General features: G+C 43.3%; 1 protein-coding gene across 1 annotated transcript; it reads left to right on the forward strand.

Annotated features, from left to right (window-relative positions):
- Window positions 1–26408: 26408 nt before the first annotated feature.
- TBX15 (T-box transcription factor 15) lies at window positions 26409–160108 on the forward strand. Its single transcript, XM_054042513.1, has 8 exons — window positions 26409–26866; window positions 106905–107118; window positions 115664–115765; window positions 117066–117237; window positions 117678–117845; window positions 123446–123510; window positions 136587–136684; window positions 157864–160108. The coding sequence occupies exons 1-8, from the start codon at window positions 26665–26667 to the stop codon at window positions 158646–158648; spliced, it is 1806 nt and encodes a 601-aa protein (XP_053898488.1). The 5' UTR covers window positions 26409–26664; the 3' UTR covers window positions 158649–160108.
- Window positions 160109–282073: the final 121965 nt, after the last annotated feature.

The raw sequence follows: 282073 nt of genomic DNA on the forward strand, positions 1-282073 counted from the left end.
TTTATCAGAAAAATAATCAGGAAAACAATGGGAGTGTCTTGGACCTGCCACTAAATGAACCAGTTTAGATTAACCAAGTTGCCCATCACTATACACTGTGACAGTTCTTCAGTTATCACAGATATAGCCATGCAGTCACATATGGAGATGTTTCTCACTGGTACAAAATAACTTATGGGCTCTGAATTGTTCAAAATGAGCTGGCCAGTATTAAAAATGACCTATAAAAGAAAACAAAAATGTTGTATCCTTTTTGTTTCTTAACGATGTATGCAGAACGCCCACAGGTATTTTTTTAATGTTTTTCCCTGCTTGTTTTTTGCATTAGAAATTCAGCTCTCATCTGCTGTGTTTTTCCTAGGGGACAACATAGATGGCTGGAGAACTCATATGGTTACAAATGACATCAGAGATACCAGGAAGATAAACCTGATTAATTGGTAGGGGAAGGAATTTTTATTCAGCCTGTTTAAAACACTCTCTTGATTTCTGTTGACACCTGTTTAATTCAAATGCCTAACAAACACTTTGGTAAAATATATTTGTTAAAAATTCTATACTGTACCACATCAGATAAGATTAGAGGCTCCTAATCCATTTCTTCCTCTTTTAAAAGGGGACGTCCAGCAAAAGACAAATCTTGATATTCCTAGGGTTTGGTTTTGTGTTTTAATCTTTAGGTTGTTTGTTTTTTAAGAGAGATTTCAGAACTCTGAGATACCAGAGCACACAAATTCTGCACTAGTGTTGCAGCACTTCATGTACAGACTGTAGCCACACTGCATTGTGTTATGAATGTTCTTGAATTATTTTGTTTTAGCTCCATATGGGCTTGGGGTTCAAAATTTCTCCCTTTTAAGCAAAGAAACAGGAGCAAGTATGCTCTTAAAGTAGAAATATTTCATACCAGTAAAATAAGAAGGATGGGGACAAAAGAGAGAAACTCCTGGCATGTTGGAAGAATGGATTGTGAACAGAATGTTTCTAACATTCTCCAAGAGGTGTCATTGAGATTTTTCTGAGAAGCCAAAAAATGTGCTTGGGGCAGGGAGAGTGGTTCTTATGAAGATCTCTCTCTAATGTAATTTGGCTTTATTAAGTTTAAGGGTTTACCACTGTTTCCAGAAAATTTGCTGCTTTCTTTCCTTTTGTTTGCATTTAAGAGTACTGATTTTTCCTTTTTATTTCTTTATTTAATTTTCTTCCCTTAAACATACTTTACACTTTTACCACATTTTTATAGAACATGTTGATCATTTTATTTTCTTTGGGAAAGATTTACTTCTACTGAACATACAACCTAAAAGTATGATAAAAATCGGGAAGGGGGGGTTTTTTAGTGGGCTGGAGGGAGGTATTTTATATTTCACACGAGCCAAGTTCAAAAGAGAAATCATTAAGTATGATTTTCACCCTAGCATAGGCCAGATGTGCAGCAGATATAATCAAAGTAGTTTTTTATTGTCTGAGTCCACCCATAGATTAAAAAAATAACCAGGAAAGAAGTGTGAACTGTCCCAGTCATCTCAATAGGTTGTTTACTCTGAAACCTAATGGTTAACTGTCAACATTATTTACTATTTCACTGCTGATCAAAGTACACACACACCAGGTTGTACCAGATTTAATTGGGGATTAGGTCCTGCTTTGAGAAGGGGGTTGGACTAGATGACCTGAGGTCCCTTCCAACCCTGATATTCTATGATTCTGTGATTATGCAGAATGTTCCACAGTGGAGCTATCAGGCTGCTTGTTGTAAGAGAGACTTTTCATCTAACAACTGTAATGTATAAAGGAAGATTTACTGAGCTGGGAGCCATGAGTTGTGGTTTCAGTTCTAGTGACTGCTATTTATACTTCAGCATGCTTCCTAGCCCCTATCACTGAGCAAAGCTTTATACCCCAACCCTAGAAGGCAGTCAAATATTAGTCCATTTTCTATTTTACATATAGGTTTGCAACAAAATTGTATGATCTCATTTCAAGCTGACTGAAAATTGAACCCCTGCTGTCTAATACAGCAGAGCTAAATTTCATCAGGTTAGCCATGCTTCCTTTCATACTGCATGAACCAAATCTACATGCTGTGGTTATCCTATCTGTAACCACTCCTTCACACTCCCTGCCCACAACTAAGGATAGAACCTGGAATTCTTGATCTCCAGTATGCTTCTGCTGTCATCAAACAGTTGTGTAACCCACTGGAAAGTGTGTGTCAAATCTCCCTGTAATATTTGGTCTACATAAGGCTAGCAATTTCCCCAATAGCTCAACTAGCTCACCAATCTGTAATGGGGATTTAGAGGTCCAGGATTCGGATTCTGTTCTTGGGCGAGGGGTGTGGTTTCACAAAAGATGGGCTTGTTTTTCTGGGGTGGGTTGGTTTGTTTGCTTGTATGTTTGTTAATGATTTAATTCACACATTGAAATAATATCCTTTAAATAGGCTTTATAGTTAAAAAAATCATAATCTGTCAATTATGGTGTAACACACAAGATACAATAGCAGTCAACATTGTGCTCATTTGTCACACATCTTGCTGGTATCACACACTGAGAAGTTTGATGGTTAAAGAACCACCTTTTTATTTTATTTTTTTAACCTAGCTGAGCTTTGGCTCCTAAACCTAACTGTTCTCAAGCTGCTTTTGAGGGAAGGGGTTAGCTGAAGTGGCAATGTCTTTGTGATTTAGGGGAAAGTTTTAGTGGCTGATGAGTGGGCTACCACAAGCAGGACCGCCCAGAGGATTCAGGGGGCCTGGGGCAAAGCGGGGGAGCTGCGGTGCTTGTACTCACGCGGTGGTGGTCCGGGTCTTTGGCGGTGGGGGGCCCTTCAGTCGCTCCGGGCCTTCGGCAATGCTGAAGGACCTGCCGCCGAAATGCCGCCGAAGACCCGGAGCGACTGAAGGGGCCCCCGTCACCGAAATGCCGCCGAAGACCCAGACTGCCGCCGAGCCAGGGCTCGCGGAGCCCCTGCGGGGCCTGGGGCAAATTGCCCCACCTTCCCCCTTCCCACCCTCTGGGCGGCCCTGGCCACAATAGGACTCTGGGCTGGGGAGATTGTATGGATACTGGGACATTCGATGTGTTTTTTAATAAAATCTCCATAGGGCCTGGAACAAAAGATAAGTCTGATAAATTGTAGTAAATAAAGAGCAAATTCTTCCTTCAGGATACACTCCTGCAACTATACAGAAAACAACTGCATTAGTGTAAGGGCAGAGTTTTGTCCCTTGTGTATAATGGCTCTTTATTACCTGCCATGGTTCCCTGCTCCTTGAATAGGATTGTATTCTGGAGGGAGGAAGCTTGATCTTGTTAAAGCACAGGAATAGGAGTCTGGAGACATGGCTTTGCATATGTTTCCTGTGTGACCTTGGGCAAGTTACTTTAGCCCTCTGTGCCTCAGTTTCCTCAGTTGTAAAATGAGGCTAAGAAGCCTTCCTTGCCTCACAGAGGTAAACTACTGTTTGTCAACCTAGAGTTATAGCATTTCAACCTGAGACACTGCCAGTGGAGTGCATGGCATAGACAAACAATGAAACATGCTAGGGGGCCGACATTTCAATCCTGCATAATAAATAAGGAAGCCAATGAAAGCATTAAGTCTTTGTGTCTTACAGAAATCTACAGGTGAGGCCTTCCTATCTTGGTTTTCTTGCTCTGCTCCAAGGGCTCAGCTGGCTTGAAAGAAACTCGCATGGCCCTGCACTATTGTAGCCCCTTCATCTTTCCTTTCTCCTGGCAGCTTGAAAGGGAGGGCCTCCACTGAGGATCTAATATCAAAAGGGAAAGGGTAATGCCATTATATGGAGGGGGGAAATAATTACCAAATTTCCTGAATAGTAAACAGCTTTAAAACCCCTGAACGCTTTGCTAGCTGGGCCCTAGTGGATGCCTGCACAGTTTTATCATTCATCGGTGCCTGCTGCAGTTTGGGCTATTGTTGCAGCTTTCACACACACGACCGCACACAAAAAAAATTGGATTTAAAAAGTATAAACGTTAATAGCGGTGGACCCGACAGGAGAAATTGAATGAATTCTTCAAAGTCCGTGGGCTGGAGGGAGTTTCTCCAGTGCGGCTTCCCCTTCTCTGCAGGGAATTACACCGCTCCAGTGGAGCACTCCGCAGCCGCACACGGCAGGAGTTCAAAGGGAGAGAAAGGGCCGGGGGACAAGTAGTAGCTCGGGACGGTCAGCAGGGGGCAGCGTGGTGACTTGTCTCGGGGCTCCGGCGGAAAGCAGCCGCCGCGCGGTGAGTCTGGTCCGCAGCTCCGGGGGGCGGGATTGGGCGGGGAAAGCGCTGCCAGGGCTCTGCAGGGCCCGGGCTCCCCTGAGTCCGCTGTCTCGGGACACAGATCGCTCCCACCCCCCAGCCCGGCGCTGCTCCCTGCCCGATGCCGCTGCTCTGCCCGAGGCGAAAAGCCAACCGGGCTAGAGACCGCAGTTCCGGCTCCCCAGAGGAGCCCCGCCTGGCTTTGCCGGTGGTGGGTGATTTTCCCTGGGGGCCCGCGGCGCTGGGGGGAAACTTTCCAAAGCGGGTTGGAGCCAAATCACGAAGTGGCCCTAGCGGAAGGGGGGAGCAGTGGCAGAAGCGGGAATGGGGGGGTCTCAGCAGCACCACCCCTGGTCTGTGCTGGGGCGAAGCCCGCGCTAAAGCTGTCTGACCCTGGCCAGCCAGAGAACGGGTCCCCAGTCCCACCCGGCTCCTCCGCCGCTTTCTATGAGGTCCCCGGGCGGGCGGGGGGGGGGGATCCCACGGATCAATAAAGGCAGGTGTCGCTTGAGATCAAGTTGCATGAAACTCCCCATGGCCGCGGAGGGACCAGCGCCGGAACGAGGAGTGCAGAATCGGGCCCAGTTTCAGCTCCTTGGAGCCCGAGGGACACGTTAGGATCCGGGTGTTGAGGGTGGGGGGTCCCTTCCTTCAGCACTGAAATATTACACGCTTTAGTCTGCCCTCTTACCTTGTAGATTTCACAGCAGAGATGTATAGGGGACAATCCCGCTCCCTTGGGGGGAGGAGGTTTGACACTTGGATCAGGCAACCTAAGGCGGTCAAGCGATCCTGTGCCCTAAAGCAAAAGTGAGTTTAATATAGGGTGAGACTCGTGTTGCTCTTTAGCGCACGAGACGCTAAGGCACAGATGAGATTAAATCTGTGCACCAAACCCCTCTGCTTTTCCTAAACACACACAAAACGCGAGAGGGGCCAAGGATCAGGTTGGGCCGTAGGGCCTCTCTGAATGTCTATCGCACGTAGGGGGAGACGCACGGTCTATTTCACTGGAAACTTTTAATATTCCGCTAAGGAATTTCCCCCAGGCATCTTGCTAACCACTGTTGGAAACCCAGTCAATACATCCATATCTAAAGGACCGTTACTTGGATGTGTCACTTAAGTACGTTACCCGGCTCTTGGTTTGTCTTGGATTCAGTTCTTCGCCGTGATGTATACCAGTGGTTATGAGAGGATGGCTAAAAATATTCCACCACCTAAAGAGACCGCTGATCCTCAGTGAATAGCAAAGGCAGTCGCCTAACCTGCGGGCTCTTCCGCTCTGCACTTGCTTGTTCCATGCTGCTAAGGGCTCTGCATCCCGCAGGGTGAGACGCGTTTAGTCACTGCCACTACGGTAGTAGTAATCACATCTCCAAACAATTGCAATTGAGCGAATGAGGGTGGCGGAGGCTGGGAGCAACCTCAGGGGGGAGCATTTTCTGTAACCCTTCATCTATAAAGTCCTGCTGGGGCTGCAGATCTAGATCAGGACTGTGTAGGTGGGAAATGCAGAATTGTTGCACCCATCCTAATTGCATCCCTATTCCAGTGGCTTTTAGGGGAGAATTCGCTTAAGTGAGCCTGCGTCAGGCTGATCCTAGTTCGACCGAAGTGTATATGTTTTCGGAAGACAAAGAATAGCCTGTAAGCTGCGAAATACCCCAAAAATGTAACATTTCCAGCCCTGGCACATTCGAACCATTTTGGCAGAGCACGATGTCAACTTTAACTTTACATGAAAATGCATTGGGGAAACACACACCAAGCTTTGGAGCTGGCAGGCAGAAACACTTTTGCCTGAAATGCAAGAGTCCTTGTTTTTCATGCATCTCAGAGTGGGGAATGAAAGTGATTTCACAAGGAAGGGAAAAAAGGTTTAAAAGAAACATAAAAGCACAAAACAATTACAGACCTGATTCCCTTAAAGAAATTAAATCCCAAGCTCCGGACAAAATTCCGTGCACGGAGTCCCTTAGTTCTCTGTTAATGCCTCCTCCCTCCCCCCGTAAAGATTTACAGAGCCATGCATGCTAAAGAGGACTTCACCAAAGACTCTCACTTGAACACTAGAATTCAGCGTTTAGAACATTGTACAAGAGCGAACATTCAATGCGGATACAGTTCTAGTTAGCTCCCTCGCCTGTCTTCCCGTTGTTATGAAGTCTGGGCAAGGAGCTCTCTGACCCCACACATTTCTGGGATTTCAGCATTCAATTTCATAAGATATCCTTTTTATATTGGAGGGAGGAGGAGGTCCGGAGGGAATAAATCAGTGATTCAATAAAAAAAAATCCTGGGTCCCAAATACTTTCAAAGAATATTGCAAGTTCCCTTAATTATCGTTTTTTTTCTGAACAAACATTTATCTTCAAAATATGGACAGATTCTTTTTTATTTACTCGCTGTGTATTTCTGTATCTTATAGTGCAATACAGTGTTTGGTCTTGTACACGTGTGCGTTAGGTTCCCCCCCCCCCTTTAATTCTTGAGAGCTGGTCAGCTTTGAATTATGAAATGAGTATTTATACGCGTCTGACTGTTTCCACATTCTAGCACAAAACAATGATCGCCTTTGGAGATCCATTTGGATACAGTCCTATTCAAACACACATGAAAGAGGATTTCAGGGAGGAGATTCTGTATTTAAGGCATAGAAATCTGCATAGCATGTGGGTGCATAGTCCGTGGGAATACGCATTTTGTATGGGTGTACACAGAGACAAATTGCATAGGCGAGATTTGGTGTGTAAAGCATAAACGAATAATATAGTGGGTAACAGCTATACATGCAATCTGATTGTCAGAAAGTGACACACACACACTCTCTCTCTCTCTCTCTCGCTGTAAATACTGCCTGCCCTTAGGTACCTCTACCTCACCAAAGCAGTAATTTCTCGACACGGTAACTCTATGGATTCATTGAGATTACTCTCTGAAATAAATACTATTTCAGGCTCTGGAGCCAAGGTTCTGTAGGTCTCGTGCAGGTCTTCTGCTCCCATGGTGCTTCCTCTTATCTTGCTGTGGAACAGGGTGCACACGATGAAGTAAGAACTTTAATGTTTTGAAATGCAATGTTGAAAGCCCCGCGAAATTGATGTTTTCACTAGCTGCAAAATATTTTGGAGACTTCCTCCAAACCCCTCTCGGAAAGGAAGGTGCTTTTCAAAGACCCCCTTAGCCACCGCAGATATGGAGGCGCTGCAGATTTGAGTGCAGCCGCTGCAGATATTCTGAAACCCTGGACGGTCGCACGTTTCTTGATGTCTAATATCTTGGGACATGCTATCCAGTGGCAATCAGTCACCCTGTCTTCATGCTCTCTCTGGGGAGCAACTTGCTCTGTGCGTGGTTTGGTGCATGCGTGTGTGTTAGCCTGCGTGTTACCAGTGTTTCAGTGAACTTTATGCTCTGTAAATTTGAAGGGTATCCCTGATTTCTCTCTGGCTTTCCCACCCGCCTGTGGGCAGGCTGGAGTCCCTGAGTATTAATGGCACAGCCCCATGGCTCTGACCTTCTCTTCTCAATATAAGGGAGCTCCGCTTCAATTCCCCATCCAATGGCTGGATGTTGAAGCTAGACAAATTCAGACTGGGAATAAGGGGTACATTTTTAAGGGTGAATGTAATTAACCTCTGGAACAATTTGCCAAGGGTCCCAGTGGATTCTGCATCACTAACCATTGTTACATCAAGTTCAGGTGTTTTTCTAACAGATCTGCTTTAGGAATTATTTTGGGGAAGTTTTATGGCCTGTGTTATATAGGGGGTCAGACTAGATGATCACAGTGGTCCTGCTAGCCTTGGAATCTAGGAATATCTGCGCTCCTAACCCATCCACTCTCTGGGTATTTTTTTTATCTTCAACTTTTCAGCAACACTTTATTCTCAGCTCTCCTCCCTGTCCTGAACTTGTAGTGAGGCAACAGAACGATGTTGGTGAAACGTTGTGTTTGTGGGAGGTGATGATTTCAAGAGATCCATACACTTGAGCCTCCCGCCCAAATAAATACATAAAAATCACACCTATTCTCTTAAAGTCGCCTTTCCTTTCGGAGGTGAGCTCTTGCCCCTTTTCTAACTTGCAGATCGACCTAGCTAGCTATGACTTGCTAATCGTGCTACGTGGTGGGCACATTATAAATTAGACAAATCGATACAATCGGTTAGGTTCGATATAAATGATAATGTGCCCCTCACTTTAGTATCTAGTTTTTCTTGGCTGGTCTGGTTCTTATCCAATGAATTTAAAAAACAAAAACAAAATCAAACAAAACAATTCAAGACGTTTAAAAGAAAACCCCACCATCACCAGCCAGAAAAGCAAGGGACTTTGATTGAGAGTTCTGTGAAGGAAATGTATTTATCTGACTTGACTATAGCAAAATCGTACAAATTCGCAGGCCATCAAAACTATGCCAATGCATAAAACAAGAAAAAAAGATACAATTCAGCTCTCATCAAAGGCCTCTCACAGTCTATTGCTACTTTTCAAGAATAAACATTATTTTTAAAATGTAAAAACCCAACGAGTTCTGATTTTCTTAATAATTTTCCTTTCAGATTTTCAACCCTTCTATTTTTTTAACTGCTCTTCTTTAGAAAACAAGGGAATCAGCAACGGTGGAGTCTTGCCTTCTGATGAAAAAGTGAAGAAATAATGCCTATAACCCAATTTTGTTACTAGAGGGGGACATTTGTTGGAAAATGGCAATAAAATTATACAAATAATTAAAAGTGAGCCCCAACGTGAACACATGAGCAGAACACCGTTGTGAATCACAGGGAACGTTGGCTCTAGAAACTAAACAGGGCCCGATTCTGCAACTTTTGCTATCTAAAAAGTCAAAATTATTCCCTACTCGAGCCAATAGATACGCCGAGTGGTGAGGATGCAGGATCTAGAGCTCACCGAGGAACTGCGGAACCGGCGGTTAGTGCAAGATTTATGGTTAGGGACCTTGGAAGGCTTTAAACAAAAACACCCAGCGGATTTAATGTCTTGGATTCGAAATGGCTGCATTTGGGGAGTATTTTGCATCTTGCAGCAACTACCTATGATCCATATTGTATCGCTCAGGTGTCCTCCCTCAGGTACTTCTACCACCTGTGGCCGATTTCTCTCTTAATCTCTTGTGGGGAGTAATTTGCCAAATGGTCTCCCAAAAAATGTAAAGAAACTTTTTAACCAAGGTTTTTTTGTTTTGTTTTGTTTCGTTTTGTTTTTTTAAGTGCTGTGCAGTCCTGAAAATTAACAGTCCTCAGGGGACCAATTATGAAATCTGAAGCTGGTACAGGTAACCCTGAAAATCTTGAAGTAGAAGAGAAGGAGGACTCGTGTAGCATAAATTGGTCAGTACTGTGCTAAGCCTTGTGTTTAAAGAATAATAAGAGCGATAAATATGGTAGCTACAGTAAGGAAGCTGCTAAGAGAAACGCAAACTCTGGCATAGGGAGGGATATGCAAAATCTGGTTTGCGCGTGCCAGCCTGCATGTCTAGTCGTATGTTTATGCAGAAGAATATGAGCTTGAAAGGGAAAGAAAAGGACGGGTGCCAGGTTTGACAGACATTGTTTTCTGCACTGCTGTGTGGAAGAACAGTTGAGTCCCTTCTGCTCTTCTCTTTAGTGTAAACGAAGCGGGTCAGTAGAGCATCCCAGCTAGGGCGGAAGTAAAGGCGAGGTGATGGGCAGGACAATGGGTTTGATCGCCATCTGTTCTAGCGCTCTGTACCTGGGAATGTCTGCGGGAGCATCACCATGAGAACCCACACCGGCCACCCGGGATACATACAAGGCAGCAAAGAAGGGCGACCAGGGCATACAACTGTGCCAAGGGTGTCTGTTTGTTTCTTTGGGGCGAGGGGGGAATCCTTGCTACTGCAAAGTGTAGTCGCAACACTATCTTTAGAGGGATTGAATCCGTATTATTCGTGGCAGGTTTGTCGTCTCTGTTTCGCAGCCAGATATTTGTTGCGGAGGCCCGCAAGGTACCGGTCACAGCATTAATCCTGCAAAATCTGCTCAATCAAGTAGGCTCGTGCTCACACGAGTGAGGGGCTACAGGCCTGGGTGGGGCCTTTATTTTGCAGCGAAAACCCTTTTTAGATCCATGCCTGGGCCAAGAGCTCAGAATGAAACTAGTAGTCCAACCAGCGGGCTCTAGTGACCCTTCTCCCTCTGCTCCCATCTCCTCTTCCTGCCTGGGGGCTACCCCCAAAGGGGAAGAACAAAGACCCAGATCGCAGCCAGAGTCTGATATTTGTGGCGTTCAGATATTAACGAGGAATAATCTGTAGAGACAATTATTTAGATAAGGAACGTTCACAACAGGGACCTGCGGAAGGGAGCCCAGACCTCTCCCCCGAAATCTCACCGCCTTCTCTGCTGTCCCCTCTCAGCCTTTTGATGGTTTGGAGGAAGGGCTGTAAGCGGCTCGTTATTCCACAGTCAGTTGGGCGCTGTCATTTCTCCTCTGCAGCCCAGCCAGGCGATTCCTTCTCCCTTTCTAGTGTGTGTGCTGCTCTATAAACTTCACAATCATTCTTTGCAAAGGGCCGGTCTCGGCTACCAACTAGAGGTACAGACCCCCCAGCCGGCCCTTTCCCTTTTGCAGGAAGCCCTCTGACAGACTAGCACTGCGAGAGGGGGCGAGACGGGGCGATAATGACGTTGATTATATAACTGTATATTTTCGACACAGAGATCAGGACATAGGTGCTGGGGGCGCTACCGCACCCCCAGCTTGAAGTGGTTCCCATCCTATACAGGATTTACAATTTGGTTCAATGGCTTTCAGGTCCCCCATTGTACAAATTGTTCCTGGGCACGATCCTGCGAGAATTGCTAGAACAAAATCCATGACATCCGTGGGAGTGGAAGCCAAGCAAGGAGAGTGGCTAAACGCAGGTACACCTGCCTCCCTACTGACTAACTCTAAATGCCTGTCTGTTATGGATAGTTTTATACGATGGGTATGTTTAATTTCTTGGTATACAACGAAATAAACATTTATCTGGAGCCCCTAAGGACCTGACTGCGTTGGTCCTCCACACCTGAGAATACCCTGCTGGGAGCTGGCTTATTAAAACAAACTAATCCTGTCGTCCCCCCCGTATCACTGCACCGTGTGCTATTGGGTTACGTTAGGCTATTGTACCATGCAGGGATGTGATTGCTTTTTAGAACCTCCTATAAAAGAATAAAGCATAAGGCGCAGTCTGGGTCTGAAACTCGTTTTCCTGCGTATTATTAAACTGCAGCCTTCATATTCCGCCAAACAGCTGTAGAAATGGCGCAAGGCAGAGAGAAAGACCAGTCTTGTGTCTCTCCCGTTTTATGGACAGAAGAAAGCTGCGTAAGGCGTTTACTGTCTTGAGGTTTTGTGCAGCTCTTAGGCAGGTTAAGTCTTTGGAGCCCAGCCACCGAATCCATTGTCTTTATCTGATGCTTGAAAGATTGGGATGGGGAGGGGGGGAAGAGGGAGAAAAATCATGGTTGAAAACACTTTGAAGTCGTCCAACTGTTGCAGCTCCAGTTCCCCCCCCCCCCTCCGCCAGTCTCCAGATGCACCACAACTCCTGACTTTGATCTCACAAAGCCGCGTTTTATATTTTTTAATTTTTCAAAAAATGGCTGGGTGACTGAGAGCATGATGGCAACCATGCCGGGAGTGAGGTCATGGGGCTGGGCGGAGGCAGATAGTTCATGGAGCTGAGGAAGGAAGATGCAGGGAAGGGTTTTCTATCCACGGGCTCTACAGGAACATCTGCACCGGGCTTGTTTTACAGCCATTCTTGTACGCAGGGGGAAACTTTCCGCCAGTGCATATGGGAGTAGCTGCCGTATGCGATGCGCTTCCCTTTATGTGTACACGGGTCTATTCGCGGGCTGCGAGAACTAGGGCAGGGTGCGTGGGAGGTGGTTCACACCTGGGGATTATAAACAGCTGGGATCTTTTAAAACCGGGGAAGTTCGTACAAAAATAACGCGGGAATTTGAGTGGGCTGGAGGGCCAAGAGCCACACATACGGGAAAGCCACTTGCAAGGGGCCCACGTCCTTCCAGAGAGGACAGGAGAAGGGATTTCGGGTTTGCTTTGGGAAAGGGCACCGCCGTCCTGAATCGCTCCCCTAGCAAGGGGATGAGTGAAACGAGACGGCTCCTGCGGTTTGTTTTGTGTCTAGAGGTTTAGTGTCATAATCCCAGATCGGCTGGGGATTAGGGAAAGAGCAGGATCATGTCAGCCAGAGCCGGGGCCGCCTGCATTCCTCCTACCCCTCACCAGGAGGGCAAGGGCTCTGGTTGCCCTGCATTTCTGAGGCTCCGGATCTGGCTCCAACAAAGTCACACGCTCTTTCCACAGCCCCGGCCCCAGGCTACAGTGAATGAATGTCTCTGGGCCGTATAGGGGGCGTGCTGCAAGGCAGAGACCCTGGGCACCTTCAGAGGCCTGTAGCTGAGTAATCAGGGGATCTGGCCCTACTTCCCCTGAAGCGCGGTGTTCAGAGTCCCCATTAACACTCCCCTAAAGCCCTGAGCCGGTGGATGGCCCCTCCCACCTGTCCAGAGCCCCTGATCATTTCAGGGGCTTCATCAGCCAACCCGCTCCGGACTTGTGTCTGGCCCTGGCATACTGGAGCAGGAAACAAGACGTGATGAAAATCCGCTCGCTGCTCTTTGGGAGAGGAAAGCGAATCCAGAAGTAAAACACAAGAGAACCCGAGAGGCAGTATCCGGTGCCCAGAGTTCTTTTAATATAAAAGAAAAAACATGCGGTGAATTCCACGTCACCACTAACAATGTTCAGATTCCTGGTGCTAGCGGGGACATAATTGCTGTGTTATTTATTATGATCGTTATTTATTAGAATTACTGTTTTATTTCTTTTACGTTATTAATCTATTCGTATTGTACTTATTTCATTATTAAAACCCTTTGCCTTTCAAAGATGTAATTCAATAATTATTTTAAAAATCTATCTGAATTATTAAATACACTTTCTTCATATTCTCTTTTTTTCGCTATACCCTAGCCCGCCCTTTTTGCCATTGGCTTTATTGGAAGCAGGATGCTACACAAGAGCCATCTAGTCCTCTGAACTAGACATCACAGGAGCAACAGATTCTGTTTTCCTGCGAATTGAAGATTATCCCTGTGGAAGTGGATTAAACGTAAATGGAACGTGGCACTCTTATTCCGTAATAGGAGTGTCCACACACGAAGTTAATCCGGAGTAGCCTTTTTAAAAGCCTTTTCAGTAATGGAGTGTTTTGGGGTGTATTCGAAAGGCTCCAGCGCCTACGCAATGCATGGAACATATTCTATTCGCGTTTATATTTCTACTGTCCCTAATAAATAAAAGAAACGAAATCAGTACACTTGCTTACAGTCCGCAAAGCAAAGCAAAGCATACACATTAATTAATGAGATTAAATAAAAATTACAGGGCAAAAACATCCACAAAAAGGATATATTAATTGAACAACAAAAAGTGAAGGTTGCTGCTTGGCGCAGGATGTCTTGGTTTTATATATCATATTGCCAGGTTAATACAAATTGCAGACCCAATCCTGCAAGCCCCCTGTTCATATGAGTAGACCTTACTCCTTATTAGGAGTGAGGATTTCAAAGGGACTTCTTATCTCACCTTCCTAAAGCTTTGCAGAATAGGGCCCACGTATAATACATTAACCAAATGTAAACCCCATAAAATCAGATTCAGGGCAGGAATAGACACTGTAATAAGATTGTGTGTGCACGTACAGAGCAGACGTATATGGAACCAAAATGTGAATGTCTCCCACACCAGAGACCCAATTCACATGCACACTGGCATGCAGACTAGAGCACTCATCATTCACAAAATCCTCATGGACGAGCCCGCGTGACATTTCCGTTCACTAACAAATAAAATAGCATCAGAATTCAACTAGAGACGTGTGAGTCTGCCTGCGTGTTAATATGAGGAAGAGACAAATAGACTAATGGCAAAATTAAGTTGTAGAGAAGAAAAATTTTACCAGGCTCCTCAAAAGACGAAAGGAAAAATGAAGGGGAAAAAAAAAGCGACAGAAATTGTTAGACGCGGACACGGAAGAGTTATGGGGAGACATCAACATTTGGTGCCTATAAACCACATCAAAGAATTGCAAAGCAACAACAAAATGTCTCGGGATACATTTTAATGTACTGTTTGCGTTGGGCAAGTGCACACGTGACGCTGAATTTGCCATCAGAGGGGAATGAAAGCAGCAGAGGAGGAGTTTTTGCCAACATTCCCCTGAACCTCATAGTCAGGGAGGAAAAGAGAGATTTTATCCTGAAGAGCAAGAGGAGCAACAACACCAGCCGATAAGGACTAGATGCAGCAGAGCAGAGTTGCTCTGGCACATCAGGCTGGTAAGAAATGGACTGATCTGTTGCAACACCTCTGTCCAGAAGAAAGCTTCGATTTTTACTGTAAGAAATTATTCATTCCCTGCCACTAAACTAAAGACCCCCGCCCCTCGCGCTCCCGCCCCCAGGCTGGTGCACCGCAGGCTGAGGTTTAGGTCTCAGTCGACGGCGAGGTTTTCTGCGCAGAGTTGCCAGTGTGGAATCGGTTTTCATAGGGGGCCATTTGCAAGCACAGCCCCAGGGTGCCCGGCACACTGATTAGACGAGAGGCAAGGGCAAGTCTATGCGCTGATGGGGAGCCCAGCTAAACGCCGTTTGATTGCCATTGTGTCCGGCTTTGTCTTTTCCAAAGGCAGTAATTCTGCAATCAGCCAGTGCCGCCCGGCACACAGCTTGTGTCTAGTTATCGGAAAGGGACGAATAGCCTGAAACAAACTCCTCTTTAGCTGGGCGCCGCCCACCACACAAAAGAGCAGCTAGTTCTACATGGAGAAACATCGACCCTCTGTCCCGAGCACAGACCCGAGCTCCCTATCTAAGGGCTGCTTAGCTTGCTGCCTGTAGGGGATGCCCCCCGGTCTCTGGCTGGGTTATCAGGCACTTTACTAAACCCGAGCTACAGTGGTGCAGACTCTGCTGTGTCTTTTTGCCGCTAGCAATTTTCTTTCTCTCCCCAGTGCTGCCTGCACGAGCTCCCCTCATGGTCTGATCTCCCTGCCTATGGCAACTGACCCCTTTGGCCTGCCGGGCCAATCCAGAGCCGAGTCCTTGCCAGCCTTCCCCTTGCCAAGGCTGGTCCCTGGCAACTGAGCTGCACACAGGCGCCTGGGTGGAGAACAGAACTCTGCTGCCCTTCCCATCGCATGTGGAAACATGTCCAGGCGGGGGCAGAGCTGTCAGCCACGCAGCGCGTTGATGGACCCAGTCCCCGGGACCCAGCAGGCCGGGAGCTTGCTCGCTCCTCTTCAGGGATGTCATCTGTCAATAGCTGGCCAGGTGGCCGCGGACTCGCAGGCTGGGCCTGTGGCATCTCCCAATTCTGGTCAAGTCCCTGCCTCTGTAGCTGTGTGAGCTCTAGGCGCTCAGACACTGGACCAATTTACAAGCCTGGGGATTGCTAGCCCTTCACAATGATGGGCAATTAATCACTGTCTCCCTGCCCAGCGGCCAAGCCATGCCACTTGTTTCCGGGCCAGTGCCAGGCTTTCTGCGCTGCAGTCTTCCCCTGTCGGGTCTGCGGTTCGGGTACTAGACTGCCACTGCCGAGATCGCCTCAGCTCTGAGCTCTAACACGAGCTTTCTGCCTGACCCTGGGCTAAGCTCTGATCTCCCACACGTCCCTGTCTCACAGCGTGGGGGCAAGGCTAAATCCATACAGAGCAGGGCGGCCCTCAGATACCAAACTGCTGGGCGCCATATCAATTCCCTTCTACATGGTCCGCATAGCTTCAGGGGTCTTGGGTCTGCTTCTTCACTACTAAGGCTGAGGACCCGATGGGGAAGTTGTCTTCCTTCAGTCTTAAGGATAAATCTTTGAGATCAAAGTCTCCTTCTGGAGCAGAACAGGTGAAATAACACAAGAAGCGAGTCAGGAAGAAAAGTAACCAGAACCGGTTACTCTGCTGAGTGGGGCTGTGAATTTTCACATTCCTGAAAATGTTCGGAAATGCAGAAAGTTTTAGAAATTTTAGTATAGGTGACTGGCCTGAAATTCTGTATCAGAAGGTTTCTGAATGGCATCAGTATTAGTCTGTATTGGCAAAAAGAAGGAGTACTTGTGGCACCTTAGAGACAAACAAATTTATTTGGGCATAAACTTTCCTGGGCTAAAACCCACTTCATCAGATGTGTGCAGTGGAAAATACAGTAGGAACACACACATATATATACAGAGAACATGAAAAAATGGGGGTTGCCATACCACCTCTAATGAGACTAATCAATTAAGGTGCGCTATTAGCAGGAGAAAAAAACTTTTATAGTGATAATCAGGATGGCCCATTTCAAAGTTGATAGGAAGATGTGATAACAGTAGGGGGAAATTAACATGGGGAAATAGTTTTTAGTTTGTGTAATGACCCATCCACTCCCAGTGTTTATTCAGGCCTAATTTAATGGTGTCCAGTTTGCAAATTAATTCCAGTTCTGCAGTTTCTCATTGGAGTCTGTTTTTGAAGTTTTTTTGTTGAAGAATTGAGACTTTTAGGTCTGTAATTGAGTGTCCAGGGAGGCTGAAGTGTTCTCCCACTGGTTTTTGAATGTTATAATTCTTGAAGTCTGATTTGTATTCATTTATTCTTTTGCGTAGAGACTGTCTGGTTTGGCCAATGTACATGGCAGAGGGGCATTGCTGGCACATGATGACATATATCACATTGCTAGATGTGCAGGTGAACGAACCCCTGATGGTGTGGCTGATGTGATTAGGTCCTATGATGGTGTCCCTTGAATAGATAGATATGTGGACAGAGTTGGCAATGGGCTTTGTTGCAAAGATAGGTGCCTGCATTAGTGTTTTTGTTGTGTGGTGTGTGGTTGCTGGTGAGTATTTGCTTCAGGTTGAGGGGCAGTCTGTAAGTGAGGACTGCCTGTCTCCCAAGATCTGTGAGAGTGAGGGATCCTCCTTCAGGATAGGTTGTAGATCCTTGATGATGCGCTGGAGAGGTTTTAGTTGGGGGGTGAAGGTGAGGCTAGTGGTTTTCTGTTACTTTCTTTGGTGGGCCTGTCCTGTAGACTGTGGGTATTCTTCTGGCTCTGTCAATCTGTTTCTTCACTTCAGCAGGTGGGTATTGTAGTTTTAAGAATGCTTAACCCTACGTCCCCGCTAGCACCAGGAATCTGATGAAGTGAGTTTTAGCCCACGAAAGCGTATGCCCAGATAAATTTGTTAGTTTCTAAGGTGCCACAAGTACTCCTTCTTCTTTTTGTATCAGAAGGTGTGACCCATCAATCAGTGTTTTCTTCTTTAAAAGGTTTGAGTCGTCCAAATAGGGAGAAAAATCAATAGCCGATTTTTATAAATAAACAAATCTATTCCTAGAAGTTGGGAGAGGTGCCTTAGAAAAAGGAAATAGGATTAAATGTGCAGTGAATATTCCTGACAACTAATAAATCCACCAACTCTGTACAAAGAGGACAACAGTTATATATTAATAAAATGTAGTAATGCGTTAATTATTTATTATTATTAATTTTTATTTATTTATTTATTTATTTATTTATTTGCATGGGTGGTCGATCGAAATTAATCGTGGCAATTTTGTAAATGCTGGAGTCTGATTTCTCTCACAAACTTCAATTAATTTGTTCAATAACTTAACTTGGTTAAATGGAAGAGTTTTACATAACTAGGAATACATAAAAGCATAATACCCATTCGACGACTTTTGCAAGCATGCCTTGCATTTATAGTAGCTATACAAAAATTATTGTAATGGCTATATCCTGCAACCCTTCCCTATTTGAATAGTCGCAGTGAAGTCTGCTATGCTTTAGGGTCAGACCTAAAGTGTGATGTTTACAACATAATATACATCCAGTGTGGGGCTGGGTAATGCACAGGCCTTTCCAGACTCAATGTTTGGTTCACAAGAGCTGTGCCCACCCCTCGATCCCCCATACAAAACGCCCTTGTATTTATTATTTTGGCTGAACGCACATTGAAATGCCCTGCAAAGTTAGACTTTAGACCCTGGAAAAGCGGGGCAATAGTTCTCTAGTCCAATGTGGATCCTATTTCGGTAACAAGGAATGGCTGTCCGGGTGCAGCAGGTCATGTGAGAGCCAGTGTGCGTGAGAGCCCAAGCCCAGCACTTTATGGGAAACGATTCACATTTAAAGCGTGCAGCTGCCGGCTTTGAGTGCGCTGACGTGGGAGAGTTGACTTTGCAAGGCGGGCCATGCACAGAGGGGGCAAATGAGGGATGCAAGCGGGTCAGCTCCCTTTGGAGACTTACAGTTTGCATTGTTTTCCACTTTGCCTTAATAGCTCTCCTCTTCCTAAAGCTAGTTACCCGCCGTCTGGGCCGGGGAGTTTTCCTCTCGTGCTTCTGAAATTCCGCTCAAAGGAGATTGTTGCTTTCTCTGCTTAGTTCTAGTCCGGGTAATGATGGCAGGAGGCTGCGAGGCGCCCAGAGAGGTCCCTTCCCCTCTCTGATCCGGGGTGGGAAGGGATCCCTCATCAGCCAGATGGCCCTGATTCCCTTGAACAGGAAACAACCGGCCGAGCGCTGGTTCGCACTTCTAGCCAATAGAAGGGGAGCCTTCAGGGCCCTGCTCCGTTCCCAACTAGGGGAGGAATAAACCCAAGAAAGGCTCCCGGGCTTGCAGAGCCCCGTTTGACTGCCCCCGGCTTTGCGCACTCCGCACGCTCTCCCTGCCCTGCCCTGGGGATTCTCACGCAGGTTTGAGACAGACCCTGTCAAACCCGGCCTTCCTCCTTCAAAGCCTCCCCAGACCCCGAATCTTGAGTCATGGGGGACAATGGCAGTGCACTTGTGTCCCTAAGGCGAGCAAGGAGCGTTGGCAGGAATAGGGGTAGGCAGGAGAAGGCCTCTAGGTCTCCAGGCTGGGCTCTGTGTCCTTGTGTATCCTGACTGGCAGAAGCCAGCATCAGGAAAAGAAGCAGATTTGCTGAGACACTTTCTGGCGGTCTCCCGGGCCAGCTTACCTTTCCCTCGGAGAGACTCGCCTCTCAAAAGCAAACCCACCGTTGCTTCCCTGTGGCGCGCTTGTCTCAGGGATGGGCCCCATGGACTCACAGCCCTCCACAGCCTGCAAATCTCTCTGAGTTACAGGGCGCAGAGAGGTTTTTAGGAAAGAATCACACACCCTTTTATGCAAAAAACGAACCCTGTTTGTTCCAAATCAAGTTATTATTGCCCAGACTTTCTCACGCCGGCACATTCACCCCGCAAGTAATTAAAAAGCAGCGGGTGGGAAGCTAACAAACGTATGACTTTGCCAACAACTTTGTGAAGAGTTGCCTTTTTATGAATTACAAGTCAAACCCTAAAGACCTGATTTCCAGTGAGGTCAGCGGGAGTTTGCCTAGGGACTGAGCAAAGGATCTCAGAATTTGGCAGAACACTTTAAAATAGGATCACACAAGCAAACTATATGTTTAGGCGTTTAAATCTAGTTTGCCAGCCAGAAAGCAACAGACTTTTTTTTTTTTTTTTTTAACTCTCCATGAGTCTGACACGGAGTAAAATGATAGCAAAGAAAGTTCATCTGTTATCAGTTTGCAAAGAAACCATCCATTTTCCTTGGCTTCTCTGATTCTCCTAGGTCTGATTCCCTGGACTACAGTTTTTACCCACTGGCTCAAACAATGTATAACACTCTTACACTATTGTTGTATTTCATAGTACATAGAGGCTGCTTCTATTCAAAACTGTTTAACTTCTTGCTTCCAGCAATGCGATATTGTTCCATGGTTGTTATATTTTATCAAATAATCTTGGAATGATTTAGTGAAAATCTTTTTATTCCCAATTACCATTTAACCATGTTAACATCATCAGCATTTAAGAGTGACACGGTCACTTCAATAATGATACTATTTTATTTTGTCTGCTACATAATGAGAATATTCTGTGTATACACTTATACACAGGAGAGATAAAACTGTCCTCCAACCTTCCAATCTCTGGGAGGCGGTTGTCGTTTTGTGGCTTGATTATTACAGGTATAAAGTCCTGTACAAAAAGCGATCGCAGAAATAAATATTCACACGCACACCCATGCACACACATACCCGTTCATGTACTCCTCTGCGATTGCTGTTACAATAGACCTGACTTAAGCTATAGCTCTGATTTAAGCGTCTGCCAGAGGTAAACCTACTTGCCATCTCGCCTCTGCTCTCAATTTATCCCAAACATTTCAGGATTCCACCTTCCCCATTTTCTTCATTCGCTTTCTCGAGCTTGCCTCTTTTCCTCTGAAGTATATGTAGAAAACGACAGTTGAGGCTTTTAAAATATACGATCCCATTCTCTAATCCTTCCTCTCCGTGGAAAAACAAATACACCTGCAAGCCAGGAGCAAAGCGGCTGAGTTAGGAGCCCACATGAAAACATAAAAACAACTATAGGAACAAAGCATACGCCTAGTATTCTTTTCCTTTCCAGCCTGGGCTCCGGTGTGACAGCAACTTCCCCTCTGTGCCAGCTCTATTCTGCAGGACAAATGCGATGGCCAGAAAGGTAATAAAGTGAGCTGTGGACAAGGCACTTTGGCACAGCTGACTAGACCCCTGTCTTTCTCCTTGGCCTTCCCGCGGGTTCAGAGGAGCCGAGAACACTGGCCAGTCTTAAGTAACCATATTTCTTTTGCAATCGCTGCTTTCGAACCAGCGAGCGCTGCAGCATTCCCGAGCGTTTTGTGCCTCTCTCTTTCAGGTGCCCTTCGGTTAGCTCGCTTTTGTCCCGAATGATCTGGGACCAGTGACCACACGAGCTCACCTGTCAACAGAGACCTCAGCAAGAGCAGGTAGCGAACTTCAAAAGAAAGTTACTCCGCCAGAAAGCCGTGTCGTTATACATCCCTATAGCGCGCGCGTGTGTGAGGGGGGATTTTGTGTAGCGATGTGTGTTTGTGTGGAAGCTGTGTGTTTACGACTGGGGTGCTAATACCAGGTGCTAAAATGTGTAAATCTGTGTGTGGACGCGGATGTGCGACTCTGTGGGGGTCGCAATGTCAAAAGGCTTAAAACTCTGCAGACACTCTCTGTGCAGGAGAGCCGAGTATAGTGAGTTTTAGATTTAAAATAAAAATAGACCCGCCTGTTGCTCGGGGTTACTTGGCGATTTAGCGTCGAAAACGCAACATAAATGTCTGTCAGCCCTTTATTTGTTGAGCTGGGAGATAGTGTGCAAAGAGGCTTCCTTGCCAGCCTAGTTCGGACTGTGGGCTTGACCAGTAAGGGAAATTTATTGGGTATGAATTATCCATCGTAACTATTTCCAAAACGCTCCCCGGGAATGCTTCACAACAGTCAGAGAGACACGGTGGGTGAGGAGAGATCTTTCACTGGACCAGCTTCTGTTGGGGAGAGAGGAGCCTTGCAGCTTCCGAAGAGTTCTGAGTAATCTCCAAAGCTCGTCTCTCTCCCCAACAGAAGTGGGTCCAATAAAAGCTATTACCTCACCCACCTTGCCTCTCTCATATCCTGGGACGGACAGGGCTACACTGCCGCTGCATTTCACAACAGTCAGGTCTGGTTAGTGCCTGGGAAGAAGCGACGCCTGGAGCTGGTGGAAGGTCAGGGGCAGTTTTAATTCCAGAGGGGTATCGCCTTCTGGGGGCGGGGGCACGCGGGCACTTGACTGGCTTTAGAGAAGGAAATTTCCTACCAAATCCTTGCTTTGGTGATTTTTAACTTTCGCCCTGAAAACAAAAGGAAGGCAGACCAAGCCCGGAACAACGGGCGGGCTTTGGGGCTGTACACCCCAAAGCCAACCAGGCTGAAGTCCTGGTAAAATGGAGGGGAGCTGGTGGCTTGTTTTATAGTCCAAGTGTATAATCAGATTTTTTTCTCTCTCCTGATAGAAAGCAGATTAATTTATGGAGGGAGAGCTAAGAGAATAATTACAGGGTGAAAGTAGTTAAATTTTATTTCGAGTCCCCAAAGGCAAAACCTGACATTTTATTGCAAACATCTGGAAGGTTTAAGAGGCTGGCATGGTGTTTGTTTAAAATACTAATAGAGATTTTTATTCTATAAAAAACGAACAAAACCCCACTTAAAAACGCTTGGAACTGCAAACATTTCGCGGTGCTTCACTACTCAAAGCCTGAGCTGGACCCAGGAGAAGCGGTTGAAGGAGTCCGGTGTCAAATGGGTGTATAGTTATTAATTAGCTAATAATAAATAACAATACCGTTTGTGCAGGCTATAAAAAGAGAGTGTAGGCATATTTTTTACAGTCACAATAAATGACCTTGTACAGCACAGGAAATTCACCTCTCTTGAAATTCCACTGGCAAACTGCAATTCTGCCTAATTTAATCTCGCCTCTTAAACAAGCGCTGGTTTAAACATACTCCAATCCGCTTTAAAGACAATCTAAATTGTATTAAAGACACGTAAATCATTCGCTCACATTATAAGGCAGCCTTCAGCCCACACCCGCTGACTAGCTTTAACATTGTTTTCAATTACTAGCTCGAAAAATCCCCAGGCTAGCTCTGGCTGCTACAGGATTCTAGTTAACGTTTCTCGTTTTGTGTCTGAAACCAGCTCCTTTCCGCCTCGGAGAGCAGAACATCTGCATGGCTCTCCCACCCCGCAGCAGGCACCCCCATTTCTTTCTTGCATTAATATTGCCAGAGAGAAAGGAATATCTCCAGCTTGCACTGCGACGACTGGAAAGCTGGAGTCTGATTTGTTTATACACCCTCGGACCCGACCCTGCAACCCTGGGTCTTTATTCAGCGGAGCAGCTTCCTTGACAATACTCCGGCAAATCAGGACTATTCGCCCCTTGAATAAGGATCAGGAATTTCCTATGAGTTAGATACATTATTTTTTAATGAGGAAAGGTCAAATTCTGACACCAGTTCCTGCGGTAAATCCGGAGTAACTCCAAACTGACTTCAGTGGAGTGACTCCAGATTTACACAGCTGTAACCAAGATGCTGGTCCCAAATACTGCTCTTTTAGTTCACCCGAGCAGAACTTCAATGGGCCAAATGAATCCCTGAGGCAACTCCATTGAGTTTGACTTATTGACTTCGTCGTGATGTGAATAAGGCACCAGGATTTGGCCCTAGACTTTTAAGAATGAATGGAGATCTCATTTTATGTTTGCTTCTGATTAGCGAGGACTCCCACAGACAACACTCCTTAACACACAAGAAGAAATCTTTGCAAGAGGGCAGTCTTTGTTTTCCCCATAACAACAACAAACAAACAAACAACAACGACAACAACAACAAGACTATTAAACTACTTTCTGTCGTGTGCAGTAACGGTGGCCACATTTCAGAGAAACAGAGGCATTTCTTTGCTTTGCGTTTCTGCTCTTGGTTCAAAATCAGTGATAAGCCGCTAACAGGTTGGGTGTTGTTGGTCACAACTTTGGTCAAATTTTCGACATTCATTAGAACTACGAATTTGCATTATGCGCGTAAATTCTACAGGTCACAATGATACCAGGGAATTTTGACCTCTTTCTGTGCCTGCAAGATAATAAATGTAAAACACAGCCCTATATTAATATATACTGACTGCATCCAAACTCTCCAGGAACTTTACCAAATGGAAATTAGTATCTGAAAATCTTGCTCCTTCTCAATTATTGGCAAACTTTGTGACTCTTTGAGTCTATAATTATCGGTTGTATGATTATGGGATATAATCTATATATGCTAGCGGGTTTTGTAAATTGTATTTAAAAACTTGTTCCTGTATCAGAACCTGTGAAACTAAAGGTTGTATAGCACATACAGATAGATAAATTAGGGAGGGAGAGAGAGAGAGAGAGAGAGAGAGAGTCTATATATCTTAACAATTATAATGAAAATTGGTAGATAATTTAAAAAACTATTGTCTACTAAACCAACACTTTTTTTAAAGCCTGGGAAACGTATCTGACGGAAATATAAGCTCAACATGTGATTTAAATATACTGCTTTTCAAATACAATTCCGTTTTGCTAAACTTCATAAGTGATTCTGTGTGTTCTTGATCTTTTTTCTTCTTCTTCTTCTTCTTCTTCTTCAAATCTACCTCCTAACTTGCGACTCTCCTGTAAAATCGTCCTGTCTGTCTCTGTCTCGCAGAAGAATGCTACCAGGCGTGCAGAAAAGAGGGAATAATTTTTCAGGAAATTTCTTCTCCCTTAGCTTTAGAGCGAAAACCCCTGGAAAACAATCGTATTTAAATAAATCTGACCTCTCCAGTTGCCTAAGAATGTAGAAGAAGTAGTAGTAGTAATAAATAATAATAATAATAATAGCTTCCTCAAAACCTCCCTTCCGAATGGCCTCTTTGCAACCAGGGTTAGCTGAGAACGCCCTAAGCCCCAAATGGCATGCCATGCAGGGAAAGGCGAGAACACCGCAGTGCACCTCAGTTTGTCGCTGTGTATGTGCCTGGTGCTCAGCCCCTGTGGATGTGAGCTGTCGAAAGCGATATATTTTGAAACAAACAATTCCCAGTTCCCGCCCAGGAAAACTGCATCGAGTTTCCCCATGTTACTCAGCTGTTGAAATCACACCTTTCAGGTCTTTTATCTTTAAAACCTCTTCCTCGCAAAGGTTATTGTTTTAACTTTACCAGAGGGCTACAGAGTATTGGGACAGAAAGAGAGATGTGAAAGATACCACACACGGACACGGAGGTGTGTGTGTTCAGCCCCAGAAACTGATCCATGGCTGCCTCAAAGTCAGGGGCCCTGGAACAATTTGTACAATGGGGAAGCTGAAAGCCGTTGAACCGAACTGTAAAGCCTGTATAGGATGGGAACCACTCCCAGCCAGGAGGTGCTACAGCACCCCTAGTTCCAGCACTTATGCCCAAAGTTTTCATTTCTGCCCACAAGTCTCTGGGATGGCGCATCCATCGCAAAAGTTAATTTAAAATTAGCCTAGCCATGTCCAGCCGTTCTACCTAGTTTGAAAACAGCTCCAGGTCAGCCATTTCTCTCTTTTGTCCTCCGTGACCATCAACATAAATAAATAAATAAATAAATAAATAAATAAATAAAAACAATCCGTTACTGAATTTGAAGTGTCTATTACATTTTCCTTCTAATTTATTCGATGACGAAGATCCAATTATTATGTTGTTCGGCCTTCTATTTTTCTAATTTCTATTTTGGTGATATATTTTCCATGTTTCATTTATTATTTACTTCATAAAATGCTTAGCGTTATGTTTATCTGTCTATCTAATCATTCAAAATATGTTTCTTGCTGAGATACATTAGCGGAAACATACGAGTTTTTTCTTGGTAAATCGAGTTATTTTTATTTTTACTGCGAACTCACTACCCAGATGGTTATACAGATGTATACTATTATTTATTTATGTGGCCTTTACCTGATTTTCTCTGGCGGGATAAAATTATACACTAGCAAAAGAACATGGAAAATCCAAATGTCAAAATACAAGGTAGTCCCAACGGCAGCAAATATTTACAACTAGGGCAAAATGGCGCAGTCAGTTTAACACCGCTTTCACAGCCCGATTGTTATCAAAATCACTTAAAAAGAGACACCATTCTCAGGGAAAACGGGTCTAATAAACAACGCCGTTACTTTTGAAAGGGAAACCACCACCACAACCACCAGCAACAGCAACAAAGACAACAGCACGGCGTTTGAGGGCGTCCTGCAAATAGTCCCAGGTTTTAAGGCCCATTCAAATACTATGATGTTTGGTGCTTTAGTGGCCAGAAGTCACTAAAAACTCTGGGTGCGCAGGGGATTAGATTAGCGTTGGAGTTGTTACCTCGCTGCATTTATAGCTAGATTTTTTCCTGCACGGCTCCATTCTTTATAGAGTTAATTCTCCTCCAGGACCCACCAGGCCAAATTCCTAGCGCTCAAGCCTGAGTCCCCCTCCCCACCTCATTGGGTTGCAGCTTTTGGGTTTCTCTCCTTCCCTTCCTCCTATTGGCCAGGGACTTTTTTTTTTTTTTTGACAGGCGCAAGCAGCCTGCCTAACTCTTTGGAAAAAAAATTCCCAGAAGTTTGTATCAATCAGAGGGAGGCAGAAGGGAAAGGAGAGGGGGAAAAAAAAAAGATGAAATCCAGCCTGCAATCCCTCTGAGCAAGTGCTGAGGACCTGGGCTGCCCACTCTCGCCCGGCCCTGCCTCATGTAGAGCCTACAGAGGACTCAGGGCTCTTCTGGAGGCGCAGCTGGGGAGGGGCTGGTGGGGGGAGAGGCGACGGGCTTTGCCTCTGCTCCCCAAGCTCTGCCTTCCGAGCCCCTGGTTGCTCCTCTGGCGCGGCTCCGGGCTGGGGGCTAAGATGAGTGAGCGGAGAAGATCTGCAGTAGCCCTCAGCTCCCGGGCTCACGCTTTCTCGGTAGAAGCCTTGATTGGGACAAATAAAAAGCGGAAACTGCGAGACTGGGAGGACAAGGGGTTGGATTTGTCCATGGAGAGCCTCAGTCCCAATGGCCAGCTAGGGGAGAACGAAGACCCGACCCAGTGCCTGGACCTCAACCCCGGTTAGTGACCCGCCTTTTCTATCCCCACCCCGCTTCCCTCCCGTTAGCTAAAGAGCCACTCGCAGCCGGTACGCCGCCCGGAGCAGCCGCGGGCCTCTTCGCCGGGCGGCAGAGCCTTGCACAGCCCTGTCTCCTGCAGGCTGGTTTGCGTAGAGGGGAGCCAGGGGAAATGTCTCCCACCCAGCCGAGACTCACTTTCTCTGGCTCTGACAGCCCCCAGGCGGGGCCCGGCTCCGCTGCTTCTCCCCCTGCTCTCTCTAGCGCGCTGGGCACTGCTCGGACACACGCCTTTCCTTGCTCCGCCGCTTTGCAGGGCGCTGAGCGATTTCCTGCGCCGCTAAGCAACTAGTGCCATTTCTGAGCGGGTCACGGTGTACTGGAGTGTGGGGGGTTAATCCTGTGGGGCGAGTAGGTTCCCCCCGGTTCCGCACTCCCAAGCACGCTCCGTGATCGGCCTTGTCTGTAAACCCTCCTCCCCCGGCTTTTGCAGACACTTTGCTCCTGCGAGCGCGCTATGAAAACAAAAGTGCCCAGTCCGAGACGAACAGCTGTTGGCAGGAGGCGAAAGCTCCAGCCGGGCTGACTGAGCAGGGATTGTGAGAAACGCCCGTGCTGGGGCTGGCCAGTGAAAGCAGCACAGCAACGCAGGGAGCAGCAGGCGTGGGTAAAATGCCCTGTGCAGCAAAGCAGCGAGCGCCGCGCGCTCGCCCTGAGCTTTACCAGAGGGCTGGGGCCTGATCCTGACCCCGGGGAGGCCAACGGGCAAAGTGCCATTGAGTGTGGAGGCGGCAGGATCGGGCCCCGGAGGGATCTGGCGCTCGTGCCCCGCTAGCGCTCTGTGCTGCAGAGAGGCTCCAGCGCTGTAGGGAGAGGCGCGCAGCAGCCAGCCCATGGCTCAGACCGACAGCCCCGGGCCATACGGGCCCGTCGCCCTTTGCGCGGGGCTCGCCGTTACTTTCAGTGGGGAGCTCTGCTCCCGGCCAGGCGGCCCGTTGTAATGATCTCCCCGCTTGCGCCCTGGGCCTGGCCCTCCTCGAGTCCAACCTTTCTGGTAGAAAGGGAAAGGGAACGAAATGAAATACACTAAAATACGGCGTAATTTAAAGAAAATATTAATTACACTAATAGATTCAATACTGTCTACGTGCATTCAATGGCAGATACTGCGTAATATATGGAAAACAACCCCCGGGGTTAACAACACAAAAGGTACAAGACAGGCCGGTTGGCCCCAGCTCGGATTCCTGCTGTGGATTGTCTGAAAGAACAGGCTGGATTCTCTTAGTTTTCACTAGATGAAAAAATTAAAATCTTGACTTAATTAAGAGATTTGCCTGAGTAAAAAAATTAAACTGTTGTCCCTTGCTGATTTTACTCATGCCTAATCTCCATTTTAAAAAGCAAATGTATTCCATAGAAGTCCCTGTCTGTAAATGTACTCAGGGAATACAGAAGTACAAATCAATGCCACGGCTAGAGCTACGGGAGGAAAGAAAATAGACATTGGGTGAAAATTATTCCTTTTCACCAGATGAACAACCGTCTTGCTAGGTTAGTTGCCTTCGGCTTTTTGCAGCTACACAATCTCTTAAAATGCGAATGACAGCAATTATTATTATGATTATGATGATTAGGGGCGAAAGGGAATTCTATATAATTTCCAAATCAATTTTTGTGTCTGGGGGCAAAAGGTAGAGTTTTCTGTTAATCGCTGAAAAAATCACTGCCTCCCGTACTCACTTGAACCCACGATACTTTGGGACGCAAATACTTATTTTTTTGTACAATTTTAAACGATTACATAAAGATCGCTTTTCTCAAATCCAGCATAAAAATCGGACAGAAAGTTACTGGTCAAAATTTTACAATTGTAAAAAAGGATTTTAAAAAAAGGAAGGTGGGAAAATACTGAAAATTCTAGAGACCCTTTCTCCTTCCCTCCAGCTCTCAAGGAATTGTTATTTTTATTATTAATAATAGTAATCTGAATTGCAACAACATCAATTTCTTCTTCCTCTGAAACTCAAAGAGACCTGCCTAAAATTTTATGATTAGGGAATTCCCTGAAGAAAATGCTCCCTAGCAATGAGAAAAAGTGGAGACAAGAAAAAAGAAAAAAAAAAAAGTAAATCAAGTTTACAAATGATTCCTCAGGAAAATCAATCAATCAATCAATCAATCAAATCCCGTCTCCAGTAATCTGGCACATCTGCGTGCTATCCCGTTTTTCGTTATTTTAATTTCCAATTAATACCCTTTATTGGAGGCTACACACAAAACATAAGACTGTTTAACTTGCTCATTTCTGCATGAATTTGGAATAAAGTGAGACCCCCAAAGAGCCAGACTGGAAAGCGGGTAAACACGGCAGCTAACGTCTGAAATACTGGAAAGCAAAGTGTTTTCATAAAGCACAGCAAATCAAGACCAGATTTTAAAATATTTTTTAGGGTGCTAGTATAAATTTTAAAAAATCTGAGAGTGCAATTTGCACAGTCACTTCATTAAATCCATTCAGTCCAAATCTACTGTAGTTTTCCTTTGCTGCTGGTGAAAATAGATTAGCTGTTATAGATAGAAATATCTCTATCTATCTACATATACATGTATAGCATATACCATGCTTATTTACAAAAAAAAAAAAAAAATACCAATTAAATGCAAACTTTGAAGCTAAAGTATTTAAATCTTAATAAATCTCAAAAGGTGCATTAGAAGTTAAAAAAAAAAAAAACAATACCCCAAACTCAAAGTCCTTGCATCAAATATTACAGCAAATAATCAACAATGTTGTACGTTGACAATGGATTTATTATTATTACTTCCCATAAATTCCATATTTTCAAGTCTATTTTTGTTAAAAGTTTTCCGTTATCTACCAGGGTTTATTTTTATTTTTATTAAATTGAAATTAAAGAAACAAAATTGGATCTCGAGAAGTTTTAAAATCACGATAATTGGGTCGAGCATGAAATATTATAAATAATAAATAAGTAATCAATACTTAATAACCAATAATTAATAGTACTTCATGCTAACATATTGCGGTGTCTGTCTGTATAGACTAATATTTAATGGAACCCGGGCGTAGCTGGGACTCGTTTGATACTTCAATTCCATATTTTTCTCTTTATTATCAAGGCGACCGGGGTTTGGGTTTAATATGGAATAGCTGAGGTGTTAACACCTCTCCCCGGGGATCTGCCCGAGCGAGGTGGATGACTGTATGTTGTCAGGATTGCTTGTGAATTTCGTGTTCTGGGACCCCTATCTCCTTCCCTAAAGAAACGAAGCTAATGCTGGTGTTGCTGCCTCACGCTGCGTCTCATTTTCATTCTTGTTTGGAAGCTCCTTTTTTGCGACTCTCTCGGTGGATCTTACAAAAGCCATTCCGCACAAAACCACGTGCACCGGGGAGCCAACTCTTTTCACATTCACACATCTCCCTTTCGGTTAAACAAACCACCGAGTATTGGGACTTCCCGGCCATGCCCAAGGCCTCGCATTAGAGTGTATTCAACAGTAATGAGACCTGAGATCCCAAGCTGGACAGAGCCCCACCTTGTCCTGAAGTGAAGGGCAATATCTGCTGCCCGGATGTGCCCTGTGGAGGGGGAGAATGACTTGGATAAATCTTCTAGGTTTATAAAGATCTCTCCAGTAGATGCAAGTTATTAATGCCTTAGCAATGAATCTTGTCGTCAGAATGAATCTTGTGCTGTTTTATGAGACTCAGTTTACACAAGTCTGAAGCTGGATTCGAATCACAAAGTTATGGAAAGGCATTCTGGATTAAACCCCCCTCGCGGGTGAACTGGGTTGTTCTGAAATATGCACACGGCATGGCAGGGGCTGTGTGGAGACTTTCTAAGTGAGTGTGTGTGACACACAGAGAGAGATCCGGCGGCCAATGCCGGTTTTCCTGAGTGAGGAGTAGAGGATGGAGCCCTACATGAACGTGCGCGCATTGGGTGAGGAGCCAGGGGCTGGTTTATTCTGTAATTACGTGATCAGCGCAGAGTCGTAGAAAGGAAAAACGCCCCACAACTGTCAATAAATCCTTAAAAATGCGCCCTTGCTCCAGTAAGTGGCCATATCAGTTACACACGGCACGGGGCGAACCCCAATTCCGCTCTTCAACGCAGGGCCCGGAGCCCAGGCCTTAGAGACATAACGGGGGGATGGCTCAGGATCTCCACTGCGGTTTATTCCCACCACCCCGCATAGCTCCGGTGGATGGCTGGGCCGAGCAGGCCGGCTGGGGGCGAGCCCGGAGCAGAAGGACGCCCGCTGGGTCTCAGAACTGGCCTTGTCCCGCAGCCACGCGGCCGAAGCGCCAGGGGCGCGGGCGCAGGGAGCAGGCCTGGGCGCCGGGGCAGCAGGCAGGCTGTGTGCGCGGTACTGCTATGGGTTTGCCTTGCATTGCCTGAGCCGCTGGGTGCGTGTGCAGGGCCGGCTGCGTGCGGCTGGGCGAGGGGCGGATGAAGGACAGATCAAGGTAGCCCGAGGCTACCCTAGAGCGCAGAGGAATGGCACAGGGAGCTGCCCGGGGCTGGGAGCTAATGGAGGACGTAGCCTGCCCACGCTTGGCAGGAGGCAGGCGCTGAAATCAGCTCTGAGCAGGGCTCCGGCACATGCACAGCCTTGACTGAAAGGACTCTTCTGTCTGCGCCGCTCACGACTCGGGCGGGGGCTTCCCTCGGGGCCTGGGGGGCGGCGGAGCGGGCTGTAGTGGGCTGGACGGGTTAACACGTAGGTGCCGGCTGCGCTCCCGGGGCCAGGCGTTGGGCTGGGTGGAGAGTGAGACCCTGCCGTGAGCAGAGCAGCTGCAGGCGGCCAGAGGGAAGCTCAACACCCGGATCCGCGAGCCTCCCAAGCCCTGCAAGCCTCCTCCTTTCTTGCTGCCCGGCCCCCCGCCCTGCTCACACTGCGGCCCCAGCAGCCGGACCCCCCTAGCCAAGGGTTTGTAGTGGTTCCAGAGCAGAGCTCGCGGCCGAGGGGAGCAATATCGCCCCATGACTCTGGGCCCTAGTGCTGCAGATTAACTGCTGTAGGGGGCCTGGCCTTGACCTGCCCCGAATGACCTCGTCTAGAGCACTCCCATGTGCACTTGGCACAGCGCTACTGCCTTTCACCTGCGCATCTCAACGCGCGCTGCAAACATTCATGAGTCGGAGCGTTCTGTGCCTCTGGGAAGTGGGTAAATATTATCCGCATGTCAGAGATGGGGAAAACTAGCTGTTAGGTTAAATCAGACACTGAAATGCCCAGTCCAGTAACGTTTTTAGACAACGAATTAACACACGTCCCTGGTATCTCTGGGTTTCCAGGTATTTGTAGGCTAAACATGATCAGCGCTAACGTCCTGAGTGTGTCAATCACTGTATCTTTCCATCCTTTATGTATAATTTATTCATCATCATTTACAATTGTATCTTTCATTAGTGATGGAGTGAAATTAGCAGGCTGGGGGGAGAGTTTAGTGAGCTCATCTGCTCATCAGAAATTTGTGATTGAAATTTTTGTGGGTACATTCGAAATCTGGATTTTCCTTTGAAGCACAGTTTTTCTCTCAGGGTACATCTACACTACAGGGGGGAGTCGATTTAAGATACGCAAATTCATCTACGTGAATAGCGTAGCTGAATTCGACGTATCGCAGCTGACTTACCCTGCTGTGAGGACCGCGGCAAAATCGACTTCTGCGGCTTTCTGTCGATGGCACTTACTCCCACCTCCGCTGGTGGAGTAAGAGCGTCGATTCGGGGATCGATTGTCGCGTCCCAACGGGACGCGATCAATCGATCCCCGAGAGGTCGATTTCTACCCGCCGATTCAGGCGGGTAGTGTAGACCTAGCCTCAGTTGCCTACGTTGTACTTTTAGAGATCTACACAGGCCCATTATTTGTATTAGAGAGAGCGAGCGAGAACACAGGGGCATGGTAAGCGTTTTTACTCTTTGAGTTTAAGATAGCCATACTACAAGCAGAGAAGCCACCAGTGAAATATGCACATTTCCCTAAACAAATGCCTGTAACATCTTGATACTACACAGTCCTCCAGGATATTGTTTATGCCACATATTTTACAGAAGAAAACATTTGAGAAATGTTTGAGAGTTTTACATTTTGTCAAATTCGGTCAGCATTTCATATCCTTCTTCCTGTCAAGGCATGCAGCCTAGTTACTGTGGGGCTTTAGAGGGAGAGAAAATAATGCATTTTAGAAAGATCTATAAAAAAGCTCCACTACACTGTCCTAATTTTATGGGGTGATGACTTGTGTCCTACCAAGATTAGGGACAAAAGCGTTACACCCTTGGCAAGGGGGGAATTCCCAGGTCCTTTCCAATGGTATAAAGCTCTTCTGCCTAGACCTAAGTGTTCATGAGCTATTTATCTTAAACGTGCTCCTGGACTGAATACTGATCATCTTGCACTTTAGCATCATGTAATTTTGTGGGGGAAATTCCAGACTTTGAGGAAAGGAGAAAGCAAGGATGTCTAAAATAACTACAACAAACAGCGGCTGTCTAAATCTGCTCAGAGGTTTAAAATTGGGAAGTAATCCTGGCCAAGAGGGATTAGTGGGCAGAAAGCAGGTAAGAAAGTCAAAGGGCTGGTAATTCCTGCAACAATAAATACAGTTTACCACATGCTTCCACAATTGATCATAGAGATATAATCACCATTTATTTGTTATTGTAATGTATATATGTTATTACATACATTCCTATTCATGTATATACATCTATGTATAATGTAATATACACAAGACATGTATATTTGTACATAGGTTAGAAATAATAACATAAGAACAGCCATACTGGGTCAGACCAATGGTCCATCTAGCCCACTATCCTGTCTTCCGACAGTGGCCAATGCCAGATACATCAGAGGGAATGAACAGACCAGGGCAATTATCATGTGATCCATTCTTTGTCGTCCAGTCCCACCATCCGGCAGTCAGATGCTTAGGGACACTCAAAGCATGGGGTTGCATCCCTGACCATCTTGGCTAATAGCCATTGATGGACGTAGCCTCCATGGGCCTAAGCTGCAAAATATGGTTCCAGCTTTGATTGTTTAGAGTTGAGTTTTGCTTAAGACCTATCTGATAGAGTGTGGTGAGGCAACCCAGGCAGAGGAAAAGGAGTTGGGAAACTTCAGTTCCATTCTTAATTCTGCCACTCACTTGGTGTGGAACATTAACTTCAGCTTGCCCATCTGTAAAATGGGGTGTATGAAATCTACCCCCCTTTGTGATCTGCAGATCTCAAATGCTGTCTTAGAATTAAGTGTTAGACAGAAAGCTCTAAATGTGTAGTTGAGCAGAAGTGGCTGAGACTATGATAGTCTGTACTGTATTTGATAATTTGAGGAAATAATGAAAATGTAACCTCTAGGACATGTATGCTCCCCCTGTGCTTTGCCCACAGAGTGGATGCTATTGCTGTCAGAAGGTGACATTGTAGAGAAAAGGAGATGGAGCTGTCTAGATGGGAACCAGGAGTTCAGTGTGGGAGCTCAGACTAGGTTTGTGTTGCTCAAGTTCATCCAACTTTGACCTTTCATTCTTGAGAAAAGAGCGAGTGAGTGAGAAGGGTTTATCTCTACAGTAATCTCTATCTTATTGAATTGGTGATTTCCGCTGTCATGCCTGTTAAACTCTTCCTGCAAGGAGGTGAATTGTTCACACTGAACTAAGACTGCAGGTAATGGAATAATATGAAAATATCTAGGAATTGTTTCCAAGACAACGGAGTCTTAGAAAGGAGACAGCATGTCAAACAATGTCTTGATTTCTTTGTTACTTATTTTGAATATCCAAAACTATCCAAAATTATTCCATCTGCAGGAAATGGGAAAAGGTGGGAATTCAAAGGACATTCTCGTCTGTGACGAGATCTCAGGGAAAATCTAAAGAGCTTCTATTACAGGCACAAGTCAAGTAACTTCCTACTAACCATCCATCATGTCTCCCTCCTCCCACTTCAGGCTGAGCTCTTATATCAAATATCAGATTAGCTAGTCTCCCTAAGGCTGAGGTGTCCTGGTCTATCTATATCTGTCTTTACAGAAAACTGATGCTTTTTTCAGATGGAAAAGCAAGAGAGAGATCGAGAGACCCTGGCTCAGTGCAGGGGATGGATTAGATGACCTCTTGAGGTTCCTTCGAGCTCTACGTTTCTATGATTCTACAATTCTAAGTCTGGTACCTCCAGAAAATAACATTTCTATTGCAGTAGGGCCTGATCCTGCAAACCCCTCTTCACATGAGTAAGAATTACTCACACAAGTGAAGTATTCCTATTGAAGTCAATGGATTTCTTGCATGAAACAAGGTTTGCAGTCCTAGGCCCTCAAGGACCAACATGCTTTTTAAATCTCTCTCTCTCTCTCTGAGTCCTGGTCTATATTATAAAATGTGCTGGTGTAACTAAACCCATTAAAATCAATGTAATTACACCAGGGCAAACCACTAATGTACATGTACTGAAACTGGTTCAAAAAGCACTTCAACCAATTTATGCTTTAAGCTAAATCAGTTTAAGTGCAATGTAAACCAGTTTAAGTGCATCTATAGCAGGGGTTTATGCTGGTGTAACTAAATCAATTTTTTAGTTACATTGGTGGGAGTTTTCTACTATAAGAACATAAGAATGGCCACACTGGGTCAGACCAAAGGTCCATCTAGCCTAGTATCCTGCCTTCTGACAGTGGCCAATGCCAGGTGCCCAGAGGGAATGAACAGAACAGGTAATTGTCAAGTGATGCATCTTCTGTCGCTCATTCCCAGCTTCTGGCAAACAGAGGCTAGAGACACCATCCCTGCCCATCCTGTCTAATAGCCATTGATGGACTTATCCTCCATGAACTTATCTAGTTCTTTTTTGAACAAGTTATAGTCTTGGCCTTCACAACATCCTCTGGCAAGGACTTCCACAGGTTGACTGTGAGTTGTGTGAAAAAATACTTCCTTTAAGTATTAGTATACTATAAAAAAGGCTTCCTAGATTATCATAGTTTCCCAGAAGGGTTGGGTTTCTCAGTACCTAGTGATGGAATTTTATTAGTTTGTGACCAAATATTACTGCTCAAACATGTTGTGCAAACACTTTTAATGATATTGTACAGTTTGTAGCAGGGGAGAGGGAAGCATTTAATATTAAATAGTAGAAGCAGAGATGAAATGATGAGAATTTGCTAGTCAGGGTCCATGGTGTTCCCAGCTTTCATTTAATCTTTTCGGTTGAACCACATTAGCCTTTTAAATGAACGAATGAATGAACAAATACTTCCACCTTTGCTAAAAATGGTACATCTCCACTGGCAGCAACAACAACGGGAATCATAGTGTAAACAGGACTCCAGGCAGTCCTTCTCTTTTAAAGCGCCTCGTCATCTAACCCTGCTTAGAGCTGGTCTACACAACACAATATTAAAAATATTGGCATTCTCCCGTACCACATCTACACGAGGACTTCCACAACTACTATCACTAATAGTGATGCACTGAACATTGTTAGCAACACTGGGATATTTTTCAGAAAAATGCTAAGTGTTATTATTGTAAAATTAAACTGAAATGTTACTAGAAGCCAGTAAAAATATTTTAAAACTGTAACATGATCAGAAAACCTACGTCCAGTTAAAGCTCTATCAGCAGCATTCATACCAAATACAATATTTTAACTGAGTAAATTTGCAGACTAGAAAATGATGAGTTACAAAATCATTCGGAGAAGTGACAAAAGGATTAGAAAAATTAATATCTCCATGTGCCATTTGCTAAGTAACCCTCTTGATCTAACAATATTGTGAAGATGGTGTGAAGAAGACCCAGTGACAGATGCAAAGTAGTTGTCCAAAGATTGCTTCAGAGACAATGTAAGATCTAAAATGTTTATATTTGTAAATGTAAATTATGATTGTAATGTAGGCCAGAGTGAGGCCAGCAAATACTTCAGGCCAGCCACTAACAGTTTGTCTTCTTAAGATTTACTTTCATGTTGACATCTAATCTACCTCTGTTTCCCCACCACACTGACAAGGGCCCTGCCTTCCATGATGGGCACATAAGAAACACCTAGAACGTTGTCAAATGGAGATCCCCAGTGACATCCCCAGCAGGCAGGAAGCTGTTGGGCATAGCTTGAAAAGAAGTTACTGCCAACCAGCCTTAAAATAACGGATTTACGGTTTCTGAAGAATAGCTTACAAACTGGTTAGGTATTGACACAAGTTATATTAATAATCAGCACATTTCTGTGGACGTGGTCCCAATATTGAGGCCTTGGTGCTCAGTGAATTAGTGCACCAGCACCTCACCTTACCTTTGGAGAGCTGCATTCAACACTAGATTAGGTCACAAGGGAACATAAATTTGGTGGTCTCTCATCAAAAATTCTAATAAACATCTGCACACATTGCAAAACCTCCACATAATTTATACAACTGAGCTGCTGAAGATGTCCCAGGATTGTAATAGGGATGCAGATCAGGACTGAGGGAGTTTCGGCAGAGCGATTTGTAGAAGTTTGCATAGCAAATTGCATGCACTATACCTGCATCAAGGCTATACTGTTAGACCCTAGCATTGTTATGATTTTCAATTAATCAATACATTATTTTAAGAAAATAAAACTAATGTTAGAGAGTGGCTGGATAATTATCTCACAAGTGCAGAGTCACAAGTTCCATCAGCAGGGAAGAATCACAATTCCAAACTCAGGGTTATAGCTTATAAACCCCTTTGTGGTCTCACAAGCCTAAACCTCATACTTAATAATCTTTATAATACAATATTATCAGACTGTCTATTGAACTGATCTGGACTGCCACACACTAACCCAAAGCTCATGATCGGGAGATGTCAGAATGTCTCTGGTTTCTCCAATCAGCCTCGCACCACCAACAATTCCTGTGGACTTCACATTGGGAAGTGTATTTACCTTGTGCAACTCTCCCGGGCTGTAGATAGCCATGTCCAACATGGGGCTCAGGAAGGAGAGTTCTGTCCATTCCCTCATCCCATTTGCTTCTTTCAGGAGAATTAGACTGAAGGTGATTTTCTCACAGTTACTAGGAGCCAGCTTGGTGCTTTGATGAGCTTCAATCCCATTCAGAAATCCTTTCATAAGATCGAAGATGTTATTTGTTTAAATATCAAGGTGTTCTGGCTTGTTTATTACTTTTACAAATCACATTTTGGGTAACTTGGCTCCCAGATCTTCCCAGTGCTGTTCTGCTATCCCTACATCTTAGTCTGTGCTTCTGAAATCATTTGGATGTGCATTACATTTCACCTGGTTTTATTCTGCCATTAGCATTCCTGTGTATCTGGGTGAGAAAAGTACAGGAAATAAAATGAATAGGATCTGCTCATGTTCTCACAGTAGCTAACAGCAACACTCCCACTGGTTTCCGTGGGAGCAAGGTCTAGCCCATACATTATACCAAATGCTGCCTAAGCTTAAATAAACCTCCATGAAATAATTGAGATGGGTGATCATAAATCTTTAGACAACATTTCCTCTTGCAAATGTAGCACTTGCTTCTGAAATTACTCTTTTTATGTATTTACCAGACACACACAGGGCTGTGATACTAATTCTGACTGTTAGTTTTAATGTGCGGGTGGCTGAGTGGTACAGGTGACCTGTGATATACAGGCAGTCAGGCTGGATGATCTGGTGGTCCCTTTTGGTCTTAAACTCTGACTGTGATATACATCATTTAAAAATGAAATGAAGTAACAAAGTGCCTATTTTTTATCATGTTGTGCCGTATGATAAACCTAAAGTTATGCTGAAGTCTTGTTTACCTGCTAGCTACTGTATTAGGGACAGGTCCTGTAAGGTGCTGAGCACCTACCACTCACGGTAGCTTTATGGTGCTGACCTTTTAGATCTGAGCCTTTTTGGCCTAATTTTCAGAAGTGCTGATCATCCAAAATTCCCACTGAAATCATCATGACCTCTTCCTTGGGCAGTTACCGGGGGTCTCAACTACTCCAGTCAGGCATTCACCACCAGCCACTGCCCTCCCCATCTGTAAAGTCACCACGTGTTCCTGATTTGTGTACTGGCATCTCTCTCTGATGTTCTGAGATGCTGGATCAATCATAGAGAAAGCTAGAGGAAAGCTAGAGGGTTAGATCCACAAAGGGACTTAGGTGCCTCATTGCCACTTAATGCAGCCGAGATGCACTTTTGCCACTCAGATCCTCAAAGCCACCTCTCAGCTACTGCCTAACTCTGCCTAATGCTGTAGGCCTCGAAATTCCAATGGAGCCTAAGGCTACCTCTACACTACACACCACTTTGTGTGGTATGGAAGGGCTGCGTAGTTACACGCTACGCTGGAAAACACACTGTGTCCCCAGTGCTGTGTGTAGCTACATGTGTCAGTGAAAAGCTCTGGCAGGACAGGAGGGAGCATTTCCCCACTGTATCCCCACTGCCGGAGCCTTTCCCTGATGCCCAACTCTTTCCCTGCAGCGGGGAAAGGCTCTAGCAGCAGGGAAGCAGCAGGGTAATCTCTAAAAATATTAAAAATTGTATTAAAATATGTACTAAAAATAGCAATGTAGATGGGAAAGCCTGGCTTGGGCTAGTAGAGAGCCATGTAAGATATGTACTCGGGTTCATACCCACAGCCTTCAGGTGTGTCTGTACTCTACTCACCTCACCATCTACACTGCTACTTAAACCAGCGTTGGGGGGCTGCCCGAATACATATTCTACATGTCGCCAAAGGAAGTTTCCATTGGTGGGCATGTGTACAGCTGACTTGAATCCTGATGCTGCTGAGTTGCGTGGTGCCCTGGCTCACACCTAAGCCCTGGTGGGATTCTCAAACTAGGTATTCCCTCACCTGCACGGTCCAACCTGGCAGGCGTGTTCAAAGCGTGCTTAGCCCCCACAAAAGATGGTTGGGGGTGATTAGCTTACAAGGTTTTGGGGCTTATGCATGTATGTATGCATAAATATCCACCGAATACTCAATAGGCTAGAGCTAGAGCACTCCCCTTGGATATGGGAGAACTGGGTTCAAGACCCTACACCAAAAATTATTTCTTCATACTGGAACAGGTTCAATGAGTAATTGAGAGGGGCCAGAAAGACACCTTCCCCCCTGCTAAGAACACCCAATAGCCTGGTAGTCAGGTACTCTGCTGGGATATGAGAAATCCCAGTTCAAGGCTCTCCGGCCCAGAGTTTGGTGCCTACTTCCCTTTGACGAATGAGGCTTTGGCCCCACCCCTCTCCTTGTCATTTCCTACTGGTTATCTTAGACAGCTTCCTGCTCAATCTGCAATCTTCTGAGGATCCCTTTCTTAAGCACGTAACTCTCCTTATGTATGGTATTTGGGGTGCCTAGGAATCCTAGGCTGAGGCTTCCCCTGGGTGGCAGGGTGCCTAAAATTAGGTATTGCAATGCTTACACCTCTTTGTGGCTCTAGGTCTGTGTGACTGCTTTTAGCAAATGAAAGGAATCAAGTCCACCTCTAGTGTGAAGTTACCAGGTGGTAATGCTCCTTATGCTTTCTATCTTGTTGTCAGTTTAGGCTTTTTATAACGTGCCCATCATTCTGGCATTCTAGCATGTGACCTCTTTATTGTGTAACTTCTTCACAGCCCTTAACACAAGGCCACTGGGAGATTGTGCTTTTAAAGTAAGAAGTTGGATCTACCCTTCAAAGCAGTGTGCTTGAGGTGTGTGGGAAGGCCTGGAAACATATAGTCCAGCGCATAGCCCTGGCTGCCTACATATTTTTATTTCACGCTCAAATTTTAAAAAATAATCAAAAGATTTATTGTTCTAGGATTTTTGGGTAATAAAAAAACTGTCCATCAAACAACTCAGGTAAAGGCTCTGTCTGTTCAGCCCAGGCACATTATCCGCTTTAATGCTGCTAAGTGATACGCACACAAGACTGTAGCATGGCAGGTCTGCTGTGCAAATCTTGTAACTTTCTGGCCGGGTGGCAGGAAGGTTGTGTTGCCCTCTTAGAGACTGTTCAGGTTGATCCTGAAACAGTAGCTCTATTTGCTCCTGGATTCAAGAAAACCTTCACAAGGAGCTGGGATGGTTGTGGAGATTTGTAGTGATTTGTTTCGATATTGAAGAAAATGGTGTTGGTGAATAGACTTTGTGAGACTATACTTACACGATAGGGATTTACTTATTTCCTTTATTAAGGAATCTGTGCTGAAGTGCTGGCTCATCAGAGGGGTTCCAGATTTGTTGTCTGATTACCGGTAAGAAGCTCGGGGGGGGGGGGGGGGGGGATTCCAGGAAAATTTGGGGAATTATTCACTTTTTTATAAAAATGAAAACAGGATTAATCAAACAGGACACAATAGCAACTTATCCAATACTATCAAAACCTATAGCAGGGGTCGGCAACCTTTCAGAAGTGGTGTGCCGAGTCTTCATTTATTCACTCTAATTTAAGGTTTTGCGTGCCAGTAATACATTTTAATGTTTTTAGAAGGTCTCTTTCTATAAGTCTATAATATATAACTAAACTATTGTTGTATGTAAAGTAAATAAGGTTTTTAAAATGTTTAAGAAGCTTCATTTAAAATGAAATTAAAATGCAGAGCCCCCCGGACCGGTGGCCAGGACCTGGGCAGTGTGAGTGCCAGTGAAAATCAGCTCACGTGCTGCCTTCAGCACGTGTGCCATAGGTTGCCTACTCCTGACCTATAGCAAATCAAATCTACCCAAAAGAAGGCTTTGGGCACTGGTGGTTCCCTTTCTGCTTCCACCATATCAACCCGTCCCTTGAAGAAGAGTTTGGAGATAGCAGCTAGACTGGGGGTCTATTGGGCTCCTGTAGGAGCTGAGCTACCCCCAGGCTGAGAAGCTGCGCTAGGGAAATGGATCTATTATTATTATTGTTGTTGTTGCTGTAGTGCCTAACAGCCTCAGTTATGGTCACTGAGGCATAAAGTCTCTGCTTTAAAGAGGTTGCAATCTAAATAGATAAGGGGGGGAGGCAAAGGGTGCAACATACAAGTAAAGTGATCAGGTATATTTTTTAATTTTTGTTTTGATTATATATATCTATAAAATCATGACCTGGGTGGAGTGATGGGGAAATCAGGAACAGAGGAGTTAATAGGAGCACAAAAGTAAAAAACACGACAGAGATGGGGGGTTGATGGGGGAGGGAGAGAAGAGGGACTATAGGGAGAAAGAAAGAGAAGGGGAGGGTTAGGGGCCTGAGCACACCACATCCCCAGACTGTGTGATGCGTTAATGGGAATTTGATGTTTTTTCGTCCCCTTGGTGAGTTTTTGTACATAGGGACTATCCTGGCTCTTGAAGGGGATAGACAGAACCTATTAACTACAGTCCAATGTCATTTATGCAGGTACTGGAAATCAGTTCAATATATTGTACAAGGCAGATGGGTAAAGTATTGACTAAGAATGCTGGCTAGGGCCAGTTAAATTCATCTGAAATGTTATGAACAAGGCTGATTCCTTATCACACTGTCACAGACCACCACGGGGTAGTGGAAAAACCTGGTTCATGAATTCACCCAGATGGGGCCTTTTTATTGGTTATTTATGAGTATTTGGACAACTGCTGGGTATTCCTGAAAATGTTTGTGAATTCCCAGATTGTCACAAATTGTAGCATGAGTGATTACACAGCCTAAAATTGTCCTGGAAAGGGAATTATTCCGTATTAATTATGCACTAAAGTGTGGCTTGGCCTGCATGGAGTGCAGGGACAGGAGGAGGCACAACCTGTACTGATTATCTACCTTGCAGTAGCAGTGTGAGAGGGAAGCAGGCTGCACAGAGCTGCCATGTTTCCACTTCATGCAGTTGATTGTGAGGGGGAGGAATAGACCAGGGACTGACTCCACTCCCTCCCCTTATTGCTCTGACCAGCATAGCTGCTTGGTACATGGCAAAGGCACCACTGAACCCTCTTCTCTTGTTTAAAACGTTTCAGTCATCCAGGAAATGGAAACAACAGTGTGTGACCATGGTGACCAATCACACAACAATGGGAATCGCGAGTGGAACTGCAGTCTGAAAATCATTCATCCAACCTCTATGCTCAAAACTTACAAATAAAGAATTCATTCAAAGGAAACCAGCATCAGTTCATGAACAGAAAAACAACTAAGCACATAACAGATTGGGCAGCAGCTGTTCCCTGAGCAGAGTTATTATATTATTATTAATAATCATATTAATACAGTGCCAATAATGTAGTAGGCAATATACAGACAAATAGGGAAATACTGTCCCCAGAGACTTTATGATTAACAGATTATTTGGTTAGATGAACACCAGCTATTTAACACATTTCTGCTGGAAAATAAAAGTGTTTCTTGATTATTTTTTCCCCATGTTACTGTTTGCCTTAAAAAAACAAACAAACAGAATTGTGACTTTTTGACTTTTTTGATACAACAGGGTCAGGCTTTTCTCATTTTTTTTTACCATGACAAATAACCAATCTTACTGATGAGACATTAATATTTGGGATATTACATATACTTAGACTGTAAGCTCTTCAAGGCAGCATCTGTCTTTTTGTTTTGTTTGTACAATTCCCAGCACAATGGGGTCCTAGCCTATGGCAAGGGTTCCCAGAAGCTACGGTAATACAAATAAGAAATAATAATATGAAGGTGGAGTTGATCAGATGCCTTCCAAAAAGTAGGTTGTATAGCCCACCACCCGTTTACATATTGGTGGGTTGAAACAGATGTTTTTAAATGCATATTAAATCGTGACTCTCTATTAATAACATTTACACAAGTTTTTTTCAGCTGGACAATCTTAGAATTATTACCCCTTCCTTGGCATTTGCTGTGAGCAGGAGAACAGGGTCTTAAAGAAGAAAGTTGTCAAGTTTGTGTGAATGGGGTCTTAGAGTGGCATCATTTCATAATCAGTAATAAAGGATTGTTGTAGATATTGATCTAACAGAGGACACAGGGACCCAAACACCTTAAATCAGTGGAACCTGCTTAGAGAGGAAGGGAAAGAGTGGAAATTACAGTTGCAGTGAAATAGAATGCAAGTCCCACATTGTTTCAGGTCAGGATTCATCATAGATTAAACCATCATAGATTTTATAGTGAAATTAGTTTATGAAAAAGAAAAGATTCCTGACATAATAGTTCTGCTTATTCTACCTGGCATACTAGAGGAAATTTTAAAAATAAAGTTTTCCCCACATTAAAATGATAGAAAGAAAGCGCTTTTTGTCTTTCTGCATGCCAAGCACTGCTGAGGTAAGAAGGCTTGGTTAACAGAGACATGTCAAACCTTTCTGTTTCAGGCCCACTTTGCAATGACCAGGATAAAGTTTTAAATCAGATTAAAACACAGCAGAGAGTCACCTTTCAGAATCATCAGATCCAAAATGTCTTTTTTAAAAAGGTGCTATTTAGAAATCTTGAAACAGAAGGAAATTTTTCTCTGTCTTGAATCAGAGCCACTTTGCATCTTCACCTCTCCCATTTATACTATAGATTTGTTTCTGTGACAGCCAGGGCTTCCCAGAAGACAAGCGTCAAAGTGAAATTTTCTGTCAAAAAGAGTAATTCTAAAACTGCTCAGTGTTAAATAGAAGGTTTAAAAAAAAAACACACCAAAAAACCAACAACACATTGAAAGACACATTGAAAACATTTGCCTAAGATTGTCACTCTGCTAAACTAAAGCAGAGCTGGAGAAATTCCTGAAGCATTTACATCTAATGATCAAGGCGCGGGCCAAGCAGAATGGAAAGAAGTTTTAATGTTGAATAACTCAGGAGCAACTGCAAAACAGCTATGAGAAGAAGAAAACTGGACTTTGAACTGCTGGTGCTTTTAGCAAAAGACAATAATAGTCTAGTAAAAGCCAAACCAAGCAATCGGGGGCAAATCTGATGTTGTATCCTGCTATCAGTCCAAAATGGACACTGTCAATATGATTTTTTAAATACTGCCTCTTTGAAAATCATCCAGTTTCTTATTTTATGGGCTAATTTTTTAAAAAAACTGCCTTAAATATTTTGGATTAGAGCTTTACTGCTCCTCTGTACATACTTATCAAGGTCATTTCAGTTAGTCAGTTTCCCCATTTTGATAGCTAAGGCCTCAAACCTGCAAACGCTTATGCATGTGCTTAACTTTGTAACCCTGGGCAGTCTCACTGACATCACTCATGGTAGTAAAGGTAACCATACTCAGAACGGTTGGAGGATCAGGGCCAGCTGTATAAGGGAAATTGAAACTGCCAGTGCACAAAATGCTGTCAGTGGCACAAATTAACCATATGGAGGACACAGAGTAAAATATTGTCCTCTCATTTCCCAATCACAGGAATCTTGGATGTTATTAGTAACTACAGCAGATACACAAATTTCAGTGAGACATATGATTTTTCATGTCAAGTATGTCCTTTTAAACAGAACTGCTCATTGTAATTAAGGGATGATTTGGCTTGATACGTATTAGAACTGGGAGGGTGGGGGACAAAATCTAATTCTTTTAAAAAAATTATTTTCTTTTTAATATAAAACTGTTGATCTGTTTGGTTGTTCTCCATTGGAATCTAGTGAGGAAGAAGCCTTGTTTTTATTTCACCTGCCTTATGATGTCTCTTGATACGTTTAGCATTTCTGATTACGGAGCTCAGGATGGTTTCATTCAGAAGTATTGATGTTATTATTGTATCTCCATTATGGTGACACCAGATGCCACAATAGACAATAAAATCAAGCCACAACTCCTCTGAGTTCTTATTCGTATGACTAGTCCCACTAACGTCACTGGGTAATTGCTTGGCTAAAATATATATAAGTAGAGACTTATGCTCCTAAGTGCCTATGTCACTTTTGAAAATGAGACTTTGGTTTCTAAGTTACTTTAGTTGTTTTTGAAAATTTGATCTGCTGCCTAGGCCAAATTTTAAAGGGTTATGTTGGCGTGTGCTAACTAACATGTTTTAAAAGTCTAGTCTAGATAAGGCATACTGCTTTTGGCACGTGCTAAACTGGTTGAGTTAAAGCTTAGGGAGCCCCGGCCCTGACATCACACCTTAAATCCTATTGACAAGGCAAGTGAAGTTAACGTGCTCAGGCCCAAAATAATGAAGTCAGAATAATTTTGGGATTGAAAAGGATTTGGTGAAAAGTTTGTTTCCTCTCCAAATATCTATCTGAGATACAGGCTAAAAAGAAGAGAAGGGGTCTGCTGTCCCCCTGCTTTTTGGATTTTGATTGCAGAGAATGTGCAACGGAGACAAGCAATTATTGTTTCCAGCTCCCAGCCCTCGTTTCCCGCACAATCGGGCTGCTCTTTTATTCTGAGCGCCATTTGCACAGCACAGGGGGAGATGTCAGCAGTTTGATCTTTAACACATGTGGGGAAAACAACTCGAGAGTAGTGCGTTTGGAAGGTTGTAGCAACATTTTACACTCCGAGGTCTCCATATTGCATTCCTACCACTCCTCGAACTCTGATTGACTTAAGTGCATTTTGGTAATTGGAAAAATTGTGGTGCAGGAGAGGCAAACTTCCCTAGTTTTACAGACTACAAACTTCCCAAGTTTTCAAAGGGGCCTCAACCCCTTTTTATGATAGAGGTTCAGTATGAGCTCACTGCAGTGCCTTGGGAAAGTTTCTGCTCCATGCTCGTGAAGGTTATTTTAACCCGGCTTTTATATTTTATATAATTTGCTTTATAATTTAAGGTGGTATTTCCCAAACTTTTGGAAGCGGAGCCCCAGTCCAGGAAAATGAAACCAATTGTACCTACCCCTGTTGCCCTGGAATGTGTTGTTAAAGGCTTACTCATGTTAATGTATATACCTTCTGTGCCCCCTCACTCCCAGCTAGTCCTTCCTCTCCCTCCTCCCCCAGGAGGATGCCCTCCATATCTTGGGGAACACTGGTGTAGATCTTTATAATATCTCACTTCCTCTCCTTTCTTACAATATGTGATGAGCAGTGAAATAGTTAATGTGGACATATAACATATCATCATCAGCATCTGAGTTAGCACCCACTGAAATGATCAGTGCCATTCACAACTCAGAGCTACTGTTTCAGGCTCTCTACAAACTCAGACAGATGCCTCTGCATTGGTTACCCTTGTGTAAGACTTTGAAGGTTCTCTTTGCAACCATAACTGCTAGAGATTGACTTTTTCTTTAAATGAGAAGTGAGATGTTGAAGAACAATTGAGAAGTGTATCTATGCTTCCAAGCTAGCCCTTTATAATCCCCATCCAGGAGTTTATGCTGTACACTTCGGGAAACATTATTTTAAGAGATACAGCACTTCCTAATGGTTAGAGCAGGGGACTTGGATTCAGGAAACCTGAATTCTGTTCCAGGTTTTGCTACTTACTTGCTGTGTGACATTAATCAAGTCACTTAGCCCCAGATTTTCAAGGGTTTACTAGTTTTGTGTGACTCAGTGTTTGGGTGCCCAAACTTTACACAAAAGTCTTTGTGCCTCAGTTTTCCCACCTGTAAAATGGGAGATAATACAAAATTCACCCTCCTGTAGACAATGTTTTGAGATCCTCAAATAAAAGACACTATATAAATACAAAGTATTATTATTAATCATAGTTTTTAAAAGTAAAAATATTTTAAGATAAAAAAATCCATTCAATTAGTGTTAAAATATCTGTGTGGTTTTATTTATTTCACTATGATTATTTTGAATGAGATATGCCTCATTGTACATGTAAGTGAGATATTTAACTGTAACAATATCTTCTCTTCACTGAATGTTTTTAGAGCATTGAGTACCATGCTTCCCCCCCACCCCCTGGGTGGGTATTTTCTAACCTCTTGTAACACTGCAGGAAATGTCTCTGCTTGCGTGGCACATGTTAATAGTTTTCTTATAAAATTAATACAGAATTAGCTTTTTGTAAAACTTTCCACTGGCTTGATGCAAATAGCTACAGCCTCCAGGTGAAATCCTCCCTGGTGTGGAAGCCCTACGTAAGATCCTGCTTACCACATAAGACCAATTTAAATCCTGTATGAAGGGTTCAATTTCATCCATTGGCACTTGTGTGGAGCTTCAGGGATGAATTTTACCCAGAGTACAGATAGCTACTTCAGGCTTCCAGCATTGCCTAAACTCCTTCGGCTCACCATATGCTCACCACCTCTGTGTCCCTGACCTAGCTTTGGGGCTTGTACCTACGTCAGTGGAAGTAATAAAATCTGACGCTAAAATAACAGCAGCAGAAAAGATGTGCCACTAAAATAACAGCACCACCACCACTTATTAGTGGACAAAGAAGTATGAGGTAATATGTATAGGCCTGACCCTGCGTTCCTTGCATGCCCTGGGAGTCTTGGGGGTACAAAGAATGCAGGATCTGGATCTAGTTTGTGTATTAATAGATTTCTCCCATTCTCCCTCTTGCAAAGCCCAGGGAACAACAGAAATAAATACAAGAGAACAAAAATGAAGACATATACAGGCGATGAATTAAAATGTAAATGGAACCCAAACAACGAATAATATAAATTTTTATTTTTAGCAACTTATTATTAATACAGTTGTGCTGACTTTGAGCCCAGTTCTGCTCTCACTGTAAGCAATGGCCCATTGATGTCAATGGAAGCAGGATTGGGTCCTTGTACTGTATAGTGTTTCAACTCATCTGTGGTGTGATAAACTCATATGATTGCATCCACCAGCACTGCCTCCTGGCACATTTTAGTGCATTTAATTAATACATCTTCAGAGCCAGCATGATGTTGACGTGACAATGAGACTGAGGTGATTAATGCAGCATAAATGCCCTAGATAGGGAAGCAATGATATTTTCCACACATTTTCAGAGCTGGGTTGGGTTTGTTTTTTTTTGGAGTATTTGACGGGATTTTTGTAAAATCATCAGTTTATGCTCTGAATCCCCCAACCGCCCAACATTTTCTGTACTACAGAAAAAGGTACCTTTGCAAACAGAAAGAAAATAAAGGCTTTTAAAATTACATATAGATGTGGGGAATTGATTTAAACACAGTAAAAATAAATAAATAAACAGGCTGAAAGTACAAGACTGAAGGTGACTTTGGACATGGCTTCAAATCCTTAGTGCTAAGGGTAGCTTTCACTGCTGTGAGTGTTTGTGTTTAGTCATGTGGATCTGGTCACAATTTTAAACACTACAGCTTAAGTGTTTGCAGGATGAGACCATTGTCTGTCCAGTAAAAGAAAAAATCTCCTAATAATTTGGAGCTTCTGCTTTTGGGGAGTTGGTTACTGTGAATCAAAGAGCGGCTGGTGCCATCTAAAATTCTTTCCCCCTCCCTGTTGCTCTACTTACAACAATAAAATCAATGGCACTTTCACCAACTTTCATCAGAAAATCCAGTGAGTTTTGTGCTGCTATAGTAGGGGTGGTCTGAGCTCAAATAGACTTTATACAAACCACCGCTAACTGCAGCTTTGCTGCCCAGTACAGGAAACTCCTCTCTATTTTGTGTAACTGCCTCTGGAGTTTCGGGTGCATGCCAAGGTTCTGGGCTTTACTGCTCTACCTCCCGATATCTACGGGCCGGATCCAGAAAATCCTTACTCACATGAATGGTGCCAGTGGGGCTACTTGTTAGTAAGCATTAAAGTAGCAGGAGCTAGAGGATCACCAGCTACACTCTTTAAAATGCTTCCAGATTTCTTCAGCGTCATCTCAAGCAATAAGGACACAGAAAAATGATTGGTTCAGCCCTGCAAGCACTACCAGGTGTAGCATTTGCTACAATGAGTATCTAAATGAAGTAAGTTTGCAGGACTAGGATTCTTCACACATGGGCCTTTCTGTACTAAAATTACTAACAGCAATTCATATCTGTCATTTCCTAACTACAATAATGCCAATATTGTTATTTATAAAGTGGCCACCAGCTGAATTGTTATGAGTACTGCACAGCCAAGATACAATAAAAAAAAACAATTAAAATATCATTAAATAATTCATATAAAAACAAAATCAAATAACAAAGAGCAACAAAACGTGGCAGTATGAAAAAGGAAATTGAGTAAATATTTTCATAATGAATGGTAATTGAAATAGCAGCTACATATGAAGACTTATTTGCTGTTACTTTGTGTTTGTTTTCTGCATTACCGCAGATACCTAGGCCAGGGACAGTTAGCAATAACATCATTTTTATCAATAAAATATCATTAATAAAATACAGTATCAGATGAAGGTGTAAACGAATTATAGAGGCAAGCTCTTTGTTGTGAGAGAATATAAAGGGTTTTCCTTTCAAAATGACTGCATGCTGTATTGGCTTCAATTATATTCAGATGTGCAAGATACTTTACAAGAATGTCTGGCAATGAGAGAAAAAAAGAGAGAGAGAGAGAAAGATGGGGATTATAAAGAGCTTTGAAAGATAAGAGCCCAATTAATTATTAATTATTATTAATAGGCACACAGAATATATACATATCCAAAAGTAATGATAACAAAACCCAATCTGTTTTACAACAGTCATAAGAATAAAGAGAGACATAGCAGTATAGCATTTATATTTATGCCAAGGGTGATTTATACCAGCTGAGGATCTGACTGATTTAAAAAAAAGTTACCAAAAAAAAAAAAGGCACGTGTCATATGTTCACCCATCTGAGCTTGTCTGTGTCTTATGTATTATTCTATTTGTGTTTCCAGGGAATATTTGAATGGACAAGAACTTTATTTTACAATAAAAAAAAATCTCTAAGAATCTAACAAAAAAGTGGATCATGCATGCTGTCCCTCAAAACCCTCTCAGCATGGAAACAGCCTTCCATTTTTGAGCATGCAGAATAACATGACAGTCAGACCTCTTTCCTAGGCCCCTTCTCTTGTGCAACAGCTTGTCTCATTTTAAATTTGAATCCCTCTAATAGCAGGCGCTGTCCATGCACTTTACAAAGGAGGGTAATTACCTTTATCTGTATTTTACAGAGTGGGAACCTGTGGCACAGAAAGGAGAAATGACGTGGCCAAGGTCACACATGGATGCCCCACTTCTGCAATTTGTTTCACACAGGCAGACCCAAGCCTTATGAAAATTCTGCTGACTTCAGTGAGGCCAGGTCTACACTATAAACTTACATCGGGATAACTACTTTACACAGACGTGTGAAAAATCCATCCCCCTGAGCAATGTTGTTATTCCGACCTAATCCCCAGCATAGATAGCGCTATGCTGACAGGAGGGCTTCTCCCATTGACATAACTACTGCATCTTGTGGAGGTGGATTAACTATCCTGATGGGACAGGCTCCTCCATCGACACAGTAGAATCTTCACTGAAGTGCTACACCAGCACAACTGCGCTGCTGCAGAGTTTTAAGTGTAGACCTGCCCTGAGTCTCTGAACAGCTTCAGGGGTCCATCCATGGTCATCAGAGTGCTGGATCAGAGCTAAAATTAGGGGCAGAAAGAGGTTTAAAATCCCAGTTTCCCAACTGCCAGGCCAGTGAGCATGCAGTCTCTCTGGAGACTGAGCTCTGAGAGATGACAGAACTAAATGGGACCAGTTTCTGTAACCATCACTCCCTGCAAACAGCTCATTTCAGCTACAGATGCAAGTTCCATCCCAAACCAGACATGTTTACATGAACAGCAAAAGGAAGCAGCAGGGAACAATTCCATTCCCATTACACAAGCCAAAGGAGAGTCTGTTCCCTAATTCACTCAGGCAGTGTCACAATCCATTCTCCTGAAACCACTGCCACCTGGGGGGAAAGGAGGATAAACAAGGGGTCCTTAGTGCTCCTCTCCTGCTTTTATCCTCAGCCATTTTCAGTCTGAGTCTATAAATCACATGCATATTTTCATCTTTCCTTTGGAAGTAATTTGGGGTGTAATCCACTTATTGTTGCTTCTTCTGTTTATCCTCTGTGGGTGCTATTTTTTTAGCCAGAGCAAATATCGCCTTTGCTCTGGCTAAAAAAGGCCTGCTGCATTTGGAAATGTTATTAGAATATTGTCCTTTCCACTTTGGACACACCCCATGGATATGTCCTTGCAAGCAGACAGGGTGGGGACAACTGAAACAAGCGCTACATTGACGGGGAAGTGGAAGGAAACGTGCAGAGGAAAAACAATATTTTACTTGTATTTGGTTTCGGAGGAAAATAAGTGCCAGGTGGTGTTGCCTTTGCCAGTTTGTTTGGTAGTTATTCTATAGGTGTGACTACATTGCAAAAAACTCCACTCCTGCAGCAGCAAGTCTCAGAGCTTGGGTCTACACTCTCGGGCCCATGCTATGGGGCTAAAAGTAGCAGTGTAGCCGTTTCTGCTCAGGCTGGATCTCAGACTCTGAAACCCAGCGAGGGGAGTGGGTCTGAGAGCCTGAGCTCCACCTCAAGCAGGTATGTCTACACTGCTATTGTTAGTACCCTAGCATGAGCCTACGTCTGTAGACCCGGGCTCTGACCTTTGCTGCTGCAGTTTTTTTTTTTTGCAGTGTAGCCGTACCCTATGTGATCGCAAATTTTAATAATGTCCAGCACCAAGTGTCAGCTCTATGGGTGAGTCTGCAATACTGGCTCTACACCAAAATACAGGAGGAAAGATCCAGCAAAGTAGGACAAAATGGCAGGTGATGAACTAGAGAGGGGGAGGAGAATGAGACTTGCCTTTTCCCTCCTGATAGTTTTATGAGTTTGTAGCCTTCTTTCTGCACATGGAGAAACAGCTCATTCTGACGAATCTTGCAGAGGAGGAGACTGCAGGATTCTCAAGAGTTCACAGACGGGCAAATATTTTTGCTATGGATAAAAATGATATGGGGGGTTAAGGGGTTAAGAAATACAAGGAAAAGGGGACATGGAGAGGCAAGAGCGGGAAGGGGGAGAATAGACTGTTTTGCTGATGAGATCAAATAAATGAAGTAAATCAGAAGCCAAAGAGAGATGATAATTCTGCAGCCTGTATGGGCTTTGTTCTTTACTGGAGCCGTGTCTGGGTTCTGGTCCTGATTTACAAAGGATAGGCCCATAGCTAGACTATGAAGGGACCAAGCTGTTCTTTGATGACAGAAATCCCAGAGCAGTGCTTTCCATCCACTGGCCTACACACCAACACTTCAGGCTTTTTGAAGAGTATTTTGGGCTTCCCTTTTTAGTTTAATGGTGACTTTCCACGCTAGGCCCCAGTGCATTGCTGCAGCCCCATCCCATTCCATTGTGCATGCTCTAAGCCATGTTAAAATCCTTGGAAACCAATCAGTTTGCAGTTCAAACACTATTGCCAGTTAGAATGGGCACAGTTGATTTGGAGGCAGTGGCCACTGATTGGTATAGGGTGAAGTTGAGGCGGTTGGGAGCCATTCTTCTAAAAGTCCTGCAGGACCAGGCAACCCGTCACTCGTTACTCTATAGGATAGTCCACACAATGAACAAGATGTAGCTCATATAGGCAGGATTTGTTCAGATAATTCAAAGGTCCCAACCTAAAATGCTCCCTCTGCATCTGAATGGCGCTATGCTCAGATCAAATGGAAACTCAGCATGTAGCATGCCCATCTTAAAGATGAGAATGTCTGTGATCGGTTCAACGCCATACCAGAGAGTGGTGGCCCTCATGGTCCTGGTAGTTTGACAATGCAAAAAGACTAGGGGTGTCCCCAAAGTATCAGCTCCCTTTGCAAGTCAAGGCAAGGAAGGCACCCTGCCTCGCTAGAGAAAGATTGATTTCTGGTGCACAGACGGGGGAAATGCTGCTTACTATTAAGACTCTTGAAGCTGTGAGCAGTTGCAAAAGCATGTTTGAAAGCAGGATACACTTGACAAGGACATCCAGGGCTTAGAAGAGATTTAAAAGGTTTTAAAGAGGAAATCAGATATGATCAAGAGAGTTTGAAGATGGTAATTTAACAGGGAAACGACATATTTCTAGAGGGGGGGATGCTTCTTTGTATATTGATTTTTCTGTGATTCAACTGAAAATATGCAGGAGGATATTAAAACCAGAACTTCTGGGGTATGGTTTGGATGAAATCAGAAAGAGGGAGAATGTGGCAAATTTGCCCACACTTGAAAAGTCACGTCAGGGCCATAAACATTGCAAGATGCAAGGCTGCCAAATGCAAAGGCGGAGAAATATCCTTCTTCCTTCAATTGGCTCATGCCATATGAGCCTGCAGAGCCTGCAGTGCAAGCTAGAGCAGCAGGGACTCTGGAAGTCAAAGAGAAATCACAAAGCAGCCAAACACAGGGCCTAATGCAGGAGCAAAAATCTCCCGTACCTCTTTGCATGTAATCTACCAAAGCTTTACAGCAAGTGTATTGAGTTAGTAGCCATCTTCAAGACTGAAGGGACCAGATTATCATCTTAGTTACACTGGTGTAAATCAATTGAGTTACTCCAGATATACATCACTGCAAAAAGATCAGAATCTGGGCCTACGTCTTCAGAAGGAAAAGGGAGCTTGCTCTACATCTGACATTTTCTTCAGCTGTATTTCTGATCGGGTTGATTTGTCTTTACCATTCAAATGGTCTCTGGTTTTGAGCTACTTGGGGGCAGATAACTGACTGAGCTGATCATTGAGAAACCTCCTTTCCTGTGAGCTCCCATCCCCCTTTTAGTTAAATTCAATTAAATAAAAAAATTGTGCATTCAAAGGGAATTTCAGGCTGGCAAAAGGTGCTGGCTTGAAAGTCCTCGGACAGACTGTGAGCTCTTTGGGGACGAGCCTGTCTCTTTGATATATATTTTTACAGGTCTAGTGCAGTGGGACCCAGGCCCTCTAGGCACTACCGCAATACCAATAATAATACCAGAAATCCCCTGTTTCCCATCAGAACAGGTACCAAGCTTCAATATGATCTGTCCCACCAGTGGCCTTAGCACCTCCCCAGCTGGACCAGTTCTAGGAGTAGGAGAGTTCAGTCATGATGACCCATTCAGTCCTTAGCCTCTTTGATGAGATTGACAACAAGACAGCCACTTAGTGATAGTTCTGTGATGGGGCAACCTGCGCAATAGGAACTGGACTGAGACTCACCAACTAATTTCACACAGGCCCCTGAAGAGCTGCACATCCGCTTGAGAAGTACAGACCCTCTTTGCAAAGGCAGGGTCTGTGTTAGATTTAGATATGTTATATGCACACACACACACACACACACACACACACACACACACACACTATGTTAAAATAATGCTCTTAAGGTTGCAAAATCAAGCACTCAGCAGTTAGGAAATGCCAGAATTAAAGTTGCCCACACAATCTTACTTTAGTCACCTTGTGCATATGTATTATGATAGTCTTTAATTGCGGGATCATATAATATTTTTCCCACAGGACCCTTGCCTTATTCAGTGCCCTGAAAGAACTCTGCTCTGGAGTGAATCAGGGATGTGTAGTGAATGAGCCTATCTCTGGGACCCTGGCCTCATTTGCTGCCGAAGCTAGAGGATGTATAGGGGAGGAGGCAGGTCAGAGAGAGAAGGGCTGGCTTTTGTAGTTATGGCAGTTGCATGCCACCCTGGAGAAGTCGGCCCAGTCCCTTGCTCTGCTACAGACTTTCTGTGATATACTGGGCAAGTCCTGTAAACCAATTCATTTGCAGGTAGCCACTAATTGTGAGTTTCTCAGTTTCTGGGTGCACAGCTTCAGACACGTGATTTGGAGAAGGACTGAGCACTCATAAATGCAACCAAAGTTAATGGGAGCTGTACATCCTCTGGCAGTGAGGACACGTGGTCTGATGAAATGAGCACAGGTTTGGGAGCCAGGCAATCATAAATTCTGACTAGAGATGATGGGTGGCAAACTGAAATCTCAAAAATGTTCATGGGACAGGAAAACAAAGATTTTCCCATTTCATATCAGGACAAACCCAGGAAAGGAAAAATGAGCAACAAAGTGAGTCCAGAATACCGACTAGCCCAGTGGGCAGGGCACTTACCTAGGATGTCAGAATTCCAGCTTTAAATCCCCAATTTACCTGAGTCTGAAAAACCATTTCTTCAAAAATATCTGGATGCCGTCTCTGCTGCTGATTTCACTGCTTGACCTCAGGCAAGTCACTTTATCTGGATTCCAGACCTGTAAAATGGAGACTCCAATGCCCATCTGACACAAGACTAGAGTGTTGTGAGGGCTAATTGGTTACTGTCTATGCAGTTCTGGGAACATGTAAAGTGCTATAAAAATGCTAAATACTCTGAAAAATTAGGTCCTAGGCATCTCATATTAGGCAGTTCTCCACCTGTAAGATAGGGATAACATTAAAAAAGCCCCTGAGGATGTTAATAATTCCAAATTCAGTGCAGGGTTTTAATGCTGTGCAGTGAAAAGGATATGGATAAAAGGAAATGTTGCACACCTGGCCTCTGAACATGGACACCATCCATCCTCCATCCTGTGCACTTAATGAGGCAGGGATCCTGGGGGAAAAACAGGATGTGATCATGTCATTAAAGGCTATCATGATGCATATGCACAATGGGGCTGAATTATAGTTGTATGAGTAACCTTAATTGTGGCATTTCCTGACTTTTGGGTGCTTGACTTTGCAACCTGAAGAACATTCGTTAATCTAGGTTTTTTTAAAGAAGAAAATAAAAAACCATATGTGTAATAGTAGTAAGGTTTGGACCTGGGACCTTTCGCACTGCAGCACACACCTTTCCACGTGAGCTGAAGTCAGCTGGTAGCAGGAGTATGTTATTATTCCCTGTTGACAAGCAACTACAGGAGGATGCACAACACACTGAATAGTGGATTACAAATGCAGGTGTTTCTCCATTTTTCAGACATTTGAGAGTCACAAAAGGATGTCGGCATCTAACTGACACTTTTGGTGCCTAAATCCTAGAGTCAGGCCCCATTGCAGAGGGAGGTGCCTCCCTTCAGCCCAGATTTAGGAGCCTATCTCTGAGAGAAGAGTGGGGCTTAGTGCACACCCCTCTCCCTGGCATCGCCCATTGGCTAGTTAGGGCAGGAGCTGCCTATCAAGCTGGCTTTTTGTGAATTCCATCTAAGGTGCCTCTCTCTCATTCACTAGATAGGAGCTTGGGCTCCTAACTCAGGCTCTGTGAATTCCAGTAATTTTCTAGGCACCTAAAAGATAGGCATGGTGCTGCTGAATGTCACCACTCCTAAGTTTCTTTGTGAATCTAGCCCTTGGATTCTGGGTCCCGTTCCCAGCGTGTTTAATCTCTCAGTGGGGCATGTGGCCTTCCTCAGGATTAAGGTTTATGAATGGCACAGGACTATTAGCACCAATCAGTAGAAAAGGTCTTGACTTCATGGTTTCCTACCTCCCACACCTGTGCATTTTGTCTGTTCATTGGTGGGACCATAGAAAACATCATTCAACTGAAAAAAGACAAAATTGGGAGAAAGGGTGGCTAGCGAGGCAGGGATGGCCCTCTGCAGATTTCTAGCCCAAGTCCCACAGCGCATCTGATCAAAATCCCCTTTTAAAAGCTTTGTAAAAGTCATTGATTGTAACGTTTTGCAGGTACACTTTCTAGGAAGTAAAACCAAAAATTTGGCTTGGTTTCTTTGTATTTGTTATTTTCTCTTTCCATTTCCTGTACTCTTCCTTTTTCCTGCCTTCTGCTATGAGTCTCACCCTTTCCTTTGTCTTTTTCAAGCTATCTTCTCTTCAATTTCAGTTTTCTAGACAGTGTAATAACTGAGCGCTCTCCTTCCATCTCTTCCCCTTTCATCTCCTTTCTCTTTTGGGACTATGGAGTGGGGAGGGAACAAGGCCTCCCAAATCCAAGGACTTGGCGGACTCATGGGGAAGGGCACCCCTAGTTTCCTGGTGTCAGGAGCCATTTGCCTCTGTTTGGCTCCAGTGGCCCCATTTCCCCCTCAGGGATCCAGAAGAATTCATGCTGCCATTAATTGGGCTCCCTGGTGGCCAGGGCTGCTTCTAGGGGTGGGTAAGCCAGGCATTCACTCTAGGAGCCATCTTCCAAGGGCTGCCATACCGCTGTGCTGCTTGGCCACTTTATTTATTTATTTGCTCTACTGATCAGCCAGACTTTTTTGCTGTTGTTGTTGGTTTGGTTTGGTTTTTTGCTTGGCTGCTCCGGAGGATCGCCAAAACTTTTTTCTGTCCTGGCTGGCAAAATTCCTAGAGTTGTTCCTGCTTGTGGCTGCTCAGTAACAATTGTGGAAGGGGCCCAGTTGTAGTTGATAGAGCTGTGAGTTGTGTTAGCTGCCCCCTGGATTTCTATGTATATGCTGGTCTGCAGTGTGTGTGTGAAGCTGAAGCATGGTCAGTTCCTTGCTCTGTGCCTCAAATGACCTAGAGACCCTTCTTCAGAGAGTCCCATTAGAGAGAAGTGTGCAGCTACTGGGAGTGATGCGGATGTGGTATCTACCTTCTGTGCAGACTGGGAATGTGCACTTGCAGAGGAGAAGCTCCAGGGCATCGTAAACAATGTCTGATTTGCAGACATGCTGTGTTTGCCTAAATCTTGATATTATCACCAAACATCTGTACAGTCCTCCAAGGGTATTTCTCTGATTCCAAAGCAGGAGCTTCTTTGCTTCAAAGCTTATGTTTAAAGTAAGTAATGGCAACATGAACAGCTCAACCAAAGAGTCAAACGGAAAGCTCACAAGGTTCCAGACTATTTCTTCAGGCGCTCTATTGCCAACCAGCTTAACTTTCCTTGACAGTCATTTCTTCCAACCCATCTACCCACCTGCAACTGAAAGTTAATAGATTTATGTGAAACAGCCTAAATTAAAAAATTTCCAAGACAGAATTTCATATGTATCAATTTGAAATAATTCACAAAAACAACAGAGCAATAACTACTGCTTATTTCCCCCATTTTACCTTTCTTTGGCATTATGCAAATGATCAAGTATAATTGACAGTTTTCTATTCCCATCAATAGGTGGCACTAGCAATTTCTATATTTCAATTAGCATAATGGGTAGCACTAGCAATTTCTATGCTTGTTACACTCAGAACTAAGGGAATACATTATGTTTGAACTTCATAATTCTTATATTTAATTTAGAAATTATTTCCTTCTAATTTTCTATGGGCCACATTTTGTCTTGATTAACTCACCATGCAACACCACTGAAATCAATGGGAATGCCCAGAGCCAATAATTTACTGAGCTATATTCCTATTGCATTCAGGGAACGTCCGAGAAGCCCTCCTATAGGTAATGTAATTCATGTACATTCCCATGATTGCAGCTAATGCAAACGCTAACATCATAGGTCATGTTTTGCCTCCATTGCACTTGCAGAACTGTATTGAAATGACTGATTGTAACTGGAAGCCCAGTAAGTTCACATTTTTTGGAGTGGCATTTTAATCATTGTGCCAACATTTTCATTTAAATACTTTTAATCCAAAGAGATTTGTCGTTTAATAAAAATATTACTGCAAGTAGTGAAACTGCAGTATTACATTATTAAGTCATGATATTTAGTATGCATGTAGTAGACCTATGATATCAATGGATGGACTGGGAACAATCTTTTGGCCAGGTACTATTCTCAATTATAAATCTCTGGTATAAATCCATTGGGTTCTATCTCCATTCTTAACTCATGTTCATAGAGTTATAGATTCATAGAGTATAAGTCCAGAAGGTCATTAGATCATCTAGTCTGACCTCCTGGATACCACAGGACATTAAATTTCACCCAGTTACCACTGTACTGAGTCCAATAACTTGTATTTGACTAAAGCATCTATTCCAGAAAGGATCCAGTCTTGAATTAAAGACATCAAAAGATGGAGAATCTATCACTTCTCTTGGCAGTTTGTTCCGGTGGTTAATCACCTTCACTGTTATAAATTTATGCCTATTTTCTAATTTGAATTTGTCTGGTTTCAGCTTCCAGCTATTGGTTCTTGTTATGCTTTTCTCCGCGAGATTGAAGAGCCTTTTAGTTCATGGTATGTTCTCCCCCTGAAGGTGCTTATACAGCTGTATGCAAATATGAATTAGGCATTCTACGTATGGATTCATACATGAACTGGGCCAGAGAAAATGAAATGGCTTTATAGCCCACACACTCTCCTGGGAAATCCAGGTTCCAGTCCCAGCTCCATTGAATATTTCAGTACCGGTATTTCATACAAAGTGAAAATACAAATTGAAGTGCTCAAGTTAGCCTGTGGACTTTAGTTCAGGCCTCCCATCTCCCAGATAAGTGCTCAAACCACATAAGGAGTGAGTGGGGGTGGGGGCACCACCTCTTTGTTTTTTGTGAGGAAGGACTGACCTGGCTTAGGCAGCTAATTCTGGGAGAGGATTTGCAGCTGTGAATCCCAGGCGGAGTGCCTGATGCCTCCCTCCAGCCCAGAGTTAGGTGAATAAATTCCTTTGAGGGGATGGGGCTTAGGCTCCTGACCCTGGCATTTCCTACTGGCTAGCTTCAGTAGCTTCCCGTTCTGCTTGCTGGCTTCTGTGATTCCATTTAGGCCCCTGACTCTCTCCATACATTGTATAGGGACCCTACGTGCCTAACTCAGGGCTCAGGATTCCACTGGGCAGCAGGGCACTGAGGGCTAGAGACATAAAATGACTTGAGCACCTCAGTGTCCCTTTAGATGCCTAAACCCCAGATTCACCAAACCTCACTCAGCTGCCACGGAACCCTGTAGATGCCTAAACTCAATCAGCATGTAAATGTTTGCAGTAAAATTCCCTCTGCACCTATCTTTCTGCCTCTGCACACATGCAGTGAAGCTCCCACACCAGGCGCCCAAACGTCTAACTCCCTGAGGGGTGGAGCTTAGGACACATCCCTCTCCTTGCCAGCTTCTATTGGCTATTTCAGACAAGGAATCAGCTATGACGCTGGCTTTTGTGAATCTCGTTTACAGCTGCCTGTCTTTCTCCCTTCACTGCATAGGGCTGTTAGGTGCCTAACTTCAGCTTTGTAAGTCCGAGTGATTTTTCTAGGCTCCTAAAAGTTAGGCTTGGGGATGCTGAGTGTCACCATGCCTAAATTGTGAATCTAGTCCCTACCATCAGGCGGTGCAGGGCTGAGTCCCTTTTGTGGCTCTAGCTCTTAAAGGTCAAGTTTTTAACAGTAATTCTTTAAACTTGCAATGTTCAGAGTTTCTTGCACCAGCAAGGCATGTTTATTGTTGCCTTTTGGTGGAAGATCTAATGCTTGTAAATTCCCAGGTGCTATTTAATCTTGACTAATGCAACCTCATCCTGTCTGACTTTCGCTAATGTATCCTTGGTCCCCTCAAGTCCATTCAAAACACTGCAGCCAAAATCACCTTCCTAGTTCTTTGTTTCAATCATGTCATCCCTCTCTTCAGGTCCCTCCATGGGTTCCCCCTTTTTCTCTGCATCAAACTCAAACTGAACTGTGGAGGTTGACTGAATTACTTGTCACTGAATCATATTTAATGTGAATGTAATTTACCAATGTCTACCCTCAGGTACACCTGTGCAATCCCAAAGAAGTCAATTGGTGGCACTGGTAGGAGGACAGACATTGACCTTTAAATTGTCCATTGTTTTCTTGTGGTTCTTATATCACATTGGTAGATGTGCAGGTAAATGAGCCCTTGATAGTGCGGCTGATGTGGTTGGGTCCTATTGAATAGATCTGCGGACAGAGTTGGCAGCGGGGTTTGTTGCAGGGATTGGTTCCTGGGTTAATGTTTCTGTTGTGTGGTGTGTAGTTTCTGGTGAGTATTTGCTTCAGGTTGGGGGGCTGTCTGTAAGCGAGGACTGGCCTGTCTCCCAAGGTCTGTGAGAGTGAGGGTTCTTCCTTCAGGATAGTTTGTAGATCCTTGATGATGCGCTGGAGAGGTTTTAGTTGGGGGCTGTAGGTGACGGCTAGTGGTGTTCTGTTACTTTCTTTGTTGGGCCTGCCCTGTAGTAGGTGACTTCTGGGTACTCTTCTGGCTCTATCAATCTGTTTCTTCACTTCCCCACGTGGGTATTGTGGTTTTAAGAATGCCTGATAGAGATCCTGTAAGTGTTTGTCTCTGTCTGAGGGACTGGAGCAAATGCGGATGTATCTTAGGGCTTGGCTGTAGACAATGGATCGTGTGATTGTGGTCTGGATGAAAGCATGTAGGTAAGTATAGCGGTCAGTAGGTTTCCAGTAAGGGTGGTGTTTATGCGACTATCGTTTATTTGCACTGTAGTGTCCAGGAAGTGGATCTCTTGTGTGGACTGGTCCAGGCTGAGGTTGATGGTGGGATGGAAATTGTTGAAATCCTGGTGGAATTCCTCAAGGGCCTCCTTCCCATGGGTCCAGATGATGAAGAGTTATTAATGTAGTGCAAGTAGAGTAGGGGCACTAGGGGACAAGAGCTGAGGAAGTGCTGTTCTAAGTCAGCCATAAAAATGTTGTCTTACTGTTGAGCCATGCAGGTATCCATAGCAGTGCTGCTGACTTGAAGTCATTCCATTGCTACGTAGGTAGAAGAAAGGGGAGATAATTTCTCCTTGCAGACACATAAAATAAGGGGATGACAATTCAGGTCTGGTCACCCCATCTCAGAAAGTATACAGCAGAAATGGAAGCAAACAACATAAATGATTAGATATGTGCAAAAGCTTCCATAGGAGGAGAGACTGAAACTGTTAGGACTGTTCAATTTAGAGAGAAGGTGAATAAGAGGGGAATACAGAACAATGGATGGGATACAGGAGGTGAATCAGGTGCTTCTATTTACAGTTTCTCATAACACAAAAACAAAGGGGCTTCCAACGAAACTGAAAAACAGCAAATGCACAGAAGGTGTGGGAGTGCACAATCCCATGGTAGAAGCTGTAGGATCATCATCACAGAGAGCCACTGGGTAAGCGTGGGAGTCCTCTGCCATCAGCAGTGAAAAGAAAATGTCTGAAGTGTTGAATTTTGAATATTGTTTTCAAAACTTTGAAAATAGCTTCTTTCCATTTGGAGTGGTTTGAATTGCAGGCACCTTGCTGCATGTTATGTCATGCTATATGGGTGTCTGAATAGGAAGCATCGTGGTCTCTACTGGGAATTATAAGTGGAGCTGGAAACAACCCCTATATTTAAGACTGCCTAACACTTTCCATTACAAGCCCCTGTTTTCAGTTGTTTACAACTTTGACAAAATTTTACTGTTTGGTCTGAAACTTTCCATGATGACTCATTGCCTAAGGCTGATTTTCTTGTCTTTATTTTTCTATTTCTCTCTCCCCGCCTCCCCCTTCCTTTAAAAAAAGGGTTTTAGCAAAAATGGCTTAGTTGTTTCTGAGAATGAGTTTAGGGAAAAATAAGCAGCTTTGCCTATATTAATTTCCTCCCCACCTCCCAGTGGTTTCTATTCAGATCTCTAACATCTCTAAGGTTCAGAGCAGGAATCTGAAATTTGTCAGGAAGATGCTTTTGTTCCAATGAAAATCCACCCATTTTTGACTCAGTGAGAAGCCTCTGAAAGTTGCCATGCTCACTAAAGCTTATTATGGGCTTATTGCTAAAAATCTCTGAACAATCCATCAGCACTAGGCATGCTCCAGCCTTACAGAGTTCCCTGCATAACAACTTACCTGAGCATAATCCCAGGCACAGAGCTGGAGTTGCTCAAAGGCAGCAGTAGCAGGAACTACCATAGCCCCTTTGGCCTATGGAAGGCGAGAGTTAAAGTGAGGAGGAGCAAGGATGAGAGCAGCGTTTCCTGTCCGCTGCTAAACAGCAGAAGGAGCGCTCCTCCTACCGCTCCCTGGGTTAGCGATACTGGCCACCATCCTCACAGTGAAAACCAGTGGAGTGAACGTTTGCATAAATCTATATGAATTAACATTCATTTAAATAAATTTGCATATATTTGCACAGCAGCTAGAAAGAAGGAGAGAAAAGGAGATGAGAGTGAGAGGAGGGCAAAGAGACTCCAATGTTTCATTCTCTCCTGCCCTTTTCTCCTCAGCATGAGCATTTCATTCATTTCCTGAAATTTAAGCTGTTTAGGGGAGGGACTTTCTCTTTGCTATATATTTGTGCAGTGCTTAGCACAATGGGGACCAAGACTGGGGCCCCTACAGGCTACAGTAATACAAATAATAAATAATAGTTCCCTTCCCTCTTTCCCTCTCTGTCCGAGAGTTTCATTCTTCTTTACCCCAAGACCAAGTTCATTCTAACCCAGCCCCCCAACCACATTCCCTCTCCCCGCAAAGACACAATTACATTTAAAAACACATACCCCAAAAGTGCTTATTAAAAACAAACTCCCCCTAAAAATGCCATGCTTGAAACACACTCCCCTCCCACTCAGTATAAAAAACACTAACGCTCCCCCAATCGAATCATGTTTTTAAAAACCAGCCAAAAGCCCACCAATTTTCAAACAAATCTCAAACCATACACACATCCACCCAAATTCACCCATGTCATTTAAGAAATTAACACTGCCTAAAATCCACCCCTTTCACACACGCACACCCCCTCCACACACAAATACCACCTATAGACAGCTGGGGAGCAGGCAGGATCTTCCCGCTGCCTCCTTCACCACAAAAGGAGGAGGGCAGTGTAGGGAGGGTCTTCTCCCTCCCTTCTAACTCTGGGGGAGTCAGCACAGGGAGGATCTTCATTTGTCCCACTCTTTCCCAGGTTTAGTGAGTGGGCTGTGCAGGAAGCTGGAGCAACAGGAACAGCTGCTACCCAGACAGCTGCAGAACTGAGAAGTTACCAGACCATCCAATGGGAGACAAAGGGCAGGCGCTTCGCCGGGTCCTAGGTCCTGTTCTGTTCATTTCCTCTGGGGCACGTGTCATTGGCCACTGTCAGCAGACAGGATACTGGGCTAGATGGATCTTTGGTCTGATCCAGTATGGCTGTTCTTATGTTCTGGTTAGAATTTAATTGAACTGTGTTAACCCCAGAAGGGGACTGAACTGAACTAGTGACTCAGCTGGAGAGCTGGGGTCAGAAAGGCTCGCTACAGAGTGAAGAGTCACCAGGGAGGGGTCTGGGCACTGCTCCATAACAGAGCAGGTACCATTGGGAGATAGTCCAGGAGGGACTGAGGCTAATCAGGGTTCTGTGATAGGCCCTGTTAGACTGATTGAGAATTGAGCCCAGAGACAGGGCTACAGACTGAGGTTACAGAGGGCACCATGAGATGCCCTGTTGGACTTGTACCACGGAAGGAGTCTGTTTTGTTTGTATGCCTACAGACTATGTGTGACTCGGCCAGAGGCCTGAGTCACTGAAAACCTGCTCGAGACGTTTAACTATCAACAGGGGTCATGCAAGCAGAGCAAAGCTGAGAGAGTGCAGGTGCAGACGCACCTGGCTGGCAGGGGCACTCATGTGAGGTGAGTGGCCCCGTCACAAGCCCATTTAGGAACATAAATAAATTAGAATGTGATCCTATGAGGAGCTAAATTTCCTCAAATCCCATTGACTTCAGTTGGAGGAGATCTGGATTCCCAGTACCTCACAAGAATGGGTCCTTTTTTGAGCAGAGTTGAGTAGGTAGAGTTTTACAAGATAAAGAGATGAGAGATAGACGTTACATTAAGAAAGAAAATGATGAGAAATAAGAGAGCTAGTATGACTAAAAGAAGGTCTAGTTACATAGCAAACACACAGAAGAGACTGGATAAAGGAGTGAGAGAACTGCAAACCAGAGGGATAAAGAAGGCATGGGGAACTCAGAGGATAGAAGAAGAGACAGAAGAGCATGGTGAAGTGAAAAGCAGTGAAAGGAAATAGGAAAGTGAGTGAGAGATGGGGGAGATGAAAGTTGTGAAGGGAGCAGGCTGTTGCATTGAGTGAATGGCAGAAATAGCAAGTTATTGCTTATTATTTGTATAGAGCTCTCATTGTGCTAAATGATTTACAGTGTTCCAGATGGAAAGTGTTCACACTTGGAAGCCTAAAGTTGGGAACATAAATCCACATTTGGGCACCTACATAAGTGGCCTGGTTTTCAGAAGGGCTGAGCTCCCCAGAAGTCAATGGCAGTTTATTCTGGGTGTTGGCCAAAGTCAATGGCCAGTGTATGTCTCGGGTCTCAGGTGCCAACTACTATTGTCACTAAACTAAAAAAAACACAGAGAGAGGGAAGTTCCATTCTGTCTCACAACGGAAACACAGGGACTAAAATAGGGAATCCTGTGATGATATTATCTTTAAAGAAATCTGTTACTGTTATTACTTGATACTTCTCCGTAGCTCAAGGAGGTAGATTGGTTTAAGTTTAAAATAGGTTTTTGGCACCAAAGGTAGAATTTAACTAACCCAGTTTAACAAACTAACCTACTGTAACAAAACCAATGCAAATTTGTGTAGACAACCCTAAAAACACAGATTATATCTAGTCATGCTTCAGGTGGTCTATGGAGGGATGGCATAGCAAGCAGGAGAATTGCTCTGGAGGTTTGAAACAGAAACTAGTCTGAGGGAGGAAGATGAAAGCGAGACTCCAAGGGAGATTCAACAGAAAAACATCCTGTTGGAGACTCAATGAAGTGAGCGAGAGAGATGAAAATAGGAATGTTACCCCCCCCATTAGTTTTTTTGTGATGCACGCTAATAAAAAAGTACAATACCTTAAAATTAAAATCATGTGGGAAATGGCATGATGCATGAAAAACCAACACAAAGAGCAATGTGTTCTCATTAAAATAATTAAAAACACAAAATGCTGAGAAGATTGCAGAGATAATTTGCTTCCTCTCATGGAGTATATAGGGAAAGCACATTCAAAGCAAAATTCATTCCACATATAGCAAAGGCAATAATGAACTTTGAGCTGAACATGGTTTTCTGTGCTGTTCTAAGCTAGCCAGATGGAAGGATGCACTAAAAGCAGAAATAAGTTTTAGCTAATATTTTGCTAGTTCTTTTTTCCCATCTTCTGTTAAATAGCCTTGACATTTGCCTGGTACACTGAAGATACCTCAGAGTGTGAAATCATAAGGACCTGAAGTTGCACTGCAACCCACACAATCCCTGGTATTGTGATGCCACAGAACAATATTTTCTGTAATACCGCTGGCTAACCAGCAAGTAACAAGCAAAACAAGATTTTAAAAAGCTAGTTGTTTGTATTTCTGGGTGGACTCACCCATGGAGCCTGGTTAGTGGGAATAATTCAGTACAGAAATCAGGGAAACTCAATTTACATTTGTGCTTTGCAATTCACCTTTAACATTGTCTTCTAGCAAGATTTTGACCACTATAGTTGTCTGTTGTTGGGGCCTGATACACACAGATAGTGAATGATCCATCCCATATAACTTCAACATAGAAGTGGAAAGAATAACTACTTATGGGCTTATAACAATAAAGTAAAGTGTTAGAATATAAGCATTCTGCATAGGATTATATATTATACAACTCACCAAATAAAAGGAAAAAGACAAACCACAAGGGAAAGGCCACTCAGAAAGCCAAACTCAGGCAAGCCAGTTTATCCCCTGAGGAACAGGAACTCAATGACTTATAGCCCCAGTATAAAGCCTATCGCCCTTACAGAGTTTCAGGACAGAGCACTTTTGTCAGCCTCAACGGAGTGACTATTATTGACTTTCAGAAGCAGGAAGAGCAAGATGGACTAAGTGCAGTGAACAAGCAAAAGGCACACAGGTTAAAATCTAGGTAGGCCCAGCCTACGTGAGTCAGGGGGAGGGCAGGCAGGAAGAATTCTCTCTCCAGGCCACAGCTTTGAAGCCTCTCCACAGAGCCTACCTCTGCTCGTGGCCTCCACTCCATCCCTATCCCTCAGTGAGGAGGATGAGAGAGTCTTATTGATACTCTTTGCCTACCTATGCCGCATCCCCTCTGCCATTGGTGTGCTGCTGTGTAGGGGCCTGTGCTGAGTTGAGCTTTGCAGGTCCCCCATCCACTGCACATCCAGCCCCAATTGCACATAGGAATCATACCATTTCTGCTGTCTGGGGTGCCTTTGCACTTGGGGGCAGAGTGGGGTGGAGCTATTTTTTTGCCCTAAAGCCATAAAACACGTGGCATATATTACTCAGCCAAGGTTTCTATGGAATTGGATTTTTTTTCTTAAATATTAAAAGTTCTTGATCCTTCATGAGATGTTCCTCCTCTATCTTTTCCTACTCCTTTGCTTTCAGCTCTCTTTTTCACATTGGCTATGTCCCTCAGCCAGCATTTTGTCAGCCTTGAGCTTCTTTCTCTGCCTTCTGATTGGCCAAGAACTGGTCCAACATATTGGCCTTGACTCTTTTGCTGGTTTTCATGCAGAAGTTCTCCAAGTTATGTATGGTGACCTTTCACCCATAATGTATGTGCTAGCCTGCATAATAACAGTCCTGGGGCTTCTCCCTGGAAGCTGAGAGTTTGGAAAGTAGCACAACAGGTGTCCTTGGAAACAACTTGCTCAATCAGTAAAACTAGGCACACATTTTTCAGAACTACATGGTGCATGATGCCAAACCAACATAATTTCCTTCTTTGACAGGGTTGCAGGCCTAGTGGATGGGGGGGGGGGGGGGGAGCAGTAGATCTGATACATCGTGATTTTAGTAAGGCTTTTGACACAGTCCTTCATGACATTCTCACAAGCAAACTAGCAATATGTGGCCTAGATGAAATTACTATAAGGTGGGTGCACAACTGGTTGAAAGATGTTATTCAAAGAATAGTTATCAATGGTTTGCTGTCAGATTGGGAGAGTGTATGTAGTAGCATCCTGCAGGGGTCAGTCTTGGGTCCGGTACTATTCAATATTTTCATTAATGACTTGGATAATGGAGAGGAGAGTATGGTTATGAAATTTGCAGATGACACAAAGCTGGGAGGGGTTGCAAGCACTTTGGAGGACAGGATAAGAATTCAAAACAACCTTGGAAAATTGGAGAATTGGTCAAATTAAACAAGATGAAATTCAATAAAGATAAGTTCAAAGCACTTCACTTACGAAGGAAAATCAAATGCACAACTACAAAATGGGGAATAACTGGCTAGGTGGTCGTATTGCTGAAAAGGATCTGGGGGTTATAGTGGATCACAAATTGAAGACAAGTCAACAATGTGATACAATTGTGAAAAAGATTAATATTATTCTGGGTTGTACTAACAGGAGTGTTGTATGTAAGACACAGGAAGTAACTGTCCTGCTCTACTCAGCTCTGGTGAGGCCTCATCTGGAGTACTGTATCCAGGTCTGGGCACCAGTCTGTAGGAAAGATGTGGACAAATTGGAGAGAGTCCAGAGTAGAGCAACAGAAATGATAAAAAGGTTTAGAAAACCTGACTTAAGAAGAAAGGTTAAAAAATGAGCATGTTTAGTATTGATAAAAGAAGCCTGGGGGTAGGAGAATGTCGATCTTCAAATATGTTAAGGGCTGTTATAAAGAGGACTGTGATAAATTGTTCCCTCTGTCTACTGAAGGTAGGACATGAAATAATGGTCTTAATCTGCAGCAAGGAAGATTTAGATTAGATATTAAGAAAAACTTTCTAACTAGAAGGGTAGTTAAGCTCTGGAACAGGCTTCCAAGGGAGGCTGTGGAATCCCCATTATTGGGAGGTTTTTATGAACAAGTTGGACAAACATTGGTTTGAGCATTGGCCTGCTAAACCCAGGGTTGTGAGTTCAATCCTTGAGGGGGCCATTTAGGGATTTGGGGCAAAAATCTCTCTGGGGATTGGTCCTGCCTTGAGCAGGGGGTTGGACTAGACGACCTCCTGAGGTCTCTTCCATCCCTGATATTCTATGATAAACATCTGACAGGGGTGGGCTAGGTTTGTTTGGTCCTACCTCAGCACAGGGAGAAGGACTAGATGACCTCTTGAGGTCCTTTCCAGCCCTACGTTTCTTTGATCCTATAATTATGGGCAAAAAATACATGTTCATAATTTATTTGCATTAAGTGCATGATTTTTTGTATGAAAATTTTTATATAAAACCCATTAATTTTAATTGCAAGCATTCATGATAGCTGCACACACAAATGGCCAGTTAAAATATTTATTTAGTAATTTGCAGTTCTCCTTTGAATGTGCATGCAGTCATGGCAACTGTACATACAAATTACTGCAGAGAGTAAACAAACTACACAGTTCTGAGAATTTAGACCACAGAGTACCTCTTACGTTTTCTGAGTTCCCTTCCTATTTTTGGTAATAATAATAAAAAAAGTGAAGTCATTGTTGTGCTGTGTCTAGTTGCTTGTGTAGCATTTTTAAACTTTGCGTGTCTGCTGGTTTGGAATCCATAAGAGTAGCCTCTAGTGAAAATGTTCCAGCTGCAGGAATCTGCTCTGAGGAAGAAGAGGATGGCAGCTGGCCATCTTTGTTTTCTAACGTGCATGGTTCAAAGAAAGAAGAATCCCTTGTGGGAGTTGATTTAGTTAGTTTTGGCAGATTTAAATTACTCACAGCATGCTGCAAAGTCAGCGCTATGAGATATTTTCAGTTCCGTTGAAATCTCATGTTAACCCCCCCCCTCCACTAACTCAAACAGAAATAAGGCAGCAGGGCAGGCGATCACGACAAACATGGCTGACAACTGGCTCGTGCCTGCCTGCTACATAGTTGGAACATTAATTAGTCGAGTTAATTGCTTTGGGAGCTTTGTATAGAGATAGCATTGAAACACCAAATTTTGGGATGCATTTTGAGATGTACGCAATGAATTGCTTGTCTTTCAAGCTTGTGTTGTGTGAAAAGGAATCATCAGATGGCATTTTTACAGATAGTATTACACGGTTGTTTTAGGATAATGCATATTGTCAGCTGCAATACAGTTTTTTAGAAGCTGAACATTTTGCCAACAAAGTCTGTTCTTCCCTATTAGAACCAAGCTATAATGTTTTTGTACCACGTACAATTTTGTTCACTTGTGTGGTTATAGCATGTACACAAGTTAAGAAGGATTCTTAGACAGAGAATGTAGCTGCTGCTTACAGGTTATACCCATAAAACTTTAAATGGTGTCAAATTATAATTTCATTCTAATCTGAAACATGACTATGTCACATTATTACTCAAAGTCTCTTCCTTTTCTTCAGAGTAATTTCTGTCTCTTTTACTAATTACAATACATTTTTGTGGTTTTTTTCCTGTGTAGATGTACTCTAACGGGTTTCTTGTACTGTCCTCTGAAGCATCGCGTACTGGCCACTAATAGACTATATAAACCACTGGTCTGAGCCATATTGCCATTTCTAAGCATCAAATTTAAGGCAGTCTTAATTTACAATTTAAGGGACCAATCTTGTTCCCTTTAAAGTCAATGAGAGCCACAATTAAACAGAGAGTTTCCATCAACACAATTGTTACCTAAGTTACAATTGCAGAATCTTTATTGTTGAGGATGCATGTCTCAGAAAGAGCCCAGCTTGACTCTCAGATCCCAGACTAAGTTTGCAAGGCTGGCAGTTGAAAACATCTTTTTACTTGTAAATTGAGCAGATTTGATCCAGAAATGATTGAGGGACAATGAACATGGGACTCCTTGATGCCATTTTGACAATCAGTTCTTCAGAGCAAAACTACAAATATTACAATGTGTGTCTGGAAATTGGTCAAGCACACTCTCTTCCCACATCCAAATGGAGAACATAACATAACTGAGTACATACCAGCTATTATTTTCTTTTTTTCAAACATCAAACATCAAAAGATAATGTCCCTTAACAAGGGAAAGGGATGGAATGTTGTCAGCAGCATATTTCATGAATGTTGTAAATGAGAAATGAATGTTTTCCTTTGCACTGCAATGAGTCATTCCAATCTCTGACCTTGCTGCTGAGCTCAGTACCCACTTCACTGCTCTATTCCAAGTATCAGTGGAGCAGCAAAGCAAAATTGACGAGAAGTCCAATTCTCAGTTGCTCTACCACATCCAAAGGCCTCTCCAGTTGCATAAGAGAGCAGTAAACCATGTGGGAAATAAGTAAGAGGTTTTCCTGATCCGGATAAAGCTCCCAGAATAACATTATCCCAGCCACTGGCATAGGAGGCATGACGACAGTGTGTCAGGGAGCATGAGGGGCATGGACAGAGGGCACTGTGCACCTTCTTTTTCAACTGGCAGACAGCTCATATGAGGCTATTGTAGCCAGAGCATAAGAAGCACTGAGGCTGCTTTGACTTATTCTGAGGGCCCCTTCAGTATTTGGACAACCAAAGGTAAAGGAACACAAAGGTGAGTTAAGGCCATCTTTGGTTTCCCTCCATTCCTCTGCTTGGCACAGGAAGAGAGGAATGGAGAAGTGGGGCCAAGATATTTGCCCCTTCGGAGATCTTAAGTATTGCTGGTCAGAAACCGGAATTCCCACTCCATGAGAAAGTCTGACATTTTTAACATTGTTTTCATGTCAAATGGGAACAAAAAGCTGAAATTTCCCAAGGAACAAAAATTCTTAAAACGTTTGATTCAGAACCATTTAAATGTTTCATTTTGATAATGTTGGATTGTTTCATTTCAATAATATTGACACATTATTACAATATAATATAACTAGTTGAAACTACATCAATAGAAACAATAAAGTAAAAAAAGTCTTGATGCTATCAAAATAAAACAAGAAAATCCAAATGGTTCATCTTGACTTTTTCACATTGAAAATTTCATTGAAAGCAACACACTTGTGTGAAATGTTTGGATTTTGACAAAACTGCATCTTCTGACCGAAAACTGTTCTGTCTAAATTTTTTTGACCAGGTCTAATATTGACAGTTTCATTTTGTTGCTGCTTTCTTATGTGGCACAGAATAGCAAGGAAAAAAAGAGGCAAGATGAAGTGCTTGTAAATTGGACAATATATTTATTAGTACCTGGCACCCAGCCTCCCTTTTACCCACCTGTTCTCAGTACATTCTTCATTCAGGCTCCAGTTTTGTGCAGCTCGTTGTGATGTTTCTCACCAGCGATGACAAGTAGTGGAAGAAAGAGTGGGGGGAGTGGCAGGAGCTTATTCCCTGCACCCCTCAAAACTGTTGGTGAGAGGGCTTGGGCAAGGTGGAACCTGGGAGTTATTGGAGTGAACTGGGATGGGGGCAGGTCAGAGGGCGATTGTTAGGCAGTGGGGGAGGTTGTCGGGGGCGAAGGGCAGGCAGTGGAAGGTTGTTTGGAGTGAGAGGGGAAGCCTGGGGTGGGGATGTTAGGATTAGATGGGACAACTGGGAGAGTCCCCCCAATTCTGCCCCTTCTTCCCATTAGCTGCCCCCATTCTGTAGCCAGAGCATAAGAAGCACTGAGGCTGCTTTGGTACTGGAATGGGTTACCTAGGGAGGTGGTGGAATCTCCTTCCTTAGAGGTTTTTAAGGCCTGGCTTGACAAAGCCCTGGCTGGGATGATTTAGTTGGGGATTGGTCCTACTTTGAGCAGGGGGTTGGACTAGATGACCTCCTGAGGTCCCTTCCAACCCTGATATTCTATGATTCTATGATTCTGCCAGCTATAGTCTGTCCCTGTCTCTTCAGTCCCATCCCACTGACTTCAGTCTCTGACCCCACCCCGTCCTGCTTCATTGCCCCGCCCCGCTCCTGAAGGCAGGGCACTGAGGCAGCCAGCCAGTTGCTGATGCTTTCTGCTGCCAAGAGCTCTGTTCAGAGCCTGCAGAAGGACCAGAGAGTAGCCAGGCAGCTGCCTTCGGACCCATCTTCACAGCAATCCCAGGGGCCAGGAGGAGAACTGCAGGGAAAAGGCCATTCACTCCCACAGAATCCTTGAGCAGGACTTTGGAAAAGCCAAAGAAGAGACCAGCTGCCAGAATAGTCACCTCAGGTTTTACACTGACGCCAGACCAGGCCAGGACTTTTGGAGTTTATTCAGTACCCTATGGATGGCTGTGTTATGCAGGCGTAACCAATACAGTTCATAATTATGTACTTCCTGATGATGGGTCTCAGTGATTAGATCTAAGGAGCTGTTCTGGCACCTGCAATATAATAATAATGACCACCATCTTTTAAAAACTCTTCAGGTCAGATTCTCTGCTGTGCTGAGTTTCTGCTTCGTGCAATAGAGGGCTGGGGGTGGACCACCAGGCTGCCAGTTATGGCTCTCTGATTCCAGCTCCTTGACTATCTAGCTGACTTCCATTATGGTCCTCAAGAGACTGACTATCATCTAAGGATAGCTGCAGCATAGTGTGGTCTAGCCATGCCTCCTCCCTACCTCTGACATATCCTCTGCTGTGGAGGCTGAGAGCAGTTTGGTACAAGGGTCAGCTATGCAGTCTCTAAACACATTGGGGAGTGCCCACCGTCAGGGAGTCTTCAGCAGGGGACAGAAGGCCAGATTCCATCCCCTTTAAGTGTTCTTCTTTCTCATTTCCCATACTTCTTGCATTTGTGCTTAGAAGTTACAGAAATATAAGTGAAATAATACACATGATACATGTGACCAATACACATTGGGATAATTCAGTATGGAAAAATCTTTCAGACTATCTGTTAGGAGGACCCTAAGGACTAATCCTGAAAATGGAGGTGGAGGAATGAGGAAAAGAACAATGAGGATTACAATAAGATTATACTGTTATTTAGATCATTTTGTGCAAGATTCCTGGGTTCTAGTCCAAGCTCTGCCATGGAATCGCTGCATGACCTTTGACAAGTGCCTCAGTTTTTCTGTATGTAAAATGGGGATAATAAGATATAACTAATGAGTTTATTTTCATTGTCCAAGCTGATAGAAATGCAGAAAGTAACGTTAACAATTAGTAGGGTGACAAATAGATTTTTTTTCATTTTTCTTAATCTAGGGTGCTATTGGTAATATGTAAGGAACATGTATAAGGAAATGTTGTTCTCCACAGCTGCATGATTTTTATCCTATGTCTGTTTACCGGCATTAATTGTCAATGCAAAGAGATGCAAAAGGAAAACTGTTGGGCAAAGATATGTCCAGAAAGTAGCAAGTACTTCTTATTCACTTTTGTGCAGTAGAAAAGCTCTTTAAAAGGCCTATGCATATAACAAATGGGCAGATGGGATGTAATACAGCTCCTTCTCTCCCAACCATCAGGTGAGGTAAAAAGCTGTTACATGTTTTTATGCTAGAGTAATAGCTACAGAACAGCTCCATGGCCCTGGGGTGAGGAATCCTTTCCCTTTTGCCCCTGTAGCAACCAAAGTACTTCAGCAGGCAGTGGGGAGAGGATTTGAGGAACTGGAAATGCCAGAAGAATATAAGAATGGCCATACTGGGTCAGATCCATCTAGCCTAGTATCCTGTCTTCTGACAGCGGCCAATGCCAGGTGCTTCAGAGGGAATGGACAGAACAGGTAATCATCAAGTGATCCATCCCCAGTCGCCCATTCCCAGTTTCTACCAAACAGAAGGAATAATAGAGAGACAAGGTGGGTGAGGTAATATCTTTTATTGGACCAACTTTTGTTGTTGAAAAAGACAAGCTTTTGAGCTCCCAGAGCTCTTCTTCAGAATGTCACAACAAAATATAAGGTGGAACAGATTGTTTAGAATATGTGTTAACTACTTATGCTAAGAGAACATTCAAGGTAAAGTGGCCTGTTAAAACAAAAAAGGGGGGTTAGTGGATTACAGATTTTTGTAATAAGCCATAAATTCAGTGTCTTTATTAAGACCATGCTTTTTAGTGTATAGCAAAATTATGAAGTTAAGCTTCTAGGCTCATCTTTTGAAGGTGTTGTGTAGGTTTCTTTTGAGGATGACGACTGAGAGGTCAGACAGGGAGTGATCATTTTGTGAAAAGTGTTCAGCCACAGGTAATCAGGTGTTTTTGTCTTATGATTTTTTGTGTGAGTTAATATGAGAGTGTAGTGATTGTCTGGTTTCACCCACATAGTTGTTGGAGCATTTGATGCACTTGGTGAGATATGCCACATGTTATGATAGGCACTTTTCAAGACCCATGGATCTTGAAAGATGTGTCGTTGGGGGGTGTTGATATTTGAGTAGCAGAGCTATGTCTGCATGTTTTGCTTCTGTTGTTATGGCAGGGTCTGGTGCCACTTTGAGTTGTTGTGTCCTGGTCTGTGGGAAGCTTGCTTCTGATGATGAACTTGGAGAGGTTGGGGGTTTGTTTGAAGGCGAGAAGAGGGGGTTTCTGGAGAGATTTATTTCAAGAAGTTGGCCCCATCAGGTATGGGTTATAATTGTTTGATGATACCCCATATGGATTCCAGTGTGAGGTGGTAGGAGACAACTAGAGGAATGCAATTGGTGGGTTTTATTCTGTATTGAAGCACGTTCTCTCAGGGTATTTGGGGGGCCCATTCCATGATGCGGTGAAGCACTCAGATACCACAGAATATGCTCTGAGGAGAAAGCTTGGGATGCCCACCTTAACATATTTCAAATTGCCTTCATCAAAGAAGGAGACTTTACCAGAGAAGTAGATTGCATTATGGAAGAGGCCACCCAAATATTCTGAGAGAACCTGCTTCAATACAGAAACAGAAAAACCTCCTACAGCACACACCTAGTTGTCCTCTATCCCACACTGGAACCCATAGAGGGTATCATTAAACAATTATAACCTATACTAGATGGGGACCACACCCTGAAATAAATTTGTCCCAAATCCTCTTTTCTGACCTTCAAACAATCCCCTAATCTCATCATCAGAAGCAAGTAGAGCTCTGTGTAGTTGCAAGCTTGTTTCTTTCATTAGCAGAAATTGGTTCAATGAAAGATATTCCTCCCCCACCACCTTATCTCTCTAATATCCTGGGACCAACACAGAAAACAAGAAAGAATAATGAATATTCCATGCTCTCATTCATTGTCTTACTTTGTCTTCCCATATAAGAACCCAGAAACCTTTATTTCCTAACTATTATGTATGTATGTATGTATGTATTTATTTATTATCTTGATTACAGTCTCTTCTGCTTTCAAATTCCTCAAGACATGTCCTAGATTTTGCCTATCTGTCATCTGGCTAGGTTCCCTCCAAGATCCTCTAAGAGATGCTACCAGAACCCAACCTGACACGGAGAAGCAGAGCCTGATTCTCCATTCTCCTTGTAAAGTCATTTACACCCGGGCAAAGGGAGGGCGAAACACTGAATAATCAAATTTCTCCGCTGATACCAATGTGAATGAGGAGAAATTCTGCTGAAATCATAGTTATGCTGGTATAAAATTGTTGTAAATGAGAGAAGAATCAGGATCACTTTACATGGATGTACATGACTGCGTAAGGTTCACAGCGGTGGAGAATCAAGCCCTCACACACACTTACTTTCCACTTGTTGATACTTAGCTTTATGTCCTCCTGACTCTGTTCATACATTTTCAATAGTTTGGGCCTCTTACAGAACTAAGGAAATTATATTCCCTTTCCTTTCCTTACTGGATCATGGCTTCTTTTCCTTTTTCACATTAACCCTATTTTGTGTCTAGCTATCCTTCTTTCCTACCCCCTGTGCTGCCTTGCTTCCCCCTCTCTGACTACACAGGTGCAGGTCTTCTCCTGTCTTACTTCACTGCTCCAATCTATGGTTCTCCTCAGAACAGCAAACAAGCTAGCTTGCATTTCAGCAGGCTTGCTAATTGTGCAGCTACAGTTCTCTGCTTACCAAGGGTGTGGAATGGCCTGTGGGGACAGAATGGAATGGAGAAAAGTGTCAGTATGTTGTACTGACTGACTACTAGCTCAGGACTGAAGTGCATAGGTAGAACTGTGTGGGAAGTTTACAGATAGAATTGCAGGAGGAAACTGCATGCCAGGAATGATGCTAGTGGTGGTGGGGTGTTATCTGTAGACAAAAGAATGAGATCATAGTCTGATAGCAACTTTTCTCTCCTAAGTGGCAGTGATGATGTTTTTATCTGTTAGTGCTCCCTGCTATTAGGTCACCTTAAAGAAATGAATAGATTCTATTTCTCGAACGTATTTAAACACATTTAGAGTGGGTGTTTACAAAAACCCCATATTTTGCATAATCATAGATTCCAAAACCAGAAGGGACTATTTTGATAATCTTGTCTGACTTCCTGTATAACACAGGCCATAGATCTTCCCCCAAATAATAATTCCTAGAGCAGATCTTTTAGACAAACAGCCAATCTTGATCTAAAAATTGTGAGTGATGGAGATCCACCTTGACCCTTGGCAAATTGTTCCAATGGTTAATTACTCTGCTAAAAAAATTATGCCTTATTTCCAGTCTGAATTTTTCTAGTTTCAAATTCCAGCCATTGGATCATTGGATCCTTCTCTGCTAGATTAAAGAGTCAATTGTTAAATATTTGTTCCTCATGCAGGTACTTATAGACTGTGATCAAGGCACCCTCTTTAGCTTCTTTTTGTTAAGCTAAATAGATTGAGCTCCTTGAATCTATTGCTAGAAGGCAGGTTTACTAATCTTTTATCATTTTCATGGTTCTTCTCTGAACCCTCTCCAATTTAGAAATGTAGAAACTGTGACCTACAATGGGAGAGATTTACTCCAGGGCCCATGTTGTTTTCTATTAACACAGATGCTTGCAGAAAGTCCACCAGGGTAGCTTGAGGTGATAGAAAGTGAATGGAGCCTCCCCTTTGCAGGGTAAGTCAAAATGGGAAAGGCTAGCCAAGAATTGGAGGTGGTAGGGGGCCCATACCCTCTCCAGTGAATCAGACCTAATATCTCTCTGAAAACTACGAAGCTTCATCCCGTTACCTCCTCTGTAACAATGAAAACAGCTTCTCTTTTTTTTTAGATACAATATTTGTAAGTGTTTCACAGTCCTTTAGAGCTAGGCTGTCCCAGTTCAGCATCCTTGGAAATTTCTGAAGCTCACGCATCACTAACATACTTATCTGCTTAATAGGGAAAACCAGCTGCTTCTACAGTAGCTTTCCTTCTTCCTCCTGGATTACATATTTAGTACGTCTTCTCCATTTTCATTTTTATTACTCATTCTCTTTTTATCCTGGTCTCTTCCCTGTCTCTTAATTTTTCTTTCCTTTTTTCTTCATGTTCTAGTTTCCTTCCTTAATATTTTTTATTCTCTCCCTTCCCCAGTCTATCACTGAGGGCTGGCCATAAGTTTTTTTTTGGAAGTGTTACCGTAGTGATTCTTTTTGGCCCCTAAAACTGAAACATTCATTTTAAATAATAATAATAATGATAATAAATCCTTGATCTACAGATGTAGCCTTTTCTGCTGCAGAAGGAGTGGTTCCCAGCTGCTTGCATTGACAATAATGGACAGTAACCAATGTCTGAAAATGTTTTCAAGGGATAGTTCTCCAAATAAACTAGGAATTTAATTTATTGGTCAATAGGCCACCATCCATTGAAGGGTTTTGTGCACATGTTGTGGCACATGTTGCCAATTTTTTTTGTTTTTAGTATGATCTCTCCTTTCTCTATTTATTTCACTTTGCTCATCCTTGTCTATCCTTAATGCCCTCCCTTCCCCACCCATATCTTTATCTTCATACATGAGGCCAATGGCTGCCTCTCCCCAGCTTGACTCCTTGTGGGTCCTTCTCTCTCCTGTACCTAAAAAAAAATTTCCTACCTAAACAATTCACTGAAATCGACACAAATGAAACTTTTTAGTGACATTGAGTCTGCATTTTTTGCTGAAAAAGTTTCATCTGAATTTTCCCCCCTAGCTCTAAGTGTGGTGCTGGCAGCAGGGTAGAGAGACTGTCTATTCCTCAACCTGCTCATGCTCAGCTAGTCTGGAGCTTCCCGGGAGGAGGAGGAAGCAGAAGCTAGATGCTTTAGGTCCTTGCCGGCAGAGACAGAATGGGGAATAGAATGGGCAAAATGGGTGTCAACGGGGAACATTCTGGAAAGATGGAGACTTCATTTGGGATCTTGTTTCCCAGGCTGGACTCTCAGGTTACCTTTCAATTTCAATGTAGGCCAATCCTTCCACATCTGGATAAGCTCTGTGCAGAGAAAGCAGCTCATCTGCTGTGAAGGTAAACATGTGAAGGGAAAGCTATTGAACTTGTGTATGTGTTTGCGTCCAGCTGTTTTATTAAGAATACATATTATAGTCCTCAGGCTGAATTATTCTGGAAAATTTCAGCCAGAACAGTTCAGCTGTTTCTGAGAACAAACTTAGTGAAAAATACGTTGTTTTGCTCATGTTACATAATTCTTGAAATGCTTCCTTTGAAAGTTGTGTAGTGTGTGTTGAATGAGGCAGGAGATTACAGGAAGAGAAAGGACAGTCTCATGGGCAAAGGAGCTGAATTCTGCTCTGGAGAATTGGATTCTATCCCTGCCTCTGCCATAGAGTTTCTATATGATGCGGGGCAAGTCACTTAAGCCAGACTTTTCACAGGTGGTCACTAACTCGAAGTTCCTCATTTTCTGGGTGCAGATGTGCTGAGCCCTCACAGCTGTAGCTGGAGTCAGTGAGAGCTGTGCTTGGAACATAGGAAGTGCTATATAATGCTACAGAGGGTCCTGTGGCACCTTTGAGACTAACAGAAGAATTGGGAGCATAAGCTTTCGTGGGTAAGAACCTCACTTCTTCAGATGCAAGCTAAGAACTCTGAAAAATCAGGCCCTAGGCATGTCAAATTAGACATGCAAAATTAGTGGACACTTTTGATCTTAAACTCTTTGTGCCTGGGGTCCCCATTTTTAAATGGGGATAATAATACCCCCCTCATCTCAAAGGGATGTTGTGAAAATATATCAATTAATATTTGTGAAGCACTCAGCTACTATAGTGATAACATACATCGCTATTATTATAGTGGTTACATCTACCACTATTACTGACATCACACCTTTAGTTAATCCGGTGCAATTTTGTTTATAGATGAGATTTAAACCAGCCTTCTGAGCACAGGTTGGTGACATGTGTTAGTCAATTCAATCATACTTACTGGCATGACAAGCTAGAAAAGTATTGCCCAAGTGCAACAGATTTGTCATAGGTGGGTTGATACAGTCAAAGCTGGATGGGTTTTATAGTGTATCTGGAGCTCTCTCTCATGTCTATTTGTTTTTCATAAATTCCAAGACCAGATAATTATTTTCAACGTCCATTCCTATTAATTACTGATTGGGATCAGCTGGTAAATTTCATAATCATACGTCCTCTCAGGAGCTTAAACGCCAAGAAAACAGTCTACAGCAGTTGAGTAGAGCCAGTAACTTGACATTGCTTGGGCAAAGATTGTGCAGGGCCTGGAATGCCTCAATTTGCCATTCTGTGCTATAGTATTGCATGGCTAGATACTAAGGCTGGCCCTTTTGATTAATCTTACTTCACCCAGCACTATCTATGAAGTTCATTATAGCACCTGGGAGTGGGTAATTTTGATTTGAGCAATTCCCTCAAATATGGGTCTGTTAGCCAGGAGTTGCTTGGCTGTCCCATTCAGGCCAGTTTTAGCATGCTGCAATGGGACATTGGGAAGTTCTACTCACAATTGTTTGAGAGCACTGTAACTTACAGATACCATGGAAGATAATGTATATGTGTATCTTTGAATTTGTGCATACTTAGCTCCTGCCCAAATCCCCCAAAGCACTAGCTATTTCTACAATATATTAATAGGTAAGAAATAACTATAGCTGGCTGAAAAATACAATTTTATTTCAAATTTTCTATGAAAATTTTTGCACAAAGTTGTTTGGATTGAATTTTTTTGTAGAATTAAACCTGTTTTTTTTTACCAGGTCTAACTACAAGTGAGTGATGGAACAGGGATTATAACACATGATTTCTGCTTTCTCGACTCCTGTGCTACCAATTAGACTATTCAGCTTTATAAAGTACGAAAGCCTTGTTCATTCTTGGTCAATGGCAAACTTTGTTGATCTTTCGACTGATGTGTATGGTTATGGGCTGTACTGTGTTTCTTGCCTCAAATTTTTCATATTTCTGGGGTTTTATTTTGAAGCATTTCCCCACACCTTTAAACAACAGTCTGTGTAGTATGTATGAGCACACAGGTAAACATAAGGAAGACACATGCTGTAAGTCACCAGGAGTGCATGGACAATCTCAGGTTTGTGAAGGAAATAAAATATGAACTAGCAGTGACACTGCCAAAGATATGTAATAAAACCTTTAAAATAGTGGACTAGAAACTCCAGTGGCTCAAAGCAGCACTAAAGCAAGCTTCCTTTACGTATGGAGGTAAATACACACTAGTTCCTGTGTAGATGAGCACTATGCCACTGTTGCTGTGAGGTTGAAACAGTCATACAAGGTCCCTCTGGAAAGTGCCTGTTTGGTATTTACAATTCTGTGTGTGTGCATTTGTGGGTTGGTGTTGACGGATGAGACAGCACTAATGTTCTCAGCATGAATGCTTCTGTGTTTGGAGTTATTGCTAAGTTCATAATCAGGGCTCAGGCCTTTGCTGTGCTTGGTCTGCTATGTGCAGAAGTAATGGGGGACCCACCAAGGGAATCCCGGGGGCCTGTTAACTTCAATGTCAAGGATGGCAACTAGATAGTTATTAAATCTGTGTTTAAATAAATTGTCTTATTTAATGAAAAAAATCATAACTCGAGTGTTGGAAGGAAAGCAAGCGCAAAAGTCAAGAAATGCAGGGTAAAGGTTTGCAAGCCCCATCTCAGCTCTGCCCCCTTGTGTTTGTGCATCAAAGTATAATCTGTGATCATTGCACATTATTTGTCACTTAGTACAAAGTGAAATGATTTTTACAACTTTACATGAAGTACTGCTCTTTATTTGCAATTGTTATTATTTCAAAGTGGCATAAGCTAAATTGAAAAAAGGCACTCAGTGTGGAATAAGAGTGTTTACATGGGGAGTTATACAGGTATAACTATAGGGGTATAATTATGCTGGTAAATTTCCCTGTGTAGACAAGCCTTGAGATGATTCTGGTCAGCATGACAGGCTGCAGTCACAGCACACCAGCAGCCTAACAATTATCTAGTTGTTTGTAGGCCATCACAGCAAAGGAGAGTTTGAGTGTGGATAATGAGGTAGCTTTACGGAAGCTTATGGGGGAACTTCTCCTATGCATGAGGGATGGAATAAGAGTTCTAGTTAAAAAATTTAACAAGTGGATGATGAAGACTGGCATCATTAGCCAATTGGAGGTTGGAGCTGACTTCTCAGTAGCATATTGAGAGATGGTAGGTGGGAAGGGACTTGAAAGAGAAGACAAGTAGTTTTTGTTTGATGTCATGATGGGAGGCAAAAAAAAGGGTGACATGGTCAAAGTGACAAGATAGGAAGCTTATCTTTGGAGCAGTGGTTTAATGGATATGAGCAGGGCAAGAATGCATTTCTCGAGGTCAGGGAAGAGGATGTTGCTGTTGTCAAACATGAGTATTGCCAGTTCACACAAATTTGGCCCATGTGCAGCTAGTGTCATGATGATGTGGAAACCTGCAGCTCAGTGTGATGTTTGAGAGACAATGCTCTCTAGAGTAGTGGATGGTGTACTGAATTACACACACAGCACGCCTGAGATCCATTGGCTGGTATTAACATTTCTGTGCCTTTCACAAGCCCTTATTATGGGACATGGCCTCATACCCCAGGGTATCACTATGAGTCACATATTTCATAGATAAGATAATTAGTAGTTTGTAGAAAGTTACAACAAGTAGAGCTAGGAAGAGAACCCAGGGCTCTAGCATAACAGAACTGAGTCATTTACCTTGCCACACAGTCTTTCAAAACAGCCATCAGATTATGTGCTTGTGTAACCCACTAACAGGGGCTCTGTCACCCTATAGCAGGTAGTCCACATATGCAGGTTTTAAAGTCTGTTACTATGGGTATGCTACGTGAGCTTATTCTCTAGGTTAAGCAGTAGAGATTCATCCAGAGATTCCTGGTTCAGTCCTAACTGATAATCTGAATAGGGATGTTGGTACATTTGGCTATGTTGCCTGTAACTACTAGACCACAATCTGTTCCCAGACCCAGAAATAGAAACCAAAAATCTTGATGCCCAGTGTTCCATTGTTGTCTCACAGATACTTGTCTAACCCACTGCAATGTGTGTGTTGTGTTTCCCTGCATTGGCTGGTCTGCATAGAGGGTAGCAGCCTACTTTCCACCTACTGCCCCTACCCATGAGGTATTCCTCGTGCTGAGGAGGTCTAGGCTGTGTATCTAAAGATATGTATACAAATTAGTGTAGGGATCCTGCAGTAATTGTTAGAATCATTTTATATTATAAAACATTGTATTTAGAGGTAAATTTGGATGTTGTGCTAATTGTTTTACTGTTGCATTTTTATTATTTGTATTTGGTTAATGGGAGCTGTCCCTTTAAGAATAGGTGGTGGCAGATTTAGAGTGTTTGAGACTGTGAGCTCTGTATGGGAGATATTGTCTATATTACATCCAGAGCATGGACGCCCATACCTGTGAAAGCTCCAAAAAGGTCAGAACTTGATTTAATCAATTTCTTTTCAGAAAGCAAGTCTCCTTTTCTAGAGGGTCATTAGCATTTATGGGGACTAGATGCCTCAGGGCATTGCTTATCAGCTACAGAGTCTATTACAAATAGGTGACAGGTTGAATCCTGCCCAGCTCAGCAGGGATTACCAGCTGTTCACATCTAATGGATGTTTGGTGGCCCCTATTTGAGATGAGTCTCAGTTCTAGGTCCCACATCACAGACTGACCACTCTGTTCCTTGCACTACAGTGTCATCTCTTCAGGGCAGGGACTGTCTCTCACTGGGTGTTTGTTCTGAGTCTAGCCTGATGGCACTCTGATCCCAGGCAGATCCTCTAGTTAGAGCTCCTGCAGCAGGGGCCAAAATTGCCATACCCACTATAAGTGTGTGGGAGCTGGCATCACTACAATTGTTACCCACACACTGGGGATGAGCAGGAGGAATTAATAAATCAGCAGACAGACAAAAAAGCGATTACATCTTTTTTTTTAAAAATCAGGATTTTTCAGGGCAATCACATGATTTTCTAGGGTCTGATCCATGAGTTTAGAACTTTGGGTTGGTGATACTATTGCATTTAACCCAGCTATGATCTGTTGTTTTTCTACATCTGCTATTGCTGATGGTTCTTACCACTCTTTGTAACTTAGAAGTGATTTTTCTAAGGATAAGTCATCTAGCTTCAGTTCAAACTAACCTCAGAGTTATGAACTACCTTAGGAATGGAGGTTGTTCCTAGCTCTGAAATGTTCGTAACTCTGAACAAAATGTTATGGTGGTTCTTTCAAAAGTTTACAACTGAACATTGACTTAATACAGACTGAAACTTTACTATGCAGAAGAAAAATGCTGCTTTCCCTTTATTTATTTTAGTAGTTTACATTTAACACAGTATTGTCCTGTACTTGCTTTTTTTTTTTTTTTTTGTCTCTGGTGCTGCCTGATTGCATACTTCCGGTTCAATCAGCATAGCTCAATTGACTTGAGCCAATATATACCATCTAAAGATCTGGTCCAGTAAAAGTCCAGTGAGTGAAGAGTCTTGTATGAGACTGAAATATGCAAGTTATGTCAAAGCCAGGCAGGAGTATTTTAGTTCTGAAGATGAGTTTCAACATATTGACTCCCAGCCTGGCAATATTTTCTCACAATTCCTTATGGGCCAGTTTGCGACAATCTGCAACAGGCCCTCCATGGGGGCAGTGTGGAGTCACATTACCTGAGAGGAAGTCCAGGAGTGATTTATCTCAAGAGGTCCAATCTCTCCCTGAGCTTCCTGGCATACATGGGGAATGCACAAACTCCACCTTCCCTTAGAAGGGTGATGCAGCCAGCTCCCATGGGTATACCCATGCAGTTCTACTGGGTGGTGTGGATAAAAAGTGGGACCATAGCCTTGTCTCTCCCCCCTTGGGGTGATTTGTGACCCTGGGACATTAGGCACAAGCCATCCCTGTACTCCCCTCAGTACTGGCACCGCTTTTGTGCTAGGCAGTTGTGTGAGGGAGAATAAGGAAGTGGTGGCAAAAGCTCTTTTCTCCCCTACTCCCCCACGCAAGGATCAGTGGCACTTTCACCTTTGAGGGTGTGTGGAATAGCTCCTAATGCAGTTTTGGTTCATAATGGTTTCGAATTCTGATTTGTAGAAGTTTCATGGCGAGGGAGGAGGCTGAAAAAACTACAAACAAAACAATCCTGTAGCTAAATGGCAGGAGCAGCTGCCTCATGACATTGTCTGGCAAACACTTTCCTTTTTACATGTTCAGCTGACAGTATAATGTAATATAATTTGTTTATATATGCATGGCATAATGGGAGCAACATGATCCTGTGTGGAGAGGAGGCGCACAGTGCAGCATGTTATGTGGAGGAGGGAAATGCTTTGTTTTCCCAGGGATGAGAGGAATGTTGTCATATTCCTTCCTGGGGGAGGGGAGTACTTTACAGCATGTTGCCCCATGGGGGAAGTGGAGTGCTGTGCTACTTTTTGTCTGCAGGGGAGGGGAGCTCTGCATGGCACTTTGTTGTGCTGAGCAATGCAGTGGTATGGTGTGTAGTCAGGAAGATGGAGAGTGCATTGCATGTTGTCACTTGCAGTAGTGGAGCGCTGCATGGTGCATTGACTATGTAACTCTTTTGCTCACATATGTGCTCCAAGAGCTTGTCTTCACTTCAATTTCTGACCTCAGAGTAGCGAACGTTTTTGCAAAGGCAAGTCAGGAAAGTTGATACCCATTTATTGAAGGCTACAAGCGTTTGTAGGTTACTCTAGGCCAGGGGTCATCAGTTATTTTTTGGCCAAGGTATAGTCAACCTCCAGACTCCAGAGAAAATAATTTAAAAAATAACAATAATGATAATAATAAGTAAATAAAAAGATTTCACAGTCCGTTCAAAAACATTCTGGATTTGGCCTGCGGTCTGCCTATTCACTACCTTTGCTCTAGGCTGATTCCTAGTGTCTTGGCCTTTACAATGATGTTAACTACTTTGAGTAAATTGGCAATCAGTTAACTTGAGGTAAAAAATCTCTACTGAAGACAAGCCCTAACCACTGGACTCAGGGATATTTTGTGGGGCTTTCTCACTCTCCTGTTAAATCTGTTCCACTTTAAATAAATAATTAAAGATTAAGTGAGCCCGAGTGAATCTGGCTCCATAGCCCAGCGGTTGGGGCACTCATGTGAGAGGTGGGAAACTCCTGTTCAAATCCCTTCTGACAGGGGGCAGTTGAAGCAGTTTCCCACATGGTAGCATAAGCACTGGGCTAAAGGTTGGAAGGGAGACCATCTACTCCCTCAGCTGTTTTGTGGAGTTGTTGGGCATGCTCTGAGCATGCCTACTGGATTAGACTCTGCAAATGAAATAAGTGCCCGTCTTCCTCTGGTTTGTGGATTGCGCTGGTGTTAGCTAGGCATCTGGAGCCTGCCTGAGGCAGAAACGTAGGCACGTAGGGGACTTTTACAGCAAAAATTTGGGTGACACGTGAGTTTAGGCACCTACAGGGCTTGGTGGCAGCTAAGCAATGATTTTTTGTGGCTCACAATGGTGCCTAAATCTGGGTTTTAGGCTCCTAAGTCTCTTTGTAGATCTGGGCCTTAGGCTCTCACTGCCCCAAATCCCCATCTGCCAAATGGGGATACTAGCATGGTCCTGGGGTAATAGCACTGACCTACTTCAGAGGGGTGTTGTAAGGGTAATACATTACAGATTGTGAGCCCCCCATATTACTATGTAAGTACCTGAGATTAATCTTCATTTAAAAAATCTGTTTATCAACATGTTTCATATTAATGAGTATTTTCAACTAAATGCCACAGCTTTGTATGGTGGTGGTGAGATGGGAATGGAGGGTAGTGCATGGCAGTGGAATGGATTAATGTTATAGTGAAATTTATGGGGCTGTTTCAGTAGAATTTGGTTCCTTTGGGCCACAGAGTACACATAGCTCTTGCTAAAGGGACTGTCTTCTGGGTAAATATTACAGCCTTTGGGAGTAAAAGAAGCTCAAGCCTGTAAACCCTTCACACATCCCTAGCTCCTTCCTCTCCCAGCCCGTCCGCACCTTTACTTAACCTTTGTTTTCTTCTTGTTTTCCTCCCTTCTCTTCCCTTCCTTCTCTTTGTCTGCCCCCCACACTACCAGTCTTCCACAATAAGCTTCCCTGAAAAGCAATCCAGCTGCTTCTCAGACCCTGCTGAGCTCTGCAGATGGGCTGGGAGGGGGAGTAACAGATTCCCTTTGAAGCATCACTGTGGAAGTTCACAACGGGACTTTGAAGGGAAATTACTGCTTCCCCCTGCAGCCTGGCTGTGGGGCTCAGCCGCCCTACAGAAATGGCTGGGATGCTTTTCACTTCAAACTGACTGATTGTACAAGAGGAAATGGAAGGGTAGCAGGAGGGTGGTCAGAGGGAAAGTGGAAAGACAGGGAGAAAAGAGGGGAACTGACATTTTGAACCTGTTTTTTGACCACTGTGAAGTGAGGGATGGCCGCTTTTCTATCAGATCAGTACAGACCTCTGGCCACTTTACACTATTAGAAAGGAAGGACTGAAATGGCTTTTGAGCTACAATTTGTAGTTGACAGGGTAGCTGGGATAATGGAGGATGGGAAGAGGAAGCAGAGGTCCAAATATCCAGTTTCAAGAGCCAAATTAATTACTATTAGATTGAGCATGCCTCCTTAATTTAATCCAAGTCCCAGTAAGGGGTGCCTTAGTTGGCTATTGGTGCACTTGGCCTTTGGCCCCAATTCTCACAACAACCCTGGGATATGCACTAATACTTGACTATATTTTGCCTTTGTGCTGTTTTGTCAGGCATTCTGATCGTCTAGAAAGATTAATCTGCTGCAGTGTCTGGGATGGATGAGGTGGAACATCTGTGTATCCACAAATTGTATATTTCCTGTACTAAATCATCACTAGCACAGGTAGTGCCTGTTACATGACCTGATCCAAAATCCATTGATGTCAATGGGAATCTTTCTGTCTGTGGGCTCAGGATCAGACCCATAGTCAATTCATTGTACTTTGCAGCAAGCTGGATCTAAACTTTGTGACATGACTTCCTGATTTCTTTGGCAGACAGGAAATTTTTGTGGCACCTTCTCTTAAATTAAAAAGTGGAGATTTTTATTGATTTAAATATAAAAATGAATAATTCAGTGAGCGCAGTAGCCACTGCGAGAATTATTTTGATATTACATTCCATTTATTTTACACTTTCTTATATTTTCAGTTTTCTTATGCCACAGATTTTTATACTGATGACACATTACTGCATTGTTGTAGAAATAAGTTGTAAATTTTTAACAATGAGGGTAATTAACCATTGGAACAATTTACTAAGGATTGTGGTGGATTCTCCACCACTGACAATTTTTAAATCAAGATTGGATGTTTTTCTAAAAGATCTGCTCTAGGAATTATTTTGGGGAATTCTATGGCCTGTGTTGTACAGGAGGTCAGTCCAGATTATCACAGTGGTCCCTCCTGGCCTTGGAATCTATGAATCATAGAATTTGTCAGTAGGTAAGCTGTAGGTTTGGGCAGCTGAGTACAGGAGAAATGGGGGAGTTGGCACCTAGGAAAGTATGGAAGACATTTGGGGATCATGGGATAAATATATGATCTGTGCCTGCTAAAATGATCAACAGTGAAATGGTTAACTATGTTGCCACTGAAATTGTCATCTTTAGATTGTAGAGTTAACTCCCCACTGAGGTAAGTGGGGCAGTTCATATCTCTCAGAGCTAATGTTGCAGGCTGTCTGTAGTCTCAGGAAGTCAACATTACATTGGTTTTCTCAGTTCACATTCTGAAGGTTTTTTTGCAACTTAAAACCTAGATACTAAAGCAGAAACTCATGGCGAGGGAGATTCCTCAGTAGTGTCTGTGGCAAGAAATCATGGAATAATTGGGTACTTTGCAATAGTTAAGACTGAAATAGAGTTCCTGTTATAACCCTGTTTTGAGATACTCATATGATTCCTATGTGTTTACCTTTTTATCTGAAAATTGTCATGCTTGGGCTCTATCCCAAAAGGAATGTTTTTGAAATGTTTGAACGTTATTATGTCTTTGAGTTATGATAGAATGGAACAAAAGTACTTTTCCCATTGTCATAAATAAAACGACTTTTTTGGCAGGGTGAAGATGGTGCAAAAACAGTTAAACTGGAACCTTGAAGTCTGTCATGGTTCCAGTTCTCCATGTGCAGCACATGCTTTTCAAAGTTTAAAAAAATGGGTTGTGAAAGAGCCTAGTTCTGAATGTTTGAAAATGGACAGCTGTGCATGTATATAGAAAATGTATGTCCATGTGTGTGAAGTAGCTTGGATCCTAAAAGTGCCTACGCCAGCCCCCCGCTGTAAATCAATAGCATGTAATACATTGACTTCAACAGCTACGGGATTAGGTCCTTAATAATGTGCCACTTTCATAACTTTAACACTGCCAGATTGATTGGCTATGTACAAATAGGCTGGTATAAGTTATGTCGCTCAGGGGTGTGAGTAAGCCACCTCCCTGAGCAATGTAAGTTACACCGACCTAAACGGTGGTGTGGACAGCACTATGTAGGCAGGAGAGCCTCTACCACTGCTCGCAGGGGCTGGAGTGATTAAGTCGACAGAAGAGCTCTCTCTCCCTTCGGTTTAGAACGTCTGCAATAGCAGCGATACAGCTCTGCAGCAGCATTGGTGCCGCTTTCCTGTGGTAAGCTGGGTAGTGTAGTCACACCCATTATTTTCAGAGATACCTTAGAGTAATTTAAAGTTTGGTGAGATCTACAAAATGAGATGGTTTGATATTTCTGGTGTCAGTAATCTAGGAGTTATGCGAATGCAAACTTTCTGAATTAGGCACCTTTGAGAATATGCCAGATTTAAACATTCATAACTTCTAAAATTAGGACACTTCTTTTCTTAACACATACCTTGATGTTTAGCATTGGATGACAGCCATACAATAAAAACTGTTTTTTGAAGTTTCTAGCATCTATAGATGTGGAGCTATGCAAGCACAAACCTTCTGAATCAATCTCTGTGCTATAGGACTTGGACATTTAGGCCTGATTGTCCATTTAGATGCACCAGTTTTAGGCCAGCATCACTCTGCTGGCACAGAGCTGGTGTAACAGAGTGGAAAATCAGGCTATATAGCATGCTGAGGGGGTATATGTATGTACATGAGACTGCAGCTATGACTGAAGAGGCATGTACAAAGTCTAATCAACTGTGAGTAATTGTGACTAGATATAGAGGTAGTATGTGGGGGCGGGATAGAACATAGGTGTTTGAATAGATTTCTCTGTGTGTGACACTGAATGTCAGGACAAGAGCAAAGATTTCTTTCGATGAAGGGAAAGGGTTTAGGGACATCTTCAGTGCCGGTGTGATTGGAATGTGTGAGTCTGTAAATATGAATGGAGCTTGCAGGTTCATTTGGTTCAGCTTGTGATTGCCAGGATGTTTGAAAACGTGCATCTGAATGTGGGTGCTCCTCCTATTTGACTAGTAATGTATATAGAGAGAGGACAACTGTATGTGTGTTTATCTATGGGCCAAATCTTCAGCTGGTTTGAGTCAAGGTAGGTCAGTCAAAATCAACAGAATGACACCATCTGAGGATCTGGCTGATGGAATCTATGCGTGATTGCATGTGGGTGTACGGCTGTCTGGGATCGTGCCTGGCACACTGTGTAAGGATGCTGCTTTGGAAACTTGAACCGAAAATAGCTTGTAATGCAAGAGAGAGAAAGCCAAGCCACAAATAACCATCCATGCAGCAATGAGGTTTTCTATTAAAGAAAAAGAAAATGCTCACTAAGACTGGTTCACCAGCCTGTTACATCAGCTTTATGCTGGTATTACTCCATTGAAATCTATAGGGGCTCTGGGTGCTTAGGACTTGGGAAAATCAGATCACTTATTTCATTGTTTAAATATGCATTTAGGTGCCTACCTTTAAGCACACATTTTAAAAAAAGTCTTGGCCTTAGCTTCCCTCTTTAGTGCTTATACTGTTTAAATATCTATATATTATTATCTTGTGCACCTGTGCATCACTATACGTATATAGTTCTAAAATCTTTTCCCATAAATCAATCCGTCTAGCTCTTTAAGTATTTTTTCCTCTAGTCTGAACTCCTTCCAGGTTTCTCCTACATCTTTCGGCTACTGAAGTGCCTCAGCTGAACACAATATTCCAGTTCCCCTCTCTCCAGGTCTAACTAGAGAAGGACAGTTCCTACTATAGGCTAGTGTGAGTTAATAATCTGCTCTGAGCATGGGGTAATGTGTTGTTGTGCTGTCCCTGGAGTAACCCAGGAGGTAGGTTGTGACATACTGAGTCAAGCACTCCTTCCTGGCTCCCTGCTGTTCAGGGGAGGGAATAAATAGGTATAGACTCAGTGCAGCATATGTCTGTTGAGGTGCTGACTCAGCTATGCTGCCTGGCATGTAGGGAGCAGGGATGAAGCCAAGGAGCCACCTTTTCCTACCTCTCCACCCACTTAAAGGGGAACGTAGTGGCTCTACACAGCCTGTTTCCCCTTCTGTACCATAAGTGAAGGTAGTCAGCTCAAGATAGTAAGGGAGCTTGGCTTCCAACATCCTATAGGAGAACTGCCTTACCTGGTCTGGCTTCAGATTAGCCACTGGCTCAGTTTCCGCTCAGTTCCAGGGACCCGTCACTTGTCCACACACTCCTAACTTTCCCAGGAACAACTCTCTGCCACACCCAGAGTCTTTTCAGGTCCTTCTTGTAGGGAAGTGTTTGGTTAATTCAAACAAAACAAAATAAGACAAACTCACAATCAGTGTAGGCTGCCAGTATTCTCTTCTCCCTTCTCTCTCTCTCTGCTCCACCCATTTGATGATGATTCTCCATTTATAATTACACGTTGAGACCTATCAGTTAGCCAGCTTTTAATCCATGTTACGTGTGCCTTGTTAATTTGATATCTTTCTAGTTTTTTAATCAAATTGTGTGCTTTACCAAGTCAAATGCCTTATAGAAGTCTGTCTATTACATCAACACTATTATGTTTATCAGTCAAACTTGTAATTTCATAAAATAATGATATCGAGTTAGATTAACAGGATACGTTTTCCATAAACTCCTGTTGATTAACATTAATTACATTACCCTCCTTTAATTCTTTATTAAATGAATCCCGTGTGAACCGCTTCATTTTCTGCCTTGGATCAGTGTCAACCTCACATGTTTATTATTATCCAGGTCATCCTGTTCACTCTTTTTTAATATTGGTACAACACTAGCTTTCTTTCTGTCTTCTGAAACTTCTCCAGTGCTCCAAGACCTATTGAATATCAACATTAATGATCCAGCGACCTCAATCAACTCTTTTAAAACTCTTGGATGTAAGTTATCCAGACATGCTGGTATAAAACTTTCTAACTGCTGTTTCACAGCCTCATGAGTTACTATTGGAATGTAAAGAGTATCATCATTGTCATATGATATGATTACATCATCTGGCTTTTCCCCAAATATAGAACAGAAATATTTATTGAACATGTCTGCCTTTTCTGCATTATTATTGATAATTTTACCATTTCCATCTAGTAATGGACCAATACCATGTTAGGTTTCTTTTTTTTCTTAATATACTTTAAAAAAATCTCTTTTATTGTCCTTAACGATACTGGACATATGTTTTTCCTTTTATCCTTTTGCTTCCTTTATCAATTTTTTACAATTCCTAGCTCCTGATTTATATTCATTAATATCCCCTTTAGTTTGTGACACTGTTCTGTCTCAGACAGTGTAATGCAGGCTTTGTTTCAAAAAAAGTTTTGGGGGGCTAGGAGTTAAAAAGAAAATCTCTATTTCATACAGATTTTTCTGGTGAGCTGTCTCATTCAACCATAGATACCTTATTACATGGGCAGACATTAGTACTACAAATGATCCAGTTTAGATACAAGGCATTAATCTATACAAGTGGCTGAAGAAAGCAATAAATTTGCCACTCAGGAAAAAATACCTGAGTATGGTTAAGGACAGTTCAATAAAAATATCTGCTTAGTATGCAAAAAAGAGGTTAAAAAAACAAACAAAAAGTTAAATTGTATAAGGAAATGGAATAGAAAATGCTAATGAAAATATAATTCCATTATATACATCAATGATACACACTCATCTTGAATGTTGAGTACAGTTCCAGGAACCCAATTTTTTAAAAAAATGAAAGGGGTTCAGAGACAGATGATAAAAATGATTAGAGGAATGGATAGCTTCCATCTGAAGAAAGATTAAAAGGACTGGGACTAGAGATGAGAGAAATTCAGAATTTCCATACCATTGGAAATTCTGACATTTCAACATGTTTGCATCCCAAATCAGGATGAAAAGTTGAAATTTTGCAAATTTTCACAGAATGGAAATTAAAAAAATCAGTTCAGAAATGCCAAAATAAACATTGTAATTTTGAGAGAAATGAAATATTTTGACATTCTGAAATTGAAACATGTTGTTTTGGTTTGTTGAACTGACCTGAATTGTTTGTTACCAATTGTTAAACTCCATTTTCCTATTGTGGCACGTTGCCTCATAGGAGTTGTAGTTCAGGAGCCTGAGCCAGGCTCCATGGCCAGACTATATCTCCCATGTTGCACCATGCAGCTTAGCCAGAAGGTAGCACTGCATTATGGGATCCAAGTGCATAGGGACAAATGGGAGTCCAAACTACAATTCCCATAAAGCAGTGTGCTGATAGGGAAATGCAGTTTAATATTTTGCTGAACTTATTTGAAACTAAAAGTTTTGGGTCAGTTCATCAAAACAAAATATTCCAATTCAGGTCGAATCAACCCAAAACAGAATATTTCATTTCAGCTTTCCTGACAAAAAAATGAATTTTGAGGGGGGAAATTTCTCACCCAAATTTTTGATTTTTGTGGAAACTTTATTTTTTTCCCCAGAAAATAATTAAAATGGAAAATTTCAAGCCAGGTCTTATTGGGTTTAGTGAGTTTATCCCATATAAAAGGGATATGATAGAGGTATCTAAAATAATGAAGAATACTGAGAAGGGAAAAAATGCTTATATTAATGTATTCTCATAATACAAGAACAAGAGGACATTCAATTGAACTAAAAGGAACATTTAAACACATGCAAAAGTGAAAAAAAGAAATACTTTCCCCCCCATTGTGTAATTACATTAGGGAACTCACTGGTCTTTGAGGCCAAGAGCTTAGCAGGACCCAAGAAAGGATTAGACAGTCTTCATTATAGTGACTGGCTCCCTAATACTTCTGGGTCATAGCCACAGCAAAAAGTGATGGTATAGGGAAACATATGTAATGCCCCTTGTTTGGAGTTTATAAACCACTACATTTCTGTGAATTGGGATTCATAACATTTAAAATGACAATCTTTGATTTGTTTGAGTTGAAATAATTTGTTTGATGGACAGTAGCTTCAGTTTGGCTATGGCTAATCTCAAGAATTTTAATCTCAGGGCGAGCATCACACATTTCTAGCATTATTCCTATGGGCAGTTTGTGGCAGTGAGATTGTTGTTTTTTCCCTTCTTCACCAATTTTTGTTTTTGCTGATAGAGATAAGTGCAAGCTGAAGAATCCAGAAACAAACTGCCACAGAGGCTGTGATTAGGAAGGGTCAGCCATAAAGGTTGGATCTGGTTTAAAACTGCTCACTTTGCAGTTATTGAGATCCAAAATTTTGGTTCAGATCAATCTCTAAATATTTATTGTGTGATTTTATCTATAAGTATAATCATTCTATATATGAGCTACACTATATGATGTATCCACTGCCTGGTCTTCTTTTTAGTTTTCCTTACCTTTCAAGTGTGTTTCCACTCTTTAATTTTACATAGACTCTTGGATGTTAGTAGAACAAGTTCTTTGTAGTCTGTACAGCTGAGTATCTTGGTCAGGTTAAAGAGGTCACTAATTTCATACCCTCCTCCTCCTTTTTTTATGGGCGACTTTCTCCTTAGTACTTTTTATATTTGTAAAAACCCTTAGTCTCTCTTTTGTTCTGCATTTGGTGGTGGATGTTGCTCTTTTCTTTTTTGTGCAGCGTTAACTGATTTGTTATATTCTGTCTGGTTCCCGCCTCCTTTTCCATTTCAGGTACAGGCTTTTTTAACCTCAGATATTTGAACAGTCTCTTTATAAGCCAATTTGGTCATTCCTTGTCCTTAAGAGTCAGTGGAGCAGTGCCAATTTATGCTAGCTGAGAATATGTCTCAGTGACTTTCAAGATTCTTCTGATTTCTTCCATTCTGAAAGTTTAGTTGCACTTTGCACACTAGTGGTCCAGTCCATTGAGATACTGAATATCCTCAGCCCCATTTTCTTCAGTGGAAGTTGAGGGTGCTCAGCAGCTGGAAGGATTGAAATTTTTTAATTCCCCGGGATTAGTTGCCCTGCAATCTAATACTGGGGGCAGTTGTGGAGTACGAGGATATGCAGATAAAGGAGACTATAAAAGAGAGCAAGTTACATAAATCCAGAGATAATAGTGTTGATATAATAGGCTCTTGTTTAATATCAGATTGCTGGAATGGCTGAATTTCTTGACTGTGACAGATAATCTTGGGTAAGGTCCAGATTGACTGGTTTGTGGGACTAAGCCCTGCAAATAAATCCTGTTCTGAAACATCACATACAGCAGTCCTGGTCCCCTGCCTCACACATGTGTAATGTGCTTTGCAAGGAAGATTCCAGTGGCTAGGTTTTCAGAAGAGCTCAGCATTCAGCAGTTCCCATTCTCAACTGGAGCAGCTCTAAATGGGAGCTGAGCTCTCTCAAAAATCTGGCCCCAAACTGTAATCTTCAAAATGTAAAAGCTTCCTTTACCTCCACACTGCTAGGTGGGACCTCAACACTATTGAAAAAGAGGACTGATTGGGAGATAAAGAGCCACTTTGAAGTTTTAGGCTGTGAATATATACTCATATTCCCGGATGAAGCAAGAGTTAGCTTTTTGAGACAAACATATAGGGCCAAATACACTGGTAAACTCCATCTGCTTGGCACTGCTCTACCAATTCAGAGGAGCAGTAAATCCAATTCAACTGGTGGGTTAAGATAGGTGTACAACAACTTTGCATTTCTGGAGCAGTGCCAAGCAGATGAAGCATACCAGTGAATCAGGCGCACATTTTTTACCTTTCTGGCACCCATGTTCCTTTACTGAGTCTTGTGTGGAATAAACCAAGGAGGAAGTAATGGAGCCTGGCAATATGCAGTCCAGTGGATGTGAGACCCCATTTTGAACTAGAGTGACTGTTGTTTACTTTTTGCGTTTTCACTTTTAGATTCTCTTATTAATATTTCTGATATGGCTCTACGTAACACTCCATTTGTCAAACATTCGAGGGCATATTTTCGGTCTTCTTTTTCTATTATTGATTAACAGAGCGATGAGTTTTAGAGCATGTCAGTATCCTTACTGATGGGTATAACCCTCATTAAGCACACTTCTAAAACTTACTGAAGGAGAAAAAGGATATCCTTGTGGTTAAGGCACTGGACCAAGGCTCATGAGCTCTGGATTGAAATCCTGACTCTGTCATAAATTTCATGGGTGACTTTGGGCAAGCCATTTAATCTGCCTGTGCCTCAGTCCCCATCTGTAAAATGGGATGATAATAATACTTACCTTTCTCCCACTTTTTGTCTGCCTGCTCTATTTAGCTTGTAAAGTCTGTCACTATGGACCTAATTCTCATTTATGTTGAAGCTCCTTTACTCTGCTCTGGATGTGTAAAAGATCTTAAAGTGGAAGGAAATTATTTTGAGGCCCCTTTCTGCTGCCAGAGTGTGTAAAGGGGCATTAGTAAATGAAAACCAGACCCTGTGTGTCTTTACAGTGGCTAGCACAATAGGCCCAATATTGTCTGGGTCCTGTAGGTGCTAGTGTAATACATATAATGCATATTGATAATAATGAATGTATTATAATTGGGACTGCACGCTTTTAATAATGTACCTCAAGTTTGAGAGAGCACAGTTAATACATTAGAATGAATGAATGAATGAGAAATATTTTTTGGTAAGACACTCTGATACACCATGACAGACTGCTGTAGAATTATCTTCCAGTTGTATTTTATGTTTAGCACGTGGCATTTGGCTACTATGAAGGATACTTAGGGAGAGGTCTATGTGGTTGAGCTACCACTATATGGTTGCTATATCCTCCATGTGCTTAGCCTTCCTAGGTGTGTGACCTTTTGTACTTATGGCCCCAATAACATGGTACCTTTTATGCATGTCTGTTACATGTGATTGACTTTGTGAATGCCCCCGGTGCTGACATTAGCCAATATGAAAGTGAGAGATCTAGAGAGAACCACAGGGTCTGTCTGTGTTCAGCAGCCTGAATAAGGAATTCCCTTTATATTCATTTCAGCTGTGTTCTGTCTCTACCACAAGGGACACTGTATGACTATATGTGACCTTGTCCAAGTTTGCCATGTCTACGTGTGTGCAGGGTTTTGCGTGATCTATTTAGGGCATAGATTCCCATTGTTAGCAAATGTACTTTAAGGAGAGTAATGGCCACCTGTTGCACAAAATGTTCACAAAGCTTGCAAACAGAAATAAACTGTGCAAATAAATAAATAAAACCTAACAGCTGCCACATTCTGGCCCAGAGAAACCTTCATTGCAGTGGAGTGGGAAGGGATTCACACTATGTATGTATACAAACACAAACAGAGAGAGAGAGAGACAAAGAGAGAGTGTGTGTTAAGGGTTGTAAAGTGTTCCTGGACAAGTGGCATTATACACATGTAAGATTTTTCTCTTTATTTTTAATATTGTGTAGTTTAGTATCTTGGGTACTTTACAGTAAGGCATTTTTGAAGCCTAATATAATGAGTAATGCCCAAAAAATAAGTGACCAATAGGAGGACCCATTAGGAGATCTGAGGACAGTCATTGTGGACCAGTTCTGCCCTTAGTTACAGAAGTGCAGCTCCCAAAACAAAGATTTATAGATTCATAGTTTAAAGTCCAGCAGGGACCATTAGCTCATCCAGTCTGACCTCCTGTATATCATAATCCATTACACGTCACCCACTTACCCCTATATTGAGCCAAGTAACTTGTATTGTGGCTAAAGCATGTCTTCCAGAAAGGCATCCAGTCTTAATCTGAGATATCAAGAGATGGAAAATCCACCACTTCCATTTGGAGTTTGTTCCAATGGTTAATGGCTCTCACTGTTAAAATGTATGCCTAATTTCTTATTTATATTTATCTGGTTTCAGCTGCCAGCCCTTGGGTCTTGAATGCCCTTTTTCCCACTAGATGAAAGATCCCTTTAGTTCACTGTATTTTCTGCCCCTGAAGGTACTTACACTCTGTAATCAAGTCACCTCTCAATTTTCTTTTTGATAAGCCAGACTGAGCTCTGTAAGTCTCTCACTATAAGACATTTTCTCCAGCCCATGAACCATTTTTGTGACTCTCTACACTCTCTCCAATTTTTTCCAACATTCTTTTTAAAACATGGATATTAGTACTGGACGCAGTATTTCAGAACTGATCTCACCAATGCCATGTACAGAGGTAAAATCACCTCCCCACTCCTACATGCTACTCCTTTGTTTGTGCTTGGGTACTTCAGAGTAATGCATTTTTTGAGTGCACGAGTTGCACTACTTGAATACAAGATTTACCTTATATGACCACGGGTCCTTTTTCTTAATGCTTGAATATAAGGCACAATATTTCCATTGTATTCCAAGTACAAATAAAGCCCTGCTGAAAAACAATGTGTAGAATTAGTGAAAAAAGTCAACACCTTTCATAGCTCTGATATGGCTTCATCTTCAGCACTGGGTTGCTGTGTGGTGACACTGGGCAACTGGGTTATAGAAAGCACTTGAAGATAGTAGACTGTTGTGTTGTATAAAGTGGGACTCCAGGGCAAGTGGAGATATGCGGCTATGCTGCAGAAAACAGGTCGGGGATGCTGCCCTGTTGTACACCACATAATGGTGGCATTGTGCTGTTGGGCTGTGGAGAGAGGGGACCAAATTCTGCTCTTGCTTACACCTATGCAAGGGATTGGAATATCAATAGAGTTGCACAGTGAAACTGGGGCAGAATTTAGCCCTGGGTGGGGAAGATATTGGGCTTGTGTATAGTGGAAAATGGATAGGAGATACTGGATTGTTGTTTCAGAAGGCAGATAGGTAGACTTTAATTTTTTTAACTGAACAGTAGGGACAATGTCAGATTTAATACCCCATTAAAAATGGTTTGTTACAGTAGGCATACCCCTAAACCTCCATTTCTTGTCAATGTAACACTGTTGGTCCATTAGGAGATGCTTGCCTTTGAAATGAGATGAGTTCTGTGGTTGGGATGATAGTAACCTCTTTTCATTGTATAGTCAGTTCACTGGCAACAGGTTATGGTGGCTCTCAGTAGCATTTTTGGGAAGTGTGCACATTGGGTGTCACACAGCCTCTGAGAACAGTTTCAGTTCACAGTAGTGCACACAAAGCTCTGTGGAGCCCGTAGACAAAAAATAGCATATATGGTGAAAGCCACGGTGAAAGCCACAAGGAGGTTCAATTTATTTGGCGGGAAGAGGAAAAGGAGATCTAAAAGGGGATTATTGGTAAAGTTAACAAAATATCAATCATAACATCAAACAAACCACAATAGTTTCCTCTTGTCCCCTAGTCCCAGCCAGCCTTCCCAAGCACCAACATCCCTGAGGGCTCACAAAGTGACCTCATGGTGTTACTGATAGACACAGGCACTGTTAACCATTCCAGGAGTTCCCATTTTCTTCTGGGCCAATGCTAGCAGACTGCTGGATATGTGGTCAATGTGATGGTCAGGGCCTTTCATGACAGTAAAAATCCATACAATAGGGTAACAGAAAGAGGAGAACTTGTTATAAACACCAAGTCCAATAGACAGAAGGTCATTGCTTCAGGTCTAGGGATGTTTATTATGCATATAAAAAAAGCCCAGGGCACCTTCTGAACCTAACTGTCAATATTGTTGCAAGAAGTTCCTCACAAACAGCACCAGCTCTTCTTATGCAGGTCAGACACAGTCTCCATCATCTGAAATGGGATCAGCACACTGGTTCTACAGGCTCTTTGTGATGAGGGGTAGTAGGTTTTGGACTCTTTATTCTCTTTTCCTTCTCTAACCTCTCTAGAGAGAGAAGGTTGCCTGGGCTGGCTGAAGGGACAGCATGTTCCTGTGGTAGGCAGGGACTTCTCTGCACAGAAAACAGAATGTCAACATTTCCTTCCAGTTACGTCACTACATATATGACGGCTGAGTTAAACAACAGAGAACAGCAGAGGGAAAGAGAATATATGAGGTACAGGCAAGAGAGAAAAGGGTTGTTTTTAGAAGAGATTGGAGAAGGCGGGGAGAGTCAACAACACAGGGGTCCAGGAAGTTGTTCCAGTCAACAGGAGCTATAGAGAATCTATGGGATTTTGGGAAGGGACATATTGGAGGTAGTTTTTGACTGGAGGGAGTTCATAGAGAAAAGTCCGTAAAGTCAGCTGGTGCAAGTCCATGGTGGCTGTTAGAAACAAGGAGGGCAGATCTGAACTGAGCTCACCCTAAGTGAAAGGGGTAAGGATACAGTATGAAAGGGTTAGAATCCTCGATTGTCTCCATCCCCACCCTTACTAATGTCAGTAATGGAAGAGCTCAGTTTTGATGTGTCCTTTCTGAGGGACTATATCCTGCCCTGGAAGGAGGAGAGACTCTACCTAATAGGTCTGTAACATCTAAGAACCAAATGTACTTAGCAAATAGTATGAATTCCCAACCCCCAGCCCATCAATGCTGTGTATAGCAGCAGGTAGCCAGCCTTCATATGGTACCAGTCACTATAGTGTTCCATCTTTCACATGTAGTCACTTGCCTGTGTGTCCTGCACCTCCCCTGGAGTTCAGATTAGGCACTTGGAGTTTTGTATGAAGCAATTCTTCCAGGGGCTCTGATGGGGTCTTTCTCTGGGGGAGATAGAAGAAGCCATATGAAGCGTCTCTCACCTGAAAGCCTGTTTGTTAATATCTCAGTCAGCAGCAGTAACTGGTGCCTGCCATTGCTCACCATTGAGCATGTCCACACACTTCTCTGTGTCAGGAACCACTCCCTCCATAGCCAGAATCACAGGGCTTCATTTTCCCTACAGTTACACCAGTGTAAACCAGAAGTAAATCTGTTGAATTCAAAGAGAAGAGAACCAAGCCCAGAAGATCAAAGTGTCAGAAGTGACTCAGGCTGTGTTGCTGCTATATTCCATTACAAACAAGTAGATGGGCCAAAATGATCTATGCTACTGCCAGCCACTGGTCTCTGCAATGAATAACCCTAGAGACTGGAGGCAGCAGGTTCTTTCTGTTAGGACCTAAAACTAAAAAGAGCAGGGCAAGTTGGCCATTCCCCTTTATGTATTATGACATTTTCAGACTCACTTGGGGACAGCGAAGTCCCTGATCCTCAGTACCCCAGTGCATATCCAAGATAGAATGCTATGGTTTTGGAGTACTGCAGGATGCAGAGTCGGAAATCAATCAATGGAGCTGACTCTGAGGTGCTGGATGCCCGCAACTCATTTTGAATTCATTAGGAGTGGAATGAACTTTGGATCTCAAAGGAGGTGCTCAGCACTTCACAGGATCAATCTTTTTTTAAGATTGACTCCAGATTGGAGGACTTGGCTTAGCAAAAAGGAAGGAAAATGCTAAGTAAGTCCCATTGATTACAGAACAAAGAACTGGCAATGCCAGTGAGACCTCCTCACCCATCTCCCAAATCAAAAAACAAAACAAAACAAAAGGGTAATTTTCTGAACAATAGCATTTGCTGTTCTGAAGTCTAATCTAGGGGTAATCACAGATTCATAGATTCATAGATTCATAGATTATAGGACTGGAAGGGACCTCGAGAGGTCATCGAGTCCAGTCCCCTGCCCGCATGGCAGGACCAAATACTGCCTAGACCATCCCTAATAGACATTTATCTAACCTACTCTTAAATATCTCCAGAGACGGAGATTCCACAACCTCCCTAGGCAATTTGTTCCAGTGTTTAACCACCCTGACAGTTAGGAACTTTTTCCTAATGTCCAACCTAGACCTCCCTTGCTGCAGTTTAAACCCATTGTTTCTGGTTCTATCCTTAGAGGCTAAGGTGAACAAGTTCTCTCCCTCCTCCTTATGACACCCTTTTAGATACCTGAAAACTGCTATCATGTCCCCTCTCAGTCTTCTCTTTTCCAAACTAAACAAACCCAATTCTTTCAGCCTTCCTTCATAGGTCATGTTCTCAAGACCTTTAATCATTCTTGTTGCTCTTCTTTGGACCCTTTCCAGTTTCTCCACATCTTTTTTAAAATGCGGCGCCCAGAACTGGACACAATACTCCAGCTGAGGCCTAACCAGAGCAGAGTAGAGCGGAAGAATGACTTCTCGTGTCTTGCTCACAACACACCTGTTAATGCATCCCAGAATCATGTTTGCTTTTTTTGCAACAGCATCACACTGTTGACTCATATTTAGCTTGTGGTCCACTATAACCCCTAGATCCCTTTCTGCCGTACTCCTTCCTAGACAGTCTTTTCCCATTCTGTATGTGTGAAATTGATTTTTCCTTCCTAAGTGGAGCACTTTGCATTTGTCTTTGTTAAACTTCATCCTGTTTAACTCAGACCATTTCTCCAATTTGTCCAGATCATTTTGAATTATGACCCTGTCCTCCAAAGTAGATGCAATCCCTCCCAGTTTGGTATCATCCGCAAACTTAATAAGCGTACTTTCTATGCCAATATCTAAGTCGTTGATGAAGATATTGAACAGAGCCGGTCCCAAAACAGACCCCTGCGGTACCCCACTCGTTACGCCTTTCCAGCAGGATTGGGAACCATTAATAACAACTCTCTGAGTACGATTATCCAGCCAGTTATGCACCCACCTTATAGTAGCCCCATCTAATTTGTATTTGCCTAGTTTATCGATAAGAATATCATGCGAGACCGTATCAAATGCCTTACTAAAGTCTAGGTATACCACATCCACCGCTTCACCCTTATCCACAAGGCTCGTTATCCTATCAAAGAAAGCTATCAGATTGGTTTGACATGATTTGTTCTTCACAAATCCATGCTGGCTATTCCCTATCACCTTACCACCTTCCAAGTGTTGGCAGACGATTTCCTTAATTACTTGCTCCATTATCTTCCCTGGCACAGAAGTTAAACTAACTGGTCTGTAGTTACCTGGGTTGTTTTTATTTCCCTTTTTATAGATGGGCACTATATTTGCCCTTTTCCAGTCTTCTGGAATCTCTCCCGTCTCCCATGACTTTCCAAAGATAATAGCTAGAGGCTCAGATACCTCCTCTATTAGCTCCTTGAGTATTCTAGGATGCATTTCATCAGGCCCGGGTGACTTGCAGGCATCTAACTTTTCTAAGTGATGTTTAACTTGTTCTTTTTTTATTTTATCGGCTAAACCTACCCCCTTCCCATTAGCATTCACTATGTTAGGCATTCCTTCAGACTTCTTGGTGAAGACCGAAACAAAGAAGTCATTAAGCATCTCTGCCATTTCCAAGTTTCCTGTTACTGTTTCTCCCTCTTCACTAAGCAGTGGGCCTACCCTGTCTTTGGTCATGCTTCAGGGGTAAGGAAGGATTTGATTTTCCCATGTGTCACATTGCACAGTTGGTCAGATATTGACACATAAGGTATTGGCCACTGCTGGAGGCCTAATGGACTAACAGTTTGCATCTGGACAGTGAATTATAATAAAAGGATCTGATTCTTTTTTCACTGACATCATTGTCAAACAGGAATAATTCTACTGGAGTTACATCAGTGTAAAACGGGAGAGAGGAGGATCAGGCCCAAGATCTGTAGATCTCAGTAGCACACCGTTCCAGTCAATTCATTGAAATGCTGTTGACTCTAGGCATCTGCTTAAAGCCAGAGATTGTCCAATGAGAAATCACAGGGATGACTTATACTGAAAATTGTTCAGAGTGAGGTTCAGTGCCAGGTTCACTCAGGATTGTTACAGAAGCAAAAGGTTTGTGAATGACACCTTATTCTGTAAATTCATCAGATGATACGAGCTAAGCAGTTTGTGCCCATGTCATTACAGTTAGGAGGTTTCCAAGAACCCTTATGTGCTTCAGGAAGTGGTGTTGGTGGTTCAGTAGGTGGCACTTTTCTCTCTGAGTCTTTACTGAACCAGTGCTTTTTGCCTTCAGATGTACTCTGCTGCTGATGGTATGTCTTTCAGATAAGCTGTAAATCTGAGACTCTGACCACTTGTGATGATTAAAGATTACATCGCACTTTTTGCAATGGAAGAGATGCTAGCCCTGGTGCTAGCCCTCCCTATATGTCCCCTAAGGGCAGTATTTCCTGTCTTAAACAGTATGTAATATTCCTGTACACCGTTAAACAGTTGTCTTATTCTCCCATGGACATGGCTGCATTTGAGTGGTTGGTGAGGTCATCCTTGGATATAGTTTGTATATCAATTTTTTTAAATTTGCAAAGCTCCTTAGAATCCTTTGTTCTGAAAGTCTCTGTGTACGTTTATGTTATTTATCAATTGCATTTGATTATTTAATATTAATATTAGTAAGTAATTTCCCATAAAACCAACTTGTAAGGCAATCTCTAATTTTAAAATGTTATGAATTTCTTTCGATGTAAAGTGTATTTCGATGTATTCGGTGTGAATACTGGCACAAGGAATCACCACTATTAAAGAGAACTTTAATTTACTCCAGTAGTCTAGTACTTTACTGATTATTGTGCTTTTGCTCGTTAGTTCAAAGGATATTTTCAGTATAGACATCTGGCTCAACATACCAGCTTTTCTTTTGGTTGATCTCAGTCCCAGCTCTCTTCCTTTCTATCTAGCCCCTTTACTCCCTTCCTTCTCCACAAAGAGATCTAGGGGTCTCTTGAAATCCTTTATGCCATTTGCTTCAATTGCTTTCCCCAGTAACTGATTCCATATGTTTACCATGCTTCCTCCTTGTCCTTCAGTAGCCTATAGCATTTTCCTCACCAAAAGCTGCATGGTTGTTTTCCCAGGAAATGTCATTTTTCCAAAAATTATATTATAGGAGCATGGATGCCAGGTTTGTATAATTTTTGGTGGTGCCCAGAATAGGGCCTAGCAGAGCCGTCCTATACATAGAACGGACTGGGACAACCCCCTCAAGCCCTGTGCTTTGCGGGGCCCTGCACTTCTGGAGGATGTGGGGCCCAGGGCGGCCTGGGGATTTAGCAAGAGGCCTGGCGCTGGCAGCAGTGAGTGACCCAACCCCAGCCCGCTCTGTTCCGCTCCGCCCTGCCGGCTCCCGGCGTTGGTCAGGGGAGGATGTGGAAACCAGAAAGAGGCGGGGCGGGGCCTTGAGGGAAGATTTCGAATGGGGGAGAGGTGGAAGAGGAGCAGGGGCAGGAAGAGGCAGGATGGGGGGATTGGGGGAAGGAGTGGAGTGGGGACAGGGCAGGGGTGGGGCAGGGGCGGGAAGAGGTGGGACAGAGCTGCTGTTGGCACCAGGCCCCCCGCTAACCTCCAGACTGCTCTGGACCCTGTGTCCCCCTGAAGCGCAGAGCCGGGAACAGTTGCCCCGGTTTGTCCTATGGATGGGATGGCTCTGAAGATATAAGCCCCAACACTGGTGGAGCCGGGCCCACGTTCCTGAATATTGGTGGAGCATGGGCACTACAGGCCCATATAACTCGCCGTCTATGTATAGGAACAAATAAAATACATTTTCAAAGTGGTGCTGCCAAAAAACAAAAACAAAAAACCCTTCATTATTTTTGATGACAAGGGTATTAAAAGGAAAAAAAGTACTTTGTCTAAAAATAGCTAACTCTGCAATAGTAGTGTGGGATGATGTGCAATTAAATGGAACGTAGTTTTCCAGTGAGCCCATCTAACTATGGGTTGAATTATTTTTTTCCTTTCTATTTTTAATCTATACATTGTGCTTCATTCTCAGCATCATGATGATGTTTTGTATTTTATGTTGTGGGCAATTTTAATCAGCTGTTTCTAAAACTTTACTAAAATGCTAGATGTCATGTTGGAAACACAGATCCAGAAATCAGTTCATAAATCAGAACAAACTATAATAACATATAATAAAAGCCCATTGCGCCACTCTCCAGAGGTTCTCACTGTTGGTTCTTTCCACTGGTGCAGCAGAACTGAAATGTCTTATGTGGTGTATCTATTTTTCAGATTCAGAGCCGAGTACTGGGTCAGACACAGAGGTGTTGACTGAGAGAACATCCTGCTCATTTGGCTCCCACTCTGACCTCACATCTGGTGGCTCAGGTCCCCAGCCTCCTCCTCCATCATCCATGGAGGAGATCCAGGTAGAGCTGCAGTGTGCTGACCTCTGGAAAAGATTCCATGACATTGGGACAGAGATGATCATCACTAAAGCAGGCAGGTAAGATATTCCTGGCTTCTTGCCCAATAAAAACAAACAGAAAGAGGATACACTTTTTAGTATGGTTACGGCTGGGTTTTAAACTTGTTTTCTTTCTTTAAAGAAGAATGAATACCTGAATGAATTAGAAGAAGCAAACAGTTGTCAAAGTTATGTAGCTGTACCTCCTTGTGCTGTGATCTTGTCAGATCTCATAAGTTAAACAGGGCTGAGCCAGGTTGAGAGAGGAGACCTCCAAAGGAAATTCATGCACTGCAGGATCAAGATATGGTTGATGCTGGTCTTCTCTTGGAGGGAATACCGAGACAATGGCCATAGTGCTGTCTTTCAGATGAGATATACAATTGAAACCTGGCCCATTCATGTTCTTTAAAGATCCCATAACACCCCATGAGGCTATCTCTGTTAAACCCAGTTCTAGTGGAATTAACTCAGGTTTGTGCCAATCTAACATCTTCCTCCAGCTCCAGGTGGGTACATTATTGGCTTCCTGTACTAACAGGTACATACATAGGATTTCTCACAGCTGTTATCCTCCACTCCAGAAGTAGCTGCATTTCAGTTGGGAGTGTAGAGAAACCAGGAGTAATTTGGGATTTTTTTTTTAAAAAAGGCAGTTCATCTTGTCACACCAGCAGCCATAACTGAAGACATTTTCACTCATGGAAATAGATACATTTTTATATTAGCCAAAAATGAAACTGAGGTTAGCCTTAACATTTCTAGAGTTCTCAGATTTGAAGGGGGAGGGAGAATTCCAGCTCTCTGGGCATTAATTTTATGCTGTGTGTTTCAAACTATTGGTGTTTTAATTCCAATTAAGTTTGTTAAAAACAAATCAGCACCATGGACAGAGAAATGATAAAAGATGAGTGAGCCAGTTTGGCTAAAATATGAACTGCTCTGCCCCTTTTCCAAAAATGCATATATGGAACCTTTCTTGTGGGATATTCACCATTGTTTTGTGGCTCCAGGAGGATCAGATAGCTTGGGGAAAGTTTGGAAAGATCCATCCTTTGAAAGCTTACCAGAACCAAACTGACTTTTGGGACCTTTTGAGGTTCTCTCATCACTAAATTGAGGTCCCCTCATCATTAGAGGATCACCAATACTCTTTGTGTTGTCTTTCTTTCAGACTGCAGTACATGTCCTCCCATCAGAAATAGAAGAGGAGGGGTAACAGGAATAACTTAATATTAAAAGTTAAAATATTATTTTCCATCTATAGATCTCAAACCTGGCAGGGGGTGGGATTATGGCACAATTTCCTTCTGCAGTTGTTTGCAGGAGTCACCTAACTAGCATGCACAAGAGAAAGGTATTTGTGAGCTGAAATCTCTTTTGGGATTCATCAAATATCCTGATGTTCCCAGCTTGAGAAAATTTGGAAGATGAATTACAGTTCCTTCATCTCCTACAACTTAAATTAAGACCCATCCCCACTGAACATGAGAAACAAGAAGGGGTAATGGCTTTGAGATCAAGGGGCTAACATCCTGTTTTATTCCTCAGGTTTGTGCATACTGGGATCCATAATTGGAATGAGTGATTTATATGAGGAGATGTCAGCCCCATGCCTCTCCACTGCCATTGTCAGGAGTGTCCCATGGAAATTTCTGATATTTCAATATTTATTTTCATCCCAAATGTGGATGAAAAGTTGAAATACTGAAATTTTACGTGTACTGAAAAGTTCCACCATATTTCGATGGCAGAATGTTGTGTGGCATTTTTGAGCAAAACAAAACATGTAGATATTCCCCCAACTGAAATGTTTCATTTCTGTCTGTTGAACTGCCTCACGCCCCTCTTCTTTTCTATGGGCAAGAAGCTGCCTGGCTGGACTACACTTCCCATGATGTGCCTGCAGTCCTGTGCTTTCCAGGAGGCACCAAGTGGATCAGTCAGAGGATACTGCATTGCACCATGGGAGATGTAGTCCAGCCAGGGATCCCGGCCCACAGGAGACTCTGGGGGCAAGAGGCACCTGAACTAAAACTCCCAGAAGACAATGTGACAGCATAGAAAGATACAGTTTAATAAAACAAAATATTTTGGGTCAGCTCAACAAACTGAAATATTTAGATTTGGGTCAGACTCATCCAAAACAAAATATTTCATTTTTAGCATTCCTCCAAAAATTTTGGAAAATTTCATTTATGCAGAAACTACATTTTCTATTGAAAGATATTTTTGATGAAAATTTTCAGCCAAAAACTTTTGGCTGAAAACAGACTCTTGCAATTTGGAATTGTCAAAACATTTTATTTTGAGATTTTTGATTGAAACAAAACATTTCAACATTTCTGGATTGAAACATTTCATTTCAACTTGGTTTGACATTAAACCACATCCCTGGAGCTTCCACAGACCTCATGGAAGTTGTAGTTCAGTTGTTTCATACATCCCTTCTGTTCTGTGGGCTGGGCTCCCCAGATGGACTACATCTCCCATGATGCACCACAGTCATGTGATTCCCTTGATGCACTGTGATGGGTCAGCAAGAGAGGAGACTGTGGTTTATCATGGGAGAGTAGTCTAGCCAAGGAACCTGGCCCCTAGGGGAGAATAGGGGCATGAGGCACCTGAACATGAAGTGCCATAGCAGCAAAGGTAGACCAATTTTAACTTTGAACTGTCCTGAAATAAGACATTTCTCCAGCCTGAATTTTTTTGATTTGGTCAACATGATCCAAAATGAAGTATCTTCTTTTCAATTTTCTCAAAGGGAGCTTTCAGTTTTTGACTGAAAGTCTTCAGTTTTCAGGTTTTCCTTTAAAAGTCAATGTTCTGTGGAAAATCTTTGTTTTTGTCAGTATTTTCCATGGATCCTCCTCCCTCGATCCCAAATTTTTCAACAATCTCTAGAACTGGAACACCTTGTCTGAGATATTTAGCAGCAAATGTTAAAATAGTTAAGAGCCTTAAAACTATCTTCATTGTAAATAGGCTGATACAGCACTCATTTAAGTCATTTTTAATATGGAACAAAATTGGGGAAATATTAAATCTTTAAAGGTCTAGTAGGGAAGGGGACACTTCTTTCTCTGTTTTGTACCATGAGCCCATTGATCAATCCCAATGATAGCTCCTTTAGGTGCCTTTGAAAATCACAGCCTTGATTATTTCATTTATTTTTCCACTAACAAATGTGTAAAATCTCTGGGCATGATACAAAATATATTATCCTCCACACAACTTATTGAGCAAAACCATAGACTTCTTCCTGTCCCAAAATGATGTCCACCCATGCAAAAGCACTGAAAGAAGAGAGAAACACTTCACTGTACACACATGCTCTGGTTGACCAAAGGAGAAACAAATTCCACAAAATAGTCTCTCTTCCTAGCCTACCAGCATTCATAGCTGGGCACCATTAGCAAAAGTACTTTACCCTATCTCCTTTGCCACTTGGCTTGATCAACTCACACTGGTCTGGGGAGATGAGTTTGGAAGGGAGGGGAGTCAAGAGCTCCATCTGGTGTTGAGAATTTTGACAGGAATTTTGTCATCAAAGTTCATAAGTGAGTTTGTGCAATATGAACAATACTAAGGTGATGCATTAAGATTCTGCTTAATAGAAATGCTGCTAACTAGCAACTAGTATTTAATAGCAACGTATACTCCCATCCCATCAACATTAAAGTGTTAAAGTGATTTGGATATGGACCAGAAGCATACTGCTTATTATTCACTTCTTTAAAAGAGAGGTCCTACCTATAATCAATGTCCTGGATCAAAGCATGCTCAATCAAAGTTCTGCTGCATGCCATGGGTTCCAGACATGTGGACTTGTTCCTTGCCAATAAAGTTTGGGTTTTGGAGGCCCTACATGAGCCTGGTGCTAAAGCAAGTGTGAGTAGCGAAGAAGCTTGGTGTTTCAAAGTTGATTGTTTTGTGCTTTTTTTCTAATTGTTGTTATATTTAACTTTTAACCCCTCACCTTCCCTCTGCTCATTAATCCGCCTACGCTGGGACATCTTCCAACATCTGAACTGCTTCAAGCACCTACCATTGTGTTTTAAAACAACCTGCCAGAGAACTGTTTCCTTCTTTCCCTCCGATGTGGTGTTTCCCCCCAAATCAAACTTGACCGAAGTCTAGATGTGCACACTCCTGTGATAGAATAACGGGCCAGTATCTCGTGACTCAGCAAAGTTAGAAACCAGAGCTTTAAACCATTGGAATGAGGAAGTCCCCAACTTTGGAATGTATATCTGATCCCTGTCACCACAGTGTGTCAACACTTGTCGCAAAGGAAAACGGAGACCTTGTCTCTGTATTAAACAAAAAAGTTTATACCAAGAAAATGTGCTGGCTGCCCCAAATTAGCACTTCCTTCTAGCCCTGAAAGATCCTCAGATATGGCTCACAATCAATATGTTGTGTATGCAAAAGCTATTTTAAGTAGTTATTAGAGATTTAAAAATATTATTAGTTTATAGTTTTCTGTGCCCCAAGAGTCCTATACATTTGAATTCATGGTATTATGGCGGCCTGGCATTGTAGGAGGAGTTAGATGAAGAGCTGTACCAATAATACTATTTAAAAAACCCTCACAAATAAACTAATGATGATGATTTAATTCAAGCACATTTCATCCAGAAGGCTACCATGCCCACACACTTTTTCCATATAGAGAGAATATATGGTGCATGTGTGTGTTTTGAAGATTTTATACAAGCTTACGTTTAAAGACCACTTTACTGCTGAGTAGTAAGTAACTTGGTCATCCCAAAGTCATGTTAAAATAAAATCACCATATTGTACCATACCAGAAACTCATGTATTCCCTTTACATACATACAGCAATTGTGAGTATAATTATTAATTGTGAAGCTAGTTGGTATCTTTCTAGATGACGTGTGCTTGACTATTAATGAAGTCATTAGCCCATTCTCTTCTATTTCCTCCCTTTCATCCATCAGTCCCCGCTGGATGCCCACTGTGGTAGTTCCTTATGTCTAAGAACTTTGAGCTACTTTTACAGCCACGGCGAAAGAAAACAATATTTTTCTACAAAACTTTACAAATAAACCCAATTTTTTCAGCTGTAGCATTTTTATGAAAGCAGGGGGATGCATAAACTTTTTTCCAATTATCTCAGAGATTACCCTTTAAGCCTGTTGAATGGGCTGTGGTAATCTTTTACAAAGTATTTCATGTGCAACCAACCCCTTTGGCTATTCTGCAACCTTACACTTGAGGTTTTAGCATTGGAGAGAGTCACTTGGAATATACTGCATTCAATCTTCCCAATGTGGTACACAGATTTAGACCCAAAGAGCCTCAGATTTAATCCTGGATTCCTCATCAACCCACTGAAACATGACTTATCTTTTAAACTGTTCCACAGCCTCCTCTTTCAAGTTAAGAAGAGCTGGGCTGTAAAATGCCACATCCTGTACCCATGTGACTTGGCAAGTTTAATGAGTCATTGTGGTAGAAACAAGGTAATGCCGCTCTAGGCTAGTCCATCATTCTTCTTTTAATTTATTTAGTTGTTCAGCTATGAAACTAACGCCATCCAATACATACATCCACATTCTCACTAAGGGGTGCCTGCACAGAATTCTTCTGACAGTTTTATACCTTTCATTCTAGCTGACTGGGCCCCAGGGACCACAGTGTGTTTTTCCTTTTCTCCTCTTGTGAATGCCCCTTGCGAAGTGAGATTCAATAATTAATCCATCTAAATTTTCCTTCTTTTTGGAATAAAGTAGAAGAGCTGTGGCTAGGTCAAGCAGTGGCTCAGTAGCACATCACAGAGATTATGAACTGGCACTTCCTCCTTCCCCACCCTCTGTCCATCTGGAAAGCGTGAACTGGTTGGGAAAGAATAAAATACCCTCCCATCTCCCACACCCTTACAACAGAGCCTTTAAAAAATGTTTGAAGAAATACAGTTAAATTCTTCCATTGTCTCTTTCTTCCACTTTATACCTAATGGTGTGGCAAGTCTTTGTGGAACTTGTTGGACATTGGATGGAACTTGTTGAATGTTGGAGAGCTAGGGAAAGGGCTAACTCCCTGGTCAGGCCCCAGTTCTGGATTGCTGGATGATAATTTGCCACAAAGTGAGAAAAGTAAGTGTGTGTGTGTGTGTGTGTGTGTGTGCAGGGCATCTGCTAGGAGGACGTATTGTGTTGCTGTTACAACCTCCCTGATACTTTGACCCAATTTCTATGAGTATGTCTACATCACAGTCAGAGGTGTGAATGCAGCACCTGTAGACATACCCCAGCTTGTTTACATAACAATAGCAGTGGAGTTGCAGCAGCATGGGCAGCAACACTAGCTGTAGAAACCTTCCCCAAGACGCTGGGTGTGTACTCAACTTGCTAGCCTGTGCTGCCACCCATCCTGCCTCAGCTTCACTGCTGTTGTTGTTTAAACTAGCTAGATCAAAGCTAGTTTGGGTATGTCTACACATGCTGCAGTCACACCTCTGTTTGCTGTGTAGACTTATCCTATGCCTCAAATGAGGTTAAATTCAGTTTGGAGGAGAACCAAAGAGGGGAGGAGGATGTAATTTTTTTTTCTCAAGCATGTCACTCTTCTCTGCTGAAAAGAAGTAAAAGCATCTTGTATGTAAGGTCTACTAGATTGTGCAATAGTCTCTCAAGGGATGTAGTAAAGGACCCATTACTTAAAACATTAAAACTAGCTAAAACAAAGCCCTGGATAAAACACTCTAGAGAGGGATGAGTTGTGCATTGGTCTAGATATGCCTTACTGGGTCTCTTCCATCCCAAATTATTCTCATCCTGTAAGGAGGAGCTTGCCACCTAATGGAGAAATGGAATTATAATTACTTGTCAGAGTTTGATACTTTCGGGTGCCCCATTACACCAGTCTCACTCTGCTTCACTTAGGATGATGTTTGAGGACAGTTCAGGATGGCAGTGGAATGATTGGCAAGAGAAAGGCTTTTGGAAATTAAAAATGCTGCCACAGAAGCACCAGTACTGAAATATTTTGAGTTTAACAAAGAACCTACTGTCTCAGACAAAGCAAGCTCATAGGTGGGAGACTGTCCTTCTGCAAGATGCTTGCCTAGTGGCTTATGCTTGCTAATCACAACAGAGCTATGCCCAGTGTGCTCAGATTGAACAAAAATGCTTACAATTGATTTTTGGGTTTGAACATTTTCAGGAGTATGTTTATGGGTAGAAATCAATCAAGACAGAAACAGACCATAAGTCACTGGAATTTATATTACAAAAACTAATGTGCAAAGCACTACCTAGACTTCAGAGAATGATTATGAAATGGCAAAAGTTCTCATTAAATGTGAAATATAGGCCCAATAAAGCAAATTCATATGAGAGATGTGCATTTAAGAGTGCCTATGAACAGCAAAGCGAGGCTCTTCAGGAAGGGGAATTGGATGTAAATATGACTTAAGGACTACCCCGGTTTCCAGAACTAAAATTGATCTGCTCAGTGAAGAAACACAAAAAGTCCCAACATTACAGTGGCTTGAAAGGGTAATGCTAGATGAACAGCCACCAGAAAAAGTCCAGGCATCTTCAAGCATAAAAACCTTTCTGGGGCTATACAGATGGCATTGCTTCATATAACAGGATTCTTTACAAGGGCTTGGCGTCACAACACTCTACAGCGTGAAGTCAAAAATGCTAGGCATAATCCACAGTGTCCACCTGGGTACTGAAAAGTGTCAGAAGAGAGTCTGTGATGTCTGTTTCTGGCCAGCGATGAATGTTGTCGTTGAAGGTAAAGTGAGAAATTTATAGTTCACATTGGGAACAGAATGCAAAACAATCCCTGAAACCACAGAAGATTCTTCATTGCCAAAGCTATTTGCATTAGAAAGGAAAGATTGCCTCTTATCAGTGGACCAATATTTAATTTTTTGTAAGTTGTTGCACAACACTTTGAAAAGCAATGTAGTAACTCATTGTAAATCACAGTTTGCTTTCCGGGGGATTCTAGTGGAGTTAGTAATGGCTCACAATTCATGAGGGGCTCGTTTCAGCAATACTTTTTGATATATCAATTCAAGCACACCATATCAACTCATTTAACTCTGTATAGTAGGGGCTTAACAGAAAAGTCAGTACAAATAGCAAATAACTTGATAAAAATAGCCTTGGTGGATTCAAGGGATCCAGATTCAGTATTTTTGGACTATTGAAGCATGACTCACAATACTTTATTAGCATTACCAGTTCAAAGACTCATGAGCAGAAGGACAAAAATCTAAATGCCAATATCTAACAAGACTGGTGAATCAAAGACAATTAACCCTGAAGTAGCTATGGAAGAACTATGCACCAGGAAACTAGAACAGAAGAAGGCATCTGATAACCTACCAAGATAACAACTATAGCATCCACACCAAGCTGATGTCATATCTACCCATAAGTCAGTCCTACAAGCAGGACCTGCATTACAGTCTTCATGCAGCAATATTCTTATGGCTGCTCCTGCTGTCCAACAAGATCCCAACGAGTCTCTCAAGCTTTTCTAATAATTCCTGCATTCACCATTTTCTTCTTCATTTTTACTTTTGTTTTTCTAGGAGAATGTTTCCAGCCATGAGAGTGAAAATTACAGGCTTAGACCCTCACCAGCAGTATTACATAGCCATGGACATTGTGCCTGTGGATAACAAGAGATACAGGTAAGCCTTTCAATGGCAGAATGAGGACCACCACGAGAGCTAGACTCAGAATACCAAAAGAATGAGAGGCTGGGAAAAACATTCACCACGATACACAAGTGTAAAGCTGCATGCTTCAATCAGAGAGAAATTGAGTCAGATTCCCCAACTGGTGCAAATCAGCATTGCTTCACTGACATCAGTAGTGCAATGCTGATTTACACCCTCTGATCCAGCGTACTGAGGATCTCACTGGGTCAGGGGATTCAGACATTCCCTCCCTTGCATTTCTGGAGACCAGGATTCAAACCCGGCCTTCTGATTCAAGTAATAATCAATTTTTCTCTTTCTAGTCTCTCTTGGTCTGTGTGCATTTCACAATTAGCCAGGATTAACAATCACTCACCAAGAGAGCCATGGGATGGGCAATAGCAGGGAGTGCTGCAGGTCAGGACTGAGCTATCTGCAGATCTGTATTTAGGATGCAGCACTGGAGTAGCTCTCCATGCACTGATGCTCTCAGGCATTTGAATTTCCATCCAGAGTTGACAAAAATCAAAAATCAAAAAACATTGTCATCATCTAGTAAATAAGAAATGATAAAATAAAAATGTAAAAATTAAAAATCTGAATAAACATATGTGAAACTATATGATTGCTTAAATAAATGTGTGTAGATACAGTTTATCCCCTGGTAGCAAAAAGACGTATCCAATTTAGTGTAAAGGCTATATTTAGTTCTATATCAACATGTTTTAATGGTTACCAACCAGTGAGAATCATCTCCTCTTTAAGAAAAGAACTAAAAAGTATAAATGCAAAACAAGATGAAAATAGATGATTTAAATCGAGAGTTCTTGCTTGCTGATTTAAAACATGATTAAAATCAGTGATTTAAATCACTTTGAGTCAAATCAATCCACCCTGAATGTATATGCTGAACAGCTCAGTGTGAGAGGTCCCCCACCCACCCCCACAGGTTTGTCTTCTAGAAATAATGAAGTATTCAGCACTATTTTCACAGCCTTGTATTCCAGCACAGAGAGGGTTAAGGAGCCAGGACAGCACACATGGCAGAGCTTTATAGCTGAGAGGAACTGGGAAGGTGGTTTTAATAAAGAATCCCTCAGCCACTCGTTCAGTTCGTTTATCTGGTTCGCGTTTGCAAGGTGAAAGGTTGCAGTAAAGCACATTCCCCCTAACTGTGCATGAGGCCTTGGCGCGTGTATGGCAGGGTGGCGGGGAAGGGGAGCTCTGGCAATGTTCCTTCTTCACTGGCTCTTGGGTTCCTTAGCCGTAAAGATTCACCCCTCTCTCTCAGGTACGTGTATCACAGCTCCAAGTGGATGGTGGCGGGCAACGCCGACTCCCCAGTGCCTCCCAGGGTGTATATCCATCCCGACTCGTTGGCTTCTGGCGACACCTGGATGAGGCAGGTTGTCAGTTTTGATAAACTCAAGCTGACCAACAACGAGCTTGATGATCAAGGCCACGTAAGTCAGAAGCTAATCTCAACGCCCTTGCCCCAGCACACCTCCCACCACGTCCCAGGGAGATATCACACTTCTCAGCTCTGCTGCTCCAAGCCCAGGGATGCAACCATTCCACACAAAAGCTAGAAAGATCTCTTACCCAGCCCCATTGCTTGCACTCAGGGACACTGCCTAAACACATTGATGTATAAACTCTTGTCCCCCAGTTCCAGGGCTCCCTTTGGATAGGAGCTCAGTTTTGTTGGGGTGGCTCCACATATACACACACCACGGACGGATCACTGGCTGAATCTCACTCAGTTGTCAGACAAGCGTAAAGATTGTGCAGTTGTATCACAGTAGGCTAAGTCTCGGGATTTGTTAGCCTGCCCCCATCCCCATGTAGCCAAGCATAGGAGCCTTGAAGGCAAATAATTTCCCCCTCTCTTCTTTATTTAAAGATAATCCTACATTCAATGCACAAGTACCAGCCTCGAGTTCATGTTATCCGCAAGGACTTCAGCAGTGATCTGTCTCCTACAAAACCAGTCCCTGCAGGTGATGGAGTGAAAACTTTCAACTTCCCTGAAACTGTCTTCACCACAGTGACAGCCTATCAAAACCAGCAGGTAAAGCAGTGTGTGTCCCTGTCCCCCATCAGCTCCTTCACCTGCAGTGTTTTTCCCTGTATTTATAAAATTTGTAGCATATTCTGTGTCTCTCTGAGAATTAAATCTCTGCGAAAGATAGTAACAGAGAAGAGTATCAGAGGGGTAGAGAGAAGATGCACTTTATGGGCAGTTAAACTATGTCGTCACTGCAAAGAAAGATGGCTAGCTATCCTGCTGCAAAATCCTAGTGGACACAGGGCATTGTAGTTTTACTCTGAGGTAGCTAGGGGAGGTCGATCATTGTGGGTAGGAGGAAGGAGGATACTGTTGACCTTACCTATCTACCTTGTAGGAAAAAGCACTAGGATTGTACAGTGGGTAAAGCTAACACATTTTGGGGTATGCCTACACTGCAAAGAGAAACCCACGGCACAGAGTCTCAGAGCCCAGGTCAATTGACTGAGGCTCACAGGGCTCAGGCGGTGGGGCTAAAAATAGCAGTGTAGACATTCCTGCTCGGGCTAGACCCTCACCCCCACCGAGTCTTAGCTCCTGGACTCCAGCTGGAGTAGGAACATCTACAATGCTATTTTTAGCCCTGCATGAGCCCAAGTCAGTTGGCCCAGGCTCTGAGACTCAGTGCTGTGAGGTTTTCTTTACAGTGTAGCCATACTCATAGCTATCCCATGGTAAAAACACACTGTTTTTGGGCAGTGAAAACAAAGTCATAGATGAGGGAAAGGGGCCACTGTGCATAGCAGCTCTGAATGGCTTAATACTTTACTTACAAGTACAAGTATTTCAGGACCGGGCCACTTTCCACAGGAAGGTACGTACATGAACTCAGTATACCTTCACAAAAGGACATTGCTATGATGAAATTACGATCTGGAGAACTAGTTATTCCTGGAACAGATAATGCTCTGATTATGGACTGTGTTCCTTGACCCAGACTTTTAAACATCCAGAAATGGCATCTTAGCCCATATTATTTATTTGTGTTGCAGTAGCTGTATGGTAGTCATGAACCAGGAGCTGTACAAATACAGAAACAAAAGACAGTCTCTTCCCCAGAGAGCTTACCATGGAGAGCTGTTTTCATTCACCTGAGTAAATGGGCATTCTAGATGCACTAAGGAAATTATTATAAATCATTTATGTAGGATTCCATACCTGTTCTAATTAGGAATTACTTCAAAAAGATGTTTTGAAAGGATATGAATTTCTTGAGACCAAAAGGAAAATAAAACAATGGAAGCAGTTGAGATTTTAACCAAGACAGGAAGTTTTGGAGTAGAATGGCCAGTTCTGTACTACCTAAAACACACCCTGATGAAAGTCTGGTTCACTCTTTCATCCTTCCATGGCTTGCAGAAAACAATTGGCACTCTTTCTGTAACTACAGAACTCTGGTCTGAATCAGTGCCTGAGAACTGTGGGTTGTGCTTAAAGAGAAGAGTCCATAGGGACTCAGCAGCAGTTTCTATCAGCAGCTCAAGCACATGGCCCATAAGGCAAAAAGTGGACAGTGGTTTCAATCAAGTCTTTACCGAGCCCCAAAGTGGGCATTACTGTTGGGAGAGGACGTGTGGTCAGGTCAGCAGGGTAATGTGCTGATCCCTAAGCTGTAAATTAAAGCTACCCTTCCCTAGTGGAAATCCCAAGGGAGAGCAGGTGTCAGTGCTAATGCTTGCCCTTATCAGAGTGAATACGCCCAAGGTGCAGGAGGGTCAGCTGGTGCAGGGAAGGAGATGAAAATTACATTAATTGCCGCTACCATTTTGGTTGTGAGGACATATTGTGTCACACAACTTTAAAGGGGCCTGGAGCAGTTGTCCTGATTCTGGGAACCTGGGTAGAATTGAATACGAGTTGAATGTGAGCTCAGTTCCTGAATGTCCAGGGAAGTCTGAAAGCCACAGAGAGGGGGCACACACTGGGCACAGAAGCAGGGGCAGTAGAACAGTGGTTCTCAAATGCTTTGATTTTGGAGAGCACTTCTTATACTTTGCATGCTTAGGAGAGTGTTAATTTGGATTCTCAACTCATTGAAAGGATCCTCCATTAACCATCTTGGCATGAAAACAATAATTTGTGCTGGGATCAAAATGTCAGTGTTAATGCAAATTCTCAGCATTTATCACAGCCATCTGAGGTAAGATGTCATAACAGACAAAGTCCTATGCAGTGTGCCAATACCATGGTGGTCAAGTTATATATCATAAACCAGCATCATAAACTAGAATGACAACATAAACCAGCTTGAAAGGAAAAATCTGATATTGTAGCTTGACTTGAAAGGAAAATATGGTTTGCAGTTTGCTGCTACAGATTGCAGGGATGAAAGAATTTGTCTTAAATCAAGAATGGTAATGAAAAGACGTTTCTCATCTTAGATATTTTGCAGACAATAAGATTGTAACCTCAATCTTTAGGAATCACTCCTCTTTTCAATGAAGTATAGTCAGATTTATATGTTAAAGTAAATAACCTTGAAATAAGTGACAATATCGTCTCAAAACAATTCAAAAGAGTTTGTCACATTTAATTAATTAATTATTACAAAATGTTTATACAGCACCATAGGACACACTCCCTTCTGCAAAGAACTTATAATCTTGACATGTTTTCATTCCATCTGAAAATTGTGTATGTTGGGAAATCTAAAAAAGGGAAGCAGAGGCCTGGAGAAAACTTTTGAAGATGAGGTTTCCCATTATAAGATTGGTTATTTTCCTTTCATTCCCAAATCCCTCCTCAAATCCCACTCCTTCTTTGAAGACTTCCAGCTGCAGGGTGATTTGTGTGGTGTAGGATCCTGGATAGATTAGACAGATGGATGCCAGGTCCACAGTCACTCTATTTAGATGGTACGTGTCAGTACAGTTAATGGTTAATGTAGGGTTAAGATAGTGTAGGGTGATCATAGTTCTCAAAGTGAAAACAGGACACCGTGAGGAGCTGGTCCCAGCTGATCATCTGAGACCCCCCACCTCTGCACGGGGCTGGCCCAATCCGCTTGGCCAAGCCTCACCATGCAGGGCTGGCATCATCGCTTGCCTCCCCCTCCCCTGAATATTCCTCTGCACCCCATCAGGGGGGCACACACCACTTTTTTGGCAAGAGCAAATGGGACAAATACCTCATTCAGCCAAAAAAGTCGGGACGTCTGGGATAGGGCTTAAAAAGGGGACTTTCCCAGCCAAAACAGGATGTATGGTCACCCTAAGATAGTGTCTTGGGGTGTAGGAGGAGATAGGTTCAGTTCCTAACCAGTTTTAGGGTACATTGGTGGCTTATGTGTCTGATTCTCACTTATGGTGAGAGAGATCATTGATTCAAATCCCAAGCAGGCCTTAGCCCTACAATTAATAATTGTTGGACCTTTGGCTTTTTTCCTGTGTGAGATTCTATGCCCTGTGCTATGCAGGAGGTCAGATTAGATTCTCATAATGAGTCCTTCAGGGCTTACAATTTAAGGATCTATACTGTTTTATTTCATATTTTACCCACTTTTGATTATGAGCCTTTTGGGTGTGTCACTTTGGGGGGTGCAATCCCGTCCAGCGAGGGTTCTGTCACTGCTTGCCCTAAGACTTGGGATGCCTCACAATGCTTTGCTGTTGTAGCTCCCAATTAGGGCTTCTGACAAACAACCTACCAGCATGCAGGTCACACCCTGCGTGTCTGTGTATAGCTGCAGCCCTGATCCAGCAGCCTGTCAGCAACACTCCAGTCACACTCTAGCTTCCATAGCCTTGGTTACTACTTGCTGGGTAACCCCAACTCACTCCCATTCCTAGGTTTCCCCCAAAAAATATGTGTTCTGCAGTGTCCAGCCCTCTCCTAGGCAATTCATATATTAAAGGTCCATTGCTCCTGTCAATATTCAACAATTTACTACTTTAACTGGAGTTACCAAACAGTTCAGTTTAAACACAGCACCAGATTAGTTCAGATTAAAAATAAAACAAGTTTATTTACCTACAAGGAGATTGGTTTTATGTGAGTACAAGTATTAAAGTTAGAAATGGTTACAAAAAAATAAAGGTAAAATGTTTCTTAGTAGCTCAAACTTAAGCTACACTTGGTTCAAGGTAAAATCCTTACCACAGGCTCCCAGCAACATGATGGACCAAATTCACAGGTCAAGCTCTCCCGCCCAAAATCAAAAGGCTGGTTCCTTTGTCTTGTTAGGTGAAAGAGAGAGATAACTTGGGGTGTTTTGCCCCTCACTTTTGTAGTCCAGTCACCCTTTGAAATGCATTTTCCTGAGGTTACCCCTAGATAAAGCTCACTCTAGCTGTGAGGATGGAGACATGGGGTCTTGTGGTGAAAGAGGTTCCATGTTGTTTTTTGCGAAAATGCACATCAATCTGTTCCTGCCCCCCTTTCATTGCCAAGGAATGGTCACTTGACAGGTGATTGACAGTCACCTTTGATGACACCTGGCTAGAGTCATCATCTGTTCTTTGTCTTTGAGAAACCGGCATACCTGCTCTCCAGACTTATCTGGTAAACACATTGTAGTCATAATTTCAGCTTATGTTTATAACTCTTAATATGCATTTCATGCATACATTACACAAGAATATTGATTATTGGTGTGTTGTTAGTTTTAAATGATGCTTCACAAGGCATATTTTGCACAAAGGTTATTACATGAATTATAGGGGGTGAATACAGGGGTGCTTTCGGTCCTAGGGGATTAGGTCTCTGATCTTTGACTCCTCCAATCTATTGTACAGTGCCATGTACATTATAGCAGTATATAAGTAACAATAATGACCTAAAGTGGGACACAAACTTGAATTTCTAAAGGATTCTGATTAATGGCTTTGAGGTAGGGACCAGAGAACTGACTTAGAAACCAGCTGTACCTCATCCCCTTGAACCATCACCATCTGACACTGAACTCACACCAAAGCTTTTTCTAAGGTCTGAAATGTGCAGGTAAGTTTCTGTCATTTTCATTTTCAACCAAGATGGGAAATGCCCAAAATACTGTGCAGGAGGCAGTGATCCTCAGGAGAGGGTGTCAGAAATCACAGCCTGTTCTTGTGAGATTTACAGCCTAATTTTGCACAATGAAAGAGTCAGTTTCATCCCTATTATTGAAATCAGTGGAATGGAGTTACACAAGGTTGACTATGGATCAAAGAGCCATATTCAGCAGCAGTGATTCTAGTGTGGCCATGTTTGGCTCTGCGGTGCAGTTGGTTTATTATATGTATATACTCTGCAACGCCAAGATATCTCTATTCTGAAACAATTATCAAACACAAACAGGACTGTTGCTATCAGAATGGCTAGGGAAACTAACTAACCCAACTTTGAGTAGTTATGAATCACCAACCACCAGGAAGCAGAGCTAACAACAGACCCCTTCTGGCTGGGACCATCCTGGGTTTTACAGTCCTGCCTAATGCCTGGAGGCTGTACTCTGTGCTTTGCTGTTGCCTTTTCTCCTGAACATTGTTTGGGAAGTTAGTAAGTAGAAAATAAAAAATATGTTGGGTGAATAGAGGCAGCATATATTAGGGCATTTAGGGTAGTTTAGTTGCTCTCAAAATAAAAATCTTCAAACAACTCCTAATTCTCAGCTCCTTCCTTTGCAGATCACTCGATTAAAAATTGACCGAAACCCTTTTGCTAAAGGATTCAGGGATTCTGGGAGGAACAGGTAAGAAGATCTCATTTATCTTTCCTTCTGTTTAGCTCATTTTTTCCTTGTACCCCTTACACTCTCTTTTTTATCCTTTTTAAGTCCCAGGAAAGCACTTTGTTGGGTAATTCAGTTTTACAGCAGAAGAAAGTCACTGTAAATCTGTTGGTCTTTAAGGTGCCACCAGACTCCTCATTGTTTTTGTGGATACAGACTGACAAGGCTACCCCTCTGATACTTGCTGTAAACTAGTTACCACAGAACTTTGGTGTGGCTGTTTTAATTTGCTTAAACACACCCACTATGTACTGCTGGCATCAGTAGAAAACATAATAACCAGATTAAACATTTCTCCTCACAAGTCAGTTCTTCCATTTTGTTGCTTTTCAGTGAATGAATTTCAGTTTGTCAGTATTTTCCAGGTAATATAGTGCCCAGAACTCAATGCAATGTTCTAGGCATTGTTACACAAGATCCCTATAAAGAGAGATAGATATCTATCATGATATCATGATAGCTTCATGACATTATACCCCAAAGTGCAATTGTTTATTTTGCCGATGTATCAGATTTTAAACTCATGTCTAATTTGCTGTCCACTATCACCTCATTGCCTCTTTCAGCACTACTACTTCCAAGAGCACTTCCCTCCATTTTGTTTATGTGCTTCACATTATTTTTATGACCTATATTAGCACTGAGTTTTTCCAAGTCAATTCTTATTTTTGTATCTGCTCATGTATCAAATCTCTTTAGATACTGTTGTATTATTTTTTTATTCTCTCCGAAGTTTGCAACTCTTCTCAATTTAGTATTATCTACTGATTTAATTGCTGTGGTCTTTGCTCTCTCTTCCAAGTCATTTATAACTATTATTTACTATTTCATTAGTACCATAATATATATAGGGCTTTCCATAATTAATAAAGATATAGCAAATATATTGTTGAATTTTTCAAAAATAGATGATAAAAATTGTTAGAGGCATGGAGAGACTTTTATATGAAGACAGACTAAAAAAGTTTGGGACTGTAAATTTAGAAATAAGAATTAGAAGAGACATGATGCAGGCATGCAAAATAATAAATATCAGAGAAAGGGTAAACTAAGTGGTTCTATCTACTCTTTCTCATACTTAGAGTTGGTAAGAAACCAGAATTTCCATTCAGTGGGAAATTCCAAAACACCAGGGGAAAGAAACTATTTAGAATTGGAATGACAAGCCAAAACTTCAAAATTTCCTGCAGAACAAAAATTCCAAAAGGTTTTGATTTGGAACCATTACAGTATTTCATTTCAATAATGTCAATTCATTTTGTTTAGACTCTTATATTAAAATATTAGCTATAATATAAAATTATACAGTTTAGAAAAATATTAACATTAATATTTTCCTATAAAATCAAAACAAAATCAAAATGGGAAAATTGAAACAAAAGCATGTTTACCTATTAAAATGTTTCAACGTTATCAAAACAAAACAAGAAAGTCAAAATAAAATGTTTTGACTTTTTCCTGTTAAAAATTTCATCAAAATATCCCCGTGAAATACTTTGATTTTCAATGAAATTGCATTTTTCAATTGTAGAATGCTTGACAGAACTGTATTTCACCAGCACTACTCTTATATAAAAAACATAACAAGGGGTATTCAATGAAATGGAAAGGCAATGCATTAAAAACCTATAAAGGAAATACTTTTTATACAATACATGATTTATCTGTGAAATTCATTATTACAAGTTATCACTCAGGCCAAGAACTTAGTAGGATTCCATCCACAGTTATAATAAATGGTGAGGACAACACTGTCTATAATTAACGTTGCTTAACACATGTCATTATAAGAGTAAAGACATGTTAGGGTTTGGCAGCTAAAATCTTTGAAGATTCCATTTACATTGAGTATGCTCTAGCCGAAGGCTGCAGGAGCTGAACAGAGCTTTCGCTGTAATTGCTGCTCCTAGCTGCTGTAGGCCTCCATGGAGCTGGGTAGTAGAACTGAGAACAGGGAGATTGTCTCTCTGGTGCTTTTCTCTCTGGTGCTTTTCTCTCTGATCCTTCTGCTGACACCCAGGCAGTAAGAGGGAGGAAACAGTCTGACTTGAATGCAAAAGGGACAAGAGCTGGACTTGGGGCCTCGGGTGGGGAGTGGAAAGGGTAGATTGAGAAAAGGAGTCTGAGAGGGAGACTGGGAATGGGACTTGGCAGTGTGTGTGGGAAGACTGGGATTGACTGGGAAAGGAGGCTGGGACTGGGAGCCAGGTGTGGGGGGAAACAGGGATGGAAGGGGAAGAGCCAGTAAGGGGGAAAGGAGCCTGAAATTAGATGAGAATTCAGTGAGAAGAGACTGGGACTGGATGGGCAAGGAGACAGGGACAAGGAATTTAGGGTAGGGACTTGGCTTTAGATCCTGATCATGAAAGAGACTGAGATCAGATGAGGAACCCAAGACTGGAAAAACTGGACAAGGAGACTGGGACAAGGAATCTAGGGAGGAGACTCAAGTCTCCCGGGGAAGTGGCAGGGACCAGGACTCTGGAGGGGAAGACTGAGACTGAATGAGGAGCCCAGAGTAGGGAATATGTGAGACTGGGACTGCCTGGGCAAGGAGCCTTGGACAATGAGTTTGGGGGTCAGAGGGAAATGGAAATGAGAGCTGGGGACAAGGGAAGAGGCAGGACTGGGGCAGGAACAGGCTGGAGGAAGTAGGGGCAGCAGAGGTCAGGCTCAGAGAGAAGCAGGGTCAGAAAAGTTTCTGAATGCTAGAGCACATTGCTCTCCAGCACCTGAATGGAACCCAGGATTCTTCTTTGAGTGCTGGTCCCTGTATGTATTCTTCTGTGGGTATGCATATCCTCCATGTGCCCAGAGTCAGAATTCTTGAAAGCAGCGTCCGTTGGTCCAGGTGTGCATCTTTACTCTCCTCATGCATCCAACTGAGTGGTCTGACTACCTCTCCAGTTCCTTCTTACTTCCTGATGGCCTGGGTTGGAATGAGATGGTACCAATGAGATTGTCCTCATCATCTCCAGATGAAGCAGCCACTCTGATATCCCAATCCACTCCAGATGACCATAAGCATTCCAGGAACTGTTGCATAGGGTGGCAGAAGAGCTACAGATCTCCCTAGAGGAAGTCCGGGATCTACAATATAAACTCCTGGACATCCTACAACCTTCCAGATCCAGCCGAATAGCGCTTTCTGTTAATGAAGCCATGTTGGAACCAGCTAGAACAGTCTGCTGCCACAGAGAAATCTAGACACCAACATCCTAGATCTATTCTGGTTGACAAGGAAGCTAAACACTTAGATTTGTTGGTAAGGAAAGTCTTCACACCTATTAGCCTTCAGTTCCTTCAGAATATTAACAAGTGTTGTTGGCTAAGTATGATTACCTGAACTATTCCGAGTTCATGGATTTTATCAACAAGTTTCTGCAACAAGATAGAGCTCAATTCAAGGGTTTCTTTGAGGAAAGCAAGTTTGTAACCAGAACATTTCTATAATTAGTGGTAGGTGCAGGAAATATATCATCAAGATCAAGGCAATGTCCATTTGATACACCTTGAATCATGGTTTCATGCTTCAGAGTTTCCCAGGGAGGTCCAGGGAGGTGCAGAATGCCTTGGAGTATCTGCCCTTTCATGAAACCTATCTTTTAAACCAAAAGATAGATGTGTCCTTATATACCCTAAAGGAGTCCAGGGTCATCCTCTGCTCCCTGGGAATATATACGCCTGTTCCAAAGAAAATTCCACAGGCAGTCTTAAAGCCTAGACGGATGGCTCAATAATTTTACCAGCAGTAGCCTTACAAGCCACCCCATAAGAGACAAAGAGTTCAAAAGTCATGTTTCTCTGTAACTTCTACAGTAACATCATCATCTCAATCCCAAGCCCAAATTTAACAATATTTTTGATGGGCATTTGAGAGCTGCACCAATAATGCCACCATCTACTGATTCCAACACATCCTTTGGGGTGGTGGTGGATTCATCTAGCACTCTTTTCCCACAACTGGTGTGCAATAACAAGACAAGTGGGTATATGATCAAATTCTCTTCCCTGCCCCCCCTCCAAAACCCTCATCTCCACCCCTTTTCAGGGGTCGTTCTCATGAGGAGATTCTCAAACAAGAAGTAGAATCTCTCTTCCTGCAAGGCCCAATAGAGTGAATACATCTTCAACACCAGGGGAAGAGTTTTTACTCAACTTCCTAGTACCTAAAAAGAAAGGCAGCTGGAGACCCATTCTCAATCTCTGCCATCTCAACTGATTTATGTGCAAGCTGAAATTTTGCATGGTCACACTGGCATCTATAATCCCATCTCTTGAAAAGGACATGTTGTTTACAGCTCTCGATATGAAGGGCACATACTTTCAGGTGAACATTCGCCTCACTCACAACATTTTCTCAGTTTCATGCTGAGTCCGGACCATTTTCAGTACAGAGTACTCCCATTCAACATTACAATTGCCCCCGGGGTCTTTACCAAGGTTTCTTATTGGTAGTAGCTGCCCATTTCACGTAAGTGGGGGGGTGGGGGGCTGCACTGTCTTCCACTGTCTCAACAACTGGCTTCTAATTGCCAAAACACATCAAGAAGTCTACACGTTAATGCTTCAGCTCCTGTCTTCCCTAGGGTCAGTGTAAACTTGGAAAAGTCTGTCCTCACTCCAACGCAGACTATATACTTCATCAAAGCGACCCTAGGTTCAGTCTCTGCAAGAGCTTTTCTATCAATGGACAGATTCCAAGTGATAGACGATTTCATAGATCAGGTCATGCACAACCCTTGAGCCCCAATCAGAACTTGTCTTTCAATCCTGGGACATGGCTTCATGCTCTTACATGTTGCCATTTGCCAGACTCCATCCTGGATGCCTGGAGGCATGGCTTCAAACAGTGTTTGTAATACACAAGCATATCATACCTAATGTGGTAGAAAAATCCCCATCAGATATGTGTGGGCATTCCCTTCCTTTCCCCCTCACCAGACAGGATGATCATCACAGATGCCTCCCTCCTGGGCTGCAGAGCCTACATGGAGAGACACGGGGCACTAGGATGCCCCGAAAGGCCAGGATGCACATCAACATTTTGGAATTGAGGGCTGTCTGAGAGGCTTGTAAAGCCTTTCTCCCACTCATATAACGTCGCCAGAAACCCATAATGTTGGACAATCTGACAACTGTCCTTGACATTAACAAACAGGCAGCAGCGAGATATATTCCCCTGTGGGCAAAAGCAGCCACCTTATGGAATTGGTGCATCAGGAATCAAATCACCCTATCAGCAGTTTATCTTCCAGGGACTCAAAAAATGTTGGTCGACACCCTCAACAGACACTTTACTATGGATCACGAGTGGGTTTTAAATAAATCAGTAGTGAGCAGTATTTTTGCTCAGTGGGGAACACCCACCAGGGATCTGTTCACTTCTCATACAGGACGTGCAAAATATACTGCTACACAGGAGCCCTAGGACCTCACTCTCAGGGTGATGCCCTCCTTCTTCTGTAGTCCGATCATCTGAACTTTGCCTTCCCTCTCTTGCCACTTCTACCTCAGCAGTCTTATGGAAAATTTGTCAGGACAAGATACAAGTCATTCTCATTGCCCCCAATTGGTCCAGACAATTCTGGTTCCCATGTTTCCTAAATGAGGCGACCGTGTGTGTGTGTGTGATTTTTGGTAAAAACAGTGTGTGATCATGTAATTAAAGACTGTATCATAATGCGTACGCACAAGGGCGGCAAATTACGATGGTACAGTCAATCTTAATTCTGGCATTTCCTAACTTTTAAGTGCTTGACTTTGCAACCTTAATATCCTTTGAATGTAGATTTTAGTTAATAGTAATATATAGGGTAAACATTGTGCTGGTGATTGTGGGGAGACAGAACATCTTGTTGGACTAAGAGGATCACTAGTCTGATCTGATATGTCATTTCCTATGTTCTCATCTCACATTAGGTTTAGGGAACGTGAGCTAACCAACCATCCTGTTTAGATCAGAGATTCCCATCTCAGGGCACACATACCAGTTCTGATATTTCAGGAATGCAACTGTTTTCCTGGTCTCCTCTCTTAATGATGAGTGTCTGTCCTTTGTCCTGTTGCATCCTTGCTTCGTGCCTCCGCTTAATGGAGGATGAGTTGCTCACAGTGGCAAGAATGAGGCTTGACACAGTTCATAGCTGAATGGGAAATTAAGGGCAATGACAAGGTCTTAGGCCTAGTCTTCACTTACCGGCTGGTCCGGCGGCACGCCATCGATGTTCTGGGATCGATTTATCGCGTCTGGTTAAGACGCCAAAAATCGATCCCGGATCGATCCCGGAAGTGCTCACAGTCGGCGCCGGTACTCCAGCTTGCCGAGAGGACTACGCGGCATCGACGGGGGGAGACTTCCTGCCGCGTCTGGACCGCGGTAAGTTCGGACTAAGGTACTTCGAATTCAGCTACGTTATTAACGTAGCTGAATTTGCGTACCTTAGTCCGATTTGGGGACTTAGTGGGGACCAGGCCTAAGTCTGGTGAATTTGGATAGTGGGCTGAAAAGGTTGGGAACTACTGCATCTTGTGGCTCATTGACTGAAGGAAGGTCAAGAAATTGTAACATGACTGCAGCTGTGGGTAGAACTCATAACACTCTCTGTTGATTTAAAGAGGAATTAAAATCGTTAAGGTATTACACATCAAAGAGAGTAGCCTGGAGTTTTAAAGAAGAGGCAGGGGAACGTATCTGAGAGCACATATAACATGAAAGCATCTGTCCTACTAATGCTGTGGCTGCCAAGATTTTACTGCAATTGTCAGCAAGGTCAGGAAATTTTCTATAAGTCTTAGAACCTTTCTCCAAAAAACAAACACCCGCTCCCTACACACACATACACAGACACATGTGCATGTACGCATCCACCCACAAACACAAGAGAAAAAGGGACTCAGATCCAAACGGTGCGAAAACTAGAGAACTGGAGTGAACACAGTGTGGAACAGATCCTTTAAGTGTGTGGGACTCCTACCAATGCTAGCTAACTTTTCTTCCTTCCCTTAACCTCCAGCTCCAGCCTCATCTTGGAGGGGCTGACAGGAAGAACTATCATGTGGTATTGTGCCTTCCCCCATTTCCCCCAACAATTTTTGTCAGTTATAACATCCAGGGTTGCAGCTGGAAAACATTTCCTTAAAACGTAGCTGTCTTTTTTTGAAAAATAAACTGGCATAATTTGAGAAAGGCCCATTTCTGAAGCAGGAATGCACACAGCTTCTCATTGAGATTTCATATTAAAACCTCTTTCCCTTTAAATAAACAAACACCAGTGGGAGCTACAGAATGACTTGTGAAGCTGCGCTCCTCTCTACAAGCTTCATGGGAACTGCGTCAGTGTCACTGAATCTTGATATCATGTCTTTCACTAAAGTTTTCCAACAGGTGATGCAGAACAAATAACGCAAAGGAAAAACTAGCACAAAATGAAAAGAGGAAAATATTTGGCCTCCTCTTTCTGTTGAGCTTTTCCCCTAAGAAACTGCCTTTCTGTGTGGTGATGGGGCCATTACTGTGAAATAGAAGCTGTCACTTTACTTTTTTTCTATTGTTTCTTACACTGTTCCATTTTCATTTTTGTTTCCTCCCCCAGCATCCACAGGGACTAGATATTGCCATTAAAACTGCAAGATGGGCCTCCATTATAAACCTTTGGTTTTCATTTGCTCATAACTTTCCCCCCAAAGTCTCCATTCGGGCTCAACATGGCTTGATAGTGCAAGGCAAGGCTGAATTAACTGCTGCCTTGGGGAAACTGCATGATTGTATGACTATCCAAATCCATCCAAGGAAGATCTCGCATCATAAAATCCCCACCCTAATGCTGAATACATCACAGCAAAGCTCTGTGGTTTGTAAGGTGGTCTCTGGCTGCTTGCGGAGCTTAGAAACAATGAGATAACAGGCAGATTATAAATCATGAACCAACAAGTCAACCATAGACCTAATGAAGATGGGGTGAAATTTGGGTTAGCATGGCCATTTGCCTGGAATGTTCTTCGCTCCCTGCTTTTCCACTTCATTGCATGTCTCCCTCAGGTTCTAGGCCATTTGCGTGAAATAACAGATCCCGGTACAGCTCACTGCCTGGGTTACCAGGAAATGTGTTTGGAGGAAGAGGAACAAACAGTATGGAGGAAACAAGAGTATGCCCAAGAGCTCCGTGTGATGAGCTTGGCTTTAAAAATGTTAGCATTTAAAGCATGTTAGTTGATGGTAGCTAGTGATCTTACTGTTTTTTGAAAGGACAATTAGGGGAATAACCTAATACTTGGGAAACCTAGATTCGATTCCTTTCTTTGCCACACACCACCTGTGTGATCTTGGGCAAGTCTCTCTGTGCCTCAGATACTGCCTTACCTCACAGGTATGTTGTGAGCGTAAATAAATGAAAAACAGTGAGGTGGACAGATAGCAGGGTGATGAGGCCTAGACAAGTACCTAAGATAAATAGCTATGGTTTGGTTGGTTTCCTGAAAAGTGGCAGGAGTGTGGGAACCACAATTTTCTAAAATAGCTTCTGAATTGCACATGCAGATCAGGCAGCTGAATGTTTAGCTAGCCAATCTACAGATGCAAAATTGCAAGACATATTTTGGAGACCTGCTTGAATCTCTTTTGTATGGGCGCCTCATTCCTCTGGGATGTGGTATTTCCTGCAACCAGCAGGAGGCAACTCACATGTTAAAAAGTAACAATCTGCAAATGTAGGGGGAGAGGACAAAGGGAAAGAAAACCCTAAGCCATGGGCATGCAATCACTCTTCCCTTTACTTAGATCTCTGGCAGCTGAGATGAACAAGGATAGGCTGTGCCAGGAGCAATCAGAGTCTTTGGATAGGGAAGGAGACGCAGGAAGGATACTTGGAGCCTATGGATTGGCTTCCTGAGTGAACAATGAAATGGTGACATGAATTCTGCATGCAGCAAGCATGGCTGGGCCAGCCATATGGAATGGATTATTGACACACACACAGATATCTGGGACATCTTTTTTCATTTTTCAGACAATGGAATTGTTTCATTTATTGCCCAGTATTAAAACTTTATAGCATTGAAAATAAAAAAATCAAGCGAAAAAAAGAGAGCAAATTCTGGATACCCATTAAAGGGGCCGACCTTATTAAAATAAAGCTAGCAGTGAATCCTCTTCAGATATTCCCCCCTCCCCCTTCATAAGATGGTGTGAGAGGGGGAGGATTTGTGGCTGGACAGACAGTTGAGTGGGATTCTGTGAAAAGGAAAATGGAGATTATGCGGATATTCTCCAGTGCTCTATGGGCCAGGTTTTCAAAAGAGCACAGCGGCTCCCCTTCAGGCACCAAAATAAGTGGTTAGATATTTCAGAGGAGCTCAGCATGTGGAGTAATCCCAATTCAGAAAAGCACTTAAGCACCTGTTTAATTTTAAGTGCGTCTCAATCCCATTTACTTTTATAACATGTGGGCATATGATTAAGTGCTTTGCTGAATCAAGGCCAAAGAGCTTTGTGACCCAACAATGAAAGAGCACTTTATAAAAGAAAAGCATCCTTAACAAACAAATAGCACTTGCAATCACCTGCTATAACCACTAGACAACACTCCCCTATCAGGAATCGATCCAAGGGATCTTAATTTTCAACATTTACTACCGTCTTGCAAACATTTTTGTAACCGGCTTAGAAAGTGCCTGTTGCTTCCCCCCTCTAGTGGCTAGTGCACATACAGAATAAAAGCCTGCTACTGATAGTAGCTAATGAAGTAACTGATTTAGCTCTAGTGGTAGAGGTCAGTACTCTGGCTCTGAAGATCCTGGGGTCAAACCCAGTTGATCATCTCTTCTGCAGGGGATGTTCATTCGAGTTGCTGATGATGGATTTTTTTTTCTTCAGTTTTCTTAAAAAAAAAAAAAATAGGAAAATCTACATAGAAAAACCGCACTAAAACAATATTATTAAGGTTGCAAAGTTAAGGACTCAAAAGTTAGCTCATGAAATCTTAATTCTCCCCCCTTGTGCGTATGCATGATACACTCGTTAATGACATGATCACATACTACTTTTTCCACAGGACCCCTACCTCATTCACTGAAAAGAATGGAAGGTGAATAAAGCAGAGTTGTTTAGTAAATGCGGCTGTTGTGTGGAAGAATCCTATCTCATTTGTTGCAGCTGTTGGGAGTTATGTAGTGAATGAGGCAGGGGACTGCAGGAAGGGAAAGGATGGCCTTGTGGTTCAGGCAGTAAACTAGCATACAGGAGAACTAGGTTATTTTTCTACCTCTGCCATGCGCGGCTTGCATGACTTGAGCATTTATAGATAGATGCATTGCATAAGCAACTACTCCTACTCCCACTGGAGCACACTAAAGGGGACAAAGAAGAAGCAGGGCCCTGGCCTTGCCCTCCCCTCTGCACGGGCACACAGAGTGGGATGAGCTTGTGTATTAATGGGCTCACTTCCCCTACAAGTGGGTATTCCCATGGTGCCCCTGGCATGGTGCAGCTCCACACGGTCCTTTACTCCGAGCTGTACCTGACGGGCACAGTTTAGTCCTGAGACTGAAAGCTCTACTCACCAAAGAGCTCTGCATTTTAGTTCTGTTTTGCTTTTCATTTGTTCCAAATTATTCCCTTTTTTTCCTCAAAAAAAAAAAAAAAAAAAAGAAATACCCAAACCTGTGTAATTACAATGAAGGGTTATACAGTTAGACTCGGCGAGCTAGAGCTCGGGGTCAAGCTGAGCCATGCTTGGTGCAGGACCCAGGATGGGGGAGGGGCATTTCTGCTCCTCTGAGCCACAGGCTGACTGGAGGCCACATTGGCATACTGGCGCTGGAGGTCAGGTTCTGGGACAGAGAATGATATGCAAAGGCTAAGGGTCTAAGAACACTATTAACTCAAGCAACAGAGAGTCCTGTGGCACCTTTAAGACTAAAAGATGTATTGGAGCATAAGCTTTCGTGGGTGAATACCCACTTCGTCAGACGCATGTAATGGAAATTTCCAGAGGCAGGTATAAATATACAGGCAAGAATCAGTCTGGAGACAACGAGGTTAGTTCAATCAGGGAGGGTGAGGTGCTCTGCTAGCAGTTGAGGTGTGAACACCAAGGGAGGAGAAACTGCTTTTGTAGTTGGCTAGCCATTCACAGTCTTTGTTTAATCCTGATCTGATGGTGTCAAATTTGCAAATGAACTGAAGCTCAGCAGTTTCTCTTTGGAGTCTGGTCCTGAAGATTTTTTGCTGTAAGATGGCTACCTTTACATCTGCTACTGTGTGACCAGGGAGGAATTAACTCAGTTAATTAACTATTAGCTCAGTCACACTGTGCATGGATCCTCTTTTCTAGTGAGTAATGTGGGTTGACATGTTACTGTTCAGTATGGGACGTGCAAAACAGCCAAGTTAACATTGCTGGAACCTTTATTCCCTTTAGTTTTCATGTGACAGGAAATCCTCCCTCAGGATTTGGGCTGTTGCTGGTTTCATGAGACCAAGAAACTGTACCTGTCTCGCCACAGCTTCACTTTTCTGTGTGAGAAGCAGAAAGAGCTAACACACTGGCGTGACACGGGAGCTGATTTCTCAGCAAAGGAGAGAAGACATTTGTAAGGTCCTGGAGATGCCAACATCGTACATGCAGCTTCAACACACAGTTCTAGGTTTAGCTTTTTGGTTTACGGGTTATGTTGTCTTGTCTCTGAGCTCCATGAGCTGCCAAAGGCCTCCGTATTAACCAAATAGTTGTGTTGTAATATATTCAGTGCTGGTGTGAGCCTGCTATGTGGAGATGTCTTCTGTTCCTACTTCTAACAGCTTAGCAGCTAATAAACACCAGGCAACAATCTTTCCTCTAAACCTCCTCTTAAAATACAGAGAGTTTGGTTTGCCAACTCCAATATATTTAAAGCATCCAAGCTTCCGGGGCGACTATGAAAAGTTAACTACGTGAGTGGAGGCACGTGCAGGAAGACATTTTCAAAGGCAAAAGCCAGCTGCAGTATCAGCACTTAGTCTGCTGAGAGGCTCTGGGGATGTTAGAGCCACTTGCACTGAAAGGGGATACATTTGCACATTTAATGAAGCATCGCTTAGCTGTGCTTAATCAGTACAAGGGAGCCAACGTGCTATTGAAAGACAGACAGAAATGAAGCAATCATGGGATGAGTTGAGCAGATTTCACTCTAGAAAGGAGAACAGATTTGGGGAGGAGGATCCCATAAAGACCATACAGCTCTTTTCCTGCTAACTCTTCTTCATAGTCCTACCTGTATACTAAGAACTTAAAATCAAGGCATTTAAGGATAGCTGTAAACAAATAACCCACCTGACACCTTCAAGGTGAAACCCAACCACTTTAGGAAGCCAAGAAAATTTCAGCTCACTTTTTTTTCCTGTCTGTTTCTTCACTTGTTTTGGGCTAGAAACCCAAAGTGGAGGTGCCAGCCATCCCAAGAAAAGGCCTCTCACTGCATTTCTGACCCAGGCAAAACTAGAAAACAATGGGGCTCTCCCAAGAGAGCCTCCTTTGGTTAAGGTTCCAGACTGATTTTGAAAGGAACATGGTTCAGATAGGTATCCAAAATATGGGGGAAAGGGCAAGGGGCAATTTCATAAAAAATCCTCCCTCCTCACATCTTCTTGAAGTTCACTAGGTTGAATCCCATCTTGCCTGTGTGTGTGAGTGAGAGAGAGAGAGAGAGACACACACACAGATTTCATGCTGCGCAGCTTGGAAAAGTCCGCAGCAAAGAATTAACCATCAAAACTGTCCCCCACAAAGAGTATAGAGATTTTAGGGTCCTGGTTAAAAAGAAAAATAATTGGAATACTGATACAATCTATTCTTATCCTGGACTGGGAAAATTCAGTTTTATTCTTGTGAACAACACCTGTGCAGTAGGGCTTGCTTGAGGAATTCACAGATGTCAAGGTGACTTTATAGTGGCCATTGGCAGTTTGTCAAATGAGGTTAGGACTATTTCTTTATTGAAGCTGATATACTTGCTAGCTGTTTGACATTTTCTTTCCTTGCTCTATTTTCATTCCACAGAACCGGCCTGGAGGCCATTATGGAAACATATGCGTTCTGGAGGCCCCCTGTGCGTACCCTCACTTTTGAAGATTTCACTACCATGCAGAAACAGCAAGGTGAGCCATTGTATAAAGGGCACAAAAATGGTGGCAGGGAGGCAAAAGCCATGTTATATTGTCCAGCTGAGTCACAGAGTTTGTTGACTGCCATGAAAAGATATAAAACAGAAAAGAGAAGCGACCAGATCTAAAAATATGAAGGTTTTATAATTTAGGACATGTGGTGTAGCCACTTGAGTATCCCTTGGATCTCTGGGGTATATAAGGGCTAGAATGAGGAGGAACACAGGTACCTACTCAGATAAATACATTAGTTTAGCAAATGTGAGGAGAGTACAGAAAAAGTCGGGGAGACGCGCCTGCTTGAGGAGAAGGTGACAGAAAAGGGCATTGTTACATATTTACCATTTGAGTCATGCTCTGATGTGGTGGGAGGAAGGAGAAGACTGGACTGGACTGCCTGATCCACTGGGGACCTTTTCTGAACCAGAAGATTCCATGGACCTATATCATCATGTGCATGCCAATAGAATCACACCATCTCTCATATGAAACCAAGTCTCACTTTCAAGAAAATCCTTTGTGTTAAAGTGGGACTTTTGGAAATTGGCCAGTATACCAGACATACCCTTTTCACAAGTTCTTTATACTGTTTCTTACTAGTTTCTGTTTACCATATCTCTCAGTGTATTAAATGGGGCTTTCATCTCTAGCTACATCAAGGTAAAAACTTCCTGTGCCTTGTCTCCACTCAGATTTTACACTAACATAGCTATCTTGAGTTAGCTATCTCAGTGTGAAAACACACCTTTTTAGTGTGCAGTGAAGACATAGCCGTCACTGGCTGGCTTTACTAGATTCTGCAGTGACATAATAATACTAGCAACACACACGATTAAAACTCAGACTCTTCTGTCATGCAACAGACGGTGATATGACAAGTAGAAGGACTGTGACTTCATTTTCCTGCAAGCTAATAGAAATACAGAACAGAAGGAACCATGGCCATTTCTTTATCACTGCTCCCTTAAAAAAAGTTTGCTGCAGTGTGAAAATCCCATTTTAAATACAGTGCAGTGGTGATGTAAGTTTCTCATTGCTTTGGGCCAGATTGTGATACCTCATCTCACATTGAGTAGTTTCTTACAATTGACTTCAGTGGACTACTCATGGTAAAAGGTACCATTCACTGTGAGTAAAGGTATCACAAACTGGTCCTTTATATTCAGGTATAAATGCAAAACAAACAAACAAAAAATCCCTGTCTTTTCATGTTAAGGTTGTGCAGTTAAGCAACCAAAAGGAAAGAAATGCAAATGGTGAGATTGAATGCACAATCTTAGGGCCACTTTCTCTAGTCTGATTTGTGCTCGGCACAAGACCAAAAAGGGTCTCCAAAGATCTTAGGTCAGGGACGGACCTAGCCCCAGCATAAATTAGAGCATCTTGAAGGCAGCTATTATTTGTGCTCTATTTATGGCCTAAAGGGGCTGTTCCAATAGGTAGGGATTGTCGGGTGCAGTGATGCACCAGCCATATACCCGTTCTCCAGAGAATGTGCACTGCTGTTGGCACAGAGGTGCTACCCTGGCTCTGCATCACCTAGTAGTTCCCATTGCATCAGCGTAATCCCCAGGTCGCCCGTTGCACCAGCTTTCCTGTGGCCCAGAGCCAGACTCTGGCAGTCATGTCAGTCTCCTTATACATGCTCATTTCCTGATCACAAACTGTTTCTCAAATAGTACAAATATAAGAAAGAGTGCGTTTTCTACAACCTCAGAGACCCATGTCTAAAAAAACCTGTGAACATGTTGTTAAAGACTGCTTAATGCCTGGAGTCCAAAACATTTTCTTTACGTGGACCACATTTTAATAAAAAGATTGTCTTATGGACACCTCCCCTTCTACTCATGATCATTAAAACAACCTCCCTGCCCCCCCGTTACTGCAGATTGCTTCCTATTTCTGATTGCACTGTTCACTTCCCCTCCCACTGGTTATCAAATAACATCCTAGTAGCAACTACAGCAATTGCTTACATGGTGAAGTAATGTTAGGAAAGGAAAGTATTTAATGTATTTTTAGCTTCTTTTAATGCAATTTGGCAGCTGAAAAACCAGGAAGAGAGCCAGCATCATTGACCGGCCAGTTCCCTGCAGCCCACCACTAGCTGCTCTGCAGCCCACTAGGTTCAGGATGGCCTTAAATAAGTTGTCCCCATTTGGGACCCCTGATTTGCCAGTCTTATATCTAAATAACTTTAAAACTACATAACTGATGTTCGTCAGCCTTGACCAGTTTGGGGGCTCTCATGAAGACTGAAGAATCATGTCAAGTCTGAACAAAATTGAAAATGTTAAAGGTGTTAGGTACTGATTCTCTGGAGCATTAGGTCTGCTTTGCACCATGCTGGCAACACAAAGCAATCCTAAAGCTGGTGAATCCCACTATCTAAAGATTCACCCTGCCAAAGGGAATCCTCGAGTGGCATAGAGCCTCCGAGGTTTCTACACCCCTCTCTCCCCAGCCTGTGGGATGGGGGCCTGGCTCTAGCATCTGTGCATCCATCTGATCCCCAGCAGCTGGAACAGACCCGGAGGGCCATGGGCAGCTAGCACAAATAGATCAGACTGTAGGACTCAGTTGCTGAACCCAGGGCTTAAAGCCACCTCTCGGACTTATGCTGAGCAAGCCATATGATGTCCTTAGCTATTCATTTTCTTGCTATTAACCACTTGGGATTTTGTAAATGATGTGACAGGTAAGTCCACGGTTACTGTTTAGCAGCCTTGACTTCAGTAGGAGCTGTTTGGGCTCAGCCCTTCTGAAGATCAGCCAGCCTGATAATTTAGGGGGCTAAATATGGATGTAGGTGCCTAAGTTTAGGCCCCAAGGGTGAAAATTTTGGGCTGAATGCAGTTCTGTTATACACCTTGAGATCTATGATTTCAAAAGTTTAGGGCATTATTTTAATAAATGTGCACATAAATTGTTAACAGAGCATGCAATGGCCTCTTAAAATGGGTGATTGTATGGCACCTGTGAGAGAGACTGACAAGTTTCTGGAATGCATTTACTTCCCACAGCTGCATGTTTTGCATGCAATAAGTGCCCGTTTTGGGATGGGGCCCTTTGTGACACCAGTGAAATGTACACTTTCTGATATGGCATGTAAATTCAAGAATGCTGAGCTGTCAATGTCCAGGAAGGTGGAAGCAGGGCCGGCTCTGGCTTTTTGGCCGCCCCAAGAATAAAAAAACAAAAACAAAAACAAAAACAAAAACAAAAACAAAAAAAACCCGGGGGCGGCCAGAACGGCAAAGCAAAAAAAACCAAAAAACAAAAACCAGTGATCTGTACGCTGGAGCGTGGGTGCAGGGGGACTGGCTAGCAGGGTGAGTGAGCAGGCGGGAGAGAGAGAGAGAAGGGGGGCGGCCAGGGCTTCAGTGGGGCGCTGCCACGGGGCCCCTCCCACAGCGCCGCGCGCCGCCTGCTGCCTGGGCTCCGTTCCGGTCGGCGGGGAGGGAAGGACGAGGACTGCCCTGCCGGGCTTGCTGCAGGGCGCTCCTGTCCTCCGCACCGCTGCCGCCCCCTACAGGGCGGCCAGAGCAGAACAACAACAACAAAAAAGCGGCCGTGCCACCCTAGGATTGGGCGGAATGCCGCCTCGTTCAATCTGCCACCCCAAGCACCAGCTTGCTCGGCTGGTGCCTGGAGCCGGCCTTGGGTGGAAGGAGTGTTGTAAGAACTGTGATAGCAATAAAGTGTGGCTGTTGCAGGATCTGCTTCCTGTTAGGAATGAAGATCAGGTACAGACTCTTCCTGTTACTCCAGGGGACATGGCTGTTCTACACCATTACACCACAATACAAACCACAGAATTCTATTAACCAAGAACCCTGCCCATCTATTCTGATAGTGGATTTTAATATGTAAGGTTTCAGGGCAACACCCTCTTACTGCTCAATAAAGTTAAGAGTCATGATTTCCAGAGCATAGGAAAAGCGACAATGATGGGGCAAAATCAGCAGATACATTGAGGGTAGCATAAAATTAATTAAAAACTGTATTCCCAGTTGGTCATAACATATGAGTGACCTGCATTTGCAACATCACTGCTTGCCCGTGGGACTCTTAAAAATAGATTTTATAGTTCTGGAATATGATTTTTAATTTTTCATTTGCTTATTTTCTCTTGTGATGGCAATGGTGTCTAGAAACTCAGAGCCCCAGATCCACAAATGTACTTAGGCCCTTAATTCCTGGTTTTAGGCTCCACTGCAATCCACGAAACTCCTACTCAGCTGCTGCCCAACCCTGTAGGTGCCTAAACTCACTTGGCACCAGTTCCCTTGGCACCAGGTTCTACCTTTGAGCATGCGCAGTGCTACTTCCATCTCAGTGTCCGGACACCTATCTCTCATCAGAGTCACCATGCTCTGGGGGAAGATAGGTATTCATCCACCTCTCTTGCCTGCGAGGCCCATTCCAGTAGGCAGCCTCTGAGCATCTCTAAGAGATTGGTCACAATTCAAAATGCAGCTAGAGGAGGAGGTGGTGGTGCTGCCTGTGCCCACTGTATAACTTGTTACTAGGTATTAGAGCACTCAGTTGGGCTGTGGGAGATCTGCTTTCAATTCCTCCCTCAGACAGGGAGGGAGAAAGGATTTGAGCAGAGGACTCCCACATCTCTGAGTTCTCTAACCACTAAGCTATGGGATTGGGAAATTCTAATATAGGCTGCCCTCAGTCTGTGACTCTCTCCTATTAAAGTTGTTCCACTTTGTGTAAATAATGAAAGAGTCATTAGAGCTGGGAGACTGGACCCTGAGTTTCCCACCTCCAAGGTGGGTGCTTTAGCCACCAGGCTCTCTTGCTCTTTCTCTTTTGCCCAATGACTCTTTTAAGGATTTATCCACAGTGGCACAGCATCAACAGGAGAGACTGAGGGAGCCCCACACCAGAATATCCCATAGCTCAGGGGTTAGAGCACTTACCTGAGAAGTAGGAGACCCCAATTCAAATCCTTTTGCCCCCTCTGGCAGATGGGAGAATTGCACATGGGTGTTCTACATCCCAGGTGAGTGCTCTTCCTACTGAGCTAAAGGTTATGGGGTTTGGGGGGGGAGAGGGAGCAAAACCACATCTATTTCTTCCTCCTCTGGCTCTTTTGTGTGGAAAGGGGCCTAAGTCCTTCTCACAAGAAACTACTTAGGTACCAGGAGATGGGTTCCTATTTGTGGATCACTAGCAAAGATAGATGCACCCTGTAACCTGGATTTAGACGCCTATCTCTGTCAGAGGGGAGTAGTTCAGGACACACCTCTCCCATTGGCATCGCCCATTGGCTAACTTAGGCAGCTCACCACCTAGAGTGCTGGCTTTTGTGGATCCCATTCCTAGGTGTTTGTCTCCCTATTCATTGAATAAGGAGCCGAGGCACCTATCTCAGGCTTTGGGAATTGCAGTAGGAGCCTGGGGCCCTTTGTGGACCCAGGCCAGAGACCCTTTCCAAAATAGATCTTGTCAAACAAATCTGATTCAATTCTTTGATGAGATTACAAGTTTGGTTGATAAAGTATAAAAAGTGCTGTGTAGATGTAATATACTTAGACTTTTGTAAGGCGTTTGACTTGTATGATATTCTGATTAAAAATTAACCCTATACAATATTAATAAAGCACATGTTAAATGGATGAAGAATTGGCTAACTGACAGATTCCAAAAAGTAGTTGTCCATGGGGAAATCATCACTGAATGGGCGTGTTTCTTACAGGGTTCTACAGAGATCAGTTCTAGGCCTGATGCTATTCAACATTTTTATCAATGACCTGGAAGTAAACATAAAATCACTGCTGATAAAATTTGCAAATGACACAATGTTTGGAAGAATGGTAAATACTGATGAGGACAGAGCAGTCCTACAGAGCGATCTGGATCCCTCGGTACCATTGGCCTATTAAAACAAAATGTATTTTAATATAGCCAATTCCAAGGTCATACATCTAGGAACAACGAATGTAGGCCACACCTATACAAGGGGGGAGGGGGCTATATCCTGGAAAGCAGTGACTCTGAAAAGGATTTAGGCGTCATTTTGTACAAACAACTGAACATGAGCTCCCAGTGCAGTGCTGTGGCAAAAAGGAATAATGTGATCCTTGGAGTACCATGTAGCAGTAGGGAGGTGATCTTACCTCTGTATATGGCATTGGTGAGACCAATGCTGGAATACTCCATCCAGTTCTGGTGTCCATGTTTTAAAAAGAATGTTGAAAAATTGGAAAGTGTTCAGGAAAGAACCACAAAAATAATCTGAGATCTGAAGATAATGCCTTATAGTAAGAGACTTAGCCTATCATAAAGAAGATCGAGAGGTGACTTGATTACAGACCTTCATGGGGAGAAAATACTGGGTACTACAGGGCTATTTAACCTAGCAGATCCTCAACAACTTTATGTGCCAGTGAGGTCCACAGTTTAATCACACATTGTGTGAAAAAGTGTTTCCTTTTCTCAGTTTTGAATTTGCCACTTTTAACTTAATGTCTCCTTGTTGTGTTATGAGACAGGGAGAACAGAAGCTGCTGATCTATCTCCTCTCTAGCATTCATTATTTTATAAATTTTTATAATCTACCCTCTTAGTCATCTCCTTTGTAAATTGTACAATCCCAATCTTTTCAATCTCTCCTCATATGAAAATTTTTCCAGGCCCTGGATCCTTTTCATTGTACTTCTCTCTGTCCCTTCTAATTCTTCATTATCCTTTTTGAGATGGGGTGACCAGTACTGCTGGCAGTATTTGGATGGGGCCACACTATTAATTTATATAAAGGCATTATAGTATTTGCTGTATACAATTCTCCATCCCATTCCATAGGCATCGTTGTTTGCTTTTTTGACTGAACCTATGCATTGACAGAGCCCACGGTGACATTGCCCAGAATCAAACATCTAGTGCAGTGGATGCCGTTATGCTACACAAGGACTGAGCAACACTGCCATTTAAAAAAATAACAGGTTTCTGTTTGCATTTGAAATCACACAAATGATACTGCAAACATTGGCACATTTGTGTACCCTTTCTTACACATGTGTCTGACTGACTTTATTGGGATACTCACTAGGAAAGTTAAGCGCATATGGAAGCCTGTGCAGGATTGGTGCTTTAGAGGTCACCACATGGACGTCGCAGTGAGGGGCCATGCTGCTTCTGTCCAAGAACCAGTATGTCCTTCAGGGCTGAGCACAGAATGTTTCCTGAGGACCAGAGGGTCCAAATGAGTCCCAGTTTTGCAGTAAGTGGAGTTTGCCACAATGATAACAGACCTCCATCCAACTGAACTTTTGAAGCATGATGTTACCGTCACTGAAATCTACTTATTACCAGGGGAAAAAGAACTTGGGATTATTGAATGCATATGGCAAAGAGATGGGGGGAAAGCCATGAATCTATTAAACTCTTTAATTGGAATATATTTTTTAAATTTAGACTGAACCTGATCCAGATTCTCATTATTAAAAAATATGTGGCTTGGTTTCTTGACTCTAACAAAGAACATAAAACAAATAATAAATAAAATATGAGTCCAATAACTCTGGACTATGTCACTTTCCAACATTGAAAGAGCTGTTGCTGGCTCCTCTATACATGTCTGGTCCCCACAAAACACTAAAATGAGCAGATCTTTAACAATAATTGTAAGAACATAGGATTAAACAAACTGGATTAGACCATTAAGTCCCATATCTCACCAGCATTGTGGTAATGAATAGTACCTGATGCTTCATATGAAAGCAAACAAAATGTGCAACAAGTAAAAATGAATGCACCCAGCCCATTGTGCATTACTCTACTTGGTGGGAGAGATTTCCTGCTGAGCAGAATTGCAAAGCTGGCAAAATATTCATGGGAAATAGTATTTCAACTATCTTGTACCCCTCCAAGTTCATTTGTTCACTAAAGAGCTATTTTCACATTAAAAATCCATCAAAATTCAAAATTTTAATTCCAAACAATGACTTTTAAGGCATCATTCCTTTCAAATGGAACATCTTTGCTCTGAAATGGGCCTTTGCTGAGAACACTGTACCATCTGCTCCTCAGCCCTATTAATTGCAGCATCCCCATTGATCTCAGCTGTCTTGTGTGTCACAGGTGGAGAGACTATCTTTCTCCCATGTCGCAGCCCATTAATAGCCTTCAAGATTAGGTCTGGGAGTTTGAAATAGATTTAGAACTGAATAGGGAGTCAAAGGAGTGTGTGGAGCATTGATGTAATGTGCTTTCATTGCGCTCTCTTGTTCATAGGCAGGATGCTGGGTCTTGTGCAAACTGGCATTTCAGTGTAGCTCTCACAGTCAGTCCAAGGTAGAGTGCATTGTAGCAGTGTAACTTAGAGCTGACACAGGCATGGACCAAAGTGGTCCTCAGCCAAGAAGAAGACATGATCTGGCTATTTTACTGGCAAAATGGAATAAGACTGTAGTTCCAGAAACAGAGATGAGTCCAAAAGGAACCCAAGGCTGCATGGTACCTTGACAGTTGAAAGAAAGAAGCCATGAATTGAAGGTGATGCTGATTTTCTAGCTAGTCTTTCTCTGTGTTCCTCTCTTCTGATAGGCATCACCTTGGTTTTACCTAGGCTGAGTTTGAGCCACTTGCTATTCAATACTGCCGTGATTCTCAACCAGGGGGCCACAAGAAGGCCAAGCAGGGCCAGCATTAGACTCGCCGGGGCCCAGGGTAGAAAGCCGAAGCCCCAACACATGGGTCTGAAGCCCAGGGCCCTGAGCCATGTCACCTGGGGCTGAAGCTGAAGCCTGAGCAATGTAGCTTCATGTGGCATGGGGCCCCTGTAGCGTGGGGCCCCAGGCAGTTACCCTGGTTGCTACCCCCTAATGCCAGCACTGGCTTTTATACTCAGAAAACCAGTTATTGTGGCACATGTGGAGTTTTTATAGTATCCTGGAGGGGGCCTCAGAAAGAAAAATGTTGAGAACCCCTGCAATACTGTTTATGCATGTGCTTATTTCTACCGGGCCCTGGTAACCCTGGGTCAATGCGGTAACCATATTTGCTGAAATAAAGATTGTGAGTGAATGTGTATGCAGGTGTGGGTGTTTGTGCTAAAAAGTAAATGAGATTGAACCCTGCAGGACTCCACATACAAGGGTTCTTGGGGAAGAGAGAGGGGTTGCGGGGGGAAAGAAGACCAATTGCCTGTCAAGTCTCTTTGGGATTTGTCTGAGATCACAAAAAGAGTTTCTCCCATGAGAACATAGCTGATGAAGTCAAAGGCAGCTGAGAGATCCATGGATGTTTAAGCTTGGATATTTACCACCTGTCCATTGCCATAATTTTTTTAACAAGTGTCACAACAGCTATCATGGTGTTGTCTCTGGTCTGAAAAGCAATTGTGTGTGGTCTAGGATAATTGCAGCGGTCAGATGTTAGGGTTTGGTCTCCATTATCATCTTGACTAGTTTGCCCTAGAAAGAGATGTTAGAAACAGGGCAATTGTTGGCAGAGTTATTGGAATGAAGTGCCTGTTTCCTAAGTGTGAGTCAGACTATTGTATACTTCATATGGCCAGCATTGCTTCCTTTAAATGAGGACAAACTGGGCCACCTTCTGGTAGCTTGACAAACTGTTGCTTTTTGGGGAGGCTGCAGTTTGGTGATCCAGAATCTATAATTCCATAATTAAAAGTTAAGATAACTTTCCATATGCAACTTAAATATAACCAGTGTAGTGCAGTGCAATACTATTGCTGACCAGGCTGTGGGCGATCAGGCCTAGTAGTGAAGGTGAAAGTTTGGCCTGCTGGGTCCAGGGTGGGTGGAGTCCAGGAAATGAGCTGAGGGTTAGTACTGGAGGGGCAGAGGCCAAATGCCAGAGCTGGAGACGGTAAACCAGAGTGGTAAGCGAGAAACATAGCCATGGATAAGTACCGGAGAGATAGAAGCTGAATGCCAGAACCTGAGGGTCATCCAGGGTCATAAATCAGAGGCAGAGCTGGGGGTCAAAGCCAGAGGGGAGCAGGGGCTGGAGCAGAGACTGGAACAAGGGCTGGAGGAAGGGCAAGCGCAGCTGCAGGTGTGGTGTGTGCTGAGCAGCCACTGACTGGCTGTGGGGGCCAGGCTTATAAACAGGACTGCTACCCCAGCAGCCAATCAGGAGCTGTGGCCACTCTGAGAGTTCTAAGGCAGTGCAGCTGGGCTCATTGGTTGCCTAGCAGCGCAGTTAGTCGGAGAAGGCCAGCAGCTGCTCCTAGCTGGTCCGGTGCCTGACAGTACCCCCAGGAGACCTTGGGCCGTGTTTCTTTGGGTAGGTCTGGTGGAAGGTGCTCAGGCGGTCTGGGGCATGGATGGTTTACCACAAACGCAATATCCCTCCAAGTCAATCAGATATTGGAGTCTTCCCCAGGCTTGGTGGGATTCTAGAATCTGTTGGCCCATGTATTCCTCTTCGTCCTGTTTGGTTATCGGCAGAGGGGGAGGAGTAGTGCATTATGGGAAGAGATTCTCAGTGAAAGGTTTCAGTAGAGAGAACACAAGGTAGACCTTGAGGGATTCTTATAGCTGCCATTGAAAGGCTACCAGGTTAAGTTGTTCTATGATTGCAAAAGATCCCTAAGTATGTGAAGTCCAATTTTCAGATGGATAAGTGGGAGCAAGGGTTTTGGACAGATTGCCAAAGCTTATCCCTGACCTTGAGGTTAGGGGTCAGCTGACAGTGTCAGTGGGCGCGTGTATGCTGTGTTAGTCTGTGCTAACCAGTGCCTGAGTTCTTGGTGTACTTGGTGGATGTGTGCAGTGAGGTCAGCAACAGTGGGCATTTGTGAAGAAAGAGGTCTGGTGGGTGATGGCATGCATGGACTTGTAGGCAAATTCTGCCTGGGGAATGAGTGCCAGCCAATTGCCCTGGTTGTAATTTAGGAAGCAGCATAGGTATCACTCTCTCTGCCTGGCCATTGATATGATAGGGATGGTAAGCAAATAGATGCAAAAATTCCTGGCAAAAGCAGGAAACGAACTGGGACCCTTGGTGAGATATTACACTTGTGGGCAGTCCATGAAGGTGAAAGATGTTGTCTTCCAACAGATGGACTGTTTCCTGGGCAGTGGGGAGACCGCAACATAGTATAAAATGCACCAACTTTGTCAGCCTTTTGTGATAATGCATCTGCCTTCCCATTCCTGGTCTTTGGGCCACCATGGAGTTGATTCGTGTGAAGAAGCAGGACCAGCGCTGAAATAGGTGCTGAACCATCTTCAGAAATTCAAGGTTCTTGTAGTCGGTGAGGACATGGATGGGGTGAGCTTGCACTAGTAAAAAGTGCAAGGCTGTCGTTTGTGGGAGGTCATGGGCAACAAGCCAGGGCATTCCCAGGATGACCGGAGAGTGGCGGGCCCTGAATCAACCCGAACCGAAGAGGGTCCCAGTGACCCAGAAGAGTAATTACTGCTAATGGGTGGTCTGGTGGATGACCAGCACCAAGGCTAGGAGCAACCCATAAATGGTTTCCGCCAGATACAGAGAATTCTTACACACTGCAGGGATCCCATGGGCCTTAGCCACATCCTCCTCCATAAAATTATCAGAGGCTCCTGAGTTGACCAGAGTCTCCAGGTGAACTGCTGGTGTTAACTCTGAAGCCTTATTACAGAATTTAAATGTTATCAATTTCACTGTTAATCAACTCACACAAGGGAGAAAAGGGATAGTCATATTATGAAGAATTGCACAAGCTACTGTGAATGGCATTTTATTTCAGTATAAGTGGAGCTTGGTCTCTGTGTTGGGCTTGAGATAGTATTACTATATTTTCCCCCCACAATTCAAAAATCTTGCATAGCAGTAGGCCTGGGGGCAGGGATCTGCTTAGCCTGTACTGGCCTAGAGTTTCCAGGACCTCTGCTGGACTGTACCGAACTCTATCAAGAATGTTTAAGGGCCACTGGTCATTGTCTCCGCTTGGTTTGTTTGGTGCTGAGGAGACTATCTCAGATTTGATTAATCTTAGCAGCAAAATTGCAGGATTTCCTTGCATATTTCGATATCCAACACAGAAGGGTGCCACAAGTATTCATTATTTTGCATCCATACTTTGTCTGATATACATCATTGGGGCAGTGGCCATTTTGTGGCTAGTATATCAATGATTGTTTCCAACTGATTGTTGTAGTGGTCAATGCACTATTCTTGATGCTAGACAGTTTCTCCTCTAGGGTGTCCTGGAAGCTCACTGTGGATCCCACAGAGATGAATCAGATTAATAGGTCTGTATCTGTAACTAATTTCTGTAGGTGATGTATGGTCTAGGAAACAGATCTATTTACTACATTATTGCTGGCTATGCCGAAGGCTGACAATGAGCTACAATGAGCATCTGGTTGAGTGAGTGTGGATGCAGTACAGGAAAACCCTGTGGCTGTCATGATGGGCACACGCCATTGTGTGACAGACTATCCGTATGGGTGTTATTGTCTCTTTTCCTTTAAGAAAGCATGGCCTAGTGATTAGCATGCAGGACTGGGAGCCTGGCACTGTGGGTTCTTAGCCCCTTTTTGGTCTTGGTCTTAACATCTGATCGCTAGCACATTTTAAAATCCTGGTGTAAACAGGGTAAGTTGTTGCTTTAACATGTCGTTTGGTCAAGGTGAACTATAGGGTGACCTTTCAGAAATCCTATAGAAATGGAAAGTATTATTGTTCCTGGTTCTAAATTTACTAATATTTCTACAGATTCTTAGACTTGGAGGCATCTTAAAAGAAGTGACAGCTCAGCTTTCATTATACCCTTCTAACGCTGAATGTCTCAATGTCTAATTCTTTGTGTGTGTGTACTCTAATAAGTCCCTTCTCCTCCTAAATTCATCCCTGTAACCATCTTTGTTGCCCTTCTGTGGACCTTTTCATAGAATCATATGTGAGACTGAAAAGAGCTTCTTAAAAATCCTGGCTGTTTCTCTGCCAATTCAACAACTGTGCAAACAGCCTTTCAGCCTCATCTCTATCCTTTTGAAGATCTTGCCGTGAATTGATAATTCAATGATTGGCCAAAAATTGTAGTGAGGAAACAAGCAGTTATGTTCTTATGGAGCAAATCTTTATGGAGAAATAGATTGGTCTCATCACCCCATGAAGGGAGAAGATATAGTTCCCAGAACCAAGAAAGAAATGGATGGAGTCTAGCACATTGCAGATCTGGGAAGCAATTTGTATTGCTTCCATTCTTAGCTTGCTGATACCCACGGGTGGAAAATTCCATTGACTTTTGCAGGAAATGTGGGATTGGATTCCAGTGACTCACAAATTCAGTACTCAGTATTGTGAGGATAATCAGCACAGGAATGGCAGCCTGGATGGAACTGTTTGTGAACACTCCGGACTTCTTTTCCATTGGAAGGTCACATAGCACTGCACCTGCTGGAATTGAGACGCCTAGAAAGAGGCATCAAAGCTATGTAATTTCTGAACATCTCCACGGACGGAGAGGTAGTGCAGGCAGAAAGAAGAAACTAAACTAATCTGAGAGGTTGCAGGGGTAATGTGGTGAAGAACTCTCTGGTGTCTCTCTTCTTCCCAGCTTTCTGCCATTTTTAGATTTCTGTGCAATTGAGTTCTTGAAAATTAGGCAAAGCAGATAGAGATATAGAGAGGGCATGCGAGGGAGAAGTCTGTTGCTTGTCAGTCATATTTGTAATGCAAAGTTTGGAAGGACAACAGAAAGGGAGGAGAGCACCTTTTATGCACAGTATATAGTTTCGGTTACAGCACGTGAAAATCTGTCATATATTAAACTACTAGCTTCTGGACCTCCACTGGGATTTGATTAATGCAGGAGTCCTGTATTATACATGATTATACTCCATAAATTGATGGCTAAAACAAAAAACCTTACTTGTCAGCAAGGCTTCTGAACAGTGGAGGGTATGCAGAATAAATATTAACTATGGTACTCTTTTAATAGCAACCACTCAGGAGTGACCAGTATGGTTAAAGTTACATAAGTTTGCATAAACCCTCACTTACGCATAACCTCCTGAAATGTTCACCTTTGGGTTATCATTTTCATTCGTGTTCTCTGTGCAAAGGCAAAGTGGTTTGGAAAGTTGAAATAAGATCTCTTGTTGTGTGTGTGGAGGGGGGGAAAGGGAATTATGTTTTCTTACTCAACACATCCGTTCCTTGTATGCATGCAGTCATCTAATGAATGTCACAACTAAAAGGGTAAAATTTTGAAAAGCATCTAGTGTGATTTCAATGGGACTTAGGCAAATAGGAGCTTTTCAAAATCCCATTAGGCTCATATCTACATCTTTAGGTGCCTAAATACCTTTAAAAATCTGGCCCCAAACCCATTTTCAAAAAGGACTTAGGCAGCTTGGAGCCTAAGTGTCACTGAAAGCCAATGAGACTTAGGCTCCTAAGTCAAGCTGAGCAAATAATTGTTTTTCTGGTTCAGGGTCTGAACCAAAAAATCTGGAAAAAAAAATGAAAACAAAAAAACAAAAACTCAATTTGTTTCTAACCAAAACGGACTTTTTTGTTTTCTTTTGTTGCCAAAATGAAAAACCAAAACAAAACCCCAAAACTTTTTTTTGTATCAAAACCCTGCAGAAACAAAATTAAACTGAAACAAAACAAAATTTGTTTTCATTTTGTTTTTTCAGGGTGTTTTTAGATCAGAAAAGAATTTCGCTGTGCGGGGTGGGGGGTGGAGAGACTTCATGGAATTTTCAGGAGAGAGGTTCACCTAAAAAAAAAAAATATAGCTAAATTTTGAAGAAAAAAACCCCTCCACTTTAAAATGAGCTCCAAATGGTTGAAATGAACTGTTTTGACTTTTCAAAGGGGAAAAAATGAAATTTTTCCAGCCAAAACTGTATTTTGAATTCAACCTGAATTCACGAATAGTGTCTCATAGACTCATAGACTTTAAGGTCAGAAGGGACCATTATGATCATCTGGTCTGACCCCCTGCATGCTGCAGGCCATAAAACCGTCCCTACCCCTTCCCTGGACTCTGCTGTTGAAGTCCCCAATCCTGTTTTTAGTGACTTCAATCGGCAGAGACCCTCCTGCTAGAGATCCCTGCCCCATGCTGCGGAGGAAGGCAAAAAACCTCCAGAGGCTCAGCCAATCTGCCCTGGAGGAAAATTCCTTCCCAACCCCAAATGTGGCGATCAGTAAGACCCCGAGCATATAGGCAAGAGTCTCCAGCCCGACCCCGTTAGCCATTATACTATTTACCCACCATTGCTTGGCTTTCCTTGACTACTATGTTTTACCATTAAACCATTCCCTCCATAAACTTATCTAACTTTATCTTAAAACCAGACAGGTCCGTCGCCCCCACCGTTTCCCTCGGTAGGCCGTTCCAATATTTCACCCCTCTGACGGTCAGAAACCTTCGTCTAATTTCAAGTCTGAACTTCCCCACGGCCAGTTTGTATCCATTCATTCTGGTATCCACGTTAGTACTAAGCTGGAATAATTCTTCTCCCTCCCTTGTATTAATCCCTCTAATATATTTAAAGATAGCAATCATATCCCCTCTCAGCCTTCGCTTTGTCAGACTAAACAACCCGAGCTCCTCTAGTCTCCTTTCATACGACAGGTTTTCCATTCCTCTGATCATCCTAGTCGCCCTTCTCTGCACCCGTTCCAGTTTGAGTTCATCTTTTTTAAACATGGGAGACCAGAACTGCACACAGTACTCCAAATGAGGTCTCACCAGTGCCTTGTACAACGGAAGCAGGACCTCCTTATCCCTACTAGATATACCTCGCCTAATGCATCCCAAGACAGCATTGGCTTTTTTCACCGCCACGTCACATTGTCGACTCATAGTCATCCTGCGGTCTACAAGAACCCCTAGGTCCTTCTCCTCTTCCATAACTTCTAACCAATGCGTCCCCATCTTGTAACTAAAATTGTTATTAGTCATCCCCAAATGCATCACCTTACACTTTTCACTATTAAATTTCATCTTATTTCTGATACTCCAATTCACAAGCTCATTCAAGTCTCCCTGCAGGATATCCCTGTCCTCCTCCGAATTTACAACGCCTCCCACCTTCGTATCATCCGCAAATTTTATCAGCCCACTCCTGCAATCGGTTCCGAGGTCAGTTATAAATAGATTAAATAAAATGGGTCCCAAAACCGAACCTTGAGGCACTCCACTAGTAACCTCCCTCCAACCTGACAGTTCACCCTTTAATACAACCCGCTGCATTCTCCTCAGTAACCAATTCCTTATCCACTTCTGGATTTTCATATCGATCCCCATGTTTTTCAGTTTAACCAATAATTCCTCATGGGGTACAGTATCAAACGCTTTACTGAAATCCAGGTATATTAGGTCCACCGCATTTCCCTTATCTAATAAATCCGTTACTTTCTCAAAGAAGGAGATCAGATTCGTTTGGCACGATCTGCCCTTCGTAAAACCATGTTGTAATTTATCGCAATTGCCACTACCCTCCAGGTCCTCCACTAGTTTCTCTTTCAGAATTTTCTCTAACACCTTGCACACTACAGATGTTAGACTAACAGGCCTGTAGTTACCCGGATCACTTTTTTTCCCTTTCTTGAAAATAGGAACCACATTAGCTATTCTCCAGTCTAACGGGACCACCCCCGAGTTTACAGATTCATTAAATATTATCGCTAACGGGCCTGCTATTTCCCGCGCCAATTCCATCAATATTCTCGGATGTAGATCGTCCGGTCCTCCCGACTTAGCCCCATTAAGGCGTTCAAGTTTTGTTTCTACCTCGGATACGGTAATCCCCCATCCCGAGTGCCCCTCTATAGTGGTGCTAGTATCCCTAATACCTTCATTGGCCTCATTAAACACCGATGCAAAATATTCATTAAGATATTGCGCCATGCCTAGATTGTCTTTAATCTCCTCAGTGCCCTGAGAAATGCATTCTTTTGCCTAGCTCCTACACCTGTGTCACCTTTGAAGCTGGGAATTAGGTTGCTAAGTCACTCAAGTGTCTTTAAAAAGAAGAACAGGAGTACTTGTGGCACCTTAGAGACTAACAAGTTTATTAGAGCATAAGCTTTCGTGGACTACAGCCCACTTCTTCGGATGCATATATGCATCCGAAGAAGTGGGCTGTAGTCCACGAAAGCTTATGCTCTAATAAATTTGTTAGTCTCTAAGGTGCCACAAGTACTCCTGTTCTTCTTTTTGCGGATACAGACTAACACGGCTGTTACTCTGAAACTTGTCATTATGCAAGGCACTGCATTTAGCCGTATGGAATGGAAATCCATCAACCTCATGAAAAAACTCGTACAGATACAGACAGACATCATCTTCCATATATGCATCCGAAGAAGTGGGCTGTAGTCCACGAAAGCTTATGCTCTAATAAATTTGTTAGTCTCTAAGGTGCCACAAGTACTCCTGTTCTTCTTTTTGCGGATACAGACTAACACGGCTGTTACTCTGAAACTTGTCAAGTGTCTTTGAAAATTTTATCCTAAGGGCTTATTGACATGCAGATTTGCACCAGTTTGACTAATGGCTTGTCTACATGATGGGGAAATGCGCATAACATGTGCATTAATTAGTCCGTGTAGACCCTGCTAGTATGCACTAAAATTTTCCAAGTGCACTTCAACATAGTGCCGTTTCAAACAGTGCTACTTTAAAGCACCTTAGGGAATTTGCAGTGTGCACTAGCAGGGTCTACATGGACCAATTAGTGTGCAACACATCAGTGCACTTTAGAAATCTCAATCCTGTAGTGAGCATTACCTGCCCATGTAAACAAGCCCTAAAGGTGTCATTTTAAACCAGTTCAGTGAAACCAGTGCAAAAAATTGTTTAAACATGTATTTCAGTGTAAACCAGGTGTCTTGGCATGAGGAACTTCTGAAAAGTGAGGGGAGTTGTTAGAAGAGAAAATGTGTTAAAAGAATTGGCCTGCCAAATCTTAAGGCTTAGGTCAAGTGTGATTAAGGCCTTGTCTATACACAAATGTGCACCAGTTTAGTTAAACTGGATTAGTTAAAACTGATGCAAATCCCTGTGTGGACATTCTTATTTCAGTTTAAAAATGACTTATTTTGGTTTAATTTAAACCTATTTTTAATTGATTTAAGCTAAACTGAACTATGCCTCATTTAAAATGAAATAAAATGTCCACACAGCCTTTTGCAAGGCCTTAGTTTGATGGGTGTGCACTTGCTGGACTCAGTGCTTTCTAAAGTGGGAATTAACCATTTTTCCAAGAACCAGACACTACAAATGTCAACTCTAGGAAAATACTAACCGTATCTGGCTGATACGGGTTATTGAGTGCTACCCTAGAGGACAGCTCAGAAACTTCAGCTAGTGCAGAATGCCGCTGCTCGTCTTTTAAGCAGGGCAAGCTGATATGAATACATGACTCCTGTACTCCATGCCCTGTGTTGTCTTCCATCCTGCTTCAGATGGCAAATAAAGGCAATGGTTATCCTCTATAAATCACCTAGCACCTCACTACTCAGGTGACTACTTCAGCCTCATGCCTTCTTCAGGAGTTGGGACTTGCCAGAAAACTCTTGTGTTCCATGCTTAGGGTTGAACGCCTGAGGTGAGCTGTCGTCAGCTCTGGAATTGCTTCCATTGTTGTGTCCATCAGATCCTGGCCATTTTTAGGGCCTAGTGCAAAATACCTTTTTAGGTTGGCTTTGCTTAATTACTGGATTTTCATTGCTGGTCAGTGGATGGGGATGACTTGGGGCGGAATCACTTTAATTCCTGTTTACGGGCAATGTTAGGTGTACAATATAATTATTACATTTTGCAATACCACTAATATAGATCTTTGCATCCTTGCTTTGAGGAAGTGGAATGTCTACTGTGGATAAGATTCTATCCCAATTTCCTGAACAAACATTTCAAGCCTAGCATATATCGCAGCCAGTAGTTTATGCTGCTTTTCTACACCATTTTCTCAGGTTCATCATAGTGTAAGAAGAAGAGGTCAGTGAATTAGTCACAATAAATAATTTATTCAACAAATTTTACTGCAAACGGATCTCAACATTCTCAGAAAATTCACAGAAATTATTTGTTGTTCATATTTATTCCCAAATGCTGTCATCATATAATTAATGGCCTGCAGATTGTTCACAAAAAGTTAATTTCAGATCATCGCATTTTGACATTTTTGCTGTGTTGGTTCATTACATATCACATGGTATTGCATCTGTTCCCTAACTGAGTGACTTGTTTAACTAACAAACAGACAAAGAACTGCAAATTTTACAACCAAATACAAAATTCTGAATTCACTTACAGAGAAGCTCTGAACAGTCAAGCTCAAATGTGCTTTTCATGAGTACACATGCTAGGAAAGCATGAATACTTGAATGTTCCTGGAAAGTGAAGGTCCTTAAATGCTGTTGAATCAAAATTTACTTTTGAATGAATATTTGAGGACAGTTTTTTTCTGCAGTTTACTCAGAGTGAGGTAGAAATTTTCAGATAAGAGGACATTAGAATGATTCAGAATTGTAGTTCAGTTCTGATAATCACCCAAAAGTTTGGATGCTTATCAGAGCTATCCAGGCTGAGTTTGCAGAACTAGGCTGCAGATCTCATGAGAATAGGTTTTACTTCATGATTTCCAGAACCTCCTTTGCTGTATTGACAGGAAATACCCAAGACCCGCCTTTCTTCTTGTATTTCACCATTTCTGGTTCTCATTCCAAATAGATGTGAAAATAAAAACATATCTCCTTCTGACCTCCCCCACTCAGTTTCATCTCAAATATTCAATCGCTTTCTAACATAGCATCATCAATGTCCCACCACTCAGACTCAACATGGTGAAAACGGAACTTGTCTTTCAATCACTGACAATAGCTACACTATCCTCATCATCCAGGTGCCCAGCCTCAGTGCTGTATTCAATCCTCTCTCATTTTTATACATGTCCAGGCAGTCTCCAACTCCTCTTATTTTTTCCCATGACAGTACCTCAGAATCTGTCCTTTCCTTATGAAACTCACTGCCAAAATCCTTCTCCTTACCTTGGTCAGCTCTCACCTTGACTACTGTATCTTCCTGTTCTCTAATGCCCCTGCCTCTTCTCTGGTCCCTTCCAGTCTGATCAAAATTCAGCTTCTACAATCATCTTCCTCTCCCTCTGCTCTGGTCCCATCACACCTCTAACCATATCACTCCTCTGGCTTCCCTATACTTCTTCTGCAAAGCTCTTCCATGCAAACCCTGCAAATAAAGAAATATGCAACACATAAAAAGAAGCATTTGAAAGAAAATATCTTCTACAGTCTGTGCTCAGTGGAAAATTGCACTCCCCAAAGCCATGCCTCTGTCATTGTTCATCCACTTTCCCACATCCCTTCCTGGTATGTTCTCTTCTCATATTATTGTGTTTTCAGCTTCTTCACATTATCAGCTCAAATGGGAAAGGTATTCTATTTCTCTGTATGGCACCAGGCACATGCTTATTATGCAGTATAGTTACTACCTTAAAAGAAATTATAATAATCATTAATAGTAAATGAGGGGCATGCAATCCAGTACCATTTTAAAGTTGAAGCAGATGATGGAAGAACCTTATTCAAACATATCATTCATCTGCTGTGCAGAACACACTGTAGCTTGTAACCAGTGTCCATTTTTAGTGTAACTTATCCTGTGGCTTAAATCAGTACTATTGACTCCACAATGAGCCATCACAGAAAATCATGGAATGCTGTAAAAATCCTACATGCTCTCAGCCACTTCCTGCCACAGGCCTACAGTGCTGATGATAAAGCACGTGTGTAGCAGTGCAGTACAGACTGCTGAATAGGTGGTCTTCCTGGAAACCAGTAGAGAGTGAGACAAGACTTTAAATAAGAGCACACTAGATTAATATCCTTGTAAAATGCAGATCTCTTGACAGATGGAGTTGGGTTTCCCCGCAGCTGTTTTCACTGATCTGGAGTTTGCTGTAAGGTGTTTTGCTTCTCTTTCCTATTGTAGAAGGGAAGAAAACCTGTTTAAAAATCAAATAATAACAAAAGAAGGAGCAAGCAATTTCATTTGTGAAACTAAGGTGCAAGCTAGTAGAGGCTAGTTTTTACGGTGGCCATTTTGCCTTACATGTTTGTTTACTAAAGAAGCTGGTTTGTAAGGGGACCGTCTTGTTTTGCATATGTGCTGTGAAACCTTTTAAAATCCTCTTTTGTGTTTTGTTTTTCAGGGGGCAGCACAGGCACCTCCCCAACAACCTCCAGCACCGGGACCCCATCACCCTCTGCCTCCTCTCATCTCCTCTCTCCATCCTGTTCCCCTCCAACCTTTCACTTGGCCCCCAACACTTTCAATGTTGGCTGCCGGGAGAGCCAGCTGTGCAATCTCAACCTGTCCGATTATCCCCCATGTGCCAGAAGCAACATGGCTGCCTTACAGAGCTACCCAGGGCTAAGTGACAGTGGGTACAACCGACTCCAAAGTGGCACTGCTTCTGCCACTCAGCCCTCAGAAACCTTCATGCCTCAGAGGACTCCATCCTTGATCTCAGGAATGCCTACTCCTTCCTCTCTGCCTAACAATGGTAAGATGGAGGCCTTTGGTGGCCAGCTGGGATCATTCCCAGCCTCTCAGTTTCAATATGTCATGCAAGCAGGCAACCCTGCCTCCACCTCTTCTTCTTCACATATGTTTGGTGGTGGTCACATGCAGCAGAGCTCCTACAATGCCTTCTCCCTTCACAACCCTTACAACCTGTATGGATACAATTTCCCTGCTTCCCCTAGGCTGGCAGCAAGCCCAGAGAAACTGACCACCCCTCAAAGCACTTTACTCTGTTCTTCCCCTTCCAATGGGGCTTTTGGAGAGAGGCAATACCTTTCAACAGGGGTAGATCATGGAATGCACATGATCAGTCCTCCATCCAGCAACCAGCAAACAGCCAACACCTGTGACAACAGACAATATGGGGCTGTTCCAGGCTCATCTTCACAGATGTCTGTGCACATGGTTTAACCAGTGATTTGTCTCCTTGGAACTGAAGGCAGCAAGACCCTCATTGTCTCCATGGGTGAGCCTGTCTCAATACCTTTTTGCCTTTAAACTTATAATGGAACTAGTAGTTTAATTATCAATGGAAACACAAGCCATCTAAATTACACTCCAAATAATCCAATGGAAAGCCCCTGCTGACAGCCTCTGCTGCTCATTGTAATCCAGGGCCTAAGCATCTGCAATGGAACGTCTGCACCAAATGGACTTTTTAGAGAGAAGGGCCTCACTTAAGAGAAGCTGGAGTGAATCAGAGAAAATACAGTATATGCATTAACTCTCAATTAGCGTGAACTCTCAATGTTAAGGGAGTCTTGTACGTGTGCTATCTCCTCCATGCCAAAGGAAAGAAGTCACTGAAGACTTCATCGTACAGAGCTGCACTGCCCATGAGAGGCCATTGCGTTAAGGGCCTCATCCTTCCCTGACTTTTCCTTGCTGCCTGAGTGGTTTAGCATATTGCTGAAGTTAACACAAGTCCTGTGGTCCCCTCTCCCCGCTGTAGTAACAGAACATTATTGCTGAACTGGAACTTCTCTCCTGAAAAAGATATTTACTTTCTGAGTCTGGCTGTGTCTAGCAGGCAGTTTTCTTTGCATGGGTCTAGCTCACAATGGTGCCATGCCTGCACAAAGAGAGAGAGCCAGAGCGAGGAGTTTTAACTCATAAATTAAATGTTTCTTTGAACACCCTAGTCAGCAGAGGTGGAACCTCTGCCATATACTGGGGGGCATTTTTAGAATGATACTGAAGGGGAGAGGTGTCTCAGCTGTGCAACTCCTGTGGATGTCACTCAGAGTAGTACAGCCAAAAAGAAACGAAAACCTGTGCTTGGAACATACATGCCCCACAGCATTCAACTCAACAAGAGAAAAAGCTCCAGATTCAGCTCATGGTGAATGGTGTCAGAAAAGAGAGCTCTGCTCTTCTGCAAACCTGAGATATATAGTATGGCCAACTTCATCTATCTTGCATGCAAGAGTTGCCATAGAAAACCTTTAGCATTTAAGTAATGATAAGGGCAGGTGTTCTCCACCCATCCTGCCATTAGATCTCTGTTTTACCAAATAGATCATTGCCTTTTGAAGTTTCTTTCTTTTCTGTTTTTTTTCTCCTTTTTCTTCAAATCCTTTAAAAATAAGAAAACAATTGTAGCTTGGTGCGAGCTAAGCATTTAAGTTGTGTGAAAATGCAAATACCAAGTAACAGAATACAGATATTATTGAGATTTGTTTTGAGGTGTTGTATAAATGTATTTATGTGCCTAGTGGGGGATTCAATATTATGAATATAAAAGAGGGCAATAAAAAGTGTATGTAAAATATGTATGAAGAATAAAAGGTGTATAAAGATTTGCCCTATGCACGGAACTCTGTTTCTAAGTGCCAAGCACAGAATGCGCTAAATAAATCTTTGCAATTCTTCCTTTTGTGTTTTGTTTGTCTGTGAGAGTCAATTCATAGTCTGTGGTCATCAAATTTTAAAAATCCTGACATGCTTTTATGGGCAAAACCCAGGAATTGCAGACATGAATGCAAACACAAGGTTGCCACACATGGAAATTAAAGAAGGTTCAAATACAGACACACACATCTGCATGACTGGTTCTGAATTGATCCAATATAGGAGAAGTGTGGGCAAAGTTAAGAATATTGCTGTGCAGCTGTCATTGTAATAAACAACTTGTGTGGAAGATTCCACTCAAACAAGGACATTTTATACAAATGCAAACCTTGACATAGCTACAGTCAGATTCTTATTCACTACTAGTACACCTCCAAGAATTTATTAGTCTCAGGAGATAAGCTGATAGATAGGAATACAGCAGCAATTCCTTTACAAAATAAAAACGTCTCAATAAACGTTTTGGTTTTAAATGTTGGAGCTCTACAAAAAGATTTGAAAAGTCAAACATACAGGATTTGTGAGATGTTTGTGCTGATAGGAAGGATTATCTTACATGTAACAAGAGTTTCCAGTTTTAACTGTGAACTTATGAAGACCGTATTTAAGGTTAATTTTTAAATGAAGACAGAAAATTACAGATTGTAAATAATTTTAGCTTTCCATTTTTTTTATTTGTCAACTTTTCTATGGCATTATATTCCCACATACGTTATTGACATGTTAAATAATACCTCATGCAATGAAAAAAACTGAAAAGTGCAGTTTTGCAGTTCATAGCTTTTCCAGTGTTAAATGAAAAATGTTCTCTGAATTGCAAATTGTTCCTTGGAAGGAGGAAAACACTTTAGAAGTTAATTCTCTAAACATTTCTTAAAGAGGAACATAAGAATTGTCACACTGGGTCAGACTTGTGGTCCATCTCGTGTAATATCGTGTCTCTGACTGTGGCTGGCACCAAATGCTTCAAAGGAAGGTGCAAGAAACCCTGCAGTAGACAGATGTGGGATAATTTGCATCTCCTCTGGGTGTCTTCTCTTAATCCCTAATAATTAGCTATTGGTTTAATCCCTGAATTAGTGGGGCTTCTATCCTTTCCAAAAACTCTTAAATAGTTCCATAAAGCTCCTATCCCTCTTTGAATCTTGCTGAATTCTTGACACCCTGTGGCAGTGAGTTCCACAGTCTACATTTGCATTGTGTGAAAATGTAGTTCCTTTTATCAGTTTTGAAATTGCTACTTTTGTTTCAGTGAGTGTCTTGTACTTGTGTTGTGAAGCAGGAAGAATAGATCCACTTCCTCTATATTATTCATTATTTTGTGTTCTTTGTTTGTGACTGTCCTATGCATTTCTTCTGTAAAGTAAACACATTCAATCTCTTTTCATAAAACAGTTTCTCCAGGCTTCTAATAATTTTCATCACTCATTTATGAACTTTTTCTAATTGTGTAATATCCTTTTTGAGATAGGGTAACCAAGACTGCACTTAGCATGCTAGAAGAAGGCAAACTACGTATTTATATAATGGCATTATGATATTTTATGTGTTATTCTCAATCCCATTCCTTATCCAGCCTCACATCCTGTTTGCTTTTTTGACTGCAGCTGCACATTGTGCCAAGGTCTTCATTGAGCTGCCATTTATGCATATTCTTTGTTTTCTGTCTCATAGCCAGTTTTCCATCCATGACTATACTTTGCCTCTCACCCCATAAATACATAGGTTTTAGTAGCTTTTTATGAGGGACCTTGTCCAAAGCCTTTTGAAAATCATGTCAGCCAGACCTCGTTTATCCCCTACTTTATTTATACATTCAAAGAATTCTAATAGATTAGTGAGGCATAATTTTCCTTTGCAGAAACAGTGGTAGTTGTGAACTTCTATTCTTTAATTATAGTTTTGACCAGTTTACCAAGTACAGATGTCAGGCTTACTGGTCTGTAATTTCCTGGATCATCCTTAAAGCCTTTTTTAAAATAGAGGTGCAACATTTGCTACCTGCCAACCCTCCACTGTAGTAGCAGTATTTAATAAGAGACTGTATATTTGTTCTACAAGCTCAGCCCAGTTCCTTCACTACTCTTGGATATGCACCGTCTGGGCTGGATGGCTTACTGCTTTTTGATTTATTGGTCTGTTCCAGCATGATTTCTTCTTACATGTCAATCTCTGAATGTACCACACCCTTATTACCAGAAAAGATCAGGTCCAATACCTTCTGTGATGAAGAGTGATGCAAAAACATAATATTGCTCAAAAGCTAAGGCCTTATCTTACTTAATTGCTCCCATTAGCCCCTAGCGAGTTAGCATTTTTAACTGATAAAAATGAAAAGTGCCTTGAACATTGATTTTAAAAAATTAAACTGTAAAAACCAAAATATATATCTTCAAAATATGATTTAAACAAATACCTAGTTTCACCAAAAAAACCAGCACTGGGAACCCAATATATAACCTTTCAGACAACAGCCACGGACAGCCACAGCAACTTGGCTGCGACTTTCAAAAAACACATAGAGGAATTGGATGTCCAATTGCCATTAAATTTAATGTGTGTCTGTGTGGTGTGGATTGCGTGTGGGGCAGAGGGGGGTTCTGCGTGTATGGTGAGGGGTCTGCACAGGGGGGGTTCTGTGTGTGTTGTGAGGAGTGTGTACAGGGAGGTTGTGTGTGTGGTGAGGGGAATGCAGGGGTTGTATGCATGTTTGGATGTGGTGAAGTGTGTGCACAGGGGGGTTTTGTGTGTGTGGTGAGGAGTGTGTGTGGGGGTTGTGTGTATGTGGTGTTGGGTTGGGTGTCCGAGGGAAGGGGTGTGCAGATGGCATGCCCCAGTATAGCTTATCCCCAGTATCACACACTAGCCTCTGGCTAGACATGCATCATCTCTTGGGATATGATTTTTTCCACACCTTGTGCTTGTAGGCTAGAATTTGTTTGTTTTAACCTGGGAGCTCTCTCTCTCTCTTTGCCTCAGGGGTTTTTATGATAAGGACTTTTAGCACTCAAGTGTCTGTTTATAACTTTTAAGCTTGTTTCAGGTTTTTCAAGTTTGACTAGTCCACACTGCTTTATTATCTAGCTAGCTGTGTGTAGGACTGAATCTGTTTTTAATTGTAGCTGCTGTGAAAAGTTTTTAATCTCTTAATCCTATAACCAGCCCATCTCTGATATGTTCACATTTTACAGTTCCAAATCAGTTTTCAGCCAGTGTATGCAGACCTCTTATAAAACATTCAGCATTTTCCCTGGTTCTTGAATTCTCTGCTGAAAACATGCTCTTTTATAAACCAAAATTTTGAGGTATAAATTATATATCAAACATAGCCAGAACCCTTTCATAGTCATTTTTCTGTTTTCACTAAAAGTAAAAGATTTAAAAGTGTGCTTGCTTCCCCATAGCATAAATTAAAGAAGATAGCTGTATACCTCCAGTTTCTTGGTGGAGCTTGTTTGCAATTCAAAATCATGCAAAATACTGCTTCCATTATGTCCACTGTGAAGGTTTGTGAAAGCTGAAGTTCTCTGGGGCACTGAAACGTGGCATGTTGATGAGCTCCTGTTACTGTTGTTGCTTTTTCCTTCCATTTTGTTGATAAATTGTATAGTCAGTTGCTTGACCACATTTTCATTTGTTATGAAATATAGTCAAGAGACCAAATAGCCAGTATCAGTCAGATTTATTGCTATAAGCCAATAATAATATAATACAGGAAAAAAGGTTCAATATAATACCTATTTCTGGGATGCTGTCTCATGCAGAATTGTTACACTCATCTTACACCGAAGGTATGCTCCCCAAATTTACACCCCTAAAGTCATCTTTTTATAACCTTCCTGTTTACAAGTTAAAGGTACAGTGTATGTCATTCAAAACTAGGTTTAATGGATCAGTTTTCCACCTTGCTTTTCTGGTACCATGGTATACCCCTTTTCAATTTGTTTTGAACACATTCTTTCCAGGTATGAAGGGGCGTGAAGGCACTTCCTAGGTCTATACTAGGGTAGAACAATCCTATGTCTTGTCTTCTTCCTTTGGGACATTCCAGTACAGCTCTGTGAAAATTACGCTCTACCTCTTGCTATCCTATCTACATAAGCCAAAACTTACTTCAGCTAATTCAAGGTGTTATAAAATACTCAGGATAAGGGACCAGGATTAAAGTAAAAGTATAGACCAATTTAGGCTGTATAACTGCTATAATATTTGTACTTATTGCTATTTGTGCTTAATGCATACTAATATATGTATGGTGTGAATAATACATGTGATTACACCAGCAATGGAACAGCAATGGTGACCTACAATGAATGTGCCATGTTATTTTTCTTCCTGAAGTCAGAAGGAATTTCCTTTGCATGAAGTGCAAATTGTTAACTGTACTGAAGGAAAAGATTCTTAGATTGGAGTGGCAAGTAGAGATGCTACTGAGAATCAGAAAAGCTGAGGAGTTCCTCAACAGCTAGGTTTGGAAAACATCAGTACCTCAGGTTCAAGGAAGAAAGGAGCTGGCCACCAAGAAGTGAAAGAGAGAGTCAGAGTCAGAGAGGAGGCCTGGCAGTTTGCAACCACCAGAGGCAAGAGGTCATGGTGGCATTCTACACAGCTGGAGATGGATGAGTATGGACAGGTTGTGGCCACCAGACAGAAGAGGACCAGGAGGAATTCCATACTGCTAGAAGTTTCCAATCAATAGCAAGTCCTCAACATGGAAACTGTGGAAGATAGCTCTCAAGATCCAGTTGGCCCAACGGAATGGAGAGACATATAGCGACATACCCGTGCATGGCAGCTTGGCCCAACCTCTAAGAAAATTAAGTTTGCCCATAAAGAGTTCTCCAAATGTCCAAGGAAGACAGATGGTCCTTGTTCATAGATTCTGTGGCCAGAAGGGACAATTATGATAATCTAGTCTATATAACATAGGCCACAGAATTCCCCCAAAGTAATTCCTAGAGAATATCTTTTAGAAAAACATCCAATCTTGATTTAAAAATTGTCAGTGAAGACATGATCCTTGGTAAATTGTTTCAGTGGTTAATTACTCTCATTGTTAAAATGTATGTCTTATTTCCAGTCTTAATTTGTCTAGCATCAACTTCCAATGAAACATTCAATACTCAGAAAAATTGAAAGTATGTTCTGCAAGGCACAGCTGGATAACAGGATGGTGTGCTGCCTTCATTCTAAGATTGGCTTGGATTCTGAAATTGACTGGCAAGGATCTATTGGTGATGGTTTATATCAGCAGTAATGGCAATGCATTGCAGGATGTCTCACAAATAATAGGTTACTTCAGGGAACTCAGAAGCACACTGAAGAAGAAGAATGTCCAAGTGGTCTTCTCTGAGATCCTTTCCAGCCCACGAGTGAAGGAAGACAGGAGGTGGTAGATTCTGGAAGTGAACTGTTTGCTAGGTAAATGGTGGAGGGTTTTGGTTTTGTGGACTATTGGTCCACCTTCTATGGGGAGAGGAGGCTGTATAGTTTGAATGACGTCCACCTCAGTAGAAGGGGAAACAATCTCCTCAGGCACAGACTGTCTAGAGTCAGGGGCGGCTCTATGTATTTTGCCGCCCCAAGCATGTCAGTCAGGTGGCTTTCGGCGGCACGCCTGTGGGCGGTCCACTGGTAACGCAGATTCGGCGGCATGCCTGCAGGAGGTCTGCTGGGCCCGGGCCTTTGGCGTACCCGCCACCGAATTGCTGCCGAAGCCGCGGGACCGACGGACCTCCCGCAGGCATGCCACCAAAGGCAGCCTGACTGCCGCCCTCACAGCAACCGGCAGACCACCCCCGTGGCTTGCCGCCCCAGGCACGCGCTTGGTGCGCTGGTGCCTGGAGCCGCCCCTGTCTAGAGAAATCAGGAAGGTGATACATTAATAACAAAAGAAGAGGGTGAAAAGAAGGAAGATGTGCGCATTTATTTAGCACAAAATTGAGATACTGAGGACAATATTAATTAAGTAACCAAAGACATGAACAGAAGACATTTTTTAATTGTTTATTTACCAATGCTAGGAGCCAGGGTAACAAATGAGGAATGGGAATTGCTCATGTGTGAGCATAAATTCAATCTATTTGGTAATACTGAAATTTGGTGGGATGATTCCCATGATTGGAATGTTAAAATCAATGGTTATAACCTATTTGAGAAGGATCCAGTGGGCAAAAGAGGAGGGGAAGTGGGACTGTATGTAGAATGGTAGTTTAGGTACAAGTGATCATGACTTGATCAGATTTATTATGTGCAAACGGAATAAAATCCAGACCAGTAATATATATACATGGTGCTATAAAGCATAAAGCTGAAAACAATTGTGTGCCAGCTTAGCTCGAGGAAGAATTTAATTAGAAAAATATAAATGATAATTGGGAATTGTTTAAGAATACTTTACTAGAGGCCCAAAAGACACAATCCTATAATCGTGGAAGAAGGCCATATTGGTTAAAAAAACACCCTGGTTTAGAGGGGAAGTGAAGGCAGGTATAAAACATAAAAATAATATATAACAAAGAATAATGTATAACAAATGAAGGAAAAGGGAAGTTAATATAGTAATGAATATAAAGTAGAAGCTAGGAGTTTTATAAAACTGATAAAGGAAGCAAAGAGACACAGGGCAAAAACATCAATGGCCAACAGAGGTAAGGACAATAAGAAGGAGTTTTTGAAGTCTATTAGGGCTGGTCTACATTGTGGGGGGGGATCAATCCAAGATATGCAACTTCAGCTACACGAATAGCGTAGCTGAAGTCGAAGTATCTTGGATCGAATTACCTGGGATCCAGACAGCGCAGGATCGATGGCCGCGACTCCCCCATCGACTGTGCTACCGCTGCTCGCTCTAGTGGAGTTCCGGAGTCGACGGTAAGCACATTCGGGGATTGATATATCGCGTCTTAATGAGACGCGATATATCGATCCCGGATAAATCGATTGCTACCCGCCGATACGGCGGGTAGTGAAAACGTACCCTTAGAAACAAAAAGAATTCTAACAAAGGTATTGGTCAGGGCTTACATTCTCTTACAGTATTTCCCAGAGCCCCCTATGTCACTCCCTGGGAGAAGGAAGGGTAGGTGCCCTGATCTGGTCAGTCTTGGGAGGAACCCATCCTACGCAATACAGACCCAAATAAATTAAGTGGCGTATAGGATACAGCTGGATTCCAGGACTAAAGCCCAAGTTATCCATAAGGATTGCGCCCAGAAACTAAAAATAGAGCTGTGGAACCTGAGGCTGGCAGAGTTGTGACAGTAATGAGTTGTTCATTAGAACAAAATGGGCAAAGTCAGTGCCAGAAAGCAAATTTCACAGAAACAAGAGACATTCCCTGGGGGCTCAGTGAAAGAGGACCCTCCCATAGGCAAGGAAATTGAGCAGGGAGAGAAAGACCCCAAGGCGATTTGGATGGGAGTAAAACCAATTTGGATTGGTGATGTGAAAGTATCCTGACAGAAAAATCCTATGTAAATATGTAAATAGTTAGGCATATGTTGTTTGTAATTTGTAAACAAGTTCTTTTCTTTCTGTTTTGGAGGGTCAAACGGGGCATTACCATTCTGAAGATGGCGGCGTTGTTATGATGGAGTGTGATTTGAAGCTGGTGGGCATGGCATGACCCTTCATTCAAGATAAACATAAGAAGCTGTTAAGCTCCTTTTTGGAGTAAAATAGGTGAAACAATAGGAACCAATTCCCAAAACACAGGCCAATGCAAGGCCGGTCAGAAACAGACACGTTTGGGTGAAGGGATTTCCCTGAGTATTGTTTGATGAAGATGTGTGTGTGTTTGTGAGCAGAAGCACTCCGAAATAGCCCAGAGAACAGGCAAAAAGAAGCAGTGAAAAGTCCAGCAAACAGCAGCAGAAGAAGCGAGCCAAGAGAAAGTGTTTTTGGGGCAGAATGCTGGCTGAAGGGAAACTTAGGAATGTGAGCAAAGGAATGGCCTTCTGTGGTTTGAGTCCTTCTCTGTTCAGGGAAACTGGGCTTTGTGTACATTCTTTGTAAATACACAAGCTTGTATACAAGAAATACCCAACTATCATCAATTGTTGCTCCGAACCGAAAACAATCAGCAAGAACTCGAATACATTGGCTAACCACTCAGGCTGAAAGGGATAAGGTTATAAATGGCATGTTTTAGACTGTTAGTGGAGAACACTATTATAATAGTCCATTGTCTGTTTGGGAAGAGGCTCCGTGGACCACTTTTGGTCCATAGAGCTCTTGCTGGTGGTCTGCACAAAGCTGGCTGGATAGTGTTCTGAGTGCTTCTCCTAGTTTCTAGCTGGAAATTCATACTAAAAGACAACTAAAATACATGAAATATTTTCCAAATATTACTTTTCCATGTATGCAACTACTGTTGTTGTCACCGGGATGTTATGTGATCAAAAATTGGAAGAGAAGTCTCCATGAGATAATATCTCTTTCACTATGGGGTCCAATTACAAAAAAAACAAGAATTCCTGACTTGAGAAATAGAATGGAAAACACACTTATAGGAATGTAGGAAGCACCATACCGTAACAGACCAGTGGTCAATATGATCTTTATGTTGGACAATATCAGAGGCTTCAAAGAAAGGCATAAAACCTTCGTAATTTAAATTGTACAAAGTAACTGAAATACTTTCAACAAAGAGTCTGGTGGCACCTTAAAGACTAACAGATTTATTTGGGCATAAGCTTTCGTGAGTAAAAACCTCACTTCTTCGGATGCATAGAGTGAAAGCTACAGATGCAGGCATTATATACAGACACATGGAGAGCAGGGAGTTACTTCACAAGTGGCGAACCAGTGTTGACAAGGCCAATTCAATCAGGGTGGATGTAGTCCACTCCCAATAATAGATGAGGAGGTGTCAATTCCAGGAGAGGAAAAGCTGCTTCTGTAGTGAGCCAGCCACTCCCAATCCCTATTCAAGCCCAGATTAATGGTGTTGAATTTGCAAATGAATTTTAGTTCTGCTGTTTCTCTTTGAAGTCTGTTTCTGAAGTTTTTTTGTTCAATGACAGTGACTTTTAAATCTGTGATAGAATGACCAGGGAGATTGAAGTGTTCACTTACTGGCTTGTGTATGTTACCATTCCTGATGTCCGATTTGTGTCCATTTATTCTTTTGCGGAGGGACTGTCCGGTTTGGCCAATGTACATGGCAGAGGGGCATTGCTGGCACATGATGGCATATATGACATTAGTGGATGTGCAGGTGAATGAGCCCCTGATGGTGTGGCTGATGTGGTTGGGTCCTCTGATGCTGTTGCCAGAGTAGATATGGGGACAGAGTAGGCAACGAGGTTTGCTACAGGGATAGGTTCCTGGGTTGGTGTTTCTGTGGTGTGGTGTGTAGTTGCTGGTGAGTATTTGCTTCAGGTTGGGGGGTTGTCTGTAAGCAAGGACTGGCCTGCCTCCCAAGGTCTGTGAGAGTGAGGGATCATTTTCCAGGATAGGTTGTAGGTCGTGGATAATGCGCTGGAGAGGTTTTAGCTGGGGGCTGTATGTGATGGCCAGTGGTGTTCTGTTATTGTCCTTGTTGGGCCTGTCCTGTAGTAGGTGATTTCTGGGTACCCGTCTTGCTCTGTCAATCTGTTTCCTCACTTCCCCAGGTGGGTATTGTAGTTTTACGAATGCTTGATAAAGATCTTGTAGGTGTTTGTCTCTGTCTGAGGGGTTGGAGCAAATTCGGTTGTATCTTAGGGCTTGGCTGTAGACAATGGATCGTATGATGTGTCTTGGATGGAAGCTGGAGGCATGTAGGTACGTATAGCGGTCAGTAGGTTTCCGGTATAGGGTGGTGTTTATGTGACCATCACTTATTTGTACTGTAGTGTCCAGGAAGTGGATCTCTTGTGTGGACTGGTCCAGGCTGAGGTTGATGGTGGGGTGGAAATTGTTGAAGTCCAGGTGGAATTCTTCAAGGGCCTCCTTTCCGTGGGTCCATATGATGAAGATGTCATCAATGTAGCGCAAGTAGAGGAGGGGCACTAGGGGACGAGAGCTGAGGAAGCGTTGTTCTAAGTCAGCCATAAAAATGTTGGCATACTGTGGGGCCATGCGGGTACCCATAGCAGTGCCACTGACTTGAAGGTATAAGTTGTCCCCAAATCTGAAGTGGTTGTGGGTGAGGACAAAGTCACAAAGCTCAGCCACCAGGCTTGCTGTGGCCTCATCAGGGATACTGTTCCTGACAGCTTGTAGTCCATCCTCATGTGGAATATTGGTATAAAGTGCTTCTACATCCATGGTGGCCAGGATGGTGTTTTCAGGAAGAACGTCAATGCACTGTAGTTTCCTCAGGAAGTCGGTGGTGTCTCGAAGATAGCTGGGAGTGCTGGTAGCATAGGGTCTGAGGAGAGTGTCCAAATAGCCAGATAATCCTGCTGTCAGAGTACCAATGCCTGAGATGATGGGGCGTCCAGGGTTTCCGGGTTTATGGATCTTTGGTAGTAGATAGAATACCCCTGGTCGGGGTTCTGGGGGTGTGTCCATGTAGATTTGTTCCCGTACTGTAGCTGGGAGTTTCTTGAGCAGATGGTGTAGTTTCTTTTGGTATTCCTCAGTAGGATCAGAGGATAGTGGCCTGTAGAATGTGGTCTTGGAGAGTTGCCTGGCAGCCTCCTGTTCATAATCTGACCTGTTCATTATGACTACAGCACCTCCTTTGTCAGCCCCTTTGATGATAATGTCAGAGTTGTTTCTGAGGCTGTGGATGGCATTGCGTTCTATACGGCTGAGGTTATGGGACAAGTGATGTTGTTTGTCCACAATTTCAGCCTGTGCACGTCTGCGGAAACACTCTATGTAGAGGTCCAGTCTGTCATTTCGACCATCAGGAGGAGTCCACACAGAGTTCCTCTTCTTGTAGTGTTGGTAGGAAGGTTCCTGTGGGTCAGTGCACTGTTCAGTGGTGCGTTGAAAATATTCCTTGAGTCGGAGACGACGAAAGTAGGCTTCCAAATCACCGCAGAACTGTATCATGTTCGTGGGGATGGTGGGACAGAAAGAGAGTCCCCGAGATAGGACAGACTCTTCTGCTGGGCTAAGTGTGTGGTTGGAAAGATTGACAATGTTGTTAGATGAGTTGAGGGTACCATTGTTATAGCCCCCAGTGGCAGGTATTAGTTTAGATAGCTTACAGTCCTTTTTCCTCTGTAGAGAAGTGAAATGTGCATTGTAAATGGCTTGTCTCATTTTTGTAAAGTCACTACAGAAGCAGCTTTTCCTCTCCTGGAATTGACACCTCCTCATCTATTATTGGGAGTGGACTACATCCACCCTGATTGAATTGGCCTTGTCAACACTGGTTCGCCACTTGTGAAGTAACTCCCTGCTCTCCATGTGTCTGTATATAATGCCTGCATCTGTAGCTTTCACTCTATGCATCCGAAGAAGTGAGGTTTTTACTCACGAAAGCTTATGCCCAAATAAATCTGTTAGTCTTTAAGGTGCCACCAGACTCTTTGTTGTTTTTGTAGATACAGACTAACACGGCTACCCCCTGATACTTGAAATACTTTCCTCATGGATTGTATTTTCTAAATGGACAACTTACCTAATTCTCAATTACTGAGGGACAATCTCCACTCATTGGTATATTTTGCTTTCCACAACCAAATCTCTGTACAACTTTTCATGAGTGATGTATCCGAGTATTTGGATTCTAATATCTAAACTGTATTGTTAAATCTATTCACCTGAATGTGGGAAAATGCTGATTATGTACTCTACGTATCATATGACTTTTAAAAACAAACATTGTATTTGTGGACAATCTAAGCACTATACCCAGATGTATAGACACTTTTTCTCAACCTATGTATTATATAATTTTTTTAACATTAGCTTTAATAAAATTCCTCTGGTGAGGTGAGGGATTTTTTTTCTGACCCCCACCTGGGGATCATCTTATGCCCCACAGCAGAAGGATTAATAGTGTTTGTAATTTTACACTAGCTAATGTTCCTGCAGATGGTATTCTTATTCAAATAATTTTCTAATCTTGTTTTGTACCTTACCAACCTATTGAACTTGACTAGATAATAACTTACTGTACAGATAGAGCGTAACTTTTAGGCCTGGTCCACACTAACCCCCCACTTCGAACTAAGGTACGCAAATTCAGCTACGTTAATAACGTAGCTGAATTCGAAGTACCTTAGTTCGAACTTACCGCGGGTCCAGACATGGCAGGCAGGCTCCCCCGTCGATGCCGCATACTCCTCTCGCCGAGCTGGAGTACTGGCGTCAATGGCGAGCACTTCCGGGATCGATCCAGGATCAATTTATCGCGTCTAGCCAAGACGCGATAAATCGATCCCAGAAGATCGATTGCTTACCGCCGGACCCGGAGGTAAGTGTAGACCTACCCTTAATCAAGGAGCTCAAAGCCTTTGACAAACAGCAGCAGAATGTTATTAATTCATTTCTCACCTTGAGGCTGGGCTTCTGCAGTGTCAACTGTAATTCAAGAGATATCTTAAAAAAAAATTACACCTCAACTAGAAAAAGGAAAGCAGCAAAACAAGAGCACTGTTAAGGCTGTCAAAGAAAAGAAGGGAGAAAATTAATATGAGGGGAAATATTAGAAATAAAGTAGGCCCATTAACATGTGGAAATTAGAAATAAGGAAGGAAATCAATATCAACTCCTATTTTACTAAAATTCTGAATGCTTTGTAAAATCTGACTTTAAATTAATTTTTTAAAAAAAGTTTGGATAATTATAAAATAATGAAGACTGTGTAAAATCTTTATGGATGAAACCAGATAAGGAAATGGGGGACATACTGATAATACATACAAATCTGTGGGTGTGGATGATATGTAGGATGCTAAAGGAATTAGCTAGTGGACTTTCTGAACCATGGACCTTTATTCTGAAAAGTCACGGCAAATTCGAGAAGAACCAGAGATTTGTAAGAAAGCAAACAGTATTCTGATTTTCAAAATAGTAATTCTGGCAGCTGCCATCCAGTCAATCTAATTTTAATCAGTAGTAAAATAATGGAACAAATATGAAGAGAGAAAATTGCTAAGCATCTAAATGGAACCACGAGCAATAAGCAGCCGGGATCTATAAAAGACTCACCTCTCTACATCTCTGTGCTTTTTCACTTTGTTGTTTATCATAATCCTTTTTCACAATTCTTTAGCCACTTTCCAATCCACATGTCAGTGCTCATACACAGTCACTTTATAGTCGTCCGGCACCAGTTCAGCTGCACCTATTGCTGACACCCATTATCAGCAATGGTTCAGTTTTGTATCACAGACAAGGCTGTGGGGAAGGGATGGAAAAAAAGAAGGGAAATTTAAGTTAACTATCAAAAAAATCCACAGACTGTGAGTTGTATTAGGCTGCAGAATAGTCTCCTAAAATGCTTTGGGACATTTAAAACTCGGCTAGACAAAACACTAGCAAAGGTGCTATGGGAACAATTGCACATGGGCCGGGAGATAGTCTAGATGACCAACTTTAATGATATTTTCCATTTCTAAATTCTAGAATTCTATGGCAGAGGGAGCAGCATACTGAGTCCACTGGACTGCCCTTACATTGAAATTTGGGAGTTTATAATTTCTCAAAATAGTTGAGATTCAATTGAGCTTGAATCCAAAATCCAGAAATTCTCTAGGTTCACCCCGCCATAATATCTATGTTTTTTCCCCTTCAATTGCAGCCACAGTTATGCCACTGGGGGGTTCTTTAGTTCAGTTCTCTGCTACTTTTATCCATGTTTCCCAAAGCTCTAACAGCTGCAATACTACAAGATTATTTATGATTTCTAAATATCATCTTCTAATGCATCTCCCAGGCTAGCAGAGCAGCAGCCAAGCAAATCTCAATGAACCGGAGCTGCCTGTAACAATCCCAAAGTGTCCATCCATTCATTTCCATTTCCTGAACTCGCTGGCTTCACACTTCACTCTTCAAATTTCCTTCTGGATTTTTTTTTAACATGGCAATAATAAAAATGAAAATGTTATTGGCTGTTGGCATTCAATCCCAGAAGACAGATAAAGCTTTGTCTTGGAGCTTCTTCTTGGACAAACTTGTAGAGTGTGATTGAAAGATCACAAGCTCTGTCCCAACTGCAGTCCAAAGAGGAGAGCAGGAGAGCATACGCGGGAAGGGGGCAGTATGCCTACTGGCTAGTATCACTAAGGCTAAATCTTCAGAATGACTGAAGCTGAGTGGTGAGTGCAAAATGTGCAGCTGCACAAATGAAGACACTTTCGAACAACCGTCTCTCCATGCCCTGTCATCTGAAGTTCCGTCCAGCTCAGCATGCGTCCCACCTCCACCAGGCCCTGACCTTCCATCCACATTTCTAGTCTCAGATAGGAACTGTGAAATGTTTGCTTCTGTGGTGCGGTGTCTGTGGAATGCTTGCCCGCCAGTCCATGGATGTGGAATTAGCTGCTTTTCAACAGAATGTTTAGAAACATCTGTTTGAAAATCTTTTCCTATAGCAGAAGTATGACATTTCATATTTTCATCTAGTTTGGATTGTATGCTGAGGAAATATGAATGATAATTTTAGCTGCTTCATTTGATTGTGAAGGGCCTAAAGCATCATCTTCATAGTGCTAGGCTTTTATATAGTGCTTTACATGTTCAAAACTCCGGGACAATCATTAAGTAGTTAATCCTCACTACAACGCTGTGTGATAGGAAGGTAAATATTGTCATCTGCATTTTTCAGGTGGAGAAGCAAGACAGAAAGATGAAGTGATTTGCCCGATGCCACACAGTTAGTTAGTTGCAGAGCCAAGATTAGAATCCCCAACACCCAGTCCCCTGCCCAAGCTATTGCAATACATTACTTTGTAGTAGCAGGGAAGAGACACCACAGGACATATTTTTCACACAGCTGTTACTTTACTAGTCAGACGTGCAACATCGGTGGCACCAAGCTCTTCATATTACGAGAGAGTCATGGCAACATTTCTTATTACTACCAGCTACCAAACATTTCCCATTCAGTCTGCCAAGGTTGTAGCTGGCACAGACTGAAGAACTCTCTTGTTAATTTATGCTGCCCCAGAGACACACCAACAATGATGCTCCTAGTCATTAGGAAACTCAGAGCAGCAGTTGCCAGTTCCTCATTAGAACCATCTCACAAGCAACCTCTCTCTGTTTAAAACATATGTTACGTGTCTTTGCTCTTGTCAGATTGTTTACCTTTTTTCTGCATGCAAAGATATGTGCATGCGTGCCAATGGCCGTGTATGTATGCAGGCAGAGCTACTGATCCAGTCAGTAACATATACAGTGCTCTTCGAAAGGAGAGATTGAAATGGAAAGGGCATTTATCTGAAGGTATGAGAGCTACAGGAAGAGCCAAGTCACAAAAGATTTGGCCCTTCTAATGGCCAAATTAAACAAGATACAATGGCGTCCAACTTGACCTACCAGTCATTTTACAAGCCCACACTTGAGAGCCCTCAGGCGGGGTGGGGAAGGAACCAAGTTACTCTCTATGTCTTATTTAGCTTGGCCATGTTAAATAGCTCTAACTTCAGGGGCTCTGGAACAATCTGTACAGTGTGGGGGCTGAGAACCATTGAGCCAAACTGTAAATCTGGTATATGATGGAAACCACTTCAAGCCAGGGGGTGGAGCAGCACCTCTGGCACCCCTAGTTCCAGCACCTACGTCTAACTCCTTTGTGCCTTGTCTGTTTCTGGAGCGCTCAGACCTTCATACGATTGGACTTCACTTCTGGTCTTTTGGGTGAGTTTTAAATGCATTTGGTGACATCATGTATCAGAGGGGTAGCCGTGTTAGTCTGAATCTGTAAAAAGCAACAGAGGGTCCTGTGGTACCTTTAAGACTAACAGAAGTATTGGGAGCATAAGCTTTCGTGGGTAAGAACCTCACTTCTTGCGACTTGCATCTGAAGAAGTGAGGTTCTTACCCACGAAAGCTTATGCTCCCAATACTTCTGTTAGTCTTAAAGGTGCCACAGTACCCTCTGTTGCTTTTTGGTGACATCATGTCTTTCTGTTTAGAACACTAATCAGAGGAGGCAGAGCATAAAGTCATTAGTCACAGTATTGTGGAAAAAACATATTTTGGGAAGAATTTGAAATGAAAACACAAACTCTGGTGGGATTTAGAGTTAGAAGACCAAAATCTAGACCCCCTTATTCATAAGGGCATTCATCAAAAATAGCCTCACATCAAAAATCATGGCATCTTGCCGAGCTTCCAAGGCTGCCACCAGAGAAAGTGCACATGCTCCCATGAACACATGGGTTGCATACTGAAACTGACAAAGACAAAATAAACAGACACTTAAATAAAGGCTACAAAGTAGAGCTGTGAAAAACTGGCAAATATAAAAGTTATAAAAATGTGTACAACCTTTTTCACTATTTCCTACCCATAAAAATTGTTTTCATGAAAATACAGAAAACTGAACATTTTTCATATGGAAACATGTGAACAATTGAATTACTATCTTTGATTTAAATTTTACTTGCAGGAGAAGTGGCAGTGCCTCATTTCTGGCTACAAGGTGATCTAGGAAAGCTCTTATCTCTGCTCTTCAGGCTCTGAATGGTTTAAGGTTTGACCAGGCAGCAGAAAGGGAAGGTCAGTCACTGTGTTCAGCATTGGATACTGGCAGTGAGTGATAACTAAAGCTCATGCCAATGCATTGGCAACCATTGGCATAGATTATGTAACTGCCACTAGAATTTGGCTACACAGAAATAACATTCTATATTAATGGTAGGACCCCTGTCCTGCATTAGACAGGGCACATTATAATAAAGGGATACTGTTCCCAGTATATACAATATCACACATATCATCATACACATTCTGTGCAGCCTTCCAGCTGTGACCTACCCAAGACTCCAAGATTTCTGAAACTAGTATCATGACCCATTGTATCGTGTCTGAACTATTTTGTCTCTGTTTGAACCTGACATAGACCTGAATAGTTAAGATCAGATCCAAAAATCTATCCCTATGAAAACTTCTCCAAAGTTCAGTGGAGTTACCTTTAGAGCCCTTTAGAGAGGTTTTGGCTCATTACAGAGACAGGTTTAAGTGGTGAAGATTGGATCCAGATCTGAATTTCCTCCAAGTTTCGTCAGCATAAGAGTTTGGAACTGTTGTTCCAGTCTAGGCTAGCTGGAACTAGATTGTAAGTTATCTGATATATGGATTGGGTCTTCTTAGAAGCTTGTGCAGCAACAAGCACATTGTTGATAGTACATGTTATGTAAATAAATGTGCCAAATCCTGCATAGAGACTGAGTAAAGACATCGGGCCTTGGCCCTATAAAAGTACACAATGTGATGCACAGATGTGTGCCTTTCTCCTACACAGATGCACCACAGTCTGGCATGAGTTTCTTACTCATTAGTAATACAACTCTACAAATGCCTACATTGCTGTTTCTAAAACCACCGTTCACATGGAACTGAGTTACCAACATAGTGCTGGTTTTATTGTTCACTACAAGAACAGGCCAAGTTGTAATATAAAGAGACTTTTTTTACCCCTCATTTGTGTTTGTCTCACATTGTCAAGTGTAAGGAAGGGATTTCTTCTTTTACATTTCCTTTCAGCTCATGAATGGCTTTGCTATTTCATGTTTTTATCAGTTCCTTCTGAACAAGCCGGTACTCACTTCTGCTCCAGTGTCACACACCATCCATTCTTGAAGTTCTAGCCTGTACCTTGTGGAATGAGCACATTGAGGTAGTGGATGTGGCAGAATTTTTCCCTTGTCTTCCTGTGTCCCCTGGTATTTCTCAAGGAATGTCCTGCTGCTTTCTTCATCCTTTTGTTTTCTTCTTCTTCATTCTTTTGTTGTGTATGATATGAAGTTCTTTGGTGCTTTAGTGAATGCAGGAGCCTTCAGTCTCCCATGATAACATTTCCCCTATGCCATTGGCAGGGGAGTGAGAATGAATGCATGGCGTCTGGCTCTGACACTGACAGATTCTCATACTGCTTCCAGAGAGATGCCCAAATGTTATAAAGACAAACCATATGGGAAGCTCTAGCACTCAATGTCATTAATAGGAATTTTTAAACAACTTTGATTGATGGAGCAGCTCTTACAAGTCTGAGATCAATGAAAATGCAACTTGATCTTTTGAACTCAAACTTTTTTTTTTTTTTGGTTCCTTTTTCTGTAGAAAATCCCATAAAACCATTTCTGTGCAGACAAAAGCTGTCTGGCGCTCCTCACATGGATTTCTCATACACTTTCCTCTTCTCCCCATTCACACCCCTCCCTCCCTTTCCAAGTCAAACATGCCTGTTGCCTCTGAGGCTTCTTTATCCAGGATTCACATCAGAACTTTGGTATCAGTCCTTTGTTACAATCTTGACTAAAATACTTAAATTGATCTGCTGCTTTAGAACTATAAATACACCCACTGGATTAACTGTGTTCTGTACAGCTTTTCATCGGTTCAAGGTATTGAGTTTGAATTGTGACCCTCTCGCCAACCTGTTGGTATTTGAACAATAAAAACCTAAGTAATTAAAGTAAATTTAACAATATAACAGCTATAACGGCAACAATAATTTACTTACAAGTCACCATTAATTCCAAAAGATTCCAAACTTAATATGGGGATCACTTCATTCTTTACTGAAATGCAGTCATCCACTTCTGGGGTAGAAGGCATTTCTTGTTTAACAGCAATGCGACACAGCAGTTTAGAGTGGAAAATACAGAAGAAGAATACTGCATCCATTTGAAACTGCAGGGAGGCAGAATTTTCTTACCTGAGATGGACTGTGGCTTGGATACTAGAATTAAACCCTAGTCTTGGAGAATGGAAAAGCTACTCCAGGCGGAGGTGCTGTGGAGGAACATTCGCCCTGTTTACCTGGGACTTGATGCAGGACTCAAAATGAGTAGCGATAGGCAGGAATGCTGTCATAAATATAAAGGGAAGGGTAACAACCTTTCTGTATGCTATAACATAAAATCCGTCCTAGCCAGAGGTACAGAATCATTTACCTGTAAGGGGTTAATCAGTTCAATTAACCTAGTTGGCACCTGACCAGAAGGACCAATGGGAAAAGAAGATACTTTAAAATCTGGGGCAGGGGGAAAGGTTTTGTTTGTGCTCTCTTTGTTTGTTCCCTCTTGGGACAGAGAGAGAGACCAAGCAGGTAAACCAGCTCCTAAAAAGATCCCTGAAATGATACATCTAAAATTACAGAAATTGTAAGTAAAGGCAAGGAAATGTGTTAGATTATCCTTTGTTTTAGCTTGTGAATTTTCCCTATGCTAAGAGGTAGTTTTATTCCTGTTTTTTGTAACTGTGAAGTTGAGTCCAGAGGGGAGTTCTCTGTGTTTTAAATCTTTTATTACCCTGTAAAGTTACCTTCCATCCTGATTTTGCAGATGTGATTCTTTTACTTTTTTCTTTATAATAAAGTTCTTGTTTTAAGAACCTGATTGATTTTTAGTGTCCTAAAAACCAAAGGGTTTGGTCTGTGTTCACTTTGTTAACCTATTGGTTAAGTATATTATTCTCAAGCCTCCCCAGGAAAGGGGGTGAAGGAGCTTGGGGGGATATTTTGGGGAAATAGGGATTCCAAGTGGTCCTTTTCCTGAATCTTTCTCTAAATCACTTGGTGGTGGCAGCAATACTGTCCAAGGACAAGGAAAGGATTTGTGCCTTGGGGAAGTTTTTAACCTAAGCTGATACTTATAAGCTTAGGAGGTCTTTCATGTGGGTCCCCACATCTGTACCCCAGAGTTTAGAGTGAGAAGGGAACCCTGACAAATTCTGTTTCAGAAATTCTCTTGTGGCTCCATCAATTTCCACAAAATCTGAATTTTAATTTAAAAATAAGTTTCTAGCCCTTGTCATTGCAATTAAAAACTTCCAAATGTGAGCCCAATGTAAAGAAATTTGTGTCTGTTTTCACAAGCAGTTCATGTCTCTTAGAATTAATGTTCGGGCCTTATACAGAAATTCTAAGAGACATGAACTGCTCCCATCCACCTTAATGGGTATCAACACTAAATCCGATTGAGGGTAACTTAAATGTCTCCATTGTTCATTATGTTACTGCACATCACTTCAGCAGAAACATTACGGTAGTATGCTCGTCCATTGTGGTTGGCTATCATAGAAATTAGAGATGGAAGAGACCTATGAGGTCATTTTATATATCCCTTGTGATCAATGAAGGATTGTTCCTAACAGTGTTTTCTCCAGTGCATTGTCCACTGCCCTAAATGAGCTGTCATGTCTTTCCTTAGGAGAGCTTACAAAACATGATTAACTTCTCACCATCAGGAATTTATGCCTGATTTTCCAAGTCTTATTTTTTTTTCTTAATTTCATCCATTTGCTCTTTTAGTTATAAGCCAGAGACTGAAGGGGAGAGACACCAGGGAAGAAGAAAAGCAGAAGCCACCAGAGACAGGGAAAGAAATGAGCATCTTTTGGGGTGGGGGAGGAAGAAGGCTGAGGCAGCAACTAAAAGGAGAACAAGCGGAAGGACATCCGTGTTACACGCTCTCATGATTTTATCATGAGTCTCACAAGAGTTTGTGGTTGTCCCTAGTAAAGATGTCCACCAGATTCCCATGATTCTAATGGGGCTGAAACCGGGCTGTCCTTAAGAGAAGATGACAATCTCTTAATCACCAGAGGAGCCTGGAATGAGACTGACAGGGTGGCAAGGAATGAGAATGTGTTAGTAAACTGGACAGAAAACTATGAGGAGTCAGGGGAATGTGGGCATTAGGAGGAGGAGTGAAGCACTATGTAGAACAGTTGTTACAGGATATATTAGAACAGTGGTAGGCAACCTATGGCACACGTGCCAAAGGCGGCACGCGAGCTGATTTTTCAGTGGCACTCACACTGCCTGGGTCCTGACCACTGGTCCGGGGGGCTCTGCATTTTAATTTAATTTTAAATGAAGCTTCTTAAACATTTTAAAAACCTTATTTACTTTTCATACAACAATAGTTTAGTTATATATTATAGACTTATAGAAAGAGACCATCTAAAACGTTAAAATGTATTACTGGCACGCAAAACCTTAAATTAGAGTGAATAAATGAAGACTCGGCACACCACTTCTGAAAGGTTGCCGACCCCTGTATTAAAATATAGAATGTGGATTCATCCTCTATATTGGAAGACAGGCCTCGGGACTACAGAGAGATCAGAGAATGGCAGAATGCAGCAAGCATCAACTTTGGTTATTCTGTTATATAAATGTATAATTTAATTGCTAAAAACTCTCCTTGCTTTAATGCAAAGAACAACATAAGGGATTCAGGGAAATATAAAGTGTAAGAGGAGACTGAGAGGTGAAAAGGAATGTGGGGTGTAGGAGGGAGACTGAGGGGACAACAAGGGAATGTGAAGTGTAGTAGGAGGCTGAGGGACAGCATGGGAATAGGGGTGGTGGGATATGAGAACGTGAGTGAAGGAAACATGGGGTAAGTTAATGTAGGGAGTAGATAGGGATCAGGAAACTTGGGTGCAGTGTGAAGGGAGAATGTGAGGCAGGAGACTGGGTGGGGTATGGAGGGAGACAGGAGAGGGATAGAATGGCTGCTCTCCACTTCCTGGAGGTAGGAAAGGGTATGTGGATTCCCCTTCAAGCAGTGAGGCCTGCGTTTTTACATGTGCACTGATGATTAATTTTGAACCTAAAATAATCCCACACAATTTAGGTGTTGGCATCTTGTCCCTTAGGGCTCAAAAATTAGAAGGCAGCTGGAAAAACTATTTATTCTTGTGATTTTTAAGCCAATGTCATGATTAGTTTTCACAGTGGGGAGGGATTGAGTGGTGTTGACTCACACTGTTTTAGTGCTTAGAGTGGGACATGAATACTTCTTTTTCTTCTCATTGACCTGGTTGGCTATGGGCCCATCTCACTCAATACACTCTGTCAAGCTGGCTCAGCCATTGGGTCAGTTTAACTAAGCTTTAAAAGGGCCTCCAGGTTGGGGGCTGGAGCAGAGTGTATGCATTCCACTGAAGAAAAAGATGGGTGGTTATTGCTGAAAGATGCAGATGGGCCCAACCCTAGTTATAAGGAGCCATGAGACTAGAATCCAGGTCAGTAGAGCCTGAGAGAGCTGAAGGCTTATACCAAGAGGTCATAGAGAGTGTATCTAAGGTGCACTGTGGAGATTAGGCATTGCAGGATGTACTGCCCAAAGGGTATACAGTGACAAAAACCTGCAGACCTTTGATTCACCCATGCTCACTATTTAAACCCAGAGATCATCCCAGGAATTTATCTGAGCAATCATGCAGATTTCTGGCCTTCTGTGATTCCAGATCTCACCTTGCTTTCTGATCTCTAGTCTCTGATCCTAGCCTGACGCTGACTCCTGCCTTCTGATTTCAGTGTGTCTCTGACCCCAGCCTGACTCTGACTCTTCCCTCCTGATACTACCTTAGATCTCTGGTCTCTGAGTGTGATCTCATTCTGCCTCTGACTCTTGCTTATCAATCCTGGTTCTAGCAACTACTCTGATCCCTGCTTGCTGATTTCCATCTTGTGGCTGTCCTTGACCTGTCCCAGCTGTCACTGCTAGGCCAGACAGCTTATGCGCTGGTCCCTTACACTAGTTTGACTACATAGTCTGGAGAGACTAGGCAGCACCCTGACCATATGATCATAAGTAAATTTAGGAGTCTAGGAACAGAGGGTTCAAGCCAGGCCAGTACCTGGACTGAATGCAGCCTAATCACATGGCAGGGAACTGACTCTTTAGCGCATTCTCAGATGTAACAAAATTATTTTATATAAAATGGGGTATCTTTCTCCACCAGCCCATTCACCTTCCAGTCTCCTTCTATGGAAGTGTAGCTGTTATGCATGGTTAGGCATTAGAATTGTCTTATGAAACATTTTTTTACAAGTACTTGGGGCAGGTTGCTGCTCACTGCTACCCAAACTATCACTATTTTTAGTGTGCTAGCATAAGTATGTCTATGCAAGCTGGGAGTCAGACCCCTACCTCACAGTGTAGACATACCCTTAAATTCATGGTTAATCCACTGTAAAGTGGGTGACTGGGCAACAAAAAGGCAGATAAAATTTAATGTTGATAAATGCAAAGTAATGCACCTTGGAAAACATAATCCCAACTCTACATATAAAATGATGGGGTTTAAATTAGCTGTTACCGCTCAAGAAAGATCTTGGAGTCATTGTGGATAGTTCTCAAAAATATCTGCTCAATGTGCAGGAGCAGTCAAAAAGCTAATACAATGTTAGGAACCATTAAGAAAGGGATAGATAAGACAGAAAATATCATATTGCCTCTATATAAATACATGGTACGTCCACATCTTGAATACTGTGTGCAGATCTGGTCTCCCCATCTCAAAAAAAAAAAAAAAAAGACATACTGGAATTGGAAAAGGGAAGGGTAAGTAAAATGATTAGGGGTATGGAACAGCTTACATATGAGGAGAGATTAAAAAGACTGGAAATTTCCAGCTTGGACAAGAAACATCTAAGGTGAGATATGATAGAGGTCTATAAAATCTAGACTGGTATGGAGAAAGGAAATAAGGAAATGTTATTTACTCCTTCAAATAACACAAGAACTAGGGGTTACCCAATTAAATTAATAGGCAGCAGGTTTAAAACAAACAAAAGGAAGTACTTCACACAACTCACAGTCAACCTTTGGAACTCTCTGCTGGGGATGTTGTGAAGGCCAAAACTGTAACAGGATTCAAAAAAGAACTAGATAAGTTCCTGTAGGATAGGTCCCTCAATGGCTATTAGCCAGGATGTTCAGGGATATGTTCAGGAGCTTTGCGAACAGGGGCTGCTAACAGGGAGTTTCGCAAGGGAGTTTGGAAGGGGAGCAGGAAGGGGGCGAGGGTCCCTTGCCAGTTCCATCTGTCTTCTCTTGATTCCCCTTAATACCTATAAAGCAACTACATTCATAACTGTTTGCTTAAACAACCCTTTCAGCTGACAGGGGGCTGCAGATAGGAGTTTGACAGAGGGAGGCTTACGATGGTTAGGAAGACCCGCAACACCTGTGCCAGCATTGCTACTGTCTCCTCCACCTGTGCCTGTAGCCAGACAGAGCACCTGAGCATGGATGCCTCTACCCAGATCCTGGTGTGGTTTTGCAAAGACTGTAACTTGCAATTTCCACTTACTGATATCCAGGCTGCGGGGACCATCCAATGTGAGAGGTGCCTGCTGGTGGAATCTCTCAGGCAGCAGGTGGGAGAGCTACAGGAGGAGGTGGCTAGGTTGAGGAGCATCCGAATCCACGAGCAATTCCTCGACAGTGTCCATGTGGAGACAGCTGAGGTAGCTGTCCCAGTACACAGGACTGCTGATACACCACTGGTGGAGGAGGAGATGGCTCAGGGTGGACACTGGCAGCTGGTTACTTCTGGCAGCAGGCAGTGCTCCACCCTTGCTCCGAACCCTCCTGGCGTGGTTATAGGTAACCGTTATGCTCTTCTTGATACAGGAAAGAAGGAATCACTCCCTACAATGAAGGAGGAGAAGCCTCGTACCCCTAAGGCTGGAAAGTCTGCTGCCACCACTGCGAATAGGAAACGTAGGGTAGTGGTGGTTGGAGACTCTCTGCTGAGGGGGACGGAGGTGCCCATCTGTCGCCCTGACATTTCATCTCGGGAGGTATGCTGCCTGCCGGGGGCCCGTATCCGAGACGTTACGAAGGCATTGTCGAGGATTATCCAGCCCTCTGACTACTACCCCATGCTACTCATCCATGTGGGCACAAATGATACTGCGCGGTGTGACACTGAGCGGATCAAGAGTGACTACAGGGCTCTGGGAGTACGGGTGAAGGAGTTTGGAGCGCAGGTGGTATTCTCTTCGATTCTTCCTGTCAAAGGTAGGGGCCCGGGCAGAGACAGATGCATCATGGAGATGAATGCCTGGCTGCGAACATGGTGTCGCCAGGAGGGCTTTGGCTTCCTAGACCACGGGATGCTATTCGAGGAAGGACTGTTAGGCAGAGATGGCGTTCACCTTTCGAGGAGAGGAAAGACCCTGTTCGGACACAGACTGGCTAACCTAGTGAGGAGGGTTTTAAACTAGGTTCGACGGGGACAGGTGAGCAAAGCCCACAGGTAAGTGGGGAACATGGAGACCGGGGAGATGGGTCGGAAATGAGAGGGAGTGTGGGCTATATTGGCAGAGAGAAAGGAGAGTCAGGACAAAACTGGGAGGAAAGATCAAACCAGTATCTTAGATGCCTATATACAAATGCGAGAAGTATGGGGAATAAGCAGGAAGAACTGGAAGTGCTAATAAATAAATACAACTATGACATTGTTGGCATCACTGAAACTTGGTGGGATAATACACATGATTGGAATGTTGGTGTGGATGGGTACAGCTTGCTCAGGAAGGATAGACAGGGGAAAAAGGGAGGAGGTGTTGCCTTATATATTAAAAATGTACACACTTGGACTGAGGTAGAGATGGACATAGGAGACGGAAGTGTTGAGAGTCTCTGGGTTAGGCTAAAAGGGGCAAAAAACAAGGGAGATGTCATGCTAGGAGTCTACTACAGGCCACCTAACCAGGTGGAAGAGGTGGATGAGGCTTTTTTCAAGCAACTAACAAAATCATCCAAAGCCCAAGATTTGGTGGTGATGGGGGACTTCAACTATCCGGATATATGTTGGGAAAATAACACAGCGGGGAACAGACTATCCAACAAATTCTTGGACTGCATTGGAGACAACTTTTTATTTCAGAAGGTTGAAAAAGCTACTAGGGGGGAAGCTGTTCTAGACTTGATTTTAACAAATAGGGAGGAACTCGTTGAGAATGTGAAAGTAGAAGGCAGCCTGGGTGAAAGTGATCATGAAATCATAGAGTTTGCAATTCTAAGGAAGGGTAGAAGGGAGAACAGCAAAATAGAGACAATGGATTTCAGGAAGGCAGATTTTGGGAAGCTCAGAGAGCTGATAGGTAAGGTCCCATGGGAATCAAGACTGAGGGGAAAAACAACTGAGGAGAGTTGGCAGTTTTTCAAAGGGACACTATTAAGGGCCCAAAAGCAAGCTATTCCGCTGGTTAGGAAAGATAGAAAATGTGGCAAAAGACCACCTTGGCTTAACCACGAGATCTTGCACGATCTAAAAAATAAAAAGGAGTCATATAAAAAATGGAAACTAGGACAGATTACAAAGGATGAATATAGGCAAACAGCACAGGAATGCAGGGGCAAGATTAGAAAGGCAAAGGCACAAAATGAGCTCAAACTAGCTACGGGAATAAAAGGAAACAAGAAGACTTTTTATCAATACATTAGAAGCAAGAGGAAGACCAAAGACAGGGTAGGCCCACTGCTTAGTGAAGAGGGAGAAACAGTAACAGGAAACTTGGAAATGGCAGAGATGCTTAATGACTTCTTTGTTTCGGTCTTCACCGAGAAGTCTGAAGGAATGCCTAACATAGTGAATACTAATGGGAAGGGGGTAGGTTTAGCGGATAAAATAAAAAAAGAACAAGTTAAAAATCACTTAGAAAAGTTAGATGCCTGCAAGTCACCCGGGCCTGATGAAATGCATCCTAGAATACTCAAGGAGCTAATAGAGGAGGTATCTGAGCCTCTAGCTATTATCTTTGGAAAGTCATGGGAGACGGGAGAGATTCCAGAAGACTGGAAAAGGGCAAATATAGTGCCCATCTATAAAAAGGGAAATAAAAACAACCCAGGTAACTACAGACCAGTTAGTTTAACTTCTGTGCCAGGGAAGATAATGGAGCAAGTAATTAAGGAAATCATCTGCAAACACTTGGAAGGTGGTAAGGTATAGGGAACAGCCAGCATGGATTTGTGAAGAACAAATCATGTCAAACCAATCTGATAGCTTTCTTTGATAGGATAACGAGCCTTGTGGATAAGGGTCAAGCGGTGGATGTGGTATACCTAGACTTTAGTAAGGCATTTGATACGGTCTCGCATGATATTCTTATCGATAAACTAGGCAAATACAATTTAGATGGGGCTACTATAAGGTGGGTGCATAACTGGCTGGATAACCATACTCAGAGAGTTGTTATTAATGGTTCCCAATCCTGCTGGAAAGGCGTAACGAGTGGGGTACCGCAGGGGTCTGTTTTGGGACCGGCTCTGTTCAATATCTTCATCAACGACTTAGATATTGGCATAGAAAGTACGCTTATTAAGTTTGCAGATGATACCAAACTGGGAGGGATTGCAACTACTTTGGAGGACAGGGTCATAATTCAAAATGATCTGGACAAATTGGAGAAATGGTCTGAGTTAAATAGGATGAAGTTTAACAAAGACAAATGCAAAGTGCTCCACTTAGGAAGGAAAAATCAATTTCACACATACAGAATGGGAAAAGACTGTCTAGGAAGGAGTACGGCAGAAAGGGATCTAGGGGTTATAGTGGACCACAAGCTAAATATGAGTTAACAGTGTGATGCTGTTGCAAAAAAAGCAAACATGATTCTGGGATGTATTAACAGGTGTGTTGTGAGCAAGACACGAGAAGTCATTCTTCCACTCTACTCTGCTCTGGTTAGGCCTCAGCTGGAGTATTGTGTCCAGTTCTGGGCGCCGCATTTTAAAAAAGATGTGGAGAAATTGGAAAGGGTCCAAAGAAGAGCAACAAGAATGATTAAAGGTCTTGAGAACATGACCTATGAAGGAAGGCTGAAAGAATTGGGTTTGTTTAGTTTGGAAAAGAGAAAACTGAGAGGGGACATGATAACAGTTTTCAGGTATCTAAAAGGGTGTCATAAGGAGGAGGGAGAGAACTTGTTCACCTTAGCCTCTAAGGATAGAACCAGAAACAATGGGTTTAAACTGCAGCAAGGGAGGTCTAGGTTGGACATTAGGAAAAAGTTCCTAACTGTCAGGGTGGTTAAACACTGGAACAAATTGCCTAGGGAGGTTGTGGAATCTCCGTCTCTGGAGATATTTAAGAGTAGGTTAGATAAATGTCTATCAGGGGTGGTCTAGACAGTATTTGGTCCTGCCATGTGGGCAGGGGACTGGACTCGATGACCTCTCGAGGTCCCTTCCAGTCCTATAATCTATGAACAACACCATGCTCTGAGTGTCCCTAGCCTCTATTGGCCAGAAGCTGGGAATGGACAAAAGGGGATGGATCACTTGATGATTACCTGTTCTGTTCATTCCCTCTGAAGCACCTGGCATTGGCTATTGTCGGAAGACAGGATACTGGGCTAGGTGGACCATTGGTCTGACCCAGTATGGCCGTTCCTATTTTCTTAAACCATGTTGTTGAGCTGCCATCACACTGATTGCACTGCAGAAGAGCTAACTCAGCTTCAAGCAGCTAACTGGAGGACCCTAAAGGCATTGGGGCACCCAGCTCTGTGCCATTCTGCACAGCTATGGATGGCTCTGGGGTGCTATCTAAAATCAAGGGACATGTGGCTTTGGAACTGACAGGTCCAAAGGCCAGCCCTGGGCAGTGATGGAGGAGACAGGGAATAACCTAGAGCTTTAAGAAAAGTTGGTGACACTTCCACGCAGTGACCAGTTTATATCGGTGACATTTTAAAGATCGTTTTGCCAGGAAAAAGGCTAGAAAATTAATTTTCTTCTTTTAATGGCAGCTGTGATTCTCCCCTACATTGTCAGGTCTCCAAACTCAGGATGCTGCTGCTGCTACTGTATCCCCCAATGACTGGCTCTGGGCAGCTAGGATTCCTACCCCTAAAGCAGTCAAATGGGAACCTGTGGCATCATCTCCCACTGGGGAACTCCAGTTATATTTTTGGGACAAGTATTATGACCTGTTAAGTGATGTAAAGTACGTTCACACTTTTCAGAGCTCAAGCACATCAGAATGCCCAAGCAACTTAGGGTATGTCTAGACAGAAAACAAAACATGGCAGCGAGTCTCAGAGCCTGGGTCAACTGACTCAGACACACGGGTCTCACGCTTTGGGGCTAAAAATAGCAGTGTAGATATTCAGGCTCGGGCTGGAACCCAGTATCTGAAACTGATCACAGGGGGAGGGTCTCAGAACCAGGCTTCAGCCTGAGCCTAAAGGTCTACACTGCTATTTTTAGTCTAGTAGAGCGAGCCCAAGTCAGTTGACCAGGCTCTGAGACCCACTGCTGTGGGTTTTTTTGTTTGCTGTGTAGACGAACCCTGAGTACCCTCTAGCAATGGGCACTGATCCAGATTCAGCATGTGGACTTTGACTTTTAAAAAAACTGTTTAGTGGTGGGAAACAAATAGTTTAGAACATGTGTGATTGTGTGGGCCATTTTTTATTTAACTTTTGGCATAAATTTATTCTGTGGCTCATACTTAGTAATATGATTACATGAAACCTCAGAAACTTCCACTCACATTAGATGGGGCTTTCCAAAAATAAGCCTCAGAGCTTGCAGGATGTAACCATTTCTCACCAAAAGTATTATAATAATTTTCTGAACATAGTGACTCACGATTGCTTAACCTCACAAATACGCCACTAGTGACATTATTAATCTCAGTGATTTAGGCTCAATGCACTGGGGAGTCTTTTCTTTGCAACTCATATTGCTCTCAAAGGGTTTGTGAATATAGCACTTGTGAAAAGTACTAGGCAGCAGCTTTGAAAACTGAAGTCCTCTATTCATAGAACTGATGCAGTGTGAGCAGTGGTAGTGTGAACTGACCACACCTTTGCACGCCACCCCAACTTGCACCTCTCAGCCTCAAGATGAACCTGGAGTGGCTGGTTTTAGAATGAGAGGTGAGCCTCCAGGGTACATTCAGCCCTTTGCCTCACTGCTGAGACCGTCATAAAAAGCTGCAGTAGTGCTAGTTACGTGCTGTGGATTCCTGTCCATTAGGAACTGGGACCCATCTCCCCCAGTTTACATAAGCCACCAAATTGTGTGTGTGTGGGGGGCAGGAATCTTGGTCAATTCCCATATAAACCTGGACTTTAACTCAGGACCTAGAAGTGAAAGATTCATTGGCCATTCCCAAACTTTTGAGCATTACAGACTCCCTTAGCTGGTGTCTGCACTGGAACCCATAACTAGAAGGTGAATTGTTCCAGACCAAAACCCCATCAGCAATTTTGTGTAATGTTTTGTAGCTTTTAATTCACTTTCCATCCAGCTCACTTTCTTTTATTTTTTTTTTAAATTTCCTTTATAATAAAACTCATTTTGATATTCATATATGCCATCCTGTTTCAACAGCAGCCTTTCTGATCCCTGACACAAGTGACTATCTTTTATAGCTCAGATTATTTGCCTGATAACAACTGAGCCACAGTGGATGTTCTTGGCATTCTGTGTGAGCATACTATTCAGGACCCAGGCTAATGTCTGCAGCTGCATTTTTCCTTCTCTCATTCGTTAGCGATCAGCTTTTCGATTTTCTTGAAAAATTACCAATATAATTTATATTCAGGTCCAAATTCAGGCCACAACCCCAATAATACTCGATCATTAAAAGTGTATTTATTTTAGACTGCAATTCCTTAGGGCAGGATCTTATCTTTATATTGCATCTGTAAAGCACCACGCACACCTACAATGTTATACAGGTAATGAGGTTAAAACTCATGGGCAAGCTACAGTGATTTGCATTGCACTGAGGATCTGGCTCCTAATGCACTTTTCATCATGAATGCTCTTTGTTTACTTTTTGTAAGATACTGCAGTCAGTGCAACTAGATGCAGGACAATGAAACTTAAACTATGAACCGATCAGTTTCACTTTGTTTCTAGTCAATTTTGAGTCATTTTCACTTTTAAGTTTTCATGCTCTAGCTCAACACTGCTATGTTTGAGTTGTTGTGTTTCAAATAACATATAATTTCCAGTGGGATTTTTTAAATAATCAATGTAATGAAAACATTTCTATTGGTCTTGAGTTATGTAAAACCTCATTTTAACATAAACTGTTTGTCCATATTTGATCTGTCAATGTCTCTTTACTTTCTTCATACCTCAGTTTCCTCATCTGAGTGCTAGATACACTGCTGGAAATATGAGTCTTTTCAAATTTGAAATTATTCTTTTATAAGATTACAAATCTGGTTATAAAGATAACTGCTGGTTTAGTATATGTAGACTTAATAGCACATGCCATTCTGATTTAAAGAATAGTACTAAGTCTATATATGCTAAACCAACAGTTAACTTCGTATCGTTCTAATCAAAGTGGCGTGCAGTACTAAGTCAAACACATTACAGAAGTCTAAGTTGACTTAGTTATTACTATTGTTGATAACGTTTGGAGATAACACAAAAATTGGGAGAATGGTAAATAATGACGAGGACAAGTCACTGATAGAGTGATCTGAATCATTTGGTAAAATGGGAATAAACAAACAATATATGTTTTAATGCAGCTAAATGTAAATGCATATATTTGGGAACAAAGAATGTAGGCCATACTTACAGGATGGATGACTATCTTTGGAAGCAGTGACTCTGAAAAAATGTGGGGGTTGTGGTGGATAACCAACTGAACATGAGTTCCCACTGTAACATGGTAGTGAAAATGTCTAATGTACTCCTTGGATTCATAAAGAGGGGGATCTTGAGTAGGAGTAGAGAGGTTATTTAGCCTCTCTATTTGCAGTTGATGAAAGAGCTGTTGGAATACTGGATCCAGTTCTGATGTCCACAGTTGAGGAAGGAAATGTGATAGTGATAAACTCAAGATGCTCTATTTAGCTTAACAAAAAGAAGGTTAAGGGGTGACTGGATCACAGTCTATAAGTATGCATATGGAGAACAGATATTTGATAATGGTCTCAATCTAGCAAAGAACAGTATAGCACAATCCAATGGCAGGAAGTTGAAGCTGGACAAATTTAGACTGGAAATAAGGCGTACATTTTTAATGGTGAGGAAAATTAACCACTGAAATAATTCACCAAGGCTTGTGGCAGATTCTCCATTTTTCAGTCAAAATTGGATTAAAAATATGGTCTAATTCAAAAGGAATTATTTTGAGGAAATTTTATGGTCTGTGTTATATAGCAAATCAGACTACATGATCGTAACTGCCTTTCTGGCCTTGTAATCTATGATACTGAGGGTATGAAATGCTTGGTAAGTTGGGCACAGCCAAACTGAACGCGTTTTAATACAGATAAATGCAAATTCATTGATCTTTGTTCTTAGGCCATACTTACAGGTCATTCTGTAATTGCATACTGCAGGATTCTTCGAAGCAGCTGCTCCTAGCCGTTGTCAGAAATAGGATACTGGAATAGAAGGATTGTGGGTCTGATTCAGTACAGTGACCCCTATGCTCCTATGAAGGGAGCCTCCTCCCCAGAGTCCATGACTGAGGCTGAATTGGTGGGTTGCATGATGTGTCAAGGAGAATCCTACCTCGTGTGTCTCAAATTAGGTTTTGCCTGAGTCATTTCTCTTGTGTTATTACTGAGCATTTATATTGTGGTATTTTCTGAAGGCCTCAGCCAGATCAGAGACTCATTGCTAGAGGCAATAAATGATACTCCTCTTAGACCTTTCCTAGCTCTTGTGGGGCAGATAGGAAAATGGCCCTGAAACATGGAACATTTTTCCCCATAAAGAGGAGAAATACTTGAGAGGTCTGACTGCCACCCTTTAGAGGGTCTGCAATGGCATCCTTGCTTACACATAATCCTCTCCAATTAACCATCCCTATGCTAGCTGTGGCTGCCTCCTAGAGTACATCTACTCTGCAATCAGAGGTGTGGTTGCAGCTCAACCACATTAGCTTTGATGTAGCCAGAGTGGCTAAAAATAGCAGCGAAGATGCAGTGGCATTGACCCTGGCACGAGTTAGCAATGTGAATGTGTACCCAGGGCTTGGGGAGGGCTTGTCCAGCCCGTACTATAGCCTCTGCTGCCACACTTCACAGCTATTTTTAGACACACTAGCTAGATTAAAGTTAGCATGGGGATGCCTACATGTGCTGCGATCGCATGCCCAAATGCAGCATAGACATACCCTTTATCTCCACTTCTCATGTAACTGATACAGCTGTAGGTGCACCTCGAGGTCCCCAGGCTTACCTGGCTGCCACATTGCAACTGCTCTGCTGCCTGACAGTCTCCATGTCAGGCCACCCTGCTGAAAGGGTGCGCCCAAACTGGCTGAACCTAAGCCCCAGTTTACTAGCTCATTAGATGATTCTGATCTCATCTAACAGAAAAGAAAGACAATTCACTTCTAGGCTGACAGTGGGCATGGAGAATTTCAGCCACAAGGGAGAACTGCTGAAAGTGATAGGCCTGTGAAAATATGGAACCATAATAGAAATGGATAGTATTAAGTACAGCCCATATTGAAAGGTATGCACCAAAGTCCGTGTGTATGTACACACACACACACACACACACACACACACCTGCCTCTCTATTCCTGTACCTCAATCTCTAACTCTGTTTCTATTTCCCTCCATCTGGCAGCTTTCAGAATAATCCCATCCACCTGTTAAAGGGAAAATGTCAAGCTGAATTTACAGCAGTGACTGGAAACAGGATGCGACAGCAAAGCGTTTTAATTAAAATCCTCTAATTGAACGCATGTTCCTTGTGAAAACAGAGCTGCTGAGAGTGGCCTAATGTCACCGTCTCTCCCTCCACTTGCCATGAAGAGAGGACAGTTGGCACCAACTCTCAAGGTGGGGAGAGAAAAGGCCATTACCCAGGGTGAAAAACAGCCTGGGTGTTTTCCAAGGTCACCTTTGGAACAAATGGCATTGTTCTCAGGCCATTCAAGTTAGATTTGCTCATATCTTATCTGCAGCAGTGTAAGGAGCTGTTAAGGCTCTGATACTTTGGGCCAGGCACTTAGGATTCAATTCACAAAATCTCCTAGAAAATCCCAGGGATTCACAAAGCCTGGGTTGGGTGCAAAAGTTCCCATACAGTGAATGGGATTTACAAAAGCCAGCATGGTAGGCAGCTCTTCACTGAAACCAGCTAATGGAAGATGCCAAGGCGAGACTTGTGTCCTAAACCCTGTCCCCCTAGTGGGCTAGAGAAGGACCTCCTGCCTACTGAGCCCTTACCCAGGAAATGGGAGACACCTGGTTCAAGTTCCCCTCTGCCTGAGGGAGGGAAAGGACTTGACCAGGGATCAGCTACCTCTCAGGGGAGTGCACTCATTGCACTGTGGAATATTCTGATGGGGGTGGGTGGGTTACCTCACTCTCTCCTGTTGAAGCTGTTCTGCTGTGGATAAATAATGAGAGTCAGTGGGCCAGAGCAGGAGAGCGCATAAGCATGACTCCATTGCCCTCAGGTTAGCACACTCAGGTGGGAGGTTCCAGTCCCCCTGCTCCAACTAATTTTTTAATTATTTATTCCCAATGAAACAGCTTCGACGGGAGAGACTGAGAGAGGCCCACTTCAGAATACCGCATAGCCTCATGGCTAGGGCACTCACTTAAGAGGGGGCCGGTCCCTGCTCACAGTCGTTCTCCGCCTTGAGACAGAGAAGGGACTTGAACCGGGGGTCTCACATCCCAAGAGAGTACCCCAAGCACTGGGCTAAAAGTTCTGAGGGAGGTCCTGGGACTGTTTTGTGTGAGTTCACATATGGGGCATATGCTGGTAGGCAAGCTGTGAGTCTGCACACCGGATTGAGCTCCACAGGCAAGTTATAAAGAGCAATGCCTGTTTTCCCCAGATTCTGCATCACTCTGGGGTTTGGGGCATCTGGACACCTGGCATGGAGCTGCACTGAACATGCTAAGAGGCAGAAACATAAGTGCCTAGGGAACTTCTACGGCAAAAAATTAGGTCTGAGAGAGTTAGGCACCTATAGTATTCAGTGGCAGTTGGGCAGGGGTTTTGTGAATCCCAGTGGGGCCTGATTCTGGGATATAGGCACTTGAAGTGGCAGTTAAGTGCTTACATCCTTCTCTGAATCTAGCCATCGTGTAACAAACTGTGATTATATACATAAAAATGCCAGTCACCAGATGGGACTTGAACTCAATCAGAGTGTCTGAAAAATGCAAAGTCTGGCTCAGATATGTAGAACATAATAGAATAAAGTTTCCTCTTCGTCCCTCTTGAGCAGACAAGTGGAATTGCTAAGCCCTGGCTTACTGCAGTTTGTGAAAGAGACATATAGAAGGAAAGCAACAGTTAGGGACAAAAAGAGATGGAAATAGAAAGCAAGACTGAGATAGAAATAAAGGCAAAGACACACACAGAAACTGATTCTAAGGTGTTCTGGAATTGGGGGGCATATCTTCAGCTGCTGAAGCACTGAAGCTATGCCAATTACACCAGCTGAGAATCTGGCCCTGGATCATAAAATGCACTGTATATATTACATTGAAATTGCATAGTAACTGTGCAGCTCTTGGATAGAGGAATAACAGATTGGGAATGTTCAAGCAACGAAGACGGGGAGCCCAAAGAAAGTATATGGGGAAAAGCAGGAATTAGCAAGAGCTGTAGAAGCATCATTGCAATGAAACTATAACTCTTCAAACTACTATGCCAATCCGTTGACATTATGTACTTCTTGTACGCGTAACACCTCAGACCTTTCTTACCTTGATTTATAGTAGTTATTGTTACCCAAAAAAGTAGTTATAGAAAATAAAACATGCAGTCTGTAGCTATATCTGAAAAAATTAGTAATCATCATCATAACAATTCATGACATTCTGAATTCAGAATATTCTGCAACAGTTACAGATTTTTCCATAAAGTTTTCCCGGGTGTGAAACTAGGAAGTTTGGCACCACTGCGTTCCTATGTCCTTGGGCTGGTAACGGTCATTTCTCTGCGGCCTTGGGTCACAGAGGAGAAAAGATCCCTGGGTCCTCAGGTGCCTGCCAGTCCCTCTCTAACAACACAAAATCTTTTCTTAAAACGTATTTATTTTATGTTTCCAAGAATCTGTAGCTGTAGAATTTGCCCTAGACTCCACTTTTTGCTACAGAGAAACTGTACAGTAGAATCCAATTTTCATTTTTAACCAGAACCGAATTACAGCATATGAAAAGTTGTCTTTCAGAATCTGCACACAATCTGACACAAAGGGACAGCTTCTCAGTGGGTGTAGCGCCACTGGATTCAAATGATCCGGAGCTAAAAGCTGTCCCTGGCAGGTGTACATTGCAATGAAACTGTGCCCTTTCGTTTTCTGCGTCCTGTGCCTTTAACGTTTCCAGTATTTTTCCTGTGTTGAATTCACTAGCCATTTTTCTTCTAAAAGTACAGCCTGTCAGAGGACATACACATACACACTGTACTCTCTCTTATGGAAAATTTACATTTGTCCTTTTTGATTCAGGTGATCAATCACACATCATCAATAGTGATAATGCACAGTGAGCTATTTGCAAACAACCATAGGCTGAAATTTGTTCCTGGCCAGCTCTAAAAATAATCTTTATAGATTCAGAGAATTTGAGACCAGAAGGGACCATTATGACTACCAAGTCTGACCTCCTGAATAACACAGACCATAGAGTTTCATACAATGATTCTGGCATCAAAGCCAGTAGCTTTTGGCATATTTTCTAGAAAGACATGCAATCTTTACTTAGAGATGTCAAGTGATGGTGACAAGTATCCGGGGGTAGCCGTGTTAGTCTGTATCCACAAAAACAACAAGGAATCTGGTGGCACCTTAAAGACTAACAGATTTATTTGTGCATAAGCTTTCGTGGGTAAAAAACCTCACTTCTTCAGATGCATGGAGTGAAAGTTACAGATGCAGGCATTATATAATGACACATGAAGAGAAGTGATGGTGAATTCACCATCTCCTTAGCTAAGTGATTCAAATGTTCAGCTACCCTCACTGTTAACATTTGCAATTTATTTCGAGTCTATGTAGCTTCAGCTTCCAAACATTATAACATGCGATTCTTTTGTCTTTTGGAATAAAGAGCTTTTACTATCTCATAACTTCTCCCAATATAGGCATTATTATTATCAGAGTCACTGCTTTCCAAGAAACGGTTCACCCTATTGTAAATATGAGCTACTTTCTTTGGTGCCAGGATGCAAGGCCTTGCATTTGGCTGTAAAATTCATGTTGTTTAAACCAAGTGATCCAGATTGGTCTGTGTAACTGACCTAGCCTATCATTAGTTACCACTTCACCAAGTTTTATGTCATCTGCAAATTTACCAGACATTATATTATATTTTCTTCCAGATCACTGATAAAGATATTGAATAGGTAACAAAATGGAGGAATTGGAGCTCTTGGTCCAGGAACTGAAACCGGATATCGTAGGAATAACGGAAACGTGGTGGAATGGCAGTCACGACTGGAACACAGGTATGGAGGGGTATACGCTGTTTAGGAAAGACCGGAACAAGGGTAAAGGTGGGGGGGTGGCCTTGTATGTCAATAGTGAAATAAACTGTAAAGAAATAATAGTGGATGGATTAGATAACACAGAGTCTGTCTGGGCAATACTCACACTGGGTAATAGGACTACTAGAGCCTCTCCGGGGATAGTGCTTGGAGTGTGCTATAGACCGCCGGGATCGACCCAGGATATGGATAAGGAACTATTTAATGTGTTTAGAGAAGTAATTACTAACAGAAACTGTGTAATTATGGGGGACTTTAACTTCCCGGATATAGATTGGGGAACAAACGCTAGTAGCAATAACAGGGCTCAGATGTTCCTAGAAGTGCTTGCTGATCAATTCCTCCATCAAGTGGTAACTGAACCGACGAGGGGGGAGGCCATTTTAGATTTGATTCTAGCAAGTAGTGAGGACCTTGTTGAGGAAGTGGTAGTAGGGGACAATTTGGGCTCCAGTGATCATGAGCTAATTCGGTTTAAAATACATGGAAGGAGTAACAGAATTAAATCAAAGACTAGGGTTTATAATTTTAAAAAGGCCAATTTTAACAAACTAAGGGGACTGGTAAGGGAAGTGGATTGGGCAAACGTATTAATGGATTTAAAAGCAGAAGAAGCCTGGGATTACTTTAAGTTAAAGATGCATGAGCTGTCGGAGGCCTGTATTCCAAAAAAGGGAAAAAGATTACTAAGCAAGAGATTTAGACCGAGCTGGATGAGCAACCGACTCAAAGGGGCGATTAGGAAAAAACAGAAAGCGTTTAAAGAGTGGAAGAGGGGAGGGATCAGTAAGGAAATGTACCTAAGTGAAGTCAGAGAATGTAGAGATAGAGTGAGAAAGGCCAAAGGCCGTGTAGAGTTGGACCTAGCGAGGGGAATTAAAAGCAATAGTAAGAGGTTTTACAGCCACATAAATAGGAAGAAAGCAAAGAAAGAAGAAGTGGGACCGCTGAAGTCTATTGCCGGAGAGGAGATTAAAGACAATCTAGGCATGGCACAATATCTTAATGAATATTTTGCATCGGTGTTTAATGAGGCCAATGAAGGTATTAGGGATACTAGCACCACTATAGAGGGGCACTCGGGATGGGGGATTACCATATCCGAGGTAGAAACAAAACTTGAACGCCTTAATGGGGCTAAGTCGGGAGGACCGGACGATCTACATCCGAGAATATTGAAGGAATTGGCACGGGAAATAGCAGGCCCGTTAGCGATAATATTTAATGAATCTGTAAACTCGGGGGTGGTCCCGTTAGACTGGAGAATAGCTAATGTGGTTCCTATTTTCAAGAAAGGGAAAAAAAGTGATCCGGGTAACTACAGGCCTGTTAGTCTAACATCTGTAGTGTGCAAGGTGTTAGAGAAAATTCTGAAAGAGAAACTAGTGGAGGACCTGGAGGGTAGTGGCAATTGCGATAAATTACAACATGGTTTTACGAAGGGCAGATCGTGCCAAACGAATCTGATCTCCTTCTTTGAGAAAGTAACGGATTTATTAGATAAGGGAAATGCGGTGGACCTAATATACCTGGATTTCAGTAAAGCGTTTGATACTGTACCCCATGAGGAATTATTGGTTAAACTGAAAAACATGGGGATCGATATGAAAATCCAGAAGTGGATAAGGAATTGGTTACTGGGGAGAATGCAGCGGGTTGTATTAAAGGGCGAACTGTCAGGTTGGAGGGAGGTTACTAGTGGAGTGCCTCAAGGTTCGGTTTTGGGACCCATTTTATTTAATCTATTTATAACTGACCTCGGAACCGATTGCAGGAGTGGGCTGATAAAATTTGCGGATGATACGAAGGTGGGAGGCGTTGTAAATTCGGAGGAGGACAGGGATATCCTGCAGGGAGACTTGAATGAGCTTGTGAATTGGAGTATCAGAAATAAGATGAAATTTAATAGTGAAAAGTGTAAGGTGATGCATTTGGGGATGACTAATAACAATTTTAGTTACAAGATGGGGACGCATTGGTTAGAAGTTATGAAAGAGGAGAAGGACCTAGGGGTTCTTGTAGACCGCAGGATGACTATGAGTCGACAATGTGACGTGGCGGTGAAAAAAGCCAATGCTGTCTTGGGATGCATTAGGCGAGGTATATCTAGTAGGGATAAGGAGGTCCTGCTTCCGTTGTACAAGGCACTGGTGAGACCTCATTTGGAGTACTGTGTGCAGTTCTGGTCTCCCATGTTTAAAAAAGATGAACTCAAACTGGAACGGGTGCAGAGAAGGGCGACTAGGATGATCAGAGGAATGGAAAACCTGTCGTATGAAAGGAGACTAGAGGAGCTCGGGTTGTTTAGTCTGACAAAGCGAAGGCTGAGAGGGGATATGATTGCTATCTTTAAATATATTAGAGGGATTAATACAAGGGAGGGAGAAGAATTATTCCAGCTTAGTACTAACGTGGATACCAGAATGAATGGATACAAACTGGCCGTGGGGAAGTTCAGACTTGAAATTAGACGAAGGTTTCTGACCGTCTGAGGGGTGAAATATTGGAACGGCCTACCGAGGGAAACGGTGGGGGCGACGGACCTGTCTGGTTTTAAGATAAAGTTAGATAAGTTTATGGAGGGAATGGTTTAATGGTAAAACATAGTAGTCAAGGAGAGCCAAGCAATGGTGGGTAAATAGTATAATGGCTAACGGGGTCGGGCTGGAGACTCTTGCCTATATGCTCGGGGTCTTACTGATCGCCACATTTGGGGTCGGGAAGGAATTTTCCTCCAGGGCAGATTGGCTGAGCCTCTGGAGGTTTTTTGCCTTCCTCCGCAGCATGGGGCAGGGATCTCTAGCAGGAGGGTCTCTGCCGATTGAAGTCACTAAAAACAGGATTGGGGACTTCAACAGCAGAGTCCAGGGAAGGGGTAGGGACAGTTTTATGGCCTGCAGCATGCAGGAGGTCAGACCAGATGATCATAATGGTCCCTTCTGACCTTAAAGTCTATGAGTCTATGAGTGAATAGCATTGGCCAAAAAACAAATACCACTAGCAATACTTCCTTTGGAGTCCCCATTTACAACTGCTTTTTGATAACTATTGTTTTTTTAGTCCAATTAATATATACTACATTGATTCTTTTTTAATGAGAATGTTGGCAGTACTAAATCTAATGCCTTGCAGAATCTTAAATACAGTAGGCCAGCACAGTTACCTTTATCAATAAAACTTGTAATCTCAATAAATAAATAAAAATAAAGTTTTTTTTTACAGGACCTGTTTTCCATAAAATCTTGCTGATTAACATTATTACATTAGCACCCTATAATTCTTTACGTATCGCATCCCATATCAGCCTTGTCCAGGATAAATGTCAGATGAACCGCTTGATAGTTACTTGAGTCAGCCCATTCACTCTTTTAAAATATTGGGTCATTATCTTTTATCTCGTCCTGTGAATCTTTCCCAGTGTTCCAAGATTTGTTAAATATCAGCATCAATGGCTCAGAGAACACCTCAGTAACTGAAACACTTTGGTGCAAGTCACTCATTCCTGCAGATTTTAAAATGTTTAACTTTAGTAATTGCTGTTTAAAATCTTTTCTAGTTACTCTTGGAACAGAAAGTATTTAATTATCACTGTAAGATGTAAACACATCCAGCCTGTTTCCAACTATAGATCAGAAATATTTATTGACTACTTCTGCCTTTTCTGCACCATTTTTGAGATTTTTACCACCTCTAGCTAGTATTGGATCTATACTTTTTGTTCCCAATATCTTTTAAAAAAACTTTCTAATTTTCCTCAACCTCACTGGCCACATATTTTTGCATCGATACCTTTAGGATTCCTTGTCACCTATCTACATTTCATAACTGCTAATCTATAACCATATAATTTATAGCTGAAGGAAGCTCTTATGTGAAGAGCAAGAATAATGTGCTATGCTTTAAATGGCATTCAAACTGAATTGAGGAGATGTTTCTCCCAAGGACTAAAGATGGGAGACTGGGGAGATGGGGATACCACTTGTAGACAGCTATGGGGAAAACTTGCAGGTGAAATTCACTGGGTTTTTTTCTAGCTACTTTGTATCTGTTAACTGTGATTTTCTGGAGCAGTGCAAAGCAGTTGGAGCATGGTGGCCTGGCATTTTTAAAAGTCCTTCTAGTTAGCTGATCTCAGGAGGCTTTCAGACTCAGTTCAGACATAGAACCTTGTCCATTCCTCTCCCTGATACTTAATAACACAACAGAACTGGGAGAATAAGCAATGTCCAAATTCAGATTTAAATGCAAGGTGAAGCACTGTAGAGCAACTGGTTTTATTCTTGACATGTGGGCCTGCCTCTGCTGTAAGGCTGTGAAGATGTTTTGGAGTTTTGGCATCCTTTCGTCTGCAAGAGACGGTGGGAATTGCAGTCTACGATGTAGATTGTTTGCAATGTCTCATGTGACTGAATAGGCCAATCCAAGATTTGCATGATCTTTGGCACTTATTGCAAATGTCTGTATCTTGGTTGGGAGCTGGTTGCATCCTATGGGCTCTTTTATCTTTAAGCTGTAGGGGCCAGCTCCTGTCATGGACTTTGATACCCTGATGGAGACGATGGCACCACTTGTTTTGGAGTGGAAGAGACAAAAATGGTTTAATGAGCAAGGAAGGAGGGGAAAGAAATATAAATTTCAATAATAATGACCCGAGTTTTGCAAATACCTCATAACATTTTCGACATTTATTCACTGAAATAAGAAAACTGAAATTTTCTTTAGCTGTGTTTATGCCCCTTGTGTATTTGCCCTCCATGAATACTCTAGCAAAGAAGGTTACTGGCAGGAATTTGGAGAAGCAATGAATTTTAACCAATATTTGCAGAAAGCACAGTTTGAACTTGTAAGCATGAGTATTCACACCTGAAAAAATGCCTCCTAGAATTATGCTCATCCCATCAGAGGACAGATGCATTACCACATGACCCATATCTCAAATCAAAACTAACAATTGGAGGTAGAATTTTCAATGTACCCTATTTGTGCAACAAACTGCTCAGAAGCTATCTACAGATGGAGCATTGGCTCCTGAAACTGCGTGAATAATCTTGAATGCTGAACAAATTAAGGAAAATCATAAGTTAACTGTGGGCAATTCACAAACTGGAAAAGAAGCTAAATTCATCAAATGAATTATTATGGTACAAACTATTCACTCACTTCTAATAATACCCATATCTAGGGCTGATAACTGCCTCAGCTTTGAGCATTAGAGTTCATTTGCTACAAAGTCTTTGGTTTCAAAGTTGATTTAGTCTAGGACAGGGTTATTACCTCGTAAACAAGAAGCACACAGGAATGATCATTTAATTCATTTTCTTTGAGCTAAGTTAGGACTTTATTCCATTGACAAGCTTGAGAATTGGGTTTCAACTATTTCACAAACTTGTCCCTTCTCTAGCTGCAATTATCAGAGCAAGCTTACCAACCCAGTGGGCATATGTGTAGTTCAGCTTTAAACTCAGACATTGGGACCCTTCACCTTTGGAAATGGGAGTTTGTCAGTGGACTGGGGCCAGGAGTATGGAGGGGGAAGATTTCATATGATTAAGTAGGAATACGAATGAGAATCATTTCTTTATACATTCATGGGGTATCAAGATCTGATTTTTTACCTTATTACTGTAACCAAGTGGCCTAGAGGGATTAGTTACACCCAGAGCTGCCTGCAGTCTGTGCTTTAACATATGGACTATGTTTCCTGTGATAGCCCCAGCTCAGCTCTCCCCATCTCCTGTAGCCTTGTTTTTTCAGAGCAAAAAGGGGATAAAGTGATTTAAGAAGAGTTAATACCCCTGAACAGATGCACCAGCAATAGATGTGACAAAATGTCAAGTGGAATGTGCCTGAGGGCTCGGAATTTGGCCATACATACAGCAGATGAGTCCCCAAGATGGCATGTCCCCAGAGGCCAGACGTGCTTTGGTGACAGCTGTGATTTTTATGGCCCGGGTTCGATGACAGTTTGGGAGGGGTCAGCTCTGCTCTTTTCTGACAGGAATTAGGTTTGTCATCAGATTCTAAAATCCTTCTGATTTATGGCATCAATCACAGCTGTTTTTTACTCAGCTCTGCGTCGCCCTCACTGCCCGTGCACTGGGGAGTGAAGGTGATAACATTAATATTGTGGTTACACTAATCATGGGGGAAAGGAAAGTGGTAGGTTGTTAGGGCATGGAAGACACTGACAAAGGCAACCACAAAACGTTCAACATCTATAGTATTTATCTAAAAATATACAGTAAGTCCATAACCATAAGAACATAAGAACGGCCATACTGGGTCAGATCAAAGGTCCATCTAGCCCAGTATCCTGTCTTCCGACAGTCGCCAATGCCAGGTGCTTCAGAGAGAATGAATAGAACAGGTAATCATCAAATGTTCCATCCCCTGTCGCCCATTCCCAGTTTCTGGCAAACAGAGGTTAGTGACACCATCCCAATACCTATTCCTATATGCACCCCTGGCCCATTCTTCCCCTTGACCCTCTGTAATTTAGTAGGGGTATGTAGAAGAAATGTAGAGCTTTAGAAGTGCAGAGATACACACCAGAAAACCATCCCTCGATATCTTGTCTCCCTATATCTGCCAACCACAAATTAACTGGCCAGAGAGGTGATTTGCAAATGTGTTCAGCACAAAACATACAGCTTTAAGAGCAGGTGCTGATTGCCTCCAACTGAGCAGAGGAAGGCCCATTTCAACACGGGGCAGACTCTCCAGCTTCCATTTGGTGTGTCTCCCAGCATGCATTCTCCTCTTGACTTTAAACTCAGCAGAGAATCCTGGAGGTCCTTGCTGACAGTCCTTTAGGACACAGGGAAATTCATTTCCCCCTCTACTCCCACCTTTCTAATTATGTTATCCTTTTCTTTCATGCACCATAAGCTACAATGGCCCACCCAATTCCCATTAAAGCCAGTAGAAATACTTCCATTGACTTATATGAGATTTGGATCAAATCCTAAACAAACATGTTAAAAGAGAAATTATATGCACAGTAGAGCCATTTATAGTATTTTTCATTGCTACAACCATAGCATGGCATTACCATGAAAAGAGCGGGGCTGTTGCTTCCAAACTTGACCCAGGTGCCCCCCTCCTCCCACATTTGTTTTCTGCTTGCACTTTGTCCCCGCATGCATGACCCACAGGCACAGCTGTGTCTCCAAACAGAGAGGGGCTAACTGTGGCTCTCCAATGTGTGGATTGGAAACCATTTCTGCTTAGAATGGTGGGTGGCTGGCAAGAGCTAGGGCTGAGGGAGTGTCCTTCATGAAAGGACAGAGAGAGCTGGAGGGCGGAGTCCAAAGAATGGGGCAGTGGGGAGGAACTGGCTCTAGAAGCAGCAGCCCTGCGACAGTGAGAGATACCAGCTCAGTGCTACCATGTATATAGCCAGAGCCTTATTTTTAAGACCTATCCTATAGCACAAAGTAGCACTGACCTGATCCCTCAGGCCAGCTCTAGTGTTCCACATGAACTGTGACATCACCAGCACAGTGCATGCTGGGGCAACATTGAAGCAGGAGCCCATGATTGCAGGAGACAGCTCCTCGGAGAGCAGACCTGAAAAACAACAAGAGTCAAAGTTTAGTAAAACATTAGAAATCACTAAATCCACTGCTGCTGTGCTGTGCATGTCCGTGGCATGTAGTGGGCCTGAGTCACCAGGCCTGTCAGTCTACTGGAAAATATTTATTTGGAAAATAAAAGCACTTCAGCCTGCCCCTCTCACCCTGACCTTGACATTCTCGTACCCCGGCAGTGTCTCCCTTTCTCCCAGCACACCCTCTCACTTCCACGCATTCTCATAGCCACAGCCTCCCCCCTCTCCCCATGCTTACACCCTCTCCTCTGTACATCCTCTCACAAAGAGTTTTAAGCAGTTTGACTAAAAATCCTTTCCACTATTACTTGCTCAATTGCTTGATACTCTTGGTGCATCTGAACACACATTCTAATTAGTTCTTCCAGTCGTCCATAGAATCTTCCAGAGAAAACAGGATAGACAAGTCCTGAATAGCTAATGTAAAATACAGAAATAAAAACAATCTAAACAAAACTCCAGCGCTTCTTTATAAATCAAATGACCGAAAAAGGGAGACACACTCATATTTCTCTTTGAAGGTCACTTTTCAGCAAGATTTTGCAGCACATACAAACGTTATGCTCCCTCAACTAGAGGGATTTTGGCTAGAGGGATTTTGCTTAGCCTGGCTCACAGAAGTTCACCATTTGGCTGAGACCAAGCATGACAAGTTTCAGTGCTACACACACACACACACACACACACACACACACACACGGGGAATTACAATGAAAATTGGTTGGGAATTTTTTACCAAAATGTTTGTTCACCCGAAACTGCACTTATAGCAAATTTGAATTTTTTTGGCGAGGGGGAGAGGAATTTTGATTTTTGCCATTTTTTTTCAATTTTTCACTGGGAAAATTCAAGTGAAGTATTTAGGGTTGGTTCAACTCTGAATTGAAACATTTAGCCTGTCAAATTGACTCAAAATCTTTACTTTTTACTTTTCATAGCATAATAGAATCATAGGACTGGAGGGGACCTTGAGAAGTCATCTAATCCAGTCCCCTGCACTCATGGCAGGACTAAGTATTATCTAGACCATCCCTGACAAGTGTTTGTCCAACCTGCTCTTAAAAATCTCCAGTGACAGAGATTCCACAACCTCCCTAGGCAATATATTCCAGTGCTTAACCACTGAGACAGTTAGGAAGTTTTTCCTAATGTCCAACCTAAACCGCCCTTGCTGCAGTTTAAGCCCATTACTTCTTGTCCTATCCTCAGAGGTTAAGGAGAACAATTTTTCTCCCTCCTCCTTGTAACAACCTTTTATGTACTTGAAAACTGTTATCATGTCCTCTCTCAGTTTTCTCTTTTCCAGACTAAACAAACCCAATTTTTTCAATCTTCCCTCATAAGTCATGTTTTCTAGACCTTTAATCATTTTTGTTGCTCTTCTCTGGACTTTTTCCAATTTTACTTTTGGTAAACTCAGCATTAATCTGTGTCTATGAGCTGCTACAGCACCGTATGGAAACTGCAACTCAGGTGCCTCTTGCCCTCATTCTCTTCTATGACCTGCTCGTCTGGACTACATCTCCCAGGATGCACTGTGGTCTCCCCTTTAGTTGAACTGATGCAATGCATCATGGGATATGTAGTCCAGTCATGGAGCCCAGCCCACAGAGAAAAAAGGGGCATTAGGCATCCGAACTACAATTCCCATGAGGCACCACAGCAGTTCAAGTGGACACAGATTAATATTCAACTGACCTGAAACAAAATATTTCAATTACAGTCAGAGTTCTATCTGGGAATGTGGAAACATTTGCTTTCAATCAGACATGTCAAAACAAAACAATTCAAAAATAATTTTTTCAGAACTTTCTGTTCTGTGGAAAAAAAATGTTATTTTGTCTTTTCATCAGGATGAAAACAAATTTTGAATTATCAGAATTTTCCACAGAATGACAATTCCAATTTTCAACAAGTCCTAGTTAGAGTGATTTGGTCTTTTCAATTGTTACTATCATGTCTCTACCACCAATGCCATAACATGTCTCACAACTAGAGGTGTATAAATGGCAGCTGAGGAGATCAGTCCTATGGAGCTGTGAATGGGACTATTTTTCTATTTTTTGATGCTATGGCTGTCATCATAGTATTTGAGTGCCTAACGAGGATAATAATAAAAGTGATGTAAAGGCCTTTAGGGCACCACACACATTTCGGAGACAGTATTGAAATAGGAAAGATCACTAACAAATGAAATAAGATAAAAATGTATTTGATTAATAGTAAGATGTTTTCTCCCACTTCTTCAAGTGGCAGAATCCAATAGGTACATCGTTTAGCTGCCTCCTCCCTTGGGAGGCAGTCCACTTTAGCTACAGAGACAGAGGCTTGACAGCACAGCAGTCTGATTGGCCCCGAATTATTATTCACGGCTGCTAAGCTCACCTGAAAATGTGCAAATCACCAGTGATGGGGGAACCTCAGCACGTTCTGTGTACAGGATCCATTTGGATAAGTATCCAAAAGCTCAATCTAAAGCTTATCCAGATTCTGTAGACCCCTCAAATCTGCAACATTGAACTGACTTTCTCCACAGACGGATTTTCCAGATTTCCACCACTTCTGGTTCTTGTCACTGATACAAATGCCACAAGAATAATCTTTCTCACAGTGTTTTGGCAAAGTATTTAGGTGCCAGCTGGGACTCATAAGAAAAAAAAAGTTGTCTGAAAATTTTTGAGTACAGAAGGGAACTTAGTTGTAATACAACCAGTACAGCACGTGTTCCAGGCAGTGTGCCTTGGCAGCACTAGACTTTTATAACATTAGTTAGCACGTGTTAGTGAACATGTGCTAACATCACGCCTCTGGCTGAGTCCGCATTTGAGCTGGGAGGTGTGCTGCCCAGCTCGTGCAGATATACTCATGCTAGCTCTGCTTGAGCTAGCGCACTACAAATAGCAGCGTAGCTGGGGTGACACAGGTAGCAGTCCGAGCTAACCACCTGAGTATGTACCCAGGAGGTCCAGGCAGGTACATCCTCAGGCAGCTACCAGAGCTGCCCCCTGTGCTACTCCAGTTACAGTGCTATTTTTAGCACACTAGCTTGAGCAGAGCTAGCGCAAGTACATCTATGCGACCTGGTAATCACACCTCCCAACTCAAATGTAGACATAACCTCTGAATCCCAGTCTTAACAATGCCAGAGAGTGGGTGGGGGGAGGAAGAAATTAATTTTTCAAACAGATTGGCACCTTCCTAGAAATGCCATAATTAGCACAAAAAAGAGAGGCATTCAGACTATCAGATTGTTATACATAAGAAGGTGCTAGTCCTCCTAACCTCATATTTATGGCATTCATCAAGGGTAGCTCTATTTGCCAGCAGTAATTTTTCATCTTTGTTGCCAGCTGTGTAATGCAGAGGTTGTGGAAAGCTGTGTGAGACTCACACATCTCTTTAAAGCAGCTAATGGTCACACAATCCACTGGAGAAAATTGAGTGTGTCAAAGTGAATGAACGGCTGCGTGGCTGAACAGCCTCGCTGAAGTCAAGTTTTACACTCAAGTGCCTTAAAGCTTGGAGTTAAACATCAGGTATAATTTAGTACTGGGAACCGACAAGTGTCTGACTGGCCTTTGGAGAGAGCCTAACCACTCTGTTCTGCATGTCAAATTAACTACCCAATAGTGAGCTCTCCTGGCTAAATGATCACTCTTTGGCAGGCTGCCACACCACAAAGCTCCCCATACAACCGTCTCAAAAATGAAAACTTGTTACTCTGGAGCTGCCCTGTGAATACACGTTCTGTCAAGGCTTCAGGGAAATATTTGGGGTAGGCAGGCTGAGAAAACAGAGAGGTGTTGGGTGTCAGAAGTGATTTAAAGGGGCTGCAGCTTTGCGCAGGAGCACTGGAACACCGCAGCTTGAGGACAGGAGGCCTTGAATTGCAACAGAATTGGGGAGAGCAGAAGAGAATGATTTAGGCATTTTGGTCACAACTGAGCACTGCCTCAAAGAAACACCTCAGATGTCTTAAGCCCCATTAGGAGAAAAGAACAGACTAAGGGGTCCATTTCCCTATTGACATGGGGCGTGTAACCTCCACAAACATTAATAGGCATCAAGGAGCAAGGCCAGCAGATTGGCAAGCTCACTATGCACTATTGAGATACACAAATGACTATTATTCAAACCAGCTGTGTTAGCAACTTGTTGCATGAAGAACAGGCAGTGGCCTCTTACTAGATCACTCTGAAGTCCTTTGATAACATCCGGTTGTGATTATTGCCAAGCTATATGATTTCCCAAGTACATAAGATGAAAGAACAGGGGTCTCAGTGAGCACATGACTAAACAGGGCCACTGTCATTCTCAGTGGCTTCAATGCTGTGGCATTCATAATCATTTTCTCTCTGCTGCTTCTTTGCACTAGGCCAGGAAGATCAGGAGAATACACCCATGACCCATTAAAGGAGACAATCAGCCAGTGTAAATCAAATCTGTAAATACAATTATCCAGACCTGTGGCTCTTGTAACTGCATTGTCCATGGAGTGCCCCTGATTCTCAGTGTGGACAGGAGGGCTAACATATCATTACATTGCTAGCACACATCAGACATTTCCAAACTACTGATTGCTGTCACCCTATTCACTGATGTGAGCTTGCTCTGGATAAACCTCTATCTTAGTTGGAGGTAAAATACAATTACCAGCGTGCTGCTAGCTACAGGCACTCCCTACTTCCCAATTTGTATTAAAAAATGTAGGGTCAACTCTGAAGGGCCTCAATCCATTCCCTTCCTTAAAATTCAGAACCTCTGAATATCAGAACTAGGCTATCCAACAAGTTGATCCACCCTGAACAGCTTGCTTTCCTGCCAGGTATCATAGTATTGGCTTGATAGAAAATTTGTGTATCACTACCACCCAGAGTTGTCACTTGCCAATCAATCCCCAAAATTCTTCTCAATAGCACAATAGGCACAAGTGTCAGAACACCAAGGCTGTTACATCTGACCCCATAGACACATCTCTATGAATAACAAATACTGTGCTGGCCCACAAGAAATCTGGGGAGTTGTGTATGGGCATTAACCTCTGGGCAGTGAAATGTGCCATCATTACCCCATGCCTGCAGGAGAGGAGTTGATGCTACATTTTTCTCCCATAGCATGTTGACAAGAACATTCTGGAGTCAAGCAAGCCAGGATCTTCTCTGGAGCAGTTATACCGGTAGGGATCCTCCATTAAGTTCAGGTTGATGTATCCTAAATTTTCCAGTCCTGCATTGTTCTTCCCATTTTCTACTTCTTTTTTTCACTGATTCATCTCCACCTCTGTTGAAATTCTCATCCCTACCTTTGTCTTCTTTCACCTTTTCTACCACATCTTCCTTCTTTATGGCATCCCCAAATCCCAGGTTTCCAAACACCAACACTTGCAGAATGTCACTGCCCATCTATTCACACATACAGAGAATTGTGACTGCATAACCACATTCCCAGAAAACTACATTTGTTCCCCTATTTATTCCAGGATCCAGTTCAAAATCAGTTTCAAAACTGTCCATGGACTTGGCCAAGTTGACCATAGAGACCCTAACTCAAGACACAGCCTCCCCACGCCATCAACTTATATAACACCAGACTTCTCTTTTGCAGTTCCTACGTCTTCAAAACATTTCTCCGAACCTCTCTGCCTCACAGGAAAAGAACTCTTTTCTTTCCTGCATTTAATTTCTCCCTCCATCTGTGCACCTCACATCGGCCCCACTTTTTAATGCACAAATTATGTTTAACAAGAACTAGTGTTTCTTCTTTGAGTGCTTTCTCATGTCCATTCCATATTAGGTGTGTGTGCTCACCACATGCATGGGTGCTGGAAGTTTTCCCCTCAGTGGTATCCTTAGGGGACTGGCTCTGGTGCCCCCTGGAGTGGCGTGCACATGCCGCAGTATAAGGGGTGCTGCCGCTTCCTCCCCCCCCTCAGTTCCAGCTGACAGTGCTGGAACCTCTGTTGCTTTGGCTAGCTTTCACTTAGTTCAGTGTGTCTCACGAATGTTTCTCTGTAAAAATAGTTGTATGTAGTTTAGTAGTTACCCTTAGTGTTAGTTCTAGTTAGTTGGTCCCGGACCAGACTCAGCCTAGGGAGGGAGCATGCCTTGGTCCCCAGGCTTTAAACCATGCGATCGTTTTAAGTGGCCTATACCCATCAGCGACCCACACGTTAGCTGCTTAAGGTGTCTAGGTGAAGGACATATACGCGACAAATGTCGCATCTGTAAATTGTTCAAACCCCGAGCGAAAAAGGAGAGAGACATCCATCTCAGTGAACTCTTGATGGAGTCAGTGCTGACCCCGGCACCAGAGCAGAGGTCGAACTTGGCCCCGAGCATGGCAGCGTCAGTGCAGAGTGTCCCGCAGGTGCCGTCTGTGACCTGGCACCGATCCCCGTCTCTGGCCCTGGCCAAGAAGCCCAAGAAGTCCGCGAGAGGAAGATCTCCCACTTCCTGTAAGAGAAAGAAGAGGGCTGGAGGAGAGCCAAGACCCGTGCTAGGTGGCTCAACACCTCTGTCAGGGAGTTGGGCCCCGCTCATGTCGAACAGTTGAGCTCCTCCCATACTATGCCTGCCACACCGGACAGTGACAAGGGCCTTCATCAACTCGAAGTCCTGTTGACACCCGAGGCCCTGCAGGCAGCGCAGGAGATCCTGACGCTACCGGTGCCACCCACACCGGCTCTGGCAGTACCCAAATCCAGGGGTAAACCCGCCTTGGGACCGTTCCCAGTGTTCCCACCTCAGCAGTGCCGATCACCATCACAGGGGACATCCCGCCAGTGCTTGCCTGCACAGAGCCGTTATGCCTCGGACCTTGAGAGGCAGGCTCAGAGAAAACCTCTTTGGTCTCCAGACCCTGTGCACCGACAGTGGGATTCGAGGCACCCCCAGTGGCTAAAAAAAAAAAAGGCCGCGATCGGCGGCACTTCTGCGGCAGCTCTACTATGCCGCTTCATTCTTCGGCGGCAATTCGGTGGCCGGTCTTTTCCTCCGAGAGGGACTGAGGGACGCGCCGCCGAATTGCCGCAGAAGAGTCGTACATGCCACCCCTTTCCGTTGGCCGCCCCAAGCACCTGCTTCCTGTGCTGGTGCCTGGAGCCAGCCCTGCACAGCGGCCAGCACCGCAGGGAGGAGGGCCGCCGGGTCAGCCAGTCACAGTCACACAGGACCAGTGCAAGGAAGTTTCGCACCCTAGGTGAAACTTCCACCTTGCGCCCCCCCCCCAGCCCTGCGGTAGCTCCCTGCCCCCCCTCACCCTGAGGTGCCCCCCCCCGTGGCAGCTGCCCACCCTGGGGAGCCGTGCGGCAGCTCCCCACCCCAGCTCACCTCTGCTCCGCCTCCTCCCCAAGCACGCTGCCCCCGCTGTAATTCTCCTTCCCTCCCAGGCTTGCGGCGCCAAACAGCTGATTGGCGCTGCAAGCCTGGGAGGCAGGAGAAGTGGAGCGGTGACCACGCGCTCGGGGAGGGGGCGTAGGAACGATGTAAAAAAAAATTGGGGGCACCGCTTTTTGGCGCCCCCAAATCTTGGCGCCCTAGGCAACTGCCTAGTTTGCCTGAATGGTAGCACCAGCCCTGCAGTCACACTGCAGCAACCGCTCCACTTACAACTCAGGTGCTGATCAGGAGTCCCTGGCAGCAGGACAGACACCAGCAGCAATAGTACTGTCAACCTCATTGGCACCACAACTGACCCTGTGGCCTCTGGGTCAATGGCCAGCAGCGTGGTACCCCTGGAATCCACGGGGGTTCACCCAGCCTTCTCAGGCTGCCTAGTCAGTGGTGGGGGCCTCAGATAGGCCACCGGCTGTAGCATTCTGCCATCCTCCGGAGGTGGAGGCACCACAGGGAAAGACCCTCCCAGGCTCATGAGGATCTAGGGGATCAGCCAGTTGGACCACCAGGGGATGTGGTAGATCCCTCAGCACTGGCTTTGTCCTCATCATTGCCGGATGAAGCAACTACGGGTCCCCCTCACCCAGTTTTGCAAGATGACGCCAAGGCTCATCAGGAGCTTGTGAAGAAGGTCGCCTCTAACCTGGGGCTCCAGGCAGAGGAACTTGAGGAGCCATCGGACCCACTGTTCAATGTTCTTTGCTCACAGCACCCGCTAGAGTGGCTTTACCCCTACATGAGGGGGTATCGAAAATTATTAATGCCCTATGGAAAACCCACTCCTCCCTGCCACCCAGCTCAAAAAGGGCTGAGCACAAATATTTTGTGCCAGCTAAAGGCCATGAGTATCTCTATACTCACACGGCCCCAGAGTCCCTCGTAGTTGAGGCCATTAACCAGAGGAAGAGGCAGGGTTAATGCAGGGCTACACCCAAGAATAAAGACTTGAAGAGACTGGATCTTTTTGGGTGAAAGAATTACTCGTCTTCCAGCCATCAGTTGAGAGTGGCCAACCACCAAGCCCTCCTTGGCCGCTATGACTACAATATGTGGCAGTCCTTGGCCAAGTTCAAAGTCTCGCTGCCTGAAGGGTCCAGGAAGGAGTTACAGGGGGCATGGCTGCAATGAGAGCAGCCCTCCAAGCAGCCTCGGACACAGCAGACTCCGTGGCCCACACCGTGACCTTGGTCATCTCCATGAGATGGGCGTCCTGGCTGCTCCTCTCGGATCTGTCAAAGGAGGCTCAGCAGTCAATGCAGGACCTCCCCTTTGCTGGCCAGGCCCTATTTGCAGAGCAAACGGACAGTAAACTGCATTGCCTTAAAGACTCCTGCACTACCCTGAAAACTCTGGGGCTGTATGTTTCCAGTCCAGCCCGTAAGTCGTTCAAACTGCAACAATCTCAGGGCCAAGGGAGTCAACCCCACCAGGAGCCCCCCATAAGAAGAGTAGGGGCTACAAGCACCACCCGAGCCACCCACCTCCACCCTCTACCCAGTCAGGTTCCACCCGCAATAAGCAGGAGGCAAGCAAGCATTTTGAAGGTGCAATCAAGGGCGACCTACCAGACTATGCCCTGGATCCATCTGTCCCGCTGTTTAACAACCGCCTTTTTTTTTCTCCCCGCATGGACCACTATACCTTCAGACCGCTGGGCCCTCAATACTGTGGTGGAGGGTTATACCCTACAGTTTATTTCTACCCCCACCACCCGCCCTTCCCCATCCCTCTTCAGGGACTCTTCTCATGAGAGTCTCCTCGCGCAAGAGGTAAAGGGGTTACTGCAGCTGGGTGCAGTAGAAAAAGTTCCTCTTGAGTACAGTTACAAGGGGTTCTCTTCCCAGTACTTTTTAATCCCAAAACCCAAGATGGGACTATGACCCATCCTGGACCTGCGAGACCTCAACAGATACCTAAAGAAGTTGAAGTTCTGTATGGTCTCCCTGGCCTTGATTATCCCCTTCCTGGATCCAGGAGACTGGTATGCCACCCTCGACTTGAAGGATGCATATTTCCACATAGCAATCTTTCAAGGCCACAGATGATTCCTATGTTTCACGGTGGGATCTGACCACTATCAGTTTGCGGTCCTCCCATTCAGCCTTGCGACAGCACCGAGGGTGTTCACCAAGTGCATGTCGGTAGTGGCTGCTTACCTCAGGCGTTGAGGTGTTCAAATCTACCCATACCTCAACAACTGGTTTGTGAAAGGCCACTCCAGGTCCCAAGTCCAGAGAGATGTCATGGTGCTGCAGGCCACATACAGACCCTGGACCAGTTAGCAAATGACAAAAAGTCAACATTAGTTCTGGTGCAGAGGATAGAATTCATCGAAGCGGTGCTCAACTCCACCTGCGCCAGAACGTTTCTACCTCAGGAGAGGTTCCAGACAATGATGGACCTCATTGCGGGAGTCTCTGAATTCCCCCTGACCATGGCCACAGTTTGCCTGTGCCTGCTGGGACACATGGCAACATGCACATACGTTGTCCGCCCTGCCAGGCTCAGGATGCGGCCCTTGCAGCATTGGCTGTCAATGGTCTATTCCCAGTCCAGAGATCACCTGGAAAAGGTTGTTACCATCCCACCGACAGTACTTACCTCGTTACATTGGTGGACTGACCCCAGGGCGGTCCTGAAGGGAGTTCCATTCGACAACCCTTGCCACTCGATCAAGTTGATATCAGAGGCCTCGGACCTCGGCTGGGATGCGCATCTCAGTGGATGACATTGCACATAAATGTCAAAGAGCTCAGAGCGGTATGCTTGGTATGCAGAGTATTTCTACAACACCTAGCGGGCAAGGTGGTGAGAGCATGATGGACAATACGGCCTCAATGTTTACATCAACAGGCAAGGGGGAGCACGCTCATCGGCCCTCTGGCAAGAGGCACTCTGATTGTGGTATTTCTGCATCGACCACGCGATCCACCTGAAGGCCTCTCACCTTCCCGGCATCAGCAACATGCTGGCAGATTGCCTCAGCAGATCCTTTTCCTCTCACCACTAGTGGTTGCTCCATCCAGAGGTAGCCCGGACCCTCTTCCAAAGGTGGGGAACTCCCCAAGTGGATTTGTTCACCACTAGACAGAACAGGAAGTGTCACTGCTTCTGCTCCCTAGAAGGCCTGGGCAAGGGCTTCCTCTCCGACGCCTTCCTCCTGTCATGGTCAGGGGCTCTGGTGTATGCATTCCCGCCAATCCCTTTCATCAGCAGAGTCCTGTTGAAGGTCAAGAGAGACAAGGTTGCCCTGGCGTGGCCACACCAGTATTGGTTTGGCACGCTGCTGGACCTAGTGGTGGCCGCTCATTGGCCCCTTCCCAATCGACCGGATCTGCTCTCGCGGATCACGGACATCTCCTACATCCCACCCTTGCCCTCCTCCACCTCACAGCGTGGATGCTGCGTGGTTGAATTTGGAGGACAGAGCCTGCTCTAATGAGGTCCAGCAAATCGTCTTGGAAAGCAGGAAGCCTTCCACTACAGCAACCTACCTGGCCAAATGGACAAGGTTCTCCCACTGGGCGTCTGAGCGTAGCATCTCTCCAGCGTGCTCCTCTTTACAATCTATCTAAGATTACCTGCTCCATCTTAAGAACCAGGGGCTGGCCCTCTCTTCCATCAGAGTACACCTTGTGGCTATCTCCGCTTTTCACCAGCCGATCCAAGGTAAGACAGTGTTTTCACATGACATGTCAGTCTAATTCCTCAGAGGCCTCAAGAGGCTCTTCCTGCCGGCCCGGGCTCCTGTCCCACAGTGGGACCTTAACTTGGTTCTTTCTAGGCTCACGGGCCTGCCCTTTGAGCCTATGGGCTCCTGCTTCCTCTCCCACCTGTCCTGGAAAGTCGCATTCCTTGTGGTGATAACATTCGTGAGACCAGTGTCGGAGCTTAAAGCACTGACATCAGAGACGCCGTATACGGTATTCTACAAGGACAAAGTTCAACTGCAGCCCCATCTGGCCTTTCTGCCAAAGGTGGTGTCTTCCTTCCATGTTAACTGGGACATCTTCCTCTCAGTGTTTTGTCCCAACCCACACACCACTGGGGAAGAAAGGAGGCTGCACGCCCTGGACGTCAGACGTGCCCTGGCATATTACCTGGAGCATACCAAGCCCTTCTGCAGGTCAACCCAGCTCTTCATCATGACAGTGGACAGAGCAGAGCTGTGTTGCAATCTACACGTCCATGAACTCCTACCCACTTCTATTGGCACTTCTTGGGTGTGATCTAATATGGAATGGACATGAGCAAGCACTCGAAGAAGAAAAGACAGTTACCTTCTCCGTAACTGGTGTTCTTCGAGGTGTGTTGCTCATGTCCATTCCATTCTCCACTGTCGGAGTTTCTGTCAAGAAGGAACTGAGTGGGGGAGGGGGAGCGCGCGGGGGCACCCCTTATACCGTGGCATGTGTGGGTTGCTTCAGGGGGCGCCAGAGCCAGTCCCCTACAAATACCACTGAGGGAAAAAGTTCTGGCACCAGTGGATGTGGTGAGCACACACACCTAATATAGAATGGACATGAGCAACACATCTCGAAGAACACCAGTTATGGAAAAGGTAACTGTTTTTTAACAACAAATTCAGATGAACCATTGTCTTCATCTCTCATCCAGATCTGGATGTCTACACATCTTCAGGATAGCTTGTCCAGCAGATTTGATTGGATTATCAAATCCCAAAGGTACAGATTCCTCTTCAGTGGGTTTAGGGCTCTTCTTAGAAGGCTTTAGGAATGGGGTCCTGGCAGACCAGAATGCCTGCACAGAGCCCATCCACTTTCTCTGCCCGAGCCCACTTCTGATCCTAGCCCTACAACATGGCCCTGGGAAGCAGATGGGCAGTGGTGGCTCCAGGCACCAGCGCACCAGGCGCGTGCCTGGGGTGGCAAGCCGCGGGGGTCTCAAAATACTCTTTGTAAAATAAAACTCCTGTGTACGTAATTAAACTCAGCCTTCTAGTGCAATTTAATCTGAGTATACCTGCCAAAAGTTGTCTTTTCAGGAGACAGTGATAGTGTGGAGCAGAGGGAGGTGGTGCGGACCTTACCTTTAGTTTTAGATCCTGGTACATTGCTTTGCAGGCAGTTAGGGGTGCAGGTTCCTCCTTATTTATTTGTTGTGATTTAGAGTTGGTCCATTTAAAATGCCAGGTGCTGATACATGTTCCTGCTATCAGCACCTGGCATTTTAAATGGACCAACTCTAAATCATAAAGTAAATTCCAGAGTCAAGGATTGATTACAGAAAATGCCTTTCCAACAGTCCCACCCCCTCTTTTAAGCCCAGGGACACCTACATCAAGCACTTCTGCTGATATAAAGTGCACCAGTCTCACAAGGTGAAAGGGACGTCTCTCAAGCCACAAAGTCTTAAACCACTTAGGGCTATAAAGGTCTAAAGATAACCTTTTACTCCACATGGACCTAACAAGTAGCCAGTGCAGTTAGCGTACCTCTGAATGAAAACTGCTTAATGAGTGGGCAGAAACATTTAGCACTAATCTACATATCTAAATAGTCTCCTGATGTCACCCAATGTAATTAACACAAAAGTGGTCTAACCCTGAGGTGCAGAGGTCTGGGCAGTTACAGTAAGGTCCACATCTGAAAGAAAAGGTCTTCTTGCCAACTGAACATGGGAGAAAGCAGCCCTGGCCACAGCTACTCCTGGCATATCTAGGAGCAGATTAGGAGCTATCATGACCCCCTAGACTCTAACACTGTTTATGAAATGGCAGGTGCGCTCCCTCAGTGTGGCATTGGACATAACTTCAGCTTTTTCTACTGGTTGCTTTTTCCAACATTGCTTCCAGCCTTTCTGGGTTAAGCCTCTGCCAGCTTGCCCTCAGCCCATTTTCGAGACATTGGGTAAATCATTCAATTGCTCTAGTCAGATAAAATTAAATAAAGACATGGAGCTGAATGCCATCACCATCCTGAGGGCACTGTCCGCAGCTCCTCACTAACCCAAGTAATGGCCTTTTATACACATTGAATAGGAGGGAGGCAAGACTGAACCCTCCAGTACCCTAGATTCATAGAAAGGATCATTGTGATCATCTAGTATGGGTTATAATTTTGGTTCCTGGATGTACAATAGAACCTCAGCGTTACGGACACCTAGGGAATGGAAGTTGTCCGTAACTCTGAAATGTTCATAACTCTGAACAAAATGCAGCGCTGGCTCCAGCAGTTCACACTTCAGGCCAGGTTCCAGAGGCAGCTAGGCAGCTTCCTTGCAGGCAGCTTCTTGCCAGGGCAGGCTCGTCCCCCTCCCAACCGGGGTGGGGGGTGAGTGCGAAGGGGGCTGGTGGTGAAAACAGCACACATACACACGGCCGGGCAGGGAGGGGGTGAAAACAGCACCCCTGGCTTACAGGAAAGCAGTGCAGACCCCAGTGCTGCTCCTATTCTGGCTGCCTTGGGCTGGCAGCAGGGACTCACAGCTTTGCCTGCGTATCTCAGTGTCTTCAACTCCTAGCTATAAATGGGTGCTCCGTGCATGGGGGCGGGGGCAGGGGTAGGGGGACAGGCAGCCCAGATGTGCCTACCTTTAAGATGCAATACAGACACAGTACAGTATTTTTTTTGTCTCCGCTGCTGCCTGATTGGTTACTTCTGGTTTCACATGGTGTCGGGTTGACCAGTCAGTCTGTAACTCTGGTGTTTGCATATTTGAGGTTCTATTATATTATTTTATGTTTTGACTGTATTAACACAAATATCATTTGCTTGCACCCAGGTAACCAAGCAATCCATATTGCTTTTTATCAGTGACCTGTCCCCTTCATTATGTACCACTCTCCCAATCTTTAGGTCATGTAAAAACTTTTCTTCCACACTATCAGTACTATTGTCTTTACCAAATTTGTAATCATATCTAAATAATATGTCAAATTAGTTTGATAGGATCTATTCTCCTTAAACCCATGTTCATTGCCATCAATTATATAAATTAATTCTTTATTAATAAAGTCCCAAATCAGCCATTCCATTGTTTTCCTTCAGATCAATGTGAGGCTGAAAGGCCTATAATTACATAGGTTATCCTGTTTATCCTTTTTAAATATTGGCACACCATTAGCTTTTTTCCAATTCTCTGGAGCCTCCCCAGTATTCAAAGAGTCACTGAAAAGCAATGTTAATGGTCCATAGAGTTCATCAGTCAGCTCTTTTAAAAGTCTTGAATGCAAATTACCTGATTTAAAAATATTAAGCTTTAGTAGCTGGTGTTCAAAATCCTTCTCACTTTCTGTTGGAATGGAAAGCATTTAATTGTCATAATATATCACTATATCATCTGGCTTTTTCCCAAATAGATAAAACAAATATTTTTGAGCACTTCTGCCTTTTCTTCTTTATTACTGACAATTATATCATTTCCATCTACTAATGGACCAATACCATTGTTAGGATTCCTTTTGTTCCCAATATACTTAAAAACTCTTTATTATTGTTCTTAACTCTACTGAACATAGAATTTTCCTCACGTCCTTTTGCTTCCTTTATCAGTTTTCTACAATTGCTAGCTTCTGATTTATATTCATTACTCTTTACTTCCACTTTCTTCATATATAATATGTCACACACACACATATACAGAGAGAGAGATGCTTTCACATCCCATCTAAGCCAGGTTGGCTTTTCAACCAGTGTGACATTCTTCCTCAATGTGATACTGTGGCTTTTTAGGCATCTAGCAAAATGATCTGAAATAGTTCCCAATTATCATTCACATTTTTCTGTTTAAATTCTTTTCCCCAGCTGATTTGGTTCATAATTGTTTTCAGCTTTGTGAAATTGGTCATTTTAAAGCAGTAAGTTCATATATTACTGGTCTGGACTTTATTCTGTTTGAACATAGCAAATGGAATCAAGTCACAATCACTTGTACCTAAGCTACCATTCTGTGATCAATTCCTCTTCATCTGTCAACACAAGGTCTAATATAGAATTCCCTCATGTTGAATGCAACACGTTTGAATTAGAAAATAGTCATCTGTAATTTTTAGAATGTTTTAGTACTGGCAGCCTGAGACTTCCAGCACAAATCACTCAGATTGAATTCCCTGATGATAATACAGAGTTTTCTTTCCAAAGCATTATAAATAGGTCAAGGAGCTGGTCATCCTGTTCTCCAGTGTGATTTGGTGACAGAAACTAATACATCATCTTGTGCTTTATCTGTGAAAATATTGATCCATAAATATTCAAGATCTTCTTCCAAGTTGTCAATGACTTGAAAGTAAGAAATGCCATTTTTGACATAGAGTGCTACTCCCCTGCCCCTTTTGCCTACTTGATCCTTCCTAAATAGCTTATCAGTTATTTTAATATTCCAATCATGCGTATCTTCCATCAGGTTTCAGAAGCACCAACTAGGTTGAATTTATGCTAATAAATGAGCAATTCCAATTCTTCTTGTTTATTGCCCAGGCCTCTACCTTTGGTGTACAGGCAATTAAAGAATTTCTTCTCTTCATGCCTTTTGGTTCCTTGATTAATTTTGTTCTCTATAGCTTGATTTTTGGCGACACGAGTGCTCATTTGTTCCGTCTTTTGTTATTGGTTTATTGCCCTCCTGACTACTCTAGCCAGCCTTTCTCCTACAACAGTATTTCTCAACCTTTTTGATACCAGGGACCAGCTTGCTGCCTTCCTAAATTGTCATGGACCACTTGAGAGAAAATAAATGAACAACGTGTCACTGATATTTCTTGCTGTTTTTTCAATATTGCCAGGCATTTCTTTTTTGCACTATCTGCATGTAAGGCATTTCTACTTGATATGAAAATGTTAACCTGATTTTTAAACATTGTTTCAAATGAAGGGTACCAATAATTTTGCTTTCAACTGTATATCTCATTTTGTACATTAGAGATAATTCAATTGATTTAGTTTACAAAAAAAAATAATAAAAAAATCAGATGGATTCATTCACCATACCGTTAATGAGATGTTTGTACCTGTCTTGTAGACACAAGTCTTTCAACCTGGGGATGAATGTTTGACAAAGACACCCAGAGCATCTTTCCAATGCTCAGCCAGTTGCAGTAGTTTGTTTTCACTGAAAATACAATTTCACAGAGGCATGTAGAATGGAATGAGAGCAAAGTTTGGATAGCAAGTTCACTGAGTTGTGGGTTTTCACGTCTGACTTTGACCCAAAAAAACAGGTAGAGTCACTTCATGAAACTGTAACTTCAGACCCTCATCACCTGACAGTTCCAGCAAGTGATGGTGACAGAGAGGTCTCAGTTTCAAGAGAGGAGAACGGATCACGAACCCATTGCTTTCCTTTCCGTGGATCAGAGTCTGATGGGAAATAGTCCTTGAACTTTTGGACAGTTGATTTTAGATGGGATGCAATAGTTAACGTAAGAGAGGCAGATCCACATCTTTACTGTCATCAATAGCAAAACATGGGAACATGTCATAACAGTCATGAATCTTTTTTTCCAGACTTTGAGCTTTTTTTAGAGGCCGTGATATTGTCAACCTATAAAAGACATTTGACATACTTTACTGCATAGAGAAATTGAGCTGATTGAAGTGATCAAATATATCTTCCATATGCAAGTTTGGCGAGCCATTGTAAATCCTGAAAGTATGCAGCCAGACGGACAGAAAGCCCTTCAAGTTCACATTGCAGTCCTTGCACTTAGTTTAATGCCACAGGATAACCACTGCAATTCAGTGTCTAAGAATAAGTGATGGTATTCGGACCCCATTTCTTCACACATTGTAGCGAAGATGCAAGAATTGAGTCCATTTGCTTTCACAAAATTCACAATTTATCAACTATACCGAGGACATCATTAAGCTCTGGAGACAACTTCTTGGCTGCCCAGACCTCTCGATGAATAAAGCAGTGTGTTGCTTGAACAGTCAGTGCAACTTCCATCACTCTTGCAACTACAGGGGGGCAGGAATAGCTCAGTGGTTTGCGCATTGGCCTCCTAAACCCAGGGTTGTGAGCTCAATCCTTGAGGGGGGCCATTTGGGGCAAAAATCTGTCTGGGGATTGGTCTTGCTTTGAGCAGGGGGTTAGACTAGATGACCTCCTGATGTCCCTTCTAATCCTGATATTCTATGATACACCTGAATATCTGCCCATCATTGCAGCCACTCCATCCATGCAAATTCCAATACTGAAGTCCTTGTCCTGTCCCATACTCATTTAGGACCCAGAAGATTTCAGCACCTGTTGTATTTTGCAGCTGTTCTTCTATTTAAATCTTCCCAAGAGAGTAGATCTTCGTGAAATACACCTTCAGAGGCATAGTGCACATAAACAATAGAAACCGCTGCTTTAGAAATGTCCATTGACTCATCCAGCTGACTTGCACACCAGCTTGACACTCTCTTACCCTTTCTATCAACTGCGCTTCGATATCTTCTGCAATATCAGTGATTCAACGTGAGACGGTATCATTTGACAGGGGAATGGAACTCACTTTTTTCGCAGCTGCATCACCCAAGACTTCACAACAGGCATCTATTACTTCTTCACCAACTGTAAAGGGTGATTTGCATTTAGCTATGCATCGAGACAGCATATATGATGCTTTTAACATACCTTCTTTTGATGTTACGGCAGTGGGCAGTAGTTTCTTTTGCCCTTTCACGTCATCTCGCTTCTGTTGGAAGAATTCCACTGGCTTTTCTTTTAAATTTGGATGTATGGTTTCAAGGTGTCAAATCATTTGTAAAGGTATTGTAGCATAATTGCTCAGAGTCATGTCACACACAACACAGAGAAGTTTTGGGCATTCTACATCCTCACTTGCAACAAGCCCAAACTTAATGTAAGATTAATCGTATTTTCGATTGAAGGCCAAACATTTCCTTTTCTTTGTTGATAAATGCAAAGTAATGCACATTGGAAAACACAATACTGAACTATACATTATAAAATGATGGAATCTAAATTGGCTGTTACCACTCAAGAAAGAGATCTTGGAATCATTGTGGATAGTTCTCTGAAAACATCTGCTCAATATGCCGCGGCAGTCAAAAAAGCAAACAGAATGTTGGGAATCTTTAGGAAAGGGATAGATAACAAGACAGAAAATATCATATTGCCTTCATATAAATCCATGGTACACCCACATCTTGAATAGTGCATGCAGATCTGGTTGCTCCATCTCAAAAAAGATATATTGGAATTGGAAAAAGTACAGAAAAGGGCAACAAAAATGATTAGGGGTATGAAACTGCTTCCATATGAGGAGAGATTAAAAAGACTGAGACTTTTCAGCTTGGAAAAGAGACAACTAAGGGAGGATATGATAGAGGTCTAAAAAATCATGACTGGGTGTGGTAAAAGTAACTAAGGAAGTGTTATTTACTCCTTCTCATAACACAAGAACTAGGAGCACCAAATGTAATGAATAGGCAGCAGGTATAAAACAAACAAAAACAAGTATTTCTTCTCACAACACACAGTCAACCTGTGGAACTCTTTGCCAGAGGATGTTGGGAAGGCCAAGACTATAACAGGGCTAAAACAGGGCCTGCATATTTATACCTGCCTCTGGAAATTTCCATTACATGCGTCTGACGAAGTGGGTATTCACCCATGAAAGCTTATGCTCCAATACATCTGTTAGTCTTAAAGGTGCCACAGGACTCTCTAAGGGTTAAAAAAGAACTAGATATGTTCATGGAGACTAGGTCCATCAATGGCTATTAGTAGGGTCCTACCAAATTCACGGTCCATTTTGGTCAATTTCACAGTCATAGGATTTTAAATATAATAAATTTCATGATTTCAGCTATTTAAATCTGAAATTTCATGGTGTTGCAATTGTAGGGGTCCTGACCCAAAAAGGAGTCATGGGGGGGGGTCACAAAGTTATTGTAGGGAAGGTTGTGGTACTGCTACCCTTACTTCTGTGCTGCCTTCAGATCTGTGGCAGCTGGAGAATGGCAGCTGCTGGCCAGCCCAGCTCTGAAGGCAGAGCCACCCCCAGCAGTAGCAGCACAGAAGTAAGAATGGCATAGTATGGTATTGCCACCCTTACTTCTGCACAGCTACCTTCAGAGCTGGGCACCTGGCCAACAGCTGCTGCTCTCCAACTGCCCAGCTCTGAAGGCAGTCCAGAAGTATGGGTGGCAATACCGCGACCACCCTAAAATAACCTTGTGATCCCCCCAAAACTCCCTTTTGGGTCAGGACCCCCAATTTGAGAAACGCTGGTCTCTCCTGTGAAATCTGGCCTTTTGTGTGCTTTTACCTTATACTATACAGATTTCACAGGGGAGACCATATTTCATGGTCCGTGATGCGTTTTTCATGGCCATAAATTTGGTAGGACCCTAGCTATTAGGTAGGATGGGCAGAGATGCAACACCATACTCTGAAGTGTCCCTAGTCTCTGTTTGCCAGAAGCTGGGAATGGGTGACAGGTTGGGTGACCAGATGTCCCAATTTTATAGGGACAGTCCCAATATTTGGAGCTTTGTCTTTTATAGGCTCCTATTACTCCCCACCCCCTTTCCTGATTTTTCACTCTTGCTGTCTGGTCACCCTACTGACAGGGGATGGATCACTTGATAATTACCTTTTCTGTTCATTCTCTCTGAAGCACCTGGCATTGGCGACTGTCAGAAGACAGGGTACTGGGTTAGAAGGACCATTGGTCTGACCCAGTATAGACATTCTTATTTATGTTCTTATGTTTTCTAACCCTTTATCAAGTTTGGAATCACTCACATCTCTATTACATTTTTCTGAACTGTTGTTAGTTCTAAAAAATCAATCCAGAGGTAGCTGCTTTAACAATGACATTGTCTGGTTTAGCTAAGTAAAGTTTTACTAGAACTTAAATTTCACTTGTCGCTTTCTGTTAACTACTTCCTTCCAGTAAATGCACATGAACGTTCTCAGCACCATGGCAACCAATGTGAACCCAGTTGGTTTATTTATTATTATTTAATGTTCAGAAATAATTGAATGAATACAGTGATGGAATATACAAGTAGAAAAAGAAACTTCATATTTTAAATATTAATATTCTGTATCAGAGAAATCTCAGGGACTGCCAAGGAGGCTACCACAGACCGGTGCTGGTCCATGGACTGGTTGTTGAGAAACACTGCCCTAGAAGTTTGGTTTCTCTTCTACTGAGATAGAGGCATCCAAACTATACATCCCCTTCTCCTTCTACAACATGGATTGATGTTCCACAAAAACAAAACCTTCCAAGTCTTCCTCTCCAAAAAAGCAGTAGACCCATTCAAGGGTGGAAAAAGAGAGAGGGAGAGAGGGGAAATGACTATTATACATCCCCATGACTGCAGATTTATTATGTGTATGTGAAATGGCTAAACCACAAGGAAATGACTGGAACAGTCCCTGGAACTGACAAAGAGCATGATCATTAGAATTTAGAAAGAAACATTATTGTTTTCCAAACTGGTGTTTGCTTTACAGCTCTCCCAACACCAAATCTAAAAAAAAAAAGGGTCTCTAACTACTCTGAAGTCCTAGGAACGCAGACAGAAAATAACACACAAGACAAGAGTTGCTTTAAGTCTTTCCAAATAAGCCATCTGCTCTTTCCTGTGGGTCCACTGGTGCCTGGCACTAGGATGAGTGAGATGGCTGGCTTCAAAATATTATTGGACGTTTCTGTTGCTTTCTCCCTCTTCTCTTGTTAAAGGCAGACTATTTCCTGTGCTCCAGCCTGCTTTCCTTGCCTGACTCATGCTGCCCTTTCCTTCCCAAACATAAGGCAGTCTCCCTACAAGAGACTCCTGCCCTGGTGAAATCTTTCAGCACAGTAACCATATTATATCACAAGGATTATTCACGAGTGCTGCATGCACTCAATGAAGCAAGGGTTCACCAAACATCTCTGTGATTTGCCAAGCCAATTTGTGCAGAAGACCATAGCAGTTTACAGGAGGAAGCCAGAGGGGGTGAACCTACTCTAGCAATGAGGTGACAATGAGCTCAGAGCTTGGAAGTTCAAGAGCACATTTTGGCAATGACTGGGACATGGGTGGTCAGGCCTAGTGGTCAGAACAGCGGGTCAGAACTAGAGTGACCATATTTCCCTATGCTGAATATGGGACACCTGGTAAAATTCAAATCTATCTATTCGTATTCGAATCTATCACGTCGTATTCAAGCGAGTTCAACGGCAATCAATCAGAACTATGCAGTACAAACATTCAAATTAACATCAAGTTGACTGAGCTCCTGTTAAAAAGAAATACTGAGTAGCTGGATTCTTTTTATTTCCCTTCTTATCTTTAAGGCTTTAGGGGTCACACAGGGATAGGTGACACACACACACTCCCATACATCTCTCACACAGGGAGGTTGATCTGCCGACCCAACCCTCCCTGCCCGTCACTCTCCACCCTCCATGCCTGGTTGGGACCCCGGGATGGACCTGCCTCTCCTGGTATCTGGTGACACATCTTCCTGAGACAACACATTGGGGGCAGGGAGGGGAAACACAGGGTGACATTTCTGCCAGGGTTCACACCAGAATGTGGCCAGCAGCAGCCTTTTGGCACTGTGCAGGCGGGAAGGAACAGGAGCTGCTTCCAGCCTCAGGGGAAGGGGGCGGGAAAGGGATGACCTGGAGCATGTCTTTGCAGAGTTCATCTATTCCCCCCCAGGCAGTTTGTCCCTGCCTGCCTGCACAGTGTTGAAAGGCAGCTAACACCTCCAGGCTGCTGCTGGCCACTGACATAACCCAGCCGCCTCCTGTCCCCTGGCGGCAGTGTAGGCAGGAAGGAAGTCCCCATTTTACAGAAGAGAAAATTGAGGCACAGAAAGAAGGACCACACCGTCTCTCTACAGGCCAAATCTGAAAACCTTATATTTTAATGTTCACATTTACAAAGACGGATAAATAAATTGTCTTGGAACTTTTAAAAAAATTCATCAGTCACCAAATCACGTTTGTAAAAATTGTAGTCCAAATGGAACATTTGTGAAAATGTTTTAAAGGACTGAAAAGAAAAGTACAGGATGCAATGTCCTTTTAAACCTTAACTGTCGTGTTGATGAGTAGTGACATTATAATATATGTTTCAGTCCATCTCACACTCTGCACCCCTCCTCCTTTCTTTTTACAGTTGTCAGTGTTGTGTCTGTAACAGGACTCCACTAAAAGAGGGTAGGACTTTCCATTCTCCAGACCAGCATTATGCACATGCTCTACTGGCTCAGCTAATCCCTGTGTTCCTGGAGGATGGAGGTCACCTCCTGGGAGAAGACTGTAGTGAGATTCCTTGTCATCTGCCAAACACAGTGACATGTGTACCCAGCTGGTGTAAATTCATGAAAAATGTTTCCATACGGAAACATATCTGTAAAACTGGTGTTCTTTTCCACCATTTCCAACTGTATAAACTACAAAGTAACTATAAAAAACGGGATCATTCAGATCTGGTTCACCCTAAAAGCTCCATGGTGACTTCAGAACTAGTATAGTGAGGCCATCACATGAAACTGAAAGTTTGAGAAAAGAAGGGATTTTTAGTCAGACTGTTTATAACTCTTTGGGCCAGATTCTTTGCTCCACTTCATTTTTTTTGTGGTCTAGGACAAATGGGATGGAGATTGATCCTATCTCTGGCATAGGGTAGCCCCCAGTGGTTGGCATAGATGCCACCATTCCCTGCTGCCTCCCTGTCCAGATGACATATTGAGGGCATGGCTAAAGTACTTATCCAGCTATCCTCAATTGTAATTTCTTTCTAACTGTTAGCAGCAAACTTTGTATTGACATTCTTGCAAAAAGGTGGCTTCTCCTCCTACGGAATTGTGGCATAGTAAAATTTGGAATGTCCTTGTAAAGAAAAAGTGTTCACACAAAGTACATACACAAGAGAAGCAACCAGAAAGAGGACAGGAATTTAGAAATTTGGCCAAACTTGGAGGAGGGCACCCCAGCCAGCACACTAGTATCTTTACACAGGTTCTTTCAATATTACCCTGATCCTGAATTAGGGTGACCAGACAGCAAATGTGAAAAATCGGGACAGGGGGTAGAGGGTAATAGGAGCGTATATAAGAAAAAGACCCAAAAATCGGGACTGTCCCTATAAAATCGGGACATCTGGTTACCCTATTCTGAATAAGTAATAAGTAGTATATGATGTAATATGTTAATGTTTTATTATAACTTTGCCCTAATTAAAAAGTTTCAAAAAGAACAGACCTCAGGCTGAACTAACTTGTGCTTAGTATGGGCACAGAATCAAGGAGCCATAACTGTCTCCCTGATGGCCCCTCCTCTGCTGTGCAGAGCAGTGAAGAAGCTAGCCCCTTATTTTTGTTTGGTTTTGTTAACATCTATTTAACTCCAACGCCTAATGAACACTTTGCAGAAAGAGAGTCATCTTTAAAGATTCAACTTTCCCCATCCTTCCAGTTTAGGAGCTGAGCCTCCCTTCAAGAAAATTAACCAGCAGCATCCCTCTCATATCTTGTGAAATGCTTGCACATTTCAATTTATATATCATCCACTCATCCCGGCTAGTATATTGCACACCCCTCCTCCCTCTCATACCTCTCTGGGAAATCCTGGTATAGATCTCAATAATATAATATAATATAATATAATATAATATAATATAATATAATATAATATAATATAATATAATATAATATTTGCTCTTCTTTTTTACATGCTGTGATGAGCAGTGAAATAGTTAATGAACAATGTTTGCAAAAACATGCACAAAGAGAGCAGATGCTTTGTTAGCCAGTAGCGCCTTGATCTATACCTATGAGATATGCGTCAAATACCAATGACAGGTCCTAGAGGAATAGATAGATTCAATAGCAATAACCAGGCCTGAGCGCCTGTACTATGTGGTGCCTCATTTTCTGGGTGCCTTCTGCCTCGAGTTAGGCAACAAATGTGTCCCCTCCCATTTTCCCCAAAAGAAATGTTGTGTGTAGTGTGTGTGGATCTGTTTGAGTTAATGTGCTGGATTCACAAAGGGACTTGGGAATTGCAATGCCTAACTGCTAGGTGCCCTGCTACCTAGTGAAATCCTCAGCCCTGAGTTAGGTGCCCAGGCTCCCCCTACGACGCATGAGAAAGAGCAGAAATTGGCCCACTGTGTATTTTCATCTTGGGTTACCCTCTATAACTCACCATGAGTATTTTCCTCTGAAAGGTAGCAATGTTTACTTCTTTGTTTTCTTTTCACCAAAGCACGTCTGTCCATAGCTGCTGAGTTGTGTGACCCTCATGTTCCAGGTATCCTCATGATGGAGCAAAATCACTTAACTTAAAAAAACGCCCATAAAAACAAATAAAACAGACTAGATCCTACTATTTATGTATTATTTACTATGTTTGCCAAATCCAACACTCATGACTTGTTTGTTGTTCTGTGATACTTACCGACAGTACTGGTTGTTCTTTTCTCTCTCTTGCAACAGCAGCTGGAGCTAACATTGGCATAAACAGTTGTGAAAACCTGGCATTTAACATCCAATAGCACTTTTAATAAAAGTGAGGGCGTAACAGTGTGTCCTGGCCAAATTCCAATTCAGGCGATTGCATATTACCGTCCTACATTTCCATGTAGTTTCAACTGGATACAAGATTCTTAAATTCTGCCTTAAATTTTTATGCCATGCCCTCCAACACATAGTCCATAACAAACTATATGCTCTATCATCACCCCAGCACCCACTTCAGAACACTCTCTGCATTCCTTCAGCATCACCCTATGGTATGTCACTTTTCTATGTCTGAGTAGAGTTAACCCAGACCTGTAAAATAAATATTTTCTAAGTTCTATGCCTTGTGTTGTGTGCTGATGTAATAAAAGACCTTTGTGGAATGAACATATGCAATTGGCAGACCTAGAGTTGCTATGGGAACCTTAACTCTGAATTGCCTGGCTTTATGAGATAAAATCTTAGTCTTATAGTTAATTTGCTTTAACATTGCTGGAAAAATCATTTCTAAATTACACTGCTCTACAGCCAAAATGCTTCTGAAATAAATGTAGTCAAACTTTACTAATTCTGGGTCACTGAGAACGAAAATGATGCTTAAAATTGTTGATTGGCTCTAGTTTTCAAGATATGCTATTGGGTCAGTATATACGACCCTTGACTTGGGAATGGCGGAGGATAAGTGAGTTATAAAGGGAAGGGATCTCGATTTAAACCAGAAATGACTAAAATACATCTTTGACTGGATCTATGAATAAATCTATGACTGGGTTTGGACAGTACTTGCTTTTTAGGCAAAACAATGAATGATGCAATCTGAAGCTGGTATTGCATCATACATGATATGAATTGCATCATGTTATTCCTAGAAGTCATGGATGATGCAATCATAACGAAGCTTACATCACTCTGCTGAACAAATTGCCCTATATCAGCTCTAGAAATCATACAGCGTCGTGCTCTCTTATTTGTTAGTGTTTGATTTTGCAAAGGGACACATTTCTGTTTAGCCAAAGTGAGCAGAGATGCCTCGTACTTGTGTGAACAGTGTAGATAACTTCTGCTATGTTTGTGCTGAAGTGACTTTTGCATCACAAAAGTGCAGTATAACCACTATGGTTAAGAAAGCCTATCACCTTTATTTTGGCTGCAAAATTGGAGATCAGGACAAGAGGTGGGCCCCACACAAATGCTGCAACACTTGTGCAACAAATCTTCGCCAGTGGTTGAACAGGAAAAGGAAATCTATGCCTTTTGCAGTGCCAATGATTTGGAGAGAGCCAACAGATCATATCAGCAATTGTTACTTCTGCATGGTGCCTCCAGTTGGGAAAGGTGTGTCAAAGAAGAAAAAGTGGACTGTGCATTATCCAAACATTCCATCAGCTATACGCCCAGTACCCCACGGAGAAGGACTGCCGGTTCCTGATGCACCAGAATCATTCTCACTTGAGTCAGGTGAGGAAGAGGAAGAGGATGAAACTTCTGGTCCTGAAGCATCAATGTCACAGGACCCACATTTTCTCCCATCCTCCTCCTCTGAACCACACCTCATAACACAAGGTGAACTGAATGACCTTGTCAGGGATTTGGAACTACCCAAGAGTAAGGCAGAGCTGTTGGGCTCCAGACTATAGCAGTGGAATCTCCTGGCAGGTGATGTTAGGGTTTCCATGTTCCGTGACCGTCAGAAGGATTTTGTCCCATTCTTCTTCATGGAAGGTGATCTTGTAGCCTGCAACAACATCGATGGTGTGATGGCAGCCCTCAACATCGTTCACGATCCAGATGAGTGGAGACTGTTCATTGATTCATCGAAGACGAGTCTTAAAGCTGTTTTACTGCTTAATGGCAACGTTTTGCCATCAATTCCAGTTGGTCATGCAGTCCATATGAAGGAAACCTATGACAACATGAAACAACTTTTGAGGTGCATAAACTATGACCAACATCAGTGGCAGCTTTGTGGCGATTTGAAGGTTGTTGCTCTCTTGCTTGGTCTGCAGACTGGATACACAAAGTACTGCTGTTTTCTCTGCAAATGGATAGTCGTGCAAGAGATTCCCACTACATCAAGAAAGATTGGCCACTCCGACAGTCATTGGAGCCTGGGCGGAAAAGTGTTCAGCATCCACCACTTGTTGAATCAAGGAAGATTTTGTTACCACCCTTACACATCAAGCTAGGTCTGATGAAGAACTTTGTCAAGGCCATTGACAAAACACAAGCAGCTTTCAAGTACCTCCGTGAAAAATTTCCAAGGTTAAGTGAAGCTAAGATAAAGGAAGGTGTCTTTGTTGGTCCTCAGATTCGTGAACTTCTTCAAGATGATGCATTTGACCACGCACTGCATCGCAAGGAAAAGACGGTATGGAAAGCCTTCCAGTTAGTGGCAATAAATTTTCTCGGAAACAACAAGTCAGACAACTACAGGTTGTTGGTGGAAAACCTCCTCAAGGCATACAAAAGCCTTGGTTGCAACATGTCACTAAAGATACATTTTTTGCACTCTCATCTAGATTTTTTTCCCACTGAACTGCGGAGCAGTGAGCGATGAGCACGGCGAGTGATTTCACCAGGACGTTGCAACAATGGAGAAACGCTATCAGGGCAAATGGAGCCCATCAATGCTTGCAGACTATTGCTGGACAGTGACAAGAGATGCTCCATTTAATGAATACAAGAGACAAGCCAAGAAACGCCGAGTAGACACTGAATAGGACTAAACTATGTACATAATAGTTTTTTGCCTTTTGTTTCATAATACATTTTATTTATATAACCCTTTTGCTGATTTTTAAAGTGTTACATAAACAGGACAGGTGAAATATTATCATGTAAAGCAACCATAAACACATGAAAAGACCTAGGTTTACAATTTATGATTAAAACTCTACTATCTACACAATATACATAGACATAAAATGTAAAAACTTAAATATCTTAGAAACAGTAGCCAATCAGTTGTTTTAATTGTCATATTTGAATTCAGCACATCAAAATACATAATAAATAGCACATTTTATCTCTGAATCAGACGACTTCTCAAAAATTGTAGACCAGTGTTATCACTTCAGTTCTTCCAAACTCTCACCTTTTTACTCATTTTTTTATATTACTGAAATATTTGTAGGTTTCAAATCTTGGTTCAAATTCCCTTTGTCTACTTCTCTCCTTCTTTCCCCTTGAAATTCCCAAAACCATATTAAATAATTCCATATATATGTGGCCATACTGTATGTGTAACATACACACTGTGCTTCTGTGTAAAATATAACAGCATATACTTGAACACTTAAAAATGTGGCCAATGCGTTATGTATAATCACAATTTCTATTCTGATATTTTTTTGTCCCAAATCTGGATAAAGTTAAAATATCAATATTTTTTCCAGAATGCAAGCTTGAATCAAAACATTTTGGTTTGTTGAATTGATTCAAAACATTTCATTTCAGCTTGGTTCGATATAAATAGGCTTGGAAGAATTAGAGTTTTATCGGTTAATATTGATTTCACCATACACACACAAATCAACGAAAGAATATTTCCATCAATAATAATCAAAACGCATAGATGGGTAAAGTAAGAAAAATGCTGCTTGAGAACTTATTAAGGTACATCTACACTGCATATTCGTTATGGCAGAATGTAGCTTACATACTCTGCACACCCCCTCTAGCACAGGTATAAATAGCAGCAAAGATGGTGAGCCATTTTTTAAGAGAGTAAAGACACACTAGAACCCTTAGGGTATGTACCATACACAACACTCTTTATGCCCAAGAGGTGCTTCCCCTCCCTATACTGCTATTTTTAGCAGTAATGTCCCCTGGTCACCGAGCTGCTGGAGACTTTCCCTGCCATGGGGAGCTGCTGGAAACTTTCCCTGCTTCAGTGAAAGACTCTGCAACAGGGAAAGGCTCCAGCAAGCTCCTCACTGCCAGAGCCCTTCCCTGCTGTCTCCCCCAACCAGAGCCTATCATTGCCACATGTAGACTACGCACTGTACTGTGGATGCAGCCTGCTTTTCACTGTGGCATGTAGTGACATGTACCTACACACCGCTGTAAGTGGTGTGCAGTGTAGACATACCTTTAGAGTTTGATTTCAAGATATTTACTTTGTATAGTTTGATATATGATGTTGATAATTTGTGTATTAATGGTTACAAAGCTTTAACTTTTTGACCCTCAATGTCAACTGTTGTTAAGTAATTATTGTCTCACCCCTGCCCATAATTTCCCACAACTGTGAACATTTAACAATTGAAAAAATGCTTAAACCCCATCATTTTGCACAACTGTGAAAATTTAAATTGATAAAAAAAGTTAAACGATTAAAAATAAACACAGATATCCATTGTAATTACCAACACCTCCCCCCCCCAAAAAAAAAACAAAAAAAACCCCCTGAATCCTGCCAAGCCTAGATATAAATCAGGGCTTCATGCAAGTTGTAGTTCAAGTATCCCATGCCCTTATTCTCAACTGTATAGCTTAATTTATATTTATTCAGATCTTTAATTTTTACATTTCTTATTATGATGCATTCTTATTTACTAGATTTTTTTTAAATGAATGATTTGTGATAAGCTGCATTTGGATGGGAATTAGAATTCAATTAAAAATGCACAAAATCATCATTAAAATTGCTCTTATTAGTTAAATAAAGTTACCTTAAAATACTGGATACATAAGAAAAAAAGTAAGTTTATCAAAACATGTTTTGCATGTAAAACTAACTGATTTATTAAAGAAAAGAAGTATTATCTATGGTTACTAAATTGAACTGATTGTTTCTGATCACCGTGTCCTTCAAGATTTTAGAACTAGTAGATCTCATCCTCTGACATTTTGATTTTATTCATAGTTTGGAAGAGGATAATAAGTTTTCCTGCTTTTTCAACTCCCATTTGGTTTCTCATCTTTGAATGAACTTATACTTGAACTGAACTAGTTGAATAAACTGAGATGAAGAAAACACTTTCTCTGCACTTGCAGAAGAAACTCCCGCCATCAAAATTGGTTTAGATGGTGTTTAGCCAGTGACTTTTACCAGGTTTATCTCGTTTGCCTTTCTTTAAAACTTCAGCAGCAAACCTATATGACTTTAATATCTTTTTATAATTTAATTTAAATTATTTTAACAGATTATCTTAAGTTTGGGCCTTAATATAGAGTGTCATAAATTCAAATTTAATTTTAAATAGGTTCATTTTTTAAAATAAAAATGTATTTAATTTTAATTTTTAAAATCTAATAGAAAAAATAATAATTGTTTTTTATTCATCCTGCTTTGTGGTCATTTGACTGTCATGGCGCACCACTCCTCAACGAGAGGAGACATTATGAGGTATTGTGGGTAAGACCTGGGAAAACTAGATTTTTTTTTACAATTCACGGCAGTGTCATGGGTAAAGTATAGAATTTTGTGGACTATGTATGGCTGATGAGTCCCCCCTGAAATGCTGCAATTTTTCCAATGGTGTAGAGATGAAAGAAGGCATCATTGCAGCTCATAATGTGTGGCAGCATCAAGAAGTCTGGGCAGTGGTTTGGGGAACAAGGGGATATTCAGCAGCTGGTTTTATGCAAGGCACAGTAGCCAGCATGTCCAATGCCTAGAACATGTACTACAAGCTGCACTGAGCACAAGACCAACATGCATGGATGCCCACTTCCACCTCCCTGCTGATGGGAAAAAATCACAGCATTGAGCTAAATTTCATAATTTCTGTGCAGACCATTAAATTGCAATTTGTACACAGCCCTAATTATGTGAGATGTAGACCAGCACAAAGCCCAGCAAAGGAGGCATGAGGCACCTGAACTACAATTCCCATCCGGCAAATGTTGAACTGACCCAAAACAAAATAATTTGATTCAGTTTGACAAAGGAAAATGTACAGGCATTTGTTATGCCTTAAGGCAAAATGCATTTTCTCCTACCCACAAATCATTTCTGAGGCTGTTTTCTTCACCCTCTCCAATTTTTTCAACATCCTTTTTAAAATGCAGACAGCAGAACTGGATGCAGTATTCCAGGATTGGTCTCACTAATACCACATACAGAGGTGAAATCACCTCCTTTCTCCTATCCTCTGTTTATACATCCAAGGATCTCATTAGCCCTTTTTGCCATGGCAATGCACTAGGAGCTCATCTTCAGTTGTTTGTCCACTATGCCTCTAAATGCTTTTCAGAGTCACTGCTTTCCAGGATACACTCCCCCACCCCCCGTTCCTCAGGTATGGCCTGCATTCTTTGCTTCTCCATGTATGGCCTTGTATTTGGCTGTATTAAAACACAGTTTGTTTGACTAGGCCCTGGTTACTGAGTGATCCAAGAGTGTTCTGTATGACTGCCCTGTCGTCATCCTTATTTACCACTCTACTAATCTTTGGGTCACTTTCAAATTTTATCAGCAATGCAGCTTGCACTGCCCACGTTCTACCTGTTCTGGGAATAAACAGATGTCTTCAGTCTCCAGTATGGACTGTCCACCACTTTCACCCTAAACTGTCACCAAAAAACCCCAACTATCTAATTTGGTAACTGCTGAAAAAATTATTGTGTAGCACTGAGATAGTGCAATCTGCTGTATGAAATATAAAACAAATACAGTGTATGGTAAATTTATATTGTTTGTGTACTCAGCCAAGAGATTCATTAGCATTTTAGTAAAGAGGAATTATTACCACACTGAGCATGAGTCTTGTAGAGAAGTACTAGTAACAGCGATCTGGGAGAGATGAGAGAGTATGTAATGCAGGCTTCCATTTCTCTGGGCTTTGAGCCTTGCTACATGACAGCAAAACCATGTGCAGCTGCAATCCTAAGCCACAAATAGCACAAAACATTTTTTCCTGTCTCAGTGCCCGCTATGCCATTCACGCTACCTATGTCCTGCTATGGTCCCAGCTAGCTACTATCCCATCTACCCTCCTCCTTCCCCACATTTGTGCCAGATTTATTTTGGGCCCATTTATGTGAGCCATTAATCACGGTATGGTTAGTCATTTCAAAATAAAAAGAAAGACTCATCTGTGGACGTGAGAAGTGATTTCCAGCTACTGAACAACTTGGCAAGAGATTTTTTCTCTTTGGTTGAAAATATTCGAGCTACAACAGGGAATTTTTTTTTTTTTTTGGTCTCTGTGTTTCTGTAAAGGGGACATGTAAACATGTCCGAGGCTGTACGGGGGGTGGGATGGGAAACAGCCAGCTCTTGAGCAGTTGCTAAAAGATGACACTTTGTAAACTATGTTGATAACCCTCTGTGGGAGGGACAGTGAAAACTTAATTAGTACTGAAATATATCAGGAGAAGGCGTATTTTTAGAGCTCAGAAAGGAGCTCCAAGAATGGCAGCCTGGGGGACTCCTTGTTTTCATCTTCTTCAGTAGGTGCACAATACATGTATTCCTTATGAAGGAGAGTTTGTGGAGATTGTAGTGGAATGATGTGGCCTATTATTATAGCCTCTTGTGACTCGATCCTGGATGCTTTGAAGTCCATGGAAAAACTTTAATTGTCATTTCAGTAGGAGAGGATCCGGGCCAGGCTTTCTGGGGTTTAAACTTAACCAGAGAGGAAAAGTAGTCTTATGGTTAAGGAAGTGGGCTGATATGCCACAGATATGGATTGTAGTCTAAGTTTTGTTACAGATTCTTTGGGCAACTAGCTTAATCTATCCATGCTTCAGTTCCACAGCTTTAATAATAGTGTTTTGTTACTTCCACTCTTTGTCTTGTCTATTTAGGGTGGATTTTCTAAAGTGCTCACTGACTTTCTCTGTTGTGTAATACACATAATAAAAGTCATCATAAAAATAGACAGTGAAAGCCATTTCCTGACAAGCGTATGGGGAAATATGGGTGCAACCCTCTCCCATTTATTTCAGTTGGTAACACGTCATTCCTTGGAACCTCGCCTATGGAGGCAGGGGGAAAAAGGGCACAGCAAATGGTATTGAGCTAACAATCAGAGACAGCATAGCTCAATGGTGGAAAATGGTCAGCAAACTTTTGTATAGCATCCTGTCAAGATGTCTAAAAATAGCCCCACATCTCCTTCCCCATTTATAAATCATCTTTCCAAACAGAACTGTGACACTCGGCGACATCACAGTTGTATTCACAAGATGTGACAGTGATTTGCAAGGTAGAAATGAAGTAATTGATCTGGAGGGTCAGAGATGACCAGTGATGACTGGTTTAAACTGCTGCAAGGCAAACTGAGATTAAATGTCAAGATTTATGATCATCTTGCAATGTAAGGCTCCTACAACAGTGCAGTAGGGGAGTATAAGAGAACTCTTTCCAGGCCAAAGGAGGATTCCAGGATTCTGTGAGATCCTAACTCGCCTCTTGCTAGCATACAGCTCTGCCTTCATGAGGCGATGACATTGTGGAGCAGCATTGTGCAAAAATGGAAATTAGCATCCAAACTCAAGAGAATCAGCCTTTGGATTCACCCAGTGAAATGCCATCTATCCCTCTGTGTGTGTTTGTGGGAAGGGTAACAGATTACTGTTCTGACCTGACTGTGCTTGGGAAGAGCCCTGAAAGTTCACTTGGTGCCAGCTCACTTCTGCACCTCTCAAAGCTGAGATTCATCACAGGTTTAGTGATACAACAGTGAAACATACACAAACTCACACAGAGCCGGTCGAATGTTTTTTGGCAAATCATAAATTCAGATATTTCAGGGAACCCAAAACTTTTCACAAATTCAGCTTGCTCCCCTTCCAAATGTTTTTTTTAAAAAGTCAAACCAGTTTATGTCAACCATTTCAAAATGAAATATTTCAACTTTTCATATGGAAACATTTCATTTTGAAATTCTTATATTTATTTAGAAACCAAAAAAAGGGGGGGGGGTTGGAAAATACCCAAATCCAAAATGAAGCAAAAAAAGAAAAAAGAAAAATTTGAATAAAGAAACACTCCAAATGCTAACTAAAGTTAAGCCCCCGCCCTCCTAAAAAAATTACATTCTTTTAAGTTAGTTTAGTTTCGATGTGTTTTGATGTGAAACAATATTTTTCCAGTGTTTCTGTTTTGGTGATAAAAAACAGAAAAAATCAATTTTGGTTCAAAACAACCTAATTTTTTCCCAATATTTTTTGGTTTGGCCCCCAAAACTGAAAAATCGATTATCCGCTCAGTTGTACTCTCACACACACTGATCCGCACCTACAGCGGCTCCAAGCCAGTGTTCCCAGCTCTTTTTGCAAAACCATGTCAATTTACCACACTAAGATCTTAGTTGTACTTGCCATTGCTCACTGTCTCCCATTCATATGCCTGCTCAACTTGCAATGGAGTTTGGATTGTCCAATGTCCAGTCTCCACTGCAGTTCAGAACACATGTGAATGGAAGTAGGCAATGCATTGGGGGTCATCATCATTAACATAGGGATGGGGAACCCAGAATACCTTTTGCATTAGCCTGAAGTATCAGTACCAATGCACAGTCCCATGGCAGGGAAGCTCTCACAGCCACATACATCAGAGCTCCCTTTTCTTTTTGAAGGTCTCCCTTGGGTCAGGTGACAGTGAAGTGTGTTAATAATAACCAAGCATTATTATCACACATGTATTGCTGATGGAAGATTGCTACAAAGGCCATAAACTCGAGCTGGAGGGTGGGCTCCCTTTCACAAACCTAACCTTTATTCATCCAGGGCAAGGAGACTGGGCTGGGCTGAAAAAAGCAACCAGCTTTACCAGAAATTGAAGTCAGAGCAGAAATGACATTTCACATTTCTGTAAAGTCCTTCCTCCAGGGGAACCTCATAGTGGCAAGCCCTTTCCTGCCGCTCTCACTGGGTGCAGAAGAGAAGAGGAAGTGCTCAGAGATCAGGGCACATTAACACAGCCACAAGAAACCATATATCTCCTCTGCTTTTCCACCTCATAACAACTTGCTAATGCTGCTGCCTAGAGACATCCGCAGCCCCTGCCACAATCAGTAACATTTCACTAACATCACTGGGTGGGAGCTTAAACTCCCATTGTAACTATTCAACTCTTTCTGAAAATTTCCTTTGCCATCACGGCTGGATGCTCATATGTGAGCGTGAGCTTTCACCATCACAGCCAGACAAATTCTTTCAGTGACATTATAGGCTCATAGTTTAATATCCCTGTTTGTCACCCTGAGAGTGACAATGCTCAGACAAGGAGCCAGGTAACAGAGGGAAGAAAGCACCACAGTTCAGACTAGCGCTGGATGAGGTAGCACTTCCATTTCATTGCTCAGTGCCTCAGTCACAAGGAGATAGAGACATGCACACAGGGTGGTACCATGGACAATGTCCTACCACATAGAGATCTGGTTGGAAAGATGATTAGACAAACGGGCTACCAGAGGAACATTTACAGGGTCACATGTACGCAGCAAAACAACAGTGTGCAGAGCAGATTACAGGGAGACAACAATAATTCATCTCTCGCGGGCACCAGGAACACTGCCACTGTTAACTGTCTCTGTCACTAACTGTGTATTAACCCTGTTGAGAGATATCTTGAAAAGCATAAATGGCAGTTAGGCATCTAATAGCCACCTCTATCTTTGAGAATCTCCGATTGTGGGCAGGCACAAGCCATGATTAGTGCTAACTGCACCACGAAGTGTTACAAGCTAAGTTAAAACAAGTAGGGCGGATAGCAGTAATGTAATTGCTTGGGGAGGAGAATGAGAGAAAAATTAAATACAGGTCATAGAAATTCCCTGAGAGATACAGAAAGACGCATTTGTGTCTCCTAGCTGGAAAGTCCAACTGTTGACAGCTGTCTATGATTTTAAGGCTAGACACTGGATGAAAACCGACAAGGCAATACAAATATATCATGATTTTAACTTGTGCTCCACTTCTACAGCAGCCTCCCCTTTTATTCCTAACGTTTGTCCAGATTTAGGGCTCAGCCTTCATCTGTCCGCAGCGAGGGGATAATTTGATTGTATCAGATGTCTCAGCCCCTTTAGATGTCTTTAATCTTTGGTGGTGAGTTTTGAACTCAGTTGTATGTTTTCACCCAAGTTTATTTGCATGTTTGCTCTACTTCTGACCCTCTCTTCCCCCTCCCTTGCTTTCCACATTGAATTCATTTAGGGCAGGGGTAGGCAACCTATGGCATAAGTCGGCACGTGAGCTGATTTTCAGTGGCACTCACGCTGTCCGGGTCCTGGCCATCGGTCCGGGAGGCTCTGCATTTTAATTTAATTTTAAATGAAGCTTCTTAAAGATTTTAAAAACCGTATTTACTTTACATACAACAATAGCTTAGTTATATATTACAGACTTATAGAAAGAGACCTTCTAAAAATGTTAAAATGTATTACTGGCACGCGAAATCTTATATTCGAGTGAATAAATGAAAACTTGGCACACCACTTCTGAAAGGTTGCTGACCCCTGATTTCGGGCATCTCTACACTACAGTTAGACACCCCTGGCTGGCCCGTGCCAGCTGAATCAGGCTCGTGGGGCTCGGGCTCAAGGGCTGTTTAACTGTGATGTAGATATTGGGGGTGCAACCCAAGCTCTGGGACCCTTCCATCTCGCACGGTCCTAGAACTTGGCCCCCAGCCCATGTCTGAACATCTAAACTGCAATCAAACAGCCTCTTAGCCTGAGTCCTGTGAACTGAGTCAGCTGGCACAGGTTAGCCAGAGGTTTTTAATTGCAGGGCAGATATTCCCTTACAGCCCAAATCTAATGTCCATTGAAGTCAAAGGGAGTCATTCCACTGACGGCAATTGGAATTGGATCAGCCTCACAATCACTAAGGACCAGACATTGATACCTTTCCTCACATTAAGAAGTACCTTATTATCCAAACAGTCCCACTGAAACCAATGGGCCTACTTGCATGGAAAGGTACTGCTCCTTGATCATTAATGAGGCCTAAGACATAGCTTGAAGCCTAAAGAAATCAGAAACTGGAGCTGTAAGGGAGAACTTTAGATTAACATTTGTCATCCTCAAATAATAGCATTCTTAGTAGATGACAAACCACGGAACCCTTGAACGTGGAACCTTAACATTGCACCTTTGTGCCCATTCATTTATCACAATACAGCCTTTGACTACATAATCGCATATTCTATTCTATTAGAGAAAAAGTATCATACAAGTCTTTAAAAACTTAAGATACACATGTAATGCTTGGGTGGGGGGTTTTTTCATTCTTTTTAGTGAACTTACACTAATTTCATTGTCATAATGGTTCAGCATTTGTGTATTAAATACGCTTTGTATATAGGTTCTCTTCCCTCTATGATCTGTGTTTAAATAATTTTGTCAACCTCCATGCATTTGCATATTCATACACTGCTTTGTACATTTGGCTGAATATTTGTGTTTACTCCTGGAGACATAAGCACCTCTGAACAGTGATTTATTACTGAAGTATCTCTCAGGATGCTTTTCAGAAAAATAGAGGCAAAGAAGAATTCTAGAAGAATTCAGAGCAAATTCCGCTTCCAGATTTTTGGGGACATTATCTAGTCTGTTTTCATTGTAAGTAGTATAAAGAATTAAAAGTAAATTAATTGAAATTTTTGAAATTCTTCCAATTTTCATAGTCTAAAGTGATATTGGTAATAAATAAAATAAATCATTTTTAAAATATACCAATACTTAGATTTCCAGACTTTGTGAAGGAACCAGAAGCCCACAGAAAATATTTTGTTTAAAAGATTAATTACATCTACTTTTGCCATGTATTTTCCCGCTGGATTATGTGTCTTGCTAGCTAAAGGAAGGAAATACGTCTTTACTGATTTTGATGAGGCATGTAATTCCCTTGCTCTGTGAGTCCAATTTCTTCAGTTCTATTTGATCAGAATGAAGAAGCTATGGAAGACTTAGAACTGATTGAAAACTCATGTCTTCCCACATAATTTAGTGGAATCATTCCTAGATGCTAATAATGTGAAAGTGGCTTCAGGGTTTGTTTAACAATTGGAGATATGATGCTAATGTGTAACTGTTTACTCTTTCTGTTTTGGGGATCCAAATAACTATGGTCCACTTTGGTATGAACAATGGTGTACAGAATTTCTTTTTCTCATTCTTATGTTAATTTTTGCTCAAATAAACCAAACAACTATTTATATAATAGTGCATCATCTTCACTGCCTTGCACCAGGAGCCCCAGTCACAGGTGTAGTGTGGCCTCTTTACATTGCTCCAGCAGTGCAAATGGGGCTGTAAACTAGCCAGATCCAGCCCTGGGGAATGTACATGTATTGCAGGGATTCCCTGGGCACGGCAGGGCTGGCAGTGCTCATAGATACACACACACCACACAGCACCATACACAAGGACCAAGTCAAAGGCATGGTTGGGGGAGGTGAGGATGTGAGAATGAAGCCCAGCTGGAATCTGGCTATTCTCAGCAGTGGAACTGCTCCTTGGGGACCACTGCAGCTGAGGGTAATTTAGAGAAGCCCGGAGAGGTTCTGTAGAAGATATTGTTGCAGAGGGCATGGCCTCCTAACCCTGCGGTGGAGCCGAAAGATCTACAAGGTATCCCAGTCTCAACCTTGGGACATCTTTGCCAAGTCCCTATTTCCTTCATCCTTGGCAGCATGGTTCTGTTACAAGCCATGCCATCATTGGTGAGCTGGCTGTGGCTGTGGCCTATTCAGAATATCCTAACTGTCAGGTTCACCTTCAATTTCCAGCAGATAATGTCTGGATCAATGCACACAGCTAGACTACACACTAGAGTTGACCTTCAATTTAGGGACCAACTCTTTCCTGTTTCAAGCTCCCTCATTTCTGCAGTCTGTTGGACTCCATTTTGGCCTTAACACTCCCACAGATGACCTTGGTTTTCAGATTATCTCCCATGACATCTATGAATCCACTGGAGTGACAAAACTGTCCAACATTAAGGTCAAACTTGTAACAGTGTTCTTGGCAATGGCCCTGGACTGTGGATGTGGAGAGAGAAGGGAGAGGGGGGAAGAGTTGATTCAATTTAAAAATTCTGTTAACCTGTGGGAAGGGATGGAGGAAACTAGACTCAACCTTAGAAGAGTGCTCAGATACTATATAACAGGGGTAGGCAACCTATGGCACGTGTGCCAAAGGTGGCACGCAAGCTGATTTTCAATGGCACTCACACTGTCCGGGTCCTGGCCACTGGTCCGGGGGGCTCTGCATTTTAATTTAATTTTAAATGAAGCTTCTTAAACATTTTAAAAACCTTATATACTTTACATACAACAATAGTTTAGTTATATATTATAGACTTGTAGAAAGAGACCTTCTAAAAATGTTAAAATGTATTACTGGCACGCGAAACCTTAAATTAGAGTGAATAAATGAAGACTCGGCACACCACTTCTGAAAGGTTGCTGACCCCTGCTATATAACATGGACAAGCATGGTGTGAGCTTAGATAGATAGATAGATCACCTCCAAAAGGAAATAGGAGCAATGGATGCTTCCCTGATTTACTTGGGGCATGTTCTCTCCAGCTCTAGCTTAAATCAGATGGAGACCAGTCCCAGTGGTGGTCTCAAGGAGGAGTATCTATCACCCAGGGGCACAGTGCTATGTAGATTCCAGTCCTCCTTCCCTACATTGAACAGTAACATACAGCCTGTATTTGTGCTCATTTGTTCTCTTCTATGCTACAGAGCAAGTGAAATGATATGGCCCTACAAATAAAGGGAATATTTTCAACCACCACTGAAATGCTGCCACCACTATGGAAGAGGGTTTGAACAGTGATAGAAAGTTTATATCACAACACAAACATATGCAGGGAACATCATCTTGGGAATGTGACATACCACACAGAGGCTGTAGCTGAAATTATTTCACATACACACACACCATTATCCCAGGATGAAGGGTTACACACAGCACAGAAGGTGTAAACAGAAATTACACCACACACACTGAGGACATTGTCCTGGCAAAATAACACACAGCATTGAGCATGCTTGTATAAAGCAGTGGTTTTCAACCTTTTTTCATTTGCAGACCCATAACAAATTTCAAACGGAAGTGCGGACCCCGTTGGCAATTCAACCTGTGGTCCGTGGACCCCTACCATAAAAGTCTTAGACTGAAAACTGACTGAACAGAATTCAGCTATAAACATTGCACGTGCTCAGCATGGCATTTGACTCAGTGTGAGAAAAGGCTTCAGGATGAAAACCACTCTTATAAAGTGTTCATCAAAGCTTCCTCTGTACACATCCACAACAGTGTTTTTACATGTGTGAAATATTTCCCATTGAAGGAAAAGAGCTGTCATGACTAAAATTGGGTGCACACCATTTAAAATTGTGGACTTTACTGCAAAGTACCCAGGGGTCGGCAACCTTTCAGAAGTGATGTGCCGACCCTTCATTTATTCGCTCTAATTTAAGGTTTCGCGTGCCAGTAATACATTTTAACGTTTTTAGAAGGTCTCTTTCTATAAATCTATAATATATAACTAAACTATTGTTGTATGTAAAGTAAATAAGGTTTTTCAAATGTTTAAGAAGCTTCATTTAAAATTAAATTAACATGCAGAGCCCCCCGGACCTATGGCCAGGACCTGGACAGTGTGAGTGCCACTGAAAATCAGCTCGCGTGCTGCCTTCAGCACACGTGCCATAGGTTGCCTACCCCTATACTAGACCAAGAAAAAAAAAAAGAACTACTTAAAGAGGGGAATCGATAATAACTTCTGATTTGAAGTCCTTCATAGGCAAAGATGCCTCCTTGAAACCAGAACACTATGGTTAGTATCCTGCCTGAATGCTACATTGCTGCGACTGGGAGAATATGTGCAACAAAAAAGAAAAAGGAAAATATACCCCTTATACTTCCAAACAAACCAATGTGGCAGTGGAAATGCAATTGCTAGGAAACTCATGTGCATGTTCATGATGATTGGCTTTCATCAATCAGTGGCAGGGCTGAATTTTAGTAAAATAGCTATCTAATTTTTTGATCACTTTGCAAAATTAAGTTATGTAAATGCTGGTTATTTGCAGCATAACCTTTCTGAGAAAACCTCAGCTGATATCAGGTAATTATTTGTCAAGCAAATGTAATACTTTCTGCCCCATGCCAAGTCATTTTCATGGAATCTGCATGGTGTAATGTGGATCAGAAATACCTTTGCCACCCGTCACTGCTGAAAATCACTAGAGCTGGATCCATCTGCCCATGTTTACCTAGCAACCAAAGTCGCGTTGCTAATGTGAAGGTCGCCCCATATGAACCCATCAATCAGCGAGCTGGAGTTTTTAGCCCCATACTAATTTTGCTGCTAAGTTCAAGAGAACAGTTTTAACCCTTTATTGTTTTTAGATAGCTACTTACATCTGTGATTTGGGAAAGGAAATTCCAAAGTTATAGCAAAAATTACCTTCCCCAAATGGAACATAAAAGTAGTAGATAGTGTATGTCCATACATATGTATGAAAAACATATGTATGTGATCTTAGACTGTATTCAGAGTTGTAGTTTTCCTACTGAATACTTCACAATACAGTGTATCTAATTGAACTCTGTGTGCAGTATTTATGCTTCAAGTACACCAGCTGCATAATCCTGTACATTATTCACTCTGTGCTGAATGTTAAGTATGTTAGGAATATAAATATGGTATTGTTTGTTTTTTAAGTCAAGACATTTCCAAAATACTATGATATGCTTAATATAAGGTAATTTAGATTTTCTAACAACTTTAAATGATTTCTACATTAGTGTATTCCTAATGTGATTTGGCTGGAGATATATGCCAAGACTATAAATGTGGTCAGCTGTCCGGTTATACTTTTAGGTAACACTATTACTATATGCCCCTTCACTTCATAGAGACCCATTTCTTCAATCTTTGTGACTAATGAGGGCCAAACTATTTGTGGTATGCACAATTAATTTGTAAAATTTAGTCTTTTTTCCTGTTCCTAAATTTTCTGGAAAGAAATCATGATTACCACTAATGTATTTGTTATTAGAAATTGCTCAACTACTGTTTTATACTAACATATTTCAGTTTGTAAACTGATTTCTGTAAGTACTGACTCAAGTATTTGATAGTCACAATCCAAAAATTGAGTTTGTTTGATGGGACACTGAGGTCAGTTGGTATGTTTCTGTTCCCTGATTAGATGAGTGTAACTCTTAGAATAAGATTCCTGGCACAAATGTTTGTGATCACAAGTTTGAAATTTACTTTCTGTGAATATTCTGCAATATTCTCTTAAAATCTGTGATTTCATCAAGCATTCCTGCAAGTACAAACTATTCACCTACAGCATTCACAGGAAGAAAAACACCAAAGTCATAGAAACTCAGTCAATGTAAACTGGTTTACAATTTTAAACAAATGTTGATAAGCAATTTTTGGCAATAGTCACCTTGCTGTAATTACCACTAACATCTGAAATCATCTCCTTGTGTGCTTGTAGTTCTCTTTATAACCAAAAACTTAAAAGCTAAATTCACTCCAGTAGCACTCTATCACAGTCAACAGTTACAACGGGGTTGATTTTGGCTTGTTCAGTGTTTTGTTGCTTCAATAAAATCTAGTGACAAGTCATTAGCATGATTGTGATGAGACAGTGGTAGCAGCATTCTGCGGTGACAGAGATGACAGTATTAGGTGCTAATATATCTCAGTGATTAATACGGTATAAGAACCTAGATAGATTAGACTGAATTAGAAATGCATATGCTGACTTTAAATAAAGTCAAAAAAACTCGTCTCTTTTTTTTTTTTGCCAAGCTATTTCAACCCACTGTCTGGCTTTCTTGCAGTAAGGATCTTTCAAGCGAAGGCACAAGATCACCATCTCAAGCCTTACAGTGCAGCTCGAACAGCCATCTAGACATGACCTATTTCTACGCATTGCCTGCTCATATTTGGGACCACAATACTGGAAACACCCTGAGGTCAAATGGGCCAACAGCTCTGAGTGTGTTGCATTACCACTGAGGAGCTCAGATATAATGAAGTCATTCCTCCTAGCTCAGAGGCTGAAATTGTCACTCCCACAACATTCCCAAGGGTGCCAGTCCAATTCATGTTATGGGCAATATTTTTCCATTGTTCAACAAAATCATATATCAGCTCCCATCAAGGGCAGCTGCGTATATGCATGGTTTAAACAGCCTCCTGGGATCATTAAACACGCTTAAGTTTTTCATGATTTCTATGGCGGTTTTAATTTTACATTTTATTCAAAAATGACGTTTCACATTGTCTTGTTAGAGTCCAAAGCTGGTCACCTCATTCACTTGAGAGCCATACGCGCCAATGACTTTAATGGAGCTGCTCCTGGATTACAACATGAGATCAGCATTAGGTGTGTTGACTTCCGTGGGACTCCGCACACAAGTAAAGAGAACAAGATTTGGCCCTTAATATCTTGTTCTTTTCAAAGTGCCTGGTTTCAGTAAGTCACTGCCAGAACCCTTTATTTCACAATCCCCAGAGTCTCTAGCCATTTTGTCCAACCTGTTCAACAAACACTTCTGGGTAATGGACATGTGCACAGAAATTAGGCTTGCATGCAGAACAATTCATTAGATAGAAACAGGGTAAATCTGTGAGCTGCTCGGGACAGGGGCTGTCTTTTTGTTCTATTTGTACAGTGCCTAGCACAATGGGGTCCTGGTTCATGACTGGTGATCCTAGGCACTAGGGCAATACAAACAATACATTGGCAGGGTTGACTATAGAGCTCAACAACAGAACAGCAAGCAGTACTGGAGGTCAGGATTGAGTCAGTGATGTGCTGCCAATACTTTAACAAGGGGCTGTCACAAAAGCTAGTCTCCCTCCCCCCAACTAAGAAGGGAAGCACCAGCCTTTTGGCAAATACTTTTCTACTAAGTTGTCCAATACTGGCAATGTTTATCATTCTCCTTGCAACGCATATTGGTGGCATAGCACAATGTGTAGAGTCTATACTGTGGGGGTGAAAGGTGGGTTACAGCAATAGCAGGTCCAGGGGATCCTCTCCTATGAAGAGTTTTTTAAAATCTTTGCCACTTGGTGCAATAAGGTGCATCCCAGAAGCAATATTATATATATACACCTATATGGCTGTTTTGGAGTCCCAGAGATAAAGGTGATGTGTGGTAAGGGTGTTTTAGCAGTTTCCAGAGAGGTGTGAGTTCATCAGAGGATGGGAAATCGGTTCAATCTTCTTTTGGTTGAGTGTCAGAATTTTAACTTGGGGTTCCTGGAGGCCCTGGAGAGCCCCCTTTCAGCGCATTAATGGACTGAGGGGAATTGGCAGAGCAGTGAGGGGAGCCAAGCACTGGAATCGCTAGGGGTGTTTCAGGTCAAGGTTAAGGAGCATCATCAGATTTTTGGGATGGGGAGAAAGAGGAGACATTTAGAAGTGAATTAGTTAAAAATGTTATTTGCCACAAAAATCTGCCAGTCTTCCACAGAGGATTAGGCCCAACTGCGCAAGGGAGCTCAGGCACACACATTCACATTCACACGGTATCGCTAAGGTCTTGGAGTTAATTATAGCTCTGAAATCTGACAGAGAAAAATTAGAGGGGAGAGGGACAGCTGCAGGTTCCTGGGGTGAAGGGTCTGATTTCCAGTGTAGTCTGCAGCCCACCAAAGATCCACACTTTGTAAAAATAAAGTTCAGCCGTTTCTCGTCCCTGCCTGCTGCTTTTCCATTGCATCATGTGAGCTGTGAGCCACTTGTCTCCACACCGCCCAGCCCAGCTGATGCCAGGCAGGGAAGGTTAGCTTCAATGAGAAATATAAATAAATCATGATTTCTGGGACCTCTTACTAATACCCTCTTTTCTTTCTAATATCTTCCCAGGAAGAAGTTTGGAGGCCAAGAGTTAAAGTTTCTCTCTTCCTAGACATGACTGCAAATCTCTTTCAGACCTGGAGGTGGAATAAGACCGGCAGGTTTTAAGTGAGTTCCAAACACAAAACTCATAACGCATCATTTGGCCCTGCTGGCCATTTGATTAGGATGGGTGAGCTGAGCTGGACAGGGCTCACACTTTTGATAGTAGGAGTGGACGACATTTGCACTGCAGTTGCCTAACTGTGCAGCACCTGGGACTTCAGTGTGTATCACTGACCATCCTTCCATCCACCGGTAGCTCCCTATGTCTAAACAAGGGACCAGGGACAAATATGAATACAAAGGAGTAATCTTTTAAGTAAGAGCCAGGTCCTGGGGCCCACTTGAGGAGGTCACAACATGAGTCAGGGGTGTCGGTGCAAAGATCATATAAAGCTGGGGCCACTGTGCAGGGCTGTTTCTTCTGGGTTGGGTTGGGTTAGGGCAGACTGAAGACTGTTCCAGCTCACACAGACTAATACTCCCATTGACCAAACCACAGCCAGGAATTGGTGTTGGACCCCCATTTCTAGCTCTATGCCACTGGAGGATGCCTGTTGCAGTGGGGCAATCCTTCCGGGTCTGGATTTGCTGGCTCTACAGCCAAAATCTGCTGGCTCTGTGACTAAAAGGGGATGCATTGCATCAAGGAATCTAGTCCCGGTCTCTAGGCACAAATGAACAGTGAAAGTAACAAGCACCATGAATTTGTGCTTTTCTACACAAGATGTTACTCCGAGGCAAAACAGGATGTGAATCTATAGCGCCCCAGTCTGCTTTACAGTAACTTCCGATGTGCACGCTGCTACAACACACCAAAAGTCCCAGTATGCCAAACCGCACTCAGGACTTTCAATTCATTGTAGCAGTGTCCACATGGGATGTACAATGCAACAAGCTGTTGCATTATAGAGTCACACCTGAGCTTGCCACACAGTAACTTGCCACGTAGACAAGCCCACAGAGAGAGTGTGACATAATGGGAATAACTGAGAACTGGTGGCATGATTCTCATCAATGAAATGTCAGCATAGATGGATACAAGCCTTCCAGGAAAGAGAGAAAGAGAAGAAGTGGTAAAGGGGACAAGAGGATAGCATCTTCTAAAGTTAAAAATGTTTAAAATTAGTAGGCCTGGATACCTTGCTCTGAAGAATTTAAGCACAGTTGGTTGCTCTTGCTCTCAAGAGTTTAAGCACAGTTGGTTGAGGCACGCTGGATCATTGATTTTAATTTTCAGTACATCCTGGAATGCTGAGAAAGTTCGAGAGGACTAGAAAAAAATTAAGTCTTTAAAAAGAGCAAATGTGATTTCCTGTGTAATTCTAGACTGGTTACCCTGACATCAATGTTAGGCAAAATCAAGGGAAGGCTGGCTGGTTACGAGGTGGAAAAATTTGCAAAACTTTTAAGATCTTATGTAAGTTGTGAATATCATAAAACATTTGTTCCTTTAGTTTCTCCATAGTTCATCATGGTTTTAAAAGGGAAATTAATTTAAAACATATTTATTAACTAAATGTCAGCCTGTGCTCAGCAAGCCAACAATAAAGATTTTTCTTTAAAATAATTCATGCCTTGCACAGGAATACCTCCCTCTCCCACCCACAAAAGAACCCATGAAAAACCTCTGCAGCAATCCAGAACTCAAGTTCTTCCAGAGACCATTAGAACTCAAGAATATTGCAAAAAATTGATGTTCTTTTCTAAATCTTGAATATATTTTTGTAATGGTTCTAAATTTGGCTAAATTAATTCTCCTTTCCCTAGTCACATCCACAGGTATTTAGGAGTAGAACTGCATTAAATTTTTCATGTAAAACTTCTTTGTTCATAGATTCTAGATTCTAAGGCCAGAAGGGACCATTGTCACCAGATAGTCTGCAGTGGGAGAGGTGTAGGTTGGATATTAGGAAACACTGTTTCACTAGGAGGGTGATGAAGCACCGGAATGGGCTACCTAGGGAGGTGGTAGAATCTCCATCCTTAGAGGTTTTTAAGGGCCAGCTTGACAAAGCCTTGGCTGGGATGATTTAGTTGGTGTTGGTCCTGCTTTGAGCAGGGGGTTGGACTAGATGACCTCCTGACGACTCTTCCAACCCTGATATTCTATGATTCTATGATCACCTACACCAGTGGGAGGGGTTCTCCTATCACTGTAGATAATCCAACTTCCCAGGAGGTGGTAGTTAGGTCAAGGGAAGAATTCTTCCATCAGCCTAGTGCTGTCTACATCGGGGGTTAGCTGTGTCACTCAGGGATGTGAAAAATCCACAAGCTTCAGAGTGAATGAACAGAACAAGGCAATTATCAAATGATTCATCCCCAGCAGCCAGTCCCAGTTTGTCAGTCAGAGGCAGAGGGACCCAGAGCATGGGGCTGTGTCTCTGACCATCTTGGCTAATAGCCATTGATGGACCTATCCTCCTTTAAATGTATCTAATTATTTTTTAAACCCAATTATACTTTTAGCCTTCACAACATCCCCTGGCAACAGTTTGACTGTGCATTGTGTGAAGAAATACTTCCTTTTGTTTGTTTTAAACCTGCTGCCTATTAATTTCATTTGGTGACCCCTAGTTCTTGTGTTCTGAGAAGGAGTAAATAACACTTCCTTATCTACTTTCTCCATACCAGTCATGATTTTATAGACCTCTATCATATCCCTCATTGTTTGTCTCTTTTCCAAGCTGAAAAGTCCCAGTCTTTTTAATCTCTCTTCATATGGAAGCTGCTCCATGATCTTAATCATTTTGTTGTCTTTCTCTGTACCTTTTTCAATTCTAATATTTCTTTTTTGAGATGGGACAACCAGAACTGCACACAGTATTCAAGGTGTGGGTGTACTGTGGATTTACATAGTGCATTATGATGTCTTCTGTCTTATTATCTATTCCTTCCATAATGGTTCTTAATATTAGCGTTTTTGACTGCCTCTTCACCTTGAATGGATGTTCTCAGAGAACTATCCATAATGACTCCAACGTCTGTTTCTTGAGTGGTAACAGATAACTTAGACACCATCATTTTATATATATAGTTGGGATTATGCTTTTCAGTGTGCATTTCTTTGCACTGATTAACACGGAATTTCATCTGCCATTTTGTTGCCCAATCACCCAGTTTAGTGAGAGCCCTTTGTAACTCTTTGCAGTCTGCTTTGTACTTAACTATCTTATGTAATTTTGTATAGTCTGCAATTTTTGTCACCTCACTCTTTACCCCTTTTTCCAGATCATTTATGAATATGTTGAACAGCAGTAGTCCCAGTACAGTGCCCTGGGGGACACCGCTATTTACCTCTCTCCATTCTGAAAACAGACCATTTATTCCTACCTTTGTTTCCTGTCTTTTAACCAGCTACTGATCCATGAGAGGACCTTTCCCTTATCCCATGACTGCTTAGTTTTTACATTCTTAAAGCAGATAATCACTATGCTCTCAAATGAACTCACACAGAAAAATGATAAAAGATAAAAACAACCTATCACCCATGGGTGAACACTTTTCACAAAGTGCATACTCCTTATCTGACCTCTCAATCCTCATCCTCAAAGACCTTCTAAAGAGAAGCCTGGGAGCTTAAATTCATAACTTCCTAGACACTAAAAATCATGGACTTTAAGACATTGAGTTTATGGTTTATGACAACAATTTGTAACCTACTTAATCCTCCTTTTTGTCCTATGACTGCAAAGGTGTTAACTGGTCACTTTACCTTGAATGGTCTCTTCACTATATGTTAACTACTTAGGCTAAACAATCTGTTCCACTTTGTATTGAGCTGTGACACTGTGAGTACCTTTCCCAGACCAGAAGAAGAGCTTTGTGTAGCTCAAAAGCTTGTCTCTTTCACCAACAGAAGTTGGTCCAATAAAAGCTATTACCTCACCCACCTTGTGTCTCTAATATCCTGGGACCAACACGGCTACAACAGCACTAGTTTGCTTTGACATTTCTGATTTTTGTATGCTTTTTTTCCATTTAGACTGAAACAATTTGCTGAAATCAACATGAATTCATGATATGTGTTGCTCAACCCAAATATGTATTTTTTGGCAAAAAAACGTTTCAGCTGAAAAATTTCACCCAATTCTAGTCAGAGTCCATACTATGGATTGTGGAACAGGCAGTAAGCCAAGCTGATTGGAGTAGGGGATTTGCCTAGTTCTCCCTCACTTGCTTGCATGCGTGCACACGTGGGCACGCACACCAAAAGTCCTTTCAGACTGCACAAGATCAGAAGGGGAGAGTGAGACAATATGAAGATATTCCCAATAAGACAACTGAACAAGGTGGAAAAGCAGGAAGTGCCATTTCTCCTTGGCCAGTAAGACCCATGACAAAAGGCCTCTTTGCTGTTCAAAGGGAGACAAACTTGGTGTACTTCTCCACATGCCCATGTGCTGGTCTGCCAATTGGAACACTGAGTTTGATTAGTACTGGATTGACCGCTATACTTCTACAACCACCGTCATCTATTGCATCGGATGGGTTCTCCTCTTTCCTATCTGCTATCCTTAATAAAGATCCCTATTCGTATTAGACATGTGTATGGGATAGTCCCACATATATAGGTCATATCTCCTGCATACCAAACTATTTGGTATAGCATGACATAGTGACTTAGGGAGGCAATATTTTCTTCTGGCTAGAATATGGGAGTGAAAGTCAAAAAGTCTGGTTACTAACTCTGACTGAGTTGCTATGTGACTGCGGGAGATACATTTTTAACCTCGCTACCCCTAAGGGTTTCTGTTTTACAATAGGCGCTATAATGACTTCATATGGGGTAGTTCACCCATCATGAAGCACTTTGAGAGCTTTGGAAGGTAGTTACCCATGAAGGGCAAAATATTATGGACGTGATCCGCCGCACACCCATGTGTAAAGCAACAATAACCCTGCTGAAGTCTATGGAGATGGCCTGAAATAAAGCTGGTGTAAGTAAGCAAAGAATGTGGCTCTATATTGTTAACACAGTGCAGCTGTAGAGAGGGAGACAGAGCTCCCAGCTATTACACACACACACACATACACAGAGAGAAGAAAGGGGAAGTTGAGTGTAATGAATATAAATCAGAAGTTAGGAATTGTAGAAAATTGATATGAAAAGCAAAAGGACACAGGGCAAAATCTAGTGCCATCTGAGTTTTTAAAAGTATATTGGGAACAAAAAGAACACTAACAATGTTACTAGATGGAAATGGTAGAATTATCAGTTATAATGCAGAAAAGGAAGAAGTGTTCAATAAATATTTCTGTTGCTTTATTGGTGAAAAAAAACAGATGATTTGTCTCATGATATGGTGATAATAACACTCTTTCCATTCCACTAGGATGTTAAACAGAAGCTACTGAAGTTGGACATTTTTAAAATCAGCAGATGCAGATAACTTGCATACAAAAATTTTAAAAGAGGTGGCTGAGGGGCTCACTGGACCATTCATGTTGAATTTCAATAAGCCTTGGAGCACTGGGGAAGTTCCAGAAGCCTAGAAGAAAGCTAATGTTGTGCCATTTTTACAAGGGTAAGCAGATTGACTTGAACAACAAGGAGTCTGGTGGCACCTTAAAGACTAACAGATTTATTTGGGCATAAGCTTTCGTGAGTAAAAACCTCACTTCTTCGTTTTTACTCACGAAAGCTTATGCCCAAATAAATCTGTTAGTCTTTAAGGTGCCACCAGACTCCTTGTTGTTTTTGTAGATACAGACTAACACGGCTACCCCCTGATACTTGACAGATTGACTTGGATAGTTAGAGGCCTGTCAGCCTCACATTGACCCTGGGCAAGATAATGGAGTGGTTGATATGGGATTCAATTAATAAATTAAAGGAGGGCAATGTAATTAATGCAAATAAACATGGGTCAATGGAAAATAGATCTTGTCAAACTGATGAGTTTTTTTTTGTTTTTTTTTTTGTGAGATTACAAGTTTGGTTGATAAAGGTAACAGTGTTGATGTAATATACTCAGACTTCTGTAAGGCATTTGACTTGATACCATATGACATTTTTATTTTAAAAAATTGAATGATATAAAATTAACATGGCACATATTAAATTGATTAAAAACTGCCTAACTGATAGGTCTCAAAATGTAATTGTAAATGGTGAATCATCATCAAATGGGTGTGTTCTTATTTGGATCTCACAAGGGCTAGTTCTTGGATATTTTTTGTTAATGACCTAGAAGAAAACATAAAATCATAATTAATAAAGTGTTTTAAAAGCTGTCTAAGTGATAGATCTCAAAATGTAATTGTAAATGAGGAGAAATAGTACATAATTAGGAGGACACATCACTGATTCAGAGCAATCTGGATAGCTTGGTAAACTTGAGTGCAAGCAAAAATATGTGTTTTCATACAGCTAAATGCAAATATATACACCTAGGAACAAAGAATGTAGGCCTTATTACAGGATAGGGGACACTGTGCTAGGAAGCAGTAACCCTGAAAAAGATTTGGGGGTCATAATGAATAATCAGCTGAAGATGAGCTCCCAGTGTGATGCTATGGAAAAAGAGCTAATGCGATCCTTGAATGCACAAACAGGAGAATCTCAAGTAGGAGTAGAAACAGGGCCGGTGCAACCACTAGGCAAACTAGGCGGTCACTTAGGGCACCAAGTGGTTGGGGGCGTCCGAGATTTTTCTTCCCTCCCGTCCCTTCCCCTCACACAGAGTGCTGAGTGGCTGATTGGGCGCCTGAGCCTGATTTAGCCTCTCCCATTGGCTTCCAGCAGGCAGTGTCCCTCCCCTTGCCTCAGCGTCGTGTTGCCAGCACGCTGCTGGGGAGGGGCTGTAGACTCTGCAGCCTGTTTCTTTTAGCATAGGGTGACCAGACGTCCCGATATTTCGGGGTGTGTCCCGCGTCCCGACCGATCCTTAGTTGGGACGCAAATTGTCCCGATATCTGCCGGCAGCGTTTTTTTTTTTTCTTTTCTCTCTGCCGGCAGGGACTGACTTTGGGTTTTTTTGCTCTGCCAGTGGGCACCCCCCCCCCGACTTGTCCCGATATTTGCTTTCCCTCCTCTGGTCACCCTAAGCCAGTGGCTGGAGCGGCCTGGTGGTAAGGGGAGTCCCGGGGGGGCTGTCAGGAGGAGGGGGGAGGGTTGGATGGGTCGGGAGTTCGGGGGGGGGCTGTCAGGGGGTGGGGGAGAGTTGGATGGGTCGGGAGTTCGGGGGGGCTGTCAGGGGGCAGGGGGAGGGTTGGATGGGGTGTGGGAGTCCCGGGGGTCTGTCTGGGGGTGGGAGTGTGGATAAGGGTTGGGGCAGCCAGGGGACAGGTAGGGGGTAGGGTTCTAGGGGGGCAGATAGGGTGCAGGGGTCTCAGGAGGGGGCGCCAGGGGACAAGGAGCAGCCAGGGGACAAGGAGCGGGGGGGGGCGTTCTGAGGGGGGCGGGAAGTGGGAAGGAGTGGATGTGGGTGGGGCTCTCCCCCGTCCTCTTTTTTGATTGTTGAAATATGGTAACCCTAAAAAAGCAGTGCCCTGGCTCGGCAGGGAGGAGCCGCCTTCTGGAGGCACCAGAGAGCCAGAGCATCAGCTTGTGGTGGCGGCGAGCCCCAGCCATGGAGGAGCCAGCGCGGCACAGGGGGGCAGCAGCCTCGCAAAGGTGGCAGCACCGCTAGCGGGGAGCGGCAGTGCCCCCGCCCCTCCTGCCCAGGCTGCAGCCCGGCACGCCCCCCCCACCCCCCGGAGCTCCTGCAGGCTGCAGCAGTTGCATGTGGTTGGCGGCCACCGCTTTTGCAGGGCTGGTGCCCCCCTGCGCCGCGCCGGCTCCTCCATGGCTGGGGCTCGCCGCCACCGCAAGCCGATGCTCTGCCTCTCTGGTGCCTCCAGAAGGCGGCTCCTCCCTGCAACGCCAGTGAGTGGACTCGGGGTGGGGACTGCCGGGGTGGGGTGGGTTGGGGAGGGCTCGTGTGGGGGCTGTGCACCCTCCAGGGGAGTTCAGGGGGCGGAGGGGGGGAACCTGGTCTGGGGAGCAGCCCCTGGGCATGGCTGGCTCCTGGGGTCTATAAAGGCTCAATGGGATTTGCCCCTCAATGAACCGATGTGCGGTGGTGTGGGGCACAAGGTGGAAGTTTCGCTTAGGGTGCAAAATATCCTTGCACCGGCCCTGAATAGAAAGGTTATTTTACCTCTGTGTTTGGCACTGGTGTGACCGCTGCTGGAATGCTGCATCCAGTTCTGGTGCTGGTGCCCATAATTTGACAAGGAAGTTGATAAATTGGAGAGGATTCAGACAACAGCCACAAAGATGATTAAAGGAGTAGCAAGCATGACTTCTAGTGATTGAGCTCTTTCAGTCTAGCTATTTAGTTTAACACAGAGAAAGTTAAAGAGTGATTTGATTACAGTCTACATGAGGAGCAAATATTGGGCTCTTCCATTTAACAGAGAAAGCTATAACATGATCCAGAGGCAGGAAATTGAAGCTAGACAAATTCAGACAGGAAATAAGGCATACATTTTTAATTGTGAGGGTAATTAACCATTGGAACAATTCACCGGGTGTTGTGGTTCATTCTCTGTCACTGCCCATTTTTAAAAGATTGGATGTTTTTCTAAAAGATCTGCTGTAGGAATTATTTTGGGACAGTTCTATGGTCTGTGTTATAGAGGAGATCAGACTAGATCAGGGGTAAGCAACCTATGGCACGTGTGCCAAAGGCGACATGCAAGCTGATTTTCAATGGCACTCACACTGCCCGGGTCCTGGCCACCAGTCCGGGGGGCTCTGCATTTTAATTTAATTTTAAATGAAGCTTCTTAAACATTTTAAAAACCTTATTTACTTTACATACAACAATAGTTTAGTTATATATTATAGACTTGTAGAAAGAGACCTTCTAAAAACGTTAAAATGTATTACTGGCACACGAAACCTTAAATTAGAGTGAATAAATGAAGACTCGGCACACCACTTCTGAAAGGTTGCTGACCCCTGGACTAGATGATCACAATGGTGCATTTTGGCCTTGAAATTTATGAAAAAAGAAGCCGGGCTCATGATATATCCAGAGGCATTTCAGAGAAAGAACTCCAGTCAGCACTGTGCCTCACTTCTTTGCCGCTACTCACTGAAACATAACTTTGGGGCCTGCTTTCATAGGCAATGTTGAATCTAGGTACAGACTGCTGACAGGCTCTGTGGCCACATGGCTGTGTAAGCTCTTGCTGTTTTCTCCATCAGGACAGTAATTACCCACTGCAAACCTGTTTATACCACAGACCAGCTAGAGAACAGTGTGAGAGATCACCAAGCATTGTAGCACCTTAGCTATCCCATAGCCTTGCTCTTCTCTCCCTGTCTTTATTTCATGACTTTTTTTCTCTCTCCCTCCCTTTCCACACTTTCATTTTCTCTCCCCCCTATTTTTCTCCCATCTCTTCCACACACCCCACCCCATGCCGCTTCTCCTGTCCCCACCCTCCCCACGACCTTACACTTTCTGGCAGAGTTCTGGACTCTACGTTCAGTCTTATTCCTCCTGGGGGAAATGACTTAATGCTTTGGCTCTAATGAACCGCTTGCTAACTCCAAGTCCTAACTGCTGTGTCCATGTGGAGATGTGCATGCCAGTAATTGGGAGCTTCATTTCTCTTGTTTCCCCCTTCCATTCCCCCCTACCGCCCAATCTCATTTATCCAGATGACTGGAAACAGCTTGGAGTCAGATGATTTGGTAATCTCTTTTGTCTTAAATCGCAATTGTTCAGTCAATCAGAGAACTAGCTCAACAGCTCAGGGAGCACTGACTGCATCAGGAATTAAGCTCTTGAGTATATATAATGTTTCCCCTGTGGGGATATTTTCCCATCTGTTTCCCAAGCAGATTAAGCCGCCCATGGACAGCATATGTTTTGCAATGTGGATGCTAGTCTGGGGAACTGTCTGGGTAAATGTCAACCAAGCCCTATTTTCCCAGAGCCTTGGTTGGCTGAAGCCAATCTGTTCACCACCATCTTAGATGCTCCCAACTCTCACCGATTCCCCTCTTATCTCCAAAACATAGGATTTATTGGAGTTTTAAAGACCCTCAGGTATCCTAAGCTGACCTGCTCGGTCAACCTCTTCCTATAAACAAACATTTATGGTAATTTTAGAACCTGCAGAGGCCCCTTCTCTGTTTCAAAGTGAACCTTTGCTCCAAATGTCCAGATTATGATATATTCTCTCTCCAGCTTTCACTCTCAAACTTTGCCTCTCTTTCCTTTCCTGTGCTTGCCCCTTAGGCGCCACCCCCAGTCATGCTGGTTGACTTTCCAAGGATTTATTTGTTGCCATCAGAGTTGGTCAGCACCTGGTCTCTCAAATAGCTATGAGCAGGGCCGGTGCAAGGATGTTTCGCGCCCTAGGCGAAACTTCCACCCTCCTCCATCCCCGAGCCCTGCGGCAGCTCCCCACCCCCTCGTCCTGAGGCGCCCCCCCACCGTGGCAGCTCACCCCCCTGACCTGAGGTGCCCCCCCTGCAGCAGCTCCCCACCCCCCCGGCCTGGGGAGCTGAGCGGCAGCTCCCCACCCCAGCTCACCTCTGCTCCGCCTCTTCCCCGAGCAGGCCATCGCCACTCCAGTTCTCCCGCCTCCCAGGCTTGCGGTGCCAATCAGCTGTTTGGCGCCGCAAGCCTGGGAGGGAGAGAAGCAGAGCGGGGCAGCGTGCTCAGGGGAGGAGGCAGAGCAGAGGTGACCTGGGGCAGGGAGTTCCCCTGCGTGTCGCCCCCCCTCCATACTTGCTGCAGGCGGCCCTCCCCGTGCCTCCCTACCCCAGCTCTCTCCGCCTAAATGACGATGACAACGACTGGGGTGGCCGAAGACCCAGCCGCCATGGTCGCCGCCGAAGAAAATGCCGCCCCCCAAATGCTAGCACCTTAGGCAACCACCTAGGTCGCCTAATAGGTTGCACTGGCCCTGGCTATGAGAACAAATCAATGAGGTCAGTGAAAGACTTGGATTGTGGAACTGCTCCCACCCAGCCCCCTCCTTAAATAAGCAGCAGCATGCAAGGTGCTGTAACAGCGTGAAGCCAAGTATTCTAGCCAGGTGTCATTTCAGCTCCCGTTCATGGTGGCTACCTCTAAAACACACGAACACTTGCACAGAACAGAAGAGAGATCTTCATTGGGATTGGCATAAAGGCATAAAGCGGGATTTGGGGAGTGGTGCATTTGGTCCATCTGTGGGTTGGTTGTCTGACTGTTTGTTCTCTATGTGTAAGCAGGGGAATGGTCCCGCTATTGTGGGGAACTTTCCTGGCTTCTGCACTACCCCGGTGAAGTGGGCTAGCGAAAGGATCTGAGTCCTCGCTCCCACTTCCTTTACCCAGAGGCCTCCCTGCCCTTGAGGGCTCCCCTTCCACTCTCCTGTCTGGCTGAGTCCTCGTAACCCCAACAAGGCTGGGCCCAGGATTCCTGGGGGGCTTGACCCCCAACCCTGCTGTGGTCACCTAGGACAGGGTCTAGGGTGTCCCCACTCCGGGGTACTCTCTCTGCACTGGGCACCTCCCTGACCCACTGATTATTCCATACAATTTAAAGCAAATACAAGTTGTTTAATTAACAATTAATCTAAAGAAAAGAACAAGGAAAAATGGGAAAGGTTAAAGGAAAACACATCACCCCGCTCTGTGGCAGGGAACATCACAAACAGTGTCTCTGGAACGTCAGGGCAGGTCACAGTCTGCTCCTTGTAGGTCCCAGGCTCCTTCTCAGGCCCTGGCCGTGCTGCAGAGACGCTGCAGGTTGGACACTTGCAATGGTGGTGGCCACACACCTCTGGGCTTTGAGTGGTGGGACCCTTCTTCCCAGCGTCAGCCCCCCGTAGGGTTAAGGTCCCCCTCCCGGTCTGGCCTGCAAGGGCCCTTGTCTGGGGGTGTCTTTCTGTGCTGGGCCCTTTGCCCAGGTCCCCCCTTGGCTGGCCCCACTTGCTCACCACACCTGGCTCTGTGGCTGCAGCTCTGCTCCCAACACAAGATCTGCTCCCCCTGGGCTGCGTCTCTGGCTCTGTGGCTGCAGCTCTGCTCCCAGCACAGGATCTGCTCCCCCTGGGCTGCGTCTCTGGCTCTGTGGCTGCAGCTCTGCTCCCAGCACAGGATCTGCTCCCCCTGGGCTGCGTCTCTGGCTCTGTGGCTGCAGCTCTGCTCCCAGCTCAGCTTGGGCCCCTTCTCTCTCCTTAGCTCGGCCCCACTCAGTCTGACCCAGGCAATTCCAACTCACACGGAGGACGGGATCCACCCTGGCCTCCTGTCATGCTGATTAGCCTGCCCGCCCTGTCAATCAGGCTTACCTGGAGCATTGGCCTCTCGCCATTGTTCCTGGGGACTGTCAGTCTCAGGGTCCTGATTTCCCATCGACCCCTCCCCTTTTAGTGCTGGGAGCTAGCAACCAAAACACCCCCACTGAATGTTAGTAAGGGGCAACAGTCCCCTTACATATGCATGGGCTACAGAGCTGGGATGTGGTTCCCTGAGTAAGCAGCTGAGGCAGATTTGTTTATTGGTGCCTTGGTAAAGGTCATGAAGCTCTGACCCTTGGAACTTTGATTAGCCCGGCTGTTTGAAGTCTGAGTGGTTAATCACTCCCTGGTGGTGAGGGGGTGGAGCTGAGATAAGTAGGGAAACTGCTATCAGAGGCAGCTAACAGGAGAGTTTCAGAGAGAGCTTGGAGAGGGAGTGTGAGAGGCTTTCCTTCCAGGTTCTGCTCTGTGTGCTATTTCCAGATGGACAGAGAGGGAACAGTGGTGGTAACCTGTAATGGATGTGCCACCTTTTCTTTCCTGACTAATGCCAGAAAGTACTTTCTGGTCACAAAGTGCAAGGTTGTGGCTATGCTGTAGTGACTATGCTGAAGAAAAACATTCTTGGCTTGGGGATGCATATAGAGACACTATTATATGGGGGGAGGGATAGCTCAGTTGTAGCATTGGCCTGCTAAACCCAGGGTTGTGAGTTCAATCCTTGAGGGGGCCATTTGGGAATTTAGTTGAGGATTGGTCCTACTTTGAGCAGGGGTTTGGACTAGATGACCTCCTGAGGTCCCTTCCAACCCTGATATTCTATGATTCTATGATACTGAGAATCAGAAGAGCTGAGGAGTTCCTAGACAGCCAGGCTTAGGAAATATCAGAACCACAGTTTCAAGGAAGAAAGGAGCTTTTCACCAAGGAGTTAGAGAGAAGCAAAGTCAGAAAAGAGACCTTTCAGTTCATAACCACCGGAGGTGAGAGATCATGGCAACATTCTACATGGCTGGAGATAGACAAGGATGGGTAGGCTGTGACTACAAGAGAGAAAAGGACAAAGGAATTCCAAACAGCTAGCGGTTGCCAATTGATACCGGGTCCCCAATGTGGAAACCATGGAAGATACTTCTCAAGATCTAGCAGGTCTAAGGGAACAGACAGATGTATGGGAAATATCTGTGGCTGGCAATTTGGACACATCTGTAAAAAATAAATAAATCAAGCTTTCCTACAAAGAGTTCTCCAACTTTCCAAGGAAGACAGATGATGCTTGCTGGGAATTAAATTCTCAGAAGAATTGAAAGAACATTATGCAAGGGACAGATGGACAACAGGATGGTGTGCTGCCTTCTTGGAGCCAAGACACGAGATGTAACTCTACAACTGGCTAGGCTTCTGAAGTCAATAGGCAAAGATCCACTGGTAATGGTTCATATAGGCACTAATAACACTGCATTGCGGGATATCTTGCAGATAAATAGATGACTTCAAGGAACTCAGAAACATGCTGAAGAGAAATGTCCAACTGTCTTCTGAGATCCTTCCTGTCCCACAAGTGAAGGAAGACAGAGGCAGAAGATTCTGGAAATGAACCACTGATTAGATAAGTGTGGGGGTTTGGTTTTGTGGAATATTGGTCCACATCATATGCAGCCCATATGTTGTATAATTTGGATGGTCTCCATCTCAGTAGGGGAACAAATCTCCTAGGGGACAGGCTGCTAGAGTAGGCTGAAGGGTGCTAAACTAACAACAATAGGAGAGGACGAAGAAGAAGATCTGTGCACTCATTTAGCACAGATTAATCAATGAACCAAAGGACACACAAAAAAAGAAGTTTTTTAATTGCCTATACACCAATGAAAGGCATCTGGGTAACAAACCAGCAGCATTGAAATTGCTCATTTATAAGCATAAATTAGATCTTGTTGGCATAACTGGAATGTTAAAAACAATGGTTATAACCTATTTAGATAGGATTGAGTGGACTAAACGGGAGGTGAAGTGGCACCCTATGTCACAAATGAGATTACCTATTTCTGTGTCAGTAATAACTTGGAAGATAATGTCCTAACAGATAAAGCATAGTATTAGTTGGTGTCTACTACAGACCACCAGCTCAAATTAGGGAATGGGACCAGTTCTTTATGCATCTATATATAATGTGTAAGGAAAAAAAAAACTGTGACATCACAGGGGAATTCAATTTAAGTGACATATGTTGCCAGTACTAAAACATCCTTGGAACTTCTTCATTTTATACATGACAATTTCCTAACTCCAAAAGTATTGCATTCAATATGGGGGAATTCTATATTAGACCTCATCTTGACAGATAAAGAGGAACTGATCACAGAATTAAAAATTAATGGTAGTTGAGGTACCCTATGAGGGGAACACCTTGGGGGAACACCCAGAACCGCCATGTTCATCCTTGTAAAATGATTGTGTGGTATCCAATGCAAAGTTTGTCACGTCGGGTGTCTTGGGAAGGCTCATGATGCACTGAGCATTGATGTTATAGGAATTGTTGTTGCAGTAATGATATAGTAATATTATAGGTTATAATTTCATGTATATAGTTATGAGGCTGAAAATGTATCCTCATGGCTTAAAATAAGCCAGGCAAAAAATCTCTAAGAGCAGAGGGGCAGTTCATACCTCATCAGGGCATATATGGGACAAATCCAGCCCAACCTCACAGGAACAAAGAACGCTGGCCTAGGCAGCAACAAAAGGATCCATTGGACTCTTGAGTGAGTCACCCCCCTTCCTTTGGTCAGTTTGGGACTACAATGAGGTAATGCTCACCTGACTCTGAAGGGGGGGGGGGCAAAGCCAAGAGGGAAGAAAGGGCATTATAAAAGGGAGAGACATTTGCCATGCTCTCTCTCTTTCTCTCTCTTCCACCTACATCTACAGACACCACACCAAGCAACTGAAGTGCTGATCAAAGGGGAGAGCGTGGCTGAAGAGCAACCAGCCAGCCTGCTGTGAGAAGCATCTAAGTTTGTAAGGGCATTAAAAGTATTAAGATCAGCTTAGAATGCATTTTGCTTTTATTTCATTTGACCAAATCCGACTTGTTATGCTTTGACTTATAATCACTTAAAATTTATCTTTGTAATTAATACATTTGTTTGTTTATTCTACCTGAAGCAGAGCATTTGGCTTGAAGCATGTCAGAGACTCCCTTTGGGATAACAAGCCTGCTACATATAATTTCTTTGTTAAATTGAAGAACTCATATAAGGTTGCAGCGTCCAGCGGGCATAACTGGTCACTGCAAGACAGAGGTTCCTAGGGTTGTGTCTGGGACTGCAGATATTGGCTAATGTCATTCAGTTGCACAACCCAAGCGACTTACATGCCAAAGACTGCACATGAACAGCCCAGGAGTGGGGGGTTCTCACAGCAGAGCAGGGTAAGGCTGGCTCCCAGTGTCAAGGATTGGAGTGACCTAGCAGATCACCCATCCAGATAACACCAGAGGGGAACATCACAGTACCTGATCACATTTATAATGTGCAAACAGAATAAAGTCCAGACCACTAATATATACAGCTGGTGCTTTAAAAGGGCCAATTTCATAAAGATAAAAAACAATTATGAGCCAAATCAACTGAGAGAAAGAATTTAATCTGAAAAATGTGAATGATATATTCTTAAACAATTCCCAATACGTCTATATTCCCAAAGAGCCACAATCCCAAAAAATTGAGGAAGGTCATATTGATTAAAACTGAACCCGATTTAGAGGGGAAGTGAATGCAGTCATAAATATATATATATAAATATAGAACAAAAATGAAGAAAGGGAAAGTTGATAGTAATGAATATTAATCAGAAGCTAGGAACTAAGGAAAGTAAAGGGACACAAGAAGAAATCTATTGCCAGCTGAGTTAAGGACAATAAAAGGAGTTTTTGAAGTATTTTAGGAAAGAAAAAAAAAACCCTAACAAAGATATTGAACCATTAATAGAATTAGTAGAATTATCAATAATAATGTAGAAAAGGCAGAAGTATTCAATAAATATTTCTGTCCTGTATTTGGGAAATAAACAGATGATGTAGTCATGTCATATAACACTCTTTCCATTCCACACTAGTATTTCAGAAGGATGTTAAACAACAACTACTAAAATTAGAGATTTTTAAATAACCAGATTTGGAAAATTTTCATCTAAGAGTTTCAAAAGAGCTGGCTGAGAAGATCACTGGACCATTAATGTTGATTTTCAAAAACTGTGGGAATACCATAGAAGTTCCAGAAGACTGGAAAAAAGCTATTGTTTTGCCAATTTTTAAAAAGGGTAAATGGAATGACTCAAGTAATTATAGGCCTAGCAGTCTGACATTGATCCTGGCAAGATAATAGAGTGGCTGAAACAAGATTTGATTAACACAAATCAACGTGGATGATTATGGAATATAGATCCTGTCAAAGTAACTTGATATCTTTTTTTTTATGAGATTAAAGGTTTGACTGATAAAGACAATAGTGTTGATGTAATATATTTAGACTTCTGTAAGTCATTTGACTTGGTACTGCATAAGATTTTGATTAAAGAACTAAAATGATATAAATTTAACATGGCACACATTAAATGGATTAAAAGCTGGCTAACTGATTGTAGTTGTAAATGGGGAATTGCCATCAAATGAGTTGATGAGTTGGGTCCCACAGGGACTGGTTCTTGGACCTACTCTATTTAACATTTTTTTGTTAATGACCTAGAAGAAAACATAAGATCATCACTGACAACATTTGCAGATGACACAAAAATTGAGGGAGTGATAAATAATAAAGAGGGCAGGTCACTGATACAGAATGATCTGGATTGTCTCGTAGACTGGACACAAGCAAAAAATATGCATTTTAATACACCTAATTGTAAATATATACATGTAGGAACATAATATGTAGGCTATGCATATAGAATGTGGGACTCTATCTTAAGAAGCAGTGACTCTGAAAATAGATTTGGGGTCATGGTAGATAGATAATGGTAGATGGTAGATAGATAGAACATGAGTGCCCAGTGCTATGATGCAGCCAAAAGGGCTAATGTGATCCTGAGATGTTTAAATGGGAATCTCAAGATGGAGTAGAGAGGTTATTTTACCTCTATATTTGGCACTGGTGCAATCACTCCAGGTTTTCTGCCGCCTCAAGCAAAAAAAAAAAAGCCGGAGCACTGCCGCCGAAGCAAAAAAAAAAAAGAAGAAGAAGCCGGAGTGCCGCCACCGAAGCAAAAAAACCCCAAACAAACGGAGTGCTGCCCCTTGAAAAGTGCCGCCCCAAGCACACAGCTCCAAGCACATGCTTGGAACACTGGTGCCTAGAGATGGCCCTGCACTGGTGGAATACTGTACCAGTTCTGGTGCCCACAATGCAAAAAGGATATTGTTAAATTGGAAAGGATTCAGAGAAGAGCCACGAGAATGATTAAAGGATTAGAAAACATTCCTTATAGTTATAGATTCAAGGAACTCGATCTCTTTAGCTTAACAGAAAGAAAGTTAAGGGGTAATTTGATTACAGTCTTATAAGTACCTAAATGCATAACACATATTTGATAATTCAGCATGGAAATAAGTTGTAGTTTAACAATGGTGGCAATTACCCATTATGATGGGTTGTGGAGGATTCTCCATCATTGACAATTTTGATACCAAGATTGGCTGTTTTGCTAAAAGATCTGCTCTAGCAATTATTTTGGGGAAGTTCTATAAGGAAGTCAGACTAAATTATCATAATGGTTCCTTCTGGCCTTGAAACTTATGAATCTCAGCTCCATGATGCACAGTAGTCATACACTTCAAGAGCTGTTGGAAATTTTCCAACGGCACATTTTTCCATCTAAAAATGCAGATTAATCAAAAACAAAATGTTTCATGGAAACATTGATTTTGATTAATCTTCCAAAGGAAGACAGCCAAAGCTGCCAGCTGCCTGAAAGCCCTAGACGCATTTGTTTGCTCTGTGTGGTACTGCTGGTCTGTTCCCCCCGCTGGCCTCCCCTTCCTGCAGCCTCTCTTCCTTCTCAGCACAGTCATATGCCCAGGCACTGCTGTTTGACAGGTGATTTGACTTACTGTTGATTCCCTTTTCCTTGTGTGTACAGGGTCCAGAGTAGAGTCTGCTACCTGCCTCTTGTCTGGTATCCTGATGTGGTAACAATTCTTGAGGAGTCTCCAGCAAGAGATGGGTCTGACTTTGTATTCTTCTTTGGCATTCCACTCAATAATGCATGTCCTTGTACTTGCAACAGTAGCAGTTCCGTAGAACTGATCCTGAGAGGGGTGTTTGCTTTAGCCAGGCACAGATGCATAGGGGCTTCCCCATCTCTCACCACTTCAAGATTGCCATGTGTGGATCCCATGTCCTGGCTAACTTAGGCAGCTCCCTGCAGCTTGCTGGCTTCTGAACAGCGCTTCCTCAGGCACTTAACTGTTTCCATACATTGTATACTCCTGGGGAAATGCTGCACAACTGCAGTGCAGCAGAAAAATGCACCTCCGCAGAATCCCTTTGCTTCCTTGCAGAAAATGGTTTATGAGGGAAAGCAAAGAGATGTTGCACCAGTGCTCACTCACCCCTCCTGGCAGCTCGGCAGCTCAGATGCATCTGTTCAGGCAGCCAGCAGGAGAGGTAAATCACTGAGGGGAAGGGGGTCTGGGGATGCCAGGGCTGGGGATGCCGGGGCTGGGTCAGATCAAGCCCCAGAAACTTCCTCTGGCTGCAGGAAGCTCTGCACTATGTGGGGAGGGATCTTGGTGTGTGTGTGGGGCAGGCTCAGGGGGGCAGTTCCAGGTGCAGGGAGTGAGACTCAGCGGGGGGGGGGCCTGAATGCATGGGGGTTGGGCAGACAGGGAGAGCAGCTCCCTGTACAGTGACCCACCCGCGCATCAGGAACCCCCCGCCATCGAGCCCCCTCCATATCAGGAGCCCCCCACACCCAGAACCCCCCACCATGATGAGCCTCACCTCCTGCATCAGGAGCCCCCCCATACCCGGACCTCCACCCCAGTGAGCCCCAACCAACTATGTCCTGACACCTCATCCCACCAATCCCACTCCACCCCACTGAGCCTTAACCATGCTCACCTCCCCAACCTTGCAGAGTCCCATTCCCCCTGCACCCAGAACCCCACACCGAGCCCCTGTGCACCCAGATTCCCCCCTGCCCCAGACCCCCCACCAAGCTGCCCACATCCAGATTGTGCCACACAGAACCCTGATACCCTTAAGGGAATTCTGCACCAAAAAATTAATATTCTGAAAAGTTCGCATATTTTAATTGTCAAAATAACACAGAAACACAATAACAATACAATCACACCATTTTCAATTATTTTGGTAATTTATTTCAAAATACATGTCAACAAATAATTGAAAATGGTGTGATTATATTGTGTTATTTTGACAAATAAAATATGCTGAATTTTGCAAAATTTGTAATATATTGCGTGCAGAATATTTAATTTTTTGGCACAGAATATTCATTTTTTGGTGCAGAATTCCCTCAGGAGTAATTGTATAACTATGATAGGTGACTCCATGTTAGACAAATTCAGTTATCTGTTAGGACTTTGATCCACAAACATTGACGATAATGTTCTTCTGAGTTATTAGTGACTCAGAAACAGATAATGCCATTTTTGACAAAAGGTGCCACTTCCCTTCCCATTTAGCCCACTCAGTCCTTTCTAAATAGGTTTTAACCATTGTTTTTAACATTCCAATTATATGAATGATCCCATAATTACCCCAATGAATGTGACATTATTCAATAATGTCAACAAGATCTAATGTATACTTATAAATGAGCACTTTCAATAGCTCTGGTTTGTTACCCAGGCTCCTAGCTTGGTCTATAGGCAATTTTAAAATGTCTTTTGTGTCCTTTGGTTCCTAGATAAATTTTGCTCTCAACATCTCAATTTTGTGTTTAATAAGTGCTCATATAGTTCCTCTTTATACCCATCCCTTTTGTTATTAGTTTAATAACCTAGGGTGACCATTCCACTAAGCGGCAAACCACCTGTGGGGTTTGGCAGGTTCAATTTCCCACTCATGAAGAAGGGTTTTGAACAGGGGTCTGCCAACTCTCAGTTGATTGTGTTGCTGGTTGTGATTTTGCATCTGTGGTGGCAGAGGAGTCGAAGGTTCTCTTTGCTTTTGTTACTGAGGTGGTACAGCCTTGCAGAAACACTTTGTGTTGTTTAAAGCTGGAGTCAGAGCAGGGTTTTTCAACTGAGATTCCAGTCATCTGCCTGTGGGCTTCATCTCATAGAATATCAGGGTTGGAAGGGACCTCAGGAGGTCATCTAGTCCAGGGGTCTCAAACACACAGCCCACGGGGTTATTTTCTGCTGCCCGTGAGCTCCTCACTGCGTTTACCTAGAGCGGCTCCGGCCCGACCAATGGGAGCTGCTGGGGGCGGTGCCTGAAGCAACAGCCTCACACACCCCTGCACCCTCCTTCCGCAGGTTCCGTCCGCTTCCCAGAGCGGCGCAGGGGCAGGGCAGGGCAGGCAGGCATGCAGGGAGCCTGCCCTGCCCCAGTGCGCATCGGGCCGGACCCCGACCCCGAATCCCTTCTGCAACCGAACCCCCTGCCCTGAGCCCCCTGCCGCACCCTGACCCCCTGCCCTGAACCCCTGCTGCATCCTGCACCCCTCATGCACCCCAACCCCTGCACCCTGACCCCCCTGCTGCACCCTGATGCCCTGCCCTGAACCCCCCGCTGCACCCCTCCTGTATCTCAACCCCCTGCCCTGAGCCCCCTGCTGCACCCTGCATCCTGACCCTCTGCCGTACCCCTTACCCCTCCTGCATCCCACACCCCAACTCCCTGCCCTGAGCTCCTGCCAAACCCCACACCCCTCCTGCACCCCCTGGGGGCAGGGAGAGGGTGGAGTTAGGGTGGGAATTTCAGGGAAGGGGTTGGAATGGGGGCAGTGAAGGGGTGGGAAGAGGCGGGGCAGGGGCAGGGCCTCATGCAAGGGGTGGAGTGGGGACGGGGCCGAGGGCGGCGGGGGGGGAGGTGTCAGTAAATGCGGCCCTCGGGCCAATGTACTAGTCCTCATGTGGCCCTCATGGTCATTTGAGTTTGAGACCCCTGGGCTAGACCATGATCTTTGCCTGGACGGGGTGATGGTTTGACCAGGACCGCAGTGATGTCCTTGCTCTATGCATGCAGAAGATCAGGTCCTGCATGTGCCTGGCTGAATGTTTGGGGCCAGAGACTGTTTGTCCTATGGGCTCCAAGCACGTGAGGAGTTCAGATGCTACAATGTTGTTTTTGTGGCAGTTGCAGTCACCAAGAACTATGAAATTAGGCAACTCCAGTATCATACTAGACAACCAGTCCATTAGTTACCCCAGGGAGTCTCTATGCTCTTAATCCAGTGGTCTATAGACCCACAGGAGTCCTAGGCCTCTGTTGGGTTTTTGGCCTTGAGGCTATATGGATGTATTATAGGGGACACTCACCCCATGAGCACTTCCTAGTGGCTGGGTGTGGTACCACAGTCCTTTTCTCACCCTGCAGGCTGCCAGATGACCTCAGTAGGTCTTCAGCCAAATCACAAGGTCAAAATTAACCTCTTCCAGGGTAGCAAAGAATTTTAAAAAAATTGGCTATCTGCTCTCACCAAGGTCTTCAGCCTCAGCTCGGGGTCCTTTAAATGCAGCTCTGTGTTCAGGCTTCTGAATGAGCATTGTCCCCTTCTTGGGGTTTATACCACTTTGTTGGTGGAGGAACGCAAGCCCACCTGTTACCCAGGGTTATCTGAACCCAAAGCTATGGTAACTAGTCTCTGTTTTCCAGGCAGTGTCAGGAAATAGATCAGTGGGGGACACAGCACCTCCATCTGATAAATGATCAGTACTCACAAGAGTGCTTCCACCCAAAAATCCTTGTTTTTGTTAAGTACAAAGCACACATAAAAAATGCAGTAGTCTAGAATGCCACAGAATATAGTTACCCAAAGTCTGAGGTGGTGTTGAGTGATTTAGCAGCAGGGTTCCGGTGGCCAGCCTCGCTCCTAGCTGCTGGGGAGTTTGATGCCAGTCTCTTAGCTAGTAGAAATCCTCTCAAACTTTTCTCCCAAGCTTCTCCAAAGTACACTCTCTAACTAAACTCTTTATAGGTTTTCTCAGACAAAGCACATAATTCATAATGGCCTCAAATAAGCTAACAATCTCCCTAGCAACAGCAAATAATTTATTATTCTACTTATCAGCAATGCAACTTCCAACAAAAAACTTACAAACACAGGCACCCAGACCAAGATCATTTTCCCACACTTTTCTCCCCCTCCCCTTCATCCTCATGAATCTGTCCTTGTTAGTAACACACTGCAGTTGTGCAGATGTTTTTGTTCTGTCTGCCTAAACCAAAGCCAGATTTTCCTCACTCTGTGGTATCCTTGCTTCCAGTTTATTGGGGCTAAATGCACAAGATGGCTGCAGGTTATGTCAAATCCAGTTCTTTCATAACACACCCACTACTCCAGGTTCCAACCCAGGGACCCTATAAACAGCAGCCACATACCGCTCACTTCACTTTTTTGTTGCTACTTCCATAGGCTTCTTCCCACGTGGTCCCTTAAATTCACCCAGTTCCTCAGGGTTAAAGTTCTGAGGTCATTTTTCCTCCCAGCATAAGCAAATACAGCCAGAACCAAACTCTGGCTAGCCCTTGAGCTCCTTTAACCAGACAGGAGCTCCCTGCCTTGCCCCTCTGATCCCAGCAAGGAAATGACCTACTCAGGCCCTGCTGGGCTCTGGTTTGTTGCTCCTATAAGGCCTCTCTAATCAGGCCTGGAGGATCCATCTTCACTTCTCCTTTCCTGGGGCAAGGTGCAGTGTGACCGAGGAGGCTCCAGCAGGGAGCCACGAAGGCCAGGTACACCCTGTCACATGATGTATTCAGAATTTTTAGTTTCTAGTATGAGACACCTTCTGATCTGAGGATGAAGGGGAACATGAAGAGGAACTCTTCCCACCTTTTTCTTCTTTTTGCTTCTGTGTGGGCACTTGCTGGGTTTGTGTTGTATAGAGTAGCTAGAGGGGACTAGTTGGGTTATCATCAGATTGGAGGTAGTTTGAAACTGGTTCTCTGTGGTGCATTGCAAGGTCGAGTGTCACATCCAAAACCAAATCATGACTGGTGCTGGTTTGGTTAGTGACCAACCTGGCATTCAATACCATGAGTTTGAAGCAGTCATCTTCTGTTGCCCTAGTTGTTGATGTGAGTGCTAGGCCTTAGGAAAATTCCTGTAGCGAGGCATTCGCTGAAGTTGTTCCCCATTCCAGTGAAAGCTGAGATTTTGTAGCATAAGGGCTATTTTTGTTACCTGTGAAAGCCTGGGGTTTCATTTCTCTAAACTCCAAGGTCTGGCAATGGTATGCTGTCTTGTTTTCCAGATAATTTGCATGCTGGTCCTTGCAATGGCAGAGCTGGTGTAAAAGCATACTTGTGATGGGGAGGGGAGAGGTTGAAGGCATTTGGACAATTTGTGTACTGAGTCAGTCAATTGTTGGCATGGTGTGGCAGATGGTATGGTTTGCCTTCAAACTGTTGATGTAGATTACCAGGGTATTGTTCCTTACTGCTGTCACATGGAAGTTTGCAGAAGTTGGGGAACTGGTAATAGTGAGTGTGGAGGAAGCTTCTTTGTTCCCTGGGGAGCATGGGAGGACTTCTGTATAGAGCTGTGCAAATAACTGATTTTTTGATTCACTGGAAGATTCAAAAAATCAAAAAGTCAGAAAAAAATTCATTTTGGGTTAAACAACATGAAACATTTCATTTCAATTTCGGACATTGTGACGAACTGGGCCTGTTCTCACTGTGGTCTGTGAATGCTGACAGGGGAGTGTGCTGGGATAGTCTGCATTGCAGGATGGGATCTGCCCAAGGGCGCCCGAGGGCGCATACCTGAGTGTGTAACATGAGAACCCAGGAAGGGGTTGAAGGGGAGGCGACTCCTTAGCCCGGGAAACTGAACAAAGGCTGTGGGAGGGGTCGCAAAAGGAGAGTGCGGGAAGGAGGCTAGAAGGAGGCTGGAGAGATGGCTGGGAGGCAGAGATGGCTCTGACCCCCCAAGGGGGGTGGGCTGGCATGCCCTGGGACCCCAAGCCGGACCTAACTGAGGGGGGGCCCTGTTGTCTGTGCCTGCAAGACCTGTCTTGGACTGTATTCCTGTCATCCAAATAAACCTTCTGCTACTGGCTGGCTGAGAGTCATGGTGAATCGCAGGAAGCCGGGGGTGCAGGGCCCTGAGTTCCCCAATACTCCGTGACAACTGGTGGCAGCGGCGGGATCTACTGCACCCCGTGGACGGCGCTTCCCGCAGTAAGTGACTGGGGAGCAGTAAAACGAAGGGGGATTGACGGGGACCAGGCACGCTGAAGAGTGAGAGAGAGACGGTTATTACCCCTGGGAGTGTGTGACCAGCGAGAAGGACTTTTGCAGTAACAGGGTCCCCCGGGGGGATCGCAGCGAGTGGTCCCAGGGGCGGAGGAGTCTGCAGCTCGACCCTGGCAGAGAGGTGGTGACCTCGAGAAGGGCTGGCACACTAGGGGGCCCCCTGGGAACTGTGGGGAGCTGTGAGCACACAGGCCGGTGAGTGGCCAGCAGGAAGATGTATGCCAAGCGGCTTAAGAGCGACCTGGTGGAGCTGTGCAAGGAGAGGCGGCTGCGCATTGGGAGGCTCACCAAAGAACAGCTCATTGCCCAGCTGGAGGCGGAAGATCGCGCGAATGAACTGATCCCTGTGTCTCAGGGAAGCAGCCTGGCAAATGCAGCGCAGGCACCAGTGTCTGTCCCAGCTGGGAGTGGTCAGCCGGCTGCTGAGGGCTTCCCGAAACCCCTCCTTCCTATGCCTAGGGGAAGGGTGGGGAGGAGCCCAGCAAATACCGAAGGCGCCGTGACCCCCCCGGCCAGCAGGGGGTCCCCCCGGCGAAGCTCGCCGGCCAGCAGAGGATCCTCCCGGCGACGTTCGGCATCCGGGGAGCGGAATTGGCTGGAATGGGAGAAAGAGCTAAAACTGAGGGAGCTGGAGGATCGTGAACGACAGAGACAGCATGAACGGGAGGAGAAAGAGAGACAGCATCAGCGTGAAGAGAGACAGCATCAGCAGGAACGGGAGGAGAATGAGAGACAGAGACAGGAGAATGAGAGACAGCGTCAGCATGACCTGGAACTGGCGAGATTGAAGGGCAGCGAACCCCCGGCTGCGGTGAGTGAGGGGGGACCCAGGACTGCACGGAGCTTTGATAAGTGCATCATGGCCCCATACAAGGAGGGGGAGGACATGGATGACTTCCTGGAGGCCTTTGAGACGGCCTGCGAGCTGCACCGGGTGGAGCCCGCGGACAGACTCCGGGTCCTTACCCCCTTACTGGACCCCAAATCCGTGGCATTGTACCGCCAACTGGGAGAGGCAGAGAAAGGGGACTACGAACTATTCAAAAAGGCCCTGCTACGAGAGTTTGGGCTGACTCCTGAGATGTACCGGGAAAGGTTCCGGAGTCAAGATAAAACCCCTGAGATCTCATATCTGCAACTAGCCGCCCGCATGGAAAGATACGCCAGCAAGTGGGCTGGTGGGGCCCAGACGAAGGAGGACCTGATTAAACTGCTGGTACTGGAGCAACTGTATGAGCGGTGCCCATCCGACCTGAGGCTGTGGTTGGTGGACAGAAAGCCAGAGAACCCGCGACACGCCGGGCAGCTGGCTGATGAGTTTGTAAAGAGCCGGTCAGGGGGTGGCAGGGAGGAGTCCCAAAGGAGCAATCCCACCACAACGCAGAGAGAGAGTCACCATGGGACCTCCCCGTGGGAAAATACAGAAAAACCCCATCAGAGGGGAACATCCGGCATCAGGACCATCCGACCCACTCAAGGGGACCCATGGGACATGGGCTGCTACCACTGTGGCCAAAAGGGCCACATACGGGCCCAGTGCCCCAAGCTCAGGGACAGACTGAGCAGGCCGAACCCACAGAGGGTTGACTGGGTAGAGACCCAGCCCGGCGAGAGGCAGCATTCCCAGGGAAGGGGGGCTGGCAGAGTACCACCTGCTAAGGAGGGAGGAGAGCCCCAGGCCAGCTTCTCTGGGGGGCCAGATGCTCCGGATTCAAAGTTCTCCGTTTACAGGGTTGGCGCGGGGCTGTCCCTGCGGAGCGAGTGCCTTGTTCCCCTGGAGGTGGATGGGAAGGAAGTTTATGGTTACTGGGACACGGGCGCAGAGGTGACACTGGCCCGGCTCGAGGTGGTGGCCCCAGATCGGGTGGTGCCCAACACCTTCCTGACCCTGACCGGGGTGGGCGGGACCCCAATCAAGGTTCCCGTAGCGAGGGTACACCTGAAATGGGGGGCCAAGGAGGGCCCCAAGGACGTGAGAGTGCACCACCATTTGCCCACTGAGGTGTTGATGGGGGGGGACCTAGAGGACTGGCCCAGCAGCCCCCAGACCGCCTTAGTTGTGACCCGCGGTCAGAGCCGGCGAGGGGCACTGCGCCCTGGCCTTGGGGGGGGTGCCTTGCCTGAGGCGCGGGACTCTAACCTGGTGGGGAGGGAACGCCCAGGGACGCGGCTCAGGGAGGCTGCAGCTTCGGACCCAGCGGGCGAGAAAGAGCAGGTGGCCATCCCCGTCCCAGCTGCTGAGTTCCAGGCCGAGTTGCAGAGAGATCCCTCCTTGCGGAAGATAAGGGACCTGGCCGACCTCAATGCGGTACAGACCATGGGACGAGGTGGCCGGAAAGGATTCCTGTGGGAGAAGGGGTTCCTGTACCGAGAATGGGCTCCCCCAGGGAAAATGGAGTCAGGGGGGATCAGGAGGCAGCTGGTGGTACCCCAGAAGTATCGCCGCCAGCTGCTGTGCCGGGCCCATGACATTCCCCTCTCAGGGAACCTGGCGTACCCAGCAGAGGCTGCTACGGAGCTTTTACTGGCCTGGGGTCTTTGCTACTGTCCGACAGTACTGCGGATCCTGTGACCCCTGTCAGAGGGGGAGGAAGGCCTGGGACAAGGGGAAAACAGCTTTAGGACCCTTGCCCAGCATAGAGGAGCCTTTTCGGAGGGTGGCCAAGGTAAAAAGGGCGGCTCTAAACCAAGAGAGCCCAAAGCACAGACCTCCAGACTGGAGCGCTGGGAGAAGACCACAGCCCAGTTGGAACCCCAGAGGTATGGGGGTGGGAAAAGGGCACAGGCCGCATAAACCTTCCCACATGCGAACTGCGAGTGCCATCAAGCACCCCCAACCTAAGGGGGGGCGTGAAACTGGAGGGGCCTGGTGTAATTCTCACCAAGGAATGGGAGGGATGCGGGGGCATCCATGGGAACGGGGGTAGGTTCGAACTTCCCCGGGTCACTGGCTAAAGTGACCCTGCTCAGTTCGGTCTCGAAGGGGGGAGAGATGTGACGAACTGGGCCTGTTCTCACTGTGGTCTGTGAATGCTGACAGGGGAGTGTGCTGGGATAGTCTGCATTGCAGGATGGGATCTGCCCGAGGGCGCCCGAGGGCGCATACCTGAGTGTGTAACATGAGAACCCAGGAAGGGGTTGAAGGGGAGGCGACTCCTTAGCCCGGGAAACTGAACAAAGGCTGTGGGAGGGGTCGCAAAAGGAGAGTGCGGGAAGGAGGCTAGAAGGAGGCTGGAGAGATGGCTGGGAGGCAGAGATGGCTCTGACCCCCCAAGGGGGGTGGGCTGGCATGCCCTGGGACCCCAAGCCGGACCTAACTGAGGGGGGCCCTGTTGTCTGTGCCTGCAAGACCTGTCTTGGACTGTATTCCTGTCATCCAAATAAACCTTCTGCTACTGGCTGGCTGAGAGTCATGGTGAATCGCAGGAAGCCGGGGGTGCAGGGCCCTGAGTTCCCCAATACTCCGTGACAGACATCCTTAATAATACATTTTTATTAAAAGTAAAGGATGTTTGGAAATGAAGGGCTAGATTCACAAGGGTATCTTTCATAAAACGACAAAGGCGACGGTGGTCCCCTTATACTACTGAGGTGTAGGAAATCCAGGTTCAAATCCCCACTCTGGAATAGGACCTTCAACCAAGGTCTCTCACATCCCAGCTGAATGTTCTAATCAGCAGGCTATTGGGCATTCTGGCATGGGTTCTTTCACTCTCTCCTGTTCCACTTTGTATTATATAACATTTATTGGGCCAGAAAGTGAGAATGATTGTATGGCCTGATGATTTGAGCTTTCATCTGGGGGTAGGGAGAATAGGACATCTGAGTTCAAGTCCCTGCTCCAATGACTTGAAGTTGGGTCTCCCACCACTCAGATGAGTGCCCTTACTATTCTGTATTAGGAAACCACCACCTTTTCCTTTGTTTTGTCAATGACACCTAAGTCCCCTTGTGCATCTAGATTGAAAAATCAAAATGTTTTATTCTGAAAATGTCAAAATGAACCGTTTTGGATTTTTTGTTTGTGCTTTGGAGGCACCAGGGCAGCAAGGAGTAGGTTCTCTCTTTCTTTTACTTTCCCAGACACGGATGAGATTGTGTGGAGGCGCAGAAGCAAGCTCGGTGATTATTAATGACAGAGAGTGCATGGACTGCAATTCTGAAATGGAGGGAAAGACAATGTACTTGTCTGAGGAGGGGATGATGTCATGCTTCTTTTTACAAGGAAGTGGATAGCAATGTTCTGCACATGCTAGGGAAACTTGGGATTTGGAGAGGCCAAAAAAAAAAAAAAAAGATTGTTTCAACAGGAAATGAAGGTAGAGATGAGGATTTCAGGAGAGGTGGCAATGCTATGGAGATGGTTATGATGACAGGCAGGATTTCAAACCATCCCACCTACATGGGCTTGCTTTTTTGGATAATTAACTTACCAGTTGAACACAAGCTCAGACCTGGATGTCTCAAAAATTCCTCTGCTGTTCTTTCTGAATGTGCGACTCTCATGACTAGCATGATACTCTGCCACCCAAACGCTCTTTTCTTGCATGGATATGCAGTCATGTTATGACGTTCCACTGATGTTAATGCACAATGGATTAGAGGAGCACCTGAGATTTTGACTAGGCTCAACCTATTATTGTCATGGTCACTCTCCTTCCAGTTGTTGTTCTGAAAGCTGATGCTGCATAAACCATACAAATAATTGTATCATGTGACTGGTTTCTAGGACCTTGTTTCTCACCCTATTTCACCCCAGACTTTATTAGAAAAGGATGGTTTGCCAGGATTCAGAATATGGTAGACCAGATTACAGACAAGGCCATGATCTAAGAGTTGGCAGTGCCCCTTATAAGAGCTCAGAGTATGGTTTGAGAAGTGAGCTCACAGCTGGCTAGCATGAAGCTCAGGGCTACGGACTGGGACAGGGCAGGGAGACCTCATTTGGGAATGCTGGAAAGAACACACACTTATTATTTCTTTTCTTCCACTATTTCTGGCTTTTCGTAGGCCAGAAATTATGACATTTAAAAGGAAAAAAAATCCCAAAGCACCAAAAAATTAATCCAAACTGACTTTTCAGTCACAAACAGGTCAACATGAGCCAACTGGCACAGCTACTGCATGGCTCCCTGTAGCTCTAATTAACCGCTTCTCTGTCCAGTGCTTGCAAGTGATCTAATAGCACTAAGGCGATTCGGGGCGGGGGAGGGGGGAGAGCATGTCTTTCCCTCCATAGTTGTTTATAAAATTTCATCCCAAACCCAATTGCTAATGAGCTGCAATCCACAGTGTGTGCAGCAGGACTGACTTCATTTCACCAGGCCCCACCTACCCCAACTATTCACGTGGTGGAGAAGGGGTGTTTATACTAGTTGTGTCTTTTCTCTTTGAAGTTGAAGCCCTTTTGAATGTACAGAAGAAGTGCAGGAAAACACAAAAGGAATTTCTCTGGCCTTTGCAAAAAGTGCTATGTTTAACACAATCGTATCTAGTAATGCAAGTGTGACTGGCTGGGAGTCAGGGCCCATACTGACTTTAGTGCTAAACATAGCAACATATGCTGGGGCCTCTCTCTTTGGCTAAGTCTGAAGCTTTTTGCTTCATACCCTATACACATTGCAGTTGGCATGTGTGCATGGGGAGACACTGTGAGGTCTGGACATAATGGGATCTCCATATGCAAGTCTCTTTCCCCAATGTGACCCCCTCTTCCATCGTCCTGCCCACTATCCTTCTTTTCTGGAGATTTAATTTTCTGTAAAATTCACACTTTCCATCTCAGCAGCCAGGATATACAAACATGAGCTCAGCTTCCAACCAGGACCAAGCTGGAAAGGAGATCTTCTGTTATTGTTGTTGCAGAGACAGACTTCTCAAAGAGGGAGGTGTCAGAGCATGAGGCATAAGAATTACCCCCTACACACACCACATCTGACTCTCTTTCCCTCAGGCCAAGATAGACAGACCCCTGAACAGAGCAAGCTGGAGCAAGCAAGTGAGTGAATAAACCAGGCAGCAGTTGAACAAAATTCAAATTCAGATTAGGAGCTGAGAATTTCTTTTCTGTGGCTCCATAGCTTGGGCTGGCCTGACGAACAGAGTATGACCTTCAGACACAGGCTACCATACAATGCCCTTGATATTCTTGCTGTTAAAGAATTTCCTCCTCCTGGAGGATGAGGGGAAAGGTCCTTCTCTTCCATGGATGTTTTCCAATCAATGAAACATTACACACTATGAGCAGCAACTGTGGAAAAATACCACCAGCATTTGGAAATGAGAGAAATGCTCCTTTGCCTTTGCCAGAACCAAAGGAACCTGAGCAAGTAGAGACTGGAGTTGCAAAACTCAGTGACCCTACATTTACAGGTACATAGACAAAGTGGAGACACCTCCCCCCTCACAGATATGCACTCTGACTCACTTTGTACTATGTAGACTTTACATAATTAGAGAGAACACTGCTTTCCCTATGATACAAGCCAGCTACAAGGGTGTATTTTCATAGAATCAAAAACAGATTTAACACATCTAGACTTCAAAGAACCACAGGTTCAAATCCCAGCAGAACTTAATATGCTGTTTATCTTTGGATAGATAAAATGAGTAGCATGTAGTTATTCAGATGAGACCTTAAAATGCGTTTGTTATTGGTCTATATGGAGAGTAAAGAACCCATGACACTAATGATAAGAGCTTAAATTTCCCTTAGTGTTTCTGGCCAAGTTTTCTTCCATTTTCTCACATCCAGCCTCCTACCCACACTGAGCCACATTGTGCTGTGCATGGGTTAAGTGCTGTCTGCCATCCTACATTGGAACCTGGTGGGATGATTCCCATGATTAGAATATTAAAATCAATGGTTATGATTTATTTAGGAAGGATAGAGTGCAGAAAAGGGAGGAGAAGTGGCACTCTAGATCAAAAATTACCTGTTTCCAAGTCATTGATTTACTCAGAAGAAAATTATCTTGAATATTTGTGGATCAATGTCCTAACAGATAAAGCATAAGATGAGATATTAATTGGTGCCTGCTACAGGCCAACAAATCAAAGTAGGGAACAGGATGACTGGCTCTTTACACACCTATCTATAATGTGTAGGGGGAAAGGCTCCATGATCATGGGAGCCTTCAATTTGAGAGAAATATGGTGGTGATCTCATGCTGCCAGTATTAAAACTTCGTGGAATTTCTACATATTATAGATGACAATTTCCTAACTCCAAAAGTGTTGCATACAACATGGGGGTATTCTATATCAGACCTCATCTTGACAGACAAAGAGGAACTGATCACAAAACTTAACTTTAACAATAACTCAGGTATAAGTGATTATGACTTGAACACATTTATAATGTGCAAACAGAATAAAATCCAGACCAGTAATGTATATCCTTGGTACTTTAAAAGAGCCAATTTCACAAAACTGAAAACAATTATGAGCCAAATCAGCTGAGAAGAAAAAATTAATCAGAGAAATACAAATGATCATTTGGATTTTTTAAGAACACTTTACTAGATGTCCCAAAAGCCACAATACCACAATTGAAGAAGGCTATATTGATGTTAAAAAATGACCTGATTAGAGATGAAGTGAAAGCAGATATAAAAAAAAAGTATATATAAAAAATGGAAGAAAAGGAACGTTAAT

The sequence above is a fragment of the Malaclemys terrapin genome, chromosome 1 (genome assembly GCF_027887155.1).
Source record: "Malaclemys terrapin pileata isolate rMalTer1 chromosome 1, rMalTer1.hap1, whole genome shotgun sequence".
Classification (NCBI taxonomy): Eukaryota; Metazoa; Chordata; order Testudines; family Emydidae; genus Malaclemys; species Malaclemys terrapin.

Excerpts from the sequence above, each read along its gene's own strand:
- TBX15 (XM_054042513.1), top strand. The coding sequence starts at position 26,665 with ATGAGTGAGCGGAGAAGATCTGCAGTAGCCCTCAGCTCCCGGGCTCAC. Across the intron at positions 26,867-106,904 it reads GTGCCTGGACCTCAACCCCG|ATTCAGAGCCGAGTACTGGG; the intron begins GTTAGTGACCCG and ends TCTATTTTTCAG. Across the intron at positions 107,119-115,663 it reads ATCATCACTAAAGCAGGCAG|GAGAATGTTTCCAGCCATGA; the intron begins GTAAGATATTCC and ends TTGTTTTTCTAG.